This window comes from Equus quagga, chromosome 7 (assembly GCF_021613505.1).
Source record: "Equus quagga isolate Etosha38 chromosome 7, UCLA_HA_Equagga_1.0, whole genome shotgun sequence".
NCBI lineage: Eukaryota > Metazoa > Chordata > Mammalia > Perissodactyla > Equidae > Equus > Equus quagga.
Genome location: NC_060273.1, coordinates 24,534,500 through 24,822,857, shown reverse-complemented (window position 1 = coordinate 24,822,857; position 288,358 = coordinate 24,534,500). Strand labels below are relative to the sequence as shown.

Genomic DNA, 288,358 nt, shown 5'->3' with positions numbered 1-288,358 from the left:
AGAAAGAACTTCCATACCGGTAGAATGCACTAGAGCCCTCCAGAAATGGTTTTGTCTACAGTGTGAATTTCTCCATAGATCTAACATCCAAGAGCCCCTGAGGGCTTGGAAGTCTGGCAAGTAGAAGACCTCTAGAAAACACAGTATGGCCACAATTATGCAAGGATAAAACAAAAATCATGGCGACAAACAGATTGGCAGAAAATACTACAAAATGTTAGGAGGGGAGGTTTTCTAGTGCAAAGACTCTGGAGTCAGTCAGACTCGGATTTTAATCTCAGCTCTACCACTTACTGGCTGTGCTGCCTTGGGCATGTTGTCTAACTTCTCTGAACCCCAGTTTCCTTCTCTACACTACGAAATAATAGCACATATCTCAGAGAGTTGTTGTGAAAATTACACCACATAATGTATGCAATTATACAGCAGAGTGCCTAGTACATAAAATAATGCTCAAAAATTGGAAACTATTTACTAGTGTAGCTCCTAAGTGGTAATACTATAGGTAACTTCTTCCTTCTACATTTTTTTTATCATCCACGTTTTGCACAATAAACATATATTACACATGCTGAATCCATTGGCCTTCAATAGTTGAACTACATTTGTTCCCAAAAGTGTAAGTCAATAGCTCATGGAACTTAGAACTGAGGATAACCTTACAGTTTGAAGCCTTGATTCCCATATGAAGTTCTCAAGTTCAACGTGACATACCCAAGGTCAGAAAGAACTCAGGGAGTTGTCATGGTCGCTTCAACCAGCAAAGCCAGGTCTAGAAGCCAAGCTTCCTAATTCCCAGTCAGGGATACTTCCTCTAAAGACAGATTTTACTTTGCCCTATATTGCTGAGACTATTGGTTCCATAGAGGACCTTCCTGAAGGTCCTTACTATAGGGGGCTGTCACGGAAATTGGAAGAAGGCACATTTTGGATGTAAGCTGAGTGAGAAGTGGAAGCAAAGCACATGCGTTGTCCTGAGGCTGCTGTTCCTCACAGCCACAGACTCTTGCACACCCCTAGCTACTGCCAGCGGGGCTAGCTAGCACCATGCCAACCTCTAGGTTGGCCCCATTGTTCTGGTAGTGAGACTGGTGATTAGAATGAGAACACTGACTCGCATCCCAGCCTGCTCATTATCTGTGAATGGGGACAACAGATGAGTCCCTTGGCACCACGGCAATGATAAAAATACAGACTGACTGCCAAAAGCACCAGAATAGTCACTATTCTACATGGATCCCTGTTGGCATGTGCTATCCAGCACGTATGAGTAATGATATGTTCAGTCCTTAGAAAGTCATCATTTCCATCACAGATGACTAACATATGTTCAGAGATTAAACCAGGGAGGTAACAAGTTGAAAGTAAAAATTTAGCTGAATATTATTAATTGTTTTTTACAGCTTTGAGATATAATTCACATACTGTACTATTCACCCATTAAAAGTATACAATTCAATGGTTTTTAATATATTCACATAATTTTACAACCATCACTGCAACTTAATTTTAGAACATTTTTATCACCCCCAAAAATAAACTCCTCATCCTTTAGCTGTCATCCTCTATACCCCCCATCTCCTCCTGCCCTAGGCAACCACTAATCTACTTTCTGTCTCTATAGATTTGCCTATCGTGGACATTTCATAAAAACGGAATCACGATATGTGGTCTTTTGTGATTGGCCTCTTCCACTTAGCATAACATTTGCAAGCTTCACCCCTGCTATAGATTAATTCTTCTTTTCATAGTTCTTACACCTCTTTTCTAGATTTTGCAGTGCTTCCTGAGCCATTCTCAAACATTTTGGTAATTACTAGAAATCATAATGACTACAAATTCCATTTATCCAGGCTTTTATTGTTCTAATGTAGGTAACATTGTATTATTACTAAGATGAGGTAAATCAATTGTATGTCTATATTAACAGCCACTAGATAGCTTGGCTTCAGGAATGTTTAGCTGTGTTTTGTGGGCATAGTTTTCTGGTCATATAGAAATGGAGGGCTTGCGGAAGTAATTATCCCCAAAATAACAGAGCCATGGACGTTGGGAAAATTCCCTATTACAACAGATAAATTTTCATGCATCTCAGGGATGTACTACACTGCCCTCTGCTGAGTGGTATGCCAGGAAGACTAGAAATCAGAAGAATATGAAGAGACACCAGAGGGCCAGAGGACCTATTTCTGACAAATTCGCTTTATTTATTCATTATTCGAAGAACCTTTGAAGGGCACCTACACTGTCAGACGCTGTCCTGGTGGTGAAAGATGGGGCAGAAGATTCTTGTCCTTCAGGAACTCCTTGACTAGAGGAGAAGTACTTTCAGTCACATGCTAGGACTCCTGCTCAACACAACCTCTCCAACTTCAGGAATTCTCTGTACCTGGGCACTGTCCAGAACACTTGTCTCAGGTGTCACGTCAACCCAAAGGGAGATGACAAAATGTGAAAACAGTATAGGTCATTAGAGTTAAAGAGAACTGCAGTGAGATTCCACAGTTCCAAACCTCAAAGGTTATGTGTAACAAATCACCCTAAAACTGAGCAACTTAAAACAATAATAGCAATTTTTTATCTCTCATAATTTCCATGGGTTAGGAATTCAAAAGTGGCTCAGTTGGGTGGTTCTGGCCCAGAGTCTCATGGGTTTGCAGTCAGATATCAGCAAGGGCTAGAATCATCTGAAAGTTTGACTGGAGCTGGAGGACCTTCTTCCTGGGTGGCCCATTCACATAGTTAGCAAGCTGACGCTGGCAAGAGTCTTCCTCTCCACATGGGCCTCCCACAGAGCTGTTTGAGTGTCCTCAGCACATGAGGGCTAGCATGAGACCCAATGCCTTCTATGACCTGGTCTTATCAGTCACATACCATGATTTCCACCATATTCTATAGGTCACACAGCCAGCCCCCATCAAATATGGCAGTAGCCTACATAAGAGTGTGCATACCAGGAGGTAAGAATCATTGAGTGCCATCTTGGAGGCTGGCTACCACATTACTATTCATTCTTCCTTCCATTTTCCACCCTAAAGGTCAAAATTCAAACTCCTGACTCTTGTTTGAATATCCTCTTTAAACCTCTGCCAGGTGTTCACCCAACCTCTACCTGAATCCCTGCGGGCAGGAGCTCAGGGTCATCCAACTCTGACCAGTCTGTCCTCAGATGTTACTGACCCTTTGAGAGCTCCTTTGCAGACTGAGTTAGTTTCTTCTCTATGTAAGACCTTTAAATACTTAAAAAAGCATCCATCTTCCTCCAATAAACATTGATCGAGATCTACTCTGCACGGGACCCAGTGTGTTAGCTGCTGGGCATATAGCAATGAGACAGATACAGTCTTTGCCTCTAAAGGGATCGTTTTAGTTTAGCTTCCTCATTCCATTCCGGGAGGCCTGTACCACATCCTTGAGCAAGGGACCCCTTGTCCATCTTCTCTATATCTGATTTTAGAGGAGCCTCTTCTTTTTTGGCCAATTCTTTCCAGTAGCAAATAACAGAATAAAACTCAAATTACTCCAAGAAACCAGAAAAATGTGATTAAGAATTAGGATGGTAAGGACCAACCCTGAGGCCGAGTGGTTAAGTTCACATGCTCTGCTTCGGTGGCCCAGAGTTCACCGGTTTGGATCCTGGGTGTGGACCTACACACTGCTCATCAAGCCATGCTGTGGCAGCATCCCACATAGAAGAACTAGAATGACCTACAAGTAGGATATACGACTACGTACTGGGGCTTTGGGGAGGAAAAAAAAGAGGAAGATTGGCAACAGGTGTTAGCTCAGGGACAATCTTCCTCACCAAAAAAGCATACCTTAAAAAAAAAAAGAAGAGTTAGGATTGTAAAATTGCTCTGAATCTGAGAAAAATCTTTATTGTTCTTAAAATATCATTTAAGAGATCTGAAGCTGTTGTATAGAAAGCGACAGATTTTTAAAATTGCTCTAATATCTAGCATTCTTCCTTAACTCATTATAATTGAAGTTTTTCTATAGATTCTTTTGGATATTGATACCATATGCAGATAATTCAAATTCTATTTCTCCCTTTCCAATTTGTACACGTTTTCTTTTTTCTTATTTTATTGGACTTGTTAAGACCTCCAGTTAATGCAGAATAGAAGTAATGTTAGTAGACACTGCTACTTTATTGAATACTTTTTTCTTCCAGCTCTGATAATGGCAGGGTAGCTCGCATCAGACAAAACCCACAATCATAAATTATGAACAAGATATTAAAACAACTGTATAGTGTTCTTAGAGAATAACCAAAAGCAGGACAAAATTAAGGGGATACAAAGCTCAGAAGAATAGAAGAAAATGATGTGAGATCACATTGGAGGAGTTTTTCTCCGGCAGGTACTCCCCAATCTGCCTGGAGCATGGGGACTGGAGTTCAAGCACAAAGTCTTATTGGGTTGACAAATCAGAGATGGGAGTTTGGAGCTGCTAGAGAAGTTTGCAATTGAGAGGTGGGGGAAATATGGGAAAGGAAAGGGCCTCAAAATCTATGTATAAATACCCTGTCAGGTCCTTGGCTGACTTTGAAAATGCATATGCACAGGGAAAGACTCCAGTGAGCCCAGAGGAAAAGAATAGCTGGAAGAAGGGAAAAGCTGAGCAAAAATTTCAGTAGAAAGACAGACTTTAGATTTCAAGGCTCACTAAATTAGTGGACCTTGTTGAACACTTCTGCTTTTTCAGTGAAACTCTAAAAAGGCCATGCCCTAGGATTAGAAAGCACATCCTAGCACTAAGGGCTATATCCTAGGACTAAGAGCAACATAAACACAGACTCACCCTAACGAAGCCTAGAACCAAGCCTCCACAAAATCCAGGTGATCTGCCAGCAGATCTGTTAGATCTGCTAGAACAAAGCTCAACATTCTTCAGACGAAGACAACAGAATCCAGATTCTCTACAATATGTCATCCACAATATAGCTATACAACAAAAAAACTACTATACATGTGAAGAAACAGGAAAATGTGATGACAAATCAAGAGAGACGAAAAGCAGTCAATAAAGATGATCCACATTTAGGATTTAGGAGGAAAGGACTTTAATATAAGTGATCGATATATTAAAAGGTTTTACAAGAAAAATGGATATAACAGATGAAGAGATAGAGAATCTCAGAAAAGATATGGGAATTCTAAAAAAGTACCAAGTAGAAACCCTAGAGCTGAATGACACAATATGTGGCAATTTAAAAAAATTCATAGCATAAGATTAACAGAAGATTGGATAGAGAGAAAAAGAAAGAAAGATTATTGATTTAAAGACAAATAAATAGAAATTATGCAGAATAAATCAGAGAGAGTAAAGTATAAAAAAAAAGAGAGCTGACTAGAGCCTCAAAATCAAATAATACCAAATAGAGCCATAATATCAAATATCCTAATACCTGTGTAATTGGCGTCTCAGAAGGGGAGAGAATAAAGAATAAAAAAGTTTGAAGAAATATTGACCAAAATTTTTCCAAATTTAATTATAAACATCAAACATAATATTTATAAAGCTTAACAAACCTCCCAAAAGAATCAATACCAAAACAAAACAAAAACAACCTACACCTAACCACATAACAGATAAAAATCAAAGTATTTCCGAAAATCTTAAAAGCAGCCGGGCAGAAAGAACATTACACAGGATAAGAGAATGATACAGAAAACGATCATATGACTAACAACTGACCTCTCACCCAATAAACAATAAAATAGCATCTTTAATATATGGAAAGAAAAAACTGTCAACTTAGAAATCTATATTCAGTAAAACTATTCATCAAAAATGAAAGCGAAAAGAAATATTTTCAGATAAATTAAAGTTGAGATAATTTGCTGCCAGCAGACCTGCCTTACAAGAAGTGCTAGAGGAAGTTCTTTAAGCTGAATGGAAATAATACGACCTGAAATTTGACTCTACAAAAAGGAATGAGGAGTACTGGAAATGGTTAATATGTGGGCAAATATACAAAAATAATTGTTTCTAAAAGGAAGGATTTTTTTAGCAGTCCACCATTAATTGTGATTTTTACTATTTGTTTCCAGCTATAACTTCCTGTACCTCTCTTTTGTGGCCTTTTTGGACTCACTTTCGGAACACTACTACACTCTCCTGGTTCCCTTCCCTACCAAGGCCCTCCCCTGCTTATATACCTCTCCAACTCCTGTGACCACCAGGCCTTATTTACTTAATTTAATATGTAACATCTTGTTTCTTAAAATAAAAAAATGCCTAAAGCAAACATGAAAACTTATTAGCATATATTAATTCTGGGTGGTGAGGCACTGGTATTATTTATTTTTTGTGCATTTCTATATTTAAATCTTTCTGTTAAAAATTTCCAGTTATTTCCATTTCAGAGTCACTGTGTTTAACTTGTCTTAAATGATTTTTTCAAAATAATAATAATTTATAGGAATAATTTATCACAATTTTGTATGAAAGCATTCAAAAGAGCAATACCTACGTTATTACTTTATTTACTTATCATAATGAGGAATTAGTTAAAAATAAATTTTTGCATTTTTGATGAGAACAAAACGCATTAATCAATAAATATCCCCAGGACTTCTCTCTTCTTTTTTACCTGCTGAAGACAATTTTGTCTTTCCTCTCTGCTCACACCTTCCAAGAAGACCTTTGGTGATACAAAGTCAGGAGAATGGATAGAAAGACATTGGAGAGGTAAAATGCTTAGAGACAAGATGGGGTAAAGAGCGAATAATCAAAGCCTTCAAGATTGGGCGACATTGGAGTACCTGGACGTGAGAGGGAACTCCCTTGGAGAGAAAAGGACGTTCTAAGGCCAGGGGCTGTGGGTTCTGAATGGATTCGTTGTAATGCTCTTTAAAGGACGTAAGTCAATGTTAGAATGACTTTTTAATTGCTGACTATTGTTTCTTTGTGAGTACTTAGGGTCTCAAAATTCGAGTTACATGTTCATAAATAACTGAAATTTATTTTCCTGCTATACTATTATCAGAAGAAACCTTCTAACCTTGGAAGTGCGGAGATCAGAATATTACGATCTCATTGTTGAATTGCTTAGGGGGGAAACTATTTAATTTAAATACAATAATAGTAGATGTTTGGCTTTAGAATCTTCGGAACATTTTATGATTGAAGTCTAAAAATATAAGGTATAATTTCTTAAAGATCTAAACAGTTATCTTTATCTTTCAAACTGTGACATCCTCTCCACCTATTACACATACATATTATACGTCTGTGTGTATATATGTACATATACATTCTATATAATTTATATTCTATATAAATATAATTCAGACATTTTATCATGTCTCTGTGAACTACTATTACACACATCCAAAACTTTAAGGTAAATTCCTCTATCCGCCATTCTCGCTCCACAGAGTAAATACTTTCACCATATTGTAGCCTTTTGTGCGTGTACATGTGTTTACCTTCACATTACAGAATTGCATATCTATCCTACTATTCCTCGATTTTTCAGTTTTAAGTATTAACTATTGACTTCCTGTTATGGAAGATGAAGAATTAACTTTCTTATAAATCCTCCCTCATCTTCCCAATGTTGTTATATTATAATTTTAGTTAATTCAATATTCAGTGCCTATGTAAACATTATTCATGGCTGAATGGTGTACTATGGAAAAAAAATTTCTCTCTTATACAACATTTTGTTTACCTTGGAGTTAATAATAATTGTCTCATTATTTCATTTGCTTGTTTTCTACGCCTATCAATAGTTGTATATAATTGTATAACCCTGGCTCTGAGTTATTCTAGGTGGCAAACAGGGGGCAAGGGCTGGGACGTTAGCACCATTCAGTGTGTTCTGCTAAGGTGGGCAGAGTCACTGATGCTGTAGGGTTTGGGAGCGGATATGGAGAGCCAACTTTTTCTTATAGACCTTCCACTCAACCTCCTATTTTGAACCCAAGCTATATCCTCACTTTTGGAGGTATCTGTGTCCTTCTGGAGTTCAGACATGCAATTCCATGTTGCACTTAGCCTTTCCCCTCTACAAGCTTGAGTCTTCTTTTTTCTCCAATTTGCTAAGTTTCTTTCCATTTATTCTTTTTATTTCCAGCTTCCAGAATTTTGTTTCTATCGTGACTTTTCCGGAAAACCAATTAATCCAGTACCAGTACTTTCTCTGAGTCCATTTCCCAATCTATGAAATAAAACAGTCATTCTCTCCTTTACAGCACCTGGAGGTGAATCCGGTGGCATTCCTGTCAAACACATGGTCTCAGTCCCCATTTGCCGTGAGGATCTGAGATTTTATGGCCAGAGCTGAGAATGTGCTGGAAATGCTAATGCTTGACCTGGGCTGTCAGTCAAGGTGGAAATGCTTTGGTTTATTAATGGCCCACAGAGGATTTCATGGAAAATTTTCATATGTTTTTTATTGTTGCTCCTATTTCCGAGAGTTCTAGAAACAAATCCAGTCACCCATAGAGGTGGTAAAGGAGGGAGAAGAGAAGAGAGAAAAACAAAGGGAAGAAGAGGGGAGATGGGGGAGGGTCACACAAGGCAAACCTTGTTGTCCTGCTTTGTCCTGACTCTCCCTTAGAGTGTCCTCTTCCCTCATGCACGTGTCCATGTCCCAAGTGGGTAGACCCTGCATTGAGGTGAACTCCTTGGGTGGCCACAGTTGAGGCTCAGGTTGAAACTCCTGCATCATAAAGGTTAAGATTAGGATGGCAAATGGATTGCTCTGCCTGAGTGCGTGGGTGTCTTTGATTCTTCTTCCCCTCCCCCTGATGAGTCTATTTTCAGGATGAAGTGTCATTCTACAAGCCCAGTGGCTGATAGATTATGAAACTCACAAGGCTAACTCCAGTGAGTCCTTTGAAGTGGATCAAAACGCAGGCTTTGTAAAAATGTATGTCATCCGGGCTCCCTGTTTCAAGGTTGGCAGCATAATTTTCTTTCCTAAGGTAGGTCTTCACTTGGTGCTTCAGATTAATTTGCCTCTGTCTGCAATGAATTTCCTGTTCCTTTCCAGAATAGCTCACAGGGCTCCTCATTCTCTCTACCTCTTCTCACACACATATGTAGTGTGCATACCTCTGAGGTCATGGAAGGAAAGTGGCAAGTGAGGCCAGTCACCCCAGTTCACCTCAAAATGGAAACTCAGGTAAAAAGTTCACAATAGACATTTTGAAGAGGAAAATGGGTAATGAGAGTAGCAGGTGGGAGCTGAGAATAGGGAAGAGAGCCAGTGCCTCCAGATGTTTGGTCTTCTGGGGCATTAAGAAGAGTCAATCTTCTTCACTACCGGTTGCTAGTCTCTGCTGACTGCTGAGTAGAGGGATACTAGAGGGCCTTGGGGGGTGAAAATCCACTCAAATAGCCATGCTGGGCTCGCTCAGCATGCCTTCTAGAGGTCTCCCTGGGAGCCAGATGTGCCAAAGGCAAACCTGGAGAAACAGAAAGGGGCTGGCATGAACTTAACCTCACTTCCATCAAGCTCCTCCAGAATTTGTCCAACATTTTCCAGGCTACTGTTATACCCAAACCTCCGAGACATTCCCCCACTATCTTCCCATGACTATATCCAGAATCCTCAGCACAACTCTGCCCCAGGCAATGCCTCGGTACCGCATCCCAAGATATTCCATTGTTCCTAGATCCGTGTTCATACCAGGAAATGATAAAAAAAAAAAAGGTATTAAACCATTACTCAGGATCACCGTAAATTTTCTTTGCTGGAAAAACAAACTTACAACTGATTAATGGAAATGTGGAAGGAAGAGAAGCCAAGCTTCATACTGTTAATCTGATAACTGCAAGCACGACAGGTAGCAGCATGAACAGTGTATCCAGGTGAGGTTCTGCAAAACACAGCGTGAACCAATGAAAATCTCTCACTGTTGGAGCAAGAAGCTAAACCCCAAAGTCATCAGGATTGAAATAGCCCTTGAATAAGTCTCACCTGCTCAATGGCATTGGATAAGTGGACAAAAAAATAAGTAGGGATATAAAAGAAATTAACGTCATAATAAAAGAAATCACATAGACCTGATGAATACGTGTTAAACTTTACCCCTGATAATAGGAAATCCATCTTCTCCAGCACACATGGAATATTCATAGAACTGATCGTATATTAGGTAACTAAATATCAGTAAACAATAATAAACTTCATGTGGAAAAACAAAAATTCAATAATAGCCAGGAAACTACTATAAAATAAAAACTATGAGAGGCAACTAGCCCTATCAGATATTAAAATACTACAGACTCTCTCAGATAAAATACCATCAGATATGAAATACTACCAAGCATTTATAACTAAAATAGTGTATGTTGGTACATGAATAGAAAAACAGACCCATGAAATAGAATAGAATATCCAGAAATAGATGCAAGTACATAGGGAATTTTCGTGTATGATAATGGTGATATCTCAAATGACTGGGGCAAAAATGGACTTTTAAATAAATTATGCCAGGAAAACTGATTAGCCACTAGGAAAAAGATAAAATTGGATCCATACTTGATACCATTTACAAAAATATATTCCAAATGAATCAGAGATTTAGTTTTAACCTGTCTAGTTCCATAAAAAGGCTTGTTGGTATTTTTATTGGGATTGCACTGAATTTTAAAATTAATTTAGGAATACTTATATTCCTAAATATATGTCTTATGTATACATTTTATATTTATTATAATTGTATAAAATTTTTGTATATAATTTATATATAGTCATCAATTTCTATTTTCTTGTGTGTTTTTATCAGGAAAGGCTGTTGAATGTTGTTCAAGGGTTTTTCAGCACACATGGAGATAATCAAATGATATTTTTCACTTACATTTCTTAATATAGTGTGTCATAGTACGGATTTTCAAATATTGAGCCAACCTTGCACTTATGAAATAAATCCCACTTGCTCATCATTTTCTTAATATGGTATTGGATTCTTTTTGTTAATACTTTATAGAGAGCATTTGAATAAATGTTCATAAGTGATTTAGGTCTATAATTTTCTTATTTGTACTGTCTTTATCAAGTTTTGTTATCAACGTCCTACTTGCTTTATACAAATGATTAGAAAAAGTGAAAAAAGACAAATATGCTTCCTAGATTTCTCTTTTCTCTTTCTAGAACGCCTGATAGAGGTATATTGGACTTCCTTGATTGCCTCTTTATATCTGAAATGTATCTTTCTCTCATTCCTCACTTCGCAGACTATTCTAGTTTTTGGATCTTATTCTGCACAATATCTCCTCTAGTCTCTCTGATGATATTAATTAGAATTATGTAATTTCTCTTTTCACCAAATTATCTGTTTCTTCTAGGTTTTCTTGTTCTGCTTATTCAGCTTGGTAATTATGTCATATGCTGTTGACTTTCTTCAAATATGTGAAGATCCTTAATAGTCACATTTATGAAGAAAGGACTTGGTTGCTTGATAAGGAAAGCTGATTTGATTTCTTCTGACATTGGCTGGTTTATATCTCTAGCCAACCTTTCCCTTGTGACTTTAGAAATGTGGACAACAGAATAACTCACACCCTCACTTTAAATGCTTGGGTGTGGCTCAGGCAGGCTCACCAGGCCCTCCGAGGGACCAACAGAGGAGGTTTCACATCAGGACTGTGACCCCAGGCTAATTAGATTACACAGCCTTATTAGTAAAAACTTGAAAATTCTCACAGGACCTCAACATATGTGTAATCAACTAAAAATTACACATATAACTGTAGTAGTTTGTTATGTACATGAAAAACACACAAATAGAAATTGTAAAAGGATTAGTCAAAGAGCCAATAAATATGAATACATAATTTTTAAAATGTATTTGTAATGAAATAAAAGTATGTTTCTTGGTTACCTTTAATAAATGATCACAGCAAAGGAACTGAACTTGTAGATCTGAAGTGACTGCTATTACTCCTACGTGGCGGTAAGTGCTGGCTCTGCTATTTTGTTGTGGTGGATGTTCCTTGTATAATTAGCATTATTGTTCATCTGTGGTCTTTTGCAAGCCACTTGTCCATTTTGTGGGGGTTATATGAGCTTAATCTAGACAATACAATCCATATATCCACTCAACCAGCCAATACGCAGATTGCGATCAGCCACAATGCTCTGAAAGTGAATAGCTGAGTGATGGCACTGAGAATCTTTGCAGTTTTTATTCTATCCTTCCCTCAGGAGTCCTTGTGTGGTGCTCACAACCCATGACTATCAGACATAGGCAGAAAGTGAGGGGGCAAGGGTCAGATCGCATGGTAAATACCAGTAGAGCTTAATTTTTTATTTTCATGAAAATGGATTTAAATAAATGTCCTAATATTTCCTTATCACAGCCCGGTGGATTGCCTTGAACTTCACCTGCACGTTTGCCTCTTTGGAGACCAGAGCTCTAAGACGCCGACACCCTCATGAGGAACCCTACAATTCCCAAGCAAGTCGTTCGATTTCATTTCACCTTGGATCAAAATGTGTTTCTTCTCCCTCCACCCCCTGCCCCAAAACACATACACTATGACAGATTCAGCCAAGAATATGCTTTAGAAAAAACTAACAACAGGAACACTTGACATAGGGCCTGTGTTCTCCAGTTTTCCACAGCCCCCACTGCTCTCTACTGTCTTAAGCCTATTCACATGTTTGAATTTTCTGCACTGCTTCAAAGATTAGTGCACCCATTTTTAGCAAGAGAGTAAAAACCATTGTTTCCATGTGCTCTGAACATCCATACATTTATTCAGCAAATACTGATTGAGCACCTACTGCCTGCTGGTCATTCTATGCACAGGGTGACAAAGCCAGACGAATTCCCTGCTCTCAGAGAGCTTACAGTCTAGACGGGGAAGAAAGCGATGAAGGTGATGGTGGTGAGATGAAAAATTAAGAGATAAAGGAGACAGGGATGGGAGGAGGGATCCTTCTAGATCCGTTGGGCAAAGAGGACTGTGTGAGAGGTGACATTTGAGCAGAAACCTGAATGAAGTGAGGAAGTAGGTTGTGTAGGTGTCTTCAGAAGAACATTCCAGGCAGAGGGAGCAGCAAGTACAAAAGCCCTGAGATGGAAATGTGCTTGATGTGTTTGAGGAGTGGCAAGGAGGCCAGTGTGATTGGAGCAGGGAAGTCAGAGGGAGAGCTGCAGGAAATGTCGAAGAGGCTGATTCTTCATGAAAATCAAATCCCACAAAGTCTTGAACACAACAATAAGGAGTTTGAATTTCGTGATGACTGGCATGGGACATCCTCAGAAGGTCTTGAGGAAAGAAGTGATACAGTTAAATTTTCTTTTTAAAAAGTTCACTATGATCGGTCTGCAGAAAAGTACACTTTGGTGCAAGGATGGGAAAAGGAAACCGGGTACCATATTTGGTCAATTCTAAGACACACGTTCTTTTCACATTTTAACTTCTCTAAAATCAACGCACGTCTACAGTTGAAGACTCACAATCACTCTTGGCCAGTGGCATAGATGGCCTAGTTGTCCTGCCCAAACACACTCAGATATTAAAAGTGCCTGTATCAAAACTTCTGGAACAAGTGTCAACAGCTTATAAGAAAAACCTGACAACACAAGCCCTAGAAAGCACAGGGACAAGGGGAGTGGAAGAGATGAATCAGAGGTGTTTAACAACGTTCTCAAGCAGGATAAAAAGCAGGTTGGCTCAGCTGGCTTTTTTGCAGAAATTGATAAGCTGATCTTAAAATTCATATGAAAATTGAAAAAGACTCAGAGTAGGCAAAACAATCTTGAAAAAGAACAAAGTTGAAGGACCTACATCTCATGATTTCAAAATTTAATACAATGTTGGCATAGTAAGTTTTGCCAGTAAGTGTTACTGGCGTAAGGATAGACAGATCAATGGGAGAGAATTGAGATAACTCAAAATAAATCTCTACATTTACAGTCAATTGATTTTCAGCAAAGATGCCAAGAAAATTCAATGAGAAAAGAATAGCCTTTTCAAGAAATAGTGCTGGGAAAATTGTGTATGATATGAAAAAAAGATTAATTTGGACCCCTACCTATTACTATATACAAAAAGTAACTCAAACGAATCAAAGATCCAAATGCAAGAGCTAAAACTCTAAAATTCTTAGAAGACATAGAAGAAAATCTTCATGGTCTTGGGCTAGGCAATGGTTTCTCAGATGCGAAACTAAAAGCACAAACAACTCAAGAAAAGATAGACAAATTTGCCCTCATCAAAATTAAAAATATCTACACCACAAATGGTACCATTAATAAAGTAAAATGACAATCAATGAAATGGGAGAAAATTTTTGCAAATCATGTATCTGATAAGGGACTTGTATCCAGAATATTTGAAGAACTCTTACAACTCAAGAATAAAAAGACAAACAACCCAAATAAAAGATAACCAAAGGATCTGAATAGACATTCTCCAAAGAAGACATACAAATGACCAACAAGCACACAAAGATATGTTCAATACCATTAGTTACCAGAGAAATACAAAACAAAGCTACAATGAGACACTACTTCACACTCACTGAGATAGCTATAATCAAAAAGACAGATAATAACAATTGTCAACTTGGATGTGGAGAAATCAGAGCCCTCAGAAATTGCAGGTGGGCACATAAAATGGTGCACCACTTTGGCAAACAGTCTGGCAGTTCCTCAAAATGCTAAACATAAAGTTACCATGTGACCCAGCAATTCTACTCCTAGGTATATACCCAAGAGAAGTGAAAAAGTCTGTGCAGGTTTGTACATGAATGTTCATAGCAGCATTATTCTTAATAGCTAACAAGTGGAAAAACCCAAATGTCTCTTAACTGATGAATGCATAAACAAAATACAGCATATTGATATAATGCAATACTATTCAGTAGCAAAAGGGAACAGAGTACTGATGCATGATGAATGAACCTCAAAAACATTATGCTCAGTAGGAAAAAAAAAAAAGCCAGACACATAAAAAACACATACTGTATGATTCCATTTACACTGAATTTCCAGAAAAGGCAAATCTAGACAGACAGAAAGTAAATTAGTGGTTGTCTACTACTGAGGGTGGAAATGGGGAGTGAATGCAAATGGGAGTAAGGCTTCTTTTGGGGTGATGAGAATGTTCTAAAGTGAGATGGTGGCAATGGTTGCACCGTTCCGTAAATATACTCAAAATCATTTAATTGTACATTTAAAATGTATAGATTTTATGTTGTATAAATTACATTTCAATAAAGCTCTTTTTAAAAAGTGGGCAGGCTCTATACAACAGCAAAGTCAGCTGAAGAGCTCAGCACTGATGGCCCTTAGTCTTTTACGGATTCTTGTAAAAAATGCTGCATCACCTAAGTTCTTAATGGTTCGCAAAATTATGTTAAAATCATGCACGTCAATAACTCTGAGTTAAAAAGTGATTCAGAAGTGTGCACTTCTTCTGTGAAGCAGTATTAGTCACACCTCAATCCAGCGCTTCTCAAAGTGCAGCGCCTGGACCAGCAGCGTCAGCTTCACCTGGGAACTTGTTAGGATGCAAATTCTTGGGCCCCACTGAAGCAGACCTCCTAAATCAGAAACTCTGGAGGGGGGCCCAGCAATCTGTGTTTTAACAGACCCTCCGGGTGCTTCTGATGCATGGTTGAGTTTGAGAATCAGTGCCTTTTTCAGTTGTCTCACTTCCCTTTTTCTTTTCATGGATGTGTAAGAGTAAGACAGGATTTAACAAAATCTATTTCTAAAAACTCTAAAAAATCTTTGCATAGGTATAAAAATAAGAATTCTAAGTCTTAAGAAAGCACTGTGTCATCATTTCATTAACGCTACCTGAAGAGTTGGTGAATCTGACAATCAGTGAAGTCTGGTGGGGATGAAATCCGTGGGCAGGCCTTTGGAGTTGGCGCACATGCGGGACAGGGCAGGGCAGGGGGCTAGTCGGCCACGGTGCAGCTACTGCCCGGAGCGACCTTGAGGTGGTACCTGGATTTGTTCCCCTTCCCACTCTGCTCACCATCCTTCACTCTGGGCTTGAGACTTCTCTGGGGCCCCACTGAGCAGCAGGGCTCGCCCATCCTAGCATCTCTTGGACCAAGGCTGCAGAATCCCTCAGCAGTTCCTCCACATCTCTGGTCAGTTAAGGTTTCTCTCCCGCTGTGAATCCTTCCCCCTGCGTGCACATCTGCTTGTACTCCTTTATGCTCATTTCAAAGGGAGTTGGGGGCAGGAAAGGCAAATGAGGGTTCAATCTGATGTCTTAAACAAAACCACCTTACACTTTTCCAGGAATAAATGGTTTTGATGTTAGACAAAGAAAAGAAAAAAAAACTAGAACCCTGATATCAAAATCTGAAAAAGAAAAAAAAAGGCAGAAAGAAGGAAAACTCTACCCAAACCTCCCTGACATATGTAGGATAAAAAATAGTGGCAAACCAAATCGAACAATGTGTTGAGAGTCACAGCTACCTACAGCTTATCCCGGGAATGCAAGAGAGTTGAATATTAAGACGTCTAATACTATGAAAAGTCAAAAAACTAGGTCCAATAAGAAAAATCATACCACAATTTCAAAGAAACCCCAAAAGACCTATGCTGTTTAATACATACTTATTCTTGATAAAACACAATAACTAGAACTAAAGGGATTCTTCTCTAGCATGATAAAGATTTTATATCTTAATTCAACAGCCAACAGTATAACTTACAGTAGAGAACACTTTTGACTCGGGCATTTCCATAAAAACAAGAATAATACAAGGATGCCAGCAAGCATGAGTACTATTTTACAGTGTTGTAGAAGTTCTGACTGATGCAAAAAGATTTGAAACAAATAAAAAACGTATAATGATAGTAAATATTATCATATATGATCAACAGGAGTAAGTATTGGCACATATTCTCAAATACCTAAAAATCCAAGTGTGTAAAAAATTCTGAAAATTAATGAGAAAATTCAGTAGGAAAGAACTTTTTAAATTAATAATTTTTTCCATTCAGAAGAAAACAGAAGGCAGGGAGAAAATCTGTTCAAAATGATAACAGGAAAATATCCAAAATAACCCAAGAAAAAAGTTTTCTAAGATATTTAACAGCATTGAGGTTGAATATATTTTTGATGCTGAATTGTCTGCAAAGGTTTTGTTTTTACTAAGAAGTGCTACGCACACTCTTTAAAAAGTCAAATAGTTCTACAAGGCGCGCCCCCACACCCCAGCTCTCTGACACATGGCTACTTCTTGGCTTCTCAGATTTAGGCATTTTTATGGACTTCCCACTGTGGAAGATGAGGATTTGCTCTCTTTCATGCCGGGTCCCCATCACTCCCACACATCCTTCCCATCCCCCATATTCACAATGTGTTTATACCAGACTTGGAGGTAAATTACTGTTCCATTTACACAGATACTCCCTGTCATAAATTATGAATCCTTTTCCTTTAAAAACAATGTCTGTTTCCCCTGGAGTTAACATATTTTTTTGTTTTTCTCATTGCATTGTATTTTTAATTAATAGACTTCATTTTGGGGGAAGTTTTTGCTTTACAGAAAATTGAGTAGAAAGTATAGACAGTTTGCATCTACCCTTTCTCCCCTACGCACAGTTTCCGCTATTATTAACATCTTGTATTACTGTGGTACACTTGTTACAACTGACGAGTCAGTTTGCATTAGAGCTCGTTCTTTGTGTTGTATGTTCCATGGGTTTTGACAAATGCATAATGACACGTATCCACCATGACAGCATCATTTAGAATAGTTTTGCTGCCCTAAAAATCTCCTTTGCTCCACCTGTTCATCCCTCCCTCCCTCCCCCTGAACCCCTGGCAACCACTGATCTTTCTACTGTCTCATTACACTTTGTTATATACTTAGCACTAATTCAAAACTAAATGTTCCTCCAATTGTCTACAACTCTTCTCTTCAGGTTCCAATGCAACAGGTGTTTGTCAATTTCATAGTCTTGAGAAACCCTCTCCAGGTGTCTCCTGACCTGCGCCACTGGGGACCTGTTGCAGAAACTAACCCTGCAGGCACCTTGACTTCCCAGCCTCTGCAACTGTGAGAAAATACATTTCTGTTCTTTAAGCCACCCAGCCTGTGGCATTTTGTTAGGGCAGTGCAGACTGACTAATATAGGAGTCATTCTTACTTTTCAAAGGCATTTTTCCATTTTCTTTCAGTAACAAGTTTTATTTGGAGAAATTCACAGCCATTATTTTTTCTCTGAAAACCTCTAGGATCTTATTCTTCCCTTCAATGTTCCAAAATTTCGCATTGAATGGGTGGCCTTCCATAGCCATCCCATCTAAAATTTCAGTCCCCTCCTTGCTATTTTATAGCTCCCTTTCCTGCTTAATTTTACTATTTTTTATCTTGTTGATGTTTGTCTCTTCAGTCTGTGCTTCAGCGAGGGCAGGGACATTGATCTTTGTGTTCACTGCTGTGTTCCCACAGCTAGACCAATGCCTGGCGTAAAGCATCTCCTGATAGAAGAATGAATGAAGGGCCGTGGTGTGGGTCTATTGTTGCTTGTATCTTCAGTTTTGGGAAACTTTCTGGACCGTGTCTTTCCTTATATGCACCCTTCTGTTTTTCTGTGTTCTATCTCTAGAGCTTCCATTTGGACGTTGGACTTCTTCCAGCAGTCCTTGAATTTTGTTTTCTCTCCTATTTCCCATCACCTTTTGGTCTACCTTTTGGGAGATTTCTTCATTTTTTCTCCCCAAAATTTTACTGAGTTTGTCACGTCTCCTATCATGCCTTTAATTTCTAAGTGTTCCTTTTTGTTCTGAGTGTTCCTTTTTTTTTTTTAAAGCAGCATCCTGTTCTGTTCTTGCTTAATGAACATATTATGCCCTCTTACTTCTCTGAGATTATTAAAATGACTGTTCTTTTTACAGATTTCTTTTTCCTGAATTGTCTATTTCCTCCCAGGTGCTTGCTGTTTGTGTTATAATCTTTCATGTTAGAGCATTTCCTGAGCTATCTGACATTCCTTGGTCTTCTACTCATGTTTAGAAGCTGGGTGCTAAGAACCTGGCTAAAAGTCCCGAACTCTCAGACTATGGGCTAGCATGGGAGGTGGTCTGACGGAGCCATTTTCTTGGAGATACCCTGGTGTCAGGGTCTTCAAGTTTTTTTTCTGGGCTGGTCAGAATCAGCAGGATCATCAGCAATGTTGGGACTTAGTAAGGGAAGAGGGCTGGGGGTGGGTCTCCACATTCAGAATATAAATGCTCATTTTACTTCATTACTGTTCACCTGCCTTCAACGGGGCTAGCGTTCCCAGTCTGCCACGGCACACATCCAGTTTTCAGATAATAAACTTCTGATCTTCTGCCAGGGTGGAGGAAGGAAGTTGCGGGCTGTACATCAGGGTGGGAGTGGAGAGCTGAGGATCCAATTGCTTTTCTTTTTCTTTTACCTTCTACTTTGAAACAACTTTAGATTTACATCAAAGTTGCTAAAGTCATGTAGAGAGTTCTTGTGTATGCCTCATTCAGCTTCCTCCAGTGTTAACATCTTACATAACCATAATGCAATGATCAAAACCAGGATATTGACGTTGATACAATAACATCACCTAAGCTATAGACCTTATTTGGATTTTACCAGTTTTGTATGCACTCAAGTGTTTTTTTTCATGTATCATTCTATGAATTATATAATATGTATAGATTTGTGTAACCACCACCACAATCAGGATACAGAACAGTTCCATCACCCCAAAAAACTCCCTCAAGCTGCCCCTTTAAGATCACACCCTCTCCCCACCCCTAACCCTGGCAAACACTACTCTGTTCTCCAACACTATAATTTTGTCATTTTACAATAGTATATAATAGATTCATACAGTATGTAATCTTTTGAGTTTGATTTTTTTCACTCAATGTAATGTCCTTGAAATCAATCCAATTTTTTGCATGCATCAGTATAGTTCCTTCCATATGGCTGCTAAGTAGTAGTATATTACATGGATGTCCAAGAATTCATTTAACCATTGAAGGACATTCTGGTTGTTTACAGGTTTTGGCAATTACAAAGAAAGCTTTTACAAACATCTATGTACAGGTTTTTATGTGAACAAAAGTTTCATTTCTCTCAAGAATGGAATTGCTGGGTCATATAGTAAATATATGTTTAAATTTTTAAGGAAACTGAAAACCCGTTTCCCTGAGAGGCTTTGTCATTTTCATTCTCACCAGCAATGTATGGGAGTTCCAGTTTCTCCACATGCCCACCCTCACTTGGTTTTCTCAGTATTTAGCTATTTCTCATAGATATATAGTGGTATGCCATCATGGCTTTAATTTGCATTTCCCCAATGGCTAATGATATTGAGTATTTTTCATATGCTTATTTTTTGTCTTTATATCCTCTTTGATGCAATGTCTGTTCCAATCTTTTGCCCATTTTTAAATTGGATTGTTTTCTTACTGTCGCATTTAGAGAATTCTTTATATATTCAGGATACAAGTCTGTTGTTGAATATATGACTCGTAAATATTTTTTTCCAGTCTGTACCTATCTTTTCATTCTTTCAACATCATCTTTCACAGAGCAAAAGTTTTGATTTTGATAAAGTCCAATTTATAATTTTTTCTTTTATTGATTGTGCTTTTTGTCAAAACTAAGAAATTCAAATATTCCCAGTTTACCAAGACTTTCTTCTATGTTTTCATCCAAAAGTTTTACTTTTTCTCTTTAGATCTATGATCAATTTTGAGCACACTTCTTGTATAGGGTGTGAGGTTGAGATTGAGGGTTTTTTTTGTTTTTTGTGGGTTTTTTTGCCATTGGATATCCAACACTATTTGTTGAAAAGATCATTCTTACTCCATTGAGTTGCTTTTGCATCCTGTTCAAAATTCAGTTGGCTGTATGAGAATGCGCTTATTCTATTAATACGTTTTCTATCCATGACAATGCCCTATTGTCTTGATTATTGTAGCTATCTAGTGTGAGTCCTCCAACTTTATTCTTGTTTTTTCAAAATAGTTTTAGCTATTCTAGTTCCTTTTGGCTTTCCATGCAAGTTTTAGAATCAACTTATATATATCTACAAAAAATTCTTCCTGGAATTTTGATAGGAACTGCATTAATACCTACCTGGAGTTAGCCAAACTGCAAGGTTTGAGAGCACAGTCCTCCAGACTGCCAACTCTGCTCAAGACTTCTGAAACCAACTGTATGATTGGGGGTTTCCCAAAACTGCCCTCAGGTTCAATAATTAGCTAGGAAGACTCCTAGAACTCACTGAATGATAATATAATCATGGTCACATTTATTACAGGGAAAGGATACAAATTAGAACCAGCAAAAGGAAGAAACACATAGGGCAGAATACGGGATGGGTCATCCTTTCCCGAAAGAGGCATGGCTGGTGTTACATTGTGACAATACAAGCACACAATTGCCAGTCAGGAAAGGCCACTCAAGCTTTGGTGTCCACAGTTTGTACTGAGGTTTCATTATGTAGGCATGACTGACTGATTCACTGCCCATGTGATTGAACTCAATCTTCAGCATCGCTATGCGACTCCCTGGATATTAGGTTGATAGCACATGGTCCAAGGAGCCTACCATGAATAACCTCATTGGGATAAACTATCAGATGTGGTCTAAGAGGCTCACCATGAAAAACAAAGACATTCAGGAGATTCCAAAGGTTTAGAAGTTAGCCAAGGACAATGGCCAGACCTCTCTTTGAGTGAGGCCAAATTCCTTATTACACATACTAGACCAATTCGGGGACAATTGACATCTCTATTATATTGAGTCTTCCAATCCATGAACATGGTATGTTGCTCCATTTATTTAGGTCTTCTTTTATTTCTTTCATCACTGTTTTACACTTTTCAGCATACAGATCCTGTACACAGTTTGTTAGATTTCACCTAAGAATCTCACTTAGGGGACACTATTGTGTATGGTATTATGTTTTTAATTTTTGTTTTCAATTGCTCAGTGGTAATATATAGGCATTCAGTTACTTTTTATGTGTTTACCTTGTATTCTGTGACCCTGCTAAGCTCACTTATTAGTTCTTGCAGTTTTGTTGTACGTTTTTTGGGATTTTCTGCATAGACAAGTATGTGGACAGTTTTATTTCTTCCAATATGTATGCTTTTTACTTCCTTTTTCTTGCCTTATTACACTGGCTAATATTTCCAGCACTTTATTGAATAAGAGTGGTAAGAGCAGATATTCTTGCCTTGTACTTAATTATAGGGGAAACTATTCCATTTTTCAATGTAAATTATGATATTATCTGAAGGTGTTTTGTAGATGCCATTTATCAAGTTGAGGAAGTTAGTTCTCTTCTATGTCTAGTTTGCTGAGATGTTTCATTGAATGGGTGTTGAATTTAGTTAAATACTTTCTCTACAGCAATTAATATGACCATGTGGTTTTTCTTCCATGGACTGTTAATATGGAGGATTATCTTGACTGGTTTTGAGTGCTAAACCAGTCTTGCATTTGTGGAATAAAGCCCACTTGGTGGTGGTATATTATTCTTTTTATATATGGCTGAAATTGATTTACTAATATATTGTTTAGTATAATTATGTCTATATTTATGAGGGATATGCTCTGTGGTTTTCTTTTTTGGACTATCTTTATCTGGTTTTGATACTAGAATAACACTGGCCTTACAAAATTAGTTGGGAAGTTCTTCCTCTCTATTTTCTGGAAGAGATTATGTAGAATTGGTGTTATTTTTTCTTTAAATGTTTGGTAAAAATCACAATTGGAATGATCAGGGCTGGTGTTATGGGCCGAATCCCCTAAAGATTCAGGTGTTGAAGACCTAATCCCCAGTACCTCATAATGCAACTTTATTTGGAGATAGAATCTTTAGGAAGGTAATTAAGTTAAAATGAAATCATTAGAGTGGGCCCTAATCCAACATGACTGGTATCCTTATAAGAAGACATGAGGACACAGACACATACAGAGGGAAAGCCATGTGAAGACACAAGGAGAAGAAAGCCATCTGCAAGCCAAGGAGACAGCTTTCTGAAGAAACCAACCCTGCTGACGTCTTGATCTAAGACTTCTAGTCTCTAGGATTGTGAGAAAATAAATTTCTGTTGTTTAACCCACCCAGTCTATGGTACTTTGTTATCGCAACCCTAGAAAACTAATAGAGCTGGAGACTTATTTTTTGGAAGGTTTTAAATTACAAATCAATGTCCTTAATAGTTACAGGACTGTTCAGAGTGTCTATTTCATTTTAAGTAAGTTTTAGTAGTTTGTAGCTTTTTAAGGAATTGCTCCATCATCTAGGTTATCAAATTTATGAGTGAAAAGATTTTTATGGTATTTCCTTTTTATTTTTTAAATTCACATGAGGTATGTAGTGATAACCCTTCTTTCATTCCTGATATTGGTCGTGTCTTCTCTCTTTTTCTCTTTGTCAGCCTTGCTAGAAGTTTATTAATTTTAATGATCTTTTCAGAGAAAGAGTTCTTAGTTTCATTGACTTTCTCTATTGTTTACTTGCAATTTTACTGATTTCTGCTCTTACCTTTATTATTTCCTTCTGCTTGATTTGGATTTGTTTTGATCTTCTTTTCCTAGTTTCTTGATGTGGAAATTTGGATTATTGGTTTGAGATCTTTCTTCTTTGCTTATATAAGCATTTATTGCTATAAATATCCTTCTAAGCTCTGTTTAGAATGTCAAATGTTGATAAGTTTTCTTTTCATTTTACTTCAGTTCAAAAATACTTTCCAATTTCTCATCTGATCTCTTCTTTGACCCATGGATTATTCAGAAGTGTGTTATTTAGCTTCCAAATATTTGGGGGTTTCCAGATATCTTTCTGTAATTAATTTCTAATATAATTCCATTGTAATCAGAGACTATACTTTGTATGACTTGCATCTTTTTAAATTTACCAAGACTTCTGGCACAGAACATAGCCTATCCTAAAAAGAATATTTTCATTTAGCATATTTAAATATTATTTTATTAAACAAATAAAAGAATATTTTTATTCAGTAGTATTTTTCTGCTGAGGGGTTTAAACACGCCATCCCCAAATACGCCGCTTTGGCATGTTGATTATTTTGTTGATTGTCATGCTGAAGGCAGTAAAGGAACAGCACATGAGAAGGCTCTCTGACCTTCCCCTTTTTTGCACAAAAGCAGGTCATAAAATTTCCCATAAGAAAGGTGCCCTCCCTGTACCAGGAAGAGAAGAACATTCTTATCACTAGAGACCGGGAGTCTATGCAAAATGCGCCTGTACAAACAAACTTACTAAAATACTCTTTTCTCCCATTAGTTTCCCCCATATATTTCCTGGTCACTGTCCCACAGCCTACTGCCCCTAGCCCAAGCCCCTCTGCCTTGTCACAAGCCCACAATTTATTGTTCTTTGTGTAAAAAGGTATATAAGCTTTGGCGACCAATAGCTTCTTCAGGTCTCCCTTTTCCTTCTGAAGATGCCCATCTACATGTAAAAATAGCAAATAAATCTGCATGCTTTTCTTCTGTTAATCTTTCTTATGTCCGTTTAATTCTTAGGCCAACCACAGAACCTAAGAAGGAAGAAAGAAGTTCTCCTCTCCTACCGTGTTGTTGGATGGAGTGTTCCATATCAGTTAAGTCAAGGTGATTGAGTGTTGTTTAAGTTCTACGTCCTTACTGATTTTCTGTCTGTTTATCAGTTATTGAGAAGACTGTTGAAACAGTCGACTATAATTGTGATGATAGCCATTTCTGCCTGCATTGCTATTAGTTTTTGCTTAATAAATTTCAAAGTGCTCTTTTCAGATGAATAAGTGTTAGTGGTGAAGATTGTAGCGTACTCCTAATTTATTGAGCTCTTAATCATTATGAAATGACCTTTTTATCTCTGGCAATATTCTTTGCTCTGAAATCTATTTTGTTTGATATCAATATAGCTACCGTAGCTTTTCTTAAAATTAAGGCTGGCATGATATATTTCTCTCCTTCTTTTTTTTTTTTTAAAGATTTTATTTTTTTCCTTTTTCTCCCCAAAGCCCCCCGGTACATAGTTGTATATTCTTAGTTGTGCGTCCTTCTAGTTGTGGCATGTGGGACGCTGCCTCAGCATGGTTTGATGAGCAGTGCCATGTCCTCGCCCAGGATTTGAACCAACGAAACACTGGGCCGCTTACAGTAGAGTGCACGAACTTAACCACTCGGCCACGGGGCCAGTCCCTCCTTCCTTCTTTTTAAGTTTAATCTATTTGTGTCTTTATATTTAAAGTGGGTTTCCTGAAGATAGCATATAATTAGGTCATGGTTGTCTGTCCAAGGTGATCTTCTCTGCCTTTTAACTAAAAGAGTCTTATGCATGCTTTTTAATTAGGCAGTGTTTATACTATTTATATTTAATGTGATTAATGATATGGCAGAATTTAATTCTACCATTTTGCTACTTGTTTTCTATTTATCCCACATGCTCTTTGTCCTGTTTTCCTCAACACTAAGGTAAAATGCTTCCTAGTACTCTATCCAACGCTATGATGGCTGGCAGGAGCAGCAACTGTTCCTGGTCCTATCTGAACTCCGAGGATTGCTCCTGCTAATCTTTTCAGAGGATTTTTTCTCCGATGTCAAGTAGTTCCTCACATGCACACATTGATCAGAACTCAGATAAAGTCTGAGTATCTTCTGCAGATCTCGGGTGCTCTCTCTCTACACAGATCTCTTTTCTCCAGCCCTCTGCCCTGAAAACTCTGCAGAGCTCGTCTCCCTGGACTCCCAGCCCCATGTCCTCAAGTCAGGGAGACTGTTGGGCTCTGCCTACTTTCCCCTCCCCGCACCATGGCCTGGAAACTCACCTTAGGCTGTCAGCTGGGGCAAGCACAGGGCTCATCTCATTGTTTCTTGGTTTTTAGGGATCACCATTCTTCATTGCCTGGTGTCCACTGTCTTGAGAGTCATTACTTCATATATTTTGCCCAATTTTTGGTTATTTCAAGTGAGTGGGTAAATCCTATCCCTGTTACTCCCTCTTGATCAGTAGCAAGAGTCTGGAAGTCAGACACACACAAATTTTACATATGGTAAAGGAAGCATTTCAAATCAATAATGAGGGATAATTTATGGCATGAAGGATTTTAGAGAATGGTTTTAGGGAAAGCAGTGAAATATATGAGAAAACATCAAATTAGATCTTGATTTTATGACATACATTAAAATAAACTACAGATAAGAGTAAAATAAAATGCAAAACATGAAAACATTAGAGGAAAATATGGGCAAATATATTGATGATCTCTATATGGGCAAAAACTTTCTGAGTCTAAAATAATGAGAAGAGGCAGAGGGAAAAAAATTTGAAGATTGATTTTTTTTGTTTTTAATAAACTTTTTATTTTGGAATAATTTTAGATTTGCAGAAAAGTTGCAAAGATAGTATATAAAGTTCTCATATACTCGCTCATTTTCCTCTAATGTCATTGTCTTACAGTATCATGGTACTTTTATCAAAACTGAGAAACCAACACTGGTTTCTGGTACGTTTCCATTAACGAAACATCAGAGTTTATTTTGACTTCACCATTTTTTCTACTAAGGTATTTTTTCTGTTCAGAATCCTACATATCCACTACAAGACACATTGCTTTTAGAAGACATGTTTTGACTATGTATAAATCATTCAATTACTTATTTAAAATGCAAACACAAAATAGGAAACCGACAAGCTGAGAAAGAGATTTCTAAGGAAACAAAGGATCAATATCCTTCAAAATAAATTAGCTCTTAACAGTCAATATGTAAAATACTAACCCACAAAAAAAAAAATAGGCAAGGGACAGGCACAGCAAATTCAAAAAAGAAGAAATATTGCTTATTGACTTATGAACATAAAGAACTTTGAACTTTACTAGCAATCAAAGATATATATATATTACACATATATATTTTTAACCTATCATTCTCACAATGATTTAGGGAATAGTACTAGCCAAATGTCATTAAACAGGTCCCCCATACACTGATGATGAGAGTATGATGTCATACAACCGTTCTGAAAAATCTTAAAAATGAAGCCCCTTGGACCCATTAAGTTCATATCTAGAAATTAATCAGAAATGTAGGCAAAACTCGCTGGGTACACTGCCACCCAGTCCTCCATGTGGCACCCCAACTCCCTTGCTTGCTTCCACAGCCACTGGGGACACCCCACTAGAGACTCTGCATGGCCACTTTCGCCCGTGTTGGCCTGCTTCCATGGATGCTGGGTGACAGCATCCTCACACTAGGAGGGGAAGCAAGATGAGAAGGAAAAGGGAAAGGAACACAGGAAGGAAAGGGAATATGCGAAGGAAAGAGAAAAGGGGAAATGAAGAATGAAGAATAGCATTTACATTTAACAGAGAAAGTGAGAAATAATCTAGATATCCAGCCATAGGCAGATGTTAGTCAAATAGGTTTTTAAAAAATATTTGATTACACAGAAAAAATGTCCATAAAAAAATTAAGTGAAAAACATAGACTTAAAATTATCCTTCCAGTTTTTTAAGAGTTACGAAGTACATGTTTGTGTAAGCATAGAAACTCTAATTGTGGGTATATCTGGGTTATTGAACTATAAATGATGATACTTATTTTTTGTATTATCTAAATATTCTTTAACAAATATGATAAAAAATAACACCGAATATTTCCTTTTAAAAATTTCTGATTTCTATGTAACTTGCATATGGCTTATAGGACTGAAAGTATGGTTTTCTTGTTCCAGTCTCACGTTTTTGGTCCCAATATTCTTGACTGTCTGGAGCCTTCCTGCTGTGCAAATGATTAAGTGCTTAGATTTTCTTTTGAACCAAAAGAAAGAAGAACTGAACCAGTTCTCCAGAGAAGAAAGAGACTTAATGGACCATCTGTGTTTGATGGTTTCTCTCTCTCTCTCAATCTTTCTCTCTCTCTCTCTCTCTTTCCTGTGTTCCAGACTTGGAGCAAAGATCCAGGCCAAGCCAAGCAGACTAACCTGTTTGGTGGGAAAGAGAATAGGTAGTGTCAAAGAGACCTAAGAAATGGTAGGGAAAAATTTCTGAGCCATGAGAAGGAGCAAGACTTCAGAGGGCCATGGGAGGACAACTGCCGTCCCAGGAATGGGGCTGGGCTGGGCTGGACTCAATCCTTACGATATCCTGGAAAAGAGAGTTTGCTCTACATCACTTAAAGACACATGAAGAGCCTTAAAGATACATAAAGAGTTTTTCCAGATAATTTAGTAACTGCAATACTTACCCTCAAAATTTGGGGAAGTCTCCATGTATATATTTTAGTAGCCCTTGGTTCTCTATGTCTGTTCCTCAAGGTAGCCTGCAGACACTCAACATTAGAATCTCCTTGGGTGCTGGTAAAAATGCTGACTCCAGCGATCTACCCCAGATCTACCAAAGGTGAATCTCTGGGCAGGGAATCTGGATTGTAATATACACCAGGAAGTCTGATCCACACTAAACTCTGAGAATCATTTTTCTATATTCTGCTATTATCTATCAATGGAGGAAAATGGGCAAGGCTCCTAAAATGTATATAGATTTTCATTTTTCATGCATCATTCAATATATATTTATATTCTCTACTATGTGTCAGGCAATGAATCTAGTCCCATCAGATCACAGTCTAAGAGGAAAGGACATCTGCTCATAATGGGGAGCAATTAATTTTCCTTAGGAAGATTGCATTAGTGAAGAGTATTCCACTGAAAGTTAGGGAATATCTAGCTAAAATCAGCTTTAAATTGTAGATATTTGATTATGTATTAAAGGAAAAAGTGTAGAGGGAAAGGATTCTGGATTTGGTGAGTAGGTCAAGAGTGTCATCAAGGCTCTTGCCCTCATAGCAGGCTGCTAGAATGGAGCAAATGTTACCTCCTTTGTCCTAAATGTAATATTTCTTTTAACTCAACTTGAGGTCACATTAGTTTTTGTTTATTTTTTGGCAGCCATATCAACTCTAATTCGTATGATGTCTACTAACACTCTTAGTGTTTTTACATGTGCTACTTCTAAGCCACTTCACTCTGACATGTATTTTGCACAGATTTGGTTTTATTTTGCTGTGTTGTTTTTAATTTAAATTTAAAAATTAACTTTTCTGAAATTGACCCCCTGCAGAATAGCCTTGAAGAAAAGGAATCACCCGCCTGCAAACCTGCACAGAAACTAACTACAGTCCAGTGCTTAAAATAATCAATCCCATTCAACCACAAATCTTTGACCTCAATCTCCTGATCATGCAGCAAAGGAGGAGAGTGCTTCTTCAACTGTGAACTCTTATGTGATAAATCCTGTCCCTGGCAACTGAAAAGGTTAATCCCTAGCCTCCCGATCATGCCAGGACAGAGGCTGATGCCCGCTCCCCCAAACACACATCTTGAGCTGGTAGGATGAGGCTGAGCCCAAGATTATAGCATGTCATATGGGTATTTTATCCTGGCTTCTGATTATGTGAAGTGTGTGTTTTGCCTACTGCCTTTCTAGTTATGTAGCTTAAAAATCCCTCAGCTTGAGAGTGTGGGGAAATGAAAGCAGTTAGAGTTTACAGAACAGAGTATAGGAAAGAAAAGAGTGACGCAGAAGGAGAACCTCAGAGATCCACAGAAGATTCCCCTACAGAACTCAACCAAGATGGATCAGCCCATTAGTGTGAGGAACACGGCCCATGGCTGGGGAAAGAACCATCCAAAATGATTAGAGTGAGCAGTGCCCGGTGCTCATGCAGGCACAGGGACAACGCCTGTTCCCGTTGGTTAGAGGGGAAAAAATACATAATCCATGGGGCACTGGGTAGAGTGTTCAAGAAGGTCTTGCGTCAACAGTGGGGAGTCACTACTCTAGACTGAACTGCTCTGACTCCACCTGACAAAGCTTAAAAGCAAGACCCTAAAGTGTCAAACTGTTTCTAAGTTACTTAGATGCATTCTATAACCAAAGTCAAGAATGTAGGAAAATGAAAATATCCAGCACCCAATAAGGTGAAATTTACAATCTCTTGCATCCAATCAAAGATTACAAAGCATGCAAAGAAGTAGGAAAACAGGACACATCAGGAGGAGAAAAGGAAATCAACTGAAAATGACCTGGAACTTGCAATGTACATCTGAAATTTATATAATGTCATAAACCAACATTACCACAATAAATAAATAAATAAATGGGAAAAAAGGAAAATTATCCAGAACTAATAAAGACATTAGAATTATCACACAGGGACATTAAAATAGTCATTATAATTGTATTCCATAAATTCAAAAAGTTAAGTAGAGATGTGAGAGTTTTTTTAAGAAAAGATTCTAAAGATGAAAATTATAATACCTAAGACAAAAAATACAGAGAATAGGATTAATGGCAGATTAGGCATAGCAGAAGAAAAGAAAACTTGAAGACTTAGTAAGAGAAATTATCCAAAATGAAACACACAGAGAAAAAAGTATTTAAAAAAATGAAAGCAGCCTCAGTGAGCTAGTCCCACAGGGAGGAAAAGGACAGAAAAAGTATTTGAAGAAATAATAGCTGAAATTTTTCCAACTGTGATGAAAACTATAAACAAGAAACATGAAGAAAACTACACCAAAGCATATAATTATCAAGTTGCTCAAAGCCAGGGATGAAAAAGAAAACCTTAAAAGCCATAGCCAGACAAAAAAGGACGTGTTACATACACAGGAACAAAGATAAAAACGATGGCAGATTTCTCGTCACAAACAAAGCAAATGAGAAGAAGGTAGAACAACATCTTCAAAGTAATGAAAGAAAAAAAGCTAAACCTATAATTCTGTACCCAGCGAAAGTATCTTTCAAAAAACCAGTGGAATAAAGATGTTTTCAGACATAGAAAAGCTAAAAGAATGAATTATTAGCAAAGCCCCAATACAAAAATGTTGTTAAAGGAATTCCTTCAGGCAGAAGGAAGAAGATGCCAAATGAAAGTATGGATCTACACAGAGGAATAAAGAGCAACAGAAATGGTAGATATAAATTTTTGTTGTTGTATATACCTCTTTAAAAGATCATTGACAGGGTGTGTGAAAATGAAAACAATGTACCATGGAGCTTATAGCGTACACAAAAGTAAAGCACAGGCCACAATAGCATAAAGGTTATGGGGGAGAAATGGAAGCATCCACTTGAAAGCTTCTTATTCTCTATGTCAAGCTGTATAATATCACCTGATATATTCAACAAATCCTGAAGCAACTACTAAATTTTTTAAAAAGTGTTAGAGTTAATGAACCAAGAAAGGAGATAAAATGAGATCATTAAAAAAAATCCTCCAAAGGGGGAAGTGGTGTACCCACAACATGACTAACAAAAATGTACAACTGAAATCTCACAAGGTTGTAATCTATCATAACATTAATAAAAAAAAAAAGTGAAAAAAAAATCCTCAAACCAAAAGAAGGCAGAAAAAGAGAAAAAGCAGTCAAAAGAAAGCTGGGGTAACTATACTAATACCAGGCAAAGTAGACTTCAGAGCAAAGAATATTACCAAGACAGTCATCTCATAATGATAAAGGGGTCAAGTAATCAAGAGGACATGACAAGGCTAAATGGGAATAATAACAGTGCTTTAAAATAGAACAAAAACTGAGAAGATTACAAGGAGAAACAGGAAAATGCACAATTATAGTCAGATATTTCAATACTCCCTCTCTCAACAACGGAAAGAATAAATAGACAGAACCAGCAAGGATACAGTAGACTTGAATAATACTAACTTGATCTGATTGACTTTTGTAAAGCACTTCACCCAGCAACAGCAGACTCCATATTATTTTCCAGTGCACAGAGAGCATTTACTTAGATAGACTATATTGTAGGCCAGAAAACACATTGCAATAAGTTTAGAAGGAATTAAGTCATACAAAGAAGAGAAGATATTAGGAATGAGAGAGATGATGTCACTGCAGACATCACAAGGGTTATAAGGAAATATTATGAACAACTTTATGCTTATAAATTTAATTACTTAGATGAAATGAACAAATTCTTTGAAAATCACAAAGCTCACTGAAGAAGAAACAGACAATTTAAAAAGTTTATATCAAAGAAATTGAATTTGTAGTTTAAAGACACAAAGAAACTGCTAGACCCAGATGACTTCACCGTTGAATTTTACCATTTAATGAAGAAATAAAATCAATTCTGCTTACTCTCTACCAGAAAATTGAATGAGAGGGGATACTGCTCAACTCAACCTATGAGTCCAACATTATTCCAATACCAAAATTAGACTAGGACACTACAAGAAAATAAAACTACAGCCCAATATCCCTTATGAATAAAGATGCAAAAAATTTTAACACAACTTTAGAAAATTGAATTCAATGATATATAAAAAGGATACATCATGACCAAGTGAGGTTTATCCCAGGAATGCAGGGTTGGTTTAACATTCAAAAACCAATTGGTCTAATTCACCATATTAACAGACTAAATAAAAAAGAAAATTGCACAAATATTCCAGAGGATGCAGAAAAGTATTTGACCAAATCCAACATTCATTTCTAATAAAAACTTATATCAAACTAGGAATAGAAGGGAACTTCCTCAACCCTGAAAAAGGGTATCTACAAAATATCTATAGCTAACATCACACTTAATCATGACTGAACAGTTTCCCCATAAGATTAGGAAGATGACAATCATTTGTGCTCTTACCACTTCTATTCAACATTATACTGGAGGTTTTAACCAGTGGAATAAGACAAGAAAAAGAAAAAAGTCATCCAGATTAGAAAGAAATAAGTAAAACTCTTTTTATTCACAGGTGATATGATTAATGAATTCTACAAAAGCGCTACAAGAACTAATAAATGAGTTTAGCAAGGCTGCAGGATACAAGATCAATATAGAAAACCAAAGAAACCCTGTGTTTCTAGATACTAGCAATGAACAATGGGAAACTGAAATAAATAGAATACTATGCCATATGCACAGCAGCAAAAAAATACGAATTAAGGGAAGAATCTGACAAAATATCTGAAAGGCCCGTCCACTGAAAACTACAAAACAGTCCTGAGAGAAATTAAAAAAGACATAATAAATGGAGAAATATCTTGCCCATGGGTCAAAAGACTCAATGCTGTTAATATGTCGATTCTCCTCAAATTGATCTATAGATTCAATACAATCTCTATCAAAATTCCAACAGTCTTTTTTGCAGAAATGGAAAAGCCAATTCTCAAATTCATATGGAATTGCAAGGAGCCACAAATAACCAAAACAATATTGAAAAGGAAGAACAAAGTTGGAGAACTAACACATGCCAATTTCAAAACTTATTATAAAGAGCAGTAATCAAAACATTGTGATATTGGAGTAAAGATATACAAATAGATCAATGGAACTGAAGAGTCCAGAAGTAGATCCATATATATATATATATATATATATATACACACATATGGTTTTTTTCCTTTTGGTGAGGAAGATTGGCCCTAAGCTAACATCTGTTGCCAATCTTCCTCTTTTTGCTTGAGGAAGATTCGCCCTGTGCTAACACCTGTGCCAACCTTCCTCTATTTTGTAAGTGGGATGCCACCACAGCACAGTTTGATAAGTGGTGTGTAGGTCTGTGCCAGGGATCCAAACCCGTGAACCCTGGGCTGCTGAAGCGGGGCATGTAAACTTGACCACTAGGCCACTGGGCTGGCTCCCACATATATTTTTGTACAGCTGATTTTTGATAAATATGCAAAGGCAATTCAGAGAAGAACAGAGAGTTTTTTCAACAAATGGTGCTAGAAAAATTGGATATCTATATATGAAGAGAGAGAGAAGAACTTTGATTTATACCTTGCCTCACATGCAAAAATTAATTCAAAATAGGTCAGAGGTCTAAACGTAAAACTAAAACTATGAAACTTCTAAGAGAAAACATAGGAAAAAAACCTTTTGTGACCTTGGTTAGGCAAAGATTTCTTCAAGACATCATCAAAAGTGTGATCCAAAAGAACGAAATGATAAATTACACTATCAAAATCAAACACTTCTGCTCTTCAAAAGACACTATTAAGAGAATAAAAAGGAAAAAAAATTCCACAACCTGGAGGAAAATATATCTTATAAAGGACTTGTATCCAGAAATAAAGAACTCTCAAAACTCAATAATAAGCAAACAAACAACTCAATTTTTAAAAAATGGGTGAAAGATTTGAACTTCGTCAAAGATAAATGGATGGCAAACGAGCAGATGAAGAGAGGCTCAACATCATTAGTCATTACAAAAATGCAAATTAGACCTACAATGAGATACCACTACATACCTATTGAAATGGTTAAAACATACTGTGTATCCATATGGATGTGGAGGAAGTGGAACTCTCAAATGCTAGTGGTAGAAATGTAAAATGGTACAAACACTTTGGAAAGGATTTTGGCAATTTCCTTGATAGTTAACATATACCTTCCTTACAATCCATTCAGTCAATTTCTAGGGACTTCCCCAAGAGGAAAAAAAAGCGTATGTTCATACAAATATTTGTACGTGAATATTTATAAAAGCTTCATTTGTAATAGCCCCAAACTGGAGACAATCCAAATATCCATTAGCAAGTGAAAGGAAAAACAAATTGTGCTATATCCATACAATGGAATACTACTAGCAATCAAAAGGAATGACTATTCATATGTGCAATAACATGGATGGATCTCAAAAGAAATATACCGAGTAAAAGAAGCAAGACAAAAAAAGAGTACCTATCGTATCATTTCGTTTATATAAAACCCTACAAAGTGCAAACTAATCTTTAGTGACAATAAGCAGAACAGCGATTGCCTGCAAGGGAGGAGAAGGAATGTTTATAAAGAGACACGAGGACATTTTGGGGGGTGATGGACACGTCCAGTATCTTGATTGAGGTGATAGTTTCACCGATGTATATGTCAAATGTATGTTTATATGTGTATTTACTGTACACTTTAAAGACCTGCGATTATCATAGGTCAATTATACCTCAATAAACTCATTAACAACACTTAAAAAGAGGCTGTCAATTCACGGACCAGGGGGCCACTCCTGGAGTCTGGAGTCCTCAGTAGGCATGGTGCATGCCACCTGGCTGTTAGCCCCTGTTTGCACACGTCTGCATTGAGAGAATGAGGAGGGCTGTTGCCCGATGGGATGCAGGGTGCTGTGGTTTCCAAACAGGTTGCCCCTCCAGTTCTCAAAGTGGAGGGAGAGGCAGCCCCGCTCGGGAAACCTGGACTCCTGGTTTTCCTTAGATAGAAACTGATGAGCAGAATGTGCCAGAAATCCAAGAGAATTTCAGCCTTTGTTCATATGGGCAATGGTGGAAGCTGCTGGTGTGTTGGTCTGGAGAAGAGGGAAGAAGGGAACCTCGGGGAGCAGTTTTAACCAACTCTCTGCTTCCTGAGGTGGGAATCAAGACCAGGGGATGAGAACTGCTGCAGATTTGTTCCAACTCAGCTAACACAGTCTCTCATTAGTGGTTTGATCCCTGTAGAGCTGTGCTCCTTTGAGCAGTTATAAGGTCACCATCACTAGAAGCATTCTGTTCTGGACTGGACAGCCCCAGGTCGGGATTCTGGAGAAACAATCAGAGCACTGGCTGGGAGCTGGGTTCCAGGACTTCAAAGTCCCTTAAATCCTCAATTTTCTACTTAAAATCCCCATGCATTTTGTTTGCTATGGTTACCAGGCAGATTAATACTGCCTTTACGTTGGGAAGATTCCATAGGAAAGGCTTGAAAGAAACACACACACACACACACACTGACATTAAAAAAGTCTCAACTTCAAATATTCAATTTGCTGAATACCTCATTTCCAAATCATTTCAGAAAATTGGGACATTGTTAACCCTCATCACATTGCCTTCTATTAGAAGTACAGAAAGTTATTCTGGCAGCGATGTACCTGCCAGACCCAGGAGACTGAGGAGCCAATGATAGCATTTGCCACCCCTACGCCAGGAAGAAACACAGCAGAGGCTCTTTCGAAAGCTGTAATGGAGCCAAGTAAATCAGAATTCTGATGCCCAGCCCAGTCCCCTGTTCCACATGGAAGGGAAACAAGAATATTCACTCAGATTCATAAAATAGAACTACATCGCCCATCTCAGGATGGTCAAGGGTGGTCATGATTGCTATGGCTCTTGAATGACGCTTTCTTGCAGATGTCTCCCTCCAGGAAAACAGACGAAAGGAAACTGCTAGAAATTGATCATAAACAGGAAGGCAATTCTCTTGGTATTCCTTCAGAAATCACTCAATGCCTTTCCATTAATTTATGGAATCCATCTGTCTGCGACACAATAGGAAACGCTCTCTCTCAAGGGGCACTTTGGTTTTTGCGGTGTAAGGAGAGGACAGAGACCAAATCCCCCACTGATGTTCTCACATTTCATTCTGTGGCAGTGATGAGATGATCAGATTCAGAGGGCTGCTGGGAATCAAATTAGAAAAACATCAAATAATTCTAGTGCACTTTACTCCACCTAATTTCCATTTGTACATGAAAGGAAATGAATGTCTTAACAGCCCAGGTGAGTGAAACTGTCAGATGCAGTTGACAGGAGTGGAGAGAGAAACAAGTGGACTGTCTGAGCTGAGGGGGGCTGCAGGGCGGCGGGCTCCTTCACCACTCCGGTGACCATGGAAGGGCCATGCAGGGCTATGGGTTCCACCCCACACAATCCGCAAAGACCTGGTGACAGCCAGGGAAGTAAGCTGGCTCACCATGGGGGAGACTGTTACGGATTGTTTCACCAGAGCCTCGGTGTCCCAACTTCCTGGGGGCCCCAAAGCTCACGAGTCACAGGCCTTCCCCAGTGCGTTTGTCCACTGCAGATCTCGCCTCACGATGTCTGCCCTGGTTTCTCTGATAGCACTCCAGGCAAGTCCTACTGGAAGTTCAGCTCTGCCTGCTCCAACAGGGCACTCCTTCCTGGCCACCTCCTGCCACCCACCTCCTTCTGGGTTGTTTCTCCAACCCTCCTTCTTGTTCCAGCTGCTAGTAAGATTCTGGCTGGTAACAGGTGACTCTGAGACCACACAGTTGAGGCCTCTGCACTCCTGTCCAGGGCTGTGTCCACCCTGCTGCCTCCCCAGATGTGAGCCCGGCTTCCTCATACCCTTTAAGGCTCCTAGTATTACCTCACCTGCCCTCTCCTTGGGGCAGCCTTGAGTTTGCTTCTGGCTTCCCTCCTGTGATGGGTAATTCTACATGTCAACTTGACTGGCCACGGGGGCTCCAGATTAAACACTATGCCTGTGAGAGCGTTCCTGGGTGAGATTAACACTTGGATCAGCAGACTCAGTAAAGCAGGCTGCCCTCTCCAATGTGGGTGGGCCCCACCCAATCCATTGACGGCCTAAAGAAAACCAAAGTTGGAGGAAGGAAGAATTCATCCCTTTTCTCCTGCCTCACTGCTTGAGCTGGGCCATCTCCTCTCATCTTCTCCTGCCCTTGGACTGGGAGTTACACCATTGACTCCCTAGTCCCTAGGCCTTCGGACTTGGACTGAATTACACCACTGGATTTTCTGGGTGTCCAGCTTACAGACAGCAGATCATGGGACTTCTCAGCCCCTATAATTGCATGAGCCAATTCCTCTCGATATATATAATCTCCTATTTGTTCTCTGTTTCTTGAGAACCCTGACAGATACACCTCCACACCCTGTAGGGCTACATTGCTGAGCCCCTCTTATTGTGCCTCAAAGCCAAGCTCTCCAGAATAGGATGCATACACATGGCGCAGACACAAGTCATTGCTTGCGTCTGCCCTGCTTTTGTTCTGAGTCAGGGTCAAGCATGGAAAGTTATCAGGACATTTATTTCCAAAGCTCAGTGCTGAATCTTTTCTTTTAAAAAATCCAGGTGTATCTCTTTGGTGAAACAAATCAACAATGAAAACCGAGACTTCTATGCAAGAAGGAAGGGATGCACGTGGCCAGATCCTGACGGAGATTAAGCTGTTTGAGCTGGTTTAGATTCAACAACTTCAAAATACAGTAGTATCTCTTATCCACGGGGGACATGTTCCAAGACCCCCAGGGGATGCCTGAAACTACAGATAGTCCTGAACTCTACAAACACCATGTTTTTTCCTATACCTACATACTATATGTACACACCTATGATAAAGTCTAATTTATACATGAGGCACAGTAAGATATTAACAATATGAACAATGATAACTAATAATAAAATAGAACAATTATGACAATATACTGTAATGAAAGTTATGTGAATGTAGTCTCCCTCAAAATACCTTATTGGACTGTACTCACCCTTCTTCTTGTGACGATGCAGGATGATACGATGCCTACGTGATGAGATGAAGTGAGGTCAATGGGGTAGGCAATGTGATGTAACCTTAGGCTACTATTGACTTTGTAACGGGACGATACGTCAGAAGGAGGATGATCTCCTTCTGGACCTTGGTTGACCGGGAGTAACTGAAACTGCAGAAAGTAAAACCGCGGATAAGGGGGGACTACTGTAGACATGATTCATTAGAGCATCTGGGGCTGCTGGATCCAAGATGTGGGTGATTCTAGTGTCACGCAGGGCAGACTCGCTGTCAAGTAACAAAGTACCACCTAGAAGCTGCTGCTATGTCTGGAGTGTGGCTCAGTTGGATTTGGGGGAGCTCTTCTGGAGCCCCACATCTATGGGATCCCCTTGAAACTGAACGTGCTCTGAGCAATCTTTCCTCTCCAGTGGCAGACAAGGGAACATTTCCTCATACACAAGCAGACCTCTGGTTTACACTCTCTTTTGTCTTAGAACTTTTTACTTCATCTTTAGCATAGATAATAAAGCTACAGAAGAAAAGATGAGGTTTCTGAGGTCAGAGGAAGAAGTGAAACTTGCTTTCCCCATGCCTTTCGAGGATATTCCAGCTCCTGTCCCAGAATGTGTTGCTATGGTGATGGGAGGAAGGGATGCTAAAACTGGGAGATGGTGACATGTTGCAATGGGAAATGGGGTTTTGGAGGTTTAATGAGTCTTCTTCAAAATGTACCCCTTCCAGCAAGCTAGCAGATGGCCCATGCTTCAGTGGGCTAGTAAAAAACCTCCTTAGAGTTTTCAAACATAGAAATCTCTGTCTTCTCTGAATGATCCTAAGCATTTGTATCAGCTTTTGCCATGTTGTGACCCAGTAATGAACAACTCCAAAAGCACAGGAGCTTACAACCACAAACTTTTGTTTCTTGCTCATGTTACATGTTGACTTGGCTGTGGCTCTGGTCCAAGTGTCTTCATCACTCTAGGGAGACAAACTGAAGGAACAGCTTTAATCTGGGATAGGCCATTTCCTTGGCAAAGGGGAAAAAGGAAGGAAGCTGGTAGAAATACTCATCGGTTCTTAAAACTTCTGCTGGGATACGATGCATGTCATGTCCACTCGCATGCCACTGGCCAAAGGAAGTCAAATAGCCAAGCCTGAAGCCAGTGGGTCAGAAAGGAAGTCTATTCATCCCATGGGAGAGAGGGGGTGGACACCAGGGAGGGTGCTCAAGTGATGTGCCCAGAGAGGGGCAGTCAATATGTGGACAAATAATATAAACTACTGCTGACCCCAGGGAGCCATGGTCACTTGAAAGGGGGCCCTTATCTGCTGACGCTACATATCAGGACAAAAATATCAAAGATGGTAAAATATTTTGAATCCACTGGAAGAAAACTGCGATACAGATATTATGACTCATTTAGAAATGTTCTTGTTGCAGATTGGTATACCTTAAAAGGATAAAGTGGTCCTGCTCAAACTCAGAAAACCATTTAGGGCCTTTCAAAACCAAAGGAGGTGCTGAGACATTTTGAAAAAGGCTGTTATTAATAGATGTGGCAAGTTACCCCTGACTTATTAAAAAAGAGAATCATTTTATAAATGAGACCATTAGAAAGTATTCATGAGATATTAGGGCTCTGAGAACTGGTTGAATAGGAGGGAAAGGAAAATAATTAGGGCAGTTAGAAATTTGTTATTTTGTGAGCTTGGCAAAGGAAATAATTCCTACGTTCATTCTTGGGCAGAGAGTTATGATGGCTTTGCGAAAGGACTGCACAGAGCTGGGTGCTGCCGGGAGGGAGGTGACAAGGGTGCCATCCCCTGCAGGGGGCTCACATCTGGGTGGAGGAGGGAAAGCAAACGTTTAAACCAATAAACTGCAACCCCACGTGCAATGGACAATTCTACAAGTGTGTACAAAGAAAGGGCATGGAGGACCTCTGAGGGGCCGTGATATCTTGGCCGTGTATTGAAAGTGACCAGGCAAGCAAGAAGAGGGGGACGCTGGGAGGGCAGTCTAGGTGAAGGGAACAGCAAGTGCAAAGACAGGGAGTGTAAGGCTGCTTGGTGCGTGTGAGGGCGGGGCTGCCACTGGCTGTGCAGCGCAAACACATAAATGAGGAAAGACACCACCTTTATAAAGTTTAAAAAATCAGTTAGGAATATTACTACGTGCTCTCCTAAGTGTGAGCCTGCGAAGGTTTATGTGGGAGGGCAGTTTCAACGGGAAGACCTCTGTGCTCTCATATAAGTTAGTGTATGCCCACAACATGAACCTCCTGACCTGTGGCTCCCTTGTTCAGTTCACAACCTGAACAGCTGTACATGCAGGGCCTTGTTGACAGGACTCCAAGCATTTGTTATTGCTGGAACACAAAGTATAATCAGGGTGACTGAGGCCATGTATGTTAGGGGGTGGTGATGAAGGGAAGAGGAAACAGCGGTGGGAGACATAGTTAGAAATGTGGGTAGAAGCAAATCGTGAAGGACCTTGCACGACTGCAAGGTCTCCACTCCAGTTGGCAGTGGAGAGCTAGAAAGAGATGTCCAGGCAGCACGTGCAGAAGCTTGCCCCGGCTGCAGGGAGGGTGTGGGAGGCTGAGTATGGAGCCCCAAATCTCCAGGTCCTAATCCTTGGAACCTGCAAGTGTTACCTTATATGGCAAAGGGACTTCACAGAAGTGATTAAGTTAAGGATCTTAAGACGGGGAGATTATCCTGGATCATCTGGCTGGGCCCAAAGAAATCACTAGTGGGAGACAGAGAGAGATTAGACACAGAAGGGAAGAAGGTGACATGACGATGGAAGCAGAGAGAGGTTTGAAGAGCTGCACTGGGGCTGACCTGGTGGTTAGTGGTTAAGTGTGCACACTCTGCTCTGACGGCCTGGGGTCCACGGGTTTGGATCCAGGGTGTGGACCTACACACCGCTCATCAGCCACGCTGTGGCGGCATCCCACAGACAAAATAAAGGAAGATTGGCACAGATGTTAGCTCAGGGCCAATCTTCTTCAAGCAAAAAGAGGAAGATTGACAACAGATGTGAGCTCAGGGCCAGTCTTCCTCACCACCCCCCCGCCCCCCGACACCCCTGCCCCGTGCCCCGGCCAAAAAAAAAGACAAAGAGGCTGCACTCCTGGCTTTGAAGATGGAGAAAAGGGCCCTGAAACTGGAAAAAGCAAAGAAACAGGTTCTCCCTTAGAGCCTCCAGAGGCAGCCTGGCCCTGCTGCCACCTTGGTTTTGGCCCCAAGAAACCATGTGGGACTTCTGACCTTAGAACTGAGGGAGAATACACTGGTGCCGCTTTAGGCCACCAAGTTTGGAGCAATTAGTTGCAGCAGCGTAGGGCCTTTCACAGAGGGCATGTCTTGGAGCAGCCAGAGCCTGGACCAGCAGATTCCAGTAGGGTGAGAATCCCAGAGCTACCAGAGAAATACTAGAACTTGTATTTTTTTTTTTTTTTGCATCCTGTCAAATGTCTCTTTTGGTGAGTGTTTTCTATTATTTATGCATATAAGTTCACATGCATGTCCTGAAGTGCCTGCTTGAGTTTTTTTCCAGTAGGGGTGCATGATCAATAAAAGTGGGGAGATTCCTGGCTCAGAGGCAGGGCAAGGCAGAAGAGGGGTGACTTGCAAAGGCCTAGCAGGCGGCCAGGAGGGCTTGACTCGAGCTGGTGGCAGCAGTCGTGCAGGCCGCGTGGAGCTCCATGAGAAGGCTTTCAATTGCCTGTGAGCCACGGCAGAGCAGAGCGACCGAGGATGCCCGTGGGATCCCGACCTGTAGACAAGGTGGAGTACCGTTCAGGGAGGCTGCAAGAGCAGAGCTGCTGAGTTGGGGAGCCGGGGCCACCTCAGGCAGTTGGATAAATGGGCTTGTGGTTCAGGGCTGGGGACACCCATTTGAGAGTGATGAAGACCTGTCGTGCGGAGCTGAGGTCACAGGTACAGTGTGTAGTGGGTGGAGAGAAAGGAAGAGAGTGAAAGAGAAGTGCAGGAAACGCCTCCCCAGGCCCGAGGAGCAAGCAGAGGGGCTCAGAGACACCAAGGAGGGGAGGAAGAGAGCGAGTTGGTCCCGGTGTGGAATGCTCGGAAAATCCGGAGGGACGAAGGAGAGGTGTCTGTTGGATCTGCAGTTGGGGCGGTCACTGGGACTTTGTTCAGGCAGATCCAGTGTTGTGGCTGCGCATGAAGTCAGGCGGAGCAGACTCAGCAGGGAACTAACTGGCAGTCGTAAAGAGGGTGTCTTCACCTGGCCTGACTTGTTATTCATCAGAACGGGAAACCCGAAGCACTCCTTAGAGAAACATTTCCAGCTGTTATTTGGAAGAAACCTGACACGGCGACATGAGGGACGGGGTCAGGGCTCAGGAAATGGAGCATTGTTGGAAAGCTTGTTCACGATAGAGGGAGGGGCCGGGGACTCGCACCACAGGGAGAAGGGGGCCTGCCCCTGCCCCGCAGCTCCTGGTGCAGGCGTGCCCACGCCCACCCCTCCACCACCACGGGCGCTGGATACCTGCTGTGGGGGTCCCAGCAGGCCCTGAAGTGGTCTTTTAATGAGATAGTCTTCATCATCAACACACACTTTTTTCTTTTTCAGGCATGTTTGTGTGAGGCAGTGATTTTTTTGGTATTTCCTTATTTTCCAATAAAATTAAACACACAGCTTTAGTAAACAGAACACAGTAAAATGAGTGGGCAGGGATGAGAGGGGATGTGATTTCTCTTGGTTTTTAATGAGAAAAGTTTTGGTCCTTCCCCTCACCCCCTGCCCTGCTACAGACAGCACTGCTACTCCTCCCACACAGTAGTGTCTGTAATGTGATGTACTGTGTCAGCATCCCCTCTCAGAACCATGGGCTGACCCTTTTGGAGGGGATTCTGGGAAGAGTGGGGCAGGATGCAGTGGCCAAAGAAATGACCAGTTTCCGATTCTGAGTCACAAATTGTCATAATTAGAAGGCAAACAGAGTGTGTCGCTGTTGCAGTATTTGCTGCCCATTCCCCGTACAAAGCTTTGGGAATTAAAATAATAGACTTTTAAACAAGAGCCGGGTAAGGCTCTACTTAATGGCCTGCACATGGCGCATTAGCTGCAGACAGACCCAGACAGACCCGCAGCTGACTGATCCTGGTGAAGCCAGATTGAAATGTCACCTCCAGCAGCCCCCTGGCCAAAGGAGCAGCAAGGAACCCAAGAAGAGGGGACCCTCATTAGTCATTGTGATGTGGGCTCCGGGAGCTGAGGAGTGGAAAGGAAGATTTCTTGGACTCTCAAGGTCTGGTAGTAGTGCTCCTTTATTCAAATAGCATGGGGACAGGACCCATGGGCAGTGAAGAGCTGCAATGGGTTGAGGGTAGGGCTAAACTTACAAGGCATAGGTATGTGAATTATTTCTTTACAAGACAAAGGAAAGATCATGTAAAAAAGTTGTTAAAATGGTATCACTGCAGGTGGGGTCTGGTTATTGGGTGGTCCTATAACTTTGAATACGAATCGGGTCGAATCATGGCGTCCTACACTTCCCAGAGGATGATATAGATCAGTATGTAGGGCAGGATGCCCTGGGCTTCCCTCCCTGGGGCAGCCTTGATCCTCATCAATTGAAACAGACTAAGAAAGGAGTCCCAGGAACCCTGCCCGTCAGGGCTAGGGAATTGGGATGACCTATTGGGAGTGTAACTTTGTGGTTACACAGTAAATCGCTCGAGGACGAACACCTACTCTTGAGCATTCTCTTGTGAGAGAAGGGCCCTGCTGAGACAAGGTCTGGGTGGAGGTGGAGAAGGCCTGGGAGAGGGGAGACTTGGGGGAAGGGAAATTGCCTGCTCTGGAAACCAGACTCCGTGCCATGGTGACATCCTTGTGGGGTCAGCAAGGCCCCGGCCTGGCCCTGCTCATCATAAGAGCAGCATTTCATACTTGAGTAAGCTGAGAAGGGGAAGGGAGGGAAGGCTGGGCGGGGCATGCCAAACCTTCCTGACTTTTAGGCCTGTGAACAAGTCTCCACCCAAGAAGCCAAGTCTTTTTATAGGCCTTGTGGATAATCTTGCCCTCTCAGCTTTCAAAGGAGTTACGCTGGGTTCCCAGTTTTCTGACCCTCCTCCCCTTGGCTGCCCAGTGGACTCCCCTCCTCCCCCCAGGGTGCTGAGAGCTGCATAGAACCCCAACACTGAGTGGCATCCCTGCCCCTCCCCACTCTGTGCATCTCACTTCTCCAATGCATCTTCTGTAAGATGTGACTGGGCAGGGAAAGAATAAGGGGCCATCTTCTCACTGGTCGAAAAAGTCCTGGAGTAGCCCTCCCCAGCAGCCATCTAGGGTAAGCTGCTCAGGCTGCGCCTCCCAAACTTCCTGTTAACAAAACCCTGATTTTGCTCAGGTACGAGCTGGAGTTCCTTTATGTGCAGGGAGGGAAGTCCTGGTCCCTGCCCTGGTGGGCATGTGAAGTATGGCTCTGGCCAGTGAGCTGTATGGGGAAGTCTGCTTAGAGGCTTCCAGGAAAGGCATTCTTTCCCTGAAAATGAGTAAGAGCTGAGCAAGCATCAAGTCTTTTGCTGTCCTGGCCTTCCTGCCTTTGAATGTGTTTGTCACGCCTGGAGCTTTGATGACCATGTTGTAAGGATAATAAAATGGAAGGATAGAAAGAGTCTGGGTCTTGTTGACATTGCCGAGCCCCAAAGCAAATCAGAACACCCGCCTTCAGACTCCCTACCATGTGAGATGATTAAATGTCATTTGTGCTTAAGCCACTATTGACATAGAATTGTTACTTGCAGCCAAATGCACACTGACGGACCTCTGTGGTCTCCTCCATCAATGCTGACCCATCAGTGATGTCTATGCTCACCACCTCGAGCTCGGACGCTCCCCAGGTATCCAGCCAGCCAGTTCTACCTGTGCCTCTTGGATCAGCTAGCTGTAATAGCAGGTGCTGGCAGGTCTCAGGACTCAGAATGGAATCTGGGGTAACCCTGCCTGAAGGCCAGGCCTGCTGAGACTGCGGGCATGGCAGCAGCCTGGAGACTTGGGGTTCCATTCAGAAAATTAGTGGGAGGTTGCCCTGGTGGCCCTAGGAGATCCTGGCCCAAGGTCCCAGTTAGTTTCCTAAATCCTCACAGCAAGGCAGAAATAACAGCTGGCCCAGGAAGGAGGAAGATTTAGGCTTCTCTTTATGGAGCCAGCCAGGTACCCCTAAAGGCAGCCCTAAGCTGGTGCACAGGGGAAGGAGTGCTGCAGAAGAAGCAGCAGCCCCGTGCTGGCCTGAGTCGGTCTCTGCCTCTGAAGCATACACTGAGATATGCTGTCATTTGAAGGGCATCAGAAGCCTGCTCACCCCTAAGAAGTCCCTTAGATGTCTGAAGTGCCAGCATTAACAGTCATTTCTTGATATTAATAAAGAAGTGTCCTCTTTCTTTTTCCCTGTAAACGCGAAGTCCCCACGTACGAGCTGCACAATGAGTGTTCCTTTCTTTGGAAGATTTGCGTGGAATAGAAGTCACCAGAAAGCTGAAGGGAAATGACAGCAGAGTCTGCAAAGCTTTTCTGTAAATAGTAAATAATTTAGGCATCGAAGGGCCATATAGTCTGTCACAACTGTTCACTTTCTGCCACTGTAGCGTGAAAGTAGCCACAGACAATATGTAAATGTCTAGGTGTGGTGGTGTTCCAATAAATCTTTACTTATGGACATGGAAATTTGAGTTTCATGTAATTTCACATGTCATGAAATATTACTCCTATAATTTTGTTTCAACCATCTACAAATGTAAAAACTATGCTTAGCTCGCAGCTGTACAAAAATAGGTCACAGGCTGGATCTGGCTCACAGGCTGTGGTTTGCTGATCCCAGGGGTAGAGCACTCAGGGGGACATTCTGCTCAAGAGAAGAAAATGTGGAGCAGAGCAGTCACTCATCTAATTATGGGATAATTGAAGGTCTGGAGAACCTGCAGCTGGTGGGCAGCCTGGGGAAAGGAGCTCTTGGGCCCAACTTGGTGGTATAACGTTGCTCATTTTGCCTGTGCCTCTGTGCTCTGGCCCACATGTCAGCAAGTTAATGGGCTCCCATGGGCAGGTGGACCCCCAAACACAGGGGGAAGGTGTGAACACTTCTTCCCAAGGGAATAGAAAGGTGGAAGGAGTTTTATCACCTGCCACAGGCTCCCGCTGCTCCTGAGGGAATTTCATGGGTGGCATGGCATCCCCGCATAGCTGTGGTCATGGAACTGGCCTGCCGCCAGGCAGCCCAGGCTGCTGGGCCCACAGGAGCCATCTGATGGCTTGAAGTGAAAGGAGTCATAGAGGAAACATCTTGGAGAAATGGGAGAAGAGATGCTGAGGCAGGCCCCACAGGAGTCCAGCCTCAGCAGGACAGAAGAGAAGGCACCACTGGGGACAGGGACACTTCCAGGAGAGGTGGCAGCTGGGCCACAGATACTGGGCTTTTGCTGCTGATGTGCTGTTACATTAGTCAAGACTTTGGTGCAAGTGATAAAACTAGCTCCAACGAACCCAAGCGAAACTAGGTGATCGTCACTCCCACAACTGAGGTGTGTGGGGAGGCTTTGCTGCAGGACCCCTGGATCCGGGATCAAGCCCTGAGAGTGATGCCGGCCCTGATATCAGTTCTCCTGCATTAAACCCAGCATACATGGGGTTAAAACCAAAGCACTCATCCCCTGCTTACTCTCTGGCTCCCTGGTTCCAGAATCCACTATCCACCAAGAAAACAAACAGCCAAGGTCGCACACCTGCAAATTTCCTTATCTCCTCCTCCTCCCTGCAAACAGCCTCCCAAGGCCGAATGCAGGCTGGTGGGAAAGCTCTGGCCAGCAAGGCCACTGACTACCCCCCAGCCTACAAGCAGCCACATTCCTCATAAACCTTTAAAACCCCTCACCTCCCCTCTTTTGGGGAGACGAGATGAAACAAATTTGTGGGCTCACCGTCATCTCCTGGCTGATATCAACTGAAATAAAAACTCTTTCCTTGCCACAAGCCTGGCATTCCAGTTTTTATTTGGGCCTTCTTGTGTGGCAGGTAAAGAACCTGTGTTTGTGGCAATAATAACAGGACACATGCTCCATATCTCAGATCAGCCTCTGCACACGGCTAGGACAAGAGAGCAGGCAGTTCTAACCTTTCCTACTTACAGTTTGTGCCCAAAGAAGAAAAGAAGCCCTTTCTTTCAGTTTGATTTGAAGAAATCCAGGAAGGCATTCAATTGGCTCAGTCTGAGTCCCTCTGGACCCCTCACCATACCCAGAGGAGTGAGTATAGCAACTGATCCAGCTCAGGGTCATATGACCAATCTCAGGGTCTGGACAGGGGAGGGGAGACGAAAAGTGCAGCCTCCACTGACCCTCTCCCCTGCTGCAGTGGGCGAGGGCCAGTGCACCCCCTACAGTGGTGCCATCAGGCTGAACACAGAATAAAGGCCCCACACAGCAGCTCATGCCACCCACTGCAGTTCTGAAGGATTTCAAGTCCCTCGACTGGAGAATCCCCGAGTGGAATGAGCGCACATCTCTGCTGCTCTGAGAACAGCCAAAGGGGCTGTGCAGCTCAGCTTTCAGAAACACTGGAGCTCCTTCGGAGCTGGGGTGGTAGAACTAAGATGGGGTGGTGGTGGTCGGTGAAAACAAAAGCAAGCTTTTGCAGAGCTCTGGATCTGCCCTTGCTGCTCCTTGGCCAGAAATGGCCTCTTCTTGCATTCTTCATCTGTAAACTCCTATTCATTCTTCAAGACACAGCTCAAACGTCACCTCCTCTGTGAAGCTCTCAATTCTCAAAGACCAAGAGAGTTTCTCAGTCCGGCTCCCAGGTTTCAAGAGGACGCTGCGTTTACCTCACTGAATTTGAATCTCTGGCTCATGGGTACCGCTTCTCTCCTAGGCGGGCAGGAACCCAGTCTTATGGTGTGAAGCTCCTAGAGCAAGAAGCTGGCACTCCACAGGTGCTCTATCCTGTTTGGTGGGTAGATGAACTACATAGGCAAGAACATATCTTCTGTGGCAGATGGAGTTGTTGTCCACCTTCTCTCCTAATACAACCCACCTCCCATGATAGAGACTGAAAATACCACATACTTGTATTCTCAGCGTCCCTTGCAACTAGGGGTAACCAAGTAACCCGTTTATGGTTAGTGAGACTTAAAGAGAAGTCTCCAGGGGGCTTTTTTCCCCTTTTGATAAAAAGAGCAACTTCAGAGAGGAGAGCTTTCTTCCTTGTCCTCCTTCCTGTTCTGTTCTTTGAACACAACTGTGAGAGAACGTGATGGGTGGAGTTGTTGCAACCATCTTGAGACCTTGGGGCAACAGCCTGAAGATAAAAGCGAATATGTTCAAACTGATGCAGTGAAAAGATTGGAAGATGCCTGGGTCTTTGATTATTCATCCCTAAGTCCAATAGGAATCACCTACTTCCAGATTGTTCATATGAGAAAATAAAAATGCCTACTGTTTAAAACCACTTTTAGTGGGTAACTCTGTTACTGGTAGCAGAGAGCATGCTAACTGAGACATGCTTTCATGTGCATGACAGCAGTTAGGGACTCTACAGTATAAACACATCTTTTCCCACCTAGCAGCAGTTTAGGAAAACGAGAAGAGAAAACCACCTCAAAATTGAAAATTATGAAAATATTATCCATGTTGTTTTCAAGTTAAGTACAAAGTGAATAATAATATTCTGTGGCTTGAGCATAAACTCAAGAGGTCAGAACTCCTGGGGCAGCCACCTGAGCATATGCAGTCTTGCTTGTCTCCTTTGGGGAGCATCACACCCCTCCCCAAGGCTCTGGACCTGAAAACCGGGCAACATGAACAAGGATTCTCCGCCACCAGGGTAATCTCTCTCAATACGATCCTCACAGGCTATGAATTATGCAAAATGTTGAAAATCTCTGCACCAAGTTGCCTTAGGTGAAAAAAATCTAGGCAAATGTGTACTTTACCGGCAAGCCAAAGGAGGGATCTGAATGAGCTTAACCACAAACACAAAAGTTTCAGTTTAGAAACTGAGCAGGAGCTGGTCGGGGCAGGGAGAAGACGATGGGATTACAGACGGAAGCACAGCACAAGCAGGACCCAAGTGGAGGGTGTGTAGAGAGCAGAGGTCCAAGTCAGGCTGAGGAGTCTGCACTTGTCTACAGGCTTGAAGGAGACTTGGGAGGGTTTAGGTGGAAGGGATGTCGTGAAATGTGCATTCTAGAACTCTCCCTCTGGCAGCCTGTCTGGTGGCTGGACAGAGAAAGGAAACAGAGTTAGGGATCAGGCAGAGTTAAATCCTGACCAGTGCCTGCCATTTAGACCCCAAGTCTGGAGGGCAGAGTCATGCACAGTGCCTGGTACAGAGGAAGGGCTCAATAAACGGCCACTGTTACTGTGTGTATGATATGTATCCCGCAGCATCATCTGCAGACTGATGGCTGAACAGAGCATGTCAACCAGAGGAATGCTGCTGCTGCCGGGCTTCTATCAGCCGCTCCTGACACCCCACCCCAATGACACAGCACTCACTTGCCAACAACCTGTGGTGACAGCCTTTTAGCTATGCCCACCCCTCCATGCACATCTTCCCCGTTTCCCACCTCCGTGGTCTACCTCACTCACGAGTGCCTTGCTTGTCAGACTGAACTCCAGCTCCCAGCCCCTATACTGGGGATCAGAAACTGACTTCTGGTCACCTGGCAAGGGGCCAGCTCAGACACAAGTCAGAGGAACCCAAGTCCCTGACCAGAAATGTCCCAGGTGCCTTGGGGCCTTTCACTGGGAATTCCCATTCTGTGTGCAGCAAGTAAGTGGTAAGAGGTCCAAGACCACCCGCAGCCCCGCAGACATCAGTTGACGGCAGCATTCCCTGCTCAACTCAGCTGTGCCCAACGTCCTCAGTGCCTGCTCAGGCGGCCATTTGAATGGTCTGGGCTTATCCCCTATGCGCACGTTTTCAGGAAGCTGTTGCTGCCCTGCTGCTCACTGCTCAGGAGTGAACTGGGCTGTGCTGATGCTCCTGGGCCCTCCTCTCTAAGCCCCCACTTACTCCTTGAGAGGGGGGCTATAATACAGCGAGCCCGGCATTTCCTAATCCCTTCCAGAGCTGGGCTCACAGGTTGGGGGACGGCTCGGACGCTCTAACTGCCTAAGTGACAAGCACAACAGGGGAACTGCAGGCTCCTCCTTGCAGGGCAGGGGAGGGACTAGTTGTCGAAAAAAAGTTTCCGTTTTTCAGCAGTCCACATTACTTTATCCAACTTCTCCTTAGCCAATAATCAGAGAATACATTTCTAGTAGTCCTCAGTGAGAGCCAGTTAACTAGCTACACAATTGATTAGCTTCCTCAATAAAGAGGAAGGTGAAGGCACTATCTGGGGATTCACAGCGTCTTCACAAGAATTTTCAAAATCTAGAGAAGAAATTGCAGAATGTTTGCCTGTTCAGATTTTCTGCAAATAGACACTCTTCGCGCTTAGAAGTGAGTACTTGCAAACTTACCTCCCTCACAATTAGTTGCAAATATACTTGCCTCATATTGAGGTCTGTGGTCACTATCAGTTTTTCTTTTTCTAACATATAGGCCAGAATTCCTGAAATCAGTGAGCAGAGATCTAAATGCATGGGGGTTCCTTCCAAACAAGAGGGCCTTCTTTCTCCAGAAAATGCACTGAACCAAACAGCTTCAAAACCTAGTCATAAAGTGATGTGCTTTATTACAGAGAACGAAAAGGAACTGGAAAAGGCAGACAGCACTGAGCAGGCTGGCGGCCAACACAAGCAGCTCAGTCAATGCCAACCTGCGTTAAATCCATAGTGCCCAGGAAGAGTTCATCAATTTGTATTTAAATAAAGAGAAAAACCACCCAGCACACTGAAAGAACAAAAAAAAACGATTAATCTTTCAGCAGACAAAATGCTGCTTTGAATATATTTAACTCCAACTATAGGCTGAATTCCAATTTCAGGCTTTTATTTAAGGAAAAGTTTAGAGGCTTACTCCACAAAGTAGAAAACACATTTCCTCATACCTTTTCTTGCGCTCTTCTCATGAAAATAATACATATTCAGGCATGTTTCTTCATACACATGATTTTTACATAATTAAGATGGTAACTGACTTTGTATTCTATGTTTTAAACTTAGCTTTATATCATAAACCTCTTCTGTCATTGAACATCCTTCAGAAACTCACCGGCGCCAGCACTCCTCTGAAAGTGTCCATCACATGGTCGATCCCCATCCAGAGGACATTTTCCTGTCATCTTCCGCAGTTTACCTCTCACTGGCCTCTGGCACTGTTGGTCAGTCTGTTCTTGATCGGTCCTCCTCTCCAGGTTTCCGTGACTCCACGGGACTAGTTTCCCTCCTGTCTCTCTAGTCAGATGTCAAGGGACTTCTCCTCCTTTCTCTACCCCACCACCTGCTGGAGTTCCTTCAGGTGTGAATTCTCCTCATCTCATTTTATATTCTCTCCTTAGGTGACAGCCCTCCTTGAGGCTTCAATTATAACTTACAATGATGATTCACATTTTTTCCACCCCAGGCCTGTGTGCCTGACCACGCCTCAACTTTCCCCTTGGAAGTCAAAGCCTACACGTCCATGAGCGAACTCAGGATCTCCGCCAAGCCTGGCCTCTTCCACATTAGCCAGCCTGGAGAACGGCACCATCACCCGTCCTGTTCTCATGCCAGAAGCCCAGGAGTCATCCTTGACATTTCATCCATCTCCCCTCAATCTAATCAATTTGTGGCCAAATCTATAAGTGTTTCCTCCTAAGGTCTCTTTCAAATCCATCCACTGCTTTCATCTCAACCAGCAGGGTCAGAGTGTAGGGGTGTGCACTGCACAAATGCCACCATCCAGGCATGTTCTACAAGAATACTTACCAACTCATATCCTTCCCTTTATGTCTCTCCAAGCCATTTTCCAACCTACAGTTAGAGGTATCTTAGTAAAATGTAAATCTAAGCATGCTGTGCTGTTCCTTTGCATAATTGCTCTCAGGGCCTGGCCTGGCCAACATCTCCCTGAGTCATCACCATTATGTTCCCCTGGTTTCTCTATGTGGCTGGGCCCTTTCCTACATCTTGTGCAGCATCTTCCAGCCACTGTGGCCTTCCTACAGCTACTCAAATGTGCCACGACCCTCTCCCTACAGGGACTTTGAATGTACTCAGTCCTCCACCTGCAGTGTTCTTCTTCCCCAACCCCACCTCTGGAATCAGGCTCACCTCCTCCAACCAGGAAATCTCTCCAATTACGTACTCACATGGAGACTGTCCTCTCTGTAGCCTTATCATCAGTGTTTGCCGGTTAACATTTATTTGTGTGAATCTCTGTCTTTGGTGAATGTCTTCAGCATCACAATGGTAGGAATTACGTGTCTTTTACTTACAAATGAATCTTAAAAACTTTTAAATAAGACTTGACTGATTAAACTAAGTGAGCTTTTAGAGTAAGCATTTGTCAATCATATTTCACACGAATTGTTTTTCCCAATTTTATGTAATGTTTGATATTATTAGATACTTAAACATATTCCACAGTTTTTGACCTTTCCTGTATGAGTTCTTACATTGTTTTTATATCAACAAATGGTTCTGAAAGTGTGGTTTTGTAGCAGTATTTGCATAACCCAGGAACCTGTGAGAAACGCAAATTGCTCTCCAGGACACACCTACAATATCAGAACTCCAGGGTGGGGTCCAAAAACCTGTTTTAACAAGCCCTCCAGGTGATTCTGATGTATGAGAAAGTTGAGAGCCACTGGTCAAGAAAGGCCTCCTCACCTAAGGTTTCTTCTGAGCTTTTCCTTCACTTGACTCTTTTTGATATTTAGTACAAAGAACAGGACTAAGTTATTTTTTTCTTTCAAATCCCCATTGATTTATGATGCTTCCTTTATCCTATATTGGTTTTTATAAACATTTAGGCTTGCTTCTGTGGGTTTTCTTTTTTAACAGCTCGAGATATATTTCACATACCATAAAATTCACCCATTTAAAGTGTATAGTTTTTAGTATATTCACAAGGTTGTGCATTCATAGATGATTTTAATTATTTACATCTTTTCTTGTTCTTGGTGAGTCTAGCTAAACTATTGTCAATTTTGTTGATTTTTTTCAAAGAATCCAACTTCTGGTTTCACTAACTTTTCCCATTGCTTTCCTTTCCTTTCCTTTATTTATTTCTGCCCTAACATCTATTATTTTCTTCCTTTTGCTTGCTTTGGCTTTAGTTGTTCTTTTTCTAGTTTCTTAAGATAGAAGGTTAGGTTATTGATTTGAGATGTATCTTCTTTTTAATTTAGGCATTTACAGCTATAAATTTCCCTCTAAGCACTACATTAGCAGCATTCCATAAGTTTTGGTATATGTGTTTTAATTTTCATTCATCTCAAAATCTTTTCTAATTTCCTTGCGATTTCTTCTTTGGCCCATCGATTATTCACGATAGTGGTTAACTTCTACATACTTGTGAATTTCCCAAATTTTCTTCTGCTGTTGATTTCTAATTTCATTCCACTGGTCAGAAAACATACTTTGTATAATTTCAGTACTTTTAAACTTTTATGGTTTATACTGAAGAATGCTCCACGTGCCCTTGAGAATAATGTGTAGTTGGGTGGAATGTTCTATAGAGGTCTGGGAGGCATAGTTGGTTTATAGTGTTGCTCATATCTTCTATTTCCTTATCAATCTTCTGCCTAGTTGTTCTATCCATTTTTGAAAGTGGGTTATACAAGTCTCCGATTATTACCGAATTGTCTTTCTCCCTTCAAGTCTGTCAGGTTTTGCTTCATGTATTTTGGGGCTCTGTTGTTAGTGCATATACATTTATAATCATTACATCTTTCTAGTAAGATACAGTTATAATTTAATTATAATTATTATACCATTATAAAATGTCCTTTTTTGCCCCAAAAAGTACTATTTTTTAATCAAAGTCTGTTTTATTGATATTAGTACAGCCACTCAAGTTCTTTTGGTTACTGCTTCCATGGTATATCTTTTTCTATCCTTTCAGTCTTTGACTCTCAAGAGAGTCTCTTGTAGACAGCATATAATTAGATTTTAAAAAATATCCATCTCTGTCTTTTGCTTGGGGTATTTAATCCATTTATATATAATATATACTTACCCATAAGGTAGGATTTATGCCTGATATTTTTGCTCTTTGGTTTTCGAATGTCATGTCTTTGTTGTTCTATTCATCTCTTACTGCCTTCTTTTGTGTTAAATAGATATTTTCTAGTGAACTTTTTAAATTCCCTTGTGGTTTTTTTGGTGACACTCTATTTTATAATAAGAAATATATATTTGGTCTTTGTCCTTGTTCCTGGCACAGAGCTCCTAACACCCTTAGAAATTCCTAATGAAAGAGTGGCAAAGGTCTTTTTTTATGTTAATGAGGTGACTTTTGGAAAGCCCCTAAGTAACCTAAGGTTGAGGGCTGGCTGCCAGGGGAACGAACCATGTGATTAGAGGGTTGGAACTTTCAGGCCCACCTTGGACCTCCAGGGAGGGGAAAGGGGTTTGTAATTTGAGTTCAATCACGTGGCCAATGATTTAATCATTGTAATGAAACCTCCATAAAAACCCTAAAGGATGGGGTTTGGAGAGCTTCCAGGCTGGCAAACATGTGGAGGTGCTGGTAGACTGGTGCTCATGGAGACGGCATGGGAGCTTTGAGCCCTTTCTTCATACCTTGCCCTAAGCATCTCTCCCATCTGGTTGTTCTTGAGTTATATCCTTTTATAAAATAAACTAGTAATCTAATAATTTGAGTTCTATGAGCCATTCAAGCAAATTAATTGAACCCAAGGAAGGGTTTAAAGGAACCTACAGCTGGTTGGTCAGAAGCACAGGTGACAAGCTGGACTCGTGAGAGGTATCTGAAGGAGGGTGGGGGGCAGTCTTGTGTGACTAAGCCCTTAACCCTGGGATCTTATGCTATCTCCAGGTAGACAGTATCAGAGTTGAGTTGAATTGAATTAGAGGACACCCAGCTGGTGCTGGACAATTGCTTGGTGTGAGGAAAAACTCCACACAATCAAAATTGGGAGCAGAACCCCAGAGTTTTACTAGATTTTTTGGATTTATTCTGTTAGTGGCTGCTCTTGGAATTACAATTAGCATCTTAACTTAAAACACTCTACTTTGGATTCATACCCATTTAATTTCAATATTGAGTAGTTAATAATTGCTCCAATATACTTTTGTGCCTCCACATTCTTTAGGGCTATTATTGTCATACAAATTACATCTTTATACATTATAAGTCCATCAACACAGCTTTATAGATATTGCTTTAGGCAATTGTCTTTTAGAAGAGAAAGGAGAGCTACAAACAAAAATACATTTATGCATCTTTTATAAAACTTGTGTAGTTACTTTTACCAGCACTCTTTATTTCTTCATGTGGCTTTGAGTTAGTGTTAGTGGACTCTCATTAAAGCCTGAAGGACTTCCTTTAGTATTCCTCAGAGGGAAGGTCTGGCAGGTGAAGAATCCTCTTATTTTTAATCTGGAAATGTCTTAATTTATCCTTTATTTTTGAAAGAGGATTTAGATAGGTATAGAATTGTTGGTTGAGAGTCTTTTCTTTGAGCACTTTGAAGATATCATTCCACTGTCTTCCGGCCTTCATGTTTTCTGATGAAAAGCCAATGGTTAATTTTATTGAGGTACAGCAGTTTCTCTTAATATATGATTTTCAGTTCTGTAAAGCCTTGGTTAAATGTCAGAATTCTAAAATTCATTGATTTTAGTGGTTTTGCCTAGATTTTCATTGTTTTAGAGGGAGTGTGAGTTCAATAAGGTCCTTACTCTGCCATTTTGGCAGTTGATCTCTTGTTTCATACTGTTTCAATTATTTTAGATGGCATGTTTTAATATCTTGTAAAGCAATTTTCCTTTAATAATTATTTTTCTAGAATTTTGTAACTATTCTTGCCTGTTTGGCTAATTTTTCAGCTGAATGTTAGAATCATTTGCTCAAGCTCCAAAAATAACTTCTACTCTAATACTGTCAGCAAACTCACTGAATTTTTTTTCATGTAGATGCCACTGTATTTTCCCTAGGCATTTAGAAATTTTGTTGTAACTGTGAACTGGGATTAATATGCCATGTTATTTTTTTAATATAAGGCAAATATTTTCTAGAGGGGAAGAAAACCTAAAATTAATGAAGTCAGGAGGGCTCATTATAAAGGTGAGAGGTTTGCTATTTTCCTTCTTTGAAGAAACAGAATATCCTTGCCCAAGTTAAATCTTAAGCAGAACCTCAATACATAAAAAATAAACGAGTTGTCTGATTGAAAAAGAGGTTGAGGGATGGTCCAAAGCACTGCCTGCTGTCTCCCGCCGCGCTCCTCAGGCAGCCCCTGAGGCATTTGCCAACAACTGGCTGCTCGGTTCACTGTCACAGACAGAAGCCCGTCCATGGGCCCCTTAGCACGAGCTCTTGCTTTTTAGCACGTCATTCTACTTTAAGGTGTTTTCCACCTCTATTCAGTGACCACTAACACATCTGAGTTTCAATGAGATTCTGCCTCACTGACCTAGACCACTCCTATTTCTTGTCTGTCTCCCAAGTCAACAGAACAGGAGACTAAACATAAGCTTGAAGATGCGGTGGGTTCAAGAAAGAACATATGATTCCAGTGACACTTTGTCACTATCCCATCCTATGTTACAACAGAGAGAAATGTTTTGACTCTACCACTTAGAAATAAATACGGTGCCCAGTTTTCAACTAAATGAGTAGGTAGATTATATTATATATGAATTTTACTTCCACAGAGAACAGAGGGTGTTACAAAATAGCTGATATATAAGGAGGAACTGGGCCTGATGGGGCTTAGAACTATAAAACGAGAAGCATCTTTAAAATAAACATGCAAAAGAAAATCTGTGTTCTAAGTCTTTACAAAAGATCTTTTATTAATTAGTATTTTAGGATAAAGGAATTTTAAAAATAACTATGGTACTTAAAAAAACCCCAAAACTACTGTGTACTTAATGATGTTTCCAATTAGAAGAAAACCCTGAACCTTAAAGAACAGATTGCATAAAGCAGCTGGGGCTACAGGCGTGGAAGAAGATGGAGACCTGGTACGTGTGCAGCAGGAAGAGGCTTAAACACTGACTTTTTAAACAAAAAGCAAAATGTACTATTTCAGTTTGTGAGACTAATTACTCAATGACATCAGATAGCAATTCCTCTTACAGAAGAGAACTGTTACTCTAATCCAGCCCATCTATTACCTTCTATGGCAATTTGTATGGCAACAAAATGAGATCCAGGGTAGTTTCAGATCCAACTCAATTTCTAAAGGGTTGGCGCTAAGCAAAAATTTCAAGTAATCTATGCAGCATTTAAAAATAATTGAGAATTATGACAACTTAAATTACCTTCAGGAGGCGTTATCTTAAGATATAAAAAAAAGTTGGAGGTTTCAAAGGGAGCAGATACACTTACCTCAGGGAGTACAATCCACAAAGGCCAAAAGCCCATGAGGGGAAGAGGAACAGATATTCAATTCCATACAACACTTGGCTGAACAGCATTCTAGGGAGGCTTACTAATTATAATTCAAAACTGTCAGTTACATTCTAATAATGAGTGTGTACTTCCCCCCCAAAATGATTTTCCTCTCAGAAGTAAAATCAGGAAAGAGACTGAGTTCTGGAAAGAAATGGCAAGGCTGAGTTCCAGGCACTCAAAGCGTGGATGCTGTCTTCCTCAACCCCAGGATGTGACTTGCACTCCCATGTTCTGCCTTACAGTCCCCTCTATATGAAATATAATTTGTATTAATTTGTCCTTGGAAAAACCACAGTGGAGTCTCAGAACCTTCTGAGGCCATCAGTTTTTGTCCTTCAGTATCCTAAAGTCAGATAATCTCAACATCCAGAAATATCCTTTGATTTGTTCTTTCTCTGATATCTCGTGTCCTTGGGATCAAAGCCTCTTTCACTGGCACCAAATAAAGCCCAGTGAGGAGTTTTAGCCATATAATCCTCTGCACTGAAAGTTTTTGATCCACCGCTGTCTTCATACTCCTGGATGAGCTCCTGGAAGCGATTATAATTGATCCATGTCCACCATTCTCTATCAATCTTAAACTGAAAAAGAAAAATGTCATCAGGTCTGAAGTAAAAACATTCATAAAATAATATCAAATAAATAAAGAATGAGCCTGATCTTTTCTCCCTATCATTTAAAGAAAACTCTTTCATGCTCCAGATATGGTTCCATATCAAAGAAGAATGTACTACAGTCAAGAGAGTTTCTTTTCCCTTCGGACTGCGGCCATACTAGACCTAGAAGGCTCAACTGCTGAATAAAGAATACATCCTGCGAGTGAAAGTCAAGTTTATCCTGAGCAGTATCATTGAAAGAGGGTTAATTACATTTTTTGGCATAATCATGTGTTAATGGCCAAGCTAATCTAATTCCTCTTGTTGCCACTTTTCATCTGGTATGAATTTTCATAGTTGTGTTAGCAGCACCTAGTGGAATCCTTCTTATTACTAAACTTTGCTCGAGTTATTAATGAAGCTTTAATCAATGACTTCTAATTCTGAAATGCTAACTTAATGACTCAAACTAGCCTTTGTAGCCTAACCTGGATACAGTATCTCATTAGTAGAAAGCCTTATAAGAATTTCAATTCAGAGGCCGGCCGAGTGGTTAAGTTTGTGCGCTCCACTTCGGTGGCCCAGGTTTTCACTGGATCCTGGGTGTGGACATGGCATCGCTCATCAAGCCACGCTGAGGTGGTGTTCCACATGCCACAATGGAAGGACTCACAACTAAAGTATATAGCTATGTAGTGGGGGGCTTTGGGAAGAAAGAAAAAAAAAAGATTGGCAACAGATGTTAGCTCAGGTGCCAATCATTTAAAAAAAAATTTTCAATAAAGGGGATCAATCCAATTTGTACTTTTTTAAGAAAACTGTTTCTCAAAAGTCACTGTAGAATAACGACCAGGAATGAAGAAAACAGAAAGTAAGTTGAGGACACTCTGAAGGAACAACTAATTGACCTGCGAAGGGCTTTTAATTCAAAGCACCTATTTGGCATTCATTCGTGTAAATGTCTAATACATTGACATTTGATTTATAAACAGAAAACTCTTTCTGTTATGCCACTATCTTTTAAAAAACCCTTATTATGAGCCAAGTTAAGTAAAAATTTCATGTTCTAGCTGAGAAAAATACTGAAAATATATAGGTTCCTGGACTTGGAATATTAAAATATGCTGAATTTCAATGACATCTGATTTTTTTACCCAACAGCTAAGAGCTTTCTAGGGAAAAAAATGCTAAATAAGTAGAAAAGCTTAGTCTATGTATGAATCATGAGAAATTTTCTTATAAGAAGACCATTCTTTGAAATGGTGCCCCAAGGGCTCTATGAACTCTACAACCCAAGATGTAAACTCCCCATCTCTCTATCATTTTCCCTCTCAAGACTGACTGCTCCCAAGCGTTTTCTATTACTGTGAAGGCAACTGCTGTCATCCCTAGGTGCTGGGACTCAAAACTAGAGTCAAAGGCGCTCCCCCCTTCCCTGGCCCCTCACGTCAAAAAACGGCCAGGCGCCATCGTTTCTTCCTTAGCAGCATCTCTATGGCTGGTGCCCTGACCCTGCCCTAACACGGGTCCTTACTTCTGGGACTCAGCAACAGGCTTCCGGTTGATTGATCTTCTGATTCCAGTTTTGGCTGCTTCCAACTTCTTCAGACTACCTGAGATTACTATGCCTACAGCAGCACAGAGCCCCATTATCTAGAACATACAGTCTAAATATCAAATCTCTATCGGGAGGCTCTTCATGAGCTGCCCACCTTTCATGTGACTCCCATGCTGTTTCCTCTGTTTGAGTAACACTTACTTATGCCACAGGTCCCCTCATAAATGTCCTTTGCTCTGGTAAGTCTTCCCAAATCCCTTTAGACTATGACAGTTCCCCTGCCACAAGACCTCACTGTAACCCGAACTTGTCTGACAGCATATTATAATTGTTTCTGTAGTTACCTCCCTTATTCCACTCTACCCTGCTAAGACTACTGGCTTTGTGAATACAACTGACTTAGTGTAATTTATACCATCACTTAGGACATACAAGGGCCTAGGCTCTTCCTCCTCACCTCTGAACAAAGCTAAAAGACCACATAACGAAAACCATTTCCACCTGTTCCACTGACATCTTGAGAGACACGATGGAATTTTTCTCCTATTGGCTCCACAGAATAGTATGGACTGTTTTCACAGTGTATTCATGATAGAAGGCCTGCTACTTACATGTGACTGGAAGTGGGGTTACTTTCCAACTAGTGCAGGAGTAATCATCATTAACGTGTATGACAGTAAAATGAGGCTGATAATGATGCCTACTTTTTATTCCTCCTTGCTATTAACATTTATAGAGTGCCAACTATGGACTTGGCCCAGTCAGACATTTTAAAAATAATTATAACATAACGTGGTGTGTGCAGTGAACGCAGCTATGCACAAGGCACTTTGGGAGTACAGAGAAAGAGTAAATCACACCCACCCCCCAGGAGCTTGGTCCTGCTAGAAGAATCCTTTGGGGGGCTCCTTGCTTTACTTGCTGAGTAAAACAGATAACCATAGTCTCCTCTTCCCTACGACTTTCTCTTTTTGAGTTTGGATCTCTAGGTCTGAAGTCTGACCTCTCAGGGTTCACAATCCTGGTGTTCTTTTCCCCCTCAAACTCTAACAGTAATGACTTGCCATGGATAGTCTAATAAGATGGACCAAAAAATTACCTTGGACTAGTGCAATAGACTTAAAATCTTTTTTTTTTTTTTTACCACAACCTACAGTAAGAAATACATTTTAAATTTCAATCTAGAACACACACACATACTCTGGAAACATAATTTTCACAAAACTATAGGCAATGCATTTCATTTAAAAAATTGCTGGCTGCAATCCATTAAATTGATTTCCTAATTCTAACACAGTTTGAAGAAGATCTGGTGTCTTCTGACTACAAAACTCTATGCTGGCTTAAAATGGGAGAAATCAGTTGCACAGATATGACAATTCTAAGTTAATATCTGACAACTGATAACTCTGATTGCCACTGTCTAGGAAAACAAATGAGAAGACCAAGTAAACGTGACACACAGTAGGTGTACTAGTCTGCTTGGGCTGCCGTAACAAAATACCACAGATTGGGTGCCTTAAACAACAGAAATTAATTTTCTCACAGTTCTGGATGCCAGAAGACTAAGATGAAGGTTCCAGCAGACAGCCACGATCTCACTATGGCTTCATATTGCTTTTTCGTGGGGGGCAGTGGGTGTGTGTAGGGGGGGTGCTCTCTGGATCTCTTCTTATAAGAACATCAATCCTATCAGATCAGGGTCTCACCCTTATGACCTCATTTAACCTCAGTTACTTCCTTAGAGGCCCCATCTCAAATAAAGCCACACTGGGGGTTAGGACTTCAACATTTGAATTTTCAAGGGACATAAAAAAATTCAGACTATAAGAGTAGGTTATTCTTAAATTAATGCTGAGCTATCAGCTCCCTTCAACAAAACTGAATCTATGTATGCCCCTCTTAAGACAATCTGAGAATAATCACATTGAATAACATGCTCAGAAAAACTCTAACTGTTTCATGCAAAAGGCAGAAGCTAAAAGGGCAAATCTTAGTATGACTGGCACAAAAATAATGCTGAAAGACAGAGCTGCATAACCAGAGGAATAAAACCCCAAATCACAAAATTTGAGGTTAAGTATGCTGAGACATGAGGTCCTCCTGCTTCAAGAACTCCTCAAATCCAACAGCAAGGGAAGAGGCAAATCTTTGCAGAATTACAAATAAACTCAAAAGGTCACAGATGATCCCAAAACCACAGCATGAGCACAACAAGGTACAGCCCTGCCTCAATAAAGCCAGGCTCCTAAGGATCTGTGGCCTTGCTGGCCAGACGAGCCAGCATCCAGAACACGCAAACTGCTACACACGAGGTCTTGTTCTCATTATTTCTCATCTTTCATACAGGGAAAAATCTCCCTACGCAGAATAATGACAACATAGGTTCTTCGTTATTTTGAATGTTCAAAAAGATTCTATTAAAGATGGCAGATTAAGCACATACATTTACTTTCCTTTCTTCTTGAAATTTCACTAAAATGACAGTAAAGGCAATAGATACATAACCTATAAAACCAAAGAGATCAGGAGAGAAGAAAATAGTATCAAACTTTTAGAAGCTAAAAAGATGATAAATGACCAATAACTGGCTTAGCAGACCCAAAAGAGCTGAATCCTAAGCTAGCAAATAAAGACAAGATTCAACCCAATTTATGCTTCACAATTCCCCAAAGGCTCAGAAACTGGTGGCACCAGTCACCCTCAGAGGTGAGGGTAGAGAAGACACCAAGCTTCCCCCCAAAAAACCCAAAGATAGGTTTACATTCTATTTAAGAAATAGAATCCCAAGTTCCTGACACAGCTGAGCAGCTGCCTTGCCTACACCCTGACACCCAACAGAAGACAGGAGGTTTATTCTCAGAAGACAACAAAAGAAAATCTACGGACAATGGGATATCAAGTAGAGTGGAGGACAGGGCTATTATACTGATAATGGGGGATTAGAACAGCCCTATCATTCCATACCTGCTTCCCGACCTCTGGTACCATTCAAGTTGGGGAAAATTCCAAGAACCTTCTGACCAGCCCCAGAAGACTGACTGAAAGATACTGTTTGGGTTCCCTAAGGAAATAACCCAGCTGGATTTCTCTAAGATAAAGTCAAACCCCACCTATGCACTTAGGACTCCCAATATGCTTTTCAATCTCCCACTTAAATATGAGCAGCAAACTAACCATCCTTCTAACTAGAGATAAAAGTAAAAAGAAAAGAGTAACAGATAAATAGATACTATGCAGGGAGAAAACAACAAACAAAACAAAACAAAATAAAAACCCAAACAACTAACCTAAAACAACTTATCCTCAAGAAATGAGAGAAGATACTGTATCCATAAAAAAAGCTATGCTAGAAAAAGGAACACTCAAAGAATAAAAAGACCTTAGATTTTTAAAACTATAGGAACAGAAATGAAGGATTCATGAGAAAAGTTAAGAAAATAAAATTTTAAAAATTTCCTAGCATGTAGAGTAAAAAAGTAAGATAGAAACTAGGAGAAAAAAAATTAAAAAAATTAAAGGGCTTGCCCAAGAGGCCCAATTGTAAAATAATAAGAGTTTGTGAAATAAAGGAGAAAAATAGGAGGGAGTAAATCCTCAATAAAATAACTCTGGAAAAATTTTAAGAAGTGAAGGCCATGAGTTTCCAGATTAAAGGGGGCCACAATGGATAAAAAACAGAAACCTGTCTGAGGCACATCTCAGTGAAGTTTCAAACAATGGAGACAAAGATAAATGAAACAAGGAAAGAATGGTCATATACAAAGGATTAAGAATCAGAATGCTTTCAGAGTTCTCAACAACTACAGGCACATCTCATTTCATTGTGTCTTCCAGAAATTGCGTTTTTTACAATACCCTCCCCACCAGCAAAAAGACTACGACTCAATGAAGGCTCAGATGATAGTTAGCATTTTTTAGCAACAAAGTATTTTTAAATTAAGGTATGTACATTGTTTTTTAGACATAATGCTTTTGCACACTTAGACTACAGTATAGTGTAAACATAACTTTCTTTTTTGAGGAAGATTGGCCCTGAGCTAACATCTGTGGCCATATTCCTCTACTTTATATGGAGGACGCTTGGCACAGCATGGCTTGATAAGCTGTGGGACCATGCCTGGGATCTGAACCAGCAAACCGCTGAAGCAGAGTGCGTGAACTTAGCTGCTATGCCACTGGGCCAGCCCCCAAACATAACTTTTATATGCAGTGAGAAACCAAAAAATTCACGTGACTTGCTTTATTGCAGTATTTGCTTAATTTTGGTGGTCTGAAACTGAGCCTGCAATATCTCCAAGGTATGCCTATACACTAAAAGACAGTGGCGCAAACTGCACAGGGAAAATAGTCCAACTTAGAATTCCATATCCAGCAAAACTATCAATCAAGCATTTGGGAGAATAAAAACATTTTTAGACCTTCAAGATCTCAATGAATTGCACCTCTTACGTACCCTGTCTCAGGAAACTACTGGAGGATGCTTTGCCTGAATGAGAAAGTAAATCAAAAAGAGAATGTGATCCCAGAAACAAGATATCTCATACAGCGGGGAGGTGAAAGAAATCCCGGTATGACACCTGTGTACCCAAAGTGGGTGAGTCAGAAGCTGCCTCTGGAGAGTCTCCTTTAAAAAGATGAATCTGATAGAAAACCCAACACATATGAAAGTCTGAGAGGAGATACAGATGATGGCAGAGCCGGAGAGTTGATTTAACTAAAGAACATAGAAATCTAAACAAAGAAAAAATAAGATAAATATGAACTCTAAGGAAACCAAAAACTGTGCTGGAAACAAACAGCAATCATAAGAATTTTGATAAAACCAAAAAATAAAAGTTTAAAATAGTAATGATTAATCCATCCAAGCAAGGAAAGAGTCTATTATCAACAACCTAAGCCAACAAAGCAGGATGGAGGAAAGGAAAATACTTGCATGAGAGAGGTAGTGAAAAATACTTTTGAAGTATCCTACTGTGTACTAGGCACTTGTGTATTCCACTTAACTAACATGTGCGGTTGGATTCCCAACTTTAAAACGAGGGCAAAAGTCCAAAAAAGCTAAGTAACAAACACACACTATCTGTGTTCTATCCTAAGGTGTCTATCCTCCGTAAGTGGAAGAGCCAAGATTCAAATTCAAGGGTGTTCAAGAGCCCATGGTCATTACACTATCCCACGCTATCTGTTGGCTGTCAAATCAGAAAAATGACAGAACTAATAATCATCATCATGTCTTTCAAGTATTTCTGAACGTGAAGAGAAATTTTTTTTTACTCCTAGACTTACTTATGTATAGTATTTCTAGGTTAACTCTGTTTAACTGATCTAAAAGTTACAGAAAATAATCTGTATATTCCAAATTCCTAGTGGACTTCAACATTTCTCAGCATAAAGTCTAAACGATGAGCCCACTCAGGTGAAGCACGCTGTCTATTAATCATTTCTCTATCCAAGTACAGCACAACAGAGAATGTCTGCTCCAAGGCAAACGCAGGGGAACCAAAAGCTTTATATGCTGATCTCCAAAGGCAGCTTGCTCTGCCTTTGATTGGTTCTGTTTTATTTACACAGCTTTCATCCCTTCAAATAATAATAATTTGAAAACTGGCTCCTAACAGCCTAGGTAAGCACGTGGCTTCTTTTTGTGTAGATGAAGAACTGACTTCCCATCAGTTTCACTGTATCATCCATATAGACAAGTCTATATAGAAGATCCACAGCTACTTCAAACTCAAAACGTCACAAATAAAAATTTTTACCATTTGGCCTACCCTATCCCCTGCTTCAACCATGCTCTGCTGAAGTTATCCCAATTTTTAAATTATAAATACCATGTAGTTACTGGAAAAGTACTAACAATTTAAAGGCATCATATTTCTATACATCCAAGAGTTAAAAAAAGGAGGAAATCCTCCATATGAGCTGAAAAGAGCAAATCAAAAGTTATTTATTAACATCACCTTTGGAGGTATTTGGTACAAACACTCCTCCACCTGATACTGTAGTATTCTTTACTGAACAATAAAATGATCAACAGCTTTAGGGAAGAGCCTTCATTAAGAGCCTGTGGATAGGCAAGGCACTATTCTGGACGCTTTATAAACATCATTTTCTGTAGCCATCAAAATAACCCTGTAAACAGAATTGCCCCTATTTTTCAGATAAGAAAAATGAGAAATGGTGAGGCTGGGATTTGAAAACAGATATACCAAAGTTCAAGAGTCTCCAAACCACCCCCAGTTCTGCCACCAATTACAAATTTAGGGGTTCCTCGGCCCACCTTCAGGTTTGACAATTCACTAGGGGGACCCAAAGAATTCACTGAAAGCTGTTCTACTCGCACATAGTATGGCTTATTACAGCATAAGGATACAGATTAAATATCAGCCAAGGGAAGAGGGACACGGAGCAGAGTCTAGGAGAGTTCCACGTACGGAGCTTTCAGTTGTCCTCTCCCAGTAGAGCCCTGGACAGTGCTATCTTCACCCAGCAGTGACATATGACAACAGACATGAAGTGCTGCCAACTGGGAAGTTCACCTGAGCCTTGGTGTCCAGAGTTTTTATTGAGAATGGTCACCTAGACATGGTTGATTGCCAAGTGGCTCACTTAGTTTCTAGCCTCTGTGGGAGTTGAGCAGATACTGTGTAGCCCAAAGTCCCCACCCTACATCACATGCTTAGTGTAAACTATCTAGTGTGTCCCAAAGCCCCCAGATAAACAAAGACACTCTTATCAGGCAGGACATTCCAAGAGCTCAGAGATCACCTCCTAGAAGCTGAGGGCAAAGGTCAGCCCTTTCTTTACGTAAAATTAATCCTTTACTGTACAATCAGACCTCAAAGCCCATATGTAACGAGCACAGTAGAATAATACAAAAATAAGAATCATACATATCATTTTCATTTTCACACACTGAAGAGGGGCTTTTATGTGATCTTAGTATCAATTATTTTTTAGTTGGGTCCTCCAAACCTACAGTAATACTTACAAACCAAACAAGCGGGAAAGTTCTGGTTAAAGGACAGAAGAGGGGCTCTGCTAGATTTTTTCATAACTCAGAAGTACATGTTAACTTGAAAGAAGCAGAGGAAGTTAGAGGGAGGTAGAGGGAGAAGTGCTTTTGGAATACAAAAAAAGAGTGTTACAGTAGTGCTTTTTGAATTTCTCAGATTTATGAGTTTTGTTCTTGCCTGTGCTGTTTGCTCTTTGGGTGAGAGGAGGCAAAGATCACAAAGACAGACTTCAAAGTGCACCTGATTGCCTGCAACAGGGGAACACGGAGCAGAGTTGCCTGCCACCCTTTTCTGAGTTAACTGGTGACAAGCGTATTCATATGGCACAGCTGCCTGGGGCACCATTTTGAGAGACAAAACTACAACAATGTGATTGAATTCTAGATATGACCAAGTGCAATTAAAAAATGTTTTTATCTGGAAACTCAGTTTCTGGAGTTTCAATCTTAATCTCCAATTTTGCTGAAGTAGAGCTAAGTCCTCTCAGCAGTGTCACTAAAATGCCAATTTTCTGTGACATTTCTCTGAAAGCAATCACTGGGAGCATTCAGGCCTCTGATAAGAGTGAATTCCACATGTAACACCAAAGGAAAAGTATTCAGTCAGTAGGTCTTGTTAAGAAAATACTGCACAAAACCTAAATGGAGACACACCATTCCCTTCTTACTCCAAGAAAGGAAGGCACGGGGAGGTGATGGCTCTTCATTCCCTCCCTTTACAGATTGCAAGTTTATATATTGAAGAGGGACCCCTCTGTGATCAGTGCTTAATTACCTACAGGGTCTCAAAACTGGCAAAAACCTTCTCAGAGTTGATGATCTTGGAGGAGATCAAAGAGACAGCTGCTTGGTGAGCTGGGATAGAGGATTCTGCAGCTTGTTTCCAATCAACACTTCTCTTTCCCTATCTTGTCTGTAGCATTTGAGAAACAGTACAGTGTTGTGATCCAAAGTAGACTTTGCATTTTGAAAGATATGGGATTGAATTTTAACTGTGCCCTATTTGTCCTTGGACAAGACATGTACTCTCTTAGCCTGAGTTTCCTCCTTTGGAATATGAAGAAAAACAGTATTTATGACTCACAAAATTTTTGTAAGGATTAAATGAATTAAGGCATGTACAATGTTACCAAAGAGACCTTAATAAATGTTATTGGTTATTGAGTTTATCAGCAGACACTAAAACTAAAGAATGACAGAAGACATCTCATCAATGAGGAAAGATGCTGGAAGATAGCAAAAAGATTATGCTGGAAGATAAGAAGATAGTATCTTCAAAGTGCTAGGAGGAAATACCTCAACTTAGAGTTTCCTACTCTGATGATCTATCGTTCAAGAGTAAAAGTAAAACAAAGATGTTTCAGGGGAAAAAAAGATGAAATTTACCACTCACTTCAGTGAGAAGGAAACTGCACCCAGCAGGAAGAAGTGGGAGGCAGGAAGCAAAGGGGAACAAGAATGTGGGATCTATCCAGATCTATCGAAAGAAGCACTAACTGCAGGAAAGAGTGCTGGGAAGTCCTGGTATTGTGCTGAAGGAGGATAGCAATGTCGATTAACTTTAGAATTAAACTAAGCATAAATTTAAAAAACGTAAGAGTATAGGATTCTGGGAAGATGGTTAAGTAGGAAGGATCAGGAACACTTGTCCCTACCCTGACAAAAATTATACTGGCAGAATCTGTCTGATCTAACTATGTTGGAACTCTGAAATCTACTGAAGGCTTGCAATTTTGATGGGAAAGTTTGGACTATAAATTGCAGTCAATTTCAGTTTAGATTGGCAGCAGCTACCCATCTCCCACTCCCCACCCTCATGGCAGGCAGCCGTGAACATGTTCCTGGAGCAGCTTGTATGCAGCCTTGGGAGACAGGGTGAGCAGTAAGGACCCTAGTCCTCCAAATACTGGGGATCTGTGTTCTGATCATTGATTGGCTGCTTCTGATCACAGAGATGTAAATGGATTAAACTCTCCAATCAAAAAACTGAGACTGGCAGAATGGATTAAAAAAACTCCACCAAAATCCAACTTTAGCTGTCTAAAAGAGGCTTATTTTCTATCCAAACACAGAAATAGGCTGAAAGTGAAAGGACAGAAAAACATATTCCATGTAAATAGTAACCAAAAGAGAGCAGGAGTGGCTATAGTATTATCACACAAAATAGACTTCAAATCAAAATGGTTACAAGAAATGAAGGACATTCTATGTTAATAAAAGGTTCAATATAGCAAGAAGATATAACAACTACGAACATTTATGTACCCAATCACGGACTATTAAAATATATGAAGCAGATAGTGACAGAATGGAAGAGAGGAATACAGAGTTCTACAATAATAGTTGGAGACTTAAATACCTCATTCTCAGCAATGGATAGAACAAGACAGAAGGTCAGTAAAAAAACAAAGGACTTGAACAATACAATAAGTCAACTAGATCTAACAGACATATAAAGAACATTCTGCCCCCAGACACAAAACAGACGTTCTTCTCAAGTGTACATGGGACATTTTCAGGATAGACCATATATTAGGCCACAAATTGTCTAAATGATTTTAAAAGACAGACATCATACAGTTGAAGTCTCTTCTTCAACCATAACAGGATAAAGTTAGACATCAATAACAGAAGGAAAACTGGAAAATGCAAAAATTTGTGGAAATTAAACAAAACGCTCTTAAATGGACCAAAGAAGAAATCACAAGGGAAATTAAAAAATTCTTAGATACTAATGAAAATGAAAATACAACATATCAAAACTTATGGGACATAGTAATAGTAGTACTAAGAGGAAAACTTATAGCTATAAGTGCTTACTTTAAAAAAGGAGAAAGACCTCAAATCAACAATCTAACTTTACAACTTAAGGAACTAGAAAAAGAACAAACTAAACCAAAAGCTAGCATAATGATAGAAATAATGTTAGTGCAGAGATAAACAAAACAGAGAACAGAAAAAGAGAAGGGAAAAAAAGTAATGAAATCAAAAGCTTGTTCTTTGAAAAGATCAACAAAATTGACAATTCTTTGGCTAGACTGACTAAGAAAAAAAGGGAAAAGATTCTAGTAAAAAATTACTAGAATCAGAAATAAAAGTAGACTTACTACCAATTATACAGAAATAAAAAGGATTAAAAGAGAACACTATGAATGACTGTAGCCAACAAATTAGATAATCTAGATGAAATGGAAAAATTCCTAGAAATACAAAACCTACCAAGACAAAATCACAAAGATACAGAAAACCTCAATAGATCAATAACTAGCAAGGAGATTGAGTAAGTAATCAAGCATCTCCCAATAAAGAAAAACCCTGGACCTGATGGTTCAACAGTGAGTTCTACCAAACTTTTAAACAAGGCCAATCTTTCTCAAACTTTTCCAAAAACTGAAGAGGAAGAAATACTTTCTAACTCAATCTATGAAGCCTGTATACCAAAGCCAGACAAAAACACTACAAGAAAAGAAAACCACATACAAATATCCCTCATGAACACTCATGCAAAAATCCTCAACAAAATAATATCAAACCAAATTCAACAGCATAGTAAAAGGATTATACACCATAGCTAAGTGGGGATTTATTCCTGGAATGCAAAGATGGTTCAACATATGAAAGTCAATCAATGTAATACACCACATTAACAGAAAGATGGGAAAAAACCCACATGATCATATCAAAGCATTTGACAAAATTTAACACCCTTTCATGATAAAAACACTCAACAAACTGGGAGTAGAAGGAAACTACCTTGACATAATAAAAGCCATATTTGAAAACACACCGTGAATATCAATGGTGAAAAATTGAAAGCTTTTCCTCTAAGAACAGTTAACAAGGCAAGTATGCCCACTTTCATCACTTCTATTCAACATACTACTGGAAGTCCTGCCAGAGCAATTAGGCAAGAAAAAGAAAGAAAAGGCACCCAAATAAGAACAGAAGAAGCAAAATGATATCTACTTGCAGACGATATGATCTTATATGCAGGTGAGTTCCCTTTTGTGAATTTGGCACTTGAGATTCCAAGTGCTGGTGAATGCTTGAGCTGAGCTGGTATCAGCAGCCATACCAGATGATATGAAAATGAAGAAGTAAAAGAAACTGAGAGAGAGAGAGAGGGAGAAAGGAAAAAGGGAGGGAGGCAGTCAGAAAGACTAACAGACAGGTGGATGTGAGGAGTGGCCTGACAGTTTCCTAGTTCCTTGTCTCAGACAGGTTCACTGGTGAATTCTACAAAATATTTAAGGAAGAAATAATATCAATCCTCCACTAACTATTCCAGAAAATAAAAGCAGAGGGAAAACTTCTTAACATGTTCTAGGAGAGAAGCATTACCCTATTACCAAAACAAGATAAAGGCATTACAAGAAAGAAAAACTACAGAACAATAACATCATGAACTACCAAGAGTAACTATCAGATATGTAAAAATCAAATCCAACAATATATAAAAAGAATTATACACCATGACCAGGTGGGATTTATTCCAGCTATGCAAGGCTGGTTCAACATTCAAAAATCAATTAATGTAATCCATCACACCAACAGGTTAAAGAAGAAAAATCATATAATCATGATAGTTGTAGAAAAAGTATCTGACAAAAATCCAAATAGATTTACGAGTAAAAACTCTCAGCAAACTAGGAATAGAGAGGAACTTCCTCAACCTGATAAACAACATCACCAAAAAAGCTACAGCTAACATCATACTCAATGCTGAGAAACTAGATGCTTTTTATCTCAAAACAAGGTAAAAATGTCTCCTTTCACCATTACTATTCAACATACTAGAAGTCCTAGCTAACACAGTAAGACAAGAAAAGGAAATAAAAGCTATACAGATTTGGAAGAAAGAAATAAAACTGTCTTTATGCACAGATGATATGATTAATCTATGTAGAAAATCCCAAAGAATCAGCCAACAACAAAAAACCTGCCTGGAACTAATATCAAGGTTGCAGGATACAAGGTTAATATATAAAAGCTAACTGTTTTCTTATACACCAGCAATAAACAACTGTAACTTGAAATTATAAACACAATACCATTGATATTAGCTTTCAAAAATGAAATACTTGGGGCTGGCCCCGTGGCCGAGTGGTTAAGTTCGCGTGCTCCGCTGCAGGCGGCCCAGTGCTTCGTTAGTTCGAATCCTGGGCGCGGACATGGCACTGCTCATCAGACCATGCTGAGGCAGCATCCCACGTGCCACAACTAGAAGAACCCACAACGAAGAACACACAACTATGTACTGGGGGGCTTTGGGGAGAAAAAGGAAAAAATAAAATCTTTAAAAAAAAAAAAAATGAAATACTTATGCATAAATCTAAGAAAACATGTATAGGATCTATATGCAAGAAGTAACTCTGCATATAGTTGTTTGATGAAACTATACAAAACTCTGATGAAAAAAACCATGGAAGATCTAATTAAATGGAGGAATATTCTATGCTCATGGATCAGAAGACTCAATATCAAGATGTCAATTTTTCCTAACTTGATCTGTGGATTCAATGCAATCCTAATCAAAATCCTAGCAAGCTAGTTTGTAGGTACTGACAAACTGATTCTAAAGTTTATATGGAAACGCAAAAGGCCTAGAATAGCCAACATAATAGTCAAGAAGATGAACAAGTTGGAGGACTGACACCATTCAACTTCAGACTTAGAATAAAGCTACAGAAATCAAGACTGCATAGTACTGTTGAAAGAAGAGACACATAAATCAATGAAACAGAATAGAAAGACCAGGGAAAAAAAAGAAATCTAGATACGGATCTTACAGCTTTGAAAATGTACCTTAGACTTAAACATAAAAGTATACAATATTCTAGAAGATAACAAAGGAAGAAATCTAGGTGACCTTGAGTTTGGAGATATAGTAGGATCCATGAAAGAAAAAACTGATAAGCTGCACTTTTTAAAAGTTAAAAATGTTTGCTCTAAGAAAAGCACAGTTAAGAGAATAAAGAGTTAAGTCATAGACTAGGAGAAAATATTTGCAAAATGCATCTGATAAATGATTTGTATCCAAAATATTTAAAAAACTCTTAAGACTCAGCAATGAGAAAACAACAAATCCAATTAAAAAATGGGTGAAAGATCTGAACAGACACCTTATCAAAGACGTACAGATGGCAAATAAGCATAAGAAAAGATGTTCATTCATCTTCAAGACATTACGCACTTCTCAAAGCCTACAGAACTTCATAGCACAAATACTGAACCTTAAAGTATGCAAATGAAAAAAAAACCCACGTAGGAAGTCAGGAGACTCCCAGGAAGAGGTGGAGACTGTGACAAGAGAACCTAACTAAATTACAAATGTGTGAAATAATGGGAAGGGAGCGGAAAAGGTGCTGACCTAAGTAATTCTGGAAATGAGTGGAACCTGTAAGACTAAAGGGAAAAGGAACTACACATCAGCACTGTATTCCAGGGTTGAAAATTCTGATACTGAAATACATGTATACTGGAATTGAATGATTAAGTAAATAGATGACTTATCACAGGAGCTGGAGCTAGGCTTCTCATTGTTGGAGAACTTACAAATAAGAAGGAGAGGAGGCTATAATGATTCATGTGGTAATGGATTAGAGTTTGAGACATCAGTATGCTTAGCTTAATACATATAAAATGGTTAGAAATATAACTATTTACAGACATGTGCATATACAAGGTTAGTATACACACATATATTTCGTTGCTCTGTCATCTGAGAGGGCCTAAAAGAAATGACACCTTAGTAGCAACAAGCACACTTTCACCCACATCTTGGTTTCTAACACCATTCTCCAATAAAATGAACAAAGGCTTCTGAGAGAAATGACTGATTCTAGGAATGGGGCAATAAATATACAAGAGGAGCCAGGAGCATCTTGTAGCACCAGAAAGTAAGAAGTGCTCAAAACAAATAAAAACAAATACCGCCCCCTGCCCCCGGCCTCCACATTGATGGGAGCACCTCATAGGATCATGGGAGCCAATTAAAAGAGCTCCTAATGACTAAAGCTAGATCAATTTCAGCAAAAGAAAGTAGAATTGGATTACAACCTAAAGTATAAAATAAATATCCATGAGTCTATACTGATGTAAAAGATGATTGAATAAATTAATAAATGGGAAGAAGAGATAAACCTGTGCAGAACAACTCTAAATAATTTATGTAGATATTCCGCCCTCAAAGATATAGAGCCTAACTCTCACTCCTTAGATATGGGCTACATATAGTTGCTTCCTTCCAAAGAGTACACTGTACAGAAAGGGAGAAGGGAAGAGTAATTTTACAGTGGAGAATCCTGACAAACACTACCTCAGCTAGCTGATCCAGGTCAACATCAGTAGTTGTAAATAATGTTGATAGTATGCATCCTTAAAATGATGTGATGAAAATGGCACTTTACCTCTGTGACCTTTCTCCTAAAAACCCATAACCCAAGTCTTATGAGAAAAACATCAGACAAATTTCAGTAGTAGTGCATCCTACAAAAAACTTCATGAATACTCTTCAAAGCCATTAATATCATCAAAATCTGAGAAACTGTCATAGCCAAGAGGAACCTAAAGCGACATGACAACTAAATGTAATGTGTTATCCTAGATGGGATTCCAGAACAGAAAGAGGGCATTAGGTAAAACTGAAGGAAATCTAAACAAACTAGGGACTTTAGTTAATAATTAATGTATCAATATTGGTTCCTTAATTGTAACACATGTACTACACCAATGTAAGATATTAACAACAGGCCAAATCCAAGGTATACAGAAACGCTTTTTCTGTAAATTGAAACTGTTCTAAAACACAAAGTCCATGCTTTTACAAAGTAAAGAATTAAGTTTCAAAACAATGCTATATGGATTCTGCAAGCTATATATATATATAACCTACCACTTGGTTTCCACAGGCAGTGATATATTTTAATAGGATATCACCAATATGTAGAAGGAACTATTTCTCAACTAAAATGATCAAAATGTATTGGATTCACCAGGGCCTTAATGGCTTGCAGACTGATAGGACCAAGGTTACATTTAAGCTGCTAGACTGGAAACCCAAAAGCAGAGGGCTGACTGTAACTTCTTATCCCCAGTGCCCCCTCCAAAGCACACAGGTCCGCCCTCCTCCTGTAGACCGCCTCCTGCAGGCAACTGTTGTCATGTCTTTGTTCCTTTAGCTCAACTTTGGAACAAAAATATGCTGACTTATTCATCTTAATGTGAGTCTATTACGTCTTTCCTTTGTTCAAAGTCAGAGAAACTCACTGAACTTTCTACTCCCATGTACTTTCCTATCCACTAAGGAGCCTGCCTCTCATCAATAGCAGAAACTCCTTTATCTAGAGTCTAAACATCACTTCTAAATGACAAAACTGTTCTGCAGAGATAATAAAAATAATCATCCATGCAAAAACTATTCCACTATAAGAATTAAGAAGTGCTTTGCATGTGGTATGGCAATGACAAGATCACTGCACTGCAAAACACCACAGGGTATGGACAGAGTAATAAATATTAAATGGATTCTCCAGAGGCTATTTCATGTTGTGAAAGTCTCACAAATTTAATGTAGGATCTTTAAAGGTCATCTAAATGTAAGTATTCAACCAATGCTGAGAATTTTTTTTTAAGATTACCTTACATTTGGGTCTATACAGTATCCTGGATCAGAGGAAATTTCAAATTTTTGAAGAGGGTAAAGAAAGAAATGCCACAATTGGGGGATTTTCAATGTTCCACTTTATGAAGTGTTCTTATTTCTGCTAGTCAACTTTGCTAAAAGAAAAAATATATAGTACAATAATAAGACAGACTTGCAACAAACACGGATGGGCATCAGTTCATGCTGCTGAAAAAGAGAGAGGAATGGTGACTGAGAAAACAACTAGATTAACAACTAGCAGGTCACTAATGGCCTTTAAAATAGCAAACTCAGTAGAATAAACATTTATTGAATAAATGAGTGCATGAATGATAAGAAGGAAGGAAGGTACTAAAATGAGCAAGATGGAACAATGTCTCTGATTAAGACAATTAAAAAGGAAAGCAGATGAAGGTGAAGAGGTGGTTCATTCACTAAGCAAACACTGAGAATCTAAAATGTTGTAGGTACTCCAGGAAGTGCTGGGGACGATGGTCCTTGTGTCCCAGGAACCCACAGCTTTTTAGAGAAGGCAGCTTTATATATGTGCATACAGATTTGAGAGAAGTGGTCTCCAAGGAGATATTTCTTCTACAGTTTTACAGAGCAGAAATTCGCCCGGTCAATTGGGGTGCGGTGAGGTACTGTGGGCATTTCTGCCAGAAGACGTATCTTGGGGACATGCACAGAGGAAAAAGAAACAACATGGCAGTGCCTTGTAAAGTACCAGGGAGTGCACATGAAATGAAGCTGAAAAGGACTTGATTGTGAAGGCCATTACAAAGCAAATGAAATGTTTTTTCTCTTGAATGTTCTGTGAGATATTTCAAAAGTATAGCAGAGAAACAGCAGGCTTGGGATTGGCAGCATAAACAATGAGGAGGTTGTACAGTCGATATGCACTCTCAGTTATTTATGCACCAAATTATGTTTTGTGGATTCATCTAGTCTATAGGTTTTGCTTTGCTTTTCGATTTTTTCAGTTTCTTTCCTTTGTCTTTTAGCTGTATTTCTGCTTTTAGTACCTTTAAAGGGGTACTTATTTTTTTTGCATGCAGTGAAGTTTTACATTTTTAAAAATATTTTTTATTAAGGTAACACTGGTTTATAACATTACATAAATTTCAAGTGTACATGATTATATCTGGACTTCTGTATAGACTACATCATGTTCACCACCAAAAGGCTAGTTGCTATCTGTCACAGTACATATGTAACCCTTTGCCACTTTTGCCCTCCCCTCACTCCCTTCCACAATCTGTTCTCCATTACCTATGTGTTTGTTTATCTTCCACACATGAGTAAAGTCGTATAGTAATTCTCTTTCTCCATCTGATTTATTTCACTTAGCATAATACCCTTAAGGTCCATCCATCTTGTTACAAATGCCACAATTTCATCTTTTCTTTTGGCTGAGTGGTATTCCATTCTATGTACATACCACATCTTCTTTATACATTCATCCCTTGATGGGCACGTGGGTTGCTTCCAAGTCTTGGCTATTGTAAACAAGGCTGAAAAAAAAAAAAACCAGGGGTGCATATATCTTTTTGAATTAGTGTTTTTGTGTTCTTTGAATAAATATCCAGAAGCGGAATACCTGGATTGTGTGGTAGTTCTATTTTTAATTTTTGAGGACTCTCCATATTGTTTTCCATAGTGCTGCACCAATTTATATTTCCACTAGCAGTATATCACTGTTCCCTTTTATCAACATCCTCTCTAACAGTTATTATTTCCAGTCTTTTTAATAATAGCCATTCTGATGGGTGTAAAGTGATATCTCTTTGTGGTTTTGATCTGCATTTCCCTAATAGTAATATTGAACATTATTTTCATGTATGTATTTTTTCTGCACATATTCTTTGGGAAAATGTCTGTTCAGATCCTCTGCCCATTTTTTAATTGGGTAGTTCATTTTTTTGCTGTTCAGTTGTATGAGTTCTTTATTTATTTTGGATACTAATCTCTTACTGGATATATGATTTGCAAATATCTTCTCCCAACTGGTAGGTTGTCTTTTTGTTTGGTTGAGCATTTCCTTTGCTGGAAGAAGCTTTTTAGTTTGATGTAGTCCCATTTGTTTGTTTTTTCTTTTGTTTCCCTTGTCCAAGGAGACATAACCAAAAAGATATTGCTAAGACCTTTGTCAAAGTGCATACTGCCTATGTTTTCTAGGAGTTTTAGGGTTTCAGTTCTTACATTCAAGTCTTTAATACATTTTGAGTTAATTTTTGTGTATGGTGTACAACAGTGGTCTAATTTCATTATCTGCATGTGGCTGTCCAGTTTTCCCAGCACTATTTATTAAAAAGACGTTCCTTTCTCCATTGTATGTTGTTGGCTGCTTTGTCAAAAATTAGCTGTCCATAAATGTGTGAGTTTATTTCTGGGTTCTTGATTCTGTTCCACTGATCTGCACGTCTGTTTTGTGCCAGTACCACGATGTTTTGATTACTCTACCTTTGTAGTACACTTTGGTATCAGGGAGTGTGATACCTCCAGCTTTGTTCTTTTTTCTCAGGATTCCTTTGGCTATTCGGGGTCTGTTGTTCTATACAAATTTTACGATTCTTTGTTCTATTTCTGTGAAAAATATCATTGGGATTTTGATAGCGATTGCACTGAATCTATAAATTGTTTTAGGTAATAATATGCACATTTTAACTATGCTAATTCTTCCAATCCATGAGCACAGACTCTTTCCATTTTTTGTGTCTTCTTTGATTTCTTTCAAAAAATGTCTTGTAAGTTTTCAGTGTACAGGTCTTTCACCTCCTTGGTTAAATTTATTCCTAGGGCTTTTACTTTTTTTTGTTGTGATTGTAAATGGGATTGTATTCCTCATTTCTCTTCTGCTAGTTTGTTGCTAGTGTATAGAAATGCAACTTTTTTATGCTGATTTTGTATTCTGCAACTTTACTGTATTTGCTAATTATTTCTAATAGTTTTTGGTGGATTCTTTAGGGTTTTTTATATATAACATCATGTTATCTGCAAATAGTGACAGTTTTACTTCTTTTCCAATTTGGATACATTTTATGTCTTTTTCTTGCCTCATTGCTCTGGGTAGAATCTCCAATGCTATGTTGAATAAGAGTTGTGAGAGTGGGCATGCTTATCTTGTCCCTGTTCTTAGAGGGATTCCTTTTAGTTTTTCACCATTGAGTATGATGTTGGCTGTGGGTCTGTCATAAGTAGCCGTTATTATGTTGAGGTACTTTCCTTCTATGTCCATTTTATTCAGAGTTTTTATCATAAATGGATGCTGAATCTTGTCAAATGCCTTCTCTGTATCTATTGAGATAATCATGTGATTTTTTTCTTTATTTTGTTACTGTGGTATATCACATTGATTGAGCTGTGGATGTTGAAGCATCCTTGCATTCCTAGAATAAACTCCACCTGATCATGGAGAACGATCCTTTTAAAGTATTGTTGTACTCAATTTGCTAACATTTTGTTGAAGATTTTTGCATCTATGTTCACCAGAGATAATGGCCTGTCATTTTCTTCTTTTTGTGTTGTCCTTGTCTGGTTTTGATATCAGGAGAACGCTGGCCTTGTGAAATGAGTTAGGAAGTGTTCCTTACTCTTCAATTTTTTGGAAGCGTTTGAGAAAGATAAGTAATAAATCTTCTCTGAATGTTTGGTAGAATTGACCAGAGAAGCTGTACAGTCCTAGACCTTTGCATTTTGGGAGGTTTTTGATTACTGTTCCAACGTCTTTACTAGTGATTGGTCTATTCAAATTCTCTATTTCTTCTTGATTCAGTTTTGGGAGGTTATATGATTCTAAAAATTTATACATTTATGCTAGTTTATCCAATTTTTAGATGTATAGCTTTTCATAGTATTCTCTTATAATCCTTTGTATTTCTGTGGTATCCGTTGTAATTTCTCCTCTTTCATTCCTGATTTTATTTATTTGAGTGTCTCTCTTGTTTTCTTAGTGAGTCTGGCTAAGGCTTTGTCAATTTTGTTTATCTTTTCAAAGAACCAGTTCTTAGTTCCCTTGATCTTTTCTATTGTCTTTTTAGTTTCTTTTTCATTTATTTCCACACTCATTTTCATTATTTCCTTCCTTCTATTGACTTTGGGCTTCATTTGTTCTCTTTCTAGTTCTATAAGGTATAGTGTTAGATTGTTCATTTGCGATTTTTTCTTGTTTCTTGAGGTAGGCCTGTATTGCCACATACTTCCCTCTTAGTACCACTTTTGTTGCACCCCATAGATTTTGGTATGTTGTGTTTTCATTTGTCTTCAGGTATTTTCTGATTTCTCCTTTGATTTCTTAATTGATCCAATAGTTGTTCAGTAGCATGTTGGTTAGTCTCCACATATCTGTGACTTTTCCACCTTTCTTCTGGTAGTTCATTTCTAGTTTCATACCACTGTGGTCAGAAAAGAAGCTTGATATGATTTCAGTCTTTTTAAATTTATTGAGACTTGTTTTATTTCACAGCATGTGGTCTATCTTTGAGACTGTTCCATGTGCACTGGAGAAGAATGCATATTCTGCTGCTTTTGGATGGAATGTTCTATATATATCTATTAAGTCCACCTAGTCTAGTGTTTCACTTAAGGCCAATGTCTGCTTGTTGACTTTCTGTCTAGATGATGTATCCTTTGATGTAAGTGGGGTATTAAAGTCCCCTAGTATTATTCTGTTGCTGTCAATTTCTCTCTTTAGGTCTGTTAATAGTTGCTTTATTTAGTTCGGTGCTCCTATGTTAGGTGCATATATATTAACAAATGTTTTGTCTTCTTGATAGATTGTCCCCTTTACGATCATATAATGTCCATCTTTGTCTCCCTTTATCTTTTTTGGCTTGAAGTCTATTTTGTCTTACTTGTCTATTTTGTCTTTTTGTGGCTTGAAGCTATAAGTATAGCTACACCTGCTTTCTTTTGGTTGTCATTTGCCTGAAGTATCATCTTCCATCCCTTCACTTTGAGCCTTTGTTTACCTTTAGAGCTGAGATGGATCTCCAGAAGGCAGCATATTGTTGGGTCTTGTTTTATAATCCATCCATCCACTCTGTCTTTCAATTGGTGAATTCAATCTATTTATATTTAGGGTATTCATTGTTATATAAGGATTTAATACTGCCATTTTATCTTTTGTTTTCTAGTTGCTCTATATTTTCATTGTTTCTTTTTCCTTGTGCTTCTGTCTGCCATTTCAGTTTGGTTTTCTGTGATGTGTTTCTCAATTTCTTCATTCTTTTTATGTTTTGTGGCTGCTCTGAACGTTTGTATAAAAGATCACATGGATGAGATAGCATCTTGTTTCCATTTCCCTGTTTCTGCTGACAGCACCTTTGCAGATAACAGTATTCCTGGCTTACAGTTTTTATCTTTCAATATTTTGAATATATCATTCTACTCTTTCCTGGCCTGTTGAGTTTCTGCTGAGAAATCTGCTGACAGCCTAACTGGGCTTCTTTTGTAGGCTATTGGTTTTTTTCCTCTGTGGTCATCCTTAATATTCTTTCTTTGTCACTGACTTTTGACAGTTTTAACATAATGTGCCTTGGATAAGGTCTTTTTGTGTTAAGATAACTAAGTGTTCTATTAGCATCATGTGCTTGTACATCCAGTTCCTTCCTCAGGTTTGGGAACTTCTCAGGTATTCTTGCTTTAAATAAGCTTTCTGCTCCATTCTCCCTGTGGGATACCCATTACCCTTATGTTGCTTTTCCTAACTGAGTCACATAATTCTTGAGTAGAGTTTCTCCATTTTGAAAAAATCTTAGTTCTCCTCTTCCACCTGAATCATTTCTACATTCATATCTTCGAAGGTTGCTGGGTCTGCAGGTGCCATTGCTGCAGGTCGGGGGCCCACGTTGCAGGTGCTGCTGCAGCTGAGGGGAACTGGAGTCAAGGGCTCTGATGCTGACAATACTGGGCTCCTCACGGCCTCAGGTGCTCTTGCCACATGTGCCATCTACACTGCTGCTCCCAGGTTTTCCGTGCATGGTGGCACCACTGCTGCCAGGGGGGCTGAGTTTCTAGGTGTTATCACCATTGCTGGGTGGGCCAGGGTTACAAGAGCCATTGTAGTTCCTGAAGCCTCTGGCCTGGGGCACTGGCACACTTTCTTGAGCCTCAGGTTATGGGCACTGCCACCATTGCTGGAGGCACTGGGGTCTTGGATGCAGCCCCCACTGCTGGGAGGGCAGGGGACAGAGGTGCTACCACTGTGGGAGAGGGAGGCGACTGGGTCACAGGTACCACTGCAGTTCCTGGAGCCTCCAGTCACAGGTGCTGCAGCAGTTCCTGCAGTGTCTGGGAACATGGGCTGCCTTGGTTCCTGGAGCCTCTGGTCACATGGTCACAGGTACAGCTAGCCTACTTATTAAATGGGATCTGATTAGGATTAGAAAAAAATGTTTCCATGTAAGTTTCAGGGAAATTTTCCCAGCAACACTGCAGGGGAAGCCTTGAAATCATACTGGGTGACACTTTTTTTTTTTTGAGGAAGATTAGCCCTGAGCTAACCACTGCCAATCCTCCTCTTTTTGCTGAGAAAGACTGGCCCTGAGCTAACATCCATGCCCATCTTCCTCTCCTTTATAGGTGAGACGCCTACCACAGCATGGCTTTTGCCAAGCGGTGCCATGTCTGCACCCAGGATCCAAACCGGTGAAGCCTGGGCTGCCGAGAAGCTGAACATGCTTAACCACTTAACCACTTAACTTAACCACTGCACCACCGGGCCAGCCTCAGGGGTGACACTTTTAACATAAACAAAGAAAATAAGTTTACAAACAAAGTGGAAATAATCTGCTAATAACAAACAGTGCCAAGTGGACTGGCAATACTGTTCACTGGAAAGATAGTAAAACCAAAAATTTTAAATGTAAAATCTGTATAGTTATAAGACTCCTGGTTCAGGACAAGATGGAGTAGACATATTTCTCCCACTAAGTACTGCTAAAAACCTTATACATTATGTGTGAAAGAAACATAAGGAGACTCTGAAGGGTGGATATAAGAAGGCAGACTAGCTAGGGACCTCAGGACCTGAGGAGCAACACAGTAGTATGGTTCCCTGAGTTTTATTTTTGGCTCGCATATCCCAGACTGGGTGCTGGAACCAAGAAGCCTGGTTGAAGCCTTTAACCCAGAAAAACCAATGGGCATGAATAATTAAAAAAGAACAAAAACCCCAAATAAAGCCTGCTCTCCTTAGTCAAAGGCAGGAAAGGGGTAGCCCAACAAGACAGAAAACTTTCAGACAATAACCATAACCTCCCGAGGCCACGAGAAAAACTGGCCTCATTCTCACCCATCAGTAAACACTGAGTGGAGAACCTAGACTTCCACCTTTGCCCAGCTGTACTGCACTGTACCTCTACCCCACCCCACTCCTGGGAAGGAGTCAGAGAAAGTCCAGTGGAGAATCTTGTGATCTCAGCCCTGCTCTGTGGTGTCAGTGGAAATTATGTAGGGAGCCTTGACTTTCATCCCCATCCAGTTGTAACAATGTGCCTCTCCCCATCCACATTAGAGTGGTGTCAGAGGAAGCTTAGTGGACAGCCAGGACTTTCACCACAGCCCAGGTGCAATGAGGGCCCCACTTTCATGCCATAACGTCAGTGGGGAGCAGCAATGAGGTGATCCTCATTCCTAGTGAGAGTGGTATCAGAGGAGGGTGAGGGAAGTGCCTGAACTTCCATCCCCACTTAGCAGCAATGGGCCTCCCTGCCTGAGTAGGTCAAGGAGCCTGAGTGGGGAACCTGGACTTCTACATCCACCTAGCAATAATAAGGTGACTCTCCTACATCTCATCCCCACTGGCAGAGTGTCAAAAGAGGCCTGTAGAACAGAAGATTTAAATAAGATGGAGAGTCTCACAGTCTAATACACAAAATGTTCAGGATACAAATGAAAATCAATTGTCATACTAGGAAAAAGGAAAATCTGAACTTGAATTAAAAAAGACCATCAAAAGACACCAGCATTAAGATGACAGATATGTTGGAATTATCTGATAAGGATTTTAAAGCAGCCATAAATATGCCTCAACGGATAGTTATAAACACTTGAAACAAGTGAAAAACAAAGTTAAATAAAAGAAAGAAGAATTAAATGGAAATTCTAGAACTCAAAAATACAATAACCAAAATAAAACTCAATGGATGCGTTCAATAGGAAATGGGAGGACAGAATAAAGTACCAGTGAACTTGAAATTGGAAAAATACAAAGTATCCAACCTTAACAACAAAGAAACAAAGCCTCAGACACCTGTGGGACCAAAACAAAAGACCTAGTATTTGCGTGGTCAGAGTCGCAAAAAGAGAGGAGAAAAGAGAGTGGGGCTGAAAAAGTATTTGAGGAGACAATGGCTAAAAATTTCCCAAATTTGTAAAAGACATAAACCTACAGATTCAAGAAACTGAGCATACTTGAAACAGGATAAACCCAAAGATATCTAAGCCAAAACACATCATAATCAAATTTCTGAAAACTAAAGATATGAAAAGTATAAAATCTTGAAAGCAGTGAGACAGAGACAATACCTTACCTACTGGAGAAAAACAAATAACAGGATTTTTCATGAGACACCAGGGAAGCCAGAAGGAAGTCTTGAAAGAAAACAACTGTCAATCCAGAATTCTTATCTAGCAAAAGTATCCTTTAGGAAAGAAAAGGAAACCAAGATATTGTCAGAAGTAGAAAAACTAAAAGAAGTGGTTGCATCACATCAACTCTAAAGAGAGTCCTAAAGAAAGTTCTTCAGACACATAGAAAAGATTCCAAAGGAAACTTGGAACCATCAGGAAGGAGAAAGAACAGAAAGAGTAAAAATATAGGTAAATACAATAGGTAAATACAATCAACTTATCTTCTTTTCTTGAGTTTTCTAATGGCTGATGCAAAATTTATCACATTACCTATTATGGTTTTCAATGTATGTGCAGGAAATATTTAAGATATTTAAATGAGGGAGGTTAAGGGACTTAAAGAGAGATTTCTACATTTCATTCAAACTAGCAAAATGTTGACTTCAGTTGAGTTTGATATATACGTACAATGTAATAGACCAACTACTAAAAAGTCTACACAAAGAAATACACTCAACAACACTACAGATAAATCAAAATGGAATTCTAAAATAGATTGGCAGGTACATTAAAAAAGCATGACCAACTATACATTGTCTCCAGGAACCTCACTTCAAATATATGATATAGGTAGGTAGAAAGTAAAAGGATGGAAAAAGATATACAAACAGCATATCAAAAACAAGCAAACAGCAATCAAAGACAAAAAAGGCAGGAGTGGTTACCTTACTGCCAGAAAAAGCAGACTCCAAAGAAAAGAAAATTACTAGGGATAGAGAGGGACATTACATAACGAAAAAAGGGTCAAATCCACCAAGAAGGTATAGAAGTTCAAAATGTGTATGCACCAGCCAACACACTTGCAAAATACGTGAAACAAAAAAATAATGGAACTGAAAGGAGACACAGAAAACTCACAATTACAGCTGGAGACCTCGATACTTCTCAATCAACAATTGATAGAACTATACAGATAATCAGCAATGATACAGAAGAACTCAACATCACCCCCAACCAACAGGATGAAGTAGACATTTACAGAACAGTCACTGACAAATAGGAGAACACTTACTCTTAGCAAGCACATGCAAAACATTTACCAAGATAGACCACATCCTGGTCCATAAAGCAAACCTCAACAAATCAAAAAGAACTGAGATCATACAGAGTGTGTTCTCTGACCATAACAGAATCAAACGAGAAACCAATAACAGAAACATAAGAAGAAAATCTCCTAACACTAGGAGACCAAACAGCAAACTACTAAATAACCCATGGGCCATAGAGGAGCATTTATAGCAGTGAATGCTTACATTAGAAGAGAGGCAAAATCAATAATCTTAGCTCTCATCCAAAGAAACTAGAAAAAGAAGAGCAAAAGAAACCCAAAGTAAACACAAAAAAGGGCACAGAAAAGAGAAGGGCAGAAATCAATGAAATCGAAATCCAAAAAATAGAGAAAATCAATTAAACAAAACCTGGTTCTTTGAAAGACCAATAAAATCAACAAACCTCAAGGAAGACTAAGAAAGACAAAACAGAGAAGACAAATCAGAAATGAAATGGAATGTTGTGCAGACATCAAAAGGAAAATAAGGTAACACTATGAACAATTTACTCACATAAATTTCACAACTTAGATGAAATGGACCAACTCTTTGAAAAACACAAACTACCACAACTCACCCAAGATGAAAGATAATTTGAATAGCCCTGTCACTATTAAACAAATTTAACTCATAATTTTAAAACTCCTCCAAAAGACATCCTTAAGACCAGACAATTTCACTGGAGAATTCTAATAAACACTTAAAGAAGAATTAACACTAATTCTATACAATCCCTCCTAGAACACAGAAAAGGAGGAAACATTTCTCAACCTATTTTATGAAGCCAGTATTACTTTGATATCAAACCCACAGAAAGACAAAATTAAAAAGAAAACAAAACTATAGAACCTCATGAATAACAAGACAAAAATCTTTACCAAAATATTAGCAAACAGAAGTCAGCAATATAAAACAAGAAACACACATAATGACCACGTAGGGTTTATTCCAGGACCGCAATGATGGTTCAATAATCAAAAATCCATCATATTAACAGATAAAAGCAGTAAAATCACATGCTCACATCAATCGAGAAAAAACACGACTTAATTCAACATCTATTCTTAATAAAAACTGTCAAAATACTAGGAATAGAGGGTAACTTCCTCAACTTGGAAAAGAACATGTACAAAAAAGCTAGAGCTAACACCATGTTAAATAGGAAAAGGCTAAATGCTTTCCCCCTAAGATCAGAAAAAAGGGAATGATGTCCAAAATCACCATTCTTATTCAATAAAGTATTAGAAGTCTATGCAATGGAAAGGAAGGAATAAAACTGTCCCTATCTGTAGATGAAATAATGATCTATGTAGAACATCTTAATAAATCTGCAAAAATTCCTCCCAGAATTAGTTAGTAAGTTGAGAAAGGTTGCAGGATACAAGAACATACAAAAATTTAATTTTATTTCTACATACTAGCAACGAACATGTGAAACTGAAATTAAAAACACATTATAAATTAAAAAATTAGAAATGAAATATCCAAGAAGAAATGCATATTTAAAAAATTGCAAATACATTAGACCAGGCCAGCCTGGTGGTGTAGTGGTTAAGTTCGTGTCCTCCACTTTGGCAGCCCAGGGTTCACAGGTTTGGATCCCAGGCACAGACCTAGCACCACTTGTCAAGCCACACAGTGGCAGCATTCCATATGAAATAGGGGAAGATTGGCACAGATGTTAGCTCAGGGCTAATCTTTCTCACACACACACACACACACACACACACACACACATACAAACAACACTGGAAATTAAAAATACACTTTATAATTGCTATAAAAAAAAGAAACAGGTATAAAACTAACAAAGCTCATTAGGACTTGTGTCCTGAAAACTATAAAACTATAAAACTATAAAATGCTCATTAAAGAAATCAAATAGATGGAGAGATAGATCATGTTCATGAAATGCAAATGAAGACCCAGTGAGAACACTACAGACGTCTTAGAACAGCTAACCTTAAAATGTCAATATCAAATGCTGCTTAGGATACGGAGAAACTGGACTTTTCATATACTGCTGGTAAGAATGCAACCTAGTACAGCTACCTCTCTAAAAAAACAAAAACAAAACAAGCCCAAAACATACACTTACCATATAACCTAGAAATTGTACTCCTGGACATTTATCCCTGAGAAATGAACACTTATGTCCACACAAAAACCTGTACAAGAATGTTCAAAGCGGCTTTACTTGTAATAGCCCAAAACAGGGAAAAACCAAAATGTTCAAGAGGTAAATGGTTAAACAAATCATCCAGACCATGGACTATGACTCAGCAATAAAAAGGAACACACTACTGACATGTGCAACAAGTCAGATGAATCTCAAGGGCATCACTCTGACTGCAAAAGGCCAATCTCAAACGCTCACATATTTTATGATTCTGTTTATACATGATTCTCAAGATGATAAAATTATAAGAGGTGGAAAACAGATTAGTGGTTGCCAAAGGTTAGGGATAGCTGGGGGTCGAGGGTGGGTTTGACTATAAAGGAGTAGCATGAGAAAGATTTTAGTGGTAAGAGAACAGTCTTTAACTTGATGGTGGTGGCGATTGTATCAATCTACATGTGATAAAATGGCATAGTACTACACACACACAAATGAGTGAGTTCAAAACTGGTGAAATCTGAATAAGGTCTACTGATTGTACCAATGTCTATTTCCTGGTTGTGATAACGTACCGCAGTCATAAAGATGTTATCACTGGAGAAAACTGGGTACATGAGACCTTTCTGTAGTATTTTTGTAGTTTCCTATGAATCTATAATTATTTCAAAGTAAAAAGACTTGGTATTCAGTTTCTGGCTGTCTTCTGGTATAAGAGGAAAGTAATCCTTCAACACAACCCTTGCACTTGTAGTCTCATTCCCCAGGTTTGGGAAGTTCTCTGCTATTGTTTCTTTGAACAAGCTTTCTGCTCCATTCTCCTTCTCTTCCCTCTCTGGGATACCTATAATCCTTATGTTGCATTTCCTAATTAAGTTAGATATTTCTCTGAGAGCTTCTTTCTTTCTTTTTAGTCTTAGTTCTCTCTTCTCCTCCCTCTGAAGCATTTCTATAGTAACTGTCCTCTAAATTGCTAATTCAGTCTTCCATATTGTCAGTTCTGTTGTTTTGGGACAAAAGTCCAGATTTTTCTTTATCTCAACCATTGTGTTCTTCATCTCCAACAATTCTGATTGATTCTTCTTTAAAGTATCGAACTCTTTTGTGAAGAACCTCCTTAATTTGTTAATTTGTCTTTCTGTGTTTTCTTGTCATTCCATTTTTTGATGATAGCTATTTTAAATTCTTTGTCATTTAGGTTATGGATTTCTGCGTCTTCAGGGTTGGTTTCTGGGTACTTGTCATTTTCCTTCTGGTCTGGGGATTTCATATACTTTCTCATACTGCTTGATGGTGTGGATTTTTGCCTCTGCGTGGTGGTGTTATTTGGACGCCACTGCCACATACCTCCACTGGGTGGGGATTAGGTGCTGTGTATTCTGGGCCTAGCATGATCAGGGACTCCCCAGCTCTAGCCACTGACTGCTTTTCTCACTGTGTGATGCTCTGGCCCACAGCAGATCTGGAGCACTGGGCAAGGTGGGGGGGCCTCTCCTTCACCTGCACTTCCCCCGCCTCTGCTTCACTCTCTGTGTTGAGCTCTGAGTGATCCCAGGACTGGCATGTCAGGCAGGGGAATGGGCACTTTCTTATACCTGTGTGCCTCCCCCAACCTCTGCCTCTCTCTCTGTGTGGTGCTCTGGGCACTCATGGAGCTCCACCAGCTGCCACTTCTCTCTCTGCACCATGCTCCGGGAGATCATGGGGCTGGAGAGCTGTATGGGCACAGGGCGCCTCTCTTCAGCTGTGCACCTCCCCAAGTCAGTCCCTCTTTCTCTGTGCCGCACTCCTGGTGATCATGGGGCTGGAGCGCCCAGCGGGGATGGTGCACCTCTCCTCAGCTGCATACCTCCCCGAGCTGGCCCCTCTCTCACTGTGCCATGCTCTGGCCAATCATGGAGCTAGAGCACCAGGCAGAGACAGGGTGCCTCTCCTCAGTTTGCACCTGCCCCAGCCAGCCCCTCTCTCACTGTGCTGCCCTCTGGGCAATTGCGGAGCTGGACCACTCGGCAGGGACAAGGTATCTCTCCTCAGTTGTACACCTCCCCCAGCCAGCCCCTCCCTCACTGTTGCACTCTGGGCGATCATGAGGCTGGAGTGTAGGGCTGGAATACCTGGTGGGGGTGGGGTGCCTCTCCTGAGCTGCGTACCTCCCCCAGTTAGACCCTCTCTCACTGTGCTGTGCTCCAGGTGATCATGGGGCTGGAGTGCCAGGTGGGGACAGGATACCTCTTCTCAGCTGCTCACATCCCCAAGTCGCAGCCTCTCTCTGCAGAGCTATCAATCAGCTTCCACTTCCTCTGGAGGATCCAGCCCCACCACCACCTTCAAATGTATGGCTGCGTGGGTCTCTCAGACATCTTTTGTGTTGTGTTTAAGTCCTCTGTTGGTGTATGAATGTCCTTTTTATTGTATTTTAGAGGGGAGAGTCCAAGCGAAGAGCTCACTCTACCATGATGCTGACATCACCATGTCTGGCTTTTTTTTTCACCTTGTGCATTGTTTTCAAGGTTCATCCATGCACACTCATTTTTAAAAGCATTTTTTAAAGGAGAATTTGAACAAAGAACTAGGCAGAGTAGTCTAATGAACCTCTATGTATCCATCATGTAGCCTCAACAACCCTCAACCCATCCACACACCCATGTACTTCTCACCTCATAATATTCTGAATTAAATCCCAGACACTACATTATTTCTATGTAAATATTTTAGTAAGGATATATTATCACAGCTATTCTAACACTGGTCTTCTGATTAAGGTTTTTTCCTCCTTATTTTAATGACCTATCTCTACCAACAACTGAATTTTTCCTGTGCTAGGCATTATTTACACTAGATTTGGGTACCTATTTTGTCCAATAAAAGCACTAAAGGGAAAAAACAGGAACCAGAATCCTAGAAAAATTTCTCCAGAGGCCAAGATTCAAAGTGATCTAAAATTTGATAAACTACCTCAATATTTCTTCTGACAGAAACACTCATATGAGGGTTATTTACTATATTAGCTTTCCCTTGTCATTTTGGAAAAGGACTAGAGGTTATTACAAGGATGTCTTGGTTTTGTTTTTTAGCATGCACCAATTACAAAGCAGAAAGCACTTCAAGTGCCTAGGTGAGGCCTAAAAACAAAGCAATTTTCCACAGAAAAGAGAGTTTATGAGCCCCAGAGGCAGAATTTAGAGCTTTCTTAATGTTTGTTTTAGAAAAGGTAGCAAACAAGCAGATATTCACTATAAGAGGGCTGAGGGGAAAATAAAGAGAAGAGAGAAGAAAAGAGCAGTAATGATAAGGATAATAGACGAATGACTATTTGTGTTATTCTTACCTTTTTGTGAGCTATCAGGAGGCAGTTGGAGTGTTCATGTTCACAAGCAATTTCATAGTTGGGGATCAGATCCACCAACTCATGGACAAAGCGTACCACTTCCTCATGCCAGGGCACATTGGCCATGGTAAGACTGCTTGCTGAACTCTCTCCACAGTAGGTAACACCCTGTGGGAACATTACAACAGTTAGAGAGAGTTACAGACCTACTTAAATGTCACAGAGTAAGAGTTTCAGAGCTGGAAAGGCTTCTGGAAGTCATCCAATCCAATCCATATTTTAAAGTGAAGAAAGTGATACAAAGATGATAAAATTTTCTTAGAAGCTCATACAAGTAGTTAGTGACAAAGACAGCACTGGAGAGCCCAAGCTGATGCTCTTTCCACTCTATGACAAGGCTGGTGCTTGGGCACCTGTGCTTTGTGCTATGTCACAATCTATATTGTCTAGTCACAATAATATATTTGAACCAATAATATATCTTTTCATTCAGCTTCATTTGTGCACTATAATAGATTAATTCCCAAGGGAATATAATCCCCTAGTACAATAATGGAGGCATAGTTGATACCCATAAAAATTCACTGCACAATTTATTCACTGCAAAAATAAGATGTGCTCCCATTTTCCAGTATAGTTTAGATTTGAGATGGTAAAGTTTTTCTGAAACGGGCCAGATAGGGATCCCTTTGAATTATTCTTTAAGAAGATTATTTTATAATGTATTTTATATATAGATAGGTATAAAGACGGAATCGTGCCAAAAACACAATAAATTTGTGGATATACATACATACCTTTACACATACCTACATGTATATACACGTACCTCACCTCTACAGAAATCCCTATTCAGTACAACGCAGTAAGATAAGTTGGCTTCTGACTCTTTTGAACTCTATCTGACAGCCCAGGCATATAAGACCCCAAAGTTTCATAAAACTAAGTTCTCTATTTGGTAAGTTATATAATAATAAATGATTAATTTTCTAGTAATAACAGATATCTTAACTTTATAGGCTCTTTAAATAACCCAGAATCAAACTTTCTTGACAAATAGTTTGAATACTGTTGATATGCTGCTGCTAACTAAAATAAAGGGAATAACTAAAATAAAACAACAATAAAAACCACTCACACTCTCTCAACACACATGACACAGACACACGGAGACAGACTGGAGGGGGTAGAAGAACATTAAATCAAAAACCCATAAATGAGCACTGAAGACTGACCCTGACCCTACAGAAGGCAGGGCTAGGATTGGCTGACAACCCCGATGAGCTCTGCAAAACGCTCTACTCCAGAAGGCCGTTCAAAAAGATCACTGGTATACTAAACTGAGATGACTTGCTTAACAGGAACTCAGGTGACCCATAATAAACACGAGAATCCTCTCTATCAGCTCAATGATTTATAGAATTCATTAAAGTGAGTTGGAGTTTTAGATGAATAAAAAAAGCAAATAATACAATAGTTTAAAAAAATCTTTAAGAAAGCATGGCTGAAAAGTTGTGCTAAACTCACCCAAATACGTAAAAACCATGAAAATAATTTATTGATAGGTCAAATTAGCTATGAAAATAAACTTTACTTCAATTTCAATACTGTTTATGATGTGTGAATTACATGAACAACCACGTACATAGTAGCTAATTCAAAGGAATTTATTTTGAATATTTAAAAAAATTAGTTCACCGAAGCAGAGGTTTTAGATAAGATCTTAAATTCATGACATGACTTTGAAAAGCATTTTAATATTTCTTATTCAGCAATAATAAATCATGAAATGTTAAGGAGAGATTTGGTCTGGAAATGAAATGAGAGAATGAATGCCATAGTTCATTATTATGCCTTCACATAATACTTTTCCAAACATTCACATGATGCTTTATAGGTAACAAAGGATTTTCACATGAACGTTCTCATTTTAACAGACAAAATCCTGTAAGGTAGGCAGTATGGGTAACTTCCTGAACCAATCATAGAGCCTGAGGCTTCACCATGACAGAAATGCTACGAGCAGAAACTGGGATCAGTGAATTAGTATGTCGAGTCACCGTCAAGAACCCCTGACCCTTCACTCAGTTTAGCTCCTAATGCCCCACTCTCTGGTGCTCCCCTTTCTGCTTTGGCTACTTCACTTCATCCTACAATCTTGTCTACTGATGACTTGCCCTGACTTCATTCTTGACCACACTTGATCCTAAATTGTCGAAAAACCTTTCATTTTCCCTTCTATCACAGCTGTCTGCCACCTTCTCATCCCACCACTACCCCTACGTCTGCCCCATTTATCACCAGCACCAAGTTCTGCCCTCACAATTTTGAAAAGAGAATGACCTCAAGAAAACAGATGGGTACAATGTGATAATCCAAAAGCATTCACTCCAGAATCTAAGGGTTGAGGAGTGACAAGCAGACCCAAAGAAAGTTCCTGAAGACAAGGACTACTTATGCATCTTCAGGTTTACAGTGCAAAGCACAACCCACACCATTACATTGGTAACTTTTGGATGGATCACTCTGCTCTAGAAATACAGGCCATAAGGTCTTTTTTACTGGCTGCCCGGAAAGTTTACCTGTGGATTCAACATCTGTGGGAAGAGTAGTATTTTGGCAATTTGACTATTCGACATTCTAATTAAACTGACTGGGTGTCAGAAGACTCCTGATATTGTTTTCGTCTCCTATAGTTTAATGAGAAAAGAAACGTTGTCTCCATGACTTTTTGCAGCAATATACCCAAAATGTGTCACTCCTTTATCCTAAAAATGCCTCAATAGCTTCCCCCGCAAAAACAGCCCAAGCTTCTCAGCATGGCACATGAAGCCTTCTCACTGGACTGCCCCACTTCAGTGTCCAGTCTCTACCTGGCTAAATTCTCCACCATTTCCTTAATCTCCACTCAGGAACCCCTAGCCCATCTGACCCCAATCTCACCAAATCCTGTGCATACCTCTTATCAGATAACTAGTATAACGATGTGTCTCAATTCTGAGCTTAGAGGGCAGCGGCTGTACTTTGTTCTTCTCTGTACCCCCAACCAATCTATGCCGAATGCTCTAAGGATCAAGTCACATATTCTTCTATGACATTAAACTCCAGAACTCTTTTCCGATTTAACATAAAATTTCATTCATATTATTCAGGATTTTTCTACTTTTTAATGATTATGAATCAACTGATAAACACGGGTTACTGCTACCCACATGAACAACTGGTAATCCTTACCTTTGTGTGGAGACAGAGAGTGAGGCTATGCTAAGACATCTATTTTGCAAGATGCATTCTGCAAGGATTGAGCTCTGTAGGCAGTTACAGTGCTAAGAGTAAGAGTGTTAAATCAGTGGACAACAGGTAATTACTGATCACTTACTATTCTCAAGGTGCAATGCCAGGCAGAGAATACAAAGACAGCATTTCATTTACACATGAATTGTGTTATGAAAATTCTCCAATAAGACAGATGTTTGTAACATGAAACACATTTTCACAAACAAGCAAGGAAATAATGATAGTTAAGATTTTCAGGCTAGCAAATAGAGGCCTGTTTAAGCCTAATGAAGCTAAAAATATGTGTTAATTTACAGGAACTATAACAGAAAAAAATATTTTACAAGACTAGCAATGAAAGAAAAGAAATCAATAAGGAGATAGCTTCTATTGATTTAGTTTAAATAAATGTACTTAATGGAAAGTCATGTGAACATTTACTGAATCCAGGCATATGTTATCCCATTGAATTCTCAAAACAAACCTATTAAATTGATATTGTTATTCTAATTTTACTATTGAGGAAATTTAGGCTCAAGGAGAGGTAATCTGTCCTAGGCTACATCAGTACATTTGAGGAACCTATCAAAGCTGTGCTCTTCCCCCTTCCCTACGTGAGATTCCAGTGTGTGCAGACTATGACAGACCCCCCCACACCCTCCACATGCACACACGTCTGGGAAACACAGATAAAGGATATGAACAGTATTGTGTTTCCTTCTGCAGAGAGCCCCAGGCATATCACTAGCCTAGGGTCTACTTGTATTATGAATTTCACATCTTCAGGGCACTTATGTGACCTTGAAGTACTATTAAATTTTAACACCAAGCCTTTTTGAGGGTTAGGTCCTGGGAGATCTTTCTTTTTACCAAGAGCATATTTAAGAGACAAGCCTCCAAGTGCCATTCTGTGTCATTTCATCCTAATTCGTCCTTTCAATGAAGGTGAAAAGGCCTAGTCTTCTGTCCTTTAAACCCAAGTCTTGTCTCTACCGGAGCTGTGAAGTACCACCAGGCCGGTCGCTGTTCTTCACAGCCCCCAAGGAGTTCCCTTATAGACCGCACAGATCGCTTACGCTCTTAAAAGAATGTTTATCAGAACATGTTTACTTCTAAGTGTTTGTTTTTGGAAGACTTTGAGGTTATCTCAGCCTGTCACACTGCTAGCTCTTATTAAATGGTTTTTTGGAGAGGGTTTATTACTACTATTTTAAAAACTGCTCTATTTTAGAAAATTTTAAACATAATAACACAACAAAAAAAGTTGCCTTTTCAAGACAAAATTGTCCCCTTTGCAACAACATGGATGGATCTTGAGGGTAGGATGTTAAGCAAAATAAGCCAGACAGAGAAAGACAAATACTATATGATTTCACTCATATGTGGAAGGTAACAAACAGATGGATAAAGAGAACATATTAGTGGTTACCAGAAGGGAAGGGAGTTAGGGGATGGGCGAAAGGGATAAAGGGGGCACATATGTATGCTGACGGATAAAAATCAGACTACTGGGTGTGAGCACAATGAAGTGTATTCAGGAAGTGATAAATAATAATGCACACCTGCAATTGTACAATGTTATAAACCATTATAATCTCAATAAAATTACCTGGGAAAAAAAAGTTGCCTTTTCAGACATGAAATAGTTTAACCCTATTGAACAGGAAAGCATGCCTTCTCCATTTACTGATTTCATTTCAATCATTTGAATCACAGAAGCCATGCATGCTCACTGTAATAATTCACACAACACAGAAATACAAGTAAATTTAAATAAGTCTTTCCTTCTCCACCTCCCAAAAAGAATACTATTAACAATCTGATATATATCTTTCATACTTTTCTTATATAAATATATCTAAACATATACAGTTTAAAATGTAATCAAATAATAAATATTATTTTATTACTTGTTTCTTAATAGTATAATATATTCTGTAAAGATCCTTTTTCCTACTTCAGTTTAAAAGGAAGATACTTCACTAGCTTGCTGGACAAATGAAAGCTGAATTTAACAAAGCACTTGATCCAGTCCCCAGTGGCCCAGCCACTTGATACTGCAGGTCTTCTACGAGAGACAAGTTCCTCATCTCCATGCTTTCCTCCAACACAACACAAACTGTTATTTACCACATTATATTTTACCATTTTAAATTATGATTAGATTACATATTTCTCCAAGAGTTTTAAAATAAAATCTTCCAAAGTAGTTCATTTTACTACTATAGACTTTGCCTTATTCAGTAAGACATCTATTTCCCAACTAGCATATCCATATCAAATTTTGTATCTCTGGTGATTTGAGGAAGCCTGGCACATGGAGAGAGCTCCAAAGTTATTTCTTGAATGCAGGGATAAAATAGTAAAACGAAAACGTTGTTTGAAAGAAACTATGCCATTATAACATCTCAGCCACAGACAGAAGGCATTATCTATTTCCTAGTTATGTTAAAAGTATGCCCAACTAAAACATACCCATCAGAGAATTACAGTTTACAAAGTAGCCATCTTTCTTTAAAAAATAATATTGGTTGATTCTTTTCAGATTATAAAATATCTCACTTATTATAGAAAAGATGACTGCAAAGAAAGAAGGAAGAAAGGAAAGAAAGAAGGAAAATGGAAAAAGGTGACCACGTAATCCTGTGAAGTTGCTTTATAATAGAGGTTTTACTGCAACATAATTTAAGGCAGCATTCTTTAATAGCTAAATCATAAATTAAAACACCATTAATCCCTGGTATTGGCAAGGTTTTCTTAAACTAAAACATATTTTTCAGATGTAGTCTGTTATCTTTGCATCATTAGAGTTCTTGCCAAGGATAGCCTTTTGAAATTAAGACCAATTTCAAAAGAAAGGAGTGTCTGTGGCCTGACTAGAGATAAAATGCCACAATTCAGACAGCAACATTTCATCTATTCTCAGCTCCCCACCCCTCCAGAGTACAGTAACACAGAAAGCTGAACTTACTAAAAGATAGCTGCAAAACTCTGAAATAGCCTCTGATAGGACACAGGGTGCATTCAGCTTCATAAACATCAAGTGAAGAACTTTTGGACACTGGGTGAATTTTCGGGTACTTTCTCTCATTTTGTGGATTCTTAGCTGTCCAACAAAGCTATTTGCCTCAACACTCCATAGCTTTAACTATCATTCTCATGCTTACGATTTCCAAATCATTACTGCCAGCCCTGTCTTATCCCAAGACCTCCAGACTTCTATATCCTATGGCGTATTTAAACCTATACTTGGATATTTACAAGATACTTCGAACTTAATAAGACCAACATAGAACTCATGAAATTACTCCCCAAACCTGCCTCCCTCCCCCACTCTTCTCTATTTCAATAAAATGTTCCACATCCACACAATTTCTTAAGTTAAAAACCCAGGTGCTGTTCTTGATTCCTTTTGTTCTTTCACTCCCTACACGTCATCTAGCAACAAGTTCCGCTGGTTCTATTCCAAATTTTATCCCAACTGCCCCCAATCCTCTCCAACTATATTACCAATGACCTTCCTGCAAACCATAGTATCTCTTGCTTGGATTAAGAAATAGCTTTGTAACCAGTCTACCTACTTCTACTACTGTCCTCTATAATCCATTCATGACAGCAGCAGGGTGATCTTTCAAAATCATAAATCAGATCACACCACTCTCCAGCTTAAAACCCTTTCCTAGCACACCGAGTATTAGAAAGCTTACCATTCAACTGAGTATACAATCCAATTCTCTTATCCTTGCTTGAAAGGCCTAACAAAATCTGGCCCCATCTCACCTTTCTGACTCATCTTGTGTTAGCGCCCACTCCAACAGCCCCACTGAGAGCACACAGGACCTCTGTACACTAGCTGTGCCATCTGCCCAGAATGCTGTGACTCCAAGTCTCTGCATACTGTGTTGCATCTTATTATTCAGGTATCACTTTAAAAAAATTCACCTCCTCAGAAAAGACTTCCTGCTCATGAATTATAAAACAGCCAACCACAATATCTGGCAAAATAATATATGCACTTACCCTTTGACACATCAATCCATTTATAGAAATCCATCTCAAAAAAACACCAGTAAAAATATGACACAGATGACCAGACATTACATGCCTCCCACTGGAAGTATACAATACCACCAGTGAAATAATCTTGAAAAGCAAACATACATACCCCGCCCCCACACACACATCTGATCAATCTTCCCTTGATCTAACTATCAATCCACAGGAAACACAGTGGGCAGAGGAACATGCAATCAGCAAATTATAAAATATAAATATGGGGAACTAGCAAGCATAAATGACCAATTTTCCTCAACAAAATAAATTACAAGGGGGAAAAATACATAGCAGAAGAACTAACAGATTAAGAGAAGTTTAAGGGAGAAATATCCAATTACAATGAATGGCCTTTATTTGGATCCAGATTCAAAAATATTGTTGAAGTCACCGGTCAAGTTTGAAACCTTATATGTTCCAATACTAAGAGAGTGTTGTTAAAATTGTTTAGTTGTGAGAACAGTATTCTGAATAAGTATTTAAAATGAGTGCATATATTTTAGAGATATATACTTAAACAGTTATGGATGAATGATATAATGTAGCGGTTTGCTTCAAAATAATACGGGAAGGGCAGAGGAAATGGGGAGGGGTATAGTTGAAACATGAGTTGATAATTTTTGAAGCTGGGTGATAGACAGATGGGGGTTCATTAGACCAGTCTATGTCTGTATATGTTTGAAGTTTTCCATAATAAAAGTTTATTAAAAAGCCAACCAATTACTCACTATAATACATTTTATTTCTCAGCCTATTAATGTTACTATGTCATTTTTAATTATTCATTTTGTGTTGTCTACCTCTTACTAAAATAGAAGCTTTATGAGAGCAAAAGCTTAGTCTTTACTGCTTTTATCTCCAATGCCTAGAACAGTGCCAGGTTCCTGATTAATATTTCTGAATGAATAAACAAAACATCTGAGAAATGTGGAGTTTTAAAAGATTTTAACTCCACCACGGCCAACAGAGCATCAGGGAAATGTGCATGGCACTGGCCAGCAGGAACTTACCTTTACTTCAATGAAGTCAGGACTTCCCAGGGACACCAGCTCAGCATAGGCCTGGAGTTCATCCACATTCCATGCTTTCACTAGAGTTAGTCTGTAGACAGTACGCTGTTGCTAAAACAAAGGAAAAGCCGACTTTGTTTTTATTTTGGTAGAAGACATAGCTGGGAAGATTTTCAAATTTCTTCAACCCAGAGAGAACCCAAGTAAGGTGAAATCCAGCATGAGCTACTATAAATAGAAGTTATATTTTGTACAAAGATGAAAAAAAGGTAAACAATGTAGTAAATTCCCATAAGCCTTATAAAGGCACAGATATTGGTATATTTCCTTCCTCACACTCAAAATAATCTAACACTGTATTAGGGACCCAAAGTTTCTTGACAAATACACACTGAATTAGATTTAGCAAGGAATAGTAAATTGACCAGTTTTGGACTGTTGAAAATTAATTCAAATAACCTCCAGCTTTCAGGTACCAATCACTCAAGTTGTTTATGATGAGATTTTCTAATGACTCTTGTCCTCTTTCTTGCTTTCTCATTATTTAATGATCCCATTGGCAGAAAAGGCAAACTTATGAGCTGTCACTGTTGCCATTTGTTTACCATATAACAAAAAGAGATACTGGTTTTCTGAAAGGTAATTAGACTATAGTCATCAAAGTCTTCAAAAAGTTTATACCCTGAGACTCTGTAGCTCCCTTCTAGGATCTACGATTTAAACATCTCAGAACAACATTATTGACAATAGTTTAAAATCTAAACCAAGAGTGGGAGCAGGACCTGTGACTTGCCTATAACCAAATGAATCAGGTAAAGGTGATGTGATGCATGTGGTTTTGTGTACATGATTACCTCCATACGTAGCAAGTTCCCAGGTAATTAAAATCCATGCTGTTAAACCTCAAACCATGCTTTAAGAAGCAAGGCTCAAAATATTCAAGTGAAAAACAAAGTGAGGTGAGAGAGGAACAAAATGAAACCAATCTCTCTGCTTCTGTCTACGTTTGAAGATTTCCATAATTTGTAAAAAATAAGAAACACTTAAAATCTTTAATGAAGAAAACCAAGAGATCTTTAACAAACAGTATTAGGCAGCCATACCAGAAAAGATACTCAAAATTTATTTTTTAAATGCAGTATATAATACACCAAAAGACAAATCTTCCAGATTCCTTTTACATAAGCTAGAATGTTCTCAATGCTAAATACTTAACAAAAATGGCAGAGAACTGCAGACCAAGCTCACTTGTACTTATATACGCAAAAATCTTATAGAAATTTCAGCAAATAAAGTTCAGCACTATGTTAGAAATTCTGGGAATGCAAAGACGATTCAATATTATGCTATATGTGAATACAATTCATAACATTAATAGTTCAACACAGAAAAGCCATGTGATCATCTTCATAGATACACAAAAACATCTGATATACTTTAAAAACCATCCTGATTTTAAAACAAAGCAGAATAAACAAATCAAACACCATATGGTAAACACAAAAATTAAAATAACATACCCTTAACATAAAGAAAATACTCTCCAATCAATAGGCAATGCCATTCTTAGTAGTTTAAGAAATAGAGGCCTTCTCATTCAGTCCGACTAACAGAATAATGCTATAAATATTTCTGAAAGTTAAAATCAAAGCAATAAGACATGAATAAGAATTACTGGACAGTATACAAAAAGCAATTACTTGCAAATGATATAAATGGCTTCTTGGAAACCTAAGAAAATGAGCTAAAAATCAGATTAAGGAAAAATAGCCAGTTACCAAATAAAAATATAAAGATGAATAGCTTTCCTAGCAGAGAGTAGTGGGGTAAATGTGGACTCTGGGGCCATAGTGAATCCCAGACCACGTACTAGCTATCTTTAATTTTCTGTTCTCAGGTTCTAACTGTGTAAAATGGGGGTTTTATACAGGATTAAAAGTGTTAATCCATGTAGCACCTAGAACCAAGCCTGAGAGCAGTAAATCATACCAAGTATTTGCTACTATTTCCCAAACATATGCTAGATATACATTATATATACAATTATAAAACAGAAGGCAAAGAATATTCTACTTACAATTGTAAAATAAATCTATAAAATACCTAATCGTTAACTTATGAAATAACATGGACAGTGAATAAAATAAACTTTTCTGAGAGACACTAACAAAAACATGAAGAGCCATTATGGATTTATAAATCTAATGTAATTCCAATGGGAGTTTAAAATTCCTCTGAACAAATAAACTGGCAAAGATACCAACGATAACAACAGCAGCAGGAGTTAGCAATTCATCAGCACTTACTATATGCCAGCTGTTGTTGTAAGTGCTTAATATCTTAGCAAAGATTCCAATATTTGTCTAATCTTTACAAAAACATTACAAAATAGGTTTATTACCTTCACATTATAGATACGGAATTGAGGATTAGAGCTGTTAAATAAATTTCAAAAAGTTACACAGCTGAAAGCAGCAATGTGAACCCAAACAGTAGGAATCCAGGGCAGACTCTCTCTTACTTTGCTAAACCTTTTAAAACTGTGAGATAAAACATGCATGTATAGAGCACCATGGCAGAGTAAGCTCTTCCCTTAGACTCTCCCCTCTAAAATACAATGAAAAGGACATTCATACACCAATAGAGGACATACATGCAACACAAAAGACGTCTGAGAGACCCATGCACCCATACGTCTGAAGGTGGTGGTGGGGCTGGATCCCCCAGAGGGAGTGGAAGTTGATCAGCAAGAATCCGTTGAGAGAGAGGGGTGACAGTTGGGGGAAGTGTGCAGGTGAGGAAAGGTGTTCTGAGCCCGCCTGGCACACCAGCCCCAGGATCGCCTGGAGCACAGTGCACAGAGGGGCTGTAGCTAGCAGAAGCACGCAGGTGAGGAGAGGCGCCCCATCCCCACCCGGCACTCCAGTCCCACGATAACCCGGAGCACGGTGTAGAGAGAGAGGGGTGGTGGCTGGGGGAAGCGCACAGGTGAAGAGAGACACCCCATCCCCGCCTGGCACACCAGCCCCACAATTGCCTAGAGCAGGTGACAGGGAGAGAGGTGGTGGCTGGTGGAGCATTGTGAGCACCCAGAGCACCACATAGAGAAAGAGGCAGAAGTTGGGGGAGGCAGGCAGGTATAAGAAAGTGCCCTTTCCCCCGCCCAGCAGTCCAGTCCTGGGATGGCCCAGAGCTTGACACAGAGAGAAGCAGAGGCTAGGGGAAGTGAAGGGGAGAGAGATGGAAATCCACGTGAAAGAGACTACCAAATCTCCTGACTATGTCAATGTAAAAGACCTACTGCAAGGCATATAGGAGTAAAGCTGGCAAAAGTCAACGACAAATAAAAAATATTAAGGGCAGCAAAGCAGAAGAAAATAACTTACAAAGGAACCCCTCGCAGGCTTTCAGCAGATTTCTCAGCAGAAACCTTATACGATATGAGAATGGAATGACATATTGAAAATCGTGAAAGACAAAACTTCCAGCCAAGAATACTGAATCCAGCGCAAATCTGCTTCACATATGACGGAGCAATAAAAACTTTCTTAGATAAACAAAAGCTAAGGGAGTTCACTGCCACAAGACCGCCCCTACAAGGAATCCTCAAGAAGGTCCTCATATCTGAAAGGAAAAGAATAAATAAAAGAGGAGAGAGGCTGCAAAGCCCTGAGCAGGGAGATGAATAGGTCGGCAATAATCAGAAAATAGGCAGCTCTCTATCACATCAGGTTGGTAAACACTTAACTTCTACATCAAGGATAAAAAAAAGGAAAACACCAAAACAAAAATGATCTCATCATTTTAACTACAAACTTACAACACAAGATGGAATGAGATATGACAAAAATAACTTAGAAGGGGAAGAGGAAGGGGACAGATTCAGTATACTCTCGGGAGATAAGAGGCTACCAGAAAATGGACTATCTCATCTACAAGACTTTTTATACGAACCTAATGATAAAAATTAAATGAATAATTAGAACATAGACACATATGATAAACAAGGAGAAAATGAAGAAAACCAACATAGACAACTACCTAATCAAATCAGTAGTCCAAAATACACGTGACAAAAAACAAAGGAAATGCAGAAATCAGAAAATGTGCAAAACAATGGCAGAATTAAGCCCTCAACTATCAATATTCATTCTAAATGTAAATAGACTGAATTCTCTAATCAAAGCACACAGAGTGGCAGGATGCATTAAAGAACAAGACCCAACAACATGCTGCCTAAAGGAAACACATCTCAGCTCTAAAGAAAAACATAGGCTCAGAGTGAAGGGATGGAAGACGATACTCCAAGCTAATGGCAAACAAAAGAAAGCAGATGTCACAATACTTCTATCAGACAGAACAGACTTCAAGATAAAACAGATAAAGAGAGACGTAGAGGGGCAGTATGATGATAAAAGAGACTCTAGACAAAGAAGATATAACACTTATAAACATATACGCACTCAACACAGGAGCACCAAAGTACATAAAGCAACTATTAACAGACCTAAAGGGAGATATTACCAATGACAATAATAGTAGGGGATCTCAACACCCCACTTACATCAATGGATAGATCACCCACACAAAAAATCAACGAGTTACTGGAATTAAATGGAAAACTACACTAGATGAACTTAATAAATATATAGAGCACTCCATCCCAAAACAGCAGAATGTACATTCTTCTCAAGCACACATGAACATTCTCAAGGATAGACCATATATTGGAAAAGAAGGCAAACTGCAATAAATTTAAGAAGATTGAAATCATATCTATTTATCTATTGTCTTTTCCGATCATAATGCTATGAAACTAGAAATCAGCTACAAGAACAAACTTGGGAAAGGAACAAAAATGTGGAGACTAAACAAGATGCTACTGAACAACCAATGGGCCATCGAAGAAATAAAGGGTGAAATCAGAAAGTATTTAGAGACAAATCAAAACAAAAACACACCATACCAACTCATATAGGATGCAGCAAAAGCGGTCCTAAAGAGAGCAATTTATAGCAATACAGGCCCACATTAACAAACAAGAAAAAGCTCAAATCAATAATCTTAAACTATACCTAACAGAATTAGAAAAAGAAGAACAAAGGCCAAACTCAGCAGAAGGAAGGAAGTAATAAAAATTAGAGTAGAAATAAATGTAATTGAAACAAAAAAGACTGTAGGAAGGATCAATGTAACAAGGAGCTGGTTCTTTGATAAGATAAATAAAATTGTACAAACAATTAGCTAGGCTCATTAAGGAAAAAAGAGAGAAGGCTCAAATAAATTAGAAATCAAAGAGGAGAAATTACAATGGGTACCAGAGAAATACAAAAGATTATAAGAGATTATTATGAAAAATCATATGCCAACAAACTGGACAATCTAGTAGAAATGGATAAATTCTTAGACTCTTACAACCTCCCAAAACTGAATCAAGAGAAAATAGAGAATCTGAGCAGACCAATTAAAAGATATCGAAACAGTAATCAAAAACTTCCCCCAAATAAAAGTCCAGGACCAGATGGCTTCTCTGGATAATTCTACCAAACATTCAAAGAAGATATATCACCTATTCTAGTCAAATTATGCTAGAAAATTGAGGAGGATGGAAATATCCCTAATACATTCTATAAGGCCAACATCACCCTGATACCAAAGCCAGACAAGAACAACACAAAGAAGGAAAATTACAGGCCAATATTGCTGAAGAACACAGATGCAAAACTCCTCAACGAAATATTGGCAAAGTGAATACAGCAATACATTAAAAAGATCATACACCATGCTCAGGTGGGATTCATACCAGGGACACAGGGATGGTTCAACATCTGCAAATCGATCAATGTGATACACCACATTCACAAAATGAGGACTAAAAAACACATGAGCATTTCCATAGATGCAGAGAAAGCAGATGACAAGATCCACCATCCATTCATGACTCTCAAGAAAATGAGTATATAAGGAAAGTACCTCAACACGATAAAGGCCATGTATGACAGACCCACAGCCAACATCATACTCAATGGGAAAAACTGAAGGCCATCCCTCTGAGAACAGGAACAAGACAAGGGTGCCCACTCTCACCACTCTTATTCAACATAGTACTAGAGGTTTTGGCCAGAACAATTAGGCAAGAAAGAGAAATAAAAGGAATCCAAATAGGCAATGAAGAATTGAAACTCTTGCTGTTTGCAGACAAAATAATTTTATATATAGAAAACTCTAAAGAATCCATCAGAAAATTATTAGAAATAAACAACTACAACAAAGTTGCAGGGTAAAAATCAACTTACAAAAATCAGTGGCATTTCTATGCTTTAATAATGAACTAACAGAAAGAGAACTCAGGAATATAATCCCATTTACAATCACAACAAAAAAGAAAATACCTAGGAATAAATTTAACCAAGGAGGTGAAAGACCTATACAAGAAAAACTGTAAGACATTACTGAAAGAAATCAATAATGACATAAAGAAATGGAGAGATGGATTGGAAGAATAAACATAGTTACAATGTCCAGACTACCCAAAGCAATCTACAGATTCAATGCAATCCCAATCAGAATCCCAATGACAGTCTTCACAGAAATAGTAGAAAGAATCTTAAAATACATATGGGACAACAAAAGACCCCAAATAGCCAAAGCAATCCTGAGAAACAAGAAGAAAGTTGGTGGTATCACAATCCCTGACTTCAAAATACATTACAAAGCTGTAGTAGTCAAAACAGCATGGTACCAGTACAAAAACAGGGACATAGATCAATGGAACAGAATTGAAAGCCCAGAAATAAAACCACACATCTACGGACAGCTAATCTTTGACAAAGGAGCCAAGAACATACAATGGAGAAAGGAAAGCTTCTTCAATAAATGGTGCTGGGAAAACTGGACAGCCACACGCAAAAGATTGAAAATGGACTATTATCTTTCTCTGTGCACAGAAACAGACTCAAAACGGACCAAAGACTTGAAGGTGAGAGCTGAAACCATAAAACTTCTGGGAAAATATAGGCAGTACACTCTCTGACATCAGACTTAAAAGCATCTTTTCGAACACCATGTCTACTCAGACAAGGGAAACAAAAGGAAAAAATAAACAAGTGGGACTTCATCAGACTAAAGAGCTTCTGCAAGGCAAAGGAAACCAAGATCAAAATGAAAAGTCAACCCACCAACTGGGAGAATATATTTGCAAATTATATATCTGATGAGGAGTTAATCTCCATAATATAAAAAGACATCACACAAATGAACTACAAAAACATAAACAACCCAGCGTAAAACTGGGCAAAGGATATGAACAGACATTTTTCCAAAGAAGATATACAGATGGCCAACAGGCACATGAAAAGATGCTTAACATCACTAATCATCAGAGAATGCAAATCAAAAATAAACTTAAGATAGCATCTTACGCCCGTTAGAATGGCAATAATCACCAAGATAAAGAAAACAAATGTTGGGAGAGTTTGTGGAGAAAACGGAACCCTCCATCCACTACCGGTGGCAATGCAAACTGGAGCAGCCACTGAGGAAAACAGTATGGAGATTTTTCAAAAAATTAAAAGTAGAAATACCATATGACCCAGCTATCCTAGTATGGGGTATTTATCCAAAGAACTGGAAATCAACAACACAAAGAAACTTATGCACCCCTATGTTCATTGCAGCATTATTCACAATAGCCAAGAAACGGAAGTAACCCAAATGCCCATCGACTGATGACTGGATAAAGAAGATGTGGTTTATATATACAATGGAGGACTACTCAGCCATAAAAAAAAGAAAATCATCGCATTCACAACACATGGATGGACCTTGAGGGCATTATGTTAAGTCAAATGAGCCAGACAGAGAAAGACAAACACTGTATGATTTTACTCATCTGTGGAATATAAACAAGCTTATCGACAAAGAGAGCAATTTAGTGGTTACCAGGGAGAAGGGGGGCAGAGGGTGTGCACAAGGGATGAAGGGGCATGCTTATATAGTGTATGACAAACATTAACATACAACTGAAATTCTACAATGTTATAAACTATTATGACCACAATTAAAAAAAAGTACAGCTAAAGTGATTAACATAAAGAATATACCTATCACCCACTCACCATCCACTCCCTTTGCCCCAAAGATATCTAATGTCCTGACTTTAACATTATAGATATTTCCCTATGCTTGAAATTTATATGAATGCAACCATATAGTCTTTGTGTCTTGCTTCTGTTATTCAACACTGTGTTTAAAAAATTCTTCTGTTGCTGTATGTTCAGATTTGTTCACTTTGTTATCTAGTATTCCATCAAATAAATATACAACAGTTTATTCAGCCATTTTTCCATTGATAGATATTTGGATTACTTCCACTTTTTAGCTATTATGAAACAATGCTTTTATCTCTTATAACACTGGAGTTTAATTTTGCCTGTTTTAGGAAATTGTATGAAATGCTATTAAGACATATATTCTTCTAATGTCTGGTTTCTTCAACGGAATTTGTTTGTGAGATTATCCAGGCTGTTGTAGATAAGCTGTAGATACATTTTCATTGCCATTTAGTACTCCATTATATGCATATACGACTAGTGAAAGTTGTTTGTTTTTTCTCAGTTTGGGTCTCTTACAAAATAATGTTCCTATGAGTGTTATCGTACTTGACTCCTGATGGACAAGAGAATACATTTTTCTTGGATGTACCTAAGAGTGGAAATACTGGGTCACAGGATGTGTACACATTCAACTTTAGCAGACACTGCCAAACTGGTTGCCAAAGTCAATTTATCATACTTCCACCCTCAGGGTATCAGAGTTCCAGTTGTTTCTCTTCTTCAACACCACTTAATGTTCTTAGTCATTTAAATTTTAATCACTCTTGCATTGTTTTACTTTGTATTTGCCTGATTACTAGTTAAGTATATTTCTACTTTTGTAAAATACTTGTTAAAGTGTTTCGAATATTTCTCTATGCGGATATGTGTCTTTTTCCTATTGATTTCTTTTTCCAATTCTCTATATATTCTGGCTATAAGAGCTCTGTTATAAGTGTACTGGGAATATTTCCATCTACTTTATGGCTTTCCTTTTTACTTTCTTCATATCTTTAGGTCAATATAAATAACTACTCCCAGTACATTTACCTCTTTATCTATATTATACTTATATTCAGATTGCCAAAGACACACAGAAGCACTATGGTTTACTGAAAAAGGAATGTTATTAAATTTGATTTGATTAGATCTTATTTCAAATTATCAACTTCATATTCTGGATTTCACTGTGTCTGTGGGGAGCTTGCTCAATGGAATGGTATCAGAGACTTCATTTAAGTCTGTTCAAATGAATTAAAGCACTTCCTAAAGTCTAATGGGTATTAGACGCCATATAGATTAGATTAAAACAAAACCTGGGTGCAGATGTTGCTTACAAGTTGAAAGACGGAATTTCCTTTGGAAAGGAAATACTTAACACTGTTATTTTATCCTGTTTTTGTTAAAAAAGAAAAAAAACTGGGAGTAGAAACTGGACTGTATTAATTTAATTTGAATTAAACCCATTTTTTTCTGTTTCGGGATTTAGCAATTTTAATTTGCACGGGTGCTGGATTGGTTATTACTGCATGATTTTCTGATTGTGGCATATTACCTAGTAGGGCCAGGGATGGTGCAATGCTATGGAATATAAAAGTGAGGATGAGGGCATTTATTTAAAGATTGGCACCTGAGCTAACATGTTACCAATCTTTTTTCTTCTTCTTCTCCCCAAAGCCCCCCAGTACATAGTTTTAAATCTAGTTGTAGGTCCTTCCAGCTCTGCTATGTGTGATGCCACCTCAGCTTCGCATGATGAGTGGTGCTAGGTTCACGCACAGGATCTGAACTGGGAAAACCCTGAACTGTTGAAGCAGAGCGCGTAAACTTAACCACTTGGCATGGGGCCAGCCTGTGGGAGGAAGGTATTTAATTCAGGCAAACAGTTTAGCTGCTTGCTACTCAGGCTACAATGTGATTTGTAAAATGTTACAACGTGATTTGCAAAAAGTGTTAAGAAGTCGGCATGCTACAATTTCAAGTATTTTCTGTTTGAGAAGCTAGGTTTTTTCTCCTGGTAGTGGGGACAGATACAATAATACAAGGAAGGAGGGATATCCGAAAGTGACATCACACTGAACGCACAGCTCGGCTGCGCCAAAAGACCTGGACGTTCACATCTCAAATGTAGACCAGACCTTAGTGACAGATTTTAAATTCGAGTTTTAATTTATGTTTCTTTCCTAGATGGAAGCAATACATGGACTGAAAATTGATGGAGTGAAAACTGAGGCAAAAACTCCAAAGGTAAATGTTAAATACTTATCAAACAGAACTGAGGGAGAAAAGGATGAAGGGCAAAGTAGAAAAGGCCTGAGTAGTTAGGAAGGATGGTAGAAAAGAGGAAAAAGTATAATATGAGGAAAAGAGTACAGAGTAGCAATTAATCTACTGGGCTCTGGAATCAGCTGTGTCAGTTTAGATACACTCTCTATGCCTCTGTAAAATAGGGAGTGTAAATAGTATTTCTATCTTACAGTATTGTTGTAAAATTAAAATAACTAAAACAAATAAAAGACTTAGAACATGGCCTGGCACACAGAAAAGTATGAATAAATTTCAGCCACCATCATCATCACCACCACCACCAGCAGCTCCACAGATTCATCTGTTCACACAGGCATCAACTCAACCATTAGTCACTGGGTCTTTCTAAATGCTAGGCATACTTCTAAGTGCTGGAGATACAGCACTGAAAAAAGCAAACAAAGTCCTGATTGTGGTATAATTTACATTCTATTCTAGTAAATCAACAAAACCAGAGTCAGGAAAGAAATCAGCAACAATAGCAATATCAAAAGAGGAGAGGATCCAAGAAATCAGCAGTAAGACTCCACCACTCCTGCCTTTTGCACTGTCTCCTCAATCTGTAAAAACCAAATTGAATAATGAACAAATCACATGCTTGTCAAAAAAAATTAAATCCCTACTAATACTTAAAGCAAAACACAACTTAAAATTAAAACAATCCTTCACTGATGACCATTGTTTCCAAAGCAAAAAAAACATTTAATGCCTCTACTAGAAATTGGGTAATCTATCAGTCATTAGACACCATATGTATTCTTGAAATGACTTTAACTGACTAAGTTTTATACTGTTTCTGGGAGACAAAATAAAATATGTCAATCCGATAGGTGAAATAAGCAAAGAAGGAGAAAATAAATTCAAAGATATAACTCATGATGCATCCAAATGAAGCATTCTCTATATTCAAAGATAAGTAGGGAGACTATTATAGAATTACTCCCAAAGTAAATTAACTAAGTAACCAACCTATTTAAACCTTAACAAACAACTGAAAATGTAGATCAAGGAAAGAGGACAAAGAAAACATTATAAGATTCAGTGAAGAAAACCTGATCCAACAGGAAAAGAAATAAAAAGAAACACATCAAGTCATTAATAGTGCTTACTTCTGAGGAACAGAAGTAAGAGAAGGGTTGTAGGTTTATTACTTACATTTCTTTTTAAAGGCCTGTATAACACCATAAACTGTACCAACATTCGCATTATGAAAATCTCAGGAGAGGAGAGAGAAAATGGCAAAAAGAATATTTGAAAAAAGAATGGGCAAAAACTTCCAAAGTTTGATGAAAAACATGAACCTACACATCCAAGAAGCTCAAAAAACTTCACAGAGGAAAAACTCAAAGGAGATACAGACTGAGAGACATTATAATCAAACTGTCAAAAGACAAAGACAAAGAGAGAATCTTGAAAGCAGTAGGATGAAGTGACTTGTCACATAGAAGGGATCCTCAAGAAGATTAAGAGCCAATTTCTTATCACCAAGCATAGTAGTCAACAGGCAGTGGGATGAGAGATTTAAACTACTAAGAGAAAAAAACTATCAACCAAGACTTCTATACCTGGCAAAATTATCCTTCAAAAATAAAGGAAAAACAAAGTCACTACCAAATAAATAAAAGTTGAGGGAGTTCATTGTTAGTAGACCTGCCCTAGAAGAAATGCTAAAGGGATTCTTTCAGGATGACATGAAAAGACACCAGTCAGTACAGACAGTATCTTGAAACCATAAGATGAAATAAAGAACTTCAATGAAGGTAATTACGTAAGTAAATACAAAAGCCATTATTATTCTATTTTTGGTTTGTAACTCTCTTTTCGTTTCCTATATGATTTGAAAGACGTACACATAAAACAATAATGATAAATCTATGTTAATGAACATGTAATGTATAAAAAATAATCTATGAAATTAACAACATAAAGGAGGGAGATAGAGTTGTATAGAAATAGTTTTTGTACGTCATGGAAGTTCGTCTTACATAAATTCAAACTAGACTGCTATAAATTGAAGATCTAAGTTGTAATCTCCATGATAACCATTAAGAAAATAACTAACAGAAAATACAAAAGAGAAAATGATGAGAGAATCAAAAAGGTACACTAGAAAAAAATCAATCAAACACGAAGGCAGTACTGGAGGAATTTGGAAACAAAAAGGATCTAGGACATATAGAAAACAAACAAAAATAGAAGTAAGTCTTTCCTTATCAATAATGACTTTAAATGTAAATTGATTAAACTTGGCAATTAAAAGACAGAGATAGAATGGATTAAAAAAAACAAAAACACTAACTAATTCTACATTGTCCACAAGACACTCACTTTAGATCCAAATATACAAACAGGTTAAAAGTGCAAGATGGGAAAACTATATTCCATGCAAATAGTAACCAAAAGAGAGCTAGGGTGGTATGATAATATCAGAGAAAACAGACTTTCCAAGAGATTGTTACAAGAGACAAGAAATATCCTTTTATACATTGATAAAATGCTTAATTCTTCGAGAAGATATAACAGTTATAAACATATACGTACTAAGCAACAGTCACATAAAAGGGCTTCTCATAAAATTAACAGCCAATTCCTCAACAGGAGTATTACCAACTAGAAAATTCCACATAAGCCTTTGGTGTCCAGAGTTTTTATTGGAGCTCCATCACATACTGCCCACATGGCTGAATTTTGATTTCCAGACCCTCCTGGAGGCTCAGGGTCATACTTTTAGTCACCAGTTACTCTGGAGGTTGGAACTAATAATGGAATCAATAATGAAACTAATAATGTTACAAAGCCTCCATCATAAATCACATTACCAGATGTCCAGTGGTCAGAGCTCCCAGGCAAACAAAGACACTCCTATAACACAGGACATTCTGAGAATCACTTCCTTATAGCCAAGGGTAAAGGCCAAACCTCTTCTTAGGTAAACTTGATTCTTCACTAGGCAACGACCAATGGGTCAGAGAAAATAAATCACAAGGGAAAATACTTTGAGATAAATAAAAACAAAAACACAACATACCAAAACTTATGGAAAACAGAGAAAGCAGTGCTCAGAGGGAAATTAATAGCTGTAAACACTTACATTAAAAAAGGAAGACAGATCTCAAATCAATAACATAACTTTGCACCTCAAGGATCTAGAAAAGAAGAGTAAATTGAAACAAAAGCTAACAGTAAGAAAGAAACAATAAAGCCGACAACAGAGGTAAAAGTAATAGACAACAGAGAAACAATGGAGAAGAAGAAACCAAAAGTTGTTCATAAGAATACCAACAAAATTGACAAGCCTTTAGCTAGACTAAGAAAAGAGAGAGAAGACACAAATAACTGAAATCAGAAATGAAAGTGAAGACAATACTGTCAACCTCAAAGAAACAGAAAGGATGAGGAGAGTACTATGAACAATTGTATGCCAACAAATTAGATAACCTAAACCAAACAGACAAATGCCTAGAAACACACAAATTACTAAAAATGACTCATGGAGATATGGAAAATCTGAACAAACCTGTAACAGGTAGAGATTGAATCAGTAATCAAAAAACTCTCACCAAAAAAAGTGCGGGAACAGATGGGTTCTCTGGTGAACTCTGCCAAACCTTTCAAGAAGAACACTCGCAAACTCTTATCATAAAGAGAAGAAGAGGGAACACTTCTGAACTCCTTCTCTGAGGCCAGCATCATCTTCAACCAAATCAGACAGAGATACCAGAAGAAATATTCAATATCCCTTAAAAATACAGATGCAGAAATGCTCAAAAAATACTATCAAACTGAATCCAACTGCAGAGTAAAATAGTACACACCATGAATAAGCACGATTTATCCCAGGAATGAAAAATATCACATACTGCATGAATCCATTTTTATACGAAATATACTGAATAGGTATACCATAGAAACAGAAAGCAGATCAGTGGTTTTCAGGGACTGAGGGTAGGGTGGATGGGGGAATAACTACTTAATGGCTACAGGATTTTATTTTGGAGTGATGAAAATGTTTATGAACTAGTTAGAGGTGGTGATTGAACAGCATTATGAATGTACTAAATGCCACTGTATTGTTCACTTTAAAATGGTTAACATTATGTTATTTGAATTTTATCTCAATGAAAAAAAAATCCCTGTCAAAATTCCAGCTGCTCATTTTGCAAAAAAAAAAAAAAAAAAAAATACAGAAATGCATATGGACCTAAAGAGCCAATAAAATTTTGAAAAAGAAGAATACATTTGGAAGATTCACACTTACTGATTTCAAAACTTATTCAAAGCTATACAAATCAAGACTGTGTGGTACAGGTAAAAGGACAGACATAAAGGTCAATGTATTTGAATTGAGAGTCCAGAAGTAAACCTACACATATATGGAAAATTGACATTTGACAAGGGTGCCAAATCCATTCATGGGGGAAAGAATAGTCTCTTCAATAAATAATCCTGAGAACACTGGATATTCACATGCAAATGAATAAAGTGGGACCCCTACCGCACACTGTATACAAAAATTAATTAAAAACTGATCAAGGATTTATACATAGGAGCTAAGATGATAAAACTTTTAGAAGAAAACATAAGGACAATTTTTATGGTCTTGAATTAGGCCATCAGATGACATCAAAAGCACAAGCAACAAATGAAAAAATAGATAAGTTGGAGTTACCAAAATTAAAAACTTTTGTGCTTCTGTTTGGCCGTTAATCAACAACTTAAACATAGAATTACCACATGACCTAGCAATACCATTCCTAGATACAGACCTGAGGGAACTGAAAACATGTTTACACTAAAACTTATAAATGATATTCTACAGCACTGTTATTTGAAATAACTGAAAGGTGGAAACAATGCAAATGTCCATCAGCTGAAGAATGGATAAACAAAATGTGGTATATCCATACAATAGAATATTATACAGCCAGACAAAGTTTTGATTCATGTAATAACATGCACAAATTTTGAAAATGTTATGCTAACTGAAAGCAGCCAGACACTATAAAAACAGTCTGGAAATAGATAATGCTAACGGTTGCAAAATTTTGTGAATAAACTAAAAGCCAGTGAAGTATAAACTTCAAAAAGGTGAATTTATGCTATGAGAAATTACCTCAATTTTAAAAATAAGAAAAAGGCTGAACATCTATAAGCATCTCAGAAAGTTAGAAAAGAAATAAAACAGCAGAAATTAATGGAAGACGAAATACCTATAAAAGAGGGATGTGATTGGAAGAATTAACACTGAAAAAATGTCCATAATACACAAAGCCATCTACAGATTCAATGTAATGTCTATCAAAATTCCAATGGCATTTTTCACAAAAATAGGTACTGGCATAAAAATAGACACACAGACCAATGGAACAGAATAAAGAGCCCAGAAATAAACCTGTGCATATACTGTCAACTAATATTTGACAAAGGAACCAAGAATGCTCAATGGGGAAAGGACAGTCTTTTCAATAAATGGTGATGGGAAATCTGGATAATCACATATAGAACAATGAAATTGGACCCCTATCTCATACCACTCAAAAAATTGACTTGATATAAAGACTTAAACATAAGACTTGAAACCATACAATTCCTAGGAGAAAACATAGGGAAAAAGCTCTTTGACACTGGTCTTGGCAACAATTTTTTGGATAGGACACCAAAAGCATAAGCAACAAAAACAAAAATAAACAAATGGGACTATGTCAAACTAAAAAACTTCTGCACAGCAAAAGAAACCATCAACAAAATAAAAAGGCAACCTAAAGAATGGGAGAAAATATTTGGAAGCTATATATCTGATAAGAGGTTAATATCCAAAATATATGAAGAACTCATATAACTCAGTAACAGAAAAAGCCAACAATCTGATTTAAAAATGGGCAGAGGAACTGAATAGACATTTTTCCAAAGAAGATATCCAACAGCCAACAGGTACACAAAAAGATGTTCACCATCATTAATCATCAGAGAAATGCAAGTCAAAACCACAATGAAATATTAGCTCACACACATTAGAATAGCTATCATCAAAAAGAAAATAGATAAGTATTGGCGAGGATGTGGATAAAAGGGAATCCTTGTGCACTGCTGGTGGGAATGTAAATTGGTAGTCACTATGGAAAACAATATGGAAGATCCCAAAAAATTAAAAATAAGACTACTGTATAATGTAGCAATCCCACTTCTGGGTATATACCCACAGGAAATGAAAACAGGATACTGAAAAGGTATCTGTACTTGCATGTTTATTACAGCATTATTTACAATAGTTAAGAGATGGAAACAACCTAAGCGTCCATCAACAGACAAATGGTTAAAGAAGATGTGGTATACAATGGAAAATAATTGAGCCATGAGAAAGAATGAAATCCTGCCATTTGTGACAATATAGATGGACATGGACATTGAGGGCATTATGATAAGTGAAATTAAGTCAGATGGAAAACAACACATACTGTATGATATGCCTTATATGTGGAATCTACAAAGCCAAATTCACAGAAACAGAGTGTAGAATGGTGGTTAGAAAGCACTGGGAGATGCAGGAACTGGGGAGATGTTGGTCAAAGGGGAAAAACTTGCAGTTATAAGATGACTATGTTCTGGAGATCTAACACACAGCATTGTGATTATAGTTGATACTGTATTATATACTGCAAAGTTGGTAAGAAATAGGATCTTCAATGTTCTCACCACAAAAAAGAAATGATAATTACTTGATGTAATGGATGTGTTAGCTAACACTAAGGTGGTCATCATATTGCAATACATAAATGTATTAACACATTGTACACCTTAAACTTACACAATGTTACATACCAATTATATCTCAATAAAAAAGATAAGCAACAATTTCAAGTTATTTGTATAAAAATGAATAAAATTAATGGAAAGTGATAAAAAATTCAAATATGCATATAAAATTCCTGTGAGGAATGAAGAAGAGACAATACTACAGATCCTATAGATAGTACAGAGATGTTAATAGAATATTATGAGCAATTATGTACAATCATTTTCAAAATTTAAAAGAAATGGACAAAGTCCCAGGAAATTATAACTGAATAAAACTGATAAAATGGTCCTATAATTATTAATGGACTTCAATTTGTAATATTAAACTCTTTCAGAGAACAGAAAAAGAGGGACCATTCCTCTTACTCATTTTATGAGGCCTGCATAATGCTGATATAAAAATTTGACAAGGTCATTAAAAGAAAATTACAGCTCAGAATCTCTCATGAACAGAGTTAGAAACATCTTTTAAAACATAATATGGTATATTATGCTTTATCCCATGATACATAAAATAGATAACACAAAATAATGACCAAGTTGGGTTTATTTTATGAATGGAACGTGGTTTGGTATTTGAAAATCAATGTATTTCGATCACCACATTAGCAGAATAAAGGAGTACTATCATATAATGTCAACAGATACAGAAAAAGCATTTGATAAATACTCAACAGCCATTATAATAAAAAGTCATAGAAAACTAAGAATAAAAGGAAATTTGCTTAGTTTGATGAAGACTATTTATGAAAAATTAATAGCAAAATCCCCACAATTGTAAAATATTGAAAATTTTCTCAATTTTGATAAAACAGATAAGAAAATGCCAGCTCTCACAAGTTATTTTCAATATCATACCAGATGTTGAAGCCAGATAACTGACAGTGCTATAACCTAAGAAAAAGAAATAAAAGACATTATATGATTCCAAAAAAATCTACAGATAAAATATTAATGTCATTTTAGAAAAGTTGCTAGATAGAAGGTAAATATATAAAAATCAATTTTATTTCTATACATCTGCAGTAATTAGAAAGTAAAATGTAAAAAATATAATTTGCCAATGGATCCAACATTATTATACATCTGGGAATAAATCAACAAAATATATGCATAACCTTTACAGAGATAACTATAAAACATCATTAAAAAATTAAGAAATACCTAAAAAGTTGGAGGAATATATGTTGTTTATGCATTTACACATCAAAATTCTAATGCAGGGGTCAGTAAACAATGGCCCACAGGCTAAATCCTGTTGTTGCATGGCCTTGAGCTAAGAAGGCTTTTCATGGACAATTACAATCAATTTGACGATAGAGAACAGTAACTTGGAACCCAATTAAGCAAAATATTACACACACGGCCAATAGATTTCAATGCATTCTTCTCTTTAGTAGATCTGTATTATAGAAAAAAAAGTGTACTCAATCATTATTGTTATATTTTGATATCTATAAATACCAGTTTGTGAAATTGTGTCTTCTCTCATTACATCAATATCTACATAATATCCTTCATTTTATCTCATGGCTTGCAAAGTCTAAAATATTTGCTAACCTCTGATGAAGAAAATTCATCTCTCCCAAAATTGGATACAGGTTCAATCAACCTCAATCTAAAATGAAGGGATTTTTCTTTTCAATTGACAAGATGATGCTACAATCTACATGGAAATGCAAAGGGTCCAGAATAGCCAAATCAATCTTAAGGAAGAACAAAGTAAAGAACTTAGACTACTAGATATCAAGACTTAATAAAGCTACAATAACTAAGACAGAGGGGTATTGGCAGTGGTATAAGGAGAGCAGAGGAACAAAATAGAGTCTAAAAACAGACCCGAACACATATGGATGCTTGATTTATGACAAAATTGGCACTGAAAAATGGGGTAGCAAAGGATAGTATTTTAAACGAACAGTGCTGGGTCAAATGAATACTTACGTGGGGGAAAAAACATATATACTTAAAAAAATGTTTTTAATGGATTATAGACTTAAATGTGAAAGGAAACCAAATTTCTAGAAAATAATAAAACGATCGATTTAACTTTACACAGTTTAAAATGCACTCAATAGAAAAGTAAGAATGATTAAACCAGACTATATTAAAATTAGCAGCCTTTCATTATAAAAAGATATGAGAGAATAAAGAGACAAGCCACAGAATGGAAAAAAACACTTACCCATATCTAGAATATAAAGAACTCCTAACAAACCAGTAAGAAAAAGACAATGCAAAATAAAAATTGACAAAAGCCACCAATGTTCTTGCATGGCCTTGAGTAAGAATGGTTTTTATGTTTTGATGATAGAGAACATTAACTTGGAAGCAATAACCCCTCTCACAGGAGGTTATCCAAATGACCAATAAAAAGAAATGCAAATTAAATCCACATGAAAATAGTACTTCACAGTCACCACAAAGACTGACAAAACCAGTTGATGGAGAGGATGCAGAACAACTGGAACACACAGCTGTTAGGACTCTAAATTCATAAATTCACTGCTTTAGAAATTGTCTGGCATTATCTACTAAAGGTGAATGAATGCATACCAAATGGTCCAGCAGTTCCATTCCCAGATATATAGCCAACATAAATGAACAATATGTACACTAAAAGATCATGGCTACTCAGGAATTCACTATATTATTCTCTCTTCTCTTGGCTGTTTTAAAAACCCATAATTAAAGTTAAAAAATACAAAGTTATGAGATAGAATTCTGTTGCTTCTAATTAGGCAGCTTTCAGTGCCACATAGTCTGGATGAGGTTATTATATCCCAGGACTAGAGCTCTTAATTTCAATGATTTATCTTGACAGTTGCAATTCAAGATGAACTAGAGTCGAAGCTGTGTCTAAACAAGATAAAATGATCTCCTGAAATATGGTACGGAGCTACTAGTAATCAAAGAAATGTAAATTGAAGCAGTAATGAGGTACCATTTTGGCTTATCAAATTGGCAAAGATTTTTTTAAATAGCAATATTCAGTGCTGCCTAGAGTTTAGCAAGACATGCATACTCGCTTACTGATGGTGAAAGCATAATTCAGTACAAACATTCTGGAAAGTAACATGGCAACACAATTAAAGAATCTGAAAAATATTCAAATTTGTTGACCCAATCATTGCATTTCTAAAGATTTAGTCTTTGGAAGTGATAAAATTGTGGGAAAATGCTGATAAATAAGAATGTTCATTTCCGCTTTATGGACAATAATGAGATATTATAAACTCTCAAGAGGTTAAATTCCAAGAAATAGCTAGATGATTTACGATACAGCTATTTAGCACCAAAGATAACACTTCAGAACAGTGATTATGAATCCTAACATGATAGAGGAACACACTCCTAACAGGAGAGCTCAATGCAGATGTGATTCTTAGAAAGGACTAGAGAAGGGGGAGGGGAACTTGTTTTTTTAATATCCTTGCTCCCATTGAGAATAACAATTTTAGAAAAATGTTTAATGATGAGGGGTAATTTTTAGGTAATAGGGTTGAATTTTTAAAAAGCTACTAACAAAATTGTACATGCACCATAGTATTAATGGCATACATATATATATGCACAGAAAAAAAGGCTTGGAAGGAAATAAACAAAAGTTGTGGGACATGTACACACACACGCACACACACACTTTTTAATAGTTCTGACTGTGGAGACGAAACTGGATCAATTTAAGTTTTCTGAGATGCCTGATCTCAACTATCCATTATAGCAGATGACTTAAACAAAATTCTTCTGCTCAAAGACGAGAAATTTGGTAAAGGAAATGGAAAAAGAGTTGTCTTGGGTTCAGCAGAGCTTCAAAGACCATGCATACCTACTGGAATGTGAGGCAGACTGCAGCTAGAACTTGAAGAGTCATGTACCCCCACAAGTTACTTACAATAGCAAAAAGAAAAGAAGGGCTTGACGTCCTCCTGGCAATGTAGTTAATATGCAGGAAGATGTTAAGGAGTAGGAGGAGGGTGAAACCACATATGTGCTATATATATCACACATGCACACACACATTATAATGCATATAATGGACATATGGCCAAAGGGGTATTCTAAGTTCATCTCTTGAGAAATCACAAGAAGAGAAAGCTGAGAAGTGTAAAATGCAAAGACAAAAGAAACTAAGAGCACTGGCAGCTGAATGAGACAAGGAGAAATTGTGAATAAACACTCAATAGCAGAAAAAAACTTCCCACTAGAGGATTAAAAAAGCAACAGTTATTTACACTTCAGAAAAGCAAAGGAGTAATATGAAGCACTGTTTTTCCATCCTTTGGAGGTTGGAAGAGATTTGCAAGACGTGGCTCCACTGGCATTTTGATTGGGACAGTTTTCAATGTGAAAATGACCTGTGCCTGAGAACCACCAATACAAGAAAAAGGAAAGAAATGAGAATAATAACAATAAAAAACGATGATTAATAAGGGATACAGAATGTAAAGAAGAAAAACAAAATCAAAATAAATGAAAGAGAATAAGTAAATGGTAAGGTTTCTAGAGGAAGAAAGAGCCTACAAAATCACAGGGCTGCTCTTTCTGCTTTCCACATGGGAGAAGACATATACTGAGAAGTCTAAGGTCACCAGTAGAAGGTGAATGAGAGAGGTAATCTATCCACAGAAAAGTCAAAAGAAGTCAGAGAAATATGTCATAAAAATCCATAAGCAGAAGATCATGTTATAGTCTACACCAGGGTGCATACACACACTCTCATCACTGAAGCAACACATTGACTTGGATGTCCGAGGAGACTGACAAAAAAGTACAATCTCTGGCAACATTCCTTCAGGCAAAGTCTATCCATCATCCTGCAGCAGACACAAACAGATAGAAACACACAGACCCAAAGTGTGCAGAAGATGGTATGAGGAAGATATTGCAATATAGCTAAAACATATTTCACATAACTATTGAAACAAAGTAAATTTGAAAGGAATATGCGGCAGCCAGAAACCATACATTCCTAAAATCAATTAACTCCTATACATCTATTTCTCCAGAAATATTACTTTAACAATTCACAAGTTCAAGTCTCAGATGTTATATACTAAAGGCTGCCTTCCTAGGGAACTAACTGTCCAAAAACAAACACTTTGTAGTCTAGGAACGTTCAGATTGTTTTTAACCCACCAATTAACTTCCCTGTGCCTAAGCCTGGATCTGCAAAAGAAAAAATCCAAAAAACGAAAACCAAAACAACCCCAGACTCATTAGAAGGTGACTCAGTCCTTGAAGTAAGCCTATAAAGTTGGCTCCCTGGAAAGCTTATTAGTGACAAGATGTGCCTGTGTATACAGCACTCTACCTCATGTCTGACTCCTAAGAAAGTCAACCTGGCATGATAGCAAGATGAGCTGGAAGAAGAAGGAAAGATGGAACTTGCTACACAAACACTAAAATGCCAAAACTTAAGCTTTCATCCAAAATTCTTACTTATCTAATTTGCAGTATTTACCAAATAATACACAAAATGGACATATACTCAAAAGGGTACTTTAAGTTCATCTCTTGAGACATTCCTATGGCAACATAGACAAAATGAAAAAGGAAAATTAAATGGATAAAGCTGGCTAAAAAAACATAATGAAACAGCCTGTGACCATGAATTGGACCTAGCTGCCTGCTGGAGCACACGAGCAAAAATAACCACCTACTCAAGAGCCTGCAAACAACAACTCCAAAAGATGTGTGGAAATGTAACACTCCAGAAAGGCAGCCAACACGTTCTATAATTAGAAGATAAATTTCAGTCAAAGAAAAATTAAAGTGATAGAACAGGCAACTTTAAGAGATAAACAGAAGAAATTACTTCATAAAGATGGCAACTTTCCCAAATTAACCTACAAATTAAATGCAACTTCAGCCAATATCCCAAAATTCTGTGTGTGTGAAAATTGATAAACTGATTCTAAGATAAATATGAAAATGTATTAAGGGGCTAAGAATAAGCAAGACAATTTTGAAAAAGAACAATTTTGAAGAAGTAAGAGGGGTCTTTTGTGCTAAATATCAAGACATTATAACACTATAGTAACTTAGTGCAGTAATGCAAGAAGATAGAAAAATTAACCCATATAACACAGTAGGAAGTTCAGAAACATCCATGAATATATGAAAACTTGATTACAACAGGCAGCCATTATAAATCATGGGCTAGAGATTGAATTATTCAACAACTGATACCAGTTCAATCAATAATCCATACGGGGTAAAAGAATCTCTGTCTCATGCAATAGTTAAAAAAATAAATACAGATAGATATGCACACATATACATATGTGTATGTGTCTACAGGTATACTACTTACAGAAAGAGATCTTAAATCCTTAATAAAAAGCATTTGTTGGGAACAGCCCAATGGCGTAGTGATTAAGTTTGCACGCTTTGCTTCGGCAGCCCAGGTTTTGCAGGTTTGGATTCTGGGCACAGACCTACACACTGCTTATTAACCCATCCCATGGCAGCATCCCACAAACAAAAAAGAGGAAGACCAGCACAGACGTTAGCTTAGCGATAATCTTCCCCAAGCAAAAAGAGGAAGACTGGCAACAGATGTTAGCTCTGGGCCAATCTTCCTCATCAACACACACACACAGACACACAAAAATTTGTGAATCAATGAAAATCACAAACATCTCAAAAGAAAACAATAATAAAGAACCAGAACAGACATTTCGCAAAAAAAATACATAAAAATGGTCAATAAAAATATCACAATTTTTTTATATCACAAATAACTAAATATACATTAGAACAACAGGCATTTAAAAAAAAATGTTCAGAGTAGCAATGTTCATAACAGACAGAAATTGGAAACAACCTCAATGTTCATCAACAGTTGAATGAATTTAAAAATTTCTGTGACATGTTTACAGTGGAATTCTGCAGAGCAATGAAAAGAAATTAATTATTGCTATATACATAACATGGATAAATTTGATAGACATAACGCTACTAAAGAAGTTAGACCAAATAAAAGAGTACACATTGAATGATTCAGAATATCTGTTACTTTTGGGGGTGGGGAATGGTGGAGAAGGAGCATGAAAGAGGACTTTAGGGTGCTAATTATACAGGTAAATTGACTTTATAAAAATTCATCAAACTGTACACTTAGGATTTGTATACTTTAATGATGTATGTTATACTTAAATAAAAGGAAAATTAACATTAAAAACAAGAACATAAAAGAGTACATAAAATAACAGCTTTACTATTTATAAAGCTGACTAATGGGCAAAAGAATATAACTCAAGCAGTACAAGGATTCAGTTTAACTTGAGCAATATATGTGTTTAGTGTAATGACAGTATTTTAAGGATTTAATTAAATTAATTAAATTTACTTTTAATTTAATTTAAAAAAATTAAAAAAAGAAATATTAATATCTGAAGTTGGTAAGAGTGTGCAGAAATGACAAGACTATATGATACAAACTTACTAAAGGGCAATTTAGCAATATTTATTAAAAACCTTTATAACTGTAATCTATTCTAGAATTTATTCTAAGTAAATAATCAGAAATACGAGCAAAGATGTGCATAGGCTTTCACAGAGATACTTAATAGTAGACAAGTCAAGAAAATAATGGGAAACCCATCTGATGAATGACTATGTGGCAGTTAAACTTGATGTAATAGAATACTTATATAAAGGATCATGATACAGCCCTAAGTGAAAAAAATCAAGAACGTAAGCCTCCACTTTAGGAAAGCAGAGAAAGCAATTAAGCCTAAACCATGTAGAAGAAAAGAAAAATAAAAATTAGAGCAGAAATCAATGAAAGCAAAAACAGAAAACCAATAGAGAAAAATCAACAAAATCAAAACGTAGTTCTTTGAAGAAAAAATAAAAAATAATTAAAATTGATAAACCTCTTCCCAGGATAACCAAGAAAAAAACAGGAAAGACATAATTTTCCAATATCAAAATTGAAAAGAAGGATCAGCCCTACTGATCCTATGGACAATAAAATGATAATAAAGGAATACTACGAACTATGCCCACGAATTTGATAACAGATGAAAGGGACAAATTCCTTGAACACAAATGCACACAAGAAGAAAGAGATCATCTGAATAGGACTTTGTATATTAAAGAAACTGAATCAATAATTCATTAACTTCCAAAACAGAAAGCAGCAGGCTTTCTGTTGGGTTCCATCAAACATTTAAGAAAGAAATGATATCAGTTCATCACAATCGCTTCCAGAAAAGAGAAGCAGAGGGGACACTTCTCAACTTATTCTATGAGGCTAGCATTATCCTAATACCAAAACCAGACAAAGGCATTTAAAAAATAAATGGAGAGATTCTTCTGTGTTTACGAATTGGAAGACTCAATACTGTTAAGATGTCATTTCCTTCCAACTTGATCTATGGTTCAACACAATCTCAACCAAAATCTCAGCAAGCTACTTTGTAGACACTGACAAACTGATTCTAAGGTTTATACAGAATGGTAAAAGAATAGCCAACACAACAATAAAGAACAAAGGTGAAAAACTCACACTGCCCATTTTCAAGACTTACTATAAAGCTACAGTAATTAAGACAGTATAGTATTGGCAAAAGAAGACACACAGATCAACAAAATAACCAAGAAATGGAGCTACACAAATATAGTCAACTGATCTTTGACAAAGGAGCAAAGGCAATCCAACAGTGAAAAGATAATCTTTTCAACAAAATGGTGCTAGAATATTTGGACATCCATATTAAATCAAAAAATTAATGAACCTAGACACAGACCTTACACCCTTCACAAAAATTAATTGAAAAGGTATCATAAACGTAAATGTAAAATGCAAACCTATGAAACTTCTAGAAGAAAACACAGAAGAAAATCTATCTGACTCGGTTTAGTAATGAATTTATAGATCCAACATCAAAAGCACAATCTGTGAAAGAAAAAAATTGGCAAGTCTGATTTTATTAATACTAAAAACTTCTGTTCCTAGAAAGATGCTGTTAAGATAATGAAATACAAATCAGACTGAGAGACAATATTTGCAAGACACATATCTGATAAAGACCTTGTATTCAAAATACACTAAAAACTCCTGAAACTCAACAACTAAAAAAACAAACAAAAAACAACTCCATTAAGAAACTGGCAAAAGATTCGAACAGACTACTCAAGAAAAAGATATACAGATGGCAAATAAACATTTTAAAAGATGCTCAACATCATTTACCATTAGAGAATTGCAAATTAAAACAACGAGATACCACTATGTGGCTATTATTAGAATGATGAAAACTAAACAACTAACAATACCTAATGCTGGGTAGGATGCAGTGCAAAGGAAACTCTCCACTGCTGGGGCAAATGCAAAATGTTACAGCCACCCTGGAAGACAGCTCAGCAGTTCATTATAAAGTTAAACATAGACTTACCATCAATCCAGCAATGGAGTTCTTAGGTATTTACTGAACTAATTTGAAACTTACGTTTACCCAAAAACCTGTATGCAAATGTTTATAGCAGCTTTATTCATAATCACCAAAAACTGGAAGCAACCAAGACGTCCTTCAACAGGCAAAGAGATCATCTATGGTATATTCATACAATGAAATCTTAGTGATAAAAAGAAATGAGCTATCAAGCCATGAAAAGACATGGAGGAACCTTAAATGTATACATGTAAGTGATACAAGCTGGTCTGAAAAGGCTACATACCATATGATTCCAAATATATTACACACTGGAAAATACAAAACCGCAGAGAGAGTAGAAAGATCAGTGGTTGCCAGGGATTTGGGGGAGGTGGGGACAACTGCACAGGGGAAGCACAAGGGATTTTTTAGGGCAGTGCAATTGTTTTATAGGATACTGTAATGTTGCACAGATGACACTATATGCATTAATCAAAATCACAGAACTTTATAGTACTAAAGGGAACCTTAATGTTTACAAACTTTAGCTCTGTGGTCTTCCTCCCAAAAACTCATAACCGCAGTCAAATCTTGAGAAAAACGTGACAAATCCAAATCATGGGACATTCTACAAAATACCTGAACAGTATTCCTCAAAACTGTCAAGGCATCGAAAACAAGTCAAGTCTGAAAAAAGAACCAGCCAAGAGAAGCCTATGAAGACTACTAAATGTAATGTGGTATACTGGATAAGAACCTGGAACAGAAAAAGGAAATCTGAATAAAATATGAATTTAATGTATCAATATTGGTCCACTAATTATGACAAACGTACCATACAAATCTAACATGTTAATAACAGAGGAAACTGGGTAGGTGGGGGGAGAGAGGGTGCATATTGTTCTAAAATACAAGTTCATTAAAAAATAAAAATATGCTCAACTATTTATAATAATAAACAAATGGAAATAATCATCAATCAGGAAATAGTTAAAAAAAAAATGACAATATATCCATGAGATACGGTGCAGCTACTTAAAAGAATGAGGTAAAATTATTTGTATTCAAACAGAAAGTATTATATATTGATAAACAAAAAAGCAACTTGTAGGCAGTATGTAAGGCAAGATCAAACTTGTATTTTTAAAAATTCAAGTACAGTTTGTATGGATAAAACATGCCAATTAAGATATTTCCTAAAGTAAACAGAGATCCCTTCTGGGGAGTGAGATTTAAGGAGAGAGCAAGTGGGGGTTCAAACAAGGCAGTTTTAAATTTTCGTTTTTATACGCCTTACTTTTTATGAGAATAAATATGACAAAGGAAATTTTTTCTTAAAAAGACAGATACTGGCTCAGCACAAGGTTGACATAAGGGAAGCCATACTGTAGAAAAGAAACCATATTTTAACTTTGAATGACCTCTCAGTAACTAACCTAGCTGGATGTGCACCCTCCAGGAGACATACATGCTCTGTAGATTTTATGGCCCCTCCTAGCTGGGATAAGTTCTTTTGAGTTCCCTAGGAATGTGACGACCCCTGGGCAGAGAGCCTATGCTGACAGCCATCATCAATGACAACTGAAAGATCTGGCTATAGGGCGTTGCTCCAGTCTCTGATGCATATCAGTAAAACAAAAGATTATCAAGAACTAAAACCAGATGTTTGTCCCACCTGAAGCACAGATGCCTCCCTGACCCAGAGACCAGCTCCCTATATAATTGGCCTCAAGTTTTTGTTCTCTAAGATGGTTCTTTTGGACATTAGTTAGCCATCTCCACCTTTCCTAGAAAGCTGTAATAAAACCCTTTCTCTCCCACCACCTTGCCTCTCAACTACTGGCATGTCATGATGGGCAGATGACTGTTTCCACCTTGAGAGGTAACAAGACTACAAAATAGTATATACTGTACTTAAAAAATACGGGTATGGGTGCATATACATATATACACACACACACACATAAACACAGGATTAAAAACATACATTCAGTACGCATTGCTTTGGTAATTTAAGCAAAATGCCCGAGAAACATAAGACAAACATCATTTAGCAACTATAAGTGTGAATTAAGAGAAAAAATGAGTTCCTCCTGGTGAAGAGTGATTTGGAGATGGCAGTGCTAATAAGGAGAATGAGGACAGGGAGGAAAGCAGGCTTGAAGAGAGACAAGTTCATTTTCACTCATTTGGATGCCAAAGTGCCAGGAAAGCAACTGGTAAGTAAGTCTAGGAGGCACATTTAGTTAGAAAACAGGAAACAGAGGGAGAACAAGACTGGGTGGTGGGAAGGGGAGGACAGAAGGGTATGCTCAAGCAAGATCATAAGAGAGAAAGCAAGCCTGAGGACTAAAGCTTGGGAAACACCTCCACTAGAGGATAAAAGGAAGAGAAGCCTAAAAGGGGAGAAGGCAGCAAAGAGCAAGAAAGAAATTGAGAAGAGTGAAGTGTTCTAAGAAACCAAGGAAGGAGAGAGTTTCACGAAGAAAATGGTGGTAAGTAAGGTGAAACAGTTCAGGAAAACCAAGTAGGAAGCAGTTTTAGATGTGGCAACTAGCGAGCAAAGCCTCAGAAGAATAGTTTCCAAACATCCTGATGGTGGGTCTAATCCAGGGGTCACAAACATTTTCTGTTTTAGGCTTTGAAAGCTAAATGGTCTCTGTGGCAACTACTCCCCTCTGCCAGTACAGCAGGAAAGCAGCCACAAGCTATATGTAAACAAGAAGCCTGGCTGTATTCCAATAAAACTTTATTTACAAAAACAGGTGCAAGTGCAATTAGGACCATGAGCTATAGTTTCCCAACCCCACACCAGTCTCTACCATTCCTACTGAGAAATAACTGCTTTCAGATTCTGCCTCTAGACACAGTAATCCCTCCTCAGTCACCACTTCCTTGTTTCTACCACCTGTAGATTTACTCCTGTATCTATTTTGCCTAACTGTGAACATTCAACTGAGAATGTAGAGGGAGTTTTAATCGCCACTATTGGAAATGTTAAAAAAAAAAGAGAGATCTAGGCATTAGTAAGAGAAGAAAGGATAGAAAATAAAAGAGAGAGCAGTGGAGGTTTTTGGATTATAGTCATGAGTAAGAACTAAAGGGACAAAACAAACCCAGGCCCTAACAATGCACTCTGGAACCTATTAGGAGGAGAGGAACAAGCAGGATTAGGGTGTCCCACTAAATTCTGGTGAGGTCTGGTGTAAAGTTACCATGGATTGGCACTAAAGGTAGCTACCTATATGTGTCAAGAAGCACATTTTAAAATATGATAAACTAAATGGGTTAAACAATATTTACTCCCAGGCTTTTAATTTCAAGCATCAAATTCTCCGCCTTTCTTGAACCAGAGTGGAACCTGAAAGTCAACAATTTAGTCATGGCTCAGACAGAAAACAAGATCAAAGGCTTTATTTCTATGTGCAAACACAGAACAAGACAAATTTATAATTATCATGCGGTCACTGCAGGGAGTCTGAAGATGTTACTGCAAGCAAGGAACAGAGAAGTAGAAATTAATTGAAGAACACCCATTACTAATTTAAAGATATGAAAAATGTTATTAATATTCTCTGTATTCAATATGATTTCCTCTGTCCTTTTATTTAATGAACATGGTATTTACAAGGGCTTTCACTGATTCACTGTAATTCCCAACTTCAGCCTAAATTTTCCTTCATATGTGCTAAATTCCTCAAACTTGACTTCTCCTACTATGTGGACTTTTTTAGAATATAATCTTTATGATTGGTAAAGAAACCACAATATTTAAAAAATGCAATTCCACTAAATAGGACCATCTAAAAAGATGGGTCAGAGGTGGTTTTGTGGACTGTACTTCTCTACTTCCCTCTTAGAGATTATGAGGAGTAAGATCTGGAAAATAAGGTGGTCTCCAGCCTTCCTCCCATCCTTGCCCTCAGTCCCTACATCCTACCACCCCCAGAAAGGGGCAACCAGGAGTCCAAAGATAACCACTGCCTTTCCTCTGGGAAAAATGGGGATGACACACTCGACTTGTAGGGTTACAAATATACAAACGGATCTACAACTGAAGGATTCTCCAGTTTCTTCAGTGTCTACCAGAGATTCTTCAAAGTATAAAAAGTCAAAAGACGATAATCTTCTCTCATGAGCCAGGAACAGGAAAAATAGAAATGCTCTTTAGGGTAACATAAAATGGAGGCTTCCTTCAATCACTGTACCAGGTCAGGGTCTCCCGAAATCTTGAGATGCGGTTCATAGTTAGAAGAAGATGACTGACATTTAATATAGGCAGAGAAGTGTTTTTGGTTGCTTTTTTTTTTTTTTTCTTTTTTCACAAACTCCAAAGCTAGAAGACATCTCACCAGAAAGACTCTGAAACTGGTGGAAATAAACTCCAAGGGTTGTTCAATTCTATTTACATGGGTTTTTTTTAACCCTTCAAACTTGTCACAGGCAAAACACATTCTTCCCCCACTATGTGGCTGGATGAAATGAAGGTGCAATTGGCTGAATATAAATGTTGTTTATTTCAATCTAACATTTCAGACTATGAAGGAACTAATGACATAATTTTTTTATTCCTATGAAGGTGGCAAATAAGTATTTGCCACTAGCTTCTTATGCGCTACGTCAAAGGAGCAAGTTATCTTCACGTTGCCATAAATGAAACAGAACCCACAGTTTCCACTATCTTCATTTCCCTAATGCACTAATAAGGATCTTCAAATGTCAATTTGAGAAAGTACTTCCTTCTTTCTAGTTTTAGTAAGCAAAAGAAATTAGTTTCTGACCATTCTTTTCAATTTTCTTTTCCTCCAAACTCTTTTCATAAATCAAAAACAATGATTCTCATAAATAGGTTCAATTCTAATCTCCAAAATGGCAATACCTAAGCTAAAATTTTTCAAATAAGGCTTGAGATGAATGGCCTTGACTGATTGCATTTGGAAGAATTAAAGAGGATGAACTCTCTGAGGAGGCAGGAAAAAATGCCCACTGGTCTCTTAGTGATGAGCGGCTGATGACTTCCTTGACACCCATTTGTGGCAGTAAGTTTCAATCATTGTTAACTCGAAACCACTTCTGACACACATGAAAATTTTCCTTTAATGCTATTTGAAATTTTAAAGTAAATATCGGTAAAAACAAGTTGAGAGTGGTGGTTATTTTTGAAAACATCTGTTCAAACCACCTGGGCACCCCTGGAGCATCCCCCCTCAAGGCTTTGCCGGGTAAAAATCCATGATCCCTGCACATGAGGACAAATAACTCTTCCTCTCAAATAAGCCTTATTAGGTGACCTTAGTTCCAACTTGGTGTCCAGGACTATCACTATTTTTTTTTAAATCTTACTAAAAATACTGTGCTGAATGAGTATAAAGAATATTATTTATTTTTAATAACATATACATCACAGTAACTCAAGAATCCTGAGGCACTAATGAAATCACTATCCTAGAAATCAGAAATAAAACATACCTCTATCCAAGATAAATAAAGATCAAGTATCTCTTACATGTTCTTCTCTACCCACACGTTCATGTTCAAGCCTCCTCTACTTCAAACCAAGCAATAAATGACAGCCCCTAAACAAACCCCAAAGCCCTTCTGTCTCCCTCCAAGACCTCACTTGTTCTCTGTCCTTGTTACAAACATTATACAATCTGCCTTCTGTCTCCACCAAACCATTGAGATTACTTTGGTAATGGGCATCAGTAATCTTTTATATGTCCAATATTTGGGAGTTTTTCCCCCAAAATTAATAGACTTCTTCTTTTACCTTATTTCCTTCTTCCTAATAGGCTTACTTTGCTGTTATTTGTCTAACATTTGAATTTAATGCTTAGTTCATTGATGGTAGATTGCTAGTTGCCGACCAATACCCATTCTCTCCCTGTCTTCCTTATAAGCAGAATGTCTGAACTATTTGGGGACAACAGTACACTCAGCTAAAAGAATAGATTTCCTAGCCTCCCTGACCAGGATATAGCTAAGGAACTAAGTCCTGGCCAACAAGACGTAAATGGAAGAGTTATGCAAATCATCTTAAAAGGAAGAAGATGTACCCTTCCTGTACCCATCCTTGCACTGCCTGCTCAAAATGAAGGCTGGAATGCCAAGATGACGGCTGGAGCTCTAGCAAACAGTTTGGACCACGGGGTTAACTTTAGAATGAAAGTCATATGTTGAATGCCAGAGGAGAAAGACAGGAACCTGGGTCTCTGATGACACTGTGAAGCCACTGTGTAGGAAAAATTCACTGTCTCTCCTTTACTCTCACACTACTACCACATTCACTATACTTCCAACCCCAGATCTGTGGGAGTTTTTCCCATACCAAGCAATTATGTGATACCAGCTGTATCCTATAATATGACTCAATTCTGACAGTATCTACCTGGAGACAGTGACAGATCTCACAGATTAAGGGCTCAGCCCCACAAGACTGCTCCCACCTCCACTTCGGATGCCAACTGCAAGTCCAGGTTGTTACCGTGCTCCTGACTGATGAGCTGTAAGTCAGAGATTCCCACAACCTCCTTGGGTTCAATTAATTTGGTAAAGCAGCTCACCGAGCTCAGAAAAACAGTTTACTTGTTTTTGTTAGTCCATTATAAAAGGATATGATAAAGGATACAGATGAACATCCACATGGAAGAGGGGTGTAGGGCAAGGTATGTGGGAAAGGGTGAGGAGCTCCCATGCCTTCTCCAGGTGCATCACTTTCCCAGCACCTCCAGGTGTTCGGTGACCCGGAAGCCCCCTGAACCCTGTACCTTTGGAACTTTTATGGAGGTTTCATCATGTAGGCATGATTGATCACTAACTCAATTTCTAGCCCCCGTCTCTTTCCTGGAGGATATGGAATAGGGCTGTTAAATTCCAAGCTTCTAATCAAGGCTTGGTCTTTCTGATGACCAACCCCCAACCAGCAGCCCACCAAGAGTCAGCACATTAGAATAAAAGACACTCCTATCACCCAGGAAAGGAAATTCCAAGGGATTTAGCAGCTCTGTGTCAGGAACCAGGGTCAAAGACCGAATATTAGAACAAAAGATTTTCTTAGTGCTCTGATCACTTAGGAAATGACAAAGGTTTCAGGAGCTCTGTGCCAGGAAGTGGGGACACAGACCAATACACGTGTTTTCTATTATTTCACAGCCCTTGGTTCACCATATCAACTCTCGGTTCATCTATATTTGGGCTTCTGTGACATTAGAAGAAAAGGTATTTCTAACTTGATTATCCCACTCAGTATTTGAGGATCTCTGTCATATGCAGCTAATCTGAATCCCAAGTGATACAGTTCACCATTGGTTCAATTCTGGATATTGTTATGTAGTATTCTGATTTTCACTATTTTACAAATACCTGTAATTGTAGTTTTGATGTTCTTTTACCTAATGAAAATTAAAAGTTATTCTTCTGAATTACCAAGTGATTGGGCTTTGTTTAAACTTTTATTGGTCTTGCCACATTGTGTTCAGTGGCCTATAACTGGCATATCTTCATTTATTTATTTTCTGTCTCTCCTACCAGAGAACAGGGGCCTTATGTCCCTTATTCACTAATTCCCAATGACTAGAAGAATCCTTACCAAATATAAGCACTCAATAAATATTTGCTGAACAAATTAATGTAGTCTGTGCAGTTTAGATCTTTTAAACATTTGTTTACAGTCCAGTATATGAAATTTCATCACACATAAGAGGGAATAATAATAAAAGTAAACATACAAGGGAAAATTGATAAATATGAGAGGAAGGCAATCCATCATTACTGGTAAATAACAGAGCAAGATTATATCACAGAATGGAAAAACACTTCCATTACAAAGGAGATGAAGTTACACATATAGTATGATTACAACTATGTACCCAAAACTCAAGATTATGCCTAAATAAGAACTAAAAACATAATAAAAGAGAATATAAGTAGTGCTTCCTTGAATACTATAAATTTGAAAAATGCAACTTAAAATATAGTAGGCAGCAGAAAGACAACCAGAAAAAAGGACCACAGGAAACACATATCCAATACATTTCAAGAGCCATCACATCACTGGTTAATTAAAAGTGATGAAACAGTAGTAACACAGGCATCTCCCAGTTAAGAGCATAATCTGTTCCTCAAATCTAATATTATGTATAAAAATGCTAAGTGAAGCATATTTCCCAATATTTTAAACGGGAAAAATTAAAATGTATTACATATCAACTGAAAACCTCCAAAGACTTTCTTAAAACGAAACTAAAACAGGGTAAAATGCCCCCAAATGTAACAACTATTGTGTTAGTCTGTAAACACTACTTCTGATTTAACAACTGAAAGCAAACAAACAAACAAGGTTACCAGCAGCTGCTCAGTCAAGGAAAGTGGCCTTTCTCAGTGCTCAGAAGGAAATCCCCCTCAGACGACACCTGGAGAGCTTTTCAAATCATCTACACCTGAATCTGATGATTGTATTTGGCATGTCAAGACTTTTCTTGCATCTTGTTTTGTTTTGAAAGCCGTATTAAGTTTTGGAAAATAAATATAAATTTTGCCCTTGTAAATATCAATTGAAAACACTGTATTGAAAGACTTCTATGCTATATGAAATTTGGATATCAAAAACAAAAAGGTGTTCTACTTGGAAACCAATAACCTACAGGGAGATGGTCTGTGGGGTATGCCTGCATTTGGAAGAGATATCTTTTCCTACATCCTTCAGACAATCTGATGATATATGAACTGAAGGTCAAGAGTAGATAAAAACCTTATTAAGTTGGGGATAGCTAGATCTTTAAAATCATTTCTCATTTTTTGAGTTGTGTCACTACTATTCACTGTTATTCAAACCAAAATCTACTCAGGGTTGACCTTAATATACAGCAAGCTTCATGTAAAAGACACTTTCGCAAATGGAAAAACACTTTGGCGCTGAAAGTCATCCACCTAAAACAGACACTACTCTGTGTATTGGTTGTTTAGACCATCAATTTCTAGAAATTTCTACTGAATAAATTATCTAGTCCTACATTAATGAACTATATAGCATTACAGCAAACCTTAAAGATAAAATACAAATGTTCTTCTCTAATGTTATCATATTTTGTTTATTTTTAATGGAAACTGAAAAACATGTTAAAATAGTACCATGACCCCAGAGTTAAACTACTATTAGAATATTTTTGTTCAACACAGTTTTTAAGTTAAAAAGTATCTAATTACTACATACATTAAAAAATGCTTTATCAGGGGCCAGCCTGGTGGTGCAGCAGTTAAGTTCACAGATTCCACTTTGGCGGCCTGGGGTCCGCCGGTTTGGATCCTGGGTGCAAACATGCCTGCTGTAGCAGGCATCCCACATATAAAGTAGAGGAAGATGGACATGGATGTTAGCTCAGGGCCAGTCTTCCTCAGCAAAAAGAGGAGGATTGGCAGCAGATGTTAGCTCAGGGCTAATCTTCCTCAAAAAAAAGAACAAAGGCTTTTTCAGCTTCAAATGACTGACTGTTTTTAGAAGCACAGAATTATTTTAACAGATTTTTTAAAAATTCTGTGTTGTGGTAGGTACTATTAACCTGTGGATAGATTTTTAAGACCATTTCTCATTTTTTGAGTAGTATGGATCTGTTTTTTACCACAGTTGAGGAATCTGCTTCCCAACACTCTTGTCATTACATCCCTCACCCCAGCCCACCACCTTGCTCTTGGATTCCAGTAGAACTGAATTAACAAGTCACTCATGCTTTTCCTATCTCCAGGCTCTGCTCCTGTTTCGCACTGGGAATGCACCTTAGGAATCAGTGGTAGCTCTCAAGGAGCACTGGGCAGCTGGGAGACGAGGGCTGGAGGGAAGCTTACTTTTAACTCCACATCATTCACATTTTCAGTTTATATCTGATGAGTGGATTATGCATTAAGTAATAACTGATGGTTAAGTCAGTTCAGCTGTCCCCTCTTGCAGGAAGCCTCCTCTGATCCCAGTGTCTCTCCTTATGCTCTTGTAGCCCTTGTGCATACTCCTACCCCAGCACTTGTCACCTCATACTGAAACTGTCGATTTGTCCCCAGAAGACTGCAATTCCTCTACGGCATGGACCACATCCTAGTTGTAATTATATCCCTGAGCCTAGAACAGAACTTGAAATATAATAAGCCCAAAGTAAGAGGTAGCTGAAATAAATACAGTAACAACAAAGTTTCCAAAATGTTGAGAATCATTTGTAACCAAAAATTATTCTAAGAGACAAATGATCACTATTTAAGTCCAAACTAATTTTATTAATAACAGCACTAACATTATTGAGCCATGTGCCAACCAATGTACTAAGAGTTAGATATGTGTTACACCATTTAATCCTTAAACATAATCTGGCATGTTAGGAACTTCTCTTAACCCCACTTAGGTGGTGAAGAAGCAAAGGCTTTGCAGGAGTTCAGTAGTTTAGACAAGGTCACGTAGCTGGTATGATACCACTGTGGTGTCAGATATCTCCACTATGCTCACTTTCTGAGAGCTGGAAAGACCTCCTTGGGGTTCCAGTCAAATACTCTCTCTAAACACTAACTGCAAGAAAAACCACTGCCTGAAAGCTTCTAAAGGGTAACAAACCAATCAACCAACAAAATTAGAGATGGAATATGAAGGAAAGTCAAGTTTCTCAGTAAACATTGTACCAAATGGTGACCAAATAACATGATTAAGGTGCTGCCCGGGTGGCGTAGTGGTTAAGTTCGCCCACTCTGCTTCCACGGCCCAGGGTTCACGGGTTTGGATTCTGGGCACAGACCTACAAACTGCTCATCAAGCCATGCTGTGGCTGCATCCCACATACAAAATAGAGGAAAACTGGTACAGATGTAAGCTCAGCAACAATCTTCCTCAAGGAAAAAAAAAAGTTTAAGATGACCGATTACGAGCATAAGTCTTGGGAAATTATCTTATGTGTTGGTTAGAATATTTAGGAAAAACAACTATACGTAATGTTGAAGAAACACGAGCTCAAGATAAAAATGTTTGTACATGAGACAATTAACATGTTGTACTTTCTACAACCCTCCATGATCTGATTCACAAATTTCTGCTCTCTGCTAGGGGCTTTTTAGCTTCTATAGTACCTTCTCTGCTTTACACAAGCTTCAGTAATGACTGTTAATACTAGAAAGAATATAAAACGGTATTTATAATTCTTTTCCCTAGAAAAATTATCTTCTCGGGGCAGCTTCTGATGGTTATCCTTTCTAAAAATAAGTAACACTGAAAGTGTACAAAGAGGATAAGAGCCAAAGATCTCCCTGCACCTCCAAACATTCAGATCAAAAAGAACTCAACTGTGTGGCTGCACCATAATTTACTGGCTCTCTACTGAAGGATATTTCATTTGCTTCCAATCTTTTGCTATTATAAATAATGTCACAACGAATAATCTTGTATATACTCTACTTTATGTGGATGTAAGTATGTCTCAGGGTAAATTACTAAACATGAACCACTCGCTCAAAGGGCACGTGCATTTTTATTTCGGTAGATACGACAAAAGTGTCCTTCACAGATGAAGTTGTATCGATTTATATTCTCACCAGAGATGTATGAGAGGACATGTTTCCTCACTAATTTTTGTTTTGCTTATAAATATCTTCTTTTATTACAAAATTTGCACTTGACCCTAGGGCAGTTTTGAATTCAATATACTCATGGTAACTTGATTATCAATTCAAAACGCATTTATTTTAGTGATAGATCATAGGACCAAATAGAGTAACATAAAATGTATGTTCAGCTACAAAGTTGTTTTTTTTTAATTAAGCTTATGAGTTTACAACCTTGTGAAATTTCAGTTGTACATTATTGTTAGTCATGTTGTAGGTACACCACTTCACCCTTTGTGCCCTCCCCCAGCCCCCTTTCCCCTGGTAACCACCGAGCAGTTCTCTTTGTCTGTATGTTAACTTCCACCTATCCTCACTGATATTTTTATCTATATTTAAGGGCCATTTGTATTTCATTTTCCATTAAGGGTTTGTATCTTTTGCTTATTTTTCTATTGGTTTGTCGGTCTTTTTCTTAATGATTGGTAGTAGTATTTTCATTAAGTTTAAAACAGTTTAGTACTTTTTAAACTTTACTAACTTTATTCGCTTTATTTTAAAATATAATTTAAAAATCTTTTTTTCAAACTGTCCCTATCCCAAAACACATCATTACATAACAGAAAAAATTCAAGGAAAGAAACGAAGGGCTTGACTAGTATTTTATAAAGTCTAAAGGCAAAGAACAAGAGCTCTTTTTCCTCTTATATTAACAGATCATGAAGCAAAATGATGATTCACAAGGGAGATAATTCTAAGAGGGAAATGTACCTTTTTTTCATATGGTGGGCATTACAGTTTCTAGTGTTTTGGGACTTAAATTTTTTACCTGGAGATATCACATACACATAAATATGGAGATACCACAAAAAATATACATATGCGCATACTCGTGTATACATACATACGTGTGTGCGTGTCTCTATACATTTGCTTCAAGTATTACAAATATTTGCTCCATTTTAAAACAAGTAAAAAAAGATCCACACATAATTACACACTGAAGTAATAAGGCAATAGGGAAGATTAAGTACTGCAGATATTTGCATCAAAACTCTTTTCAGAATCTTCCTCACGCACTGAATTTCTCTGGCCTAGAGTTACCGAGTGGAAAAAAAAAAGCTTCTTTCCGATCTTGAGAATAAACATTCAAAGCAGAGGGACCAGGTAAACAGAATGCTTTAAAATGTACGTATCCAAAATAGATATAAATTCAAGTCAATGTTTTCACTGAATAATTTTTTATTTAAAAGAATACGTATTTTTAAAATTCAGGACATATAAAGTCCTCAACATGAAATATAGATTATAAATTTTCATTAAACCATTTTGGAGAGTTCTAAGTAAGTTATTTATTAGATCTTACTCTGTGTTTCAGGCCATTCCAGTAAGCACTTTCCATTATAACTCATTTAATCCTCACAACAATCCTAGAAGGTAGGTGCTCTATTATCCCCACTTTACAGATGAAGAATTGAAGCAAAGGGACACTGCCTAAGATCACAAAGCTCTAAGAGGCAAAGATAACATTCAAACACAGACAGTGTGGCTCCAGAGCACAGGCACCCCAGTCACAAAGCTGTCAAAAGAGTGCTGTAGGCCATGCAATCGCATGGATCTACCTCATTGTCTTGCTAGTATTATCAATGTTGACAATCAGGATCGAATCTTAACAGCAAAGGAGCATATTATGACAAGGGCATCCAACTATCATTCTTCCTAATAACCTCTTCCATCCTTCCCCACCTTGAACATGGCCCACTGGAGAGCATTCTGCCAGGTACAAGAGGGCCAGGGTTAGAGCCAAGCCTGCATGCAGTGGAGTACATCCAAACAGAGCTACCTAAGTGTAGTTCACACAAACCAGGATGTAGTGACTGATCTAGCCGAGAACTACCCTGCCCTTGCTTCCCCATTTATGTACCCTGACAGCTTTTGCTTTTGGCTAAGGACAACTGTATGCAATCTATCCTTGTCAGAATTCCTTGATCACTTTCAACTGAGATCAACAGCTGGAGACTAAGACAAAGCCCTCTCTTTAGAAGGTCTACCAAAGTGTTCAGTTTGGACAAACGCAGGATGATCTGCCAGGAGTATCCAGAGATTCTCAGAAATCACTGGATGTGCTTGATTGCCCAGGGGGCCTACCAGGTTCATTGCCCCACATTCCCTGTTTGGTACCATATGGATGCCTTGGCTAAATATGGTACATTTCCTAGGGTTCATATGAAGCAAGGCGCCATGGCTGCTCTAGGGTAGCCCACACTAGGAGGTCTGCAGAATCCAGAAGTAAATACAGAAGGGTATTAACAAGCAATGGTGATATCTTGGCCCAGAAGATCACATATGATTTTATTTATCTCCCTCTTAGATTCAGAAGTGGCTACACCTGCTCTAGAACCAAGCCTCATGAAAGCCAAGGCTCCACAGAACAGGCTGTCCTGGTTAGGGTGGAACTCCAAAGCAATCCCTCGGCCACAATGAGGTAGCTGCCCAGCGCCTTTCTCAGAAAGCCACTTCAACCATTTAACACAAGGTCTATCCCACATCAGCGGCCATCTCCCAGGTTTCTTGGTCTAAACTTATTTCTCAATACCCTGAGATCAAGAGGAAGAGGTGCATGGGGTGAGAGTGTGGGCCTCTCTCTGCTGCTAAGATAAGGCTGTTTTCAGCAGTGGCTGTGATGCCTCTTTAGGGGAGCACTTATTTAAGCACCACAGTGATGAAAATGCCTGATGCAGGGGGGCTTTATGGATTCCTCCCATAGGCCACCTCAAGGATGTTTTCAAGGCTGAGTCTCAATCCATACCTCCAGACATACAAGTCTATCCAATGGGGAAGCCGGAATGTTCAGCCACGCACACTAAGTCAGACAACAATGACTTCCAGAGGCCTTGTTTAAACTGGCAATGTAGTGTCGAACCATTCCACTCACTACTAAGCTTGAATTCCTCTTATGTGGGTTTAGGAGCATTTCACCCAGTGGAACTAGCAAAGAGCTCTTTACCATTTCCTGTTAGGCAGGACTATCAAATATATTCCAAAAAAAGTGAAGTTAGGAATATTTTGTAATATTCCTAGAAAGAGATGAAGAAAAAGTCTTAGTCTTAGAAGACAGTAACAATAAATAAGGCATTAACTGCAAGAGAGTAGGAATTCTGAGGACTTGCTTAGAATAACCTTTAGTTTTAGCATCTTTCACTCTAAAAAGTGGTGGAAGAAGGAGTTTACTTGAACCAACCAATTCTCAACCAAAAAACCTTTAGAAAAATAAGAAAACAGGACTAGACTGGGTGGGTTTGCTGGCCAGACCCTGGAGGAGGAGCAGCCCTGAAATGTAGTACACACTTTACAGAGAAACACAGTTAGTTGGAGAACTAAGCATGTAAAGCCTTTAAAAAAAAAAAAAAGTTTTAACGTTATAAATCAAAAAGAAATTTGGTTAGGGTGATGAAAATGTTCTGGAATTAAATAGTAGTGGTGGCTGAACAACTTTGTAAATATACCAAAAATCACTGAATTGTACACTCTAGGAGAATTTTATGGTATATAAACATCTCAAGTTTAAAAAAAAAAAGAAACATAGACACAGAACATTTGTCTCTCCATTTCCATGGTTCTAAGGAGTTTCTATCCAATTGTGGGGGATGGGGGTCATTGCTGAGAGGAGATCGACAGAATTAAGAATGGTTACCTGTGATCTTTGTCGACTTTAGTTTTCTGGCCTAGCAGAAAGCTTTTCTGCTTTTCCCTAGATTCTCTGACAAGCTGGATGCATTCATCCTGCTGAGGTGCACAAAGTTGTTCAGATAAATGGTATCTTTTTATTATCTTTTAGCGCTTGTTTATTCTAATAGCCCGGGATGGAGGTAATCATTTCTGGAAACCTGAATCCCTGCATACGTGCATTCTTACATTCATTCTATAAATATTTATTAAATGCATACTACAGGCAAAGTACTATCGTAGGCACTGAGGATATAGCAGTGAACGAGACAACATCCCTCCTCTCACAAGCTTACATGGAGCTGGGGAAGAGACAGACAATAAACACACAAGTCAGGTGGTGATATGCGCTATGGAAAAAACAGGCAGGGAAGAGGGATAGGAATGCTGCCGAGGAGGAGTACTATTCTACAAGGGATGGTCAGGGGGTAACTCCCTGAGAAGGTAATATTTGAATGGAGTCTTGAAGAAAGTGAGAAAACAAACCCCCCAATGTTAGGGAAAGAATATTACAGACAGAAAGAACAAATCCTAAAAAAATAAAGAAATAAATATAAAATATAATAAATAATAAAGAAAGAAAGAAAGAAAAATAAATATAAAATACAAACAACCAATGGAAAATTGGGCAAGGTATGGAAAGGCGATTAAAAGAATGGCCCAAAACATGAAAAGATGCTCACCCCACTAATTAGAGGAATGCAAAATAAAACCACAAATAGATACCAAGTCACATCCATCAGACTGGCAAAATTTAAAAGCTAACAATACCACACATTTGTGAGGATAGAAAATGGAAACTCTAGTACACTAGTCTCCAAAGTATAGCCACTCTCCTGAGTACTTTGAAAAAATCTAGTTAAGTTGAAGATGTGAATATCCTACAATCCAGCAATTTCCACCCCTAGGTATGAACCTTAAAGAAATTACTACACATGTACACAAAGAGACACTTTCAATAATGTTCATTGCAGAGTTGAAAACCTCAGAAAAATCCAAATGCCCAAACATAGGAGAATGAATAATACACTGTGGAATATCTATAGGATGAAATGCTATATAGCAGTCACAATGTCTCAAAAACTAAATGTATCGACATGAGTAAATCTAACAAACACAACATTAAACAAAGAAAAATAAGTTGTAGAAAGTGGAGAATGGAGAGTTATTATAAATGGGTATGTAGTTTCAGTTTGGGCAGATGAAAAAGTTCTGGAAGTAGATGGTGGTGATGGTTGCAAAACAATGTGAATGTATTTAATGCCACTGAACTGTACATGTAAAAACTGTTAAAATGTTTAAAAAATTTTTTAAATGATCAAAAAAAACCCAAGTTGCAGAACAATACATATAGGATGATACTATTACGTACAGATTTAAAATATGGAAAACAGCTCTGTTGTTTAAGGAGTTGTAAATACAGAGTGAAGTATATAAACAGCATGGAATGATAAGCACCAAATACAGAATACTAATGACCTCTGAAAGAGAGGGAAGGAAAGGAAATATGATAGCAAAGAGGCTCACAGCGACTGCAAAAGATTTATAATATTTTATTTCTTAAGTTAGGTGGTAATTACATTGGCATTTACCATCTTATTTATTATATCTTTTTATATATCCAAAATATTTAATCACACATACAAAATTAGTGATAGAGACATTATATTTTAAAATTTAAACACAAGTACCCCATGATGTTTTCAGATGTTTCTATCTAGATCTTATGAGGCAGGCACTGTTATTAACCCCATTTTACAGATGAGAATACTGAGTCCCTTGCCCAATAGAATACAGCCAAGAAATGGTAGGAGACAGGATTCAAACCTGGGTAGTCTTATTTCAAAATCCCAAGCTCCTTACTACACAAGACAGATTGTTGGGAAACTAAATATATGTCAAGAGAGGAGTGGACAAATCCAATTTTTTCGTTCACCAAACATTTATCATGTGGCAATTCTTTCATACTGTGATAAGAGCTGGGGATACCACAGTGAGCAAAAAAGACATGACGTATACCATGCCTTCTCTCAGGGACCTTTCAGTTCACAAGAAGAAACAGGGAACTAAGCAATCACAACCAACTTGGTAAGTGTTGTTAAGAAGTGTTCAAAGAAAGCACAAGGCACCATTCGCACATAAGTGCTGATATAGACTGAGGGAGAGGGAGCAGGAGGGACTCAGAGAAGGCCACCAAAGACCCATAAACTAAATTGTTATATCCATAGAATAAGAAATAACCCACACAATAAGAACGGTGCTGTAGTGGTGTATTTACTACTGCAGAAAGATGTCTATGACACACTGTTAATGGAAAAAAGTTCAAAATCAACACCTACAGCATTTTCTTGGAATGGACTGGTATAAATATATGCTCCAGTCTATACTAAAAGTGGCTTATCAAATCATTGCATAAAAAATAGATCGTTCAATTAAGTGGTACTGAATAACTAAATAAAAATGAATACTAAATTATATCCTAATTGGATTAAAGAGCTAATTTTTTTTTAATTGTGCAATAAAAGAACAGGAAAATATACATAAATATTTTTATAAACTAGGAGAGGTGGACGAGGACTTTTTAAGCATGTTAACTAAAGGCAAGACTCACAAAGGACAAAGATTACTAGATTGTAAAGAAAGAAGCTAGAAGACTTATACTAACAGATTTCAAAATTTAAAATTAACCCAGACTTGCTCTCTTATGCCATATATAAAAACTAATTTGAGATGGCTCATAAACCCAAATGTGAAAGAAAAAATAAGGCTTTTACAAAAAAAATAAGAAAATATCTTCATGAACTTGCAGTAGGCAAAGATTGCATAAATAGGACATGAAAAGTACTAACCATAAAACTTTTAAAAATTGATAAATTGGATTTTGTTAAAAGGAAGAACTTCCGCCTATCAAAAGATATTATTAAGAGTAAACAGGCAAAGACAGACTGGGAGATGACAACTTCAGCACATGTATCTGATAAAGCACTTGGATCCAGAATATATTTTAAAATGTCTACAAATCAGTAAGAAAATTACAATAATCTAAATAAATAAGGAACAAAAGATTTGAACACACAATTCACATAAAAAGGATATCCAAATGGCCAATAAGCATCTGCAAAGGTACTCAACATAAAACGTACTCACCAAGGAAATGCAAACTAAAACTACAGTGAAATACCACTAAACAACCACCAGGATGGCTAAATTAAAACAAACAGACAAGGGTAGGTGAGAATGTAGAACAACCAGCCTGCACACACACAGCTAGTGGAGTATAAACTGGTACAATTACTTTGGAAAACCGGTAGTGTCTACTAGAGTGGGACATACACTTACCCTGTAATCTTACAATTCCAGTCTACGTATATACCCAATAGAAATGCACGTATATGTGCACCAAAAACACATACAAGAACGTCCAGGGGGCCAGCTTGGTGGCGCAGTGGTTAAGCTGGCACGTTCCGCTTCTCGGCGGCCCAGGGTTCGCCAGTTCAGATCCCGGGTGTGGACATGACACTGCTTGGCAAAAGCCATGCCGTGGTAGGCGTCCCGTACATAGTACATAAAATAGAGGAAAATGGGCATGGATGTTAGCTCAGGGCCAGTCTTCCTGAGCAAAAAGAGGAGGATTGGCAGCAGTTAGCTCAGGGCTAATCTTCCTCAAAAAAAAAAAAGAATGTCCATAAAAGTTATTTGTAATAGTCAAAACCATAATACAATTCAAATGTCCATCAATGACAGAAGCACTAAATAATCTGTTGTATAATCATATGCTGTACAGCAGTAAAAATGAACAAAAACCTGTTACATATAATGTGATGGAGGAATCTCAAGATGATACTGAGCAAAAAAACAAAATCAGACACAAAAGAATACATAATAAATGACTCCATTTGGATAAAATTCAAAAATAGGCAGAAAAAAATAAATTCAAAAGTTCAAGAATACGCAAAATTAATCTACAGCGACAGAAGTTGACATAGTTGTTCATGATATTTTAAATAAAAAGTAGTTGCAAAAATATGCACAATATGATCTCATTTTGTAAGTAAAATACACAGGATTAAACAGAAGTACTTCAAAATGTTAGTAGTAGTTGTCTCAAAGTCCTGGAATTATACATAACTTCTTTCTTTGCTTCTTTATATTTCTCTTTATTTCTCCCAAATTTCTATAATCAGCATGTAATATTTTTATAATCACAGATAAGAACATCAAATATTAAGTGTTTTTTAATCTGCAAATTGTGGGCCACATGGATACACTGGTTTATTTAAATATTAGATAGAGAGCTATCTCACTAACCAAGCCCTTCTTAACTACAGAACAACGTTACTCCGATAATGTCAGGTCAGAGCATGCTCACATCTGTACAAAGAGGGCTCGTGTTCATTTTTGATATCCAAGAATGTGGAATGCATGGAATTATTTCTTTCTTTTCAAATGAGACTTCAAGAATAGCAGTATTATTGCTTAAACATGGAAAAGGACTAATTACTTCAATTTCCTACCAGATCTTTGACTTGGCATAATAATGTACCACCAGAAACACACCTGGTCACACTGCTGATAAAAGTCTCCTGCCAAAGGTAGGCAGTGTTGTCTTATACAAGATGGATTTCTCTTTCTTAAGAAAATGACTGTTTCACAAGTAGCTGTCACGAAACGAAATTGAAGCTAACACATTTTTTTGCTGTTATTTAGATGGAATTACTTTTTAGCCCCACATACTCAAGTGCCAATATATTTCTCCCCTCATATTTGAAAAGGAACATTTTGACAGAGGATAAAGAACTGGAAATGTAAACATTATACTTGCCAAGGGTAAAAAAACAAAATAAGCCACCTCCTGTCCTTTGGGTTGCACTAGCTAATAAATAAGCTGAAAATCTCGGGGCAAATCAAAATTCTTTGTTTATAAAGTTCAAGAAAGTCTCTCTCATCAAACGCCTTTCCTTGTTCAGGTATACTAAAAGCCTAAACAAGTAACAGAAGATATTCTAATTAAAATATTGGAAATAGCACTTTCATTTAAAAACTCAAATTTCATCAGATTATAGTAATATGGGTGACCCTAGCTAGTAAGTATAGTCAAAACATACGTGCTTTATTTTTGAGTGTTCAAGAGCAGTAAAACAGACCTTTTTCCAGAGCATCTACTGCACCAATAATAATAGATATTCAAAAGGAAATAACATAACTTGAGTTACCGAAAACTTTCTATTTTAAGAACAGGTTCCTGCCACAGATCTTTCTTAAACGACAACATAAACAATACAAGAATGAGAAACAAAAATTATAACTGCTAAAAAATGCTTAGAGAGCAACTGTCCTAATCTACAGGCAGAGAGTTTAAAGAACCCAAGGAAACTCTTTCAACCAGAATTACATGGACACAATAATGTTGTTATGTAAGAAGGTCACAGGTTAGAAATACTGTAGAACTTTGTGTTACGGCATTACTGTCAATGAGTCAACCCAGAGTACTTAACAATTGAATTGGGCATCCAAAGTCTTGTAACTTCAAGATAAGAATTCATTTTGTGGAAAATTTTGGCCGAAAAAAAAAGTAAGCTATTAAGCCATTCTACTAATGCCTACTTCTCATCTTCTACACTCTGAAACAGAACATATGCTAGATAACAATCTCAGGTATTGCCAACTCCTGCTGTTTACTCACATAAAAATCCATTCTGATTTTTACGATTTTTATCTCCTGCCTCAACAACAAGTGAAGATGATATGGCTAAAGGTGAAATTCTAAGATCAAGAAATTTTAGGAACCCAAGAAGCACCTAACCTGCTAGCTTTCTAAATAATCCAAGACAGATCAGAAACTAAAGTAATGTTTATTTGGTATTTCTTACATAATGTCAGTGTTAATCACCAAAAAAGACTTTGATTTGTCTTCTCAAACATAAAATAGGGGGAAAAAACAAGATTTAATCAGCTGAACAGTCAAGAAAATGTATACTGTACACTATAGAGCTCTGGTGAGTTTCCATTTATTCATTCTTTTAAAACATTTATCAAATATCCTAAAATGTGCTGTGCTAGACACTGTGTGGAATTCATACATGAGTAAGGAATTCAGTTGGGGAGAGAGAAACTAGGATAAAACAGAAGAAATAAAGTGTATTTACAGTCATGTGTCACTTAGCCACGGGGATATGTTCTGAGAAATGCATCTTTAGGCAATTGCGTCATTGTGTGAACATCATAGAGTGTACTTAGACAAACTTAGATGGAATAGCCTGCGACAAACCTAGGCTACGTGGTACTAATCTTATGGAACCACCGTTGTATGTGCGGTCCATCGTTAACCAAAAACGTAAGGTATATGGTTCATGACTTTATAGATAAAATACTTTGGAAGGGAGAAAGGGGCAGTTATTTACAACTGGAAAAGGCTTCACAGTAGAGGTAAGAAGGAAGCTGAGACTTGAAGGGTGCATAGAATTTCTACAAGTCAAAGAAATGGAAAGAAAGGACAGTCTAGACTCTGAGGAGATAACCAAGGACTTCGAGAAAGTGTTGGGCACATTTGTAGAAATTGCAAGTTAAGCAGGGAAGTATAGTATTCCTGGGAAATATCATGAACAACGAGTCTGAAAACGTTCACTGTAGCCAAACAGTGAGGGGTTAGAAATGCCAAAGTAAGTGCTGGGCAAAAGAGAGAAAGGAAGGTTTTCTGGGACAGTGACACCCTTATCTGGTTGCACATCAAAGTCACCTGGGATGTTTTAAACATCCTGCAGATTCTCCAATCCCACTAGGAACAGGAAACAGTCATTATTTAAGCTCCTGTAGTGATTCTCAGTAATAGTCAGATTTGGGTAGAGCAGGAAGGACTGCAGGGCAGAAGCAAAGAGAACAGAAAAGGGGAAATGGTTACAAGAGAAGAAGGCAGAGAAAACTAACAGAAAATACCATCCATTGAGATATGGGGCGAATGGAAAAGAAGAATCAGAAGGTTACTTAAGGGCTAAAAGAACAGGGAAAGTAAGTATGCCATAAGAGAAGACATAAGAAGGAGCAAGTGTCTGCAGGAAAAGACATTTAATTTGGACATTCTAAGGCTGAGTTCCTTACCCTTACTGGGTAGGAAATTTTATTCTAGAAATTCAAGAAAATTAACTTCATATTTAAACATGTACAATTTGCTGACACCTCTTCTAGGGTTGCTATGTACTGCTACTTCACCATGTCTTACTAATGACCTTTGGGAATGTGTATCTCTCTCCCTAAATACATGTAACGCAAATATTATATATAAGACAGACTGCTACAAACTTAAGAGGAACTCAATAAATACTTATTGAATAATAAAAGTGGAGGCCTAAAAAAAAGGTTAAAGATTTTATTGTCTTTTTTATTTTAAAAAGAAAAAAACATCCTCTATTTCTTTTTTTTTTTTCTTTTAAAGATGTCATAATTCTTACCTTTGCTGCCAAGGCTTTTAAACTATCGAGGAATCTTTGCCAGAAATCCTTGAAGAGTGGGCGGTCGATTTTCTTCAGGCTATCTTTGGTGCTAGCATCTACACTGACGTATAGCTGGGTAACTGGCTTGAGATTCCTTGGTAATTTAAAAAAAGAGAGAAAAACCAAATTATGCCTAGGTAAGGCTTTTCATGACCAAAAACTTACAATCTGTAATAGATGTAGTAATTAAACATTTCACTAGGTCTAGAGGCTTCTACTTCTCCCAGAAGAATGAAGCAATGATTTTAATAACATGACAAGATGATTCTTTTTAAAAATGACTGGACACCATCCCTAATAAACTGAAAACATTCACTTACTTAAAACTGATCCCTCTTCAAACACTAGGTTTGAGTGGAAAATAAATAAAACAAGATCTAGCATTAGCTCAGCACAATGAGAGCGGGGTCTCAGACCAAAGTTTCTCCATAAACTCTACCACTCAAGACTTATACAGCTGAAACCTCACAACCATGTGGGGTCTGTGCTGATGAGCCCTCTCCCACTGGAAGTTTTCTAAGGAACAAGAAACAAAACCAAAAAGCTCAAGGCTTCTTGGAAGGGCACAAAGCCACAGCAATGCCTCACCTATGCCTCCGAGAGCAGGAGTGGTTTTAAAATGAAGCCTTGTGTGGGCAAACAATGACCCATTCAGGGAGCTTTAAGCAACACAGAGCTAGAACAGCAATCAAGAACTTACAAAGGACCATCCCCCAGAAGAAAAATGTATGCTGCAGATTCTTATTTTTCTTTGCCTTCTTAATAAGTACCCATGCATACCACTCATTTTTCACTTTTCTCAAATTCATTGACTCATTTCACAATGTCATTCTTATCTATTAAATTTCTTGCCAGTTACGTTTTAAGCCCAGATTGTACTTCTTCCAAAGCCTCTCTGTTCTCCCTTCAAATGGATCTCATAATTCATTCTCTTCAATGAACAATGAATTTAGAACTAGAAAGAAGAAATTCCTCCTTAACAATCCTCTGACCAAATTCTTCCACTATTAATTTACTATAACCATTCCACAATTTGTATTTACTCCTAGAATGTTATTCATGCATTTTTTTTGCTTCAAAGTCTATACACTTTTAAAACCTGAGATATAATTCACATGCCATAAAATTCACCATCAAAGTGGTTTAAGTACCTTTTCTATCAGAATCAGTGCTATCAATCTTTTGAGTGTAAGATCTTGAAGGACAAGAACCATATTTTTCTTTTTATCCAGCCATACGGGCAGACACTTAAAGCTACTTTTTTTGTAGTTGATATTGTTGACCTCAGCTGAGAGAACTTTTAAGGGCATATAGGCCAAACAAATGTTCGTAATGGTCTGGCTTAGTAACATATAAAAAAATCAGAAGAGTCTAAACCCCAAGTTAGTAAAACTGGAGAAACTCTGACCAAAATTAGGAAAGAAGAGATTAAAATATTGGCAGATTCTCATTGCTTTAATCCCTCTCCAACACTAACACACAAAGGGAATCCTTAAAAGTTCAGTAACGTGTCACTACTGAGCAAAGGATATCGACTACTGAAAATGCAAAATAACAGCATACTGTAATAGGAGCAGTGTCTCATCACCCCTTTTGCTGGCGGCCTCTTTAAAAATAGACTCGCTATGCTACTGTAACTGGACTTTACGTTATAAAAAAATGAAAAGATTGTCTTAATGGATACTGCTGGCTATCACCTTCTCATACTTACAGGACTTTGTCATACAGCTGCCTGATGCAAAATGGGAACTGGTCTGACCTTTTCACTATGCCTCCATAACTACTTAAGATTATGAACAGTAAATTCCAAAGGCCATAGTTATTTTACAAACCTCCATCATTTGTGAAAAAGGAAGCCCTGGACAATGACAGTACCAAAGAGGAATTTCCGTCAATACTAAATGCCTGAGACGTTATTATCAAGGAAGTTGATAGATCTCTTGCTAGGGAGCAGAGGAAGAATGAAGAAGAGGAAAAGTCCCTAGGAATTATAGAGCTCATTCCTAAGGGACTCCAAAGCAGTAAAAGGATCTTGGAGAAATTTGCTGAGCCTCAAGGATCTTACGTCTGCCTAGTACTGGCATCTATTCCTCAGGACAGGCAATAACACTACCAGCATGGGCATGTGACCATCTCCAGTCTATACAGAGATAGCATCATTTTAGTTTGCAAAAAGCAAGAGAACGTTATATCCTTAAAATCATCATAATAATTCCTGTGTCTGAGATTTTCACATTGCTGCTGAGGAGAATTAAAAAGGACAATAAAAGGGATATATAACCTTAGCCCAATCCCCAGTGAAAATGCCCAATGAATCTTGATATGATTACTGTGATGACCCTTAATCCTGCTAATTTTAAATCTCTGAATTAAGAATGATCATATATAGAAATGCATTGTAATAGAACAGAAAAACCCCTCTCTCTTTTTCCCTCTCTATAGAAAGGGAAAAGGGGGAGACATTTATGCTTGTAAGAAATCAAGTGGCTTAAACAGTAAGTTTGATGCTCCTATTGGACAAAAAGTAACCCAAGTGGCCCGAACATCCAATGCTATTATCTCTAAGAAAATCTGGGACTGTCACATCAGGCCAAATAATTTAGGAGGTGGGAAGGAGCATAAAGCAGAAGAAGAAAGCTATTTACCATTTACTGAGTACTCATCATGTGCTGGCACATTGTGCTATGTGCTTTATGTTCTCACTGAATCTTCATAATAAAACAACAAGGTAGCTGTTACTTATGCCCATTTTAGAGGTGATGAAACTGAGGTTCAAAGAGGTTAAGCAGCTTGGTCGAGGACCCACAAAGATAAGTGTCAACAACAAGACTCAAGCCTGAAAGTGACTCTGGAGTCTGTTCTCCTAGTCCTCCAGCAGAACAGCCAGTTTGTGGGCAGTGCAGGCTGAGCCTCTCGTCACAGAAAGCCAAGAGCAGTACTTCAAGTCTCACAGCAGCTTTTCTCCAAGTGTGGTCAGGACGATCTGCATCGGATACACCTGAAACTCAGGTGCTTGGGCAACTCTTCCAAAACTCCATCAGTCGCCAGGGATAGGGCCTTGGAAAGTGTATTTTTATATTGGTTTCAATAACTTCTCAACATTGATGAAAGAAATTGAAGATGACACAAATGGAAAGATATCCCATGTTCATGGATCAGAAGAATTAATATTGTTAAAATGTCCATAATACACAAAGCAATATACAGATTCAATGCAATCCTTATCAAAATTCCAATGGCATTTTTTAAAGAAATAGAAAAAATAATCCTAAAATTAGTATAGAACCACAAAAGACCTCAAATAGCCATAGCAGTTCTGAGAAAAAGAAAAAAAGCTGGAGGCATCACACTTCATGATTTCAAACTATACTACAAAGCTATAGCAATCAAAATAATACGGTACTGCCATAAAAACAAAAACATAGACCAATGGAACATAATCGAGAGTCCAGAACTAAATCCATGCATATATGGTCAACTAATATTTGACAAGGAAGCCAAAAATACTCAATGTGGAAAGAACAGTCTCCTAATAAATGGTGATAATAAAACTGAATATTCACATGCAAAACATAAAATTGGACCCCTATCTTACACCACAAAATTAACTCAAAATGGATTAAAGACTTAAATATAAGACCTGAAACTATAAAACTCCTAGAAGAAAACATAGGGGGAAAACTCCTTGACACTGGTCTTGGCAATCATTTTTTGCATATGACACCAAAAGCACAAGCAACAGAAGCAAAAATAAACAAGTGTGATTACATCAAACTAAAAAGCTTCCACACAGCAAAAGAAACCACTAACAAAATCAAACAGCAACTTACAGAATGGGAGAAAATATTTGAAAATCATATATCTAACAAAGGGTTAATATCCAAAATATATAAGGAACTCATACAATTCAATAACAAAAAAATATAATCTGATTAACAAATAGGCAAAGGAACCGAACAGACATTTTTCTAAAGAAGATACACAAACGGCCAATAGGTACACGAAAAGGTGCTCAACATCACTAATCATCAGAGAAATGCAAATCAAAACCTCAATGAGATATCACCTCACCCCGGTCAGGACCGTTAGACAAAAAGTAAGAGCTAACAAGTGCTGACGAGGATGTAGAGAAAAGGGAATTCTTGTGAGCTGCTGGTGGAAATGTCAATTGGTACAATCATGGAAAACAGTATAGACGACTCACAAAAAATTAAAAATAGAACCATCATATGATCCAGCAATCCCACTTCGGGGTATATAGTCAAAGGAAATGAAAACACTATCTTGAAGAGGGATCTACATTCCCATGTCCATTGCAGCATTATTCAAAATAGTCGAGGCATGGAAAAACCTAAGTGTCTGTTGACAGATAAATAGATAAAGAAAATGTTGTGTGTGTATATACACAGAATGGAATATTATTCAGTCAGGAGAAAGAAGGAAATCCTGCCATTTGCAACAACATAGATGAACCTGGAGGACATTATGCTAAGTAAGATAAGCCAGACAGACAAGACAAATACTGCAGGAACTCACCTAAATGTGGAATTTAATAAAAGGACAGTTTCTATTTGCTATTTTCTTCTCTATATATGGGCCATAATCTTATTTCTTTGTCTATATCACTTTTGGATGAAAACTTGACATTTTAAATAATATTATGTGGCAACTCGGTAAAAGAGCCAGAGGTAAGAATATAGGGCCTTTTCAAATCTTCCCACATGCCCACAGCTCTGCCCATGCATGTGGTCTTCGGATTCCCAGGAATATGCTGGAGCTTTTCAAAGTCCCCTATGGACAACTCATTCCCCAGCCTTTCCTTTTAAGATTTTGGTTAGCTTCTTGTTTGCCCCAAGTGTTATTGCTGCCTCAGGCAGCTGTGAAGTTATACAACTGCCAGTAATTGTTTGTGAGAAACACCCATGAAAGGCTTTTTCACTGGACAAACCCTGAGTCACTTCAAGTAAAGACAATCCTTGTGAGTGAGGGTTTCCAGGAAACTGCCACACAAGCCATATGATAACAGTTATCTGGGAATGGGACTTTGAAGGAGTTCCAATGCTGTTTTGCCCCCTCCTCTGACTGCCAAGCTGCTGGTTTTCACTATGACTGCAGGCAACTGGTTTTAAGGCTACTGCAGAGCTGGGGAAGTTGGAATGGAATAGGATACATTAACACATCACAAAGTTTACTGTTCTTACTGAAAGTCACTATTTTTCTAGAATAAATGCTTCTTAGATTGTTGCGTACCTTTGGTTAAGAAAAAGTTGATTCTGAAAATTTTTTCCAGGGTTCTCACTGTTTCTATAGAGGAAGAGGTTTTTGAATGTTTGTACTGGGCTATTCCTGCTAATATCCAACACACAAGTTTTGTTTTTATTTCCATCACTATTTATCACAATATTTTCTATGTCCATTGTGTTCTTCTTTGACCCATAAGCAAATAAGAAGCACACTGCTTAAATTACAATACTAGTATATGATTTCAATACTTTGTTGAAACTTGCTATAATGCCCAGCATATGGCCATTTGGCAATTGTTCTGCAAGCAAGTTCTATGCTCTTAAAAAGAAGTGATATTCCAAAGTTTCTGGTTTCGGTGCTCTATTTCTGTAACATAGGCTGAATTTGTTAATTTAGTTGTTCAAGTCTTCACTACTGCTACTGATTTTGATCTGCTTGTTTCATCTGTTTGAAAGAAGTGTGTTAAAAACCTACTATTTCTCCTTCTAGTTCTGGCAATTCTGAGATTATGTTACTGAGTGTTTACAAATTTGACTTGTTATATTGTTTTATGTTTATGTTTAATATTTTATTATTAAGAAAACTCCATTTTTTGTTTTGAGGAAGATTAGCCCTGAGCTAACTACTGCCAATCCTCCTCTTTTTGCTGAGGAAGCCTGGCCCTGAGCTAACATTCGTGCCCATCTTCCTCTACTTTATATGTGGGATGCCTACCACAGCATGGCATGCCAAGCAGTGCCATGTCCGCACCCAGGATCCAAATCAGCGAACCCTGGGCCGCCGAGAAGCAGAACGTGTGAACTTAACCGCTGTGCCACCGGGCCGGCCCCAGAAAAGTCCATCTTACATAATGGTTCTTGCCTTAAAGTATACTTTGACAACATTACTTAGCCTACCTTTCCAAAGGTGAAACTTCTAAGTGTTTTTCATGTATTATCTCATATACTCACAATGTCACTATAAGGTAGTCATTATTACTATAACCATTTTACAGGTAAGAAAACTAGGCATTGAAAAATTACCTTTCCAGCGTCAGAAAGACAGCAGGAGATCCAGTGAAAATTAAACCCAGATCTCCTCTAGACCAGAACCCAAGTTCTTCACCACTTCACTGCACTGCCTATCTAGACACGCATATTTCTTACAAGTGTTCCATCAACTTATAGACACAAGAGAAGACTATATTTTAAATTTAACATATTTACTACAAATAAACAGGCTGGCAGAAAAAGAAAACTTCTATTGAAAGAATCAGATGGTATTTATAATCAATCTTCATTTCATTGTAGCTGTCTTCGGTAACCACTTTGAGCTAACAATACAAGAAAACTTTATTTTTATTAAAATCCATGCATTTCTTCAAACACTTACTAAGCATCTAATATGTGAAGAGCTATCTAATTTATAGAGGTCCTCTAACACATATGGTGAAATTCTTAGCAAAAACTAAAGAAAACAAAACACAAAGTAAACAAAGTAACAGATATACAGGTGGAAAAAGCAAAGGAAAAGAATGAAGTTCACGCCAGTTTCAACGAAGAAGGTGCTCAAAAGTAAGTGTACAAAAGGACAAATTTGGTGGTGAGGGGAGTGTGGGAAGTTAAAGGTTAACTGTGTCACAGTTAAATATGAAACACAGCTCTATCTTATTATGAAGCCTGCTACCAGACAGAAAGTTGTGAATTAACAGTATCTACCAACAAAGAAAATATATAAGATTTCAAATGTAAACTGAAAAATAATATAAAATAAATAGATAAGAAAATTATGATAAAAGTAAAGGCGGACTAAAAGCAATATGCTTCCATTTTTCTTGGACTATGTGGTACTCTTGGTCTACCTTTCATTGTTGCACATTTGTTAGAAATGATAACAGAAATTTCTCTACTGGAAGAGAATCAGCACTGCAATTCCTCTGAAGAGTAGCAGATGACACAGCCTCAGGGTTGAGGAGACAACAAAATAGTGAAGAGTGGGGCAAACTGAGAAGGACAAGCTTCATCGAAAAGATAATCATTACTTGGTGTCATATTGTGATACAACAAGAAATACATATTTTGTCTTTGTCCCTAGTTCCTGGCACAGAGCTCCTAAAACCCTTGGAATTAAATCCTGAGTAACAGAGGTAAGAGAAGTAACTTTTGTTATCCATAAGAAGCCCCCTTCAACCATACCAGAATTTATACTAATGAGGTGACTCTTGATGGGCCCCTAGATAGCTTCAGGCTGGGGGCTGGTTACCAGAAGAACCAGCCACGTGATTATAGGATTGGAACTTTCAGTCCCACCCCCTAAACTCCAGGGAGGGGAGAGGGGCTAGAGACTGAGTTAATCACCAATGGACAATGATTTAATCAATCCTGCCTATGTAATGAAACCTCCATAAAAACCCCTAAATGACGGGGTCCAGAGAGCTTCTGGGTTGTTGAAAACTTCAAGGTGCTAGGAGGGTGGCACGCCTGAAGAGGGTGTGGAAGCTCTGTGCCCCTCCCCCATACGTTGTCCCATGCATCCCTTCCATTTGGCTGTCCCTGGGTTGTATCCTTTATAATAAACCAGTAACAGTTAAGTAAACTGTTTTCCCTGAATTCTGTGAACTGTTCTAGCAAATCATCGAACTGAGGATGGGGTCATGGGAAGTTTCAATCTATAGCTGGTTGTTCAGAAGCACAGATGACAACCTGTGACTTGTGATTGGTGTCTGAAGGCGGGGGTAGCCTTGTGGGACTGAACCGTTAACCTGCGTGGTCTGCACTAACTCCAGGTAGTGTCAGAATAGGACTGAACTGTAGGACACCAGCTGGTGTCCGCAGAGAACTGCAGAATTACTTGGTATGGGAAAACCCACACATCTAGTGTCAGAAGTGTTGTGAGTAAAAAAACAGATAAGAGTGAAGTGTTCTCGTGTTGTAAAAACAGCACTTCATACTTGGCTCTTGACAATTTTTGCCAGACTGTCTTTTTTCAAAAGTCAGATTTTGCCTAAAATCTGGATTTTAAATGTTGGCTCAAAAAAAGTTTTTAATCATGGTTCAGGACAAATAAGACCAGCTTCTCATTAACTGCCAGTTTGAGACCTCTGGTCTTAACAACTCTCTGGCCATCACACATAACCATAATTTTTTTTTCAATTGAGTTCCTGAAAAATATTGAGTCCCAGTAGTTCAATGTTATCCTCTTTGACAAGAAAAGTCTGTTTTGCTATATGGTACACTGCAAACATGGCCATAAATTCTTCCTCTCCCTATATCCATGTCCCCTTGCCCTGTAGCTTTGAGTGCCCTCTCACTGACTGACTCTAAGCTCAGCAGTGTGACTTGCTTTGGCCAATGGGAAGTGAGCAAATGTGACAGGGCAGACACTTGAAAGATGCTTATACGGTGGGGCTTGCCCTCTCTTGCTTTTCTTTGAAACCCTACCACCATGTAATGAAGTTCAGGAAGCTTGCTGGAGGATAACAGGCTACATGAGCAGAGGCTCCAGCTCCAGCCAAAGCCATCATATACCAGCCAGCCCAGTGAATCTGCCAACTGACTAGACACATAAACAACACTGAGACCAGCAAAGCCAAGTGATCTACAGAATTATGAGCTAAATAAATGGCTGCTAGTTTGAGTGACTCAGTTTTAAGGTGAGTGGTTACAACAAAAGATAAATGATACATGCTACAGAATATCAGTTATATGCCTACCAAAAATACCATCATAAAAGCACTTGTTTTGGTAAAACTAAGGGCTTTTCCACAAAAGAAATGGCTTTTATTGTCCAAACACCATCGGCTCTATTACTAACACTAAGTGTCTTACACATCCTTGTCATTTTTATTAGCCTCTGTGTTGACAAACAAAAATATAAAGCTACTCAGAGTGTAACAGCTTTCTCATTTACCTGTTTGCTTCTATCTTCCACAAATCTTTGAGGACCACTCACTGTGAAAACTCCCCTCAATAGGCGCACTGTCAGCAAAGAGCCATATGTTTTGGAGCTGGAGGGGAGACTGAAATCCTCTTAAGGAAAAGTTAAGTACCCTGAAAAGGCCGCTAGCCTGAATGTAACACTCGCATGTGGGTCAAGCGAAGACCAACTGACAAAGTCAAGATTCTCCTCAAAAGATACCAGAATATGGGTTAGTATTACTTCCTAGTGTAGGCTCAAAGATAAAATGGTTGCAAGAGGTTCACCTAATAGCTGAATTGAATCAGCTGACCTGTTATATAGAATTAGTACCACACACATTAGGGGTAACTTCCAAAATTAATGACCTCTGCATTATATTCATAAATCTATAGGCTACTCCTTCTGAAAAAAACTAAGACACTAGAGACAATTGGTATTTAGATTGCTCCTAATTCACAGAAATAAAGCAATATTATCTGCACTTAGAGAACTATTTCTCTTTCCATTTTCTCTTGGGCACAGGGGTGGGAGCTAAGGGAGAGAGCCCTTAGCTAAACCCAAAGAGGCCTTACGTGATGGAACAATTAGTTTAAAAGTAGATACAGTCTCAGGACTATTTTGTATCATTCCTCTACAGTCCAGAGTATTTGAAACTTGAGTTTTATAATATATTTTAGTATCTCTTATGGCAAAGCCCATTGCTCTTCTTTTAAACTTTTTCTGAATTATTCACATCCTTCACTGGGGAAATGTGAGGGCAGGAGGTTGCCTTATATTTAGGACTCCTAACATTTGGGCACATACATTATTCCCAAGCCAGCAGGATTGCACTTCTTCAGAGACAGGTACACCTAAAGGTTATGTTCGTTATGCTCTTCAATTCGTCTCTATCAGGGTCTCAGTTATCAGAAATTCTTCCCAGATCCTAGCAATAATCTGTCAGTCTCAGCTTTGGTTTTTTTTCCCCTCTGTTTAGATAGGTATTTCAGTGGATAACCAAGACATGTCACTCTTTTTAAAAAAAAAAAAAAGATTGGCACCTGAGCTAACATCTGTTGCCAATCTTCTGTCTCTTTTTTCCTTCTTCTCTCCAAAGGCCCCCAGTACATAGTTGTATATTCTAGTTGTAGGTCCTTCCGGTTGTGGCATGTGGAGTGCCCCTTTCAGTATGCCCTGATGTGTGGCACCATGTCCCCACCCAGGATCCAAACCAGTGAAACCCTGGGCCGCCAAAGCGGAGCACAAGAATTTAACCACTTGGCCAAGGGGGCTGGCCCCAACATGTCACTCACTCTTTAAAGTCCAAACTTAAAATGGCTACTTTCTACATTTTCTCTCCTATGCTCAGGAGAGCATATAACCAAAAAAGGGATGCAATTCTCTGAATCATGGCACCCTTAATATTAGGAGCTTGAAGAATACATTAAAAATCCAAAAAAGGAATGTCCCTTTTCTAAGTATTCCTTCTTTCTTGCATATTTCTCATAGTGCCAGTCCTGGGGGTATAGTGGTTAAGATTCGGTACTCTCACCACCGTGACCCAGATTTGTTTCCCAGTCAGGGAACCACATCACACATCTGCTACTGTGGTTGTCATACTGTGGTGGCTGCTTATTGCTGTGATCCTGAAAGCTATGCCACCAGTATTTCAAATACCAGCAGGGTCACCCATGGTGGACAGGTTTCAGTGGAACTCCCAGACTAAAACAGACTAGGAAGAAGGACCTGGCCACCCACTTTCAAAAGATTTGCCATGAAAATCCTGTGAATAGCAGCAGAGCATTGTCTGATACGGCACCAGAAGGTGAGAGGATGGCACAAAAAGACCAGGCAGGAGAACTAGGAGCCAGAATCGACTCGATGGCACTAACAAGAACTTCTCATAGAGTGCACTCTTCCATTTTTAAACTCTTGTGTTCAAAATGGGAGAAATTTGCTAATACCCTATTCCTCCACTTCTGCCAGCTTACGTCCTCCTTTTTGCCTCCCTCTCAATTTACCAGTACCCATACTACTAAAAGACTGGTTTAGTCAATCAAGAATTATTTATTTGGAACCATACACCATTGTATCCCATTTTTGGCTGACAGTAGTCAAGACTAGTACTGATATCTTATCATATCATGATTCTCCTGCTGACAAGAGGAGGCTCACCAGTAACAGTGGGGAGGAGAGACCCAATAACATCTACTGAACGTTCACTATGTGTCAGGCATTTTGCTGGACACTTTCAAGTACATATCTTATTTAATTCTCAATAATTTTCCTCAATCCATGATGACATTCACAAGGTAAACTACGCATGATCAAACAATGAATCATTCTCTCTGGTTACCATTTTATATGCTACTCCTAGCAGATTCAATTCTTTTTAGGCATATATGCCTTAAATTTGGCATAGACTCCCCCCATTTTCGTGTGTGAGGAAGATTGGCCCTGAGCTAACATCTCTTGCCAATCTTTCTCTATTTTATGTGGAATGCCACCACAGCATGGCTTGATGAGCATTACTAGGTCAGCGCCCAGGATCCAAACCTGCAAATCCTGGGCCACCAAAGTGGAGCACACAACTTAACCACTACACCACGGGGCCAGCTCCAGACTCCCTTTTTATATATGTGTGTATATATCCCAACACCACTCTATTCCAACTTCTCCCTCATGAGCCATCTGAAAAGTCAAGGATTTTAAACCTAACAAAAGTTTAAAAAAAAAAGGAATGGTGGCCCTATGCAAAATTTACACACTTTTTAAAAACTTTTTCCTTTTACCTTTTTATACCACTGCAAAAAGCAGCATTTTAGCTGTCTTTGTAACAAAGTCGCTGATTTTCATATTATTGCCTGGTAGCCAATAATTTTAATCAACTCTTTGATTTCCTATGATGCTAAATTTTAAACTTTGTGCATGACTGTCCATGTGCCTGTGTGTATGTGATCATTCTTTCTACACATTATAGTGTCTTTTATATTTGACAACTACTTTCTCCTTTTTTCATGTTATACCTTATTGGCCAGTATTTACAAAACAAATTTGCAGTCAGAAAGATCATTGTCTTTTACTACTATATGGGAACTTGCCTAATACTTTACCAGTCATCTACTGAGCATTAACACTATACTAGTGGCATGAAGATAAATAAGCAGGGGTCACTGGCCAAGGAACTCACAGTCTAATGGGGAAAGCACAGGTAAATAACAACTAAGTAAAATTTAATGTTTTCAGCACTATAAAATGTGCACAGTTCAAGTAAAATGCAAAAACAGGTCATTTCCAGACCCCAGGAGATGGTCCTCTCCATCTGGAGAGCCCTCCCTCTAAGTCATCCAAATCAACCTCATCATCTTACCTCCTAAACCTGCTCCTTCCTTGTGATCCCTCTACTCTTACAGGGCACCATAATCTTAGCAACCAACATGGCTAGAACTCTCTGTGTCATCATTTAGTCCTCTTTTATGCAGGGATCTCAGAGTCATACAGTTTGCCAAGCTTATCTATTGTGCCTCAATATTATCTTGTTTTTAAGACTCCTCATTCTCACTGTTGTACTTTCATCCTTATAACTCTTACTTAAACAAGCCTATAATCTCCTATCCAGTTTCCTGCGTTTTGGCTCTCCCATTTTATACCATGCTAGTAGATCACTCTGCAGAAAGCAAGATCTTTCTAAAGAACGGCATTTGAAGTCCTCCACAATCTATTCCCAACCTTTCCAACTTGGTTTCCAGCTGCCAGTCTCTTTTGTACACTCTGTGGTTCAGATTGATTATATTTTCACAATGGTACCACAAATACCCTAACTCAGTATCTTTTGGGAGGTTCTTATTAAAAAGCTAAAGTTTTCAACCTCCCCAAGTACCAATCCCAGCTGTATTTTAAGATCCAAATTAAATGCCTTCTCTGAGAAGTTTTACCCTGCTTCTCCCATCTGGAAAAAACTGCATTCTCTTTTGAATTCCTGCAGCAACTTATCTGTGCGTCTAGTCTTATGTTCTTATATTCTATATTTTAATGTTATCTTTCCTAAAAGAACAGATTTTTAAGGGCAGGACCACCTTGCCCCCAAAAGCCAACAACTGTATGTAGTTAGAAATCAATAAAACCTTTTTGAGTATATTAACACCTACTAGTTTTACTTTTCAGTCAAATACAGATTCAAGTAGTATAGCTTAATAAGCTGGACCACTCACTTGATTTCCACAGGGAATTGTGCATTTGTGACCAGGAAACTGGAGATTTTACACTCATGGAGTAGTTTCAAAAACCTGTTGATTTCTGGGTACATGATGGGTTCTCCCACAAGGGACAATGCACAGTGCTTTACTGTCATTCCTTCTTCAAAGCGTTCTTCTTTGACACCCGGTACTCCTGGAGAACACAGTGAATAGGAACAAGCTCAATAAGGCACAAATAGAAGATATCACTTTTATTCTTCTTAAATAAAAATTTTTAACTTTTCTTAATGGTTCTTTGATTTCAGAGGGCAAATTAATTTTTGATACCAGCCAATAATACAAAACAAGGGCCAGAGGGCAAAAAAAACTAGAATTATTAAATCAGAAAAATCAGCAATCTCATTCTTGGTTTCAGGGCTTTAGTAGTAATTAAATTACAGCAATACAAGCAGGCTAAACTAACTTTGTTAGCTAATTATGGAACACAGCACATACTACTTTCCATAACCTGCTTAGCTCTGCATTCCTTCACGTTGGTCTAAGAAAATGAACGTAGTAAATCTACAAAGCAAAAGCCTCTCTAGACTGATCATGTCCATGTCCTCCTTCCTTCCTCAAGTATGTATTCTGAATTGAGAAACTAAATGTAGTTGGTCCAAAAGTACAAGAGAGAGAAAAAGAAGAAATCTGCAGTTCTCACCTCTGGCTTCATACTGAGAATCAACTAGAGAGTGTCAAAACTACTGCCACCTAGGTCCACCACCAAGACACTGGAACCGGAGTGGGTGCAAGCCGGGGGTAATGGGGGCTTTAAAAGTTCCTTTGGTGATACTAATATGCAGCCAAGGTTGAAAACCACTAAATAAACCAGAGGTCCCCAAATATGTCTGCACACTGGAGTCACCTGGGAATCTTGAACCTTCCAAGCTCCAGGCAGCAGCACAGAGCAATTAAATCACCATCTCTGGAGAAGGAGCACAGGCACGAGGAGATTTTGAAGCTCCCCAGATGTTCAGACAAGTCTGGGAACACTGGCACACACCACTGGTCCTTAACCCTAGTCAGACACTGGAATTACCCAAAGAACTTTTAAAGGTCCCAATGTCCATGCAGTATCCCAAGCCAACTAAATTGCAGTATCGGGGGATGAGACTCAGGCATCAGTGTTTTTTAAATGCTCCCATGTGATTCCAGTGTTCAGCATGAGTTGAGAAGCACTGCACTAGACTCAAACGTAGAAGGCATTCATGAAAGTCCCTCAATCTAAGACTGAATTTGAAAGACTTGGAAACAGTGTAAGAAGGCAAATAAAAATCTCTCTCTTTTACCTGAGATATTTCCATCAATTATCTCTATGTTCCTTTTGAGGAACATATTCTCTCCAAGGGATACAGACTCCTCATGGAGACTGGTGGTGGGGGAAGCATGTTCACATTCCCTCTCGGTCACTAGTTTTTCAATCCTCACAGAACTGTTGTTAGGATTAAATGAGATAATGCATGTAAAGGCTTTAGCAGAGTACCTGGCACACAAGAAACATTCATTAAGAATTTGTTATTATCACTTGTATCCTCGTTTCTTAAAATAATTAAATCCCAGGCACTATCGCCTTAACAACAACAAAAAAACCCGTAGAAAATAAAGTTAGCTTTCATTGCTCGCTTGTGCCTTACCTTCCATGAAGTGATTTTAATTTAGACACACACACACACACAAGCTACTTGGAAATAAGCAAGTAGAAGTAAATATTCAAGAGGTCAAACCAACATAATACAGGCTAAAATCAGAACAATCTAAAAGTGGCAGGTGATATCTTCTTTTATGACATCAAACTGCATTTCTAAGAATGTATTTCATGTCAGTATTTCTGGATGAATAATTTTTTAGGTTACTGAAATCTAAGATCTTAACTCAAGTGAATCAAGGTTTTAAATAAAACTTGACCCTTAACTCACTCTGTGTTGCCAAGATAACTCAGCACTAAACATAAAATTTCTTTTATGTAAAAAATATCACTAATTTTTATCCCCCCGTGAGCAAATGAGTAGAAGGGCAAATTTAACCCGCAAATTTAACTGCAAAATTAACCTAAAACTCAGAAAGCAGAATAATTGAGCACTGGCTAGGCCCTGACCCACTGGGAGTCAGATGCACCAGTTCCAAACTCTGGCTCTACCACTAAGCTGGTTTGTGCCCTTGGTCAAGCCACTCACCCCCTCTACACACAATGCCTGATCTGTAAGATGAAGATTTCACTTTCTCTCACACACACACACACACACACACACACGCAGCTATTACAAGAATTCAGTGAAATAACTAGTATGATGCAGGTCTAGCACAGAAGCATTCAGAAAATATTAGCTGCAAATATTTTTATTATAATAACAATCATTTTGTGAATTGAAACAGAAACTCAATTTTTTAAATTATTTTATTTTTATTTATTATTGAATGGTAATTCCATTCAATATATATTTATTGATCACCAACTATGTGCCTACCACTGTTCTAGGCAAGTTTTCTATCAGTAAAAAGAGAAAAACCTCTGCCTTTGTGAAGTTTATATTCTTGCATTATCAGAGAATAAACATTAAACACAATAAATCAATAAATTCTATAGCAGAGCAGTCCAATAAAATTTTCTGAGACGATGGAAATGTTCTCTGTGTTATCTAACACAGTAGCCACTTGCCAGGTGACACTTCAGCACTTGAAATATGGCTAGTGTGACGGAGGAACCTAACGTTTTATTTTACTTAATTTTCACTAATTAAAATTTAAAGGGCCACATGTGGTAACATTAGGCTACCACAGAGAAAATGCATTTCTTTAGCACATGAGAAGGTCATAAGCAAATGGAAAAGAAAAGGTAAAGATCAGGAGTCCCAAGAAAAAAAAGAGGCAGGCTGCCCTGTGAAATAGGGTGGTCAGGATAAGGCTCACTGAAAAGGTGAGATCTGATTTGAAGGAGAGGAGAGAGAGGGCTGAAAAAATAAAGAGGGAAAGAACACTCCAGGCTGCAGACAGCAGAGTAAAGGCCCTAAAGTGGGAGCACGCTGACACTTTCAGAGTCTGAGTAACGTGGGGAGCCAATGCAGGGTTTTGAGAAGGGGGGGCCTAATCTAATTTTTGTTTTAAATGGATCACACTGGGTGCGACATTGAGAACAGATGGGCAAGGAGAGAAGCTAATCTGCCAAGAGGCCACTATATAATGTAAGCAAGAAATGTGGTGGCTTGAACCAAGGTGGTGACAGTGGAGGTGGCATGAAGGGATCATCAGCTGGATCTAGTCTGAAGGTATTGTCAACAAGATTTTTTAATGGATTTGACGTAGGATATAAGAGAAAGAAGTGTTAATGATTTCTACTGTTTTTGGCCAGAGCAAAAGAGTTGCCATCACCTGAGACAAAGAAAGCCTTGTGGGTAAGAGAAATTTTGGGGGCGGGGGAGCAGGGGGGACGGGAATCATGTGTTCAATTTTAGACATGTGAAGTTTGAAATATCTGTTAGATATCTGAATGTGTGTCCAACATTCAAGTTGGAATTCTGGGAGAAAGGACTGGGTAGAAATAAACATTTTAACACAGGGATGGTATTTCCATCCAGGGGCTGAATAATTTACCAAGGCAGTAAGTATAGAGAGAGAAGAGGACCAAGACTCAGTCCTAGGACACTTACATATCTGGAGAAAGGAAGAGGGGCCAGCAAACACTGCCAAGGAGCAGCCAGGGAAGAAAGAGGAAAATTTAAAAGCAAAGAGATCAACCACCACCGCCTCTCAAAGCTACAACCAAAAATATCTTACTTGCCCATTTAGACAACTACAAAAACAAGCAAACAAAAACCAAGACAAGGGGGCCAGCCCAGTGGTGCGGCAGTTAAGTTTGCAGATTCTGCTTCAGCAGCCCGGGGCTCACCAGTTTGGATCCCGAGTGCAGACCTACATACCGTTTATAAAGCCATGCTGTGGTAGGCGTCCCACATATCAAGTAGAGGAAGATGGGCATGGATGTTAGCTCAGGGCCAGTCTTCCTCAGCAAAAGAGGAGGAGTGGCAGATGTTAGCTCAGGGCTAATCTTCTTCAAAATAAAAAAGGAAAAAAAAACAAGACAAAAAAAGCCCTATGGGTAAAGCTTTTAAAGTAATGATTCTGAGATTTAAAAATTATCCTAATTTTCTCAAAAGTAAGGCATTGAGAGTATGTAAAACCTTGGTTCTCTCCTTCAAAAAGCACATTTCTATTTCGTGCCTATCGTTAGAGGTTATTACAGCAGTCCTCCGGAAAACAAGACCCTCAGGGACTCAACCTCATGCATTTCTTCACCGTCTTCACAGAAATGTGCCAGAAAATAAGATATCCTCTAATTTTCTAATAGAAAGAAGTCCCAGAGCAGGAAGACAGTCCAGGGAACAGCAAACACTATATTTCAGAAGCAAATCTATAGGGATAATTTCCCACTATGCAGCCCACACACACATGCACATGCACACGCACACACACACATCCACAATCTGTTCTCTTCCTGTCTCCTTAAACTTTGTCCTTTTCACAACTACAACCTGCTTTGTTATTCCGATTTTGTTTTTTTCTTAAGCAAGTTTTCTGATATTTCTCTTATCCTAAACAGCTTCCTGATCCTGGACAATCACTATAGTCATCAGATTAACTAAGAAGCATACCTTATCTCAGCGAAAGATGCCAAAGGAGAAACTTAAGATTCCAGAATTCTTATCCTAATGTTGCTGCAATAAGCCGAATGACACAGAAACAAACAGGGTATATTGTTCAGCATAGAGTATTGCTATTTCTTTTGGAGGGGCTGAGGAGGAGTGGTTAATAATGAACCTTTATTCTGAATACTTTCTTATGTCTTCTTTTTTTATTCAGGTATAATAGACATATATGAGTATTCCTATTTCGAAAGATTAGACCAATCAGAAATAAAATATTCTCTTCTTTCTTCTCACAACAATACAGTTCCTGGCCAAAGACCTTCCTAAAGACCCCTCCCGGCTGAACGTCATGTATATCTTCAATATAGCCACCTCCACTCTGAGACTTTCATAAATAAGCTTCAGAGAACAATTAGCAGGTGGTGTTCACTTCCCCCACCTGCCCCATGTTTCTTTTGGATGTGTACTTTAGCATATGTCGCTTGTGAAAACCATCTATTGGAGACCCTTTATTTTTTCCATTACTTCACTTCTTTCTGGCTTAAACTATAGATAAACCTCTAGCAAAAAACGATGTCCTTTTCATCTTTGTATCTTCAGCACCGAGGATGTTCCTGACAAAGACTGTTCACTCACGTGACATCTGCTGAACTGATGGGAAACCGAGCTAAAGAAACTTCAGTCCCATTCCCTGGGAATTAGTTCTTCCTGCAGTGGTGGTATTTAGACTGGGGAAGGCAGCATTTTGAAAGGGTACTGTGTTGCACTGAAATTCTGACCCACTTGTAATCAATATAAAGTTAATTTTGCATGTATATAAAGGGAAAGCTAACAAAGGTCATGACAAGAAAGCTGGCTTAATGATTTAATTAAATAACTGAAAAGACAATGATTGCCCTCAGAATTGAGAATAGAAGCACAAAAGGGAAGCATTTAAAAAATTAGAATATCTTCAGAATCTGTTCAAGGCTGGTCACTCACCTAAAGCTGGAAACTAAGAAACAATAAGCAACAATACCCACAAGTCTCACCCTACACAAAAATAAAATCAAAAAATGACTGAACCAGACCCAGGGAGAGAGTGGGTGTTCATCATGGAGTGGGAAAGCACCCTATAAAACAAAGGGAGACTAAGGGAAATTATTAATGAGTTAAAAGAGTGGATCTCTAAAGAGAGGCTAAAGTGGAGATACTCAGAATATAACAAACTAAGAAGAAAATGGCTTCAAACCTTTGAAAATTACCTGTAATTTCCAATTTACCAGAGTCCTGTTACTTAGCATTTCTGTTTAAACCAGAAATTCATATTCCCACAGATACACTATTACTAAAATGGAGATTAAGTTGTCATTCCAACCCCCAACATCAAATTAATCTGTAAAACACCTATAGTACTAATAAATCTATTCCAATATCACCTAATCAAATTCAAATATTTTCTCTATAGGAAAATGTATTCCAACTTCCAACTAAGGAAACCAGAAACATTTCTTTCCTTTTGGTCTATTTTGTTTTGCTTGTTTTAAGCCACAAAGGGACACAGGGGCTTTAACAGGGCAACTCTAATATGGGTGTGGAAGAAGAGAAAGGGAACTAGTTTCCTCAGGGCATCTGTAGGTGAGTCACTCTACACCACAGGAGATAAGCCACTTCTCCAAACCAGTCTCTACTGAGGAGTTCAGATCTGGGGAAGACAGAGAATAGACTCTCCACCAGGCTGAAATAAGATCTAAAGTCATTCCTGCATCTTTAGAGTTCAAAAGTAGGATCCTTGTAGGAGCTGCACCCAGGTGAGGGGAGTGGGTTCAGAACAGGTGGAGTGACTTGCATTAGCCTCACTATTCTTACTCTGAGGCTGCCTATCCAGAAAGGACGGTGACTTGTTTTATTTATACCCTACTCCCTTGGGATGAATGAAAGACAGAACACAGATTTCACTGATTGCAGCAGAAAATTCAGGTTCATAAAATTGAAAACTTGAGACTATAATCACTGATAAAGACTGAGTGAAGTTAAAAAATCTCATTGCCTAGTGAATGTCTACAATAAAATAAGCAACTATCAATTTGAATGGTTTAGATAACTTTCTGCAGAGAGCCAAGACAGAAAACATAACCAGTATTCTGAAATACGAAAATTCTATGATTTTGCCAAAGTCAAGACATTGTTAAAAAGAAAACAATTAACATTTTTGTCTTTTAAGTATTGCAGACCACTACCAGTTTTCCAGCAGTGTTCTAGATTCTTACAAGTTATGCATTTCATCTTTTAATAGTTTTTTTCTCTTCTACTACTACAGTTTCAAACAAGATTTACTGTGATTATTACAGCAATGAAACAGATTTCCAAAAAAGTAATGTCTTATTCAAGCTCAGAATGAAGTAAAAAGCACTGACAGATAGTCACCACAATCCAAAAATTGAAATTAAGGGAGTTCTCACCCTTTGTGAAAGTATAGCAAATGAGAGCAAATCCTTTTCACCCAGGTGCCGGCCAGTCTGCAACGCAGCACACCTTTAAGTATACACCTGTTTTCTTATACTGCTTTTAAAGAAAAATTGCTTTGGTACCCTGAAGAGTATAGGTGTACTGATATCAATCAGTTCCAATTTGAAAACCTTTCTAGAAAATTTATCGTTGATTAAATAAACAGATGTTTTGCTGACATGGTAGCATTTTGTCAAGTCAATTAATTAAGGTATGAAGAAAGAATCCTTTGTGGGAATTACTAGGGCAAAGTAGATGCTCTATAAATGCTATTTTTCAGAATGAAATTGATGGCAGTTGTGGAATTTCTGGAGATCATTCCCTCCCCCTTAGGCATTCTGACCCCTAATCAGGATTCATTTATCCACAGACATGCTCTATTCTTTCTCCCTGTGGTCCTGTATCTATCATCCCCCTACAAGACAATACATATTTTAAAACTCCTTTGTTTCTTACACCATGGGAACCTGAATAAAAAGTATTTGAGATGCCTACTGATTAAAGGAAGCCCACAGTTACTAAATCAGATAACACCCTTCTGCACAGAACAAACCCCTCAACAAGCTAGGGAGACAAAAATATGTGCTCACTGAGCTCCCCTAACATGTTACTAATGTGAATAAAGTTGGCCTCATGATTTATTCATCACTTATTTCCATTAAAAGTGAGTTTGCAAAAATGTTCCTGTCAGAAAAATTACTATCAAAACTCAGATTGTCATTCTGTATCAAGGACATCTCAGAATGGAAAAATGAATGTCTACTCCTCAGGGCTGCTTCCTCCCCACACAAACTGCCCGGGACACAATTCATTCAGGGAGATTCCCAGATATCCAGAAAACACACATCCTCAGTCATTGTGCCATTTTTTAAGGGTTCAATTGGCTCTTTAGGAGCTAAATGAAAACAAACATATTAGAACATAAAGACAAAATTACTGGCATTTGCCTGCTTCTGATATTATCTGTGATAGTTAATTTCAAGTGTCAACCTGGCTGGGCCACGGTGCCCAGATACTTGGTCAAACATTATTCTGGATGTTTCTGTGAAGGTGTCTTTTGGATGAGATTAACATTTAAATCAGTAGATGTGAGTAAAGCAGAATGCCCTCCAGAACGTGGATGGAACCTCATCCAATCAGTTGAAGGCCTTAACAGAACAAAAGCTGACCTCCCCCAAGCACGACAGAATTCTTCCAGCTGAAACTCTTCCCTAAATCTCCAGTTTGCTAGCCTACTCCATCAGATTTTTTTTTCTGACTCACAGAGCCTACACAAGCATGTGATCCAATTCCTTAAATCAATCTCTATTAATCTCTCTCTCCACACACACACCCCCACACAATGTCCTGTTGACTCTGTTTCTCTAGAGAACTCTAATACACTATCCAAAAGAAAATAAGGCTTTGCCTTGAAATTTATTTAAAAGGCATATGGTTTATTGGAAGTTCAACAATCAACAATATTAACTAAATCAACAATGCGTCCAAGAAAAGCTAGTCAAATTCCAGATGTGGAGACTTACAAGTTCTTCACCAGTTTCGTTTAATCTTCCATTAGACGGCTAAGAGACACTGCTTTATCCAAATAAGAGAATGTAATTTGTTCAAAAAAAAAAGGGGGGGGGGAGTTTGAGACTAAAAGTCAAGATGAAATATTAAAATATTGATTAGCACCTTTGCAAATGTACAAAAATAAGCACAGACCTAAGACACACACAAATATGTACGGGTAAACTTTCCCTAGAAAATTCATAAAGAATAAAATAAAGGTATAATTATTCATATAATCATTGATAAAGGATATAACAATTATATTCTTTACAAAGATACTACTGATCTTGAATCAGCATTTGCACTCCTTTTCTCAATTTCTCATAAGAAATGAGAAGAGTAATAAGAAGTACTGTGGTATAACAAAAAATGTATTTGGTCTTTGTCCCTGGTTCCTGCCACAAAGCTCCTAAAATGCTTGCCATTTCCTGAGTGTCTTTTATCATTCATGAGAAGCCTCTTTTGAGTACACCTGAGTTTACGCTTATGCGTTAACTTAGGGTAGAATCCCTAAATAGCCTCTGAATGGGGCTCGTCCCCAGAAAGACCAAGTGATGAGAGGGTGGAATTTTCAGTCACACCCATGGGCCTGTGGGAAGGGGAAAAGGAGGCTACAGATTAAGCTTTATAAACACTCTTGAACAACAAGATCGTTCATGACTTTATAGCTTCCACGTTGGTGAATGTACCAGGAGGGTACTGCACCCCAATTCCATGGGGAAGCTCCTGGGCCCAGGACTCTTCCAGTCCTTGCCCTACGTACCTCTTCATCTAGCTATTCATCGGTGTCCTCTATCATATCCTTTATAATAAACTGATAAACCTGGGGAAGTGTTTCTCTCAGTTCTGTGAGCCACTCTAACAAATTAATTGAATCCGAGGAGGAGGTTGTGGGAACCTCCAATTTATAGCTAGCCAGTCAAAAGCACAGGCAACACCCTGGCCTTGCTATTGGCATCTGAAGTAGAGGCAGTCTTATAGGACTGAACCCTCAACTTGAGAGGTCTGATGCTATCTCCAGATATTGTCAGAACTGAATTAAATTTATAGAACAGTCAGTGTCTACTGAGAACTGAAGAATTGCTTGATGGTGTTGGAAAAAAACACACATCGGAAGCACCATAATCTCAAGAAGGAGTGACCTAAGAAAACAAATTTCTTCACATAAAGAATCACGTGATCTTCAAAATGCTAATTATTAGAGTTTATAAAGACTCCTGCATATGATATTAGCACCACAAGGGTGCTTATAGCAAAACAACCTTGGTTGGAATTCATTCTTTATTTTTGCATGTGAAAGCAAAGGAGAATATAGGGGAGAAGGACTTAGAACTGGTAGGTAGAGACAGAAGCATACAGATTTAACAGGGAACCTAACAAATTTCATTTCATCATCTGTAACTGTCTTTATAAACCCATCACTTTATAAGTCCACCACATCTATCTACCACAGTGGGTCTCAAGGTGTGGTCCCCAGCACAACATCAATATCACCTGGAAGTCTGTGAAATGCATATTGTTGGTCCCTACCTCAGCCTTACTGAACCATTCTCTGTGGAAGGAAACCAGGAATCTGTGTTTCAACAAGCCCTCCAAATGACACTAAAGCTTGAGAACTAGTAACCTATGGAAAGTCAAATATCTTTAACCATGAGACAGAACTAAATCATGAAATTCTAGAAACTGAGTGGCAGAATTTTACTACATTACAATGAAAAATGTGGAGGAAATTTTATTAATATTCTCTCTCCTCTTTTATATGGCATTTATTAAAAAATGCTTTCCTAATACTGTAACTGATATTTAAGAATTTTCCAATGATTTAAAATTTGCAGTCCAGTCATAAGGCTTATTTGTGCCCATCGAGATAGAACAATAGCAAAAGTTGTGAGGAAGGATGATGCTACATTCCCAGGCAAAACTTACAGGCTGAGTACGCCATATTATAAATTGCTAAACTTTGAATTAAATTTTCAGTTCTTCCATGAAATCAAATATGAAGTTATCAGTAAAAACTAAACAGGCCAAAATGTATATAATACTTCTAAAGAGTTTTCACTTTGCCCTATGAAAATTTGCCAGAGGGGACAAAATGCTGACAAAGAGGCAATTCTCTACCAATTTAATTCAGGCTACTAACATTCCTTTGTAGATGGAAGATAAATACCTTTAAACTGCTTGATCATGCTCTGATGGTTTTCAATGGCTTCCTTTAAGATCATTTCAGGCTGGTCCATTTTCCACCGCCATTCAGTGCCCACTGGATTGGTGTGGTGTCTAGGAAAAAGAGGCAAAAGTTCTAAAAGACTCCCTGTAAAAAGATCTCAGCTAGTCATTTACTATAAGGTAGTCCATAAAAATCACAAAATCAGAGTTGGTTTCCTTCTAAGAGCTCAGCTATTTATAGTTATATTTTCCAACTTATTTTAAGTCAGGACACCTAGCAGAGAGGAGTGGATAGAGAATTACCTTCCGGCCAAGATTGAGGTTTTAATCAGAACAATACAAAATGTGCAACCCTCCCTCCCAGCCATCCACCACCAGGCTAACAAGCATCCAGTAACAACTAACAGTAGAATATTGAGAATATTGCCAGAAGAGTTGCAAGATCATAGTGATAAACTCTTCCTGAGAGGCAGTGCAACGGGAAGACCTAAAGCTCATGATGGATCACACATTGAGGAAAAACCTCTAGCAAATCAGCCCCCATGCTGCACACAAGGTATCCCTAAAAGGTACCAACAATAAAGGCCTAGCAGAAAGGAAAGGTGTGCCGATTTCTAAACACAAAAAACATTCCCCTTAGTCTCTAACGTACTAAACAAGGTGTCTGACTTTAAACAAAAAATTACGAGACATACAAAAAAGTAAGAAAAACAACACATTTCTAATAGACAAAGCAATCAACAGAACCAAATTCTTTTGACACAAGTGTTAGAACTATTTGAAAGGGAATTTTTAAAAACTATGACAACTATGTTAAAAGCCCTAATAGAAAAGGTGGACAACATGGAAGACCAGATGGGTAAATTCAGCAGAGAGATGGAGATTGTAACACATAATCAAACAGAAATGCTAAATATGAAAAAATAGGCCTTTGAAAGGCACAACAGTGGACTACAAACAGCTGAGGAGCGTAAAAACTTGGAGAGGCCAATGCAAATAAGCCAATTAAAACACAAAGGCAAAAAAGAAATTTTTGCAGTGAAAAAAGGACACAGCGTCCAAGAGCTGTGGGAAAATATCAAAATGTCACAAATATGTATAATTGGAATCCAAGAAGGGAAGAACAGAGAACAAAACAGAAGAAATTGTAGAAAAATTACAGCCAACAATTTTTCAAAGTTAATGAGAAACCACCACAGATCCAAGAAGCTCACAGGACAAAAATCAGGATTATTTAAAAATAAGAAACAGCCTAAAAATACCATATTCAAACTGATGAAAACAAAAGAAAGTGAGAAAATCTTTAAGTTAGAGAAAAAAAGACACATTACAGAAGAACAAAGATAAAAATTACATCTGACATCTTATCAGAAAACAAATAAGCCAGACAAAATTATAATGATACCTGAGAAGAATGCTTAAAGGAAACAAAGGAACAAACAAACTTGTCAACCTGTTGGAAATATCTTTCAGAAATGGAGAAATAAAGACTTTTGCAGACAAAATCTGAGAGATCTCCTTGACAGCAAACCTATATTACAACATACAATAAAAGGAATTGCTCAGACAAAAGAAACAAGATACCAGATGAAAACCTGGATCTATACAAAGAAATGACAAATGTTAGAAAAGGAAAAAATAAGGAAATATAAAATTTACTCTTTTTTTTTTTACTTCTAATTGCTCTAAAAATAAGTGACAGTGTCACTAAAAGGAATACTGACGTGGGCCAGCCCTGGTAGCCTAGTAGTTAAGTTCAGCACGCTCTGCTTTGATAGCACAGGTTCAGTTCCCAAGTGCATACCTACACCACTTGTCTGTCAGTGGCCATGCTGTGGTGGCAGCACACTTACAAAAAAGAAAAACTGTCAATGGATGTTAGCTTAGGGTGAATCTTCCTCAGCAAAAAAGCAAACAAACAAAAAGAATACTGATGTATTGTGTGTTTACAGCTTATGTAAAAGTAAAACTTATGCCAACAATGGATGTACAGTGAATGCCAAAGGATGTAAAGCGGAATAGGGAATACACTGTTTTAAAGTTTTTACACTACACATGAAGTGGTATAATATTGTCTAGAGAGAAACTCTGATTAATTAAAGATATAAATTGTAAACCTTAAAGGAAGCTCTAAGAATTTATAAAGGTATAAAGATAATAAACCAAGAATGGACATAAAATAAAATCATTACAAATGCTCAATTAACAAGCAACCAGGCAGAAAAAATAAAAGAACACGGAGAACAAATAGAAAACAGAAAGACTGTAGATTCCAATCAAATCATACCAATGATCATTTTAAAAATAAATAGTTTAAACGCACCAAGTGAAAGACAGTGATTATCAGATGAACTTAAAATACAAGACCCAACTATATGAAGCCAGCATTACCCTAACACAAAAACCAGACAAAGACATTACAAGGAAAGAAAACTACAGAACAATATCCCCACAAACACAGACACAGAAGCCTAAACAAAACAAAACAACACAGGGGCAAGCCCCATGGCCTAGTGGTTAAGCTGGGTGCGCACAACTTTGGCAGCCCAGGTTCTGTTCTTAGGCACAGACCTACACCACTCGTCAGTGGCCATACTATGGCAGCAACCCACATACAAAATAGAGGAAGACTGGCACAGATGTTAGCTCAGGGCTAATCTTCCTCAGCAAAACAAAACAAAACAGGTAGCAAATCAAATGCATTAACATATATAAAAAGGATAATGTGTCACAACCAAGTAGTGTTTATTCCAGAAATACAAGCCTCTTTCAATATTCAAAACTCAATCACTGTATTTCGTCATATTGACAGAGTAAGGAAATAAAGAAATGTGCTAATTTAAATAGATGCAGAAGAAGTATGTAACAAAATTCAACATCTATTCATGATAAAAACTCTCAGCAAACTAGGAAAAGAAGGGAATTTCCTTAATCTCATGAAATGGACCAAAAAAATTACTTATAGCTAACATCAAACTTAAAGGTAAGGAATGAATGCTTTCCTCTTAGGATCAGAAACATGGTAAAATGTCGTTCCTCACCATTTTATTCAGCATGTAAATGTCATGAAATAAGGCAAGAAAAAGAAAGGAAAAACTAAAACTCTCTTCACAAACGACATGATTATCTACTCTGAAAATTCAAAAGAATCTACAAAAAGTATACTAAAAATGATAAGAATTAGTAAGAAAGCCTAACAAGTGCACAAGATTCATAATCAATATGTACAAATCAACTGTCTTTACATATACTAGCAATAAAAAACTATAATTTGTAACTCAAAGAAAAGAAAAACTTTAACAACAAAAAAAATTATACACATAAGAATAAACCTAAAAATATATATGCAGCATCTGGATGCTGAAAACTGAAAACAACTAAGAATACAAGTGAAAGACCTAGACAAAAAGAGAGACCTAATGAACTCACGGACTGGAAGATTCTATTGTTAAAAACCTATAGATTAAGGGAATCTCAATACTAACCCCAATTAGTAGACAGTGACAAGATGAGTCTAAAATCTATACATAGAAGCAAAAAACCCACAATGGCTAAACAATTTTAAACAAGGACAATCAAGATGGAAGACTCACAATAACCAATTTCAAAAGACTCATAAACCTACAGGGATCAAGACAGTGTGACAAAGAGAGAGAGACAGAACAACAGAACACAATGAGAGACCAGAAATATATGCACACATATACTGTCAATTGATTTTTGACAAGATGTACAGGTGATTCAATGGAGAAAAGAGTCTTTTTCAATTGTTGCTGGAACAACTGAATATCCATAGGAAAAAGAAAAAAGAGCTTCTATCCATGCCTTGGACATCATCAGTAGTAAGACAAATTGATAGCATGAATCTTCTTATATGATGTCATGAGAAGGGGGTATATTTCACACACACAAAAATCCATAATCTAAATGTATCATTAAAAAAACCACAAGGCTGCTGCTGCCACAGTCACCACGGCCATGCTGATGGTGGTTGTTAAGACATCAGGAAAGTAAGCGTACTTTCTGAAGATATACACTACACTATTTAAGGATTAAAAAAGTGCTCACTGAGGGGCAGGCCCAGTGGTGTAGTGGTTCAGTTCGCGCACTCCACTTCAGTGGCCTAAGGTTCACGGGGTCAGATCCTGGGTGTGGAACTTCACCCCACACATCAAGCCATGCTGTGGTGGTGTCCCACATGCAAATAGAGGAAGACTGCCACAGACATTAGCTGAGAGACAATCTTCCTCAAGCACAAAGAGGAAGATTGGTAACAGATGTTAGCTCAGTGCCACAATTCCTCACCAAAAAAAAGAGGGGAAAAAAGTACTTGCTGAAAATGATGTCAGCATCATGATGGAGTGAGCTCTTCCCTTAGACTCTGGTCCTAAGATACAACAAAAAAGACATTCATAAACCAACAGAAGAAATTCATGCCACACAACAGACATCTGAGAGTCTCTTGCAGCCATACATGTAAAGGGGGAGGTGCTGGACCCTCCAGGAAGCAATGGAAAGAGGTAAAGCAATATCCTCTGCCTCCCCGAACTAAGGTGACCTGGGGCATGGGACTATGTTCAGCTCTGAAAACACAGAGGGTAGGGAGCAGTCATCTGCAGGAACATCTCTGGAATTGGAGTTGAGTCCGAGTGCTGGGAAATGCTCCACAAGGAAGAGGCTAAGCAATTGTGGAGGCATATTCACCAAGCCAGGCAGCTCAGGAGGGCAGAAAGCAAGGGCAAAGAGGGAGTACCCCCAGGATCATGTACATGAAAGCAAGCACTCCTCCTCCTGCATGGCACACCAGCTCCACTGGTTGGCCAGGGCCAGGGAGTGCCACAAGAGCACTGGCACATACACTGTGTAAAGCAGTGGCAGCCAGCATGCAAACGCAGAAGGGCCCTGTTATCATAGCTTCCAAGGACAGGAGCAGCTAAGGGGGATCACTGCAGGCTCAGAATGCACATCTCCTACCCTACCCCAGTGGCAGCAGGTGGAATCTGCAACCAGATAGTACCACTATGAGACAGAATAAATCCATACCATCAAATAGTATGAGGACACATATTAACATTCCAGACGGGAAGGAAAATGACAAGCACCCAGAAATCAATCCAAAAGGCAGGGAAATTGACAATCCATGTCATAGATAACTGAAAATAGCTGTCATAAAAAGACACAACAAAATACAAAAAAACTCTGAAAGACAGTTCAATGAAATCAAGAATAAAATTAATGAATACAGGGAATCCTTTATAAAAGAGATTAACGCATTAAAGAAATACCAATCAGAAACGTTGGAAATTAAAAATACAATGTATGAGATAAAGAAAAATGCGGAGTCCTTAAATAACACAGCTGATATTATGGAGGAGCAAATCAGCAATCTTCAGGACAGAAATATAGAAATGCTTCAGACGGAGGAGAACAGAGAACTAAAACGAAAAAGAAATGGAAGAAATTCTCCAAGAAGTACATGGCTCAATTAGGAAATGCAACATAAGGATTATAGGTATTCAAGAGGGAGATGAGAGGAAGAAAGGAACAGAGACCTTGTTCAAAGAAATAATAGATTAGAACTTCCCAAGCCTGGGGAAAGAGATGGAATTACAAGAAAAAGAAACTAATATAACTTCTAATCACATCAATGTAAAAAGTTCTTCAAGGCATACATTAGGAAATGTGGCAAAAGTCAATGAGAAAGAAAAAAAAATATTGAGGGCAGCACGGCAGAAGAAAATAATCCACAAAAGGACCCCTATCAGGATTTCAGTGCACTCTTCAATAGAAATCTTACAGGCTAGGAGAGAGTGGAGTGAGATATTCAAAATTCCAAAAGACAAAACTGTTCAGCAAACAATACTCTACCCAGTAAAAATATCCTTCAGATATGATGGAGAAATAAAAACTTTCCCAGATACACAAAAGCTGAGGGAGTTCATCGCCACAAGACCCTGCCCTACAAGAAATGATCAAGAAGGCCCTCATACCTGAAAAAAAAAAGAAAAAGGTTTACAAAGCCATGAGCAAGGTGGTAAATAGGAAGATAAAATCAGAAAATTGCAGTTTTCTATCAGAACGGGTTAGCAAACAATTATAACAATAAAGACGGAAGGAACAAAAACAGAAAAAATAACTACACTCACTTCATTTTAATCACAAACTCACAACACAAAACAGAATCAGCTGTGACAATAACTTAGGGGATGAGGAAAAGGATGGACTCTACTTAGAATAAGGAAATAGGCTAACAGAAAATGGACTATCTCATTTATGAGATCTTTCATACAATCTCCATGGTAACGACTAAACAAAAAGTCAGAAAAGAGACACAAATGGTAAGTAAAGGTAAAAATGAGACAGCCTTCATAGAGAACCATCAAACTGAACTGGTAGTCCAAAATACACAGGATGACAAACAAAGCAGATAGAAGAAGAAGGAGAAAAGAAGTGATAAAATGTCAGCATTAGCCCTCATGTATCAATAATCACTCTAAATGTAAATGGATTGAATACTCCAATCAAAAGACACAGAATGCATGGACGGATTAAAAAACAAGCCCCAATGATTTATCCCGCATCCAGGAAATACATCACAGCTTTAAAGACAAACACAGGGTCACTGAAGGGATGGAAGATGATACCAAGGTAATGGCAAACTAAAGAAAGCAGGCGTTGCCATACTTATACCACACAAAGTAGACTTCAAGACAACAAAGGCAATGAGAGAGCTTTGGAGTGACGTCAGCAACATGGCAGAGAGAGCTCTCCCGTTAAATTCTCACCTCTAAGACACAACAAGGACAGTGATATACGAACAGAGGACATCCACACACCACAAAAGACGTCTGAGAGACCCACACAGTCCTATGTCTAAAGTAGGAGGTGCTGGACACCTGCATGTAGTCAAAGGAGGTAAGGAAATCTCCACATCCTGAGCACGACCCTGGGACTGAATACATATCAGAGAGGACAGGGGGGTGGGGGTGGCCCTCTGTGAGAACACCATCACTCTACAAGGTCCCTCACAACCCAAGGGAAAGCCCCACACAGAGGTGTCCAGCAAGTGTGGGCATGTATTCAACAAGTTAGCACTCCAAGAGACCACATAGTGAGGGCAGAGTGAGAAGCCCCTGGATCACACAGGCAAAAGAAACTGCCAGTCTCCTTGACTGGTACTGCACTTCAGCTGATCAAGAAAAGCAGTGGCTGTGAGCTGAGCCAGGATTGTGACAGGCTCAGAATACAGAGATCTTGACCCCGACCCAGTGGCAGCAGGTGGAAGGTGCAACCAATAATTACCACTATGTGGAGGCACAAATACACACTGTCAAGCAATATGAAAAAATATATTAAATCTCCAGCTCAGAAGGAAAATGACAAGTACCCAGAAATCACACCTGAAGGCACAGAAATCTATAACATAACTGAAAGAGAACTCAAAATACATATCATAAAAAAACTCAACAAGAAACAAGAAAACTCAGAAAGACAGTTCAATGAAATCAGGAACTTCTCCATAAAAGGGATTGAGACTATAATGGAGAATCAATCAGAAATACTGGAGATGAAAAACACAATGGTTGAGATTAAGAAAAATACAGATTCCCAGAACAACAGAGCTACTATGATGGAGGAAGGAATAAGCAATCTTGAGGACAGAAATATAGAAATGCTTCAGATGGAAGATGAGAGAGAACTAAGACCAAAAAGAAATGAAGAAATTCTGCAAGAAATATCTGACTCAATTAGGAAATGCAACATAAGGATTACAGGTATGGCAGATGGAGAAAAGAAGGATAATGGAGCAGAAAGCTTGTTCCAAGTAATAGCTGAAAACTTCCCTAACTTGAGGAAAGGGCTGGAAAAACAAGTGAAAGAAGCCAATGGTCTCCTAACTATATCAATATAAAAAGACCTTCTCCAAGGCACATAGTAGTCAAGCTGGTAAAGGTCAATGACAACGAAAAATATTAAGAGCAGTAAGGCACAAGAAAATAACTTACAAAGGAACCCATATCAGGCTTTCAGGAGATTTCTCAGCAGAAACCTTAAAGGCTAGGAGGGACTGGAATGATACCTTCAAAATTCCAAAAGATAAAATAACTTACAGCCAAGAATACTCTATCCAGTTAAAACATCCTTCAGATACGATGGAGAAATAAAAACTTTCCCAGACAAACAAAACCTAAGGGAGTTCATTGCCCTAAAAGCCCACCCTACAAGAAATCTTTAAGAAGGACCTCATACCTGAAAAAGGAAAAAAAAAGAAATGGGGTTACAAAGCTCTGAGCAAGGAAAGAAATCGGTAGAAAAAGTCAGAAAATTGCAGCTTTCCATCAGAACTGGTTAGCAAACATTTAATTATGACATTAATGATAAAGGAAAGGAAAATATCAAAAATAAATATAATTTTGTCATTTTAATCAGAAACCCACAACACAACATGGAATAAGATATTACAATAACAACTAAGAGGGGGTGGAGGAAAGGGATGGAATCTGCTTAGTCGAAAGAAATAACAGGCTATGAGAAAATGGACTACCTCATCTATGAGATTTTTTATACAAACCTCATGGTAACCACTAAACAAATAATTGGAGGAGCAGAGACACAAATGAAAATTAGGAGAAAACTAAGAAAACCATCACAGAAAAGTACTTAACTGAATTAGTAGTATGAAATACATGGGATGAGAAACAAAGGAAACGAAACAGAACCAGAAAATAAGTGATAAAATCACAGCATTGAGCCCTTATATATCAATAATCACCCTAAATGTAAATGGATTGGATTCTGCTATCAAAAGACAGAGTGGTGGGATGGATTAAAAACCAAGATCCAACAATATGCTGCCTCCAGGAAACATATCTCAGCTCCAAAGACAAACACAGAGCACAGGGATGGAAGACAATACCCTAAGCTAAAAGCAGACAAAACAAAGCAGGTATTGCCATACTTATATGAAAGTAGACTTCAAGACAAAACAGGGAAAGAGAGACAAAGAGGGGAAGAATATAATGGTAAAAAGGACACTACAACAAGAAGACATAACAATTATAAACATATATGCACCCAACACGGCAGTACCAAAGTACATAAACTAACTATTGACAAACTAAAAGGAAATTTAGCAACAACATAACAATAGTAGGGGATCTCAACACCCCACTTGCATCAATGGCTACGTCATCCAGACAGAAAGTCAACAAGGAAACAGAAGAATTACACAAAAGACTAAACCAAATGAACTTAATATATATATAGAACACACCATGCCAAAACAGCAGAATACATAGTCTTCTCAAGTACACGTGGAACATTCTCAAAGATAGACCATGTGCTGGGGAACAAGGTAAGCCTCAATAAGTTTAAGATTGAAATCAAGCAACTTTTGCAACTATACTGCAATGAAACTAGAAATAAACTACAAGAAAACAGCTAGGAAAAGGACAAAAATGTGGAGACTAAACAACATGCTACTGAACAACCAATGGATCACTGATGAACTTAAATGAGAAATCAAAAAATATCTGGGGACAAATGAGAACAAAAACACACCATACCAACTCATATGGGATGCAAGAAAAGCGGTCCTATGAGGGAAATTCACTGCAACAGAGGCCCACATTAACAAATAAGAGAAACCTCAAATAAGCAATCTCAAACTACACCTAACAGAATTAGAAAAAGAACAAACAAAGCCCAAAGTCAGCAGAAGGAGAGAAATAATAAAAATTAGAGCAGAAATAAATGAAAATGAAACAAAAAAGACAATAGAAAAGATCAACGAAACAAAGAGCTGGTTGTTTGAGAAGATAAAATTGGCAAACCCTTAGGCAGACTCACTAAGAAAAGAAGAGAGAAGGCTCAAATAAATAAAATTAGAAGTGAAAGATGAGAAATTACAGTGCATAGCACAGAAATACAAAAGATTATAATACTATGAAAAAGTATATGCCAACAAATTGGACAATCTAGAAGAAATGACAACTTCTTAGACTCATACAACATTACAAAACAGAATCAAGAAGAAATAGAGAATCTGAATAGACCAATCACAAATAAGAGATTGAAACAGTAATCAGAAACCACCCCAAAAATAAAAGTCCAGGACCAGATGGCTTCTCTGGAGAATTCTACCAAACATTCAAAGAAGATTTAATACATACCCTTTTCAAACTATTCCAAAAAATTGAAAAAGACAGCACATTCTACGAGGCCAACATAACCCTGATCCCAAAGCCAGACAAGAACAACACAAAGAAGGAAAATTAAAGGTCAGTATTGCTGAATGAACATTGATACAAAAATCCTCAATAAAATATGGCAAACCAAATACAGGAATACATTAACAGGATCATAGAACACGATCAACTGGAATTTATACCAGGAATGCAGGGATAGTTCAACATCCACAAATCAATCAACGTGATACACCACATTAACAAAATAAGGAATAAAAAGCACATGATCATCTCAAGAGATGCAGAGAAAGCATATGACAAGATCCAACAGCCATTTATAATAAAACTCTCAATAAAATGGGTATAGATGGAAAGTATCTCAACAGAATAAAAGCCATATATGACAAACCCACCGCCAACATCATACTCAACGAGGAAAAACTGAAAGCTAATCCTCTGAGAACAGCAACAAGACAAGGGTACCCAGTCTCACCACTCTTATTCAACATTGTACTGGAGGTTTTGGCCAGAGTAATCAGGCAAAAAAAAAGAAAGAAAGAAAAGCTATCAAAATTGGCAAGGAAGAAGTGAAACTCTCCGTATGTGCAGACACAATGATTTTATATACAGAAAACCCTAAAGAATTCATTGGAAAACTGTTAGAAATAATGAACGACTACAATCAAGTTGCAGGGTACAAAAATCAGTTGCATTTCTATACTCTAATAACAAACTAACAGAAAGAGAACTCAAGATTACCATCCCATTTACAATTGCAACAAAAAGAATAAAATATCTAGGAATAAATTTAACCAAGGAGGTGAAAGGCACATAAAATAAAAACTCTAAGATGTTAGTGAAAGAAATTCATAATGAAATGAAGAAATGGACTGATATTCCATGCACATGGATTGGAGGAATAAACAGTTAAAATGTCCATACTACCTGAAGCAATCTACAAATTCAATGCAATATCAAATAGAATCCCAATGACATTCTTCATGGAAACAGAAGCAAGAATCCTAAAATTCACATAGGGCAACAAAAGACCCCGAAGAGCTAAAGCAATACTGAGAAAAACAAACAAAACTGAAGGCAGCCCAATCCCGATTTCAAAATACACTACAAAGCTATAGTAAACAAAACAGCATGGTACTGGCATAAAAACAGACACACAGATCAATGGAACAAAACTGAAAGCCCAGCAATATAGTCTCACATCTGTGGACCGCTAATCTTCAACAAAAGATCCAAGAACATACAATGACAAAAGGCAAGTCTTTTCAATAAATGGTGTTGGGAAAACTGGACAGCCACACACAAAAGAATGAAAGTAGACCTATATCTTTTGCCATCACAAAAATTAACTCAAAATGGATCAAAGACTTGATGGTAAGAGCCGAAACCATAAAATTCCTAGAAGAAAATATAGGCAGTATATACTCTTTGACATTGGTCTTAGAGAACCTTTTCAAATACCATGTCTACTCAGACAAGGAAAACAAAAGAAAAAATAAACAAATGCAACTCATCAAACTAAAGAGTTTCTGCAAAGCAAAGGAAACCAGGAACAAAACAAAAAGACAACCCACCAACTGGGAGAAAATATTTGCAAATCACATATGCGACAAGGGGTTAATCTCCAAAATATATAAAGACTTCACACAACTCAACAACAGTAAGAACAACTGGATCAAAAAGTGGGCAGATGATGTGAACAGACATTTTTCCAAAGAAGATATACAGATGGCCAACAGGCACATGAAAAGATGTTCAACATCACTAATCATCAGAGAAATGCAAATCAAAACTACACTGAGATATCACCTTAGACCAGTTAGCAGCAGCAAGGCAAAAAATAACAAGTGTTGGAAAGGTTGCCATGAAAAGGGAACCCTCATACACTGCTGGTAGGAATGCAAACTGGTGCAGCCACTCTAGAAAATAGTATGGAGAGTTCCCTAAATTTTATAATTGAAATACCATATGACCCCACTATCCCAATGTGTATTTATCCAAAGCACTTGAAATCAACAATTCAAAGAGACTCATGCACCCCTATGTTCACTGCAGCATTATTCATAATAGTCAAGATGTGGAAGCAACTCACCTGCCCAGTGACTGATGAATGGATAAAGAAGATGTGTATATACACACACACACATACACAACTGGAGTACTACTCAGCCATTAAAAAAAAAAGACAAAATCATCCTATTTGCACCAACATGGTTGGACTTTGAGGATATTACGTTAAGTGAAATAAGCAAGACAAAGACAAACACCATACGATTTTACTTATATCTGGAAGATAAACACATGGACAAAGAGAACAGATCAGTGGTCACCAGAGGGCAAGGGGGTTGGAGGGTGGGCATAAGGGGTAAAGGGGGCACATATATATGGTGACTGACAAATAAAAATGTACAAGTGAAATTTCACAATGTTATAGACTATTATGACCTCAATGAAAACATAAAAGCACTTGATAAAAACAAAAAACACCAAACACAAATTGAGAGACCTACAAAATACCTAACCAATGTTTTTCAAAAGTGTCAAGGCCATGGAAAACTACGGAACTGGAAAAGACTAAAGAAACAACTACTAAATGTGATGTGGGATACTGGACTGGTTCCTGGAACAGAAAAAAGACAGTAACGGAAAAACTGGAAAAATCTAAATAGTCTCCAGTTTAATTAATTGCATTGTATCAATGTGTTTCCTGATTTTGACCACTGTTCTATGGTCAAGGACGATGTTAACTTTAGGGAAAGACAGGTGAAAGGTATACTGGAACTCTCTATGCTACCTTTGCAACCTGTCATATAAGAAAAGGTTTGCTTTTCTTAAAAAGCTATACATTGGGGGTTAAGTTCATGTGCTCCGCTTCAGCGGCCCCCAGTTTCTCCAGTTTGAATCCTGGGCGCAGACACGGCACCGCTGGTCAAGCCACGCTGAGGCAGCATCCAACATGCCACAACTAGGACCCACAACTAAAAATACACAACTATGTACTGGGGGGCTTTGGGAGAAAAAGGAAAAATAAAAATCTTAAAAAAAAAAAAGAAAAGAAAAAGAAGATTGGCAACAGATGTTAGCTCAGGTGCCAATCTTTTTTTTAAAAAAAAAAGGAGCTATACATTGATGGAAACACAGGAAAGAAGTACTAGCATTCACATCCCGAAGTATACACTGATATAATTTGCATCCAAAATACATACTCAAAAATGCAAACAACACTTTGTGCATCGGAATATTAATTACACAGCCAGCTATAACAGCAATTAAAGATTATATCTGCAAAAAATAAACCTATCTTGGTCGTGATCTTTCGTCGCTGCTTTTCAATACTAAACTTAGTATTTTAATATGTTGCTTAGCATTTTACATCCATGCTCATAAGTGAAACCGCACTGCAATTTTTGTTTTTCATGCTGTTCTTCTCTGGGTTGGTATCACGGTTACAATAGCTTCTTAAAATGAGAAGGGAAGAGTTCCCTCTTTCTTTGCTATCAGAAGAATTCCTTTTCCTTGAATGTTTGCTAGAACTTACTTAGGCCATCTAGGCCTCTTCCTTTCTGATATGAGTTGTAACTACTTATTCAATTACTGTAGTGATTAAAGGAGTATTTAGAATAACATTCTTCTTGTATTACTTTGGATAATCTAAATTTATAAGGAATTTGGCTACTTCTCTAAATTTTCACTACGTTAATTGCCTTTAATCTTTATAGCATCTATAGTTACATGAATTCTCTTGCATTTACAGTTAATATTATTTGTTCCCTCTCTCCTTTTTTGATCTTACAAATACAATCATAAATAAAACCTCTAACAATTCCAATCATATTTGAAATCTCCACACATACATATGTAATGCCTAATGACCAGTTCTTTAATTCAGCCAACTGAGAGTTTTGTTTGCTTGTTTTATAATTTGTGTATTTATTTTCTATTTATCTCCTACCAGAGCAAAAGTGCACACGGGAAAATCTGAGGGGCAGTTTAAGTTCATTTGCCTAAAAACAAACTAAACACCATATCCAGGCCAAGAAAAACCAAAAAGAAAAGGAAGCAATCAACAGAGTGAAAAGGCAACCTATAAAATGGGAAAAAATATTTGTAAACCATCTATCAGATACGGGGTTAATATCCAAAATATATAAGAAACTCGTCTAACTCAATAGCAAAACCACCAATAACTCAACTTAAAAATGAGCAAAGAACTTGAACAGACATTTCTCCAAATCAGATGTTCAAAAGATGCTCAACATCACTATCATCAGGGAAATGCAAATCAAAACCACAGAGATATCACCTCACATCCATTACTATGACCACTATGAAAAAAACAGACAATAGGGACTGAAACAGTGGCATTGCGGTAAAGTTCACATGCTCAACTTTGGTAGCCCAGGGTTTGCCAATTCAGATCCCAGGTGTGGACCTACGCACCGCTTATCAAGCTAGGCTGTGGCAGGTGTCCCAGATATAAAGTAGGGTAAGATGAACACATATGTTAGCTCAGGGCCAATCTTCCTCAGCAAAAAGAGGAGGATTGGCAGTAGATGTTAGCTCAGGGCTCATCTTCCTCAAAAAAAAGATAAAGGGGAATTACAATCACAACTAAAAGAATACAGTACATAAGAATAAATATAACCAAGGAGGTGAAGGACTTACACAATGAAAACTATAGGACATTACTAAAAGAAGTTGATAATGACGTAAAGAGACGGAAAGAGATTCCATGCAGATGGATTGGAAGAATAAACATAGTTAAAAGGTCCATACTACCCAAAGCAACCTACAGATTCAATGCAATCTCAATCAGAATCCCAATGACATTCTTCATGGAAATAGATCAAAGAATCTTAAAATTAATATGGGGCAACCAAAGACCTCGAAGTGCTAAAGCAATCGTGAGAAAAAAGAACAAAGCTGGAGAAATCAGAATCCCTGACTTCAAAATACACTACAAAGCCATAGTGATCAAAACAGCATGGTACTGGTACAAAGACAGACAAACAGATCAATGGAACAGAACCAAAAGCCCAGAAACAAAACCACACATCCATGGACAGCTAATCTTCCACAAAGGTGCCAAGAAGACACAATGGAAAAAAGATAGTCTCTTCAATAAATGGTGTTGGGAAAAGTGGACAGCCATATGCAAAAAGAATGAATGTAGACCATTATCTCATGCCACATACAAAAATAAACTCAAAATGGATTAAAGACTTAAAGATAAGTCCTGAAACCATAAAACTCCTGGAAGACAATAAAGGTAATACACTCTTTATCCTTGAACTTAAAAGGATCTTTTTGAATGCCATGTTTTCTCAGACAAGGGAAACAAAAGAAAAAATAAACAAATGGGACTTCATCAGACTAGAGAGCTTCTGCAAGGCAAAAGAAACTAGGATCAAAACAAAGAGACAACCCACCAATTGCTAGAACATATTTGCAAATCATATATCAGACAAGGGGTTAATCTCCATAATATATAAGGAACTCACACAACTGAACAATAAAAAAAAACAAACAGCCCAATCAAAAAATGGGCAGAGGAGATGAACAGACAGTTTTCCAAAGAAGATACACAGATGGCCAATAAACACATGAAAAGATGTTCAACATCACTAATCATCAGGGAAATGACATTAAAACTACACTAAGATACCACCTTATGCCTGTTAAAATGGATATAATTACTAAGACTAAAAATAACAAATGTTGGAGAGGGGGTATGGAGAAAAGGGAACCCTCATACACTGCTGGTGGGAATGCAAACTGGTGCAGCCATTATGGAAAACAGTATGAAGATTCCTCAAAAAATTAAAAATAGAACTACCATATGACCCAGCTATCCCACTACTGGGTATCTATTCAAAGAGCTTGAAGTTGGCAATTCCAAAAGTCCCATGCACCCCAATGTTCATTGCAGCATTATTTACAATAGTCAAGACATGGAAGTGCACATCAACAGATGACTGGACAAAGAAGATGTGGTATATATACAATGGAATAGTACTCAGCCATAAAAAAAGAAAAAAATCGTACCATTTGCAACAACATGGATGGACCCTGAGGAAATTATTTTAAGTGAAATAAGCCAGATAGAGAAGGACAATCTTTGTATGACTGCACTCATACGAGGAATTTAAAAATGTAGACAAAGAAAACAGATTAGTGGCTACCAGGGGAAAGGTGGGGTGGGGGGTGGGCACAAAGGGTGAAGGGTGCACCTACAACACGACTGACAAACAATAATGTACAACTGAAATTTCACAAAATTGTAACCTATCATTAACTCAATAAAAATTTTTTTAAAAATGTGCTCTATATATACACAACGAAATATTATACAGCCTTGAAAAAGAAGGAAATCCTGCCATACATGACAACACGAATTAATCTGGGGCACATTATACTAAATGAAATAAGCAAGACACAGAAGGACAAATACTGCATGATGCCATTTATATGAGGTATATGAAATAGTCAAACACATAAAAGCAGAGAGCACATTGGTCACTGCCAGGGTCTAGAGGAGGGGGAAACGGGGAGTTGCTATTCAAAAGGTATAAAGCTTCAGTTATGCAAGATTATCAAGTTCTAGAGATATCTGCTATATAACATTATAATTAACAACATGTATTATACACTGAAAGTTTTGTTATGAGGGTAGATCTCATGTTAAGTGTTCTTACCACAATAATAATAATAAAACATTGCTTTGGAGTTACATCATGATTACATCATGACCTTACTAAACATAGGGAATGAGGACATTTTTGAGGCAGGTACACACTTTAGTAACTACGTTAAAAACAAAAGGCTCTTTAAATATATTTCTAGGGCTGGCCCGGTGGCGCAGTGGTTAAATGCGCACCTTCCGCTTCGGCGGCCCAGGGTTTGCCAGTTCGGATCCTGGGTGCAGACCTATGCACTGCTTGTCAAGCCATGCTGTGGCAGGCATCCCACATAAAATAGAGGAAGATGGGCACCGATGTAAGCTCAGGGCCAGTCTTCCTCAGCACAAAGAGGACGACTGGCAGCAGATGTTAGCTCAGGGATAATCTTCCTCAAAAAAAAAAAAAATACATATATACACACACATATTTTCCTCTCCTGATTTCCAAATAATGATTTAATTTAGTAGATTAAAAGTCAAGTTCTAAATCTTATGTACTTTGATGTGAAAAGATCACAGGAAAAAAAAAGTCACAAACAAGCAAAAAGGAAATGTAAGAATAAGTTCTATGGTGGTGACTGGAGTTGGAAGCATCAGTAAAAACTCATAGATTTGAGGTTTTGTACTCTTACATACATAGACCAAGATACATATATACATACACATACGTCCTACTTTTATCCACTGAGAGGGCCTAGAAGTACTAACACTCCAACTGAAATGAACACATCATGCATCCAAATTTTGGATTCTAAATACCATTCTTTAGTAAAAGGAACTAGGGTTCCTTAAAGAAGTGATTGATTCCAGGGCTACGCAGGAAAAACACAAGATGATCCTGGACCCTCTCCAGCGTTAGAAAATACAGAAGTGTTTTAAAAAGAAACAAACAAAAGATACAGAAGCCAACCCAAAAGAGTTTCCAACGGCTAAAGCCGGAAAAATATGAGCAATAAAATGAATAGTAATAGTACTGGATTATAACCAAAGGAATAAAGATCCTTGAGCCCAAATTAATATAAATAATTTAATAAATAGAGGGAGAAGTAACTCTTCCTTAGAAAGGAATTTCAATTTTTAAATGCAAAACAAAAAGAAAGAAAAAACAGCCATGAGAATACCAAAGTAATAACTGATGCAGGTAAGATAAACTGATGAATGAAAAATTTAGTGGGTAAAAGATTAAGGAGAAACAGTATATTTGCATATCCACAAAGTATCTATCCCCTAAAATATTTATTAATTACAAAATACTATTATTATTTTTAGTTTTTATTTTATTATTTATTTTTACACCATAAAAAATATTTTTATGATGTAACTTTACACTTGAAAACCTGGAAGACACTACTTTAATCAATTAATGAAGGTTAACATCACCAGTAATAAGACATACTGATATCATGTACTCCCTAATATGACATGCTGAGGTCACATCACTTCTATGGTACTCTTTCCAAAATCCATAACTTCACTCTAACCATGAGAAAACAACAGACAAAACCAAACTGAGGGGCATTCTACAAAATATCTGACTAGTACTCTTCAAAAGTGTTGAAGTCATAAAAGACAAAGAAAGACTAAAGAACCGTGGCAAACCGGAGAAAACTAAAGAGACATGACACCTACATGCGATGTGGGATCCTGAAATGGATCTTAAAAGAAAAAGGACATTAGTGGAAAAATCGATGAAACTCAAATAGTTTCCAGTTTAATTAATGGAACTGCATCAATGTTAATTTCTTGGTTTTGATAACTGTTCCATGGTTAAGTAAGGTCCTACATTAGAGAAAGCTGGATGAAGGATACACAGGAACTCTACTATCTTTGTAACTCTTCTGTAAATCTAAAATTATTTCAAAACAAAAAGTTTAAGTCTATAAGATTTTAATGGTAGAGCAAGAGTCTTCTATTAAGAAAGAATTAAAACAGGATTATAAAACAGTGGAGAATAACTTCAACCATGTTAAATTAAAAAAAAGGAAAGATTTAGAAAAAAAAGAAAGCAAATACTTGAAAGCATTAACAACAACTTGTCTGGATGCTAGAATTATAAATAGCTGTTTTTCTTTATACTTTTTGGTATTTTCCAAAATTTTCTACACTAGGCATGGATTACTTTTATGATCAATGAAATAAAAAAATATTTTTTAAGAAAGAATTATAGCTCTTGCACCAATATGAAAGATAAATTAAGGGATGACATAGATTGGAAAGTATCAAATCACTTCAGTTGTTAAAGGGTGAAATAATGAGAATCTAAATCACAATCAATAGAATTAGGTATGCAAAAGGATATAGTAAGTTAGAGAAAGAAGATTTTCAGTCTAAGCCACTGGATAGCTAATGGTACCATTACCAAAATAAGAAGAGGTTAACAGAGAGCACGATAGACTTCATTGTAGACAAACTGAGCTTGAAGTGCCTGTGGATCATTTGAGAGAATATATCCAACAGGCAACTGCAAAACCGAGGATGAAAACTCAGAAGGGAGACTGGGGCTAGAAATAAAGAACTTCAAGGTGTCAAATTACAAGTAGTCAATGATGACATGGAGATGGCTTACTACTCCTACCATCAAAATGTAGAGTAATAAAAGAAAGCTAAGGACAGAATCAGAGAGAATTCATCAGGCAAAGAATGAGCCAAGGAAGAGCTAAGAGGGGAAATTAAAAAGAAACTGCCAAAGGGTTGGGGAAAAAACTACAAGAGATTGGTATATCTGAATCCAATAGAAGTCCTTCTTTTCTAGCATGCTTTGCCAGAGTCCAATTAAGATGAGAATTAAGTCACCTCTATTAGATTTGATAGTAAAGAAATCACTAGTGATCACAAGAAAATGAGCTTCAATGGAGACATGAGTCAGCCTGTAGAGAACTGAGGAGGTGAAAGAGAAAAATGGATTAGCAGCAAGCATGATAGATTTCTGCAATTTAGGCATTTTCTCAATTTATTAAAAGATTCAATTCTACATATGATGGACTGTAGCCAGCTTAAATATAATACTCAGGGCTTGTATTTCCAGCAAGAAAACCTGAAAAGCCTCCTACAACATGACATCCAAACTGATAACTTACCATACAAGTAGTCTTGGCTAGAAAAAAGATAAAGAAAAAAGTGTAGAAAAGCAAGGTAAACAGAAGGCACAAAATAACAGAATAAAAATAAATATTTATCACTTTATCAATATTTATCCATATCAACAATCACTATAGATAAGACCAACTAAACTCATCACTTAAAAGATGGATTGTCCAAATGGATTTTTAAAAATCCAGCAATTCCAGACACAGGTGAAAACATCTGTCTTTAAAAGACTTATACACTAATATTCATGGCTGTTTTACCCAGTCAAAGCATGAAAACAACTCAAATATTCAACTAGAGGGGAAGAGATATACAAACTGTGGAATAAACCATAAAACTGACTACTCTTCAGCAATAAAAATTGCTGATATACATAACAACATGGATAAATCTCAAAAATATTTTACTGAGCAAAAGAAACCAGACACAAAAATACGTACTGAATGATTCTATTTTTATGCAGGTCTACAGAAAAAGCAAACTAATAAATATTGTCAGAAAGAAAATCAATTTGCCTGGGGCTGGGGCGAGTCTAGAGAAACTGACTGGGAGTGGGGCACAAGGGAACATCTGGGGGTAATGAAAATGTTCATCATCTTGATCATGGTCATCCTCACACAGGTGTACGTATTTACCAAAGACTCAGGGAATTCTACATTTTCAATAGATGTATTTCATTGTATTATAAATAAAATTTCAATAAAGTTGATTTTAAAAACCTGGTCCAGCCAAACACTTGTTTATAAGCAACTCGCCTAAAATATAAAGACACATAAAGGTTGAAGTCACATAAAGGAAGGAAAAAGAAAGACTTGGCAAGTATTAGTAACCAAAAACAATCTAGTATAGTTATATCAATATCAGAAAACATAAACTTTAAGGTAAAAAGCATTATTATGGATAAAGAGGACTACTCAGCAATGATGAAACAAATAATCAGTACCACGGTTTTTACTGCTGTTTTATTACCCAACAATTAAGAAGTATACTCTTTTCATGAGTATATGATAGATTTTTTTTTTTCTGCTGGGAAAGATTCGCCTTGAGCTAACATCTCTTGCTAATCTTCCTCTCTCTCTCTCTTTTTCTTCTTTCCCCTCTCCAAAGCCCCAATGCATATGTGTATACTCTAGCTCTAAGTCCTTCTGGCTCTATGTGAGCTGCCACCACAGCATGGCAGCTAACAGACGAGTGGTGTGGTTTCACACTGGGAACCGAAACCAGGCCGCTGAAGCAGTGAGAGTGCTGAACTTTAACCACTAGGCCATCAAGACTGGTTCTATGATGGACTTTTAAAACCTGACCATATACTAGGTATATAGCACTTCTCAATAAATTTCAAATAGTTTGTATTAGAAACTATGTAACTGTAACAATAATACAATTCAGTTGAAATTTAATAACAAAAATATAATTCTAAGAACCTAATTTATGTCTAGTTTTTAAAATATTTCTTTGACCCACGAGTTACAAAGTCATAAGGGAAATTAGAAAATATCTACAATTGAATAATAATCAAAATCTATGGACTGTAGCTGAAGATGTACATAGAGGGAAATTTATAATTAAAGATTCACAGAAGACTGAATATTAATGGGCTAATGGGCTAATTTAAGTTAGAAAAAGAACAGGGGGAATAAACAGTAGTAAATTATTGAACAAGAAAACAAAGATATTACGGAGAGGATTCACAAAGCTAAAATCTAGATCTTCAAAGACTTAAAAAATTGGCAAATTTTTGGGGCTGGCCCTGTGGCCGAGTGGTTAAGTTCACGCGCTCCACTGCAGGTGGCCCAGTGTTTCGTTGGTTCGAATCCTGGGCACAGACACGGCACTGCTCATCAAGCCACGCTGAGGCAGCGTCCCACATGCCACAACTAGAAGGACCCACAACAAAGAATATACAACTATGTACTGGGGGGCTTTGGGGAGAAAAAGGAAAAAATAAAATCTTTAAAAGAAAAAAATTGGCAAATTTTTGATAAAACTGGTCAAGAAAAAACAACCAAATGCACAAATATAGCATTAGGAATGGAAAAGGAGATAATTACAGAAACAGCAGAGCTTTAGGTAAAAATGAGTACAGCGTTGGGCAGAAATTGATTATTACAGATCATTACATATTTGGTCACCACAGCCATTCATTTTCACTTACCGCCAACAGAATACACATTTATTTGCACATGCCAAGCTCGGGGTAGTTTCCATGCAACGATGGCTTTCGATGCCATAGAATGTATGTTTATAGCAACCTCCTCTCCCTCGGAGCATCGACTGTGCAAGTAAAAAAAAAAAATGATAATTTGAATAAAATCCTCAAAGCAAGGAAACAAAACACCAAGGCATCATTTTTTAAGAAGAAACCATGCATTTCATAACCATAAATACCCCTACTGGTATCTGCAGGATGCAAAAAATTAATTTTACAGCATTACAGTGTTTTGATGGTGCATTGGGTTTTGATAGCGCTTTTGGCTTTCTAAAACCCAATAAAATAAACCTATGATTCATTAACTCTGAAAGCTCTATAGGGAGGACCACTGATGCTTTCATTTTCAAATCCATCCAACTGCCTCAAATAATATTAGTACAATAATATATAACGCCAAGGGATAGATAAGACAGGCTCCTAGAAAAGGGGGGCAACACACAGGTGAAAGACTATCTCTGCTTTGAATAAGGGAGGGTGCCTAAGGGAATGAATCCTGGAGCATATTCTATGTCAAGTGAATGGTAGATTTGAACATACTGAGACTGCTAAGGGGACAAGCAGCATGTATGTAAGAAACAGATTATCCCAAAAAAGAACACCATTTATTATGTGAGTGGTAAAACCATGGTAACTGTAGTATGAATGGATAATTGAAGAAACATTGAGGATCAACTTAGAGTTGGAATCACAAAATAATATCAAGCTTTTTGAGGTATCATCAGAAAGATCCATCCAGAAGCTCTGTGTAAGATAAGGCTGATTTCAGTAAAAGTAAAACCTGTGAGGAGGTTATGCAAGAAAGGTCATGGTGACTTGGCTTATAATACTAGTGGAATAAAGGGAAAGGGTACCAAAGAAATACAATCACTAGCATTCCTGATTAGAGGGGCAAAACAGAGAAAGTCATCCAAGATAACTAAGATTTTGAGCCTATGTGACAGAACTTTGATGGAATTAAAAACAGGAACAACAAACAAGGAGATACAGATGGTTAGGCTTTACACATATGTACCAGTGTACTAATATTATAATGCTGTGCACAACAAAAGAAAACTACATCAAATCTACCAGCCTGACTACTACGTCAGTTGATCACAAAATCTTTTATTTTTTTGTCCTGATAAAAGGGGTTTCCCTGTCCATTTCACTTAGTATTTGCATTATGGGAAAAAAAGGAGTAAAGGAAAAATATTGTTCATGATAACTGTGCCTACAAACTCTTTTCCAAGTTCCCAAGAAACTATCCAAGAAAGGCCAACAAAACATTCAGATCTTGCAAATAGCACTGAAAACTAAAAATAAAAGTCTACCAAATGACAAAGTCACAGAGTAATTATCACTAAATATCATGCGAATAGAGAAACAAAGTTGAAGACCTGCACATTTCATTCATTATTTACTGAGAAGTTAATAGACCTCAAGCACGCTCTGTGTTGAATGTACAATGATGAACAAGACAGAGCCCCTACCCATGATCTGGTCTGAGGAATTGGTGAGTTAAGCAGGCAAAATGTGCACTACTACTACGATAGAGTGATTGGATCAATCAAGATTCTTTTGCAAGCAAGAAAAACTGACTTTAGCTAAACAGAATCTATCTCATAGCTCAAAGAATCCTTAGAAAGGCAGGAATGAAGGAAGGCTGGCAGTAGGACTACCACTCAATGCCCCAGAAACCATCTACTACAGACACCACCATTCTCCTGGATACCATAACCCACACACTCCTGAAAAGCAGATACTGCTGCCATCGTCACAAAAAATGAGTTCTCCATGTCCCAGCCTCTTTCCATCACTCACTCCACACTCAAAGCCTCAGGCTGAACAGAATGACTATCCTAGATGATATTTTTATAACTGGGTTGCCAGAGCATGGTAAAGGAAGCAGTATCTGTCCTCCTTAGCTTCTGTAGCAGGCAGTGGGCCCTCGAGCCAAACAAAGCCCATTTAACAGAGAATTCCCCAACCACGAAAAGGCTAAGATGCTGCGCAAGCAGAGAAGACAAATATCCATCATGGTGTTACTGAAGCCCATGATATAGAGGACCAATCCAGCCAGCCTTGCAGGACCAGTGAGAACTTCCCAGAGGTATGATGTCCAAAGTGAATACAGAAGGGCTCAAAAGATAAAAGGACAAAGACATATGAGAGAAGGGATGACACGTTTTTCCTTAAAAAACTGAGTTTTTTCCCCTAAAGTTTTACACTTTAAAGTTCGTGATCTATTTTGAGTTAATTTTTATATGAAGTGTGAAGTTTAAGACAAGTTTTTTGTGTGTTTGTGTGTACTTTTGGTGTGTGTGGTTTGGTGGTGGTGGTGGTGTTTTTGGGGTTTTTTACCTGTGGATATCTAATTGCCCTAGCACCATTTGTTGGAAAGGTTATCCTCCTCCAATGAACTGCTTTGGCACCTCTGTAAAAAATCAGTTAAGCACATTTGTGGATTCACTTCCAGAATCTCTATTCTATTCTATTGATCTATGTGTCCACCCTTCCACCAATACCACTGTCTTGATTACTGTGGCAATACAGTAAGATACAATATCAGGGTATATGATTCTCCCATTTTATTATTATTCTCAACATTGTTTAAGCTGTTTTAGGAACTGTGACTTTCTTTATAAATATTAGAATAAGCTTGTCTATTTCTACAAAAACCTTACTGGGATTTTAATAGAAATTGCATTAAACCTACAGATCAATTTGGGGAAAACTACTATTTTACTATATTGAGTCTTCCAATCATAAACATTTATTTAGATTTGTTTCAATGTATTTGGATTTTCATTGATTTCCCAACTGACATCTTTCCTCATTTCCAATGTAAGCATTTATTGTTGTAAATTTCCCTCTGAGCACTAATTGAGCAACATCCCACATACGTTTTATTTTTATCATTCAGTTGCAAGTATTTTTTCATTTCCTTTGAGACCTCCTCTTTGACCTATGGCTTTTTTGGGAATGTGTTGTTTAATTTCCACATATTTAGAGATTTTCCTTTTGTTTCTATTATTGATTTCTAGTTTGATTCCATTATGGCCAGAGAACACACTCTGTATGATTTCAATTGTTGTAAATCTGCTGAAGTTTGTTCTATGGCCTAGGACAATGCTCTATCTTGGTGCATGTTCCATAAGCACTCAAAAAAAATATGTATTCTGCTGTTGCTGGGTGGTGTTCTTTATATGGCAATTAGATCCTATTGATTAACTGTGTTGTTCAGATTTTCTATATCCTTGTGATTTTCCGTCTAGTAGTTCTAGTTCCAGCAGTGGCTGAGGGGGTTTCAAAGTCCCCAACTATAACTGTGGGTTAGGTTTTGTTTTTAAAATTTCTCTATTCAACCACATCAGTTTTTGCTTGATTTATTTTGAGCCTCTGATATTTGGTGAATATTCATTTAGTATGGATAGATAATTTTATCACTATGAAGTGTCGTTCTCTGTCTCTAGCAATTTTCTTTGCTTGTTCTATTTAATCTGGTATTAATATAGACAATCCTGCTTTTTGGATACTTTTGGCAAGATACACATTTTTCTATCATTTTACTCAACCTACTTATGTCAATGGATTTGAAGTGAGTTTCTTGTAAACATCATATATTTGGGTCATTTTTTTAATCTACCCTCCCAATCTCTAACATTTGATTGGCATATTTAGAATATTTACATTTGAAGTAATTACTGATATGTTTTCCCTTGAGTCTGCTCTTTTATTATTTGTTTCCTGCTTGTTTCCTCGGGTTCTCATTCCTGTTACTCTTTTCTTGATTTCCTGCAGGTTAAACATTTTTAGGATTCCGCCTTAATTTACCTTGTTTTTGAGCGTCTCTTTGTATAGTTTTTGTAGTGGCTGTTCTGGGTATTACAATATACATACATGACTTATCACAGTCTACTAATATCAACATTTTACCACTTCAAGCGAAGTGTGAAAACATCACTTCCATTCAGGTCCCTTTAACCTTCTTTCTTTTAAATTAAATATCATTTTCTTAAGTATGACATGGTGCTACAATTTTTGTTTCAATCACCAAATACAATTTCTAAAACTCACGAGGAAAATGATCATCTATTGTATGTACCCAAATTTCTGCTCTTTACATCATTCCTTCTTCCTTCCTGGTGCACCAAGAATCTTTGTTTCATCATTTCATTAGGTTTGAAGAACTTCCTTTAGCTGATCTTTAAGGGCAGATCTGCTAGCAACAAATTCTTTTAGTTTTCTTTCATCTGATAATATCTTTATTTGATCGTCATTCTTCAAGGATAGTTTTACTGGATATAGAATTCACGGTTGATAGCTATTTTCTTTCAACACTTGAAAAATGTGACACTTCCCCCTGGCCTCCATGATTTCAGATGAAAAATCTGATGTCAAACTGATGTCAATATACTGTTTATCTCCAGCATCTTTCAAGATTTTTTTTTTAGTTTTCAGATCATTAATTTTAAGGTGTCTTGGTGTGGATTACTTTGGTTTTATCCTATTGTGGGTTCTCACTCTCTGTTGTTCAGATTGGGTAAATTCTATTGACCTGTCCTGTTCACAGATCATTCTATTGATCTAGTAAAGTCACTCATTCTATCCTCTGTCATCCCCACTCTACTTCTGAATCCATCCAATGAGGTTTTTATTTATTGTTGTATTTTTCATTTTTAAATTCCCTCGTGGTTCTTTTTATAACTTCCATTTCCTTGCTGAGATTTTTTATTTTTTCATTTGTTTGAAGAGAATATGTAACTGATTGCTGAAGCATTTTCATGACAGTTGCTTTAAAATCCTTGTCAGATTATTCCACCGTCTAATTCAACTGGTGTTGACATCAGTTCACTATCTTTTCTTGTTCAAGTTGTGATTTTCTTGGTTCTTGGTACAACAGGTGATTTTTTATTGCACCCCAGACCATTTTATACTATGTTAGGAAACTCTGGATCCTATTTAACTCTTTACTTTAGCAGATAGTCACTTGGTTTAAGCTGAGCATGCAGGTCCTGGACAACTCTTGTGTCCTGTAGTTCCAATGGCAGCTTAATTTTCAGAACCTTTGTAGTGTCATCTTTCTTGGGCTCCCACTGGTCTCTGCTGGTGCCGTGTGAGGTGGCGTGGAAGGGGTTTCTCCAGCCTGGCCCAATGGGGGTCCCTCAGTGAAGGAGGGGAGGTCTTAGGCCAGCAGGTTCCAAGGGCAGGGTATTTGTGTGGCAGGGTCTCTAGCTGATGCCCCTGGCAGCCCCAGTACCTGTAGGTGGGAGAGGAGTCTCAGGCCTCAAAGACCAAGAGGTTTCCCCAGGTGCCCACTTCTGGTGGTGGGGTTCCACTTGCCAGTGTCACCTAGCCACCACGGCATCTCTCAGTAGAGGGAAGGGAGTCTCAGGCCCAGCAAGGATGGAGAGCACTTCACAGGCCAGATCACTTGTGGCAGGGGTAGGGTGATGGAGAGGAGTCTGTCTCTTTCCACTTCCACTTGGCTGCCCTGGTATCGCTTGGCAGGAGAGGGGAATTTCAGACCAAGCAGGGAAGGAGAGCACTGGCCCCAGGTGCTTATTATTAGTGAGGCTCCCAACTGATCTCCTTTGCAAGTGGTACTGGGCTCACCTGGTCCTGTCGGAGGCACTTGCATTCCATGAGCCTCCTTAGGCAGCCTTCTGACTCTTAATAGAATCAGGAAACACAGGGTCTCAGATGCCTTCTTCTTTATGTGGGGCGATGTAAGACATCCTGCGCTGTTGTTCCTCCAGTTCTGGGGTCCGAAACCAGTCAGCCTCCCTCTTACCAACTTTCAGAGTTCTCGTTTGGTTACCTCTTATGTTTTCCAGAGTTCAGATTGTGCGTAGCAGTAAGGAGCAGGGTTTATGCCATCTTGTCCAGACCAGAAGTCCTCAGATACTACATTTTGAAAGGAAGTACTCCTTCATCTGAAAATTAGTAGATAAACAGGGTGGAAAAGGAAAAGACCTAAGAGCAACACATGTTTAGAATTAAAAGTGTTCATGTTATGAATCTAGGGGAAAAGAAATTATAGTTGCAGATTCATTAATCCATGAATGCTTGTCCTTGAAGCAAACAAGAGTCTGAGAAAATAGAACTGCAGCCCAGCAGAGCCACAGTGAATAAATTCAAGTGTGAAACTAATTAAAGAAACCTCAACTAAACTGGTATCAGGGAAGGCCTGGAGGGGGAGCTCTCAGACCCTATCATACATCAATTACTCCAAAAAGGAAGAGCCACGTGCATCTCCGACAGGAAAGTGTTTTCTTCTTTACTACCCAGAGAGATGAAGGAAGATTCCTCTCCCCGCCTGGGAACAACCCAGCCAATAAGAGACTGTAGCAACCCAATCAGTGAGAAGCCTCTACACTTTGGACTCCCAGCTTCCTCCAATGGACTCTTTGTTTACTACAGCCCATCCCAACTTTCCCTTTTCCTCTGGAAAAGTAAGCCCCTTCTTTGTTTCCCTGGATTTACCTATGGGCCGCCATAGTCTGCATATCTCAAATTCCAATTCTTTTAGTTGTTCCCGAATAAACTCATTCTGCGGGTAAAACAACCGGCCAACATACTTTTTAAGTTAACACAAGACACCATCACTAGGAAGGCTCTGTGCACATCAATTTAGGGAAGGGGAATGGAGGCAGAGTGTTGGGAGACAATTCTCCACGGGTCTCTCTCTCTGAATGTCTTGCAAGATGAGGCATTAACTGCCTTTATTCTAGACTACCTTCTCAAAAGCTTTGTATAGTGAATAGTCTTGGAAAATATAGTGTCTCCCTTTGTAGCAAATGACTAGTACACTTAATGTCCAGCATAACAAAGATGTGTCCCTCTAGGGCAAAGGTCAAGCAGGATTACTGTCAATTACAAAAGGCTCATGTTCCCTAAGCTTGCAATTCCTCTCTTAAAATGTATGTGCAGATCTTATCTGGCCCTCCTAGTGCTGCTTAATGGGAACTGAGGCTTACGAACCAGAGTAAAAGATGATATTCCGGCTACTGCTATTATTATAAGTAATAAACTGTCCTTGCCTTCTGCCAGCATCCATGAAATTGTGGCAGGCTAACTTCTTAGCTTGCAGGTAGGGTAAAATTTCATAGTCTTCATTTTTGACATGGGATAGAAAGCTCAACGCAAAGGTCAATAAACAACAACCCATTGGCCAAATGCTGCCTATTTCTGTACGAAAAGTTTCATTGGAATACCATCACCAAAATTTGTTTACTTATTTCTGTGGCTGCTTTTGTGCTACAATGGCAGTTGAGAAGTTGTAATATATATCATATGACTGACAAATCTAAAAAAGTCACTATCTGGTTCTTTAAGAAAAAGTTTGCTGACCCTTGACTTAGATATTTATTTCATAATGCAGAGCAAAATAAATTTCAAACTGATTAAACAGACTGTTTTAAAAAGTACAAAGCAGAGGAGGATTTGTGGAAGATAAAGGAGAAGCAAGTACCAGGAATGTGTCTCCCTGACTTGGAGAACAATTGGATTGGCAGAATCCATCTAACAGAACTATGTTGGAAATAACAGAGTCTGGTGACAGAGTCCAGAGTCTGGTGAAGGCCTACAATTTCCAAGGAAAGGCTTGCACAGTTCATTTCAGTCAATTTCAGCTCTTAGCACAGTAGGAGATACCCATTCCCCACATCTAGCCCCATAGCAAGCAGCTGCGCACATGTTCCTAGACCAGTTTGCAACAGCTTTCAGGAGCTAGGGTACAGCTAAAAAGGACCCTGTCCTCCAAATATTGGGGATCTGTGCTCTGATTGCTGACTCTTATCACAAAGGTACAGACAAAGAGGTGAGCAGCTGCTGTTGCTACACTTCCCTCCCTTTTTGCAAACTTCTCCCCTTCCAGCTGAAGTGACTTCCAGAAAATTTAAAGGGCTGCTCTGTCTTTTTAACCCCCTTCATTTTTCACTTTTCCCCTTTCAGAAGCCAAACATTAAAGACTAGAACATTCAAAAACAACAAAAACAACAAAGCACATTTGGGGAAAAACAGAAAGTGACTGTGCATGTCCAAGGAAAGACTCAGAAAAGACATAAGACATTAAGTTTATACCTCATTATGGTCCTCAGTACAGCCTACAAAAATCAAAAAACAGAAACAGTAACAAAAATCAGCAAACCCTGGGGAAGAGGAAGAATCTGATTTCCAGTGTTATCACATTCCTAGACTCAAATGTCCAGTGTTCAAAAAGAATCACAAGGCATGCAAGGACACAGGAAAGTATGTTCCATTCAAAGGGAAAAAAATAATTCAACAAAATCTGTCCCTGAAAAGTACTTCATGGCAGATATATTAGACAGACTTTTTAAAAACGGTCCTAAAGATGCTCAAGAACTAAAGAAGGATGTGGAGAAAGTCAAGAAAACAATGTGTGAACAAAATGGAAATATCAGTAGAGACATAAAGGCCTAAAAAGAAACCAAAAAGAAAGTCCAGAGCTGAAAAATATAACTACAATGAAAAATTCTCTAAAGGGATTTAAATTTCTTTTTTTTTTTTTTGAGGAAGATTAGCCATGAGCTAACATCTGCTGCCAATCCTCCTCTTTTTGCTGAGGAAGATTGGCCCTGAGCTAACATCCGTGCCCATCTTCCTCTACTTTATATGTGGGATACCTACCACAGCATGGCTTGCCAAACGGTGCCATGTCCACATCCGGGATCCAAACCAGCAAACCCCAGGCCGCCAAAGCGGAACGTGCAAACTTAACCACTGCACCACCGGACCGGCCCCTCTAAAGGGATTTAAAGGCATAGTTAAGTAGGCAGAAGAATCAGAGAATCTGAAGACAAGACAATGGAAATCACTGAGTCTGAGAAACATAAAGGAAAAATAATGAATAAAAGCAAAGAGAGTCCAAAAGACCAATGAGACATCATCAAGTGGAACAACATGCACCTTGTGGGGATCCCAAAAGGAGAAGAGAGAAAGGGCCAGAGAGAACAAATGAAGAAATAATGGCTGAAAACTTCTGAAATTTGATAAAAGACACGAATACAAACATCCAAGACAATCAACACACTCCAAGTAAGATGATTGCAAAGAGACCCACACTGAGACACATTAAAACCAAATTTTCAAAAGACAAAGAGCAAATCTTGAAAGTGGGGAGAGAGAAGTGAATCATCACATACAAGTGATCATCAATAAGATTACCTGCAGATTTTTCATTAGAAAGTTTGGAGGCAAGAACACAGTGGGTCCATATATTCAAAGTACTAAAAGAAAAGAAATGTCAACCAAGAATCCTATATCAGGCAAAAATGTCCTTCAAAAGTGAGAGAGAAATCAAGACATTCCAAGATAAACAAAAGCTGATCAAAAAAAGTTCATGACTACTAGACCTGCCCTGTAAGAAATGCTCAAAGGAGTCCTGCAAGGTGAAATGAAAGGACACTAGACAGAGCCTCAAACACACACGGAGAAATAAAGATTTCAATAAAGGTAAACACATGAGCAATTATAAAAGCTACTGTTATTTGTAACAATGGTTTGTAACTGTACTTTCTGTTTTCTACATAAGAGATTAACAAATTTAAAGGGTAAAAAAACAATTATTAGTGAAAAGGTAGTATTACTGTAACTGGTTTGTACCTCCAAATCTTGTTTTCTACATAATTTAGGAGATTAATGCAATTAAGGGATTATTAATTTATGTTTTTGAGCTCACAATGTATAAAGATGTAATTCTGTGACATCAACAAACAAAAGAGGTGGGGACAGGGGTGTAAAGGTGCCGAGTTTGTAAATGTTACTGAAACTAAGCTACTATAAATTCAAATTAGAATGTTATAACATTAGAAATGTTAAATGTAATCCCCATGGAAACTATAAAGAAAATAGGTATAGAATATATACAAAAGGAAACTAAGAGGGAATTTAAACATTTCACTAGAAAAGATAAAGTGACCACAAAACAAGAAAGGAATGCAGAAAATGAGGGTCAAAAAGGCTATAGCAGATAAAGATGACAAACAGCAAAATAACCAAAGCAAGTCTTCTTATCAGTAATTAATTTAAATGTAAATGGATTACACTCTCCAATCAAAAGACAGATACTGGCATAAGGGATAAAAACACAGGATCGAACTCAATGCTGTCAATAACAGACTCACTTTACATCCAAAGACATAGGCAGGTTGAAACTGAAGGATGAAAAATGATATTCAGACCAAGAAGCAGACACAGTGCAGCTGCACGAGCAGGCCACCAGGTACATTAAACGCCCATAGCACTGCTGCAGCCCCGAGGAGGCAAGTGAGATCCAGTGGGACCATGTGAGCAGGCGGTAACAATCAGGAGCTCCAGCACGATTGCTCCAAATCCAGTGGGAAAATCCACAGTCCCTCAGTGGCCCCAGGGAGAGTCTCCACCCACCAAGCATAAAGGCTGGTGCAACCTAGGAGCAGACGCGGCATAGCTGAGCAAGCAAACTGCCGGGCTGCCTTAAACACCCATAGCTCTGCTGCAGCCCTGATGGAGCAAGTGAGATCCAGTGGGACCAGATGGCGGCAGAGCTGTAAGTCTGGGCAAATAAGCTCCTGGCTGCGTCAAAAGGCCATAACACCGCTGCAGTCCCTAAGGAGTGAGAGTGTCCAGGCGGATCGGTGGGAGCAAGCAGCAGCAACCTGAAGACCCCATGTGACTGTTCCCACAATTGACAGGAGATCCAACAGGGTCACTGAAATCCCAAGGAGTGGCCCAGGCTTGGTCAGGAACAGCTGACAGGGATCCTGGTGGGCAAACATTACACAGCTCCTGCTCCCTCCCGACCAGTGGTAGCAAGTGGAAGCAGTAACCAAACTCTATGCAGTTGGACAAATCCACGCCATCAAGCAGTATGAAAAAATATATTGAATCTCCAGAACAGAATGAAAATGACAAGTACCCAGAAAACAATCCCAAAGACACAGAAATCCATAACCTAAATGACGAAGAATTCAAAATAGCTATCATTAGAAAACTCAATAACTTACAAGAGAATATACATAGACAAGTCAATGAGCTCAGGAGCTGCACCACAAAAGAGCTTGATACTGTAAAGAAGAACCAATCAGAAATGTTGGACATGAAAAACACAATGGATGGGATAAAGAAAAATCAGGACTCCCTGAAGAGTAGGGCTGATAATACGGAGTACACAATTAGCAGTCTGGAGGACAGGAATATAGAAAGGCTTCGGAGAGAGGAGGAGAAAGAACTAAGACTAAAAAGAAATGAAGAAATTCTCTGAGAAATATCCAACTCAATTACGAAACGCAACATAAGGATTAAAGGTATCCAAGAGAGAAGAGAAGGAGAATGGAGCAGAAAGCTTGTTCAAAGAAATAATAGCTGAGAACTTCCCAAACCTGGGGAGGGAGCAGGAAATCCATATGACAGAAGCCAATAGATTTCCAAACTTTATCAATGTAAAAAGACCAATTCCAAGGCATATAGTAGTAAAGCTCACAAAAGTCAATGACAAAGAAAAATATTAAGGGCAGCAAAGCAAAAGAAAATAACCTACAAAGGAACCCCTATCAGGCTGTCAGCAGAAACCTTACAGGCTAGGAGAGAGTGGAATGACATATTCAAAATTCTGAAAGACAAAAATTTTCAGCCAAGGATACTCTATCCAGGGAAAATATCCTTCAAATATGACGGAGAAATAAAAATTTTCCCAGATAAACAAAAGTTAAGGGAGTTCATCGCCACAAGACATCCCCCAAAAGAAATCCTCAGGCAGGCCCTCATACCTTAAAAAAAAAAAAAAAAAAGAAAGAAAAGAAAAGAAAAGAAAGAGAGGAAAGGGGTTAGAAAACTGTGAGTAAGGAGATAAGTAGAAAGCCAAAATCAGAAAATTGCAGCTCTCCATCAGAACAGGTGAGCAAATGCTTAAGTATAACATTAAAGATAAAGGGAAGGAAAACATCAAGAATAAATATAATCTTGTCATTTTAACCACAAACTCACAACAAAAGAAGAAAAACAGATGTGACAATAATAACTTAGAAGGGGAAGAGGAAAGGGACGGAACTGGCTTAATCTAAGTAAATAAGAGGCTATTAAAAAATGAAGTATCTCATCTATGAGATGTTTTATACAAACCACTTGGTAACCACTAAACAAATAATTAGAGCAGAGACGCAAATTACAAATAAGGAGAAAACTAAGAAAACCAGCATAAAAAACTACCTAACTGAACTGATAGCCCAAAATACATGGGACGAGAAACAGAGGAAATGCAGAACTGGAAAACGAGGGATAAGCATTAGGTTCCCACATTTCAGTAATCTCTCTAAATGTAAATGTATTGAATTTTCCAGTCAAAAGACAGAGAGTGGCTGGGTGGATTACAAAACAAGACGCAACAATATGCTGCCTCCAGGAAACATGCTTCAGTCCCAAAGACAAACAGAGACTCAGAGTGAAGGGATGGAAGACGATACTCCAAGCTAACAGTGAACAAAAGAAAGCAAGTGTCAGCATGCTAATTTCAGACAAAGTAGACTCCAAGACAAAATAGGTAAAGAGACACAAACAGGGGCAGTATACAATGATAAAAGGGACACTCGACCAAGAGGACATAACACTTATATATATGCAGCCAACACAGAAGCACCAAAGAACATAAAGCAACTACTAACAAAACTAACAGGGGACATCAACAACAACACAATAATAGTAGGGGACCTCAACACCCCACTAACACCAATGGACAGATCATGCAGACATAAAGTCAACAAGAAAACTGTAGAATTAAATTAAAAACTAGACCAGATGGACTTAATAGATATATATAGAACACTCCATCCAAATACAGCAGGTTACATATTCTTCTCAAATGGGCATAAAACATTCTCAAGGACAGACCATATACTGGGAAACAAAGCAAACCTCAATAAATTAAAGAGGAATGAAACAATACCAAGCATCTCTTCTGACCATGATGCTATGAACCTAGAAATCAATTACAAGCAAAAGCTGGGAAAGGGGCGAAATGTGGATATTAAACAACATGCTACTGAACGACCAATGGATCATTGAAGAAATTAAAGGAACAATCAAACGTTATCTGGAGACAAATGAAAACAAAAACACACCTTACCAACACGTTTGGGATGCAGCAAAAGCAGTATTAAGAGAGAAATTCACTGCAATACAGGCTCACCTCAACAAACAAGAAAAATCTCAAATAAGCAATCTCAACCTACACCTAAGAGAATTAGAAACAGGAGAAAAAGCCCAAACTCAGGAGAAAGAAGGAAATATAAAAATTAGAGCAGAAATAAATAAAATTGAAACAAAAATGACAGTAGAAAGGATAAATGAAAAAAACAGCTGGTTCTTCAAGAAAATAAACAAAATTGACAAACCTTAAGCCAGGCTCACTAAGAAAAAAAGAGAGAAGACTCAAATGAATAAAATCAGAAATGAAACAGGAGAAATTACAATGCATAGCACAGAAATACAAAAGATTATAAGAGAATACTATGAAAAACTATATGCCAAGAAATTGGACAACCTAGAAGAAATGGATAAATTCTTAGACTCTTACAACCTCCCAAAACTGAATCAAGAAGAAATTAGAGAATGTGAATAGACCAATAACAAGTAAAGAGATTGAAACAGTGATCAAAAATAAAAGTCCAGGACCAGACAGCTTCTTTGGAGAATTCTACCATATATTCAAAGAAGATACCACCTATCCTTCTCAAACTATTGCAGAAAATTGAGGAAGATGGAACAACTCCTAACACATTCTACAAGGCCAACATCACTCTGATACCAAAGCCAAACAAGAAGAACACAAAGAAGGAAAATTATAGACCAATGTCACTGATAAGCATAGATGCAAGAATCATCAACAAAATATTAGCAAACCGAATACAGCAATACACTAAAAAGATCATACACCATGATCAAGTGGTATTTATACCAGTGACACAAGGATGGTTCAACATCCACAAGTCAATCAATGTGATACACCACATTAACAAAACGAGGAAAACCACATGATCATCTCAATAGACACAGAGAAAGCATCTGACAAGATCCAACATCCATTTATGAAATAGAAAGAAACTGATGATAATATAAAGAGATGGAAAGACATTCCATGCACCTAGACTGGAAGAAGAAACATAGTTAAAATGTCCAGACTACCTAAAGCAATCAACAGATTCAATGCAATCCCAATCAGAATCCCAATGACATTCTTCACAGAAATAGAACAAAGAATCCTAAAAATTCATATGGGACAACAAAAGACCCTGAATTGCTAAAGCAATCCTTTGAAAAAGAACAAAGCTGGAGGCATCACAATCCCTGACTTCAAAATATACTACAAAGCTATAGTAATCAAAACAGCATGGTACTGGTACAGAAAAAGGCACACAGATCAAGAGAACAGAATTGAAAGCCCAGCAATAAAACCACACATCTACAGACAGCAAATCTTTGACAAAGGAGCTGAGAACATACAACGGAGAAAGGAAAGTCTCTTCAACAAATGGTTCTTGGAAAAGTGGAAAGCTACATGTTAAAAGAATGAAAACAGACCGTTCTCTTATGCCATTCACAAAAATAAACTCAAAATGGGTCAAAGACTTTAAGGTAAAACCTGAAGCCATAAGACTTCTACAAGAAAACATAGGCAGTACACTCTTTGACATCAGCCTTAAAAGGATGTTCTCAGATACCATGTCTTCTTGGACAAGGGAAACAAAAGAAAGAATAAACAAATGGGACTTCATCAGACTAAAGAGCTTCTACAAGGCAAAGGAAAACAGGATTGAAAGGAAAAGACAACCCACCAACTGGGAAAAAATATTTGCAAATCACATATCTGACAAAGGGTTAATCTCCATAATATATAAAGAACTCACACAACTCAACAACAAAAAATCAAACAAGCCAATGAAAAAATGGGCACAGAATATGATATACAGATGGCCAATAGGCACATGAAAAGATGCTCATCATCACTGATCATCAGGGAAATGCAAATCAAAACTACACTAAGATATCACCTTACATCTGTTAGAATGGCTATAATAACTAAGAAAAAAATAACAAATGTTGGAGAGGTTGTGGAGAAAAAGGAACCCTCATACACTGCCAGTGGGAATGCAAACTGGTGTTGCCACTATGGAAAACAGTATGGAGATTTCTTAAAAAATTAACAGTAAGAATACCATATGACCCAGCCATCCCACTACTGGGTATCCATCCAAAGAACTTGAAATCAACAATTCAAAGAGACTCATGCACCCCTATGTTCATCGCAGCATTATTTGCAATACCTAAGATGTGGAAGCAACCTAAGTGCCTATCAACTGATGACTGGATAAAGAAGATATCCATATACATATATACACACATACACACAATGGAATACTACTCAGCCACAGAAAATGATAAAATCATCCCATTCACAACAACATGGATGGACCTTGAAGATATTATGTTAAGCAAAATAAACCAGAGAAAGAAAGACAAACTCTGTATGATTCCATTCATATGTGCAAGATAAACAAACACATGGACAAAGAGAACAGATTAGTGGTTACCAGGGGGAACGGAGGTGGGGGGGTGGGGCACAAAGGGTGAAGGGGTGCACCTATAAGATGACTGACAAATAATAATGTACAGACATTTCACTACGTTGTAAACTATCATAACGTCAATTAAAAAAAGATATTCAATGTAAATAATACCCAAAAGAGACTAGAGGTGGCTATACGAGTATCAGACAAAATAGACTTTAAATCAAAAAAGATTACAAGAGACAAAGAAGGATATTATATACTAATAAAGGTTCAATACAACAAGAAGAGATGACAATTATAAACATTTACACACCTAATGACAGACTATCAAAATATATTAAGCAAAAATGTACAGAATTGAAGGGAGAAATAGTCCTACAATATTTGGAGATTTCAATACTCCACTCACAGTAACGGAGAAAACAACCAGAGAGAAAATAAGTAAGGAAATAGAGCAACACTCCACCCAACAACAACAGCATACACTTTCTTCTCAAGTGCACATGGAACATTTTCCAAGCAGACCATAGGTTGGGCCACAAATTAAGTCTCCACAGATTTAAAAAATAGATATCATACAAAATATCTTCTTTGACCACAACAGGATGAAGTTAGAAATCAATAACGTAAAGAAAATTGGAAAGTTCACAAAAGTGTGGAAATTAAACAGCACATTTTTAAACAACCAATGGATCAAGTAAGAAATCACAAGTGAGGGGTTGGCCCAGTGGTGCAGCAGTTAAGTGCTCATGTTCCGCTTCAGCAGCCCGGGGTTCACCGGTTCGGATCTTGGGTACAGACATGGCACCATGCGGCAAGCCATGCTGTGGTAGGCATCCACATATAAAGTAGAGGAAAATGGGCACAGATGTTACCTCAGGGCAGTCTTCCTGAGAAAAAAGAGGAGGATTGGCAGATATTAGCTCAGGGCTAATCTTCTTCGGTAAAAAAGAAATCACAAGTGAAATTAGAAAACACTTAGAGATGAATGAAAATGAAAACACAAACATCAAAGTTTATGGGATGCAGTGAAAGGAGTGCTAACGGGGAAATTTACAGCTATAAATGCTTACATTAAAAGAAAAAAAGAGAACTCCAAACATCAACCTAACTTTACAACTTAAGGAATTAAAAAAAGGAGAACAAACAAACCCAAAGCTAGCAGAAGGAATGAAATAATAAAGATTAGAGCAGAGACAAATAAAACAGAGAATAGAAGAACAACAGAAAATCAATGAAACAAAAAATTGGTTCTTTGAAAAAATCAACAAAATCTACAAACTTTAGCCTAAGAAAAAAAGAAAGAAGCCTCAAATTACTAAAATCAGAAATGAAAGTGGGGACATTACTACCCATTGTCACAAATAAAAAGGATTTTAGAGTACTATGAACAACTGTACACCAAAAAATTGGATAACCAGTTGAAATGGACAAATTTCTCGAAGCAGAAAACCTACTAAGACTAAATCACAAAGAAACAGAAGACCTGAATAGACCTATCACTAGTAATGAGATTGAATCAGTAATCAAAAATCTCCCAACAACAAAAAAAGCCCTGGACCTAATCCTAATGGTCTTACTGGTGAATTCTACCAAACATTTTAAAGAACTAATACCAATCAAAAAAGGACAAGGTACTTGACTACACATTTCTCCAGAGAAAATATACAAATAGCCAATAAGCACATGAAAAAGATGATCAACATCACTAATCATTAAGGAAATGCAAATCCAAGTAACAATGAGATACGCTTCATACCTATTAGGATGGCTACTATCAAAAAATAGAAAACAACAAGTGTCGGTGAGGATGTGGAGAAACTGGAATCCTTGAGTACTGTTGGTGGGAATGTAAAATGGTGCAGATGCTATGTAAAACACTATGGAGGTTCCTCAAAAAATTAAAAATAGAATTACCATAGGATCCAGTAATTATACTTCTGGGTATATAGTAAAAAGCAGAGAAAGTAGGTCTCAAAGAAATATTTGTACAAACATGTTCACAGAAGCCTTATTCACAATAGCTAAAACATGGAAGCAACCCAAGTGTCTATCAACAGATGAACGGATAAAGAAAATGTGGTGTGTACACACAATGGAATATTATTCAACTTAAAAGAGGAAGGAAATTCTGCAATATGCTACAACATGGATAAACTTTGAGGACATTATGTGAAATAAGCCAGCCACAAAAAGACCAATACTGTGTGATTCCACCAATATGAAGTAGTGAGTCATCAAAACAATACAGATAGAAAGTATAAAGGTAGTTGCCAGTGGGCGGGGGGAGAGGAGAAGGGGGAATTACTGTTTCATATAGAGTTTCAGTTTTGCAAGATGAAAAGCGTTATGAGGACGAATGGTGGTGATGGCTGCACAACAAGGTGAATGTATTTAGTACCACTAAACTGTACACTTAAAAATAATTAAGACGGCAAATGTATTTATTTTAACAGAATTTAAAAAATTAGTCTTCATAAAATAAAAAATATATAAACAAAGAAAGAAGTGACTATTTTCCAAATCCCCGTGTAGAAAAAATTCTGTAAGCTTAAAAAAATAGAACAGCCAAGAACATACAATGGAGAAAGGAAAGTCTCTTCAATAAATGGTACTGGGAAAACTGGACAGCCATATGCAAAAGAATGAAAGTAGGCCATTATCTTACATCATACACAAAAATTAACTCAAAACAGATTAGACTTGAATGTAAGACCTGAAACCATAAAACTCGGGAAGAACATATGGGCAGTATGCTCTCTGACATCAGTCTTAGCAGTACTTTGTTGAATACGATGTCTCTTCACGCAAGCAAAACAAAAGAAAAAATAAACAAACAGGACTACATCAAACTAAAAGGCTTCTGCACAGCAAAGGAAACCATCAACAAAACAAAAAGATGGTTCTACCAATTGGGAAAAGATATTTGCAAATTCATATATCTAATAAGGGGTTAATATCCAAAATGCATAAAGAACTCATACACATAACAACAACATAAACAAACAACCTGATCAAAAAATGGGCAGAGAATATGAACAGACATTTTTCCAAAGAAGATATAAATATGGCCAATAGGCACATGAAAAGATGTTCAACATCACTAATTATTAGGGAAATACAAATCAAACTACAATGAGATATCACCTCACACCCATCAGAATGGCTATTATTAAAAAGACAAGATATAACAAGTGTTGGAGAGGATATGTAGAAAAAGGAACCCCATACACTGCTGGCAGGAACATAAATTGGTGCTGCCACTTTGGAAAACAGTATGGAGATCCCTCAAAAAATTAAAAATAAACATACCAGACGATCCAGCTATTCAACTTCTAGGTATTTATCCAAAGAACATGAAAAGACTAATTGGAAAAGACATATGCACCCATATTTATTGCAGTACTGTTCACAATAGACAAGACTTGGAAGCAACCTAAGTGCCCAACAAGAGATGAATGGATAAAGAAGATGTGGTATGTATGTATATATATACACATACAGTGGAGTACTACTTGGCTATTAAAAAAGACAAGATCTTGCCATTTGCGACAACATGGCTAGACCTTCAGGGTATTATGCTAAGCAAATTACGCATAAGCGAAAGACAATTACAGTATGACTTCACTCATATGTGGAGTATAAACAAACAAACACATAGATACGGAGAACAGACTGGTAGCTACCAGAGGGGAAGTGGGTGGGGAGAGGGCGAAACGGGCAAAGGGGCACACGTGTACAATGACGTATGGCAGCTATCATTGGCTTTTTGGCAGTGAACATAATGTAGTCAATACAAAAGACAAAATATAATGATGTACACCTGAAATTTATATAATGCGATAAACCAATGTGACTTCAATAAAAGAAAAATTGGAGAAGAAAATATAAGGTAACATTAAATGGATAAAACTACATAAAAATGTAAAATTTAAGTACATCAAAAAAACAAACTAGGAAAAATATTTTCAGTAGACAACAAATCCAGTCTTTGTTAATAATTCTACAAACAGTTAACAGAAAATTATAAGAAAAGATTGTTAGCAAACCCTTTCAACTGGTAATGTCTTTTCTGGGATTTCACTCTAAGAAAATAATCTAAATGCAAATAAAACTTTATGCAAAAACATATTCTTCACATAATTAATTGTAATAGCGAGCAAAAAACCTGGAAACAACTATGTCATCACCAGATGAATAGCAAATTAAATTACGGCACATTCATCAATAATTATATAGTCCATTAAGAATTATATGTAAAAAAGATTTTTCAATAGGAAAAGGCTTATATTATAATGTTAGGTGAAATAATTGATACAAAATTTCATATACAATAGGATTTCAAATATGTAAAAACATATATAAAGATGAATAGTAAAAAAAGCTGGAACGAAAACACACCAAAATTTCTGCAAGGTGGAATATAATTTTTATTTTATTTCCTATATTTTTCTTACTTTTTACATAAAATATGTTCTTTTACTAATAAACAAAAGTAATTTTGTTAAGGAAAAAATTTGAATCATAAACTTGACATAGCAACATCCACAAGTTTGTGAATATTTTCATCAATGTAAAGTCACAAATTGAAGCTCTGTCTGACTTTATTTTTTTCACCAGAATATGGGAGCTTTTCCAGCTGCTACCTGCATAATTCATCACCATGCACTGTGTACTTCACACTATTCTCAAGTGCTGACAATGTGCTTTTTCATCACTTTCTTGTGGCTGGGCATTTCAATAAGACTTATAGACATTCCCCTCTCCCAACTTCCATGTTCTAGCAGAACTCACTGTAAGGGAACAATGGTATGAATTACTGAGAATTTCTCATCAGAAACAACAAAAGCCAAAAGACAATGAAGCAACATCTTTAAAGTACTGAAAGAAAAGATGTGAATACACAATTCAATATGCACCAAAAACAAAGAATGAAAGCAAAAAAACAGATATTCTCAGGTGAAGAAAAACTAAGAATTCACTGCCAAGCAGACCTGCTCTACACAAAATGCTAAAGGAAGTCATGGCAAAAGAATGGGGAAAAGTAGAGTATACAATCACTAACCAAAAGAAAGCTGGGATGGCTATATTAACATCAGACAGTGTAAACTTCTGAACAAGGACTTCTTACCTTGTTCAGATAGATAAAGAGGGAGATTACATAACGATAAAAGGGCGGATTCACCAAGAAGACATAACAACCCTAAATGTGTATACCTAACATCAGAGCTGCAAAGCGCATGAAGCAAAAACTGATAGAACTGAAATGAGAAATAGGCCAATCCACAATTAGAGTTGGAGTCTTCAACACTCCCTTCTAAGTAACAGACAGAACAAGTAGATAGAAAATCAGCAAGGATATAAAATGACTAGTATCAAATCAACTTTTGATATGGGTTTGGGTTTCCTGGAGTTGTATTTGGGGGTGGGGAGAGGGAAACAGGAAAAGACATACAAAGTAAAGATAGGAGAGGGACCTTTTCACCAAGCTTAATGATTGAATTCACTAAGGGCAGGCCTCCTGCATATCCCTATTACCTTCCACATTATCTTAGATATATAGAAAGCACTCGATACTTGCTGAAGACTGACAGTAGTGTAGTAATATCACAATTCGATTTCTCCTACTCCCTGTGACATGTGACTTAGGTAGTCCTTATGATTTTCTATATTACCACTGTAACTCAACATAACAAAGTCGCAGTTGTAATGAAAAGTCAAAATGCTATATCAAAAATGATATATGCTATATATGTGTATAAATATACTATATATGAGTTAAATACACTATATATACATACACACATATACTTACGATAAATACATTTATTTTCCAGACTAGGACACTGCAACGGTCAGGATAGGAAAAGACACTGTCAATTAAAGTAAATGACCATCAAATAGGCAAGTCCTCCTCCATCAGTATCCTTAAAGTCATGTTTTCCTGGCTGAAACAATCTCCTACTCCAGGATTCCACTCAGGTGATAGAGATTTAGAAAATGAAGATGGCAAAGCCATAAAGCATCTGACAGATTGCTTGCCAAGCCCTTAACCTTTCAGGCAAATACTCCCTGATACAGCACTGAGAAAAGAAAAAAAATCATACTTCCCGTGCTTTGCTCAGCACTGTCATGTAAATCTTTATCTATACCATGAGAGTTGCTTCAGCTCAGGGCTCCCAGCAGTTCAAGCTTTATCATTCTTCACTATGACTGTTCTCCCCACTACACAGATATTTAACACCCACCAAATCAGCAGCAAACCACAATCACTTCCATATAAGTAGCCAACGTCTTCTGGTTCAGTTACCTGCTGTTGCATAACACACTGCCCCAAAACTCAGCGGCTTAATACAACAGCAATCTATTATTTTCTCTGCTAATTCTGCAGCTCAGCTGGGTGGCTCTTCCACTCCCTGAAGTGTGTGCTGAGGTCCCTCACGCAGCTGTATGCAGAAGGAGTTTGGCTGGGGCTGCACACCAAGAAGATCTCACTCAGATATCTGAGAGTTGACACTGGCTGGGGCACCTCACTCCTTGAGGAGTTAAGACTGGCTTCTTTGTAGTATGGTATCTAGGTTCCCAGAGGAAACATTCTAGGTTCCCAGAGGAAACATTCCAAGAGGACAAGCCTCAATGTGCAAGCACTTAGCAAGCCTCTACTTGCATCATGCCTGTTAATATCCCATTGGCCAAAGCAGGTCACATGGCCAATCCTAGTGTCATATGGGAAAGGACCAACAAGAATGTGAACACGGGGAGCCATGGTTCATGAAGGGCTACCCAGCCAATAGACTCCTACATCACTTATACTAATTATGTTCACCTTCAAGCCTAAAGACAAAAAGTCCTCACGTGATCATAATTTATTAGTTTTCAAAGAGCTTTAAGAGCTAATAGCTCTAGATCAATTTTTTGCTTATTATAACAAAATTCTTTTAACATTTGGTGATTATTGAAGTTCTTTGAGAGTAGACAGGAAAATATCTTGATTTTAGGTATTTAATATGTTTATTTAATATATGTTTACCATAGTATGTGCTAAGTGATACAGAGGAATAATGATTCTGACTTCACTGTATACTCCTTTTTTATATAACCCTACAGCTTTGACCCTAAAAAACAAAAGTTTAACCTATTCAAAAAAAATAAATAAATTTTTCAGCTCTTTAAACTGAAACTAAACTGAAATACATCAACCAAATATCAAATTACCTCCATAATCACACAAATATACTATTCCAAAGAACTTCAGAAAAAATATTTTGAATGTACACGCTTAATGAGATGCATTCTACAGAGAGAAGGAGCTACAAAGCTTTTCTCATCTTAAAAATTATCAAGAACCCTAGGGCCAGTTGAGTGGCATAGTGGTTAAGTTTGTGAGCTCCGCTTCAGTGGCCCTGGGTTCACAGCTTCAGATGCCAGGCATGGACCTAGCACTGCTCGTCAAGCCACACTATGGCAGCATCGCACATAAAACAGAGAAAGACTGGCACAGATGTTAGCACAGCAACAATCTTCCTCAAGCAAAAAGAGGAAGATTGGCAACAGATGTTAGCTCAGGACCAATATTCCTCATACAAAGAAAAAAAAAAAATCAAGGACCCTAAAGAACTTCCATTTATGTGGTTTACATCAATCAAAATTTACATATTAGAAATTAGAATCAAGAAATGCTTAAAATATTTACGTATTTCATTTAAGATGAGACCATTACATATCAACACAATAGCACAGTTTTATGAAAAATATATTTTCCAAAACAAAAAAAAGAGTAAAACAGTTGAATTCTTATATATGTTTATACATTCCAATTGTTGTGATGTTGTTTTTGTTAAGGTATATGAACAAATCTGGCCTCACACAGATACATAACTGGAAAAAAGGAGTATTTTAATAGCCTTTTCAGAAAATTATGAATGTTGTACTTTGATACTACCAAAACTCCACAAGTGGTAGTTTCATAAAGATTAACTAGATTGTGGTATCTGAAACCATATTAATAAACTTTTCATATCTTGTTACATTAAAATCTATTTGTCCAACTTGCACTTTGAATTTGATTTTATAACCATGCACCAGTCATTTGGAAAATACTGGTTCACCAGCTTATGCAGATCTTCCAAATATCAACACGTTTCACTGTATAATATTTAAAAATCACATTTTTTAATATCACAACTGATCTCATCATTAAATTCTTTAAGTACTGGGAGTCTGTCAAACTTACGGCAACTAATACAAGTCTTCCAAAATTCTAATTTTCATTTTAAAGCTCAAATTCTATTACTAGCAACAAATACTTTCAGTTGTTTTCCTTGAAGTGTCAGGCTCACTTTATTTTTTAAAAAACATGTGTCAAATATCTAAGCCTGAATAACCATAGTTAACTGTTCTTAAATGTAAAAATGATATTTCATGAAAAGAGTAACTTAACTTAAACAACTGCACAAATGCTTTTCCTTAAGACAATTGTATACTGTAGTATGCAACAACAGTACTTTATGGATACTTTCAACTCTTCACACAGAATATTAAAAAGACAGGTATTTAAAGGTAGAGATTTTTAAAAATTAATAATTTTTGCTACTTCATCAAGGTAATTCTTAAGTGAAAGTGGCATTAAAAAAAACAAGAAGTACATGTACCTTGACTACTAGCACACTTTGGTACATTGCCTTAATTCATACTAAGGGGTCAGTGCTTTTACCCACCGTTGCTTTTGCACCATTAGTTCAAATGTCCACACAGCAAAAAAGACAAATAACATCACAGTATTATTATGAAAATAGTTTTGCCCTCCAGGACCCCAATGGGTCTGGAGACCACACTTTAAGACCCACTGTTGCAGGTTAATGGCAATAAATAATTATGTCAATGTTAGAAATCAAGAATTTTGTTGAGGGGTAAAAAGTGGTACAATTATAAAATCAAAGAAATTACTGAAAACTAATGTTAAAATCAAGCACTTTGGAAAACTGTTAATATCTACTAAAGTTAAACATAAACTTAAGCAATTCCACTCCGAGGTATACATCCAAGAAAAATGAGTGTTATCTCCAAAGACTTGTACATGATGTTTACAGCATTGGCTTCATACGACATAGCAAAAACCTGCAAACAATCTACGTGTCCATTAACAGGTGAATGAATAATCAAATGTGGCATATCTATACAATGGAATATATTCAGCAAGAAATGAAGTACTGATACACACAAAACATGGATGAATCTCAAAATAATTACACCAAATGAAGGAAGCCAGATCAAAAAGAGAACATAATGCATGACTGTATTAAATTCTAGAAAACATAAATTTATATACAGAGACAGGAAAGCAAATCAGTGGTTTCCTGGGGATAGGAGTAAAGAGACAGATGGGTTACAAAGAAGCACAAGGAAATTTTGGGGGGGTGTTCATTATCTTGATTTTGTGATGGTTTCACTAGTATACACATGTCAAAACTCATCAAATTGTATACTCTAAATACATACAATTTCTTTTATGTCAACTATACTTCAATAAAGTTGAAACAATTTTAACTAAAACAAAAGGAAACAGGGGGAGGGGTACACAGGAGTTAGCTGGAAAAGTTCCCACCAGCCAAACTGTGAAAATTTGAGAATCAAAAAAGAAAATAACTGTCATGGATTAAACTGATGAAAATACATCACTACATAATAATATTCAAAAAAGAGAAGAAAAGAAACATTTGTCACCATTTGAGATGGCTATTAAAACAACTTCTACTTTGAAAAGTGGTAACTAAAGAGAAAGAATTAAGCATTTATCCTGACTTGCCAATAGGAACTGCATTTCAGAGTAACCAAATAACCCCAGTTGATTAAAAAAAAAAAGCTCTCTTTTTAACAGAAGAATGCTAGCTAATAAATGTAGAAGAAATAACAGAATTGAAAATATGATTTTACAAACCTTAACTAAGTACTATCAATTGGTATTTCAAAAAAAGTAAACACTAGCTTAATGGCTGACAGGAAGCCGAATGTTTTAATAATGCCAAAGTAGAGTTCTAATAACAAGGAGAAAAACATAAATGAACAAAAGGGGGGAATAGAACGCCACTATCCTGTTTCAGTGGTCAATATCAGCACCATTAATGGTGATGACTCAACCACATATTAAGTCTACTGACGTGGCGCAACACACATCACATGGATGCAATAAACGTGACCTGTGTTCTATGATAACACAAAAGTGTCAGACATCAATCAAGTCTTTCAATGTAACTTCTCCTTTACAAGAAATACTTGGGATAAAGAAATATACCCAAAAAGCAAAGAAACAACCAAAGAATCTAAAAGGTTGGATCTTATGCAAAACTTGCCTAGTCTCTTAAATCAGTGTCACTTAACAAAAAATAAAAAACGAGTGGGCTTGATTATAAAAGAGACTCAACAGACACAACCAGGTTAAACGTGAGAACAAATGAGTTATAATGGTCATCTGGAGGTCAAGTCAAGAAATCTGAATATGTTCTGGGTATTAGATGAGATGAAGATTTACTGAAAAGGAAACTCAAGATTCACTGCCTGAAAAAAACAGGTTATAAAATAGTATATACAGTATGATCTCATTCCGGTTAAAGTGCACATATACACACAGAAAGCATATGAATTAAGGTGTTAGTGCTGATTTTGCTACAGTGGAAATATGTTTTACCTTGTTATTTTTATTTGTCTAAATTTCCTCATTTTCAACAACGCACAGATACTGTTTCTGCAATAATAAAAGGTTACTTTTTAAATGAATCAGAATATATATTCCAATGGGGCAATGAGGCACCTGGTTAACATTTGTGTTATGAGGAAGAAACTGATAACTGCTTCCAGAGAGATGCAGAAAAAGAGCTTTGGAATCAAGAGTAGTCAAAATTACTTCCCCTTATGACTATTTAATTTAAATTTAAATAAAATTTAAAATTCAGTTCCTTAGTCACACCAGCCACATTTCAAGTGTTCAGCAGCCACAACTGGCTAGTAGCAGGTTATGTCCTTAGGTATCAAGTATTATGTATTAGGTTAGGTGGTAGGTATATGGTCAGTATATTGTACTGTATAATGCAGATACAGAACATTCCCATCACTGCAGAGAGTCCTATTGGACAGACCTGAAGAGAGGGATGTAGGTGTGGCTCCTCTCACTATTAGGACCAATACACCACTCACTCCACTGCTGCCTTCCATCCCCGGAACACTGACTCCAGTTTACAGGTTCCTAAGGGAAGAACGATTCCACCAGATTTCAGGGAAGTTATGTTAATGGACAAGTCTCCATGGTGGTTCTGCATTTCTTAGATCAGCTTTATTTCCAGACTATCTTTTCTAGGACGTTTGTAGAGAAAAGATAGAGAAAGTGTCTTGGAAGATAGAGAAAGCGTCTCCCTCCAGTGTAGAAGACAGATTTGTTTCCTGACCAGCATAATAAAGATAATATCTCCCTCACACCTAAAGGTTGAGAAAGTTTGCAAGCAACCCTCTTATTAAGACTGGGCATTTCCTAAGCTTAGGGTTCCTCAGCTGTAACATAAATCCACTCTGCAACCAGCATTCCCCTGGCCCACCTCCACATCACCATTACAGCATTTGCAGGGCAGGGGAACCAATGTGAACATGAAGCTCAAGCTGCCTGCTGTACCACGTCTTTGACTCAGGAGTCCTGTGTACTCTGCCGACATCCATGAAACTCTGCCGGGCTAACTTCTTAGCTTGCAAGTTGGGTAAAATAGCAGACACTCCACAGTTCTTGACAGTTACCACTATCACCTGGCTCCTGAGCTCTTCATGCCACAGAATCAAAAATTTTGTCAGGAACCAAGAGGACCTCTGTGGCATCTCTTAGTACTCTCATGTACAGTAGTAAAAGTTAAGAGAAGACTGAAGGAGAGCTCACTACTGGCTCACTCTCCACTGACAGACGGGATCACTAACCTGGTAAGGAATCATCATATGGAGGTATTGATAGAGCACAAAGGAAATGTGACCTGGCTAAGGAAGAAAGAAGTTATGAACACCAACTATTGAACAGGTGACCAGGCGCAAATATTAGGATAGTTGTACCTATGCATACTGTCTTCCTTGCTTTGGTATATACAATTTTTTTCCCCTCTCCATCAACTATTTTATGTAAGATAGGTCAGTGGTAGGTAACCTATAATTTCATCCTTAGGTATAGGATCTCAAAAGAGTATTTTCCCTTTTAAAGGAAGATAGTGAATACATCCTCCCTTGTATGAGTAATAATTTCAACAGGTTAGGCAGAAGAAAAGGTTTTGTGTTTATTATTGCTTGAAAATGTAAATACAGGTAGAAGGGTGTGTGCAGATGCTGAGTATCCAAAAAGGTAGACTGTGTTATGCTCAGTCCCGTGTCTGCCCTTCTAAACAGGGGCTAGAAGCCCTAACACCCTACTTCTCAGCTTCACTGGTCTGAAAGGTTATGATTTAGACTCCACCAACGAGAGGCACTTATGCAAGATACAGAAGGCAAAAAAAGGAGAACCTATTATAGCTCTTTGGCAGCAGCTGGCAGACACAAGGACATACAGCAAACATCAAGTCAGCAGCAGCTTCCAAGCGAGCTCCTGGGAAACATTCTCTTCATGTTGCCAGCGGCTCAGGTCACTGGAAGCAGTGTCCTGTGAGTCCAGCACTTTTCGATTTTCTCAAAGCCAGGAGTAGTTCTCTCTGACCTTCACTACTCCAGGGCCTTTCAATGGCGTTATAAGCACTTAGTTATTTTACTTTATTAAATCTGTTCTTGCTAAAATACCCAGAATGGTTTCTGTTTTCCTGATACAGATGGGTAGGATTTGGTCAGGTGGAGATTAGAGTGGGGAAGAAAAGCAGCATACGGTGGTTGAAGGTTAAAACAGAAAATAAAGTTGAACAAGTGGGTCAGAACTATACTGAGGAGGATCCTCCTTGGGATCAGGCTTTATTTTACTAATTCTTTCATCCAACAAATGTTTACTAAGGAAGCATTTTATGCCCAGGCTTTTTTTCTTGGTATTGGAAAGAAAACGAAGACTCTTAAGTTGAGGAGGGGCTGAGAGAGGAAGGAAGGAGACAGACAATAAACAAAGATATAATCTATTAGTGGTAATAAGTGCTGTGGAGAAATTCCAAGCAGCATAAGGGGATAAGAGGGAAGGTTATTATTTTGTATAAGGTGGTCAAGGGAAAGCTTCTCTGACAGACAGAGGCTTTCTGAGCAGAGATCTAAGAGAGTAGACAGAGAGTGCAAAGCTAGGGAGGAGTTTGGGCTCAGCATATTCAGGGAATAGCAAGAAGGCTAGTATAGTTGGACTCAAGAACGGAAGAGCAGATCACATAGGGCTTTGGAGGCCACCCTGAGGACTTATGCTTTTATTCTGAGTGAGATAGGAACCCCTGGAGGGTCTGAGTAAAAGAGTAACACGATCTGATATATCTGGCTGCTGTGTAGGGAACAGACAGTAGAGGATGACAAGAGTAGAACCAGGAAAAGCAGTTGAGAGAGAACTGAGATAATATAAGGGACATCCAATGGGGACTTGGACCAAGCCATAGCAGTTAAGTGGTAAAAAGTAGCTGCATTCTGGATATATTTTTAATATTAATATATTTTAATTAATATATTTTAATATTAATATGTTAATTTTTTAAATATTGATTTAATATTTTAAAAAATATTTTTAACAAATTTTTTAATATTACTCTGAAACTGTCACCAGAGGTCCACCACACTTCTCTCAGCCACTCTTACTACCATTTCTGTTTCCAATCCAACCTCTATTCCCATTGTCACTTAAAGGATATGGTCTTCAAAGTTTTTTTACAAATTAAAGACAGAATGTAGAGCTCAACAAGATATGTAATTTCAAGACAGGAGATATATTTTCTATGACAATTCATCACTACTCCTCCCAAGTTACAGCATAAGAAATTGTTCTGATTCAACACTTATAAATGAGACCCCATTCATTTGCAAGTACATCTTCCTTTCTCATTTTCCATTTTGATAGTCTATAATTTGTCCATAAATTCCATTTTGATAGTCTATAATTTACTGGCATGTTAGCCCTACTTCAATTAGAGTTATTACTCTTAGAAGTCTAGGTTGTTATTACTTCCTGTACAGAATAACTTCTCATCTATTTACTTCTCTTAAATACCATCCTATCCATTATAAGTAAGTGCAAGTAGCTGTTCCATTATGCCTTCTAATGTAGTAGAGTCTGAGCATTCATACAGAAATACAAACTATTTAATATAAAGTACTTCCTTTTTCCTCTCTTTATATTATAGCTAGAGCAGAACACCAATTTTTTTAAAAATTCTGTATGTGAGCTTATATTTATAAATCTGTAAATTTAATCTAGCAATAGGAAGGGATGTTACAAAATACTGGTTATAAGCGAAGGCATTGAGTCTGACATTACTGAAAATCACTGGATTGGAAGAAACAAATGTGAAATGTTAGAGAGGTTGGAAAAAAAAGACAGACGCGGGCAAGAATATGTCGAATGACATAAGGTGCCAGAAGTGTCATCAGCTGTAATGTTCACGCCCCCTAAGGATGAAGGCAGAGGTAGAGAGGTGAAAAAAAGGAAGAAGAGTTTCTCAGATATCCACAAATAATCATAACAGGCCACTTTCAGTGACACAGCCACAAACAGCAGAAGAAGAGTCAAATCATACATGTGATAAAGAACTAGTATCCAGAATATATAAAGAACTCTTACAACTCAACAGTAAACTCAACAGTAAAAAGGCAAATAGCCCAATTTTAAAATGGCAAAGGATTTGAATAGACATTTCTCCAAAGAAGATACACAAACGGCCAATAAGTACATGAAAATATAGTCAGACACATTTGTCATTAAGGGAAATGCAAATCAAAACCACTAAAGATAACTATTTCACACCCACTAAGTTATAATCAAAAAAATGGACAATGACAAATGTTAGCAAGGTTGTAGAGAAACTGGAACCCTCATACGCTATAGGTAGGAATATAAAATAAAATAGTGCAGCCACTTTGGAAAACAGTTTTGCAGTTCCTCATAAGGTTTAAACATAGAGTTACCATGATCCACCATTTCCACTAGTAGGTATATAACCAAAGCACATGAAAACATATGTCCACATAAAAGCTTGCACATATAATAATGTTCAAAGAAGCATTATTCATAATATCCAAAAAGTGGAAGCAAACCAAATGTCCATCAACTGAAGAACAGACAAACAAAATGTGATATATCTACGCATGGAATATTACTGGCCATAAAAAGGAATAGAATACTGACGTATATTACAACTTGGATGTACCTTGAAAAGACTATGCTAAATGAGAAGCCATACACAAAAGCCACATATTGTATGATTCCATTTATATGGAATGTCCAGATTAGGCAAATTTATAGAGACAGTAAGTAGATTAACGATTCCTTAGGGCTAGGGAGAGGAGGAAGAATGGAGATTGACTGTTAATGGGTACATGACTTCACTTAGAAGGGACAAAAATGTCCTAAAATTAGATTGTGATAATGGTTGCATAGCGCCATGAATATACCAAAAACTATTGAACTGTACACTTTAAATAGGTGCATTGTAATGATATGTAAATTAAATCTCAATAATGTTATTAAAAAATGCTATCTTATTTGTACCCATGGGATTTTAATTTATGGAGGTGACTGAGTGCCAACATGGAGAGATCAATGCCATTGAAAGAAAATATATTACCACTCACATTTCCCAAGAGGAGGAGGCACACCATGCCACACAGGGTGCTGGAAGAGCACCAGGTTTGTTCAAGAGGCAGACAGAAAAGTGAGAAGGCCTAAACCAGAACCTTTTTTAAGGTTTCCTCAGGAAAGACAAGGCACGGCAGGGTAAACAATGTCAGATTGGCCGGTTTGAGTAATTCCTGCAGGCTTTGGGCTACAGGGTTGTCTCTAGTTGTCTGGTATGGCTCTGGGATGATTTAGAACAGGGAATATACAGGCTTGGTGTGTGAGTTAAATAAGGAGGTAGTTCAAGGCTATAGATTCAGGATTGGTTGGTTTCTACATGAAAGGTATGTTGGGGCAAGCTGTTATCTTTAGGAATTAGCTCGCTCAGAGGACAGTCCCTCCCCAGTTCTGTAAGGTCCCCAAATGCCAGAGCATCAAGAATACAGAAAATAATAAAAATAGTTAATATAATTGGCCCTGTCATAAATGGATGGCAAACAGACAAATACATAATCTAAGAAAACATAACAAATATGTACAATAGAAATTCACAGTCTGATTCTAAGAATTTATATTCTTAAAATTTATATTAAAATGTAATGCAAAGAACTCAGAAGAGTGGAAACAAGCTTGGAAATAAAAAAACCAAGCCACCAAACCTACACTGCATGATTTCAGACTTATTACAAAGCTAGAGTACTCAAGACAATGTGGTAGTGGCAGAAGAACAAACACATCAATGGAGCAGAGTAAGAAGAGTCTAGAAATAGGCCTACCCATATATAGTTGACTGATTTTCTACAAAGGTCTAAAATTAATTCAATGGTGAGACGAAAGTCTTTTTCAACAAATGGTGCTAGAACACCTGAATATTCATATGGGGGGCAGGGGTTGGGAAGGAACTAACCTTGACCTTTACCTCTCACCATTCATAAAAATTAATTCAAGATGAATAATAGACATAAACATAAAAATTGAAACTATATATGAAGCTGCCAGAAGAAAACACAGAATATCTTTGTGACCTTGAAGTCAGCAAAGAATTTTTAACATACAAAAAACATTAACCATAAAAGAAAAAATGATAAATTGGACTTTATTCAAATTAAAGACTTCAGAAGATACCATTACAGAAATGAAAAAGGAAGCCATAGACTAGGAAAAAATATTCACAGTGCACATCAGGCAAAAGACTCATATGTACAATATATAAAGAACTCCTACAAATCAATAATATAAAGTCAAACAACTCAATTTGGATAAAAGATTTGAACAGACATTTCACAAATATGAATGGCCAATATGCACATGAAAAGGCGTTGGCTCAACAACAGCAGTCATTAGCAAAATGCAAATTAAAACCATAATGATACCACATTACACTCACTAGAATGGCTAAAATTAAAAAGACTTGCAAGATCACATCATGGTGAGAATATGTAGCAACTGGAACTTTCATAACTTGCTGATGCAAGTATCAATAGTACAACCACACTGAAAACAGGTTGGGAGTTTCTTATAAAGTTAAATATACCTACCCTATGACCTAGCAACTCCACTCCTAGGTACACACCCTCAAAGGAAACTGAAACATATGGTCACAAAAAAGCATTGTACAAAAGTGTTCATAGCCGTTTTATTCAGGATAGCCAAAACCTGAAAACAACCCATATGTCTATCAACAGCTTAAAAACTGTGGTACATTCATACTATTGAATACTCAGCAATAAAAAGGAATGAACCACTAATACACACTACAACACGGATGAACGTTAGAAACATTATGTTGATTTCAAGAAGCCACCTATAAAAAACTACACATTATGTGATTCCATTCATATGAAATTCTAGAACAGCAAAACTAAACTACAGTGATAGAACTAGAACAAGTGTAGCCTGGCTGTGGGGGAGGGGTACTGACTAGAAATGTGCACAACTGAACTTACTGAGGTGATAAAAATAGTCTATATCTTAATTCAAGTGGTGAATAAAGGTTTTTTACATCCATCAAAATTTGCTGAACTCATTTAACAAATTCATTCAAAATCATTTTGTTAAATGTAAATTACACCTTTAAAATGGTAAGATTCATTGACTGCATATAATAGCCATAACAATGCATAAAACAGAAATAACATTTGAATAAAAACAAATACCTTTGTCCACCTGCAAAGCTTCACACCAGAGTGGCTCCCAATTAACTGATAACCTGAATGGAAAAAAAGGGAACACGAAATTGAATCAATTCAAAGCCTCATATCAAAAGATGATTATAAAACTGTAGCAAAATCATTTTTCGCTGCTTAAATAATGGTAGGCAATAACCCAGTGGCAAAAAAACACTAAAACGTTAATTCACCAGAATGACAAAGCAATTTGAATATGTATGCATCTAACAACACACTAAAAATACATAAAGAAAAAAGAGGCTAATCCAAAATCAGAGGGAGAGATTTTAACATCTCAGCATCTAACGGATCTCATAGAGCAAAACTCATCAGTGCTCCAAGACCTGAGCAACACAGTAAACTTGATCAAGGACTCAGAGAGGGCACTGCACTCAACAACTACAGAACGCACATGCTTTACAAGGACCCAGGGAACATTTATAAAAATGAATCTAAGATATACAGATGGCCAAGAGGCACATGAAAAGATATTCAACATCACTAATTATTAGAGAAATGCAAATCAAAACTACAATGAGATATCACCTCATGCCCATCAGAATGGCTATAATTAACAAGACAAGAAATAAGTGCGGGAGAGGCTGTGGAGAGAAGGGAACTCTCATACACTGCTGGTGGGAGTGCAAACTGGTACAGCCACTATGGATAACAGTAGGGAGATTCCTCAAAAGTAGGAATACCATATGATCCAGTTATTCCACGTCTGGGTATTCATCCAAAGAACTTGAAATCAACAATTCAAAGAGATTTGTGCATCCCTATATTCACTGCAGCATTATTCACAATAGCCAAGACATGAAAGCAAGCCAACTGTCCATCAATGGAAGAAAGGATAAAGAAGATGCAGTACACACACACACACACACACACACACACACACACACACACACACACAATGGAATACTACACAGCCATAAAAAAGACAAAATCGTCCCATTTGCAACAACATGGATGGGCAACAACATGGATGGTCTTGACGGTATTATGCTAGGTGAAATAAGCCAGACAAAGACAAACACCCTAAGATTTCACTCATATGTCAAAGATGAACAAACACATGGATAAGGAGAACAGATTACTGGTTACCAGAGGGGACAGGGGTGGGGGTAGGGCAAAAGGGGTAAAGGGGCACATACGTATGGCTATGGATAAAAACTAGACTAGTGGTGGTGACCACAATGCAGTCTACACAGAAACTGATATATAATAATGTACACCTGAAATTTCCACAATATTATAAGCCAATATGACTTCAATAAAATAATTTTTTAAAAAAATGAACCAGAGGCCGGCTCGGCACAGCAGTTAAGTTCGCACATTCCGCATTGGCAGCCAGGGGTTCGCTGGTTTGGATCCCGCGGGCGGACATGGCACAGTTTGTCAAGCCATGCTGTGGCAGGCGTCAATAGTAGAGGAAGATGGGCACAGATGTTAGCTCAGGACCAGTCTTCCTCAGCAAGAAGAGGCGGATTGGCGGTAGATGTTAGCCCATGGCTAATTAATCTTCCTCAAAAAAAAACACCAAAAACATATGCAGGGCCATAAAGCAAAAGCAAGTAACAATATATTTCAAATGAATGACTGGGAACTCTCAGCAGTAATCTTTGAAAAAAGATGAAGAATCAGATGGGCAACAGGAGATTAAAATAAAGAAACATTGCTCCGAAAAGCAGAAAAATCAAACTCTAGCAACTACAACCTAACATGAATTCTCCGCACCACTCCACAACCTATCACTTAAAATTTTTGAGCCACATAAGCCATGAAAAGTACGGAAAAGCCATGCCAAAGTAATCACACTTTTTTTTAACAAACTACTTACAGCAAACAAGTAAAACATTCTGATTTTAGAAAGGATGTAATAAAGTTTCTCATGAGGCTGCAAGTGTTAAGCTACAATTATCATGAGTCTCTTGCACAAAAACACCCTTAACTTGGGGCCGGCCCCGTGGCTAAGTGGTTAAGTTCACGCACTCTGCTTCGGCAGCCCAGGGTTTCACCGGTTCAGATCCTGGACCTGGACATGGCACCGCTCATCAGGCCATGCTGAGGCAGTGTCCGACGTAGCATAACCAGAGGACCTACACTAGAATATACAACTGTGTACTGTGGGGCTTGGGGGAGAAGAAGAAGAAAACAACAACAACAAAAAAAGACTCTTGACTTGTAGACAAATGAGGCAAGTGGAGAAATACAGTCTGGATGATGGTATAAGTGGATCAGTGGCTGGTTAAACATCCATATTCACAGTGTGATGATTAATAGAACAATGCCAATTTGTATTACAAGTCTCTAGTGGCAACATTACAGGGCTTTGCCCTTTATCCTCTTCCACATTTATGTAAACATCTTGCAGATAAATAAATAAAGCACTGATTATCTACTTGAAGATGGAACTCAGTCCAACTGAATAGCTAATCTCAGATAAAGAATAAGCATTTAAAAGATTCCGAGAGAAAATTCTAGCTCTTCTTTTGGATTCCTATATCATATGTTGTTCATCCCACCATCATAGAAATCATACTCTATTATACTAGTTCTTTATATCTTTCTCTCCCCCAAGATACATAGGGTTCTACAAAATTTTGTATTTAGGTGGCTATGAAAAATACTGCACAGTACAGGATAGAGAGGCCTGTAGCTGACCACACCACCAAGATAAGCCAATGGTATGCAGTTGCTGAAAATCACAGTGCAGAATCTGCTTCTAACCAAGATGGAGTATCAGAGGGTTTACTCTCCCAGCTGAAATACCAAAAAATGGAAAAAATATATGAAACAATAGTTTTCGAGACATGAAACACCAGGCAACAAAGAATAGTGATCCCAGAGAGATGGGAAATAAACAAGGTGGGCCCTATGATTACCCGAGCTTACTGCCTTGAAAGTTTCAAGGCTGTGCCACAAGGAGAGGCAACCCAAGCAAAGCTCAGTGTTCTCCCTGAGTTGAGGACATAGAAGTGAGAGTCTGAGGAGCCCACGTGGCTAGAGTTTGCAGGATTGAGTACTTGAGAGACAAAAGCTACACAAAGATGGAACTCTAGAGTCTGCAGAGGATTCCTTTAAGTATTTGCTTGAGTACTGCTTAGTGCATATGTGAGAGAAAAACTACCCAAGAAAGAGACACAACCATCTGAAAGGATTAGAGGCATCCCTGGAACTCACAGTCAGCTGGGAGCTGTGCCTATTCCTACCGGTCAGACAGGAAACCTCAACATTCACAAGGCACTGGGCAGAGTATACAGAAGTGTTTTGCCTCAATAGTGGAGAATAATTAGCTGTATACTGAGCCAGCTCTGGTCTCAACTAACAAGTCACAAAAGCAAGATTAAAAGGCTCAAACTGTTTCCAAGTAACTTATCTTTGCCCCAGAACAAAGCTCAAGAATATTTATAGGAATACAAAAATATCCACCACCCAGGGGCTGGCCCCGTGGCTGAGTGGTTAAGTCTGTGCGCTCCGCTGCAGGCGGCCCAGTGTTTCGTTGGTTCGAATCCTGGGCACGGACATGGCACTGCTCATCAAACCACGCTGAGGCAGCGTCCCACATGCTACAACTAGAAGGACCCACAACGAAGAATATACAACTATGTACTGGGGGGCTTTGGGGAGAAAAAGGAAAAAATAAAATCTTTAAAAAAAATAAATAAATAAATAAATAAATAATAAAAAAAAAAAAAAAAAAAAAATATCCACCACCCAGTAAGGTCAAATTAGATCTTGTATCCAATCAAAGATTACCAAGCATGAAACAGATAAGAAAACATGACCAATAATGAGGAAAATAATCCAGCAACCAAAACTGACCCAGAAATGATACAGATATTAGCAGATAAGGACACTAAAACAATCACATTCCATAAGCTCAAAAAGTTAAGCAGAGACATGGAAGATATAAAAAGACCCAAACTGAACTTCTCTAGATGAAAACTATGATGTCGAAGCTGAAAAATACACTGGATAGAATTAATGAAAGATCAGACATTAGAGAAGAAAAAATTAGTAAACTAAACTTGAAGACACAGCAATAGAAACTATCCAAAAGTGAAAAATGGGACAGAAAAAATAATTTTAAAAAATGAAAAGAGCATCAGTGAGCTGTGGGTCAAATTCAAGCGGCCCGTTACACTCCATGTAATTGGAGTCCACGCAAAAGAGGAGAGAGAGGGGATGACAGAAAAATATTTGAAGAAATAATGGCCAAAATTTGTACAAATTTGATTAAAATTATAAATCCACAGAACCAAGAAGCTAAACAAATGCCAAGTAAAAGAAACATGAAGAAAACTACACTGAGACACATTATAATTAAAGTGCTCAAAATCAGTAATTAAGAGAAAATCTTAAAAGAGGCCAGGGGGTAAAAAACATCACATTCAAAGGAACAAACAAAAGATGACTGCAGAGCTCTCATCAGAAGCAGTGCAAGCAAGCAGACAGTGGAGCAACATCTTTAAAGCAGCAAAAGAAAAAAGCCATCAACCTACAATTCTATATCCATCAAAAAATATCCTTCAAAATTGAAGGCAAAATAAAGCCTTGTTCAGATACACAAAAGCTGAAATAATTCATCACCAACAAACCCACACTATAAGAAATGCTAAAAGAAGTACTTCAGGCAAAAGGAAAACACTGTTAGAGAGAACGCAGATCTACACAAAGGAATGAAAAGCACCCAAAGTGGTGACTACATGAGTCAATATTTAAAACTGTTTCTAATTCCTTAAATCGTTAATAGATAATCGACTACTTAAACCAAAATAGTAACAACGTAGTGGAGGGTTTGTAACGTGTAAAAGTGAAATGTGTAATAACAATTGCACAGAGCTGGAGAAGGGGGAAAACAGAAGTACGCCATTGAAGGTTCTTCTATTGTACACAAAGTGGTAGACCACCACTCAAAGATACACTGTGGTATGAGAAAGAGGCATAGTATAAAACCTCAAGCAACCACAAAATAACGCAACAGTGCTATAGCTAATAAGCCAACAGAAGATAGAAAACAGAATCATAAAAAAATAATTAATCTTGGGGCTGGCCTGGTAGTGTAGTGGTTAAGCACGTGCACTCCGCTTGGGCAGCCCGGAGTCGACCAGTTCAGATGTCAGGCACAGACTCATGCACCACTTAGCAAGCCATGCTGCGGCAGGCGTCCCACACATAAAACAGAGGAAGATAGGCATAGATATTAGCTCAGACCAATTTTCCTCAGCTAAAAGAGGATTGGTAGCAGATATTAGCTCAGAGCTAAAAAATAATAACCATTATCATCATCATCATCATCATCATTAATCTAAAAGAAGGTAGAAAAACAGGAAAAAAGAAATCAAAGGACACATGAGACAAGTATAAAACAAATAGCAAGATGACAGATTTAAACCCATCATAAAATCACTTTAAATAGTCTAAATACTCTAATTAAAAAGCAGATTTTATATATAAATTGTTATTTATATACTACATACATAATTTATATGTATTATATATATTACTATATATAAAATCTGTATATCCTTGTCTGTCTCCTGTAATAGCTTGAGTTCCTTGAAGGAAATATTTTATCTTATGTTTCTCTGCATTGCCAGAACTGTCACATAAAAGGCTCTCAACAAATATAGAAAGAGGGAAGGAGGGGAGAAGTCAGTCTATTGACTCCCAATTCACTACTCTTTCTTCTACAGGAAACCAATATTATAATTAATTTGTTTGACTACAGCCTTCTTAATTTTCTATCTGCATACCTGAGCCACACTGAGGGTAAAGTACCATCCCAACAAACCAAGCAAAGAGGAAATTTGCTGGCCCAGGCAGCCCACACACAAGCGATCCACAGAAACAAGGCAGTGACTCCTTAGACAGCTACAGCTTCCACAGTAACATAGCTGCTGAGCCAACGACAGAGCAACTTCGTTATCCTTTTTCCTGTTAGCAATCCCTAATTTATGCTTCCTCTTTCAGCTATTAAACTAGAATGCTGAAGAGTGTAGTATTATAACAACGATTCTTGAGGATTTTCACCTTGTTTAGTAAGGGCTTCTCGGAGAGCAGGAGTTATCATAGCTCTTCTTTCACTGGCTTCATTCTTCACTGTATTCCTGAACAAACTAGTTTTCTCTTCCTGCTGCTCCTTTTCTCTCTGTATTAAAATAAAAAGAATGAAATCCAGAAGTGGTAATGTACAACAAAAATAACAGCACAACAATCACGAACACATAGCATGGATAAAAAGGTTCATCACAAACCATGGCCCATAAACCCTGTTCGCTCCAAAGTGATCACATTTCAGGCAGACAATGATCTAAAGATATACATACCAGAGTCTTTTCTCCCCGCCAAAAAATGTAACTACATACTCAGACACATACACTCACAAAACATAAGTCAACAATCCACTTAACTAGATGTCAAATATTTTTAGCAATCTGAGTACAGACAGCTGCCTAACTGCAGCAAGGTATTTCTCTGAATTTCAATTTGCTCACCTGAAAAAGAATAGTAGTATCTAAGGAGCAGGAATGTGTTGAAGGTTAAATGAAATAAAATTACCTAGCACAATGCATGATACATAATAGGAAGTCAGTAAATTATAGCTACTGCTGCTTATTACATCTACAAACCCCAGATACAAGTCAAAAGAGTGCTCTCAGCTGCCCAGACAGCCACCTGCTCAGAGAGCAAGTTACTCCACCACCTCCACCTCCATGGCTCCTTTTGAAGATCCAATGGGGAAAATTTGTCTTCAGTGATAGAAAAAAATCTGAAGGATAATATAAAACTGACTGTGTTTTCTTTTGACTTTGGCCACTAGAAAATTCAGCAGCACACCTCTGAACACTGTCTAAGGCCTTGCATACTACCTGTCTTGTATTCTATGTAAGTGGCTTCATATTACAAGATGACCCTCATTCACTCTTTATACTGATTTCTTCCTCTCTTTTTAAATCTTACCATATGTGTGTATATATATATTTCTAAAGTTATCTCAATATCTTTTTGGAAGATGGTAGAATGCCAATTAATTTGGAGACAACATACAAAGTCTGTGTTACACTTGAGAGGAGACACTCAGCAGATCTTAATAAGAGCTGCAGACATTGAAAATAACTCTCCTTGGCAGCAGCCCTACCACCAAGCCCCAGACCACCCTCAGTGCCTGTTCATTATCAATGTCCAGTCCCCAGTAAGTCAGTAAGTAGACTCACGGCAATACCCTTTCCACCTAAAAATGAAACACCTCACAGATGACACGATGTCTGAGAAGTGCATCCAGCTAATACAGAAGCGAGGATGGCCCACGTTTGAAGCTGGGCAATAGGTGACAGGGATTCACTGTATCATTCTGTCTACTTTTGTAAATGTTCAAAGTTCTCTAGTATAAAGTATAAAACAGATTAAAATTGTTTAAAAAAGAGAAAAAGGTTAAACCAATGAAATTTAGAGTTAAATTCTCTACCTTCTTTGTTACTTTAGGGACTTGCTCTGAAACAGGAAATCAGTGAAAAAGCACTTTAGAGAGTCAAATGTACCAAATGAGAAAAATAAACCCACAGTTAGTTCTCTGTCCTAAAAAGTCAGCATTCCAAATTACTAAATATAATCAAAATGCAAAGTTAATAAACAATTTTGCTTCTGTTAATAGTTCTCAACTACATTTTCAGATGGAACTGAAAAAAACTATAAACAAACATCACATCTGTTCTCATCTATCATAAAAATAATCAATTTAATGCTGGGTATTTTATTAAAAAATTAAAAGACTCCACTTACTATTTTAAAATATTTAAAAATAAAAGAATCTTTTGGCTTTTTTTTGTCTATTTCAGACCTAAAAGCAATATATGAGCTTTAAAAGGAAATCCCATGATTGAGCAAAATGAACTAACCTTGACCTTGAAGCATTTAAAAGTCTCTGAAGTAATTCCACAGTGAGTTACTGTAATTCCCTACTAATCATGCAAGAATTGATAAGAGGCAGCAGTATTTCCCCTCGAAAGTCTTCACCACAAAACATCATCAGCTGATTTGCTTACCCAAAGGCCACATAAATCCAAACCTGGAGCCAGTCCATGATACTGGCCTTTGACCATGGTGCTCATAGTTCTACAGACACTCCCTTGTGGTTTTAAAAAGAAACTTCTGACCCCTATGACACAAATATACTCTTAAAGGATGGAACACTGACCATGTCCCGTAACTAAAGAAATTATCTATTATAAAATGTGAGTGTCACCAGCCCAGATTCAATCATTTAGATAAAAAGTTTAAATGGAAAGAGATCAGAGGCTATGATTAAAGGTCTTGAGCATTCAGGACAAACAACATTTACCACTCCTTGCCTCTACAGTAGTTTAATCCTATCTTCCATATGCAGCAATTTCATTTCCAAAAAGAAACACATTGGTTCATAATACTCCCCAGGAAGTGCAAAGCACCACTCAAATTCTAATTCTAATCTTCTAAGTGTAGACGTTTGCCCAGAATATAACAATACAACAATTACAGAGAACTTACGTATTTTTATTTATTTTTTAATAGCTGTTACACAGCCTAAGCAGAAATAAACGAAGATCCCAGAATTGGTCAACCTTGATTCCTCCCTCTCCTATACACCTATTTGACAATGGATGACCAAGTTCTAAAGTTTTAATTCCTAACATATTGGTTCCCTCCATCCACAATGCTACTGCTTTTGCCCACAGCCTTTGTTTCTCCTAAGAACAACCACAATAGCCCAACTCAACGGTTTCCCTGTCTCCAATCTCTACTTCCCCTTTCAACATTAAAACTCTTCTTCAGGTGTAACTAAAACTCCTGATGCTGCAATTTAACCCCACTTCTGCAGGTTCCTATTTCTTTAATAAAGGAATCCCCTATATACCACTTACTGGTCGTAGCTCAGTTTTTAAATGACCAATTTTCAGCAAGATTCAAAGCTTTTTGTGTATGGTAGGTTTTAAAGATTCTTTTTGAACTATTTGACAAGCAGTTTAAGCAGGTGTGTCAAGAGCTTTAAAATGGTTTTCCTTCGACTAGGTGATTCCTTAACCTGACTTAAGAAAATAATTCCAGAACTCACTATAAAGTGCTCCTGGCTGCATGGAAAATGGATGAATCAGGCTGGTGTAAAGGTAGTGTCTTGGGGCTGAAGGGATGTCACCTTTTGTTTCTGGGAGAACTAAATACTCAAAGCCTTAAAATAAGTACAAAAGGAGAACCAGCTTCAAGTTATTGCACTGCAGTACTAAGGAACTTTATAATCAGAACTGGACGCACTGAGATCCTTCCGTAAATTGAAATGTTTCTCTGCTGAGCAATTACCAGGCATTCTCCATTTATTTCCAAAACTAATGATACTGATATCACAGTTCGTCGGCTTAACCAGAACATGCTGCAGAGTACTTAGCAACAATTATTTACTACAGAAAAAAAAAAGTAGCAATCCGCTTTACATTTGGAAATCACAATATGAGAGAAATAGAAAATAAACAACCTAAGTATCGCCAGGCTCTTTCTGACATCTTGTTCTCCACCCAAACTCTTCAGTTTCCCTTCTGGGAACCACTTCTCCCCCGGGAAGACAGCAAAGGAGAGTGAAACAAAGACATGGGGCCCAGGCTTGACCCATCACCAGCCAGCCATGTGACTCTGGACAAACTGTTGACTTCTCTAAGTCAGTTTCCTATCCTGTAAAACGGTAAAGTGGAGATGATAAAAATACTTACATCAGGGGCATTGTGAGGAGTGAATGATATAACCCAACGTGTACTTTGATTTCTCCTAATACTCTGAACCAATACCAGAACTACTCTCTGCCCACACCCCCAACCCACTCATCCTATTCAGTCAAATCACACTGCTTCCCATGTTCTTTAGAATAAAGCTCACACCCCCATGACAGAGGATGAAAAGGCCTCCAGGATCCTGCCCCTGCCTTCCTTCTCTATTTCACCTCTCCACACATCCCCACCCCTACTCAACTCTAGAAATACCAAACTGTTTCAAGTTCCCCAAACATGTCATGCTTCCTAGCACCCATCTCCTCTGCATCTGAATCTATCTTCCTAACTTTCCAGTGTTTCAAACTTTAGCTCTCTTGTTCTTGGATATCACTCCCACCCTTCAAAGTCTCTTCAGGTCTAGAATTACTGTCTTAGATCTTGCTACAGAGTGAGGCAGAACACCACTCTGGTATAGTAGTCAAACCTATCCCATTTGAAGACAGCTTCTTATACAATAAAAGTTAAGTGCACACTACATGACAGCAATAAAATAAAGGCTTTAGATGGATGAACTTATTTAAACTTCGAAACAACTTTATAAGGCAGTTGTTGCTGTTATCTCCCACTTTAGAGAAAAGGGAAGCACAGAGAGTGAAATAACTTTCCCACCAACACACAAGCTGAGACAGTGTGATCTACGAAAGTTTGTGAGTATTATTACAGAGGTCTTACAATAGGAGTGCTTTGGCCCAACTCTAGAGCCAATGCTCTTAAATACTAGACCTTCCTTTACAGTAACAACTCAGGAAATTCAGTGCGATGTGTAATGATGATCAGGCAGAAAGCAGCTCAACAATACATGTGAAGAGACCCCCAAAAATGACAAAAAAGATATGGAAAAGAAGAGCCAAGCAGTAATAACATCCACTACTGAGTTTAGTATACTATGTCCAATATAAAATGAAAACACAAGACATATTTGGAAACTCTGCTGCAAACTAATAATGTAAAACAAAAACTGGTGGCTTATTTTCATTTCATGCTAAAGTTGGAAAAAATACATATTTTTATGCCAGATCTAATGATTTTATCAGAAATATTTAACGAGAAATATGAAATATCACAAACCAACTACTTAAAGTCCATAAAGTCCAAAACCATTTCATTTCAAAAAATAATTTACATGGATGGCCAAAATTTTTGTCAGTGCTTTTTCTCCAGTGCCCTCTAATGGACATAAGATGAAAAAGCAAACAAAAAAGTCTACCCACAGAAATGCAAATCAAAACTCCACCAAGATATCACCTTACACCCATTAGAATGGCTATAATCACCAAGACAAAAAACAACAAATGTTGGAGAGGTTGTGGAGAAAAGGAAATCCTCATCCACTGCTGCTGGGAATGCAAACTCGTGCAGCCACTGTGGAAAACAGTACGGAGATTTCTTAAAAAATTAAAAATAGAGGGGCTGGCCCCGTGGCCGAGTGGTTAAGTTCGCGCGCTCCGCTGCAGGCGGCCCAGTGTTTCGTTAGTTCGAATCCTGGGCGCAGACATGGCACTGCTCATCAAACCACGCTGAGGCAGCGTCCCACATGCCACAACTAGAAGAACCCACAACGAAGAATACACAACTATGTACCGGGGGGCTTTGGGGAGAAAAAGGAAAAAATAAAATCTTTAAAAAAAAAAAAGAAAATTAAAAATAGAAATACCACATGACACAGCTATCTCACTACTTACTATTTACCCAAAGAACCAGAAATCAACAATTCAGAGACTTATGCACCCCTATGTTCACTGCAGCATTATTCACAATAGCCAAGACATGGAAACAACCTAAGTCACCATTGACAGATGATTGGATAAAGATGCGGAATACTACTGAGCCATAAAAAAAGACAAAATCGTCCCATTTGCAACCACATGGATGAAGCTTGAGGGCATAATGTTAAGTGAAATAAGCCAGACAGAGAAAGACAAACACCACATGATTTCACTTATATGTGGAATATAAACAAACTTATAGACAAAGAGAATAAATTAGTGGTTATCAGGGGAAGGGGGGTGGAGGGTGGGCACAAGGGGTGAAGGGGCATACTTACATGGTATATGACAAACAATAACGTACAACTGAAATCTCACTATGTTAAAAGCTATTATGACAATAAAAAATAAAATACTAAAAAAAAAAATGTACCCACAAATTATCCCAAACTCTTATTGTATATTTGAAATTTGCTGAGATGAGATCTTAAGTGTTCTCAATACATGCACAAAAAAACGGTAACTGTGAGGTGATGGATGTGTTAACTTGATTATGGTAATCATTTCACAATGCATACATATATCAAATAATCACATTATACACCTTAAAAAAATCATATTGTACAACCTAAATATATACAATTCTTACTTGTCAATCATACTTCAATAAAGTTGGAAAAAATTATTCCAATCTCTTCACCCACTCAAATAAAACTTTAAATATCTTCTCTTAACCTAGCAGAAAAATTCAGACATCTATCTAAATCAGATCTCTCATACACTGAAATCTATCCTGTTTTACGACAGTTTCACCACTTGCAAATTACTCATATTTTTCATTAACAGCCATAAAATTATACATTCACTTTGACCCAGTATATCAATTTGGGGAAAATATAACCCAAGAAAATAATACATTTTTAAAAAGTAATAAAGGTCTTAGATCTTTTTCAGTGTTAATTATAACAGCAGAAAACCTGAAACAGAATACATGACCAACTCTAGGAAAATGTATACACACATTTAAAATATTTAAAATGTCTAAGCAAACTTACTTCTCATTTTGATATCGGCCAGGATTTTTGAGATTATAATGCATGTTCTCATCTGACTCATGACAGTTCAGTGAGGAAGGCAGAGGTTGCAGTCCATGTTTCTCAGACAAGGGGATTAAGGCCAGGGAAAGTTAAGCAGTGCCCTTGGATCACCAAGTTACTAACTGGCTGGGCCAGGCCCTGAACCTATATTCCACACATTGTCATTCTTAACATCACTTCTGCCAGGGCTTCTAAAATACAAAAGCTATAATAAATGAGAGAGACTACACCAACACGCGGAAGTATTAGGAAATAAGTAACAAAATGCTGCAACAACAGGAAAGACAGATAGTAATTTTAAATTCAGAAAATAATTTTGGATATTGTGCTTAGTTTTACACTCATCAGAGTATTTTTTGGTTATGTGCTTTATAAAAGAAGCCAAACAGCCCAATACACAAACGGATACAGGACAGTGTGTAGTAAAGAATTTGGCCTTCCCAAAGAGAAGCTTGGCCTTTGTCCCCAGTTCCTGGAAACCCTTGGAATTTCCTGAATGATAGGAGTATCTCTGCTATTCATGGTGAGCCCCTCAGACCACACTTGACAGTTAACACTAATGAGGTGACTCACGCCAAAGTGCAGATAGTGGGTGTGCTGGAAACTGAGTTCAACCACATGGGCAATCAATCAATCAACCATACCTACATAATGAGGCCTCAAAAAAACTCTGCACATGGAAGCTCAAGTGAACTTCCCAGGTTGGCAATACTCCGTGTGTACTGTCACCCATGAATGCTGGGAGGGTAACTCGTCCAGAGGACAACAAATGAATGGTCCCAGATGCTTGCTGCTCTATGGATCTCTTCCTCTGGCTGATTTTCTGTACCCTTTCCCAGCAACGAACTGCAACTGTGAAAATGACAGCTTTCAATAAGTTCTGTGAATCTTTCTAGCAAATTACTGGTTTTTAGGAACCCCTCAAACCTGCAGTTGGTGTCAGAAGTGAAAGCAGTCTTGGGCACAGTCGTTTGTCTAACTCCAGGCAGACAGAAAGAAATGGCTCACAGGAAAAACACACTCAATCTCACTCAAAATTGAAGAAATGCAAATTAAAATCAGGTTATTATTTTTCACCTTTCAGGTTGGCAAGATTTAAAAGACTGATAACACCTGGAGGGTAGCAAGGGTATCAAGAAATAGGCATTCTGTACTGTACAAAGAAATAAAAATGTTTTCAACTTTTTACAGGGCAATTTGGAATTATCTATCAAAATTATGACATTCCTTTTGATCCAGAAACTTCATTTTATGAATTTATTCTTGAGATAAATTGACATCAGCCACAAAAAATATAAGAACAAGAGTCTTCATTATAGAAATTAGAAAAAACCTAAATGTAAATCAACAAGAGTCAAATAATTATGGAGTACTACATAAACATTAAAATGAATTAGGTAGATCTATATGACAGGACTAGAACACTGCCACGTTAAATGAAAAAAAGCAGTATGTAGGTTTAGAGTACACACCAAAATCTAGGTGTGTCTGTAAAGGCAGTAAAGTACCTAGAAGAATAATGCCAAACTGTAAAACACGGTTACCTGTTAAAAGTAGATTCTGGAAGAACAGGGACAGGGAATCGTATTCTTTGAATTTTTTAAACGTATGTAAAAAGGGTATTAAATGAAACTCCAAAGAAAGGGTCAGATCAAGTTATAAATTTTCAAAGGAAATATCTAAGAACTAGTTTAACAACTTTAAAAATGCCTCCCTCACATCAAGGATATGAAAGGGCAGAAAGTATGGAGATAAGAGGATTTGTGAGGATTTTGGAGAATATTGGTAAGGAATTTTAAGTTCCCTCTCTGCCTTGACGGAGAGACGCTGGCGGGTGGGTGCCTGTCTCTCACCTCAGGCCCAAGGAGAGAGACATCGACAGGGCCTCTCAAAGAAGCTGCTATGTATCCCCTGTGCTCAGAGAGCATCACAGACTGGTTTATGATTCCTGCCCAGGAAATTCAGAGAGCAAAAGGACTGACTAGTTGCTTTAGTAAGTGAGCACTGCTGCTAGGTAGGAATCAGCCTGTCCTCCTAGAATAGAGAACTCAGGAAGGTTCTCTTGGGAGCAGGGTGGGGGTGGGGGGATCTTAGATCCTGACCAGTTGGGCAACTATCAAGGAGAACAGCTGACAGACCTCAAAAGAGAGCAAGCCAGAGGTACAGGGCTCAGAGGAAAAAGTAAGTGACCATGAGAAGCACACTTCTCAGAGTACACTGGCTCAGTGCAAGGGACCAGGCTGGGAGACAGGCTTGGACAATGTCTCCAAAGTAGTGATGAAAATGCTGCCTGGAAGAGTCAATTTTAAACACCTGATGAGGAGAGAGAGCACAAAGTCATGTCATCACAGTGCCAAGGAAGAACTTTCCCACTATCTCTCCTGCCTCCCCCATCCCTTCCCAAAACCCTAAGAAGATCCAAAGTAGTAGCTAGCAAATAGGCCAGAAAGTAGACAATAAAGAAGGGAGAAGGTTCACTTCTGAATTAAATCAGGAACTTTGACTTAGTTTATTTAATATTACTTGAGATTACATTGGACATTCTATTGCCTAATTATGACTTTGCGTCTTGGGCCAGCCCAGAGGCATAGCGGTAAGTTCGCATGCTCTACTTCGGCAGCCCAAGGTTCGCCAGTTTGGATCCCAGGCATGGACCTATGCACCGCTCTTCAAGTCATGCTGTAGCAGGCATCCCACATATTAAATAGAGGAACATGGGCAAGGATGTTAGCTCAGGGCCAATCTTCCTCAGCAAAAAGAGGATGATTAGCAGCAGATGTTAGCTCAGGGCTAATCTTCCTCAAAGAAAAAAAAAAGACTTTTGTCTTAAAGTACATACAACACTTTATTACCAAAAATGACCAGAAAAGTCATACAGTCTGCCAGAGTTTTCACCCCAAGATGGGGGAAGGTTCTCCCTCCTGCACGGTTGAAAGGGACATTAAACTCAAAATAAAGCAGCTTCAGGGGCTGGCCTGGTGGCATACTGGTTAAGTTTGCACACTCCACTTCAGAGGTCCAGGGTTCACAGGTTCGACTCCCAGGTGTAGACCTAGCACCACTCATCAAACTGGTTCTATACAGGCTATACCAGTATTTATTACTTTTAAAAGACTGTTCTCTAAGATTGTTAAATAAAGTTATAAAGACTATCTGAGAATAGAACAAACATTTTTGTAGTAAAATAGAAATTTAGGTGCACATGAAACAAAATTTAAATAAATATTCCAAACTCTAAATTCTAAATTCAAATTCTAAATACTAATAGTGATTTTTCTGGGGAAATTTATCAGCAGTTTTTTGCCCTTTCTCTATTTTCTAAACTCTCGTTGTTACAGGTATGTTAATTTACAGTGAAAAAATTTTTAACCAGGCAAGTTAAATGAACGTTAAATTTGTTTCCTTAAATTACCACTTGTTATAATATGGGGCCACACAGAGTAAAATTACAGGGTCCTCATGTTTTATGCAACGCATAGTTCTTACAACCTCATATAATTCAAAACTAGTCAGTCACCAACTAGTCTTATCAAAAATGGGAGATATTCTCATATGGTAATATCATAATTTAAAATTCAGTTGATACTAGTCTTTTGTTTTCGGGTCATAGAAAGTAGTTCCCCCCATACTTTTTATTTCAAATTCTCAGAAAAGTTGAAAGGTATAATGAAGACCCATATTCCCTTCACCTAGATTCACCACTTTTGCTTGACCATTCATTATCTATCCATCCATCCACACACATATTTATAAAATACACACATGCATAAATAAAATTTTGCTGAACCACTTCAAAGTATGTTGCAGACACCATGACACTTCACCCTTAAAATACTGCAGAATTCACCTCCCAAAAAAAGGAGATGATGCTATAGAACTATAATACTATTATTATAATGAAGAAAATGAACAAAAATCCAATATCTAAATAAAAATCCCTTTCAAATATCCTCAAATGTCCAGACAATGGCCTTTTCTCTTAGATTCAAGACAAAAGCTTATATAATGAGTTTGGTAATGTTTCATTAGTCTTTTTAAATTTTAGAACAGTTCCCACCCCGTGTTTTATTGTTGTTGTTATTGTTTATGACATGGACCTTTTAAAGAGCCTGGCCATTTGTCTCACAGTGTCCCAAATTCTGGATTTGTCTGATTGTTTCCCCATGATTAGATTTGGGTTAAACATTTTTCACAAAAAACTACATACATGATGTTACATACGTCTTGCTATATGTGCTTATGTGATCAGGAGGCACATAAGATCAAGCTTTAATACAAACGATCAGGCTAAATTTGATTGTTTGGTATAGGTGGGAATCACCTAATCGCTCCATTTGTAAAGGGTACATTTTCCCCTTTGTAATTAGTAAATAATCTGTGGGATATTTTTTTTTTCCACTGATTTATTTGACACATCTAAGTGGTTTAGACTCTGGGATGATATTTAGACACTATACAAATATCTGTTTCCAAAATTTCACCCAACCCCTGCATGAATCAATTATGACACTGGGGATTGCAAACAGGCAACTTTCTAATTTTTATCATACCTTCTATATTTATTATCTGGAACTCTCCCATAAAGATTTTCTCCTGTGCCTCTCCTTTATTTGAATAGCACAAGGATTGATTTTTTTTTAATTTGATGTAATACAATCCATTATGTTCATTAGATAATCATTATGTTCCTTTTTGATGCTCACATTGTCCCAAATTTGGCATGCAGGAAACTGTTCAAGCTTGTTCTTATATCCTTTTGACCTGTCTCCATTAGTCATTGAAGACCTACTTGCTCAACAAGATGTTCCAGATCCATCTGTCACTCTCCCTTCCGGAAGCCTGGAATGGTTCAACCATTTCTCCAAGGAGCCATGGTTCCTTTTGCAGGGAATGATATTTAGAAAACAAGATCTGAGTTCTCACTATGCTTGTTTCTAGGTCTATGGCATAATAAAAAATATATCTGGTCTTTAAACCCAGTTCCTGGCACAGAGCTTCAAAAACCTCAGCATTTCCTAAATGACAGAAATATCTTTGTTATGCTAATGAGGTGACCCACAGGGACCTCTAGAGAGCTTCAGGATGGGGGCTGGTCACTAGAAAGAGCAACCACATAACGCAACTCTGGGCCAGCTGGGTCTCTAGGGAGGGGAGAGCAGAAGGGAAGTTGGGTGGAGATTAAATCCATTCCCGTGGCCAATCAGCTAATCCAACATTCCTCCATAATGAAGAGTCAATAAAAATTCTAGATACTAAAGCTCAGGAGAGCTTCCTAGTTGATGAACACATTGATGTGGTGGGAGGGTGATGTGCCCAGATTCCACAAGAGAGGGCGCAGAAACTCTGGGTCTCTTCCCTATCCCCCCACTCCCAGACCTTGCCCTATGTGTCTTTTCCATTTGGTTGTTTCTACTTCGTATCCTTTCTAATAAAACTATAATCGTAAGTATGGTGCTTTCAGTCAGTTCTGAGTCAGTCTAGCAAATTATCAAACTTGAGGGGGTCATGAGAACCCTCACATTGATAACCAGTTGATCAGAAGTGCAGGTGGCCACCAAGACTTACAGTTGCCACCTGAAGCAGGGGCAGTCCTGGGCAGGAATACACCCAAACCTATGGAGTCTGTCAGAACTGAATTGAATCGTAGGTCACTTCAATTGAACTGGGTGTTAGTTGGTGTCAGAACATGAAAGGTCCTTTCCGTGAACACAGCTACAAAATATTGTTCATACACACACACAAAGTATAAATTTGCAAATATAACATGACAATAAATATACATTTTTTTAAATCTTAAGTTCATATCAGCCTCCAATTCAAATCCCATACCACCTGGCAAACACATTAATGCAAATGGATCCAGCTTATTTTTCACAGTTGCACAACAATATTACATTGTATGGACATATCATGCTTTTTTCAACCAGCATCCAACAGCTGTTTGCTATATATGCTGCGAGGCATAACCTTGTGCAGATGCTGTTCTGTGTTTGTAAAGATGTATCTTCAAGGTAAATTCACACAAGAGGGCCTGCTGGATCATGGGTAAATGCATGTGAGTTTGGTAAAGACTGCCAAAAGCCCCTCCATACAGGTTATACTATTCTGGACTCCCACCAGCAAGGTGTGAATGCCTGTTTCCCCACAGCCTCTCAATTGTGTATGCTGAACTTTTGCTATTTAGACAGGTGAGAAATGTATGTCAGTGTAGTCTTAATTTACATGACCTTTATTATGATGGAATTTGAGCATTTTTCAATATATTTAGTCTATTTGTACAGCTTTTTCTGAGAGTTGACTATTGATGTTTTGCTGATTTTTCCTTTAGGGTTTGGGTCTTTTTTTTTCTTTCAAGAATAGAAAAATTAACCCCTTCTTTCTGATATAAGGGGGAAATATTTTTCCTCACTTTATCACTTGTCTTTTGATTTTGCTTATGGCCATGCAAATCTTTTTTAAAAATCATTGATAAATTTAATTTTATTGCTTCTAGATTTTGAATCATATAGACAACCTTTCTCCAAGTTATAAAATAATGCATCTAGTCCTATTATATACATATATATTTTTTCAACATTTAGACCTCTGACCCAGTTGAAGTTCATTCTGATGTATGTATAATGTACAGAGCCAATTTTATCTCTTCACAAGTAGCTATCCAGTTGTCAAAATCATTTATCTTAAAAGTCTATTTTCCCCCCAGGGAAAAGAGAGGTCACCTTTACCATATATGAAATTCCCACATATTCTTAGGTCTAGTTCTGAAATTTTATTCTGCTGCACCCATCAGGAGCCAGTACCACAGTTTTAATTACAGATGCCTTGTAGTAAGTTTCAATATCCAGTAGGGCTAGTGTTTCTCATTACTACTTTTGCCAAAAGTTTCTTAACTATTCTTGCACGTTTACTTTTCCACATGAATCACCCAGTCTAGCTCCAGAAAAAAAAACTCTTACTGGAACTTTTAATGGGATTGCATCAAATTTATGTATTAACTTAAGAGAACTGACATCTTTACAACACTGAGTCACCATATCTAAAAACAACAGACATCTTTCCATTTAGTCAAGGCACTTTTATATCTTTCAGGAATGTCTGAAAGTTTTCCTCACGTTGATTTAGGATATTTACTTTTAAATTTATTCCTAGGTACTTATTTGTTTCTTCTGTGGCTGTTATAAATGGGGTCTTTTCTTCCACTATAGCTTCTAACTGATTACTGTTTGGAAATATAAAGGCTATTGACTTTTTACCTTACTATATCCTGCTACCTTACTGAATTCTTTGAGTTTCTGTTAATTTTATCATTGATTTTCCTGGATTTTTCCATAGTTTTACTTCTTTTGTTTCTAAGACTGTATGCAATTGATACATTTTTCGTTTAGGATATTCTCATTTCCCAAAACTCACACATAAGTTAAGGCTATATATTTTTATATTATGGTATGTAGTATAGTATTTCAATTTTAGATCCTTGGACTCTGCATAAAATCCAACTGCACTGTACATTTTCACATTCATCTAGTCAGTGAGACAATGACAACCCCAGACTAACCTTTCTTAGATTCCTAGGGCCTCCACCTACACTGATCTCAACACCGAGATCAAGCTGCCACACCCCTAAGCCCAACAGCACTAGGTCTGTACGACAGGGTAGCAACTTTACATAAGAGCGCCACTTGGAACCTCAACACTAGTCAATTTTATCGTGCTGTTCACCCCGCCATCATCAGCCACAACTCTGCAGGAAATCCCTCTACTCATCTACCCTTTCCTCAGTTCTTGTCCTAAAATCTTCTGCCTATCCTTCTACAAGTTCATTTTCACAGGGCTAAGAAGGAAGATTTTCACAAAGGTCATGTAAAAATGGCAAAAAAATAAATAAATAAAACTCTCAAGACAGGAGGCAAAGAAACAAAACTGTCTAGTTATGAGCTCAGATGGATTACACACCAATACAGAATGCTAGATGTTAGCCAACTGCAGGATCCAAGTTCACTATTACCCAGAATTACAGTACCTTTTCTTTCTTCACATGATTCATAATTTTGCCAAGGTCCTCAACATCAACAACAGAACTTAGACTCTGATGGTCCTCAGTACTAGACTCTTCCTCGCTGGTGCTCGCAAAGGGCTCTTCCTCCTGGAACATCAATGTCCAGAAATACATTGTTCAAAGTAGTAAACCATCCAATACTCCCTCCCAAATCATGAGTTCACTGCATGGATTTGAGATATTTTAGGGTACAGGTCAGCAAACTATGGCCCACAGTGCAAATCCAGCCAGCCTCAAGTCAAATCTAAGGGTGACCATCATTTACACATTATCTATAGCTACTTTCTTGATACAATGGCAGCAATGATAACTGCAACAGAAACCATATGACCCACCATATCACCATATGAAAATATTTAAACTAGCTGGCCCTGTACAGAAGTTTCCTGACTTCTGTTTTAGACAAAGAACAAACCAGACTTAAGTGAGGAATTAAATATGCGAATGAGGAAGAGGAAGGAATCAAGCATGGCTGTTGGGTTTCTTTTTTAAGTAATTGAGATGGTGGTGTTGTTTACTAAGATGAGAGAGCTAGAGAGAAACAGACTGGGAGAATGGAAATGAGGAGCTCCATTTTGAATTTGTGAAGTATGAGACGTCTTACACCTCCAAGTAGAGATTTTAAAAAGGAGCCGCATATATGAGAACAAAATTGAGGGTAGACCTTAGAGCTGGAAATACAAACATACGAATAAGTGGTACATAGACAGTATTTAAAGCCATGAATTTAGATAAGATCCTCCAGGAAGAAAGTTATCAACAAAAAAAAGAACATAGCACCAAGCCTTGAATCACTCCAACACGTACAGGTTAGATAAAGGAAGAGGATCCCAAGTAAAAAAGGAAGAAAACCATAAGAATGATGTCATGAAAGTCAAAAAATAAGAGTTTCTCAAAGAAGAAGTCAGTGGGGCTGGCTCCATGGCCAAGTAGTTAACTTCACAGGCTCTGCTTCGGTGGCCCAGGGTTTCACCAGTTCGGATTCTGGGCACGGACATGGCACTACTCATCGGCCATGCTGAGGCAGCATTCCACACAGCATAACCAGAGGCACTCACAATTAGAATATACATACAACTATGTACTGGGAGACTTTGGGGAGAAGAAAAAAGAAAAACAAAGGAGATTGGCAACAGATGTTAGCTCAGGTGCCAATCTTTAAAAAAAACAAAAAAAGGAGGAGTCAGCAATGTCAAATGCTGTTGAGAGGTCAAGTAAAAGGAAGACAGAAATATCCACAGGGCTTGACAACATGAAGTCCCTTGGACCTGGAAAAAAGCAGACGCAGTGGGGTAAAAGCCAAACTGGAGTGGGTGAGAGTTAACTGGGACTTCTGCTCACAGCTGCAGGGTGGATTACATTGAACAACTCTACTGTAGAAAAGAACTAAAAATTAATAACAATATTTTAAAAGCATAATTTTAAATGTACCACTAAGTTAGCAAAAATGTAAGGAATCCAAAGAGAAAAAATATGAACTAAAAAGAGAATCCTAGGAGGTAAGTGAGAAATGGAGCTGAGAGGATCTGCTGAACTCTGGAGAAAATATTTTGAGAGCTGGACAGGACAAGGGAAGAGCAGGTAAAGTCAAGGAAACAACACTAGGAGAGTCTAACACAGAAGACCAGAGTCAAAGCTGGGACCCCACAAGGCTGCATCCTTGGTATAAAAGTAAACTAGAAATAAATGATCTGTACAAGAGTAGAAAGTAAGAAAGACAGGCAGAGAATTTGGGGGAAAGAACAGAGCCAAAGACAGATAATCAGAAGGATTTTATCCAGAGGTTCTAAGGTTTCTGGGAGGGGTGGAGAAGGAGGATTATATAATACAAATTCAGAACCAAATTAAACTGGGGTTCCCAAAAGCAACACTCTAACTAAAAGACAATGGATCAGTGTGTTCAATTTTCTGAAAGAAAATTACTCTCATCTAGAATTCTATACTCAAGCTGAAGCATTAATCAACTGTGAAGGTTGGATAAAGACATGCAGATACAAAAAGTCTGAAAACTTACTTCCAAAACACCCTTTCTCAGAGAGCTACTAGAGAAGGTGCTCCAAAAAACAAGTCAATCAAGAAACAAGATATGAGATACTGGAATCAGGGAATCCAACCCAGGAAGCTAATGAAAGGAAGGATGTGCATCACAGTGGATGGAAGACACAGGACTTCAGCTGTACCAAGGCTTGGAGGGAAGCCACACCAATTTGGAGCAGAAGAAGAAGACTCACAGAAGACTTCAAGAAATCAATAAAAATTACAGAATACTGAAAAACAATTTTCACTTCTGCTGGAGTTTTAGAATGAATTAGTGATACAGAGAAATCAAAGCAGATGCAGTAATTATCTTAAGGGAAATAAATGTATAAAAATGAAAACATAACAATATAGTACATGGCACAGATGTCAATATGTACATAGCCACAATAATGAAACAATGAATAATGGTCTAACCAGAAAGTCTGACACAACTATACAAGAAAACGAAAGGAAGGGAAATGATACTGCCTCTCAGTCTACGTGTGTGTGTGTGGTTTTGAAATAAAAAAAAAAAAAATCAAGAAACATCAGGAAGGCCCTATTATTTAGGAATATAGAGGTAAATGTCTCATGAAAAAGGTAAAAGATTTAAAAGTGGTTGCCTTGGGAAAATAAGAATTAGATAGAAGGAGGCAAGGAAGTACAGTTTTTAATTATAAGTCTAGAAGTACTATCTGAAATTTAAAACATACAAGTGTTACTTTTGATTTAAAAATAAAATTTTAACTTAAATTTTTTAAATGTTAAGAACTAAGAGTGATATCAGCAAAAACGGCAGAGTAAGTAACTCCAAGGGCCTGTTCCCCCATAGAAACACCTAAAATTAAGCAAAAACCAACAGATTCAACTTTGTCAGAACTCTGGAAATTAGTCAATGGTTGACAACAACCAATAAAACACTGAATCAAGAAAAAGAAACTTAAAAATGGAGTTCAAGGAAATTTTGCAAAACACCAGCTGAACACAAGCCAAAGAAACATACCTCAGAAACCACACATGACAGAAGATACAGTCTTTATAAAAACAGTTTTAAAAAGTTACTAAACAGGGGCCAGCCTGGTGGTGTAGTAGTTAAGTTTGCCTGCTCTGCTTTGGCAGCCCAGGGTTTGCAGGTTCAGATCCCGGGTGCAGACCTAGCACTATTTGTCAAACCACGTTGTGGCAGCATCCCACATAAAGTAGAGGGAGGGTGGCACAGATGTTAGCTCAATGACAATCTTCCTCAAGCAAAAAGAGGAGGATTGGCAACAGATGTTAGCCTAGGACCAATCTTCCTCACACACACACACACACACACACACACACATTACTAAACAAATAAACAATTACAACCCACAGCAAACTACAAAAACAAACCTTGAAGAGGGGAAAGAATCTGATTTCCAGAGTTAACACATTACAATATTCAAAATATGCAGTTTTCAACAAAACATTATGAACCACTCAAAGAAAGAAAAAGGTATGGCCTATTCACAGGAAAAATTAACAGAAACTGCTCCTGAGAAACACAGATTTTAGATTTACCCAATAAAGACTTTAAGTCAAGTGTCTTACACATGCTCAAAGAGCTAAAGAAAACCATGGACAAAGTGCTAAAGGAAACCAAGAGAACAATGTCTCAACAAACAGAGAATGTCAACACAGAAATAGAAATTATAAAAACAAAACACAAAGAAATTCTTGAACTGAAAAGTATAACTCAACAAAAATTTCACTGGTGGCTTTCAATAGTAGATTTGATCAGGCAGAAGAATCAGCAAACATGAAGACAGATTGGTTGAAATTGTCCAGTCTGAAAAATGAACAGAGCCTAAGAGCATACATCATCATCAAGCATACAAATATACACAAAAGCGGAGTTCCAAATGGAGAGGAAAGAAATAACAAAAACAATTTGAAGAAATAATGGCTGAAAACTTCCCAAATTGATAAAAGACATGACTCTATATAGGTCGATGAAATCAATGAACTCCAAGGATAAACTCAAAGAGAACCAAACCAAGACACATTATAATCAAACTGTCAAGACAATGACAAAGAGAGAATCTTGAAAGTACCAAGACAGAGGCAACTCTTCACATACAACGGCTCCTCAATAAGATTAACAGCTGATTTGTCATCAAGAAACCAAGAGGCTGCGAGGCAGTGGAATGGCATATTTAAACCACTGTAGGGGGAAAAAACCAACTAAGAATTCTATATCCAGCAAAATCATCCTTCAGAATTGAAGGAGAACTAAAGGCTCTCTCAGACAAACAAAAACTGAGAAGTTCACTACCAGTAAACCAGCCCTAGAAGTGCTAGAGAGAGTCCTTCAAGCAGAAATGAAAAAGACATCTGACAGTGATTCAAAGCTATACAAAGAAATAAAGAACATAGGCAAAGGTAATTACACAGGTAAATACAAAAGCCAGCATTATTGTATTTTTGGTTTGTAATTCCTCTTTTTCCCCCCCATATGACTAAAAGACAAATGCACAAAACAACTAACTGTAAATCCATGTTAATGGGCACTTAATGTATAAAGCTATAATTTGTGACAAGAACAACAGAAAGAGGAAAGGATAAAGATGAATAGGAGCAAAGTTTTTGTATATTAAGGTAACATTAATTCAAATAGAGTGGTATAATTAAAGAGGTTAACTGCAATTCCCAGGGTAACTACCAAAAAATAACTTCAAATGTACAGAAACAGAAATGAGAAAAGAATCAAAACGGTACACCACAAAAAAATCCATTAAACACAAAAGGCAGTAATGGAGAAACTGAGGACCAAAAAGATGTAAGATATATAGACTGCACATTAAAATGACAGAAGTGCTTCCTTATCAGTAATTACTTTAAATGAAAATAGATTAAACTCTCCAATTAAAAGGCAGAGACAGGTGGAATAAATAAAAAAAAAAAGCAGGAACCAACTTGATGCTGTCTACAAGAGACTCACTTTAGATCCAAAGATACAAACAAGTTAAAAGTCAAATGACAGAAAAAGATATTCCATGCAAATAGCAACCAAAAATGAGTTGGGGTAGCTATACTAACAGCAGAGAAAACAGACTTTAAGTAAAAACTTGTTACAAGAGACAAAAGACATTATATATTGACAAAAGCACTAATCCATCAAGAAAATATAACAATTATAAACATACTGCACCTAACAGACATATGCACCTAACAAAACATGTGAAACAAAAACTGACAGAACTGAAGGGAGAAAAGGTTATACAACAATAGTTGGAAACTTCAATACCTTACTTTCAATAATGGAGAGAACAACTAGATAGAAGATCAATAATGAAACAGATGGCTGGAATGACACTATAAACCAATTAGACCTAACAGAGACATAAAACATTTCACCCGAAAACAGGAAATTACACATTTTTCTCAAGTGTACATAAAACATTCTCCAGGACAGACCATATGTTAGGCCACAAAACAAGTCTTAGTAAATTTAAAGATTAAAATCATCCAAAATATCTTCTCTGACCACTGTGGAATTCAATAGCATCTAAAGAAATAAAATACCTAAGAAAAAATATAACCAAGGAGGTGAAATATTTGTATTCTGAAAATCCAAAATACCACTAAAAGAAATTGCTGAAAGACCACCTAAATAAATGGGAAGATATCACAAGTTCATGGACTGGAAAACTTAGTATTGCTAAGATGACAATACTATCCAAGCAATCTACAGACTCAAAGCAACCCCTATCACAATTCCAACAATTTCTTTTGCAGAAATGGAAAAACCAATCTTCAAGTTCATATTGAATTGCAAGGCACCCCAAATAGCCAAAAGAATATTGAGAAAGAACAAAGTTGGAGGACTCACTTCCTGACTTCAAAACCTAACCACAAAGCTACAGTGTAGTACTGGCCTAAGGAGAGACACACAGATCAACGGAGTAGAACTGAGAGTCCAGAAATAAACCCACACATCTAGGGACAATGAATTCTGACAAGGATGCTAAGTTCATTCAATGGGGAAAGAACACCCACTTTGATAAATGCTGCTGGGACAACTGGATATACACGTCAAAGAATTAAACTGGACCCTTACCTCATACCATACACAAGGACCTTTACCTCACACCATACACAAAAATTAACTCAAAATGGATCAAAGATCCAAACATAAGAACTAAAACTATAAAATTCTTAGAACATAGGAGTAAATCTTCATTACCTTGGATTTAGCAATGGGTTCATATATATGACCCCAATAGCATGAGCAACAAAAGAAAATATAGCTAAGTTTGACTTCATAGAAATTAAAAACTTTAGTGTATCAAAGGACATGATCGAGAAAGTAAAAGAAAACCAGTATGAGGGGAAATATTTGCAAGTTATATACCTGAGAAGGGTCTACTATCTAGGATAAAATAAACAACTCTTACTACTCAACAACAAGAGAAACAATCCAATTTAAAAAATGGGGAAAGGACTTGAATAGACATTTCCCCAAAGAAGATATACAGATGGCAATAAACACATGAAAAGATCATTAGTCATTAAATGGAAATGCAAATCAAAACCAGAAGGAGACACCACACTCACTAGGATGTCTATAATTTAAAAATAAAGAAACAGAAAATAAGAAGTGTTGGCAAGGACGTAGAGACACTGGAACCTTGTACATGGCTGGTGGGAATGTAAAATGGTGCAGCCACTGTGGAAAACAGTTTGGTGCTTCCTCGAAAAGTTAAACATAGAATTACCACATGACTCAGTAATTCCACTCCTAGGTATATACCCAAAAGAACAGAAAAGAGTTACTCAAACAAATACTTGTCCTTGAATGTCACAGCAGCACTAATCACAACAGCCAAAAGGTGGAAACAACCAAAATTTCAATTGGTAGATAAATAAATCAACAAAATGTGGTATATCCATATAACAGAATATTATTCAGCCTCAAAAATGAATGAAGTACTGATAAATGCTACAACATGGATGAACCTCAAAAACATCATGCTAAGTGATAAAAGCCAGACACAAAAGATACATATTGTATTGTAAGATCACATATTGTAAAGATTCCATTTATATAAAATACCCAGCATAAGTAAATCTATAGAGACAGAAAGCAAACTAGAGAGCGTCAGGGGTAGGGGAAGGGAAGTAGAGTGACTGCTCAGTGGTAAGGGGTTTTCTCTTGAGGCAATGAGAAGGTATTGGAACTTGATAGAGGCAGTGATTGCACAAAACTGTGTGTGTGCTAAATACCACCGGATTGCATACTCTAAAATGGTTAATTTTATGTTATATGAATTTTACCTCAATTAAGAAAAGGTTTAAAAACACGTTAAGAGCCAAGTGGAGGGAAGATAAGGGAATGTAAGCGAAAAGACTGGCTACAAAAGAGAAGAGAAAAATTAAACTAGCTGAAAAATAGAACAAAGTAAAGATTTATTTTTTGTTTGCCTTTTTGGGTTTGTTTAAACACAGGTGATTCCAGATCACGTTTATATATGTGTGGGAATAATCTAGTAGAGAGGGAAAGATTAACAATGCAGGAGAGAGGCAATAAACAAAGGAAAAAAAGTCCCTGATTCCAGAGCATGCAGATCCAGAGAGTGGTCTTTTGACCTGAAAATGAGAGAAGACACTTGGTCTTCTGTGACAGAAAAGATGAAAATATGTAGATAGGGTGAGGGGACTAACACAGCTCTCCTCTGAGAGCTGGAGGAAGGGGTAGGGAAAAAAAGAATATGAAATATCATCTTGGAGAGTGAGAAAGGGAACTTAGGAGAGAATGCTGGCGATTGTTGGGTAGGTCTGAGGGCATACAGGCTCAAGCCAGTGGCCATGAATCTGTGGTCAAGCAGCAAGCAGCAGGCAAGGGGGAAGGCAGATAGCAGGTTTCACCCTGGTTAGGGATTTAGCTAATTGGATTAGAAAGGAAGTGAAAGGCAGGGCAACTGAATATGTTTATAAAAGAATGAGTATAAAATCTAAACTGGGTAAGGAAAGAAGAGAAGTAAGCAGTTTTCTCTATCCAATGAAAAAGGTATGGGATCTAAAGAATTTGAAAGTAGGAGCACCAGAAAGAGGTCAGAATTTGGGTCAAAGGAACATGAAATTTCAGAGGTGATCATGGAAGTGAGAGGCCAAGGTCAGTGAAGAAAATGGTTGCTGGAGGTGTAAAGGCCAGGAGACTGGCAGGCCAGGGTGCTGGATAAGTCATCTACACGGATGACTCAGCCACAAAGAGTAATGACAGGAACAAAGGTAGACACACAATGAGTGAGCAGACAAAGCTGTTTCTAAATGACTCAAGTGACCAGGTGGCCAAAAGAACAACTATGAAGACGGCAGAGATGATGTGGCCTGATGACATGAGTTTCAAAGGAACTGGGGTATCTGAAGAAGGAACAAAGAGAAATGTTTGGAATGTGAGAGATGAAAGACATGAATCCAGGATGACTTGCGGCCTTCGAGTTTAAGTGATCATGGAGTCATTAAAGAAGGTAGGTCACGAGGAATAAGTGGTTTGGGGATAAAAAGACAGGAGTTCAGCCTGGGACATATTTAACTTCTCGGGGCCTCTGTTTCCTAACTTGCAAACTGGTAGAAATCTACATGACTCTAGCAATGCAAGGATTCAAGAAGAGATATAGAAAAACATCCAGCACAACATGGCTTAACTCCTAAGACCACCCTCTCTCTAAAACACCACTACACGAGTTTCAGATCTTCCTTCTAACCAGAAGCCAATGAAAGAGTTTCTCATGGCAGAGGTAAGGCTCAGCATCTCCAAACACAGGAAGAGAGCAACGAGACATGGACACATAGGCTTCATACCTCAGTGTCTCTCTGATGCAATCCATCTTGGGCGGGAGACCCCGGCTCCATTTCCTCTGAGCCATGCTGACTAGATTTGCATCTGCCTTTCTTGCAGTTGCCACCACAGGACTTTTTCTCTCCCTTAGAAAGCGCCCGTAGCCTCGAGATGAACTTGGTCTTCCAAGCTCTAAAGTCACCTTCAATGCTGCCATGTTTGCTTTTAACCACATTGCAGTCGCCCTCCCCTCGAGTCATCACACGGTGAGCACCAAGCATCCAGAGCCACTTATCAACATTCTTGCCAATCTACAAGAAAAAGAGATAGGTGAGCTAAAAACACAATCCTCTAAATCAGAGGTTTATAGACTGCTCTGCAAAAGCCCACAGTTCCTCTGGGGCCCCAGTTGCAGGCTGAGGCTGAGGAAGAGAGAGCTGCTCAGCACTAAGGATTTTGAGCCTTTGGCTCAGCCTTGACCCAGAAGGGCTGCAGTTTACATATATTCCGATTTTTGGTATAAGACTTTTTTTAAGTAAAGGGACAGACAAACCCTTTTATTAAACTAAGGATTAATACCTAAAAAAGAATTTGAAAACTACTATTCTAAATCGTAGTCAGAATAAAACAACTCATTAGCAAAATAATTTGTTCCAAGATGTAACAAAGCCTATGGGGCCAAAGCCCAGCTAATAACAAAGCCCATCTGGCAAGACTGGTGATTTCATAAAGTCGGAAATTAATCTTACTGCAAGATGACACGATGAAGCTGAGGCACAGGGGTTATCAAGAATCACAGTTAAGAGTTCAAAAACAGGCTTTCTCAGTGGCAAGACATTAAACAAAATATTTACATATCTGAATTTTACCATTTCTTATCTAATTCCTTTGAAAATATGGGGGAAAATATACATCTTGATACAACAACTGAATGAAAACCAGTTTAAAGAAAGATCTCCACTTTGACCTGTGCTCACATTCTACCAAAGACCGGTGAGCCAGGCTAGGCCTATAACTGAGGAGAAGGACACACACAAAAGTTCTGGTAACTTTCCAGAACCACTAAGAAATGGAGAGGCTCTGTATTTTTACTTTTTAAAGTATAGAGAACTAAATGCAAAAGAAAAGGAGCCAAGTTAATTTCATTAAAAAAAAAGTTCCAGGAAAACAAAACAATGTTTTACTACATAAAGGGCAGTGAATGTTTTTCCTCTACTTCCCTTTAGAAGTTAATGATTAAAAGACAATGAGTTCAGGGGCTGGCCCGTGGCCGAGTGCTTAAGTTCGCGAGCTCTGCTGCAGGCGGCCCAGTGTTTCGTTGGTTCGAATCCTGGGCACGGACATGGCACAGCTCATCAAACCACGCTGAGGCAGCGTCCCACATGCTACAACCAGAAGGACCCACAACAAAGAATATACAACTATGTACTGGGGGGCTTTGGGGAGAAAAAGGAAAAAATAAAATCTTTAAAAAAAAAGTAAAAAAAGACAATGAGTTCAACTGTATTAGAGTTAGCTTGGGCAGTAAAGGCTGTTCAAGAACAGAAGGGGCAGTTGACAAAGTCCAAAGAGTAAGTGATTTTCCATCCATAAGGTCCTGCTTAGGGACAGGAGGCTGGACTTGACGGCCATAAGTGAAGGCCGCTAAGATGCTAGACAATAGGAGGCATATTCATTCACTTGACTCGATAAAAATTTACTGAGAGCCTACTAAACAGGAAGCTTCGATATATACATGTAGCAATTCCCAGCTATAAAGAACAACACACTAAGTTTATTATTAAATACCAAAGTTTGTGGATTATTATGCACATATATGTGTATGTGTGTGTGAATATTTTCCTAATTAAAAGAGAATTTAAGGGCCAGCCCTGTGGCCAAGTTGTTAAGTTTGTGCACTCTGCTTCAGCGGCCCAGGGTTTCGCCAGTTCGGATCCTGGGCACGGACATGGCACTGCTCATCAAGCCATGCTGAGGTGGCATCCCACATGCCACAACTAGAAGGACTCACAACTAAAAATATACAACTATGTACTGGGGGGCTTTGGGAAGAAAAAAGAAAAAAAATTTTTTTAAATCTAAAAAAGAAAAAAGAGAATTTAGCCCTATAATTCAACATATACCTACCTTGTACCTACCTTGTTGAAGTGGCTTGCATAGGCAGAATTTCCCAGGCCAAACACCGTGTATCTCATACCCTTCAGGTAAGTTTGGCCAAATCGAAAATCGATGGATGCTTCTTCCAACCATTTGCAGAACCACTCTGCACTCTCAGTTGGTCGACCATCAGTATATGTAGCAACCAGGAAGGCGCAAACACTTTTACTAGTAACCTAACCAAGAAAGTAATTACCTCAGAAGAATATTCAATATATAAGTTATCTCAATGAAGAAAGTCCTATTTTAAAATGCCAACATTCATATCACAACTAATCTCTAAGGACAAAAGGTGCTTTCAGAAACTACTCATTTTCGAAAGTGAAGAAAACACAGCACCGACACCCTGCACACGGGAGAACACCCAGTGCCTTGTTTCTGCCAATATACCTCCTGCTGCCCTTCACCACAGACTCCATTCTATTTCTCAGACTATAAATTCCTATCATCTCCAATTTGTCATACTGAAAACAAAATCCAAATCAGTCAGGAAAAATAAAGATCTCTAAAAAATTACTTGAAAAATTAAAACAATAAAACTTTTTAAACGTAAAGTAACTTAACACTTAGCACCATCATCTATACAAAGGAAAAAATACATCTTTAGCCCTGCCACAGTATTTCATCTGCTTGAACATATCTTAACAGTTCCAAGTCATGAGGTAAGTTATAAGTAATCCTTTACTAACAATTAAATACCAAAGCTAATAATTTTTCACAAAAAATTTAGGGCATATTCTAGCTCATTCATGTGCACTCCAATGTTTTCTTAGGGGAGAAAGAAATGGACAGAGTCACAGCTAGAAGTTTATCTACTAAGAAGGGGCTGGCAAACTACAGCCCATAGGCCCAATCCAGCTTGCTGCCTATTTCTGTAAATAAAGTTTTACTGGAACACGGCCACACTCATTTGTTACACATTGTCTATGGCTCTTTCGTGCCTCAAAGGCAGAACTGAGTAGCTGCACAGCCCACAAAGCTGAAGATATTTACTATCTGGCTCTTTATAGGAAAAGTTCGTCGAGCCATGCTCTAAGTGCTTCTCCAACTTCAGCTGCTTCAGAATCACCTGGAGCACTTGCCAAAATACAGTCCTATGTCCGGACTTTGATGCAGCAGGGCTGGGCTAGAACCTGAAAATCTGCATTTCTGATAAGTTCCGAGATGTTGGTACTGCTGGTTCAAGGAACAAGCTTTGAGAACCACTGTTGTAAGGCTAACTTCCCTAACTGGCTATGACTAGAGGAGAGGGAGCAGTTTTTAGGTGAAGAAATTAAACCTTCATAGACATTAAGTAACACATGGAGGTCACATAGCTATTAAGAGATTTCTCTAACTCCAAAATTCATACTCCTTCTGCTACCCAAGTGGCTCCGGACCTTTCGGTAGGCTTACACATGGTTCATATGCTCGGCACACTGCCATCAATAACAACCATCTCTTGATTAGGAGATTCATAGCAGGAAGGAGGAGGGAACTTCAAACCACCCAATCTTTCCCACTCTTACCCCTACCCCAGGAGAGCCTAACACTCCAGAGGGACAGGACTCACACCACTTTAGACACCTCTTTACACATCAGTGTACCATACATTCAACACCTCTGATTGACAGTGAAAACTCAACCAACGGAAATCTCTTAGTATGAAAATTAAATTTATTCTGAACATTCTATTTATCCCAGAACATAAGAGATCAATTAAATCTGAGAGTTTTTATTGAAGAAAAAATAAGATAACTACCAACCTCTTCTACTAGATGATCATCTGGATCATATTCTTTCAGATTAATAATTGCCACAGGCAGACCTAGGCAGGTAACTGCTTCAGCAAGAATTGTTGCAAATCCCTAATAGGAAAAAAAAAATAAAGCATTCAGTAAGCTAAATAAGTAAAGCACCATCTTCATTTACCCCATTAGCAAGGGAATGAGGCATTTATCATGAAAAACTTTTCTGGTGACCAACATTTATCATCATAAACACAAATACTATTCTCACTTCTACCATTTTCTCAAGCATATTTATAGAGATCAGTCATTCAATGGTGGTGTTCTCACTCTCTAAGTACACATATGGGACTAAATCTAAATTGGCTTTTTGACATTCCAGCTGCTTTGTCCCATTAAAACAAACACACAGATGTACAAAAAGAAATACTGAAGAGTGAATGGGAAATATGAGAAATGTTCACACATTTCTGGAAGACAGAAAGCAAATAGGAGCAGGGTGACTGATAAATGAAAGCCTTATGAGAGAGTTCATATGTTTGACAGAACCCCAGAGAGGCTCTGGGCTCAGAGTCAGCCACTGTAGCAGAAATGGGAGGGAACCGCAGGGCAGAGAAGAGTCAACGAGCAGACAATTTGTACACGGGACAGGTGCTCACAGAGCCTAGGCAACATTTACCTTTTACCCCTAGCCAAAACACCTGCCAGCTCTTTTCCAAACAAGATGAACCAAATGTTTGCGGTAAACTAAAATTTTTAGCCAGATGTTGGCATCCCAGGAAAACGCCTTCCTCTTTTTTGCTTAGTAATCTAACACTTGGCTCCCTATCTGCCAAGACTAAAGCTACACCTGCCAAGCGTCTATTCCTTTACTGGTTATCTACCATGCCAGTCTCAGTTCTGGACAACATTACACAACATTGAACAAGACACACGTAGTCCCTGCCCTCAAGGAGCTTATGTTCTAACGGACAGAGAGTAAATACAGACAGACATGAGAAAAGACACAGGATATCAGATGGTGATTAGAGCTATAAAGGAAAATAAATCAGGATAAGGGGTAAGAACACAATATTGGAGGTACAAGGAGAGTTGTTATTTTACATAGGGAGGATCAGGGCAAACATGTATAATAAAAAATAAATATTTGGTCTTTGACCCCAGTTCCTAGCACAAAGCTTAAAACTCTTAGAACTTACTATCTTTGGGATATAATTGAGATGACTCATTGAGGGGGGAGGCAGCTCCACGTAACTTGAGGATTGGGGTGGGTCACAGGAAAACCAACCCTGCGATTAGAGGGTAAAAACCTTCAGCACCCTTTCTCCCTGTGGTGAGGAGGGAGGGGCTGGAGACTGAGTTCAATCAAATATGGCTGATGATTTAATCAATCATGCCTATGTAATGGAAGCTCCATAAAACCCCTAAATGATAGGGGTTAGTGAACACACTGATATGCTGAAGAGGCAGAATGCCCAGATACAGCATGGAAGCTCTGTGCCACTCCTCCCCACCAAAAGCCCTGCCCTATGCACATCTTCCATTTGTCTGCTTCTGGCTTGTAGCCTTTATAATAAACCAGTAAAGGTAAGCAAAGCAACTTCCTGAGTTCTGTGAGTCATCCTAGTGAAGTACTGAACCTAAGAAGGGGATTGTGAGAACCCTCAAATTTACAGTTGGCCAGTCAGAGGTATGGGTGGCCCCTGGGACTTGAGACTGGTGTCTGAAGTGGGGACAGTCTTGTAGACTGAGCCCTCAAACCTGTGGAGTCCGAGGAGAACCCTGGGGAGTCAGTGTCAGAGCTGGTGAATTGGTGTGGAAAAACAACAAACATTCAATGTCAGAAAACACTTCAGCAGGTCTCCAAGATGAAGATTCAAGCCAAACTTGAAGGAAATGAGAGAGCAAGCCATGAGGCTATCCCAAGCAGAGGGAACATGTAAATAAAAAGGTCCAAAGGAGGGAGCCAACTTGGCAAGGAGGTTAATAAGATTGGAGAAGTGGGGACAAAGGACATGAGATAAGAGAGAGGATGGAGCATCAGATGTGAGGGTTCCTTGGCAACTATGAGGACTCTGGCATTTACGCTTATGAATGAAGGAGTCACTGCCGGGTTTTAAGCTGAGGGGAACAAGATTTCACCTAGGTTTTCAGAGCCACTGTGGTTGCTGAGTTGAAAGTATACTGAAGTCAGGGGAGGGGCTGAGCAGTACTGAATGAAGGAGACCAACAGGGAATTGACTGCAGTAATCTAGACAAAATATGAGGGTGGTCTGGACCAGGGCAGTAACAGTGAGGGTGGTGAGAAGTGACTGGAATCTGGGTCTATTTTGAAAGCAAAACAAACAGGATTTGCTGACAGATTGGATGTGGGTTGTAAGAGAAAAGTCAAAGTATTTTTGAACTAGGCAAGTGGAAGGATGAAGCTGCCATTTACTGAAGTGGTAAAGATTATAAGTGGAAGAGGTTTAGGCAATTTTCTAATTGGGAGTTCAGTTTTGAGCATATTAATTATGAGATGCCTACTGGACATTCACATGAAGATCTAAGATAGGCAACTGGATATGAGAGTCTGGAGTTGAGAGAAATAGTTCATATTAGAAACATAAATTTAGATATCATCTAATACTGGGTTAGCAAACTAAGACCCGCAGGCCAAATCCAGCCCTCTGTTTGCTTCTGTTAAGGAAAGGTTACTGGAACAAAGTCGTGCCCATTTATTTACATATTGTCTATGGCTGCTTCCACTCTACATCAGCAGAGTTGAGTATTGCAACAAAGACCATATGGCTTGCAAAACCAAAAAGCCTAAAAAATATATATAAAACGAAATATCTGGCCCTTTCCAGAGAAAGTTTGTCAAATTCTATCTAGCAGATAGAATTTAAAGCTCCAGACAATAAGATCCCTTAGAGAATAAAATGAGCTCAGATAAAGACATGGTCTCAAGGACTGTGCCCTGGAACATTCCTACCTTTAGAGGCCAAGGAGAAGAGAATCAGCAAATGAGAGTAAGGAAGAGCAGCCTCAGCAAAGTAAGAGGAGACCACCTAGAGAACGGTCACTCAAAAGTTCAGTGAAGAAAGTACTTCAAGAAGAAAGGAGTGGTCATGCAGCTAACGGGTCAAGTAAAATGAAGACAGAGAATTAATTAGCAAGATGGAAGCCAATGGGAGCACACCTGGGCATGCAAGCCCTCTAAAACCAGAAGTAGAGAAACTGGAGATAGCAAACACAGAGAACACTTTCAGGGAGTTTCACTATAAAAAAAAAATTGGGGTGTGTCAACACAAAATAACCAAGAACCATTCTACACATAAAAGAGAGAAAGTGACCTTTACTTGAGCCAGGGTGAGGATTACAACCAGGGAAGGCAATTTCCACAAAGGAAGAAAGCAATCTGGAGAAGCATGGTTTTCAGTACAGTCTTAGAGCTTTTTAGAACAAAGAACATACATTAAACACGCCCAGGATACACATTCATCAAAGTTTCAAAGAAGTATTCAGTTGCAAATTAGCAGGTCAACATGACCCTGATGTCCAGGAAAGGGACCTTATCTTCAGGAGTACTAATACAGGCATGCATTACTGATACTGGCCTCTGTATCTTAAGAGAGCCCATTCTTTACTTTAATGTGACAGCAGACGTACAATGTATGTTTGTTGGGCCATGAGACAGGCTTCTTTACTTCAAGCCAAATCAGTTGTGAACCAGAATAGCTACTCCATCTACCTCAACATGTGAAAATCTCTTGTTAGGTGGTAGTGAGAGGGGGATGTGGGACCAAAAAGTCACAGAGCATGCCTGACCCACCTTGCACAGAGCATCCAGTGAGAATTACAGTGAGACAAAACAAGTCTGTTCACACAGTCACAGAGAAAATCCACACCACCTATCCCATCATTCTGTCCTAAATATAAACAGAAAACCATGGATCACCAAGAACATGATGAGAACAAGCAGCAGGAAAGAGAAACACTAGCAGCAGAAAAACTGAGAAAGCAGATAAATCAGGGAATAGAAAAAGGAACTCATGAAGACAGATTCTCAAATTATGAACAAGATGCTATAAAAATTGAACAAAATGGCATTTTTGCAATTAAAAACATAAGAGCCAAAATAAGACATTCAAAAACAGGTTTGGAATTGAAATCCAAGAACATAAGAATGGAAAATAAAAGTTATAAAAAGAGTGAAAGAAAAGATCTGAGACATAGAAGACCATCCAAAAAGCCCAACATTCAACTAACAGGAGTCTCAGAAAGAACAGAAAATGAAGGGAAAAAAATTTAGCCTAGAAATATTAGCAGAACTAGTGCACAGAAATCTTCAAAACAAAGATCCCAAGTGTCCAGCACAATGGTTGGAAAAAGATTCAACTTAGACACCATCGCGCTTAGTTTCCAAACATAAAGAACAAAGAAATGATTCCAAAAGCTTCCAGAAACAAAAAAACCAAGTCATCTACAAAAGTATGCAAGGACAAGCCTTCCCATCAGCAACACTACCTCCTAGAAGATAATAAAGCGATCCGTTCAAAGGTGTAAGGAAAAATACTTGAACCTAGTCTTCCATAGCCAAATATAAATCAATCAAATGTGAAAGCAGAATAAAAAAATTCAAGCAACAAAAGCAAAAACAAGTGGGACTGTATCATACTAAAAAGCTTCTATACAGCAAAGAAAATCATCAACAAAATGAAAAGGGAACCTACTGAATGGCAGAAAATATTTGCAAATCATATATCTGATAAGGAATTAACAGCCAAAATTTATAAAGAACTCATATAAGTCAACAGCAAAAAACAAATAAGCCACTTAAAAAACGGGCACAAGATCTGAAGAGACATTTTTCCAAAGAAGACATACAGATGGTCAACAGGTACAGGAACAGACGCTCTACATCTCTAATCGTCAGGGAAATGCAAACCAAAACCACAATGAGATATCACCTCACATCTGTTAAAATGGCTCTCATCAAAAAGAATAAGTGTTTGCAAGAATGTGAAGAAAAGGGAACCCTTGCGCACTGTTGGGGGGAATGCAAATTGGTGTAGCCAGTGTGGAAAACAGTTGAAGGTTCCTCAAAAAATTAAAAATAGAACTACCATATGATCCAGCAACTCCACTTCTGAGTACATATCTGAAGAAAATAAAAACACTAACTTGAAAAGATATCTGCACCTCCATGTTCACTGCAGCATTATTCACAACAGCCCAGACATGGAAGCAACCTAAGTGTCCACTGAAGAGTGAACGGATAAAGAAGATGTGTATATATTTTATATATATATATATATAAAATACACACACATGCGCATGCACACAATGGAATATTATTCAGCCATAAAAAAGGAAAGAAATCTTGCCATTTTCAACAACATGGATGGACCTTAAGCGCCTTATGCTAAGTGAAATAAGTTGGACAAAGACAAATACCCACTTATATGTGGAATCTAAAAACAACAAAAAACCCAAGCTCACAGATATAGAGAACAGATTGGGGGGAGGGCAGAGGGTGAGCAAAATGGGTGAAGGGGGTCAAAAGGTACAAACTTTCAGTTAAAAAATAAATAAGTTATGCGGATGTAACGTACAGCATGGTGATGACAGTTAACAATACTGTAGTGCATACTTGAAAGTCCCTAGGAGAGTAACTCTTAAATGTTCTCATTATAAGAAAAAAATTATTTTTGTAACTATGTAAGGTGGCACATATTAACTAGACTTACTATGGTGGCCATTTCACAATGTATACAGAAAAAAAAAAGAAAGAAATTCCAATGGCACAGCTTTAAGAAGGCAGGCCATCTAACTCATCAACTGTGATGTGGGCAACAATATCAAGTCACTGAGATTTGAGAAATGTTTGCGTTAACTGACTAATAAAGGGAATCAATAACTTTTATGTAATCTTGATAAATCTAGAAACACAGCATAAGCAAGTTAAAGAAATAACCATCAGAGGAACTAAAAATAGAAATAGTTAAAAGTTCTCTGGAGAGTACTTTTCATTACGAACCTTCCACACACCTGGATTTGTTCCATGCACCTGTATTAATTTGATCTTTTAAAAATTTTAAAAATACCATAAAGAGGGACGGCCTGGTGGCACAGCAGTTAAGTGCACACATTCCGCTTCGTCAGCCCGGGGTTCGCCAGTTCAGATCCCAGGTGCGGACATGGCACCACTTGGCACGCCATGCTGTGGCAGGCGTTCCACATATAAAGTAGAGGAAGATGGGCGTGAATGTTAGCTCACGGCAGTCTCCCTCAGCGAAAAGAGGAGGATTGGCAGCAGTTAGCTCAGAGCTAATTTTCCTCAAAAAAAAAAAGAATATATGTAAAAGATTTAAAAAAAAATACCATAAAGAGCCTCTGAATTACTCTTATGAGTAACGTAAAAGGACTTTCTTTTGGCTGCTTAGGTGCCTTTTCTGCCTTTCTTCTGGTTTCCCACCTCTGCTGCTTAAGGTTGAACTTAATAAGAAGTGACTTTCAACTATGATGTGGCACAAAGAACCCACACTGAAGTACCAAAAACCTAAAAAGTACTATTCTACAAAATATCCGCAAGGGGGCAGTAGAATCCTGTTTAGTGCTCTACAAAAATAATGGAGCTTGATTTTTTTAATTCATTTTCATGTTAGCCTTAGAATTCCTTCCTAGAAAGCACTACATAGATGTGACCTTCCTAACAAAGAAGCAAGCAGCATCTAGATACAATTAAAGAATGGAAAGCATCTTTCAGCTAAATATCTGTGGAGTATATCTGCTTTAAACAGTATTCAATGTCTACTGTCAACACTTTTAACACTATTAGAAATCAAAATGTCTCCTTAAATAGCTGTGTGAAGTTTTGAAAGTCAGGGCCCATACTGGACACTACTGCTGCCATTCTCTTTTCACTGTCCCCTACCCCTAACCCCAGAGGCGTCAATAATAGACTGAGAACTCTCTCCATTCTGCTAAAGCAAGAAGCAAGCTTCAGAACGAAGAGCCCTCACGACAGGGACCATCAGATACCACCAAGTAGCTGGAATTGGGCACAAGAGATAAAACCCACCCACCATCCCAGAAAGGAAAAATGTATGATGGAAAAGGGAAAAAAAGACGACTAAAGAAGATCAGAAGACCAATTCAGTTCACTACTAAAGGATGCTCCTAGGGATTTTCTGAAAACATCAGTAAACCCAAGAAAAAGCATCATATAAAGTTCCTACCTTTGCTGTACCAGTCTGGGAACCATAGAAAATCTTCACTCCAGACACAAAGACTTCCTTCTCTTGAAGAGAGATATAACCATTTGTCACCAAATCCCGAGTTGCTTTTGAAAGAGATTTCTCCTGTGAGGTCTTGTCCTTGAGGATAGACGATTGCACAAAATCCATCAAATTTGAATCTTTTCCCAGCTTTGGGAGAGATGAAACTTAGCAAAGTCACTGACCCATTTTATTATTCTCTTAATCTCTCTGGTTGTTCTCCTCAAACATTCACCCCTTGGTATATATAATTAGGTCTTTTAAAGGCAGAACTCACATTTCTTAAGACTATAATGATTCTCATTCCCTCCAGGATAAAACAATACATACTTTCACCCATAATGTGTCTTAGCGGAATAAGAGAAGGAACCTATTTTCTGATTCTTAATTAGTGGAAAGAAAAGAGACGACTACTACGACTTAAAGGTGCTAAACAGATTTTTTTAATGAAAGTTTAATTTCATTACAAATCTTCCGCTATCTTAAGAATGAGACACTCACAGCCCACCAAAGAAACGGTAAATAACTTAGTTCATAATAACTTATTCTCTAAAAACTGAGAAGAAATTTTTTTAGGCATTACAAAAAAACTAAAAAACATGAGTGACTTAAAGTTCTTTTTAGCTTTTCTGTATTTTCCTGAAACTCTCAGAAAATCTGTACTATGAATTCTCTATAAAATCTGATGTCTAAATACTCTCCTATAAAAAATAACTCCACTTACCTGCTTCCTGATGACAATCTGGAAACAAATCCAAAGGCTGATGCCAAAGGCAAAGCCCCAATATATGTAAAACCTGTGTATCCACAATGATATTAAAGGTGAGAAGTCCCATGTATCCAAAGAAGGATCTAAATTTAAAATGATACATAAACGTAACTTAAAGCTACATATACAAAGACATCCATCTCTATTTTAAGAATTTTTTTTAAAAAACCTTCATATTCAACAACTGGGAGAAAAAAATCTATCAATAATCAACTCTAATAAAAATAACACACTATGTGGTAACGTGATAAAACTATCATAATGACTATGCTAACTCAAAAATAAAAAAGAATATAAAATTGTAACTTCATTTCGATACAGCATTTGGAAGGAAGAGAGGGGAATAAAGTCAAAACACTTTATATGGAATTAGGAGTTAATTTTGCTCTGTTATGCTTGCTCCATAAGAAAAGCTTTAAAAAGTACTTAAAAGTATTCCCTTTTCTCTAATTTTATTTTTAAAGACTTATGGCTACTTGTAAAGGGTTCTCAAATAATTGACCTCATGCCCCATTTTTTGGAAGGACATGTTGATGGACCTGGCCTCAAATGTTGAACCTGTGCCCAATTTCAAAAGGCGAAGCGTAAAACTGGGGACTTAAAGGTGTCGCTCGACCCTAGAAAGGACCCAAAGTCCCCAACACGCGTGGATAAGGGGGGGAGGGGCAGTTCTCTCTGCCTTTTGAGGTTAGAAGCATAGTTCTACACTCACCCCGTAGCCTCAAAAGGCAAAAGCCAATCAAAAGCAGAGATCAGTCCTCCCCTGCCCCCAGCGGTATCAGTCGAGTGCTAACAAGTGCAACAACCTCTGAAGGAAGGGCCCGAGGGTCCCACTGCGCCCGGAGAGGCTCTCAGAAAAACGGTTTTCTCCCCTCCCGCCCTACGAACCTTGCCCGCCGGGGCCCTTACCCATTCTCCTCAGAGCCCGTGCCCGGAGCCCGACAGGAGACTAGGACCGCAGGCCTGAAAAACCTGGCGGCCTGCGCAGGTTTACCGCCTCGCGGATTCACCCGTAAACCCACGCAAAGCGGAGCAGGAGGCAGCCATGCCACTCGCAGGCCCGTCCCGATTGGCTCAGAGGAGGAAGGAGGCGGGCCCAGAGGGAAGCACTGCCAGAGCTCCGGGCGAGGACGCCTGAGCGCTCCCGGTCGCGCTCGGATTGGCTCAGAGGAGGAAGGGGCGGGGCCATCAGGACAGGCATGGTAGCGGGGTAAAAAGGGAAAAGAGGCGGGCTGTAAAAGAAACTAAGGGCGTCATCAACCACGTGCAACCTGTCAGCCCTTTTGGATGTCTGTTGAAACACACCGATTGTAAAAAGGCATTATGTAGGGGAAATTTGATTATGGATTGGCTATTAGATGATATTAAGGGATTATGGTTCATCATGTTGGGTGTATCTGTTAGGAGTACAGACTGGAGTATTTCAAGCTAAAACCTTATGATTTGCTTTAAAATAACAAAAAAATGAGGGAGAATGAAACAAGAATGGCGGAATGTTAATTATTGAGTTGGGGTGGTAGGTACATGAGCGTTCGCTACACTTTTTTTTCTACGTCTTGTGTTAATAATTTTCCAGAATAAAAGTGGGTGTAGCCCTTAACGCCTCGGAACTATGGGGCGCCGGCGCTGTGTTTCCACCGGGTCAGCAAAGATCAACTCAGTCAATCACGGCTCTCTAGCTCATTGGTCAAAGTAAATTACGTCAGGAAGAGCGCCTCCGTTCTCGGCGCGGAACGATGTCGTAAAAACCACAATGCGCAGGCGTTGTTGCTCACTTTTCGTCTCCCGGTTTTCGCAATACCTGACGCCTGCGCAATAACTTAATTGAGTGTTGTGGCGGCCGGCCGCGGGCCGAGTTAGTCGCAGGGCCGGGCGTTCTGCAGACGTTGCCGTGCCGCGCGCCGCCGGGTCGTTACAGCGAAGCGCAGGCGGCCCCCAGGCCGGGGGCGCGGGTCTACCTTGGTTCGCCCGACCCAAGATCTGTGAGCAGCCACGATGTCGATCTTCACCCCCACCAACCAGATCCGCCTAACCAATGTGGCCGTGGTGCGGATGAAGCGCGCCGGGAAGCGCTTCGAAATCGCCTGCTACAAAAACAAGGTCGTCGGCTGGCGGAGCGGCGTGTGAGTGACCCTCTTGGCCCTGGCCGGAGCTGGTAGCCTCCGAGGTGGCCTACCTCGGGTCGTCGAATCAGTGGGTCTGGCTGAGGTCTTGTATGGGAAGGAAATGGAAAATTTATTCTTGCTATGTGCGTGAGGTGTCACTGTCCTTCCCGAGCTTAGCGCCTAAACCAAACGTTCATCTTTCGTTTAGTTGGTTTGGGATTTGGTTTTTCTTTGTTGGTATCATAAAAGTTACAGCCCAGAAACCCCCATATTCAGTCGTTTTGACAGAATACTGATAAAGGCAAAGGGCCTAGTCTTCCAAATACTTCCATAGAGTACGTTGGATGTCACAAATCTTAGCCCAGTTAGTTTCCGCAAAGTGCGTAGTGTCTTCACTGCTGCCCTCTAGAGATCAGTATTCCGTGGCAGCAGCCCGACCACACCCCCGCCCCGCGTTTCATGCATACTCCCACGAGGTTTTCCTCAAGTGAGGAAATACGAATACAAATTTGGTTCTGAGTTTTGAAAATGTTCCCTCAGCACTGAGGGTCATTTAGAAGTATTTGTTGTTTCTTACTATTTACTATGTTGCCATCTTGTATTTAAATATGAATGAATTTCCAACTTTCAAGTGTATTCACTTAGCATCTTTTTTCCTGCCCTCCCAAGGGAAAAAGACCTTGATGAAGTTTTACAGACCCACTCAGTGTTTGTAAATGTTTCTAAAGGCCAAGTTGCAAAGAAAGAAGATCTCATCAGTGCATTTGGAACAGACGACCAGACTGAAATCTGTAAGCAGGTGGGTTGCAACAGCCACAGGATAATTGACCCTAATATCCATTTGTAGTGTAAGTATTTATATGTATGTCAAACTTTAAAACATTACTTTTTGGAGTGAACCATTACCACCGAATAATTTGACGTGCATATCACTTTTTAATAATTCAGGACATGCATATTTTTTTCCAGAGACTTCAGAACTTAAATTTTCTGCTAAATTGCCTTATTTTGTCCATTTATATATCTTTAATGTAATATACCTGAAAATAGAATTCCTTTCTAAGTATTTCATCATTTACACCCTTTGCTAAGATTGCTTTTTCCCCCTCCCTAAATGAGCGAAATCTTGGAGCACAAGATAATCCAGTGCATTCTTTAGACAAAGCTCAAATCATTATCTGCATATCAGTAGCTGGAGAGGATGGAATTTAATTTTCTTCTCAGTTATTAATTCTTGTGGTTCGTTAACAAATAATGTGTAATAAAAACATTGCTGTCTTAAATTTGTTGGGTTTTTTTTTCAGATTTTGACTAAAGGAGAGGTTCAAGTATCAGATAAAGAACGACACACACAGCTGGAGCAGATGTTTAGGGACATTGCAACTATTGTAGCTGACAAATGTGTAAACCCTGAAACAAAGAGACCATACACAGTTATCCTTATTGAGAGAGCTATGAAGGACATCCACTATTCAGTCAAAACCAACAAGAGTACAAAACAGCAGGTGAGTGGTCCTTAATGTCATCAGAAAGTATCCATGAAAATCAGTTTTCTCTGAAGAAAGCATTACAGTAGTCGGTCTGTAATAATGAAATGATACTGCTTGGAAGCAAATGGGTAGGAAGTTTTGGAGAGAAGGGAGGGAGAGGATGGGGGTTGTAGAAAGGAGTAATGGGATTTTTTTAACTAAACACAAATATGCTAGGACTCTGATCTTCCTATCTAAATCAAACCTTTAAAGATAAAACTTGGATTTTTAATTTTAATTCCAATTTTCAGATTTTTTTATTTATACATAATTCACATACCATAAAAGTCCCCCTTTTAAAGTGTACAGTTGGGTAGCATATTGAAAGGTTTTGCAACCTTCCCTACTACCTAATTTGAGAACATTTTCATCAATGCAAAAAGAAACGCTGTACCCATTAGCAATCACTGCTCATTCTCCATTCTGACAAGTCCTTGGCAACCACAAATTTGCTTTCTGTTTCTATGCACTTGTCTATTCTGGACATTTATATAAACGGAATGACACAATATGTGGCCCTTCCAAGGATCCATGTTGTGGCTTGTGTTTGTACTTCATGACTTTTAGGACTGAGTGATATCCCATTGTACATATGTTTCCATTTCTTTATACCCAGGAATGGAATTGCTAGGTCATATAGTAACTGTGTTTAACCTTTTGAGGAACTGCCAAACCATTTTCCAGAACAGCTGCACCGTTTGACATTCCCACAGTCAGTGTACGAGGATTCAGTGTTTCCACCTCCTCGACGATATTTATTGTCCACCTTTTTGATTATAGCCATCCTGGGGGTATCATTCTGGTTTTGATTTGCATTTCCCTAAAGACTAGTGATTTGAACATATTTTCTTGTGCTTATTGACCTTTTGTCTTTGGAGAAATCACTTTTCAGATCCTTTGACTATTTTTTAATTGACTATTTTTCTCTTCATTATTGAGTTGTAAGAGTTCTTTAGATATTCTGGGTACTACTGCCTTATCAAATGTGTGATTTGCCAATATTTTCTCCTATTTTAGGAGTTGGCTTTTCACTTTCTTGATAGTTTTTTGAAGCACAAAAATTTATAATTGAAGTCCTGTTTATCTATTTTTTCTGTGGTGGTTTATGTTCTTTGTGTCATATCTAAGAAACCATTGCCTAATCCAGCTAGATGGAAACTGCTTTGTTTTGAATATTTTAGGAGATAAGTCAGCAGAAGAAGCAAAGACATCCTAAATGTTTGCAATTTTGTTTTGATAGGCTTTGGAAGTGATAAAGCAATTAAAGGAGAAAATGAAGATAGAACGTGCTCACATGAGACTTCGGTTCATTCTTCCAGTGAATGAAGGGAAAAAACTGAAAGAAAAGCTCAAGCCATTGATCAAGGTTATAGAAAGTGAAGACTACAGTCAACAGTTAGAAATTGTAAGGTTTAATATTTTTATTTCTTTGCTTCCTTGTTACCGAAATAGTTTATTCTCTAGTCATAAATGTGTAATAAACATTTAGAGGATATGAACAGTAAAACGTATCCAGAAACATCTCACCTGGAATTAGGTAAAAATGTTAAGTCTGAGTAGTAGAACTAAATTGTAGTCAGGCACACTTAGAATTTTTGTTTCTTTGTTTTTTATTTAAATTATTCATGGTAAAATTATGTTGGTTGTGCTTGTTTTAGATGAGAGAATATATTTTACAGTGAGTCCTCTATTATGGGGAAATTAGAAATGGGACTAAAAGTTTGTCAGTCTCGTTTACCACAGAACATTTTAAAGAAGCAGCAAAAGTATTGTGTCTTTGGCTCCTCACCCCACAGCTTCAGACATAGTATAAATTCAGCTGTCTGCAAATTCCTGTCTTGTCTTTGAGGCTTCATAGCTTCTTAAATAAATGAGCTCTGGAGGATTGTTGAACTTTCCACTCTAGATGTGAAACAACACATCTGACAGTTTTTGAAGTTCTAAAATTGTTTCAAAACTTTACCCATAGTTTCTGGATAGGCCTTCAAATTTTTTTCTTTCAAATGTGGATAAAAAGAGGTGATTTCATTGAACTATAAGTTTTAATGCTAAATTTTAGTATGAAAAAGACCATAGTTTTGTAGTTCAGCCACTTCATTTTACAGCTGAGGAATCTGAATAAGTCCTCAAACAGGGAGGTTAATTCCTGTAACAGGAGCCTTCATGCATAATTAAGAACAGAGGCTGGACTAGGACTAGTCTCCTGCCTGTGCGTGGTCTTCTCTCTTGCACTGCAGAACTGTGGTAGTAGAGATATCTAGAAAGTGTCGTGTGTTTGTCTTAGAGGAAGTTAAAGCTGTGTTCATGCTGTTGTATTGCTCATCTTCATGTGGTAAAGAGCTGTGTTAAATGTTTCAGGTGTGTCTCATTGACCCGGGCTGCTTCAGAGAAATTGATGAGCTAATAAAAAAGGAAACAAAAGGCAAAGGGTCTTTGGAAGTACTCAATTTGAAAGATGTGGAAGAAGGAGATGAGAAATTTGAATGATATTCATCAGTCTCTTCAGCTATAAAACACTAAAGCATTTTCATTTCCCAGTTTTGTTTACTCTCTGGTCTGCCAAATACTTGCTCAAACTTTGATGTTTTCCATCTTTGTGTTAAACATATGCACAAAAAGACTTTCCTAAATAAGTGTTATAATGTGGGATTAATTTAGTTTTAATTATAAAGTGGGGTTTTAGGCAAAAATGAAAAATCCAAGATACAAAGTCCAGAGTAGCATTTTGTTGCTGTCTCAGGCCTTTGTAGCTTTCCACCATAAAAGTTATTAGATGCAACTCTTGTGGATAAAAACTTAAATTTTGTACAATAAGATATTCATGTCTGCATGACAATATGGGAGTATTTGGTGAAAAAGAAAGCATATAACAGCTTATTTCTACTTAATGAAATGTGTGTTTAGGGGTACTTATCATGGCCTAACATAAAGCTTGGATGATGACTTCCTGATTTTCTGAAAAACAGATGATGGCTGTGCAGGACTTAAATAATATCCATTGAACGTGCTGCCATAACCTAGATGATTATTGGTAAAAATAGTCACTTACTTCTAATTCTTAAAGTTTATAGTATATATTAATATAGCTGAAATTATATGTAACCAATAAAACCACTCTTTATTTTTATTAAAGTATGGCTTGTGTTTCTAGACAGCTTCCTAACTCCCTTTCTTGTCTCTGCCTCTTGTCTGGTAGGGTTGGAGACTTCTTAGCAGGATTAAATAAGTCATTATGAGGAGAACCTAGAACAGGGCCTGTTCTGATAAACACCTGATAAATCTTCGTGATTTGGGATGTAATCGAACTTAATTATTTTAGTATGTAAATACTTACTTGGACAACATGTGAGTTTTTTAAAATCTTAACCTCAAAAGAGATATTCTAGAATATAAATTAGGGTTTCACTCAAAGTAAACATACAGATGTATTTTGTGGACAGAAGTTTTTAATTGAAAAAAGAGTTCTTAACTTGAACAGGTCCTGACTGGTTTTAAGCACGCAGAATTCACTGCTAATACAAGTTCTCAGAAAGCTCCCATTTTAAAATAACTTCAATTATGAAGTCAAAATTTTTTCTTGTAGTGTTAGAAGAAATATCCTTGTCTGATAACCTGGGAACACACACTTTGTGTTAACACTGAAATTGAACTACTGTTTTGATATAGTCCTTAAGATCACTCCCTTATTGATTCCGTTTTACTTTATGCAAGTTTGTTGTTTTATAAAGATGATCCAAACTTGAAGTCTCAGGAAATAATTTTAACCAATGTAGTTTATTTCCAGCTTAAACTTTATTTCCATCTTAAACAGTTAAAACAATGTTTCAAGTTGAAAGTCCTAATTACTAAAGATGTTCAAAAGGTGCATCTTGAATAGGAAAAGATAAACATTACGACTTTGCTTTACGTTTTCTCATTCTCATTATTCATCTCTTCTAAAAAGCTGCAACTTCAAGAAATGTCAAATGTCAATCACATGTGAGTAAACATCTGAACCTATAAAAAATAAAAAAATTTTACCTTATATTAATTTCATTACTCAAAAGTAGTTAATTTTGGTGTGCGATCATCTTCCCAGTACCCCTACTAGACGGATTATTTTTTTCAAGTAATTTTATTGGGATTATAATGGTTTGTAACGTGTAATTTCAGGTGTACACTGTTGTCAATTCCTGAATACTGGGTTGGATTGTTTTAAGGATTGATGTGTTCATTTTGCTTATTCAATGCAAGCTGTATTGTGTACTTTGGGTCAGAGTGACGTTTCAGAATTAACCCTTTTCTGTGAGCACAGCTCTTTCCTGTGAAGCTTCTCTTGTACCCATGCACAGTGATTTGCTCCAGCCTATGGACGCCCGTCCACTTTGAAGTTTTCTCATAGGCCTTGATTTCACCCTACCTTGTATTATAGGGAGCTGCCTTCGTACCTGTCTGGCGTGCTAGATTGTGAGCTCCTCCAGGCAGGAGATTAGCCATTTGTGTGCATCCCACCATGGTTTGGACCTAGTAGATTTGGAATAAATGTCTGTGGAGTAATAAACGTGCTATCTCAAATGAGGGCCCATGCCATCAGAAGTGAGGATGGGTGATGACAAATTTAACTGGCTAATGACTTTTTCATATCCATCATTAAAGCTGGAATAGAGGTTTTGTCAGCTAAGCCAGAGATTCCCACCCTTCATGCTGAACACATGCTGGTGTAGCCACTTGGTGGTTTCTGGTCTGCACAGATCCCTCAGCCCTCAGAGCATTTGTCTTTGCCTGCAAGGAGTCTCTCACGTTTGCCCCAGGGTGTCAGACACATGTCATATTCCATGGGCTGTGATGGGAGGAAATTGGGTAGCACTCATTGCTATAAGCAATAACCACACACACAATTTTAACCTGCATGCTACTATCGAGCCTACGTAATGAAGTCCCTATGATTTTGGTAGCAGTGACACTCCTTATTACCTTTATAGTTTTTTGTCTGCCTGCTCTTAGATTACTGAAATTCAAGGTACTGATTATTTGAAAATATTTTTCTGCTGCTGTAAGATGGAGGTGGTTGTGGATACATAGTTTGCCACTAACATCATTTAATGGCTGAGATGATGAAGGCCATTGATTTTCATCACATGTATATATCCATGTTGGTACTTAGAACATAAGGGTCTAAATGTAATTTTACAGCACCAATTCTGAGATTAAGGATAATCCTGACCTGAATCTTTATCAGCTTGACCAATCCAACTTCTGCTCAGGAACAGTTTCGCAAAACTGAGCACACTTGGTTGAATTGCCCAGGGCTCCTTCCAAACACCCCCAGAAGAGTCATCCATTTCACCAATTCCTAGTTGAGTTTCTACAGATTTTCAGTTGGCAGAGAATGGAGGTAAATTGAAGACAGCAGAGTCATTTTTACTGCAGAAAGGAGTAGATGTGTCTCCTACACTCAATACCATTCACATCTCAGGAGATTTTTCTATTTGGCGAGCCACTTGACTCCCAGAAGACTCATGGGTGGCACTTTTCCTGTGGTGGACAAGCATAGCTGATATGCTTTACAAGGGAAAAGAGCCACAGGCTTATTTCTTACTATCAGGCAGAGAGAATAGATCAAGACTAGGAATCTTGCATGTAATTAAGGTAAAATAGTTTGTGAATATAAAATTAAAACTTGGCAGACCATAGAAAGGTTTTGGACATACATTGGCATGACAAGAGGCAATAGTAAAGAAAGCATTTGTTAATGAAATTTGTGTAAAGAGAGAATTGCGTGAAGCTTGATTGATAACTGCCTGATTTTCTCAGAGACATATGGTGATTGTTCAGGAGTTCAGCTGTTTTACTGAATATGCTGCCATAATTAAGGTTTCATAATAGTATGTAATATTATTTAAAAAAGGACTTATCACTGCAATTTTGATTTTGCTTTGAAGTTAAAAACAGTATGGACATTACAACTATGTAAATAAAATTATCATGTTGCCAAATCAAGCAAGAGCAGCTAGATGGATCTTTTCCAGATATGGAGGGTATAACTTTAAATATCCATGAAACTCACTTTGGGGGCCCCTCTCAGAGACACAGACATCTTCCAGAGAGTGGGAACTGGTTAGAAAGAGGCCATTATGATTTTCATCAGGAAAGCTGAGTGAGCCTCTGGTATTAAGTGACATGGAAGAAAAGACAAACTGCTGGAGATTATGACCCCTCAACCCAAAGTCACAAGGGCGGTCAATCACGAGCGTTGATGTACCACAAAGCCGCTCCTCACAGGAGCAACATAGTGTGTTCCTGTGTCAGAGGGCCAGAGATTTATTTACAATAGTTCATCCCCCAAGCACCCTGGGGAAGCCCACTAGTTCTTAATAAAATGTTTATCCCCAAACTCCAAAATCCTTCTCAACAGTAGTCCCAAAGTTTATGTTTATGAAAGCAATAGCATAAAAGGTTTTCTTTGTTTTTTGTGGGGAAGATTGGCCCTGAGCTAACATCTATTGCCAATCTTCCTCTTTTTGCTTGAGGAATATTGTTGCTGAGCTAACATCTGTGCCAGTCTTCATCTATTTTGTGTGGGATGCTACCACAGCATGGCTTGACAAGCAGTGCTAGGTCTGAGCCTGGGGATCTGAACCTGTGAACCCTGGGCTGCCAAAGCAGAGCATGCACACTTAACCACTACAGCACTGGGTCAGGCCTGCATAACAGTTTTTAATAAAATGTTTAGCATAAGAATTTTTTATAAAATGTTTAGAAAATTTTAATAAAATCATTGCTCTCCCAACTGCCTGCTAGAGCAACTCCAAAATTACTACAAAATCACTTTGGCTGACGTTAAGAGTCTGGAAGAAAGCCTGGATAAAGACTGCCCAGGGCCAACCCAGTGGTGCAGTGATTGTTTGCACGTTCCACTTCAGTGGCCCAGGATTCACCGATTTGGATCCCGGGTGTTGACCTACGCACTGCTTGTCAAACCACACTGTGGCAGGCATCCCACATATAAAGTAGAGGAAAATGGGCATGGATGTTAGCTCAGGGCCAGTCTTCCTCAGCAAAAAAACAGGAGGATGATTGGTGACAGGTGTTAGCTGAGGGCTAATCTTCCTCAAAAAAAAAAAAAGAGGAAATTGTCTTACCAAATAATAAAACTTTCTGTAAAGCCACTATGACACTATGATCAAGGCAATATAGAATTGGCACAGAATAGACAAATCAATCAATGTAACAGAACAGAGCCCAGAGATGTGCGCCCAAGACCCAAAATAGATGAAAACGTAATATATGATAAATGCAGCTCTGGTAGGCAGAATAATGCCTCCACCCACCCACTCACTCAAAAGATGGCCATGCTCTACTCTCTGGAACCCCTGAATATATTTTCATACCTGGCAAAAGAAATGTTGCAGATGGACTTAAAGTTACCTTAAAATTGGGAGATTATCCTGGATTATCCAGGTGGTTGCAGTGTGATCACATGAGCCTTTAAAAATGGACCCACAAAGCAGAACAACTGGTCCAGAAAGATGAAACAGTAGAAGGGGCAGGAGAGATTTGAAGCATGAGAGGCACTCGACCCGCCGTTGCTGGCAGTGAAGATGGAGGAGTGGACCCTGAGCCAGAGAGCACAGGCAGCCTCCGGAAGCTGTGAACGACCCGCCGCTGACAGCCACGGAAATGCAGACCTGAAAGGAGCTAAATTCTTTACCAACAACCTGAAAGAGTAAGGAAACGTTCTCTCCTGGAGCCCCCAGGACAGAACGTAGCCCTGCCCACCATTTGGTTTTAGCCCAGGGAGATGCACTAAACGGTGAGGTAACAAGTTTGTGCATTGGAAACTGCTAAGCTTGTGGTAATGTGTTATGCCAGAAATAGAAACTAAAGATTATGGATATTTCAATGTGATGAGCAAAAAATGGTTGATTTGCTAAACGAAATCGGGGTGATTGGCTGTGTATCTAATGCAGGCTCCTACATCATAACAGGAAGAAAATTAACCTTACATGAATTAAAGAACTAAGTGTAACATTAAACTGTGCGAGTGTTAGAAAATATAGGAAAATAGTTAACCTAACAGGAAAAGAGGCTTTCTTAAGGAAAATAGAAACCTAGAAATTATAAAGGAAATTACTAAGAGATTTAACTACATAAAAAGGTGAGATTTCTGAATGACAAAAGACACTTCAAGAAAGTTTAAAGAAAATATGGCTGGAAGAAAATACGTGCAGCATGTAAGATAGGCAGGATATGAACAAGGTGAGACAAACCAATAAAACGGTCTTCTGCTCACCCCCAAGCTCTGGAACAAGGCATACATGAATTTTAAAATCTGCAAAACGAGAGTCAGCTTCTCTCAGAAAAATGCAAAATAATGAGAAATCATTTTCTGTCCATCATACTGAAGAAAAGGTAAAAAAAATAATTCTGACATTGGCAAGGATGTGGCAGTATAGACCCTTTCATGCATTTACTGAAGTATAGGTTGTGACAACCTTTTAAGAAAGCAATCTGGTGGTATTTTAAAAATTTTAAATATGTATGCCTTTTGATATAGAAATCTTACATTTAGGTATCTATCCTCCAGAAATAAAATTACCTAAATTCTAAGGATATACATACAATGATGTTTTCTGCTTGTAATAGTGAGAACTGAAAATAACCATCCATAGCAAATAGTTAAATAAGTTGAGATACCTCCTTATTGTAAAATAATAAGTAGTTTTTATAAATAAGACATATTTACCTGTGTCCTGTGTAATATTCCATAATATCCATGATAATAAACAGTGGAGGCAGGTGGGAGGCGGTGGGAGAGGGAAGCAAATCATGGAGTAATGTATTATGCTATGATCCTATTTTTGTACCTTTTTCAGAGAAAAACCCCTAAATATGTATGTATAGATTGATGTCTATTTGAAAGAGCATGGGGGAATCTGTGGAAAGACACATCTGACTCTTACACAGGTGTATCACAGGCAGTGTGATTACTTTTGAAATTAAAAAGTAACAGATTTTCAAAAGTGTAAGAAATAAAAATAAGAAATAAAAATCAGAGCAGAAGTAAATGAAATAGTGACTAAAAAAAATCAATGAAACCAAGAGCTGGTTTTTTGAAAAGATAAACAAAATTGACAAACCTTTAGCTAGCCTCGCCAAGAAAAAAAGAGAGAAGGCTCAAATAAATAAAAATCAGAAATCAAAGAGGAGAAATTACAACAGACACCTCAGAAATACAAAAGAAAATACTAATTTTTAAACTGTCGTGTCTTGAATACTACTGGACTCAAATTTTAAGGAAATTAAATCATGAAAACGTTCAATTTATAAAAATAAATTGGAGGGGGACAACTCTTCATGGAATAAAATGATTCACCACAAAAAGAATTTTCTTTAATAAACTTTTTGGTAAATTTAAATTAACATTCAATCTTTATTCTCATCAAGGTTCATCTTCAAGGATGTCTTCTGCTCTGCCCTTTGGAAATTGTGGGAGACTTCCCTAGTTCTGGGAACTTGAGGTCTTAAACTCTGTCACTCACGTAACGAGGACCTTACCAGGCAACCCTGACCCTAAGAGCTATGAATGAGTTGTTCCACGTTGTGGTCTCCCACCTTCCTCAGGCACTAGGGAAGCATTTGATTTAGTAGCTACTTAGGACAGCGGGCAGGGAAGCATGAGGAGGATTTAAAACAAACAAAAGCAGAGACAGGAACGGGTGGAGGCTCCCGATGAAGAGAGAAGATAGGAGGGTTTCAAGCATAGCGGTTACTTCTTGCCTTAGTTCATCTCCCTGGGGCAGACAAAATATGTTGGCCCCAACTTTTGTCCATGTACTTCTCCTCCTAGGCTGGGTCCTGGGGCCCAGGGACTTGGTGCCAGTGAAACAACTGTCCCATTTTTTTGTCCTTGAGTCTCATGGCATGGATCTCAGATTTAAGCTCTTTTAATCAGTCTTCAAATGTTTTGCCTGTTTCCAAATAATCCCTAGTGTGTAGTAAACCACAGATGGGCAAATGAGCAGGGCATCATATGCAAACATTTTGGGAGCAACCCATTTTACATCATTTTCCATTTTCCATCATGACCCAGCATATGTGTACATATATCCTTAAGATGCAGGTTTTTCCCAGAAAAAAATACCCTTGCTGCATACAATGTGCCTATTGTCTATTTTATTAGTTTTCTTTTTTCTTTTTTTATTGTTTTTTCATGCAGGCCATGACCCGCAGTTTGAAAACACTGCTCTGTGTGACATCATCCCAGATAATGAGCAAAAGCTTTTGGGAAGGATTATGGTTTTTCCATTGCCCTTTGGCTTTAGAAGTGATACTTTAACAAAGTATCTTCCCCTCCGTTCCTCTCTCCTCCTCTGACATTGACACAGAGGGAGTCCCACACCTGTGCACTCACTCTAACTGAGCACCTGCACTCAAAGCCAGGCATTTTTACACCAGACCTACCCAACGGGCAAACCATGTGATTAGTGTTCCTAACCCTTCCTGCCCTGAGACACAAGACTTCAGAGGTCAACTCCTAACAGGTCCGTTGCATGACAAATGGCTTTTGCAAAACTCTACCTCTGTCTTTAGATCTCCAAGGAGAGTCTCTTTAGGCCCATATCTCCCAAATCCAACCTCATACATGCTCTATCTGATGCTCAGATGCCTCACCTTTAAAATGGAGAAAAATACCTCATCTATCTCACAGGGTGAGGTTTCAATGACATCACTGCCTAACAGGACTTCAAAATTAGACTCACAGTATCTCCAAATTGCTCATTCTAAAGAGAAATGCCAGCCATCCACACAGGACCCATCCACACAGAACATGCTGACTTATGAATGAAAGCCAAAGGGACTTGCAGAACTTTAAGGTGTGTTCCCTGGAACTTTAAGGACACAGACATTGATGCTTGCCTCTTGTCTCAAAAAGCCGAAAGGCGAAAAGCTGAGAGCAGAGCAGAGAGGGAGAAATTTAGTCGAGCAAGGTGCTCTCCCACTCAGGGTGGGGCAAGGGTGGGTGTTCCCTTGGGCCAGAGTGGACACCAAGGAAGCTCAAAAGGATGTTGACCCACACCATCTGCAAAGACCCCACCCAAGAGCTAGGTACCACCAACTGCCAGAAGCAAAGCTGAGAAGGAAGCTGGACCCTGCCAGCTGAGGGGCACTTGCATAAGGGAACTATGCGTTAGGAACCCCATAGGGTGGTGAGCAGAAAACCCACAAAAGCACCCGACAGTACAGTGAGCCAACACTCAGGATCTGCCACCAGCAGGAGATACTGAGGTCTTGTAACAACTGTGCAGTCAAGTAAACCCTCTTCACTCCCTGTACGATTCTTGCTCCGTTCCTTCCCTTCAGCAGAGCAAGTGGGAGAGGAGGCAGGCTGAGGAGAAACTGGACGCTGTTGCCTTTGCCACCAAGACCAGCTTCTGGGTCCAGATCAGGCAGGGAGCCAGGGGAAAGGGGAGGACCTTTACTGTGCTCACTTCCTTGTTTGTCAAACAGGTGGGGATCAATATCAGCAACCTCAAAGAGATGAGGGTGAAATGAGGTCATATATGTGATGTGCTTAAAGCAGTGCCGGGAGTGAGCCCAGGGCCCAGGGCAGAATACCAAACCCACAGGCCAGTAACTCCATGTGACTCTTCTTTCAGCTTCTCTGGCTTTTTGTAGGTCTTGTCTCAGAAGATGAGCTTCTTTGGTTCTGTTCAAAGACAACATGCCTGAAATGAAGCGGAAACACAGCCCAGCAGTTCTTGATCAGAGGGGGCCTCATCCCAGGCTCACTGGTCTGGTGCCCACTGAACAGGGCAGGCCCCTGGTCCTGGCCCAGAGACTCCATGCAGCCAGAGCATGGGCACATGTGCACTGCAGACAATGTGGAGCCAGCTGACAGGAGCCACCCCTGGTTTGGCCTTGCCTTCTCTCTAACTCCTCCCACTGCCCACTTTCCCACTGATGGAACCTGACAGGTCTTCAAGCCTCTTGGACTCAGATAACTTCCCACTCCCATCCTTTGGAGTCTGGTGTAACTCGCTTCAAGATTCAAATCCAAATCAACATGGCTAGTAACCAAAGGAGTCCAAAAGTGTGGCCTGGATTTTTCAATCCAGCTGGTTGGAGGGTGATGCCAAGACAAGGTCTCCACCCCTCACCAACCGCATCTCAGATAAATGTCTAAGAAAAAGGTACTTTAGGACTCAGGAACATCCCAACCCCACAACACTATGACAGCAACAACAGCAACAGCAGTCCCCAGGCAAAGAGAGAGAGCCCTGAAAATCAAATACCATTTCATTCCATTGCAAGTTTGTCACACAAAATCAAAAATGGCGAAGGCTCAGGGAGTGTTCTGATCAAAGGAGTTGGTAGAGACAGGACAACTGGATGCAATGAGTGGTGGCGGACTGGATCCCAGAAGAGAAAAGCTGTAAACAACGTTATGGGGCCATCTCACAGAATTTTAATATGGGCTATAGAGTAGATAACAGTTTTGTATCAATGTTCAATTTCCTCAGTTTAAGTGTTGTGCTGTGGTTATGTAAGACAATGCCCTTATTCGTAGGAAATACTCACAGAAATCCTTGGAGCAAAGGGGGATGATGCCAATTACTGAAATGGTTCAGAAAAAATTATGCACTATGCACACACACACACATATACTCAGATAAAGCAAGTGGGCCAAAGATATACAGTTCTTTGTGCTATTCTGGCAATTTTTCTGTAAATTTGAAAGTACATCAAGATAGAAAATCACAGTAAAGTGTGTCAGTGTCTAGATAAATTTTCTAAGGCCAAGGAAGTAGGAACCCTGCCTCACAGATGTCACCGGCACTCCCAGGTGAGATGGGCTACAGAAGATTCCAACCTCATGGGGCTTCTTGAGCCTCCGCCTGCTGCAGTGCCTGCCACAGGTGACAACCAGGGCAGAAGCTGACAGGCCTTTTCCCTCACCTGCGATCAGACCCTTGACCAGGTTAGTCAGTGCGCTCTCAGCCCCCCGCAGTTTCTTCTCAACCAGCCCCACCCTTCCTTGGTTTTCAGAGTGGTAAGCTCCAGGAGCCATCACTTCTGCTCAGTCTCAGCCATGCTCTCAGCCTCGGCCAAGCTCTGCCAGCAGCTCCACTGCCTCCTGGGAGTCCAGCTGAGGCAACAGACCTGGTGCGTGTCCGGAGCAACCCCCAGCAGCAGCATCACCTGGAAATTTATTAGGTATGCACATTCTCAGGCCCCAACCCAGATCACCTGAATCAGAAATTCTAGAGTTAGGGCCAGGAATCTGCCTTTTAACCAGCCCTCTGGGGGATTCTGATGCACACTCAAGTTTAAGAGCCACTGCTCTGCTAAATGGAGGCTGTGTTAAAGGCAAAAAATTAGGGCTCATTTTCTGTCCAGTTTCCTTAAATATTAAGAGAAGGAAGGCCTAGAAACAATCAAACTTCTCTAGAGCATTCACTGTGAATAGCAATTGAGTAAGGTGGGGAGAGGAGGAAAGGTATGTAGGGTGAGCAGCACTTATATCTTCCTCCTCTGCTTCCACAGAGGGAGGGAACTTTCATGCTCTTTCCAGAGAAAAGTGTTGCAGGAACATTTCCAGCCTTTCTCACTCCTCCCCAGAGGGATGAGGGAACACCTGGCTGGTGAGTTGAGGAGGAGGGTTGGCCCCTTTCTGGGCACTCTCTCCTTCAGATCTGCCTGACCAGTGACAGGTGTGCCCCTCATGGGTCATGCATGTGGCAAGCTTAGCTGATCCAAGGCTGACCAAGTCTGGAGAGCCTGTAATGCGGGAAGAGTTGAAGAGCCTGGCTAAGCTGGGTCCTTGACTACGACCTCTCTCAGGTACGAATCTGATTTTTGATCTCCAGGTCTATCTGTTATTTAGTTCTAAACTTGAGAGGCAAAAGAGGAAAGATTTTACTGGACACATAAGACCCAACCAGGAGGTGAAGAGGATGACTGAGAAGTGGTTTTGGCTAGTCCTCTTTGGAGGAGACAGAAGCAGAGGGCTTTGAGTCTGCAATCCTGCCTCAGAACAAGGGAGAAAAGAGTGAGATGCCAGCATTTAGGGGGACGCTAAGGACACCAGGCCACATGTCCGGCCATAATCTTCCATGGCCTTTTTCCTATGTGTGGTAAAGTACAAATAACATAAATTTTACCATTTTAGCCATTTTAAAGTGTACAACTTAGTGACAGTAAGTACATTAAATACTATGTTATACAACTATCACCATATCTCGTTCGAGAAATTTTCATCATCCCAAGAGGAAACCCTGTACCCATTAGCAGTCATCCTCTCCCTCCACTTCCGGCTCCTGGAAACCACTAATGTACTGTGTCTATGCATTTGCCTGTTGTAGATATTTCATATAAGGGAATCATGTAATATGTGGCCTTTTGTATCTGACTTCTTTCGCATAGCATAATGTTTTCAGTGTTCATCCACATTGTAGCAGATATCAGTAGTTCATTCCTTTTTGTGGCTGCATATTCCATTCTATGGATAGATCACATTTTGTTTGTCCATTCATCAGTTGATGGACATTTGGGTTGTTTCCTCCTTTTGGCTATTCTGAATAGTACTGCCACAAACATTCATATACAAGTTTTTGTTTGACCATCTATTTTCAGTTCTTTTAGGTGTATACCTAGGGGTGGAATTACTGGGTGTTATGAACTGAATTGTGTCCCCCCAAAAATGCGTGATTGAAGTCCTAACCCCTAGTCCCTCAGCATGTGACTGTATTTGGAGATAGGGTCTTTAAAGAAGTAATTAGGTTAAAATAAGTTCATTAGAGTGGGCCCTAATCCAATAGGACTGTCCTTATAAAAAGAGGAAATTTGGACACAGACATGTATAGAAGGAAGACCATGAGGACACAGGGAGAAGGTGGCTATCTACAAGCCAAGGAGAGAGGCCTCAGAAGAAACCAACCCTGCCGACACCGCGATCTTGGACTTCTAGGCTCCAGACTATGAGAAAATACATTTCTGTTGTTTAAGCAACTCGGTCTCTGGTACTTTGTTATGGCAGCCTGAGCAAACTAATACACTGGGTCATGTGATAATTCTATATTTAATTCATTGAGGAACTGCCAGACC

General features: G+C 38.2%; 2 protein-coding genes across 6 annotated transcripts; one reads left to right on the top strand and one right to left on the bottom strand.

The window, feature by feature from the left end:
- Positions 1–57,137: 57,137 nt before the first annotated feature.
- On the bottom strand, positions 57,138–270,683 carry LOC124242811 (S-adenosyl-L-methionine-dependent tRNA 4-demethylwyosine synthase TYW1). 5 transcript variants are annotated; one of them, XM_046668117.1, is made up of 16 exons: positions 270,547–270,683; positions 269,593–269,720; positions 268,830–269,018; positions 261,625–261,726; positions 259,861–260,055; positions 257,746–258,033; positions 248,863–248,985; positions 234,279–234,396; positions 228,228–228,280; positions 194,731–194,849; positions 172,606–172,715; positions 161,737–161,914; positions 148,364–148,499; positions 99,044–99,154; positions 90,705–90,872; positions 57,138–58,342 (listed from the first exon to the last, which is right to left on the bottom strand). In XM_046668117.1, exons 1-16 carry the CDS (start codon positions 270,548–270,550, stop codon positions 58,121–58,123), a joined length of 2,244 nt encoding a protein of 747 aa, XP_046524073.1. In that variant the 5' UTR covers positions 270,551–270,683; the 3' UTR covers positions 57,138–58,120. The 5 variants fall into 5 exon arrangements, with proteins under 5 accessions (XP_046524073.1, XP_046524075.1, XP_046524076.1 ...); XM_046668119.1 differs by having other exon boundaries at positions 268,830–268,967; XM_046668120.1 differs by lacking the exon at positions 57,138–58,342 and adding an exon at positions 84,190–84,222.
- A 729-nt stretch (positions 270,684–271,412) lies between these two features.
- On the top strand, positions 271,413–277,295 carry SBDS (SBDS ribosome maturation factor). Its single transcript, XM_046667331.1, has 5 exons — positions 271,413–271,760; positions 272,412–272,541; positions 273,047–273,247; positions 274,512–274,676; positions 275,630–277,295. Exons 1-5 carry the CDS (start codon positions 271,633–271,635, stop codon positions 275,756–275,758), a joined length of 753 nt encoding a protein of 250 aa, XP_046523287.1. The 5' UTR covers positions 271,413–271,632; the 3' UTR covers positions 275,759–277,295.
- The last annotated feature ends 11,063 nt before the right edge of the window (positions 277,296–288,358 follow it).

Coding starts and splice junctions, on each gene's coding strand:
- LOC124242811 (XM_046668117.1), bottom strand. Junction 269,019..269,592: donor AGATTGTCATCAGGAAGCAG/GTAAGTGGAGTT, acceptor TCTCTCCCAAAG/CTGGGAAAAGATTCAAATTT. Junction 261,727..268,829: donor CCCAGACTGGTACAGCAAAG/GTAGGAACTTTA, acceptor TTTTCCTATTAG/GGATTTGCAACAATTCTTGC.
- SBDS (XM_046667331.1), top strand. CDS start 271,633: ATGTCGATCTTCACCCCCACCAACCAGATCCGCCTAACCAATGTGGCC. Junction 271,761..272,411: donor GTCGGCTGGCGGAGCGGCGT/GTGAGTGACCCT, acceptor TGCCCTCCCAAG/GGAAAAAGACCTTGATGAAG. Junction 273,248..274,511: donor ACAAGAGTACAAAACAGCAG/GTGAGTGGTCCT, acceptor TTGTTTTGATAG/GCTTTGGAAGTGATAAAGCA.